Genomic DNA, 288,358 nt, shown 5'->3' on the forward strand with positions numbered 1-288,358 from the left:
ACGGAGGTGTTTTGAACAAAATTAATTTTTCATGGGAAATTAAAAAGTGCTCGTTCGCAATTGCCTTCCCTCTATGATCAGAAATTGTCCCCTCCCGTGCGATATATAATCCTCTCAAAAACAGGAAAACTCAAGACCCAGTCCTAATCTCAAATCTCCCCCCCCCCTTGCCACTCCCCTCTTCTTTACCATATGTTTTGCATTCTCCATGAATGAAACCTCGTTAACAGTTGAATCCTAAAACTTGTCCTTCTGCTAGGAGTTTTCAGATATTGAAAAAAATGCCTGAAATACCGTCCGCGTACTAATCGCGTTTGCGAACATTGCATTTGGAGCTCAGCTTTATCGGCTGCCCCTGGCTATCTGGACACGTCATTTAAGCTGCTTCTCAGTGTATACAAAGTGAATGCCTGTCAACTATAACCCTTTACATGGGACTTTTTAATTTTTCGTTAAACTAGATTACGCCGCTGCCCTAAAATTGGCAACGCCGAAAGCTGTCGTATCACAGGGTATTGCTAGAATTATTCGTCCCAGAGGAGGGGATTAGGGGGCAACTAACAGACATGGGCTGTTTTCTTTGATATACTATACACAGATAGCTAGGGTACAGTAATAGGCACCCACTCAACGCAGATAAGGCTTGTGTAATGAAACAAGTTTAATACATGACATTTATTGATCATATCTCTAGAAAAATAAATTATTATTATTATTATTATATTATTATATTCATAACTTCAAGACGAATAATGCTAGCAATACCCTGTGGTCATATGAACAAATAAAAACCTACACACGACCCAGCGAGCTCCTTTGTTATCTAAAGTAAACATGATCACACCTGATTGTATCCACAGTAAAGAGTTGGAGCGTTGAAACTTTTCTGGCATTCTCACACAGCAGAGCAAGGTTGCCTTAATCTCGAGTTTTCTCGTCCACCGAACTTTGGATCTCGTGATGTCTCATTTCCCTTGTCGACCCAAGATAACATCAGGGGCATTCTAATTTTTGACCATGTCAGTCTATCGCTTGTCTGAGGTGCAGACGACACGCAAGTAGGCAAGACGGTGAGTTTTTGTCTAGCGATGTTCTTTCGAGTTTGCGACACTTGTCTATCTGTTAAAGGGACAAAATCGGTCATTTTTCATGAATTTTGTTTGATACGAGGCACTATATTTATGTTACGTTGTTTGACATGATAAACGAAAGAGAGAAAGCCAACGAAAGAGAAAGAATAAATGGTTTCATTGACGTGTCTAAAACCGGGGTCGAATATATGCATGGTCACCCATTCATTCAGTATCTTTTAACATGTCAAACAATATAAATAGTGCCTAGTATCAAATAAAAATTCATGAAACATTGCCGACTTTGTCCTTTTAACTCCAAAATTCAAGTTTATTTGGAGAGATGCACATGCGATGCGCCAGCCCAGTGCTTCGCTATTCTTGAGTGTAAAGAAAGTTTGCGTTGTTTGCTCTGTGTTAATAAAACATTCGAATTCTTGAATTTGTTCGTTATACTATTGAGGGCACGTTATAGCCACTTTACAAGTGAACTGACATATTCCAAACATGGGTCTGACGACACTGTACTGTGACCTCAGTGATTTTGTAGCAACACCATACAGACTGTCTTGCACTCTAAAATAGAAACAGCTTGCCGCAAATGACATCACGATCCACTACAGTTAGCTATCTCCACTCGACAGATTATTTTCAAGTGAGTTCTGCAACTTGAAAGCTAGTGTGGAAGTCACGCTGTCGCTTCAAAAGAGATACAGGCTGCTAAATGTTTCTTCAATGAAATAATGTCAACAGTGGGGAGTATTTGCGGCTATTTCACGCGATATCAGAATGAGCTAATGTTGAAGTGGCGCTTTCGAGCAACAATATATTTATTTTGTCTGGCCTATGACGAGCATTGAAAAAAAAATGTGTTTAGGGAGGAGCCATTTGATTCCCGGGGGTGGAGGAAATTTGTATGTGGCAGCAATTTTCACCCTGGTAGCAAATTCTTTTTCTATGATCAGTCTACTTTTTTTCTCAAGCCATTGCAGCATTAAATTATTTTTCTCTCCTTTACAATTTAAGTCAAAATATATTGTTGTCCTTTTTACAGTAGCTGTATCTCGTTTCACTTTTCTAAAGGGGAGAAGATCTGACTCCTTGCCTCTAACGAACTCCAAATTTGCGGCTAATCAAACTCCATTTCAAAAGTGAATTGTATTTTAGATTTATCATGATGCATGTACTCGTTCTATTTATATCATTTTGTCAGGTATTGGTGTACAAACATCACGCGCCATTCACACAGTTTTTGCGTGACCGCACTTAACCCCGGGCCCAGGTCACGAATGTTTGAGGTGATGTCGGTGTTTGCTCAAGCATGCCCCGTTCGCAATTCAAATATTTTCTTTAAAGCCTGGGTGGGTATAGCCAATGTGATTTGAATCCTTAAAAATAATTTCTCTTAAGGTAGAACGCGCCTCGGGGACAGATATTCGGACTCTCAAACTTTTACAATTCTTTTCTGATCTATCAATCGTGGGGGTTCATTTTAAAGCTCTTGGTGTATGAAAACTTTTACCGGCTTATTTTTTCGAAATTCGAAAAAGTTATTTTTCTCCATAGAATTAACACAGAGATGGAGGCCATTTTGAATTTTAAATATCGGTAAATCTTGGGTTATTTGTTTCTCTAGTACCGGAATTTGCACGGTGACCCTCGATTTCCATTATTGATTTTAAAAGAGAATGGTTGAAAGATTCCTTGAAGAAAGTTTGAGAGAAAGTTTTAAGGCTTTCACTTCGTGGTGCGTACTACCTTAATGAACCCCAGACAGGCGTTGCCGGTGGATTATGTATGCCCTGATACAAAAAATTGCAATGAACGGTTAATGTCATTACGTAAAATTCAGGCTTACTAACACCTCCGGGTCTTCTTCAACCACTTGTCTTGCCGCCACGGGATAATCCTCACAATATCGTGATCTTAACCCTTTGAGCGCCAAAGTCAATTTTTGACGCCTATATAAACTATACCCCAGTCAACTTTTTCAGATTCCTGCCTTAATTTTGATAAAAAAACTTTAGCCAATGAAACGCGATATATATATATATCCATTTGGTCCAAAATTATCAAAACATTTAGAGAAAAATTCATAAAAATTGAAAAATGTTGCACTAAAATTTTGGTGGGAAAAAATTACAGCACTCAAAGGCCTTCAGCAGATATCGGACACTATGTATCGGTTGTGTAAAAAGACTTGCACTTTTAAAACTAGACACACATTACAACTACAATACACTGGTCTTTAAGTTGTGATACAGAAATGTCATGTATAAACATTTGTATCATACAAGCCTTACCTGTCTCGTGTGTTTGTCTATTACTTTACCCTCGCTATCTCTGTACAACATTTCAAAGAAAACAGTCCGTATATGTTAATTGCACCCCTGATCCCAACGCGAAGGATTATCGTCTTCACTAAACACCTAACAATATAACCTGGTGTTATAAAATCAGCCCCTGTCCTCTGATAGTTGTAGAAAGCCTTCACATCTTATTAATCATTCACTGGCAATTTTTCTTTTCTAGCTCCTTACAGGCAGCAAAATTATTGTCTTCTCCGGAGTGAATTCTTTATCCGTATGGTCCGTTCACAATAGAGACAATTCCAGTCTCATACTGCATCGTTAGATAGCCATGGCGGGTGAGTTATATACCAAATTTATGTGGGAGCCGTGGTAAAAGATTTTAAGGCTCGGCGTCACGATTTGTAACAGAAAATATTTTTTTTCAAAATATAAAACGGAGAGAAGGTCAAAACAAATTCCGGAGTACTTTGTAATCACCAAAGTCCACCTTGATAAGAAATTAAATTTTGCACTGTTGTCCATAAGAGGAGATTAAAGACATGATCCATGGTCTCCCATTGATTTAAAATAGCAAGTCTCTGATATTTTTCAAGCGGAAAGAAAATGTAAAATTCACGAACGTATTAACCGTGCACAATACAACAGATTTCGTTTTGAACGCTAAATAAATAGTACTTTAAAATGATCTTTGGCACAGCTACACAAAAAATCTATGAAAGTTGCATACTTAAAAGCATTTATTGTAAAAGTTGTGATGTCTTTTATTGATGCCGGGGAGTATCGTTGATTGATAATACAATCACTGTATTGATACCTGCTAGTGAAATTATTACAACGTGATTACAACGAACATGCTACTGATCACTGGTTTAAAATTTCGCTCTAATTTGCGAGTGTCGCTGGGCGCACTGGCAATGTCAGGTTACCTATGTGAATGAGGCCATTTCCATAAAAGAGGTTTTTGTACTCTGTACCAAAACGCTTACTGTTTCGCCGTTTTGCCCTCAGTTTACCATGAATACATCATCATTGGAGCTGGACCTGCGGGTCTTCAGATGGGATACTTTATGGAGAAAGACAAAGCCGACTATCTGATCCTGGAAGGGTCGAGCAGACCGGGAAACTTTTTCACCACCCAGCCTCGCCACCGCAAGTTGATATCCATAAACAAAGTTCACAATCCGTTCCCGGAGAAGGAGTTCAACATGAGACACGACTGGAACTCGCTCCTCTGTGACGACGATACCTTGCGATTCACCAAATACACGGAGGAGCTCTTCCCCAACGCCGATGTCTTGGTGAGATACCTGAACGACTTCGCCCACAAGAACAACCTCAACATCATATACCAGACCTACATCAACAACATCACCAAAGTCCAGAGTGCAAAGTCCGGAGAAGATCGATTCAAACTGACAAGCAAGGAAGGGAAGGAGTATGAGTGTAGGGTACTTCTGATGGCGACAGGCGCAAGGAAGGAGATCAGGCCAGACATTCCGGGCATCGAACTTGCAGATTCCTACACACAGCACAGTATAGACCGGAACGAATACCGGGGCAAACTTGTCGGTATTCTGGGGCGAGGTAACAGCGCATTTGAGGTGGCAGATCACCTGGCCGGACACGCCGCTGTCATCCACATATTCGGACAAAAGCCAGCAAAGTTTGCGTGGGATACACATTTTGTGGGTGAGTTTTAGACAAGGTTTGTCTTTTGCTTCACTCGTTTAACATCAAATCTGTGTGCCCTACATTTCAAAAGATGTTCAACACGCTGGAGACAAGATAAAGTCGGTATTTGTATACTCCACGGTTTGTAAACAACAAGAAAGCAACGATTATAAGTGAGATCTGTGCAGCATTTTCCTTCGTGTTTTTAATACCTGACATTACTGCTCAGTTCATTTCAATTTGGTCAAGGCCTATCGATGATAGTTTTATCATTAAGGTAGTATGCGCCTCGAAAGTATGCGCCTTAGTAAAACATTTACTCTAACCTGCCTCAAGGAATCTTTCAACCATTTTAAAACCAAGAACAAAAATCGGGGGGTCAACGTGTAAACTGTGGTACTAAAGGAACAAATTACCAAAGATTTACTGAAATTTGAAATTCAAAATGGCCGCCATCCCTGTGTTAACTCTATGGAGAAAAATATATTTTTTCGAAAAAAATAAGATGGTGAAAATTGTTCTTACAATAAGAGCTGTAAAATGGACCCCCCACAAGTGGTATATCAGAAAAGAATTATAAAAATTTGAAAATCCGAATATTTGTACCAGAGGCGCTTTCTATATTATTCTGGGGCTTTATGAAGTCAGAAGTAAACACCAACGATTGCGATAGCTGCACAAAAATCTAGGCTATTAAGCAAACGCTCTGAGTTGTTTTCGAAATATCGCCTCGCATCGAATTTCAACACCACGTTAAAACAAAGAATAATGGTACGTCCTTACCATACCAAATGATGGTGAAAGTGTAAGGAGAATTATCTTCAGTCTATATCCGATGTTGGAAGGATTCATGAGACTTATAACTAAATATATGTACTATTATGCATATATCGCTTGATGATTTACCGATTTGTCTGTCAGTTGGCCCATGTCTGTCTGCCTATGTGTCTATAAGTCTGTCCCCTCTGTCTGTCTATAATGTCTGTCAGCTTTCTTCAGGTGACCTCAGAGCGGTCAACAACAACATTCTTGACATGTACCAGCTGAAGAGTATGCATTCGTTCATCTTATTTGACGTCCTGGGACTCAAAAAGATGGACAATGGTAAGCTGGAGGTCGAAGTTACGACACCTTGCTTGCATATGGATCCACCCGGATTCTTCAGGACTGCGTACTCGCTTGATAAAGTAATCACCTGTACGGGATTCCAATACGTTGACCTTGGCGTTTTCTCGGATGCTTGCAAGCCTGGTATGTTAAATCAAGTTCACTTGAACTTATTACGTTTTAAGCTGTACACATATTTCCTTAGAAGCTTTTGTTATGGGACATAATATATAGAACATACTGGCGTTTTTAAAACGTGAAGCTGAGTCCTTGGCTTGCTTCTATTGGTGCACTATTCACAGTTATTAGGGGAACACCATTTGATTTCTGGGGGGGGGTATGGAGGATTTTGAGAAAAAAAAAATTGTCGCCAGGTGAGATAGAAGGAAAAAAAATTGATCCTGCCATGGCCTGAGAAAAAAAAATTGTCATAACAGACAGAAGTGAAAAAAAAAATTGTCACAATGCACCAGAAATTAGCAAAATTTGGAAACCCTATTCTCATGTATTCTTTGCCGGCGCGCCGCCATAGGCGGCGCAAATGTTTTTACCACAAGCAATTCTTATGTTTTTTTCCCAGCACTTATGATATAAGCATGCACTACATAGATCTACTTACACCTCAGTGCACTCAATGTTTTCCTTCCCTTTCCTGACCCAAGAAATCATATTTCAGGATTTCTGTTGCAATATCTCGATGGCATAGGCACTATCTAAAGGGGACTTTTTGACTTCTGTAAATTGTGAAAATTTTAAAACACAAGACAGGAGTCAATAAACTAGTGTTAAAATCAATATAGTATTCTCTCAATATAAATATATTAGGAAGATGTACAAGTTGACAATGAAAAATTGAGGAACAACAAATGTAATGAAATACAAGGGAGGGGTCACTAAAAAAATTGAAAACTTCAGGGGGCGTTACTCAAAATGTGGAGAGGAAGAAGGGGGACGGGGTTACTCAATTTTTTTTGGCGAAATAAATTGAAACACATCTTAGATTGCACCATTGCACACATCCATTTCTCAAAATTTTCGATGCGAGAGGGGGGCACCCCTCTCGTGCTCTCCCCCCGGCTCTTCTAACAGTGTTACTGGTAAAAGACAAATTTAAAATACCTATCGGATTGCACTACACTGCACCGTGGCGCACATCAATTTCTCAAAATTTTCACAGGATCTAGGACAAAACTGAACTGTTGTGAATTCATCCTTTATTATCACAGAAACATGTTTTCATTTACCTCAGTTCAATGACCATTTTGACAGTTAAACATACCATATTCATGCTTTTCATTAGAAGCTGGCAGCTGGAGAAATGACACAAGAAGGTCACAAATTTTCCGTTCCTGTATATTTATTTATCTAAGTCTCTGGCAAACAGAACTGTTTTTCACAAATTGTATTGTCATTGTTTGGTTGTTGAATATTGTGACACAAACACTGATCATGCATAAAATGTAAAAAAATATTGCAGTGTTCAATGTCATTTTCAAACAGTTTTACCAAATGCAAAATAACCTGAAACTCCTCTCAGATTGCACCATTAAGGACGCTTTACAGTATCTGAACAAATACTTTGACAACCTTGAGAACAAAAGACAAGGTTTTGATAAACTTGATGAAGACCTCTTCCGACTATTTAAAGGTAAACATACCAGATAACTAAGGATTTTAAACACATCAATTCCCAAAATTTCCAATACGAGAGGGGAAACCCCCTCTCGTGCTCTCCCCCCTTTGGGTGTTCTAACAGTTTCACTTAGTAAAAAAAAAAATAAAAAACACCTCTCAGATCGCACCAGACTGCACCATTGCACACATCAATATCTTAAACTTTGCATGCAAGATAGGGGAAAGCCCCTGTGACACTTTCCCCCTAAGCTTCTCACGTGTTCTCTCCTATACTTTAAAATTCTGCCCGGTCAGATATCCTAGTGAAAACCTTGTCATAATACCCATCCAAATTAAACAATATACTATATGGTTAGATACTGCGTGAGCTTCTATATCTTTATTTTATTGTGACTTGCAATTTCATTTTGATGGGTTCACCTTTTTTGAACCATCATGAGATAACTGATGATAGTCTAGCAGAGTACATCAGGATTTCAAAGGTCTTTACTGTTAAATTGCTGTATTCTGTAAATTTTACAAATACATGTATTGTGATTTAACTTTTCTAAGTGGGGGGGGATCAGTCAAAATTTCAGAGTTAGAGAGGGGAGTTACTCAAATTCATCATGGTTGACGGGGGGGGGGGTGTCACTTGAAATTTCTGAGTTTCAGGCGTAAATAATGACGGCTCCCTTATATACAACGCATCACAAACTTGATGACAAAGTAAAAAAAAAATTGCATTGCTACTCCATTTGTAAAAAAAAAATTGATGCAGCTCTGACAGTAGAAAAAAAAAATTGCTGTCACTGTGACAGGAAAAAAAAAATTTGCTCCTATACCCATTTCCTCCATACCCCCCCCCCAAAAAAAATCAAATGGTTCTCCCCTTACAATTATGCGTTTAACTTGCAGTTTATTGACGCTGAGTGAATTGCATTGACCGAAAATGCAATTTATATAGGATTGGTGTGAAATTTCCGTACACGACTCATTTAGACTTTGCATTAATCACAAACATAGCCATGTAAAATGTGACCCTTCCCAGGCTAAGTTTGTGAAATGTGACCCTCCCCAATTTCTCCGACCCACCCCCTCATAATACTGATAATAGCTGAATGCTCCCTTACCATTTAATAATTCAGATACCACTCAGGCCACAAGATCTCTCAGCTCACTATAATAATATTTTTTGTCTCAACAGCCACGAAGAAAAATGGCAAGTTTCCTGTATTGAAGGATAACTGGGAGTCAGAAAACGTGCCTAACATGTTCTACATTGGTACAGCAATGCAGAGCAGGGACCGCAAAGCTGCCTCTGGATTCATCCACGGTTTCAGATACAACATCAGGACGCTCTATCATCTCTTGAGGGAGAGGTACAACGCGGTTCCTTACCCAACAACAGAGTTGCAGAGGGACGCATTGACTATAAGCAAGTACATAATAGGTGAGGGAGACGGAAAGAGATGTAAGTTTAGACATTCACAGTGATGGAATGGTACGGCGGGTGGGGGAGGGCGCATTTTGCTGATTGATCACAAACTAGATGGAACTGATTGGTGGATTTGACCATTGAGAGTTGCAGGGTTGGGTGCAGGGTATATAACGAAGCAGGTTCCTCCAACGAATGAAGACTTTTAAAGTAGTTAACGTCTCGAAATTGCAAAATTTAAATCTTTGCCCAAACTTAAGTTTCCTCAAGAAATTTCAAACCGAAATCAAGAATAAAGAATAGAGCTCAGCTTGAAAATTTGATACTAAATTACCCGATATCTATTGCACTTTAAATCAAAATGGCCGCCATCCCTGCATTCTGCAGTTATAAAATATTCGATTTTCGGAAATCACAAGGCGGTGAACGTTTAATTACTCCAAGATTTTCCAAAATGAACCCGCACAAGTGATGGACCAAAATGTCTTGTAAAAATTAGAGAGTAAAATATATCAGGCCTTAAAGGCACATTCTACCTCAAATCTGTAAATACGTTGGTCAATTAATATTACATGACACCCGGTAATCCATGATCTCTTTATGGTTTCTCTCATATATATTTTGCTGAATCATCAAGGTCAAATTGTGGTTAAATAGAGAGGGAAAAACACACTGGTGTACCGATATCTGCAGCTGCTGACTTAAGCAAAGATAGCCTTAAAACGTCATTTAACTTAATTTTTTGAGATCGAACTCTAACGATAAATGACTCTGTGAATGATAAAAGAGGTGAACCTGAAATTGAAAATAAGTGTTACATGGGGTTATTAAACACGGGTTGGAAGTAATCAGACGGACATTTTACGAATATTATCATTGTATAATGGCAGCTGGAATACACACAGTCTTTATGTATGAGGCGAGTGTTAGATGGGTTCTGCACAATGGCTGACCAAGTATAATGGCGGGGAAAGCATAGTCTCGGTTACTCAGACTGCCCCTGTGTAGGGGCGGCTGGAAGAGAGCCCCGCAGAGCAGTCTGGGTAACCGAGACTTGGAAAGCCCTGCACATGAACAAATGCAGAGGGTTTAATAGTGTAGACTGATAAACAATGTTTCGGCAACTCTTTTTTTCCGGTGCATTTCTGAGTGACCCCAAAAAATCTACAATGGTCCCATAACATTTATGGAGGGGGCCTAAATGTCCCCTTAGGCTGGTTCTATAATCCCAGACTGATCACTGGTATTGCTAATCTGGATTATCCCCGCCTTTCCGGAATGTGCAATTAGACACCGAGAAACAAAGGGGAAATTATATTTGTACTGAAATGAAACCGAATTGTTGTTTGAGAGTATATTTGACGATATACAACCGAATTTTAGGCACTTTCAGACACCAAATAACTTTTATAGATCATCATTGACAATATCTCGATGTCTATATCCAGTATCAGTTTCCTAATGGCTCCGTTAAATGTCATCAATGCTTACAATATATTGTCCTGTCCTATTAACAGCCAGAGTATCGGTTTGTGCTAGTCTCTACCAGATGCAAGGGTTTCTGTGCGACGTCCTCATAATTCCAGAAGAAGCCGGCAAGAAACCCAGATACTATGAAGATCTTCCTTTGGACTACGTGCTCAGCAATGATTACTTCAACAGTCAGACACACATGTTTATCACCGTCCTCAAGTTTACATTTGACAGGTAAAGCTGTGCCTCAAGATTTCAGTAGCAAACCTAAACATAGTATTCTTACGTGCAGAGAAAACGAACAAAAGGGTGAACTCAGCAGTTAACGTTTAAACAAAATTTATTACGAAAATAAAACTAATTGCTAAGTTAGGGATAGGATACAAGCTTTAAAGTGTACAGACTACTTATCTCAGCTGGGACGGCAAAGCTCCAGTCTCAGAGTTGTAACAGTCAGTCGGATGAATGAACAGTCCTTTGGCTTGCAGGCTTGAATTTGCACAAAGTCCACAGTATAAATCCAGCGTTGGCAGTGAAGGTCTTGAAAAGTCTTGAGAATGACTACTGCTGGAGTTTAGTAACACACAAGAGACACGATCCCAAAAGTCTGACTGGAAGCTGAGCACGTCCCTTTTATAAAGGCATATAAGAACAATCTAGAACTTTATTGACATGCTAATTACTGTTCTAAAATTATCTCTCTTACACAACTAATCAACTTTCCAGAACATTCCAAACATGACTAATTGAATTCAAGGTTGTGAGGTCATTAAGGGCAGTGACCTTGAGAATGTTCTAGACTAATTGAACTCAGGTCATGATGAGTGTGGGGGGAAATGACCTACATAACACACCCCCTCTTCAAAAAAAAAAGAAAATTTTTCAAAGAAAAATCTTTCTTTTGCAAATGTAATCTTGAAAAGGATTTAAGTACTCAAATTTTTTTTCTTACTCTAAAGTAAAACTTCTTGAAAGTGAACAACAATAAACTCTAAATACGAGAGAGACAGTCTGCAATTAAATTGTCTCTGCCTTGGATATGTCTAATGTCAAGATTAAACTCCTGTAACATTAAACTCCATCTTAGCAATCTCTGATTTTTGCCTTTAAATTTCTGCAGAAAAACAAGAGGGTTGTGATCAATATAAACCACTATTGGCTGATTTGAAGAAGTAACATAAACTTCAAAATGCTGTAAAGCTAATATCAAAGATAAACACTCTTTTTCAATTGTAGAGTAGTTTCTCTGGGATTTGTTAAATTTGTGTGAAAAGTAGCAAACAGGATGTCCCATGACTATCTTCTTGCAATTTGTTGTTGGAAAACTTGAAATGGCACTGAATTTGGCATAAAGTATGCATTGTAAAGTCCAGTTATTTTTATTGAGTTCGATAAAGTCATTGTTCGGCAAATACTTGGCTTCCTCCTGGAGATATTCCGCTTTTGCAGGATTCAGTCCGTCTGGGTGTTGTTCCACTGGATTACTGTCGCAGACATCTTCGTTGTGATGGGTGATGTTTGTCCTCGTTGGAACATCTTGAAATAGGTGTTTATATTCGTGGAGCAGTTCTTTCACCTGTTGTTGTTGTTCTGGCTGGAGGTGTGCCAACTTTGTAGACTCCTGTTTCTCCAGGATTTCTGAGTTCTGAAGCTTGACCGAGCCCAGCTTTGCGTTTAGAGTATTTTCACTCAAGTCAGTTTCAGTATCACTATCTTCATAATGGTTTGAACTGACTGCACTGACAGGCTGAGTTATAGTAGGATTATCCCTATCAAAATATGGCTTAAGCATATTTATGTGACATAGCTGTTTTTGTTTTCGCCTGTCAGGTGTTGTTATGATGTAATTTAAATCACTCAATTTCTTATCAATTAGATATGGCCCAAAGTAACGAGCATGGAGTGGTTTGCCAGGAATCGGAAGTAGAACAAGAACCTTTTGACCCGGTTCAAACTTCCGTTTTGAGGTGTTTTTATCGTATTTGGTTTTCATTGACTGCTGAGATGACTCAAGATTTTCTCTGGCTAATTCACATGCTTTAGAGAGTTTTGTACGAAAATCTGACACATATTGCAAAATATTCAGACAATCATCATCGTCTGATAGGAATTTCTCTTTAACGAGCTTAAGTGGGCCACGGACTGTATGTCCAAATACAAGCTCAAATGGGCTAAAACCAAGAGACTCCTGAATTGACTCTCTAACAGCAAAGAGCAACCAAATTCCTTCATCCCACTGTTTCTCTGTGTCAAAACAGTAGGTCCTAATCATGTTTTTCAAAGTTTGATGAAATCGCTCAAGAGCACCCTGACTTTCTGGATGATAGGCGGATGACCTGTACTGTTTAATGCCTAGCTGATCCATTACTTGTTGAAAAATACCAGACATAAAGTTGGAGCCTTGATCGGACTGGACACATTTAGGGAGGCCAAATAAAGTGAAAAATTTTACTAAAGCTCTCACTATAGTCTTTGTCTTTATGTTTCTCAGTGGTATGGCTTCTGGAAACCGAGTTGATGTACACATAATTGTCAACATGTACTCATTTCCTGATCTTGTTTTTGGTAGGGGCCCAACACAGTCTATTAGTATCCTACTAAATGGTTCTTGAAATGCAGGAATTGGCTGTAAAGGGGCCTTTGGAATGGTCTGATTTGGCTTTCCTACCATTTGACATGTGTGACAAGTTTTACAGAAATGTGCTACATCCTGCCTGAGATTAGGCCAATAAAGTGACTGAGAATTTTATGATAAGTTTTCCTGACTCCTAAGTGACCAGCCCAGGGAGTTTCATGCGCCAGGCGCAATATTTCAGCACGATAGGGCTTTGGAACCACAATTGATGTTTTATAGCCCAATCGTCATCAACCAAACATCTGGAGGTCTCCATTTACGCATGAGAATACCAGATTTTGTATAATAGGAAACAGAGCTATCTGAAGTTTTACCTTCATCATCTACCCTGTCAAACAAAGACAAAATATCTGGGTCTTTGTGTTGTTCTGCAATGAGATTTGATCTAGAAAATGTCTGACTTGGTCAGCAGAAGTTTTACTGGAAGTTTCAAATCCACGAGGGATAACGGAATGATCCGTGTCAAACACTGACTGAGAAAGGTGTCATTTAAGTCAACATCTGTGACATTATTTTTGAGAGTATTTTGATTCTCGGAAGTTTTCTTTGACATGGCTCGAGTAATGGCACATGAAGGAAATAAATCGGGTATCTCTTGTTCAATTGGCTCTGGATCCTGATCTAAACTAGGATTATCAGTCACAAGTGGATTAGTAATGACCTTGTCCCCAGCAAGGTCGTTTCCAAGAAGAAGGTGAATCCCTTCAAAAGGCAAAAAAGGCCTAATACCTAAAGTCACAGGTCCAGAAACAAAGTCCGAAGACAAATAGACATTATGGAGAGGAACAGGAATGTAGTCATTACAATCTACCCCCTTAATAAGAACTTTAGAACCTGAAAATGACTTTTCAGAAAACGGCAGGGTATCTGCCAACAAAAGAGACTGGGAAGCCCCGGTATCTCTTAAAATTTTGACAGGGGTAGCGGAAGAGAAATCACTAGAAAGTGATATAAAACCATTATGAATAAATGGCTCGAAAATACCCATAATGCTATCTTGAGAAGAATTGACCTTGACCTCATTAATTGGGGATGAGAGGGGTTTAACCTCAGAAAATGTGTTGCACACATTATTAGACTCTAATTGAGTTGATGAAGAAATAAAGCCGGTTGGCTTAGATCCACTTTGACCACTTTGACCTTCACGTTTTCTTTTCAATTTGAAACAATCTGACATTAAATGGCCGTCTTTCTTACAATAATTACAAGAAAGTGTACCGAACTGTTTGTCAGAAGGAGATTGAGACTTGGGATCTGATGATGTGGGAGTGTTACTTGAACTCTGTGAACTGTTGTCATTTGATTTTCTACTCTCCTTTGAAAAATTCTTGGATGAAAAGGAGGAGTTAAATTTACCTGCATTGTTTCTGTATGAAAAGGACTGGGATGGTTTGCTGAGAAAGGAAGATTGTGGGTCAATGAATAATCATCGGCCAAACGTGCAGCAACCTCCAATGTATCTGCCTTTTGTTCATTGATAAATGTCTTGATGTCACTCCGGATGCACCTTTTAAATTCCTCAATCAAAACAAGCTGTCGTAATTTGTCATAATTCTGACTGACCTTTTCCGAAGAACACCAACGATCAAACAGTTGTTCTTTTGTTCGAGCAAATTCAACATAAGTTTGATCCTTCACCTTCTCACAATCCCTAAATTTCTGACGGTAAGCTTCAGGCACCAACTCATAGCCCTTGAGAATTAATTCCTTCACAGAATCATAATCTGAAGCCTGCTCTACTGACAACTGAATGTAAATTTCTCTGGCTTTACCCACCAAAGCACTCTGCAAAAGCATAGACCAGGACTCCTTAGGCCAATTCAGACTCTGAGCAATTTTCTCAAAATGGAGAAAATATTTGTCAACATCCTTTTCTTGGAAAGGGGGAACTAACCTGAAATGCTTAGTGATGTCAAACTTGTCCGAAGGGAAGAATTTTCCTGACTGTCCAAGCTCTAAACGTTTTATTTCTACCTGTAATCGCTGTTCTTCTAATCGCAATTCTTTTTCTCTCTGTCTTTCTTCCATTTCTAATCTTTCCTGCCTTTCTTTTTCTTTCTGTCTTTCTTCCATTTGCAATTCTTTTTCTTTCATTTCCTTTTCTAATTCCAATTTCTTAAGCTCCAAATCTGCCTGTCTCTCTTTTTCCATTTGTAATTCTTTTTCTCTCATTTGTAATTCTAGTTTCTTGATCTCCAAATTTGTCTGCATTTCTAATTCTAATTTTCTGAGTTCAGAGGTAGACTTGGGCTCATAATCTTTCAGGGTGGATTCCTCAAATTGGCCTAAATCAACTAGATGTTTGGCAATACGGTACTGTATTTCCCTCTTGCGCATAGATCTTTTAACTTCTACTTTAAGGAAATTGGCCAGTGTTATGAGGTCGTCTTTTCTGAGGGAATCAAATGTGTCCTGACCAAGGTCCTTCATTTCCTCTGGTTTAAATTCCGCCATGATTAAATTTCACTGAGTTCACAGTATATAGTAGTTTTGAAAAGCTGTCAAAATGTTGTCAAACGGCTCAAAATATTCGTCTCCCGGACGAGCTCCCAATTTGTTACGTGCAGAGAAAACGAACAAAAGGGTGAACTCAGCAGTTAACGTTTAAACAAAATTTATTACGAAAATAAAACTAATTGCTAAGTTAGGGATAGGATACAAGCTTTAAAGTGTACAGACTACTTATCTCAGCTGGGACGGCAAAGCTCCAGTCTCAGAGTTGTAACAGTCAGTCGGATGAATGAACAGTCCTTTGGCTTGCAGGCTTGAATTTGCACAAAGTCCACAGTATAAATCCAGCGTTGGCAGTGAAGGTCTTGAAAAGTCTTGAGAATGACTACTGCTGGAGTTTAGTAACACACAAGAGACACGATCCCAAAAGTCTGACTGGAAGCTGAGCACGTCCTTTTATAAAGGCATATAAGAACAATCTAGAACTTTTATTGACATGCTAATTACTGTTCTAAAATTATCTCTCTTACACAACTAATCAACTTTCCAGAACATTCCAAACATGACTAATTGAATTCAAGGTTGTGAGGTCATTAAGGGCAGTGACCTTGAGAATGTTCTAGACTAATTGAACTCAGGTCATGATGAGTGTGGGGGGAAATGACCTACATAACAGTATACTCTTCACTCACCATGTAACGTGTTTTAATATACCCACCTCTATGTTCCTTTTCCGCCAAGAAAAGTTGTCTAGATGTCATCTCGTTTTCTTAATCCATGTGTCCAATCTCCCTTTGGTCAATAAAATTCACTTTCAACTATGTCACTATGTCTGTCTGCCTGTCCCTTTCTCGTTGGGTCACTTTCCCTTCCTATCTGTCCCTTTCAAATGTCCACTGTCTCTGTCTGTGTGACTCTTTGTGTGTCTCCATCTGTGTCAGACTCTGTCGGAAAGACAGGTCTAAGCACAACTGTCACTGAGCGAGAGGTATTTCTGATGTTGCAAATATATTTTCTCACCTTGTGATGCACAAGGTATGTACCTCGGGACAGATTTTACAATATCGCCCTGATCTAGCGCTTGTGGGGGCATATTTTGAAACCCTTTGATTATGTAAAGTTTCCACCGGTTTATGATAGAAATCGAAAATCCTCCCCCTTCCCCAAGAGTTGACACAGGGATGGCTACCATTTTGAATTTCAGATATCGGTTTTATTCTGGATTTGGTAAGGGAATGGTAAGTTTCACTGAGGAAAGTTTGTGCTTAAATTTAATCTGCATAGTTTTGAAAATTAAAATGGATGCTATACCCATTTTAATTCTGCACAATAAACAAAAAAACAAAGAAACAAACAAATAAATAAATAAATAAATAAATAAATAAATAAATAAATAAATAAATAAATAAATAAATAAATAAAATTGAATTTTCACAAAAACGCAACCGTGATTTTTTAATTTATTTGCAAGCTTCAGAAACAAAGAATTGTGACAACTTGAGAGTTTGAATATCTTTCCCCGGGGCAAGTTCTGCTTTAATGTAATTTCTGCCACAGTTCAATTCCATTTTACGATGTGATTTGATTATTGGTTTTTACTTGTTCATCTCTTCACAGGTTCGGGGATTTTGGAAAGATTGCGACAAACTGGGGGCAGATGCCAAACTATCTGAAGCCAGAGTGCCAGGCATTCCTACGTCCTATAATCTCCTACTACAACAAGGGGAAGTATGTTGGTGAGCAAGCCGGAAACGAGTCCTTGCTTCTCCGTTTCGATGTCAAGGGATTCCGTGGAACGAATCCGAACTTGAACGCTAATCGGTTTGGCAACTTTATCAACCAACAGGTACAGTGAAAAGCTTTAAGGTAGCACGTCAAAACTTTCTTCAAAGAAACCTTCAATCATTCTCTTACCAAATCAAAAATATCAATCCTGGGTCACAGTGCAAATTTTGGAACTAGAGAAGCAAATTACCCAACATTTACCGATATTTGAAATTTACAATGGCCGCCATCCCTGTGTTGACTATATGGGGAAAACTAACATTTTTGAATTCTGAAAAACAAAGACGGTGAAAATGTTTCTTACACCAAGAGCTTTAAGATGAGCCCCCATAAGTCGTAGATTAGAATAGAATTGTAAAAGTTTGAGAGTCTGAATATCTGTCCCCGAGGCGCATTCTATCTTAAAAACCTAAAGACCCAGTACGATGTGAAAGCCCAAGCTGTTTATTTCACCCCTGCATGCATAGGATAGCCGGCCTCAGATAAATCATATTTTTCACAACTTTTTCATGACCCCTGCATGACCTTAAATCCTGGTATCTTCGTTAGCAAGTTGTATTATTGACAAGTCTCGGACAACCAATCAAAACTACAAACCCACACTAACAACAATTATCCTCTACTTTCATGTACACGTTTTGCATTTCTTCTTGGCAAAATGTAAATTTTCAAATACTTCATGGCCCCAACTATAACAAAATCGCATGTAAGGTCATATGGAGGTCATGAAAGCAGTATGTTGAATTAAAATGCATTGAATTTTGACTGTGTTTGATTGAAAGATTTCGGATCCAGATTATGATCGAGATTAACAGCTACATAGTAGTCAGGTCGATCGGCACACATGCTGACTGTCTCTGGCGAAAGTTACAATACTTTGAATTCGGTGTTAGTTTTTACTATTCGCTGCATGCATATGATTTGTAAACGACAGTGTCTTTGAATTAAAACTTATTGTAAATTTAACATGGTATGACAGCTTGGGCTTACATTTCTACCGCTGTCAGCACAAAACTTACTGTGAAAATATAGCATGTGAAGATATGACACAAACAGTTGAAGGATTATGACAGCCGTTATACTTTTTTGAAAACAGAAAAGAGGTGTTTTTTTACTGAGAGGGTCAAAATTAACCAGAACACTGACAAATATTTTTTTGTTGCAGACGAATATTTCACCTGGTGCAAGCTACAATGTCAATTTCTACACGGACGAAGAAGATTATAAACAGTTTTTCGTGCCTCTGACGGAAGAACAGAAGAAGAGATTGCCGCCGGAATATTACGATGTGACCGGATGTAAGCCCGCCACGATGTTTCTGAAAGAGGAAGAGGAGAACTAGGATAGAAACAACAAGAACAACAACAGCAACAACAACAACAACAGCATCAACAACAACAACAACAGCAGCAGTAGCAGTAGCAGCACCAACTAGGCCAACCAGCAAATACCCAACCAACATAATTTCATCACAGTCGACCCTGAACTGTGGCCGTACAGTCACTAGCAAATCACGTGAGATTTTGAAAAAAGTTAAGTGTCACGCGTGATTAATATTCACGCTGGCCAAAGAATTTTGTTAATGTTTGAGCCACATCATCCAACTCTCATGAAAAAAATATACTTTGACAGACACGATAAGAAAACGGCGCTCTCTATAAAATTTTCAACTTTGTATTTCGGTTTGAAAGTAGCGGATTGAAACAATATATAAGCATAATTGGCCATGTATAAAAGGTATACATAAGCCTTAGCCTGAGTATTATAACAACATTCAATCCTGTCTTCAATGCTGATTCACGGCGTGGTGACTAGCCTTGTTCAGCAAATTTTAAAGAAAAAAATTGTCATGAAATTTACTGTTACCGTAGATTTAATTGTCTGTAAAAATGTAGAGTACTATTTTGTTTAATAATGGTGTATTTTGGAGGTAGGAGTGAGAAGATAAGATAAATGTGAAGTTTGATGTTTTATATGCTTGCTGTCTAGGATCTATTGTATTGTATCATTTTATTAAATGTGGATTGCGCCTTGTGGACAGACTCTCAAATGTTTACAGCTTGTATACTATTCTCATCTACCGCTTGGGAGCTCTTGGAGTACGAAAACGTCTTGCATTCTTTCACACTATAAACATGTAGTGTACATAAATTTACGCTCAAATTAAATAAATGTGCGATATGGTGGTTATTTTAAAGATATAAGCGACTTCTTGTGGGATTGCTTACGAGTGCGCGTGGCTGCATGCGTAGACCATGCTGTTTCACATGCTTGCCAAGTACCGGAGACAATTTTGTGGTGATCGGTTTTGCCTCGCACACATGCCACACACAATTTTATTTTCTCCATTATTTTCCGTCATTCATCTGTTTAAAAGAAGAAAGTATGAATGCCATTACAAAAGAGAAAACTCGAACGATGGCTGCTCCCGGAATGTGCGCTCCTGACGCCACAACAGTTTACTATTGAACGCGCCACAGTATGAAGATTGTGGACGCGCGCGTATCCTATCGAAAGTTGACGCGTTATCGCATTCGGGAACACAATTTAGTGCGCGAGGATTCCATTCCGCGCAACTTTCAATTTGAAAGTAACAGTTTTGAACTTAGAGGCGGGTTTTCAATTTAACAGCTCAATGTATGGGTTTATTTTCACGAAAAGCATCTTGCATTTCATTTCTTGCCGATGAACTTCGATTCGCTCTTGTCTCACACGACGGACTGGCTGTACGAAATGTTCAGACGGGGTGTGTTGCGGCACTACGAGAGGAACACTCGCATCTTGACGCAAGGACCGATAGATTTGAACAGCGAAGACACGGCGCTCATTTGCTGTACATTAGAACGAAGCACCACCACGGAAAATAAACTCGTTTTCGGCGAACAGGGCAAATATTTCGCTTTGAACGACGGCAAGATCATCCAATTGAACATAGTTGGAGTAAACCCGGTGAACGAGTTCCATTTTGGACCGCTGGCAAACACATTAGAAAACAACGGCCTTGTTGCTCAAGTGAACGTTTACCGACAAATGCTTGTCAAGGACGACAAATTTTACATCTGCGCGACGGACGCGACTCGATTCTTGTTCGGAAACGAAAAGTCAACCATTAAAAACAACGGCACCATCGTCAAAATCGATGTGTACGGGGCGGAAGTGACCCAGCTGACGGATACGTCCGATGAATTGGACCTGGTGCTCGTACGCAACAGTTTGGAATCCCCCGTGGTCAAAATCAAATGTTGGAATAGGTAAGCACTCCTGCTAATTACGGCGATATTTATGATAAGGCCAAAGTAAGTAAATTCTTTGTTTTGCGTCCGCGCGCGCCTAGGTTTTTGATATTTTCGGAAAAAACACAAATTTTCCTTTCAAAATTTTGCCGTTGGTGGCGCTATTTTGTCGCAAAAACAAGTCATGGCTTTTAACTTTGCGACGAAATACTCCTTTGCGGCAGTCAGATTTTAATGGACCATGCGGTGACGTAAAACAGTACTCTCTACACAGTTACACCTGTCGATACTCTCAGCCTCACGCCGGACCCTCACGTTCTCGCTGTCTGTTGATGCTTTGCCTGTTGTGGCTTTGTCGTCACGATAAAAAATGGACGAAAGCAGGGAAATACTCGAAGTTAAAAAACAGGAAACCTTTGCACGGCAACTTGAATGCATGGTCATTTCGAGCAATTGGGACTTGAACAGAGAGAGATTCAGTCGGCCGATTGGACTTGGGTACCACGATTCTGAGAGTATGGCAGACGGAAAAATCGGAGTGTTGAGGCCTATCCTAGTTAATTGGTCTTTTAGGTTTTCCAAAAATTTGGTTAGTTCGTCCATTTTAACTTGAAACAAAAAATAAACCAGTGATCAGTCCTGTACACGAAAGGCCTTTACGTACTTTTTGTTCAGTTTGGGAATGGGAAAGTATTATCGGAATCCCTCTGTGAAAGTTCAAACTTGTATTAGGCGGTCGTAGCTGCTCTTGAAGGAGGTCACACTTTCTGCATTAATGACATCGGCTGGTTATTTATTTCAGGTGTCCACAACTCTTGCTGAAAAAGTACTTTCTTGTGTTAAGTCGAACGGTTAGTTTATGAAGTTTGGGACAGTGTCCTCAAGTTTTGAGTCGGCTGCTAACTCAAGTGAAAGGTTACAGTGGTCATGGCCTTTAATAACTAATTCTATAGCGTTGAATCATGTCGCCGCGAATTCTTCTTTGTTCAAGTGTTATTAAACCAAGCCGTTTAAGTCTATTTTGATAATTGTAGTGTTTGAGTTTAGGTATTATTTGCCGTGCTAAGGTTTGTATGTCCTTTTGTAGCCATGGTGACCAAGCTTGTACTGCATGCTCGAGCTGTGGTCTCACAAGTTGCTTGTAAAGACGAAGAATGGCATTTTTTTTTATTTGATCGACAATGATCGTTTGATGAGATCAACATTCTGTTTGCTTTTTTGCAAACTTTCACATTTGCTTGAAGATTTGAAGGTAGAATGAAGTAGATCATTTTCTTAAGTTGCACGTCGCAGTGAAGTATTGTTCATCGAGTATTTATTGAAAGGGTTGTTGTAGCCAATATGCGTCCGCCAGTGTTCACTCATTTTTTGTAGTTTGTCCAAATCAGCTTGTAGAATTTCAGGATCACTACAATTTCGCAAGGGATGATATGTCTTGGTATTGTCAGTAAATTTTTGAGTTCAGAACTAATTTCACCGCCAGTATGATTGATGTAGATTAGAAAGAGTATTGGTCCAAGAACTGAACCCTATGGGACACCACTTAATTGTGACGTATTCTCCATTCAGATGATACTCCATTTATGACTACTCGCTGTTTTACATTTGTCAATCATGCTTTGACCCACTGTAGAATATTTCCATTTATGCCATAATACTTCATCTTTTCAATCAATCTGGGGTGTGGTACTTTGAAAGTGCAAGGAATATAGATGTGAAGCTTCCACCTAGATTTGGGTCTGACGAGTCTGTGTGTGGAGACTGACAATTGTGAAATGCTTTCTTTCATTTGATGGAAAGGAAAGGAATACTTTTGTCAATAGACGATTTTCCGCTGATTGCGAGATCTCGCGAGACTTTAATACATGCCCGTAGAAACAGGATTCCAGCTTAGTAATACATGTCAAACTTTATATGGAACTAGAAAAAGTGCAGAACTGAGCAATGATTGCAACTTCATATATTGTATGCAGTGTTTAACGTAATTAGCGACTTGTCCTGTTTTACGCAGTTTGTCCTGTGTTGCGAGAACACGTCCACTGCGAACCACATATTCTCGCGATATCTCGGAATGTCTCGCGCGGTTCGGAACATGGTCTATTATATCACCAATGTCTTGTTCTCTCTGATGCCTCATCTTTCTAAAATTGAATGCATAGGCTAAAAGTTACCATTTCTTTTTGGTGTTTTCTTTCAAAACAGACACCTTTCAGCAAAACTATGACATTCCATCAGAGCATAGGCATTACAAGAAACTTGAAAAAAACGTACAAGAACTTGAGGACAAAAGACTGCTACTGTATACTGTTATAGTGTACCCATTCCTCAAACTGCCAAGGCTGTCAAGTTGCTGTGCAATGGTATTGACATGTGGACACTTTGAATGCACAAGAAAGAAATCTAAAACTAATAAGAGAAAGCAAACGTCAAAGAATGACTCTTTATTTTGGTCCATTTGTTATGAAAATGCATACAGTGATCATACAGTGTGTCACACTGTGACAGGAGTATTCATGTGGTTTGAGAAAAATTGTTCAATAAAGGCAAACAGATTTTGTGTTAAATTTTCTGTGTGTGTTTTTTAGCCGCTTACCCGCGTACCTTTTAGGATTTTGAGTGGACGCAAAACAAAGAATTTACTTACTTTGGCCTAACATCGCCTGTGGCTATGGCACCATCCTCAGGCAGGTAACAAGATGACTCGGATCTTGCCTTTCCTACTATAAATTACTCCTTGACCATGAAAGGGACAATGCTGCTCTCTTTTTTGAGCTTGTCCATTGCGCACGATCTCAACTCTCCTTGCAGCCAGACAAGATTGGACATTCATAGAAACGTATCACGGTCTTTACCAAAAAATAAAAGTTAGTGTAAAACTGAGTAACATATGTATGTAATTTAACGTTTGGACCTCATGCGAGCTTTTTTTAATTGGCGGTGCCTTTCATATAGATAGAAGCAGCTTTCCCTTACATCGTGACAATGTTTATTTGTTATAGGAGTGCAGGTCAGAATAGGAAAAATCCATTTTGTTAGGCGGCCACAAACAATAACGTCTGTTTGCATTCAGCAAACGGGTAATTGGACATTTTTAGCGTGGTCATTTTGAATACTGAGTGACTTCACGCAAGTATTCCATGTTTTCTTCGTATCATACGTCAAAAAGAGCGACTTTCTCCTAAGCAGTTGTATTTAAGCAATAAAACACACCCAGCGATGGTATGCCATGAGATTTTCACCAGTTCACGACATATAGGCAGTTTTCGACCGCGGGCCATGCGGGTACTTGCGGGTTCTTACGTCATTTTTGCGTCACGGCGCGGTGAAAACGAATGAAGTTCAGATTTTTCAACCACCAAACCAATATTCATAGTTTCAATTTACATAAATGACATAGCTTTTAGTTCTGCTTTTTTCATACAATTTCTGTATTGGTCGCTCTTCTGTATCGACTGACCTTTCATTCACCTTGCTCACGTGCGTTTCATCTACTGACACCACTCCACAGTCAAGAATAGTGTTTTTTTAGTGTTCATTGTAACAGTAGCAGTTGTTTATTTCCTAAGGTGAATGTACCGGTACTTCTTGCATGCGTAATTTCCAAATATGTAATCTAATCTTGTTGACACATTTCATGCATATTAATGGAGCACATTACAATAAATCACATAGGCCTTCATGCAAACGGGAAACAGAGAGACAACACATGTTTCGTATGGTGAGTCGAGGATGTTGTCAGCATAAGAAATGGCTCTCTGCGTGCGCTACCTACCTCCAGGCTCTCCGGAATTACAAAACTTGAGCAACTAAAAAAAAAAGAGGAAAAATGTGATATTGTACGGTCCCCATGTTCAAGTGAACCTACCGCGTGCCATAGACGCGTGAGTCCACATAATGTCAAAAGCAATTTGGTTAAAATCAGTTGCAGAGATTTATTTGGCTCTGTTTTTTACCTGTGTCGTATTCTTTGTTCTCCGTCTGTCGCCTCTCTGTGGAGAGGTGAATATATCAGATACAATAAGGGGAAAATAGCATGCTGGGAGAACCGCACCAATAAATACGGCTGACTTGACTTAGATTTTGGCCAATCCAGAGTGTACTGAATTTTGGAAACTTTCACCAAATTAAACACATTCAGTTTTTACAGGTCGGAATTTTTTTACACTGAGCACAAAGTAATAAATGATTGTCCTTTATACCGTTCTCGTATTTGCCTACTTCGTTCTTCGTGCCAATGATTTCCTCATTGTTCCCGCCTGGCTTCTCTCATCTCAATTTGCAGACGACAAGGTCAGAAGCTAAAGATAAACGGTGGTGAGATCGAGTTACCGGTGAGCAAAACAGAGAAGCTGACAGGTTTAGTGACGGACGCCTCGTACATACTCAACATGACGATTCTTGTGTTCCCAGAGAAAAAGGTGCAAGAAAGACGAGTATGAAGATGACGCCCTCTGTGGTCATTTTCGCTAAATCTTTTGACTAGGCTGAAGGCTTTACGAACAATTTTCACGTCTGGCGTGAAACATGTAATTTCTTTTTCAATATGTTTACAGTTTTTTGCTTTAAACGGTGAAGAAAATTGTAATATATTTAGTACAATGAACTGTGCTGTTTGGTATTTAGAAATCTCAGGTGTGAGGTAAAAATCATAGCGTTGAAAGCAAAGAAGTTACCAGGTTTGTACTTTATAGCGGTTTCGTGAAATGTTGTTGGGCATGCTTGCAGCAAAACACAGTACATGTCAAAGTGAGCTGTGCAAGAGATAACCAACAATTTTTACAATTTCCTGTCCATATTGCGGTGATTCTTGCTCAATCTTATGCTTACATGAAGAACTGGACACATTTCACCATAATTGTATCAAAGGTTGTTTTCTTCTATTCTGCACACTCATAGACTATTCATAAAACATCACTACAGCCTTTAGGCTTTATTAAACAGTGGTACAAAGAAATGCTTCTCCGTTTGAGTATTTCAAAGCATGTGTGACTCTGTACGTCGCAAACTCTACAAAGGAAGCACAGACAGCGCCCTCAAATGACAGATTTTCCAATGTAGTGATTATGTGATGGTTCTACTCCTAAATAAAAAGGATGTGATGTGTTCTACGGACTCACACTATGCCTAAGAAACCCAAATGTACAGCACATATGAAAAGACATGTATTTCTGTGCAGTGTTTGTGCATGTGGTTTTGTTTGTTCCCTGGATGGTTTAACCCATTTCAACACATGCATACTGCTATAAAAACACTCTAACAAGGATAAAAAATAGACACAAAGTCACAATGAAGTTTGCAAACAGATATATATTTGATTTTTTCTTATAGCTAGGAACAATACTCATTATCAGTTTACTAATGACACGTGTGAACGATTCTTTTCACGGGCAGCATATTCAGAATGGTTCTACTCTGAAATAAAAGGACATGATGTGTTCTACAGACTCAGTACGCCCAAATAATCACGTGATGCCGGTACAAAAAAACCCACATGTGTACTAACGCGTATGGAAATACACCTACATCTATGCGCCTTTCCGCACGTGGCTTTGTTTCTACCGTGGTCGATTCGAATTCCGGGTTTGGCCTATTATAATATAGCTTTGATAAATTCCAGTGATTTTGTGATATCATTTTCCCTAAATTAAAACTGATGTATCCAATTATCCAGAATTGTGGCCCAGATGTTTTCTAAATCTACAAATTCCCTAGCATTACCAAAACTATATAATAATAGCAAAAATGTACCCCCTTCCCAACCAATAATGGCCCATAGTATACTTGGCTCTGCCTCATACATTATGTTAAGTTTGCTTTAGACCATTATTGGCTGGGCAGCGGGGATACATTATTGCTTAAATACTGAAATTCATACATAAACTTGCAAAACTAAAAACTTACAACTTTGAAGGCAAGAGTGGAAACTAAAAAATAATTTCTCAAAACAATGTCTGGCAAGGTTTTGACAAAAAATAAGACTTTTATATACCTTGAGAAATGACTGAAATAAAATCCCGTAAAACTAAAGTCATTCAGATCATTAATTAACCCTTTAACTAATGGATTATGGTTTGTTCCTATTGTTGTCGATAGGATGGGTGGACCTCTACACTTAGAGATGGGGTGACCTGTGTAACCCTGAAAAACTGAAACAATAAGTTAAAGCTGAACAAGAATAAAGACAACAAAATCAGTAAAAATATTGCAAGAATGGAAAATAACTGCGAAACACAGCCATTCATTATTATAAAATTGATGTCCTGTGTCTATAATACATTGAAATATTCATTTAACAAAATTAAATATATTATGTTCATGCATTTGTGATTTCATATAAATTAAAACATATTGACCCTTTCAGGCCTAAACCCCTATATATAGGGGTAGTTCTGGTAAGTTACCAGAAAGTCAGGCCTGAAAGGGTTAAAACAGTTACATAACTATGACTCTTATGAGCAAAGTTTAATTGTATAATATTGCACATTTCAACATTGCAGATAATTAAAGACACGGATGTTCAAATTTTCTGAACATTTCTGTCATATTTTTCTAAGTTGTCACTTCAGTAAGCACTACAATAGTCAATTTCTTCATCTTTCAATAATACATACGGTAGCTGATGAAGAAAACCATTTTTGGTATACTTAAGGGGTACAATAACTGCTTTGCTAACTGCTAGCATCCGAAATAAAAAGGACGAGCAGTACTTCTCACAGTCAGTATGCCAAGGCAATCACATGAGTACGGTACAAACAAACACATGTTTGCAAATGCGAACGGAACTACACACATTTTAATGTGTGTCAGTGCACATGGTTTTGTTTGTACTTCGAATTCCGGGTTTAGTCTATTTGCTATACCTAAAGGGTACATAAACCGATTTTGCCATACCTAGGGGCTACAGAAACATACTTTGCTATAACTAAGGGGCATAGAAAGCTAATTAACTAAGGTTATGATAACAATGTCACCCTAGCAGGCAAGAGAAAGCAAAAATATTTCATGTGGCTCTACAATAGTTTGGCATATTTCCAGTCATAATAGTAGGAACAGGTTTTTGAATACATGGCATCAAATTTCTGCGTTCTGAGCTTCAAGGTTTGCAAAAAGGCATTGAAATGGTCTCTTTCCATGCACATTTACTGACAGAAATGCTGGTAGTATCTCATTAATTCATGCTATCAACTCATGTAGCTTACTCATATACTTGTAAAAGATTTTGTATGGTGTGCACTTACCAATTTACAAGAATTTGAAACTTTTAACCAAATTAAGAGAAAACCAACACACAAATGAAGTACCTAGTTTTTCTGCATTTTTCCACATTTTTGATGTGGTCAAAGCTATCTCCTACCATCCTACAAGTGTTACCTTTTCCCCATTGTTTTTCACATACATAATGTCGCACAAAAGTTTGTGATTGGCCTTTATAATAGGGCATTGACGCATACATTATTGTTTAATTAAATGATAGCTTTATCAATACCAGTACATTTTGTGATGTCGTCCTCTCAGATTATTACTGATAATGTATCAGATTATCCAGTATTGTGGCCGAAGATGTTTTCTTTGTCTAAAAATTCACTGGCATTGCCAAAACTATAAATAATAGGAATAACGTACCCCCTCCTGGCCCATAGTGGATGAAATCAAACTTTGCACTCCATGATGTACGAGGAGAATAGTTTGCTTTCATCCATCATTGCTTAAATGAAATCTAATTTAAGATAAAATTAAATTTTGCTAAATTCATATGGCACACTATTTTGTTCTCATCTAAAAATTTCATGATTGTGTTGTGACTTTTCTGTTAAAATTGTAGCTCATTGAACCTGACATTTTCCCTTTTGTTTATAAGAAAATTAGAATTTCTGCTATATACTGAGAATATATCAAAGAAAATATAAACATCTCCTCTACCTACAGAGGGCGCCCTTTCAAGTGACAACTGGCATAAAAGGTATTGTGGAAGAAACTAAGTTACTTTCACCCCTTTCATTCCATTTTCTGTGAACATGTCCAACGGCACCATAGATATCAATAGTTTTGGGCCAAACCATTATGGATGAAGGGGAATCCTACAATATTGAACAGTTGAGTTTTGAGTCTTCTGGGTGGATGTACTGATTGTCCAAGATGAACTGTTCGCGTTTGTGCGGCGACACGCTGACGATGTCACGGAAGTACGGATACTTCATCGCTGTGCTGTCAGTCCGAGTTTCAATTTTCTCTGCGATGCTTTTAAAGAGGAACTGGTCACCCTCTGGCGATAGGTGGACACCATCACTTAGAAATGTACGCCAGTTCTGTAAAGAATATCAGTCATGAGTTTGTAAGTCACAAAAACAAACTTGTCCCCGTGTGTAACTGAATGTTTTTTTAATATATTTTCAATGTTTTAAACAAATAAGAAAAATATTCTATTTGACGCGAATAATAGAGTGTCTCATAGAAGTATCAAAAGCATGAAGGAGAGTAGCTTTGAACAGTTTCAAATCAGTAGTTTTTTTCATCACATGCATTTGCTTTGGGACTTCCCTGTGGCATAGTGAAATACACGTATTTGACTTGTCAATGTAGTTTCTGTATGTGTCAGAGCAATACACAGTCATCGGAGACACTGATTTCAGGTGTGAAGGTAGAACACGCCTTGGGGACAGATATTCAGGCTGTCAAACTTTACCAACTCTATTCCTATCTACCGCTTGTGGGGGTTCATTTAAAAGCTCCTGGTGAAAGAAAATGTTTCAGTCTCTGGTTTCCCAAATTAAAAATATGTATTTTTCTTCACAGAGTTAACATAGGGATGGCGGCCATTTTGTATTTCAAATATTTGTTAATCTATGATAAGTTGATAAGTATCAAAACTTGCAAGGTGACCCTACTTTGAATCTTGATTTTGAAAGAGAATATGGTTGAAAGATTCATTGAGGAAATTTCATGCAAAAGTTTGTCTTTCACTTTTGAGGCGCATATCACCTTAATTAAATCATTTGAACTGTACCACAATTCAACATTGTTTGAGGGATGGATTACTGGATTATTATTAAGATAGCTGTCGTGTCCAATAACAGTACTGTACAGATGCACAGTAAGTGATGTTACCCACAACTGAAGCAAATTTCTTCTGTACACAGAACAGCTTTAGGTCCATATTTCAAAATTCTGACAATATTGTTTTGATAATCATAATTTTCATATTTCCCACTTTGAACAATGAGAAGATGAACCCCTTTTCCATGGAGGAGATAGCAATTTTGTAATTTTGTCAAATAAATTTTGTAATTTAGTCACCAGATATTTGCAACAGCCATTCCCTATATTTTCAAAGAAACTAAGGAAATAATTTGCAACAGGGTTTGCAAAAGACAGGCTTTTGATTTTTATTCAATGATCATGAAAAAGGTGGTGTGATGATACCATCTCAGTTGCTGATAACTTAACCTTGTAAAGGGTTCAAACAATGGCTTTGTATTCAGTGCTCTTTAATTTCACTCATAATCAATAATTTTGGAGCATAATTTTAACGAAAAATCTTGAAATTAAGTTCTCAGATTCAAATTATTTGGAAACTAATAAAATTGAATTAGCCGTTAGCGAACAATATCTGAGTGCAATAATCAAGGAGAATTGTGGGTAACCTCACTTACTGTTTTCTTTCGTTTTATTTTGTTTTGAAACATACCTTCTCTTTCTGCATTAGAGTCCAAAGGTCAAGGACATCTATCCCATAATCTTTTGCTGCAGCAAAACAGGCCTTACTGTAATCACCATTGACAGAGTTCTTCCTATCCACTGGTTTGCCTAGAAGCAACCACAGCAATAGACTAAAAGATCCGTCGCTAGAGGGCGCTCTCTATGCTCCCTCTCTGGCATAGAGAGCGCCCTAAAGCTATGGATTCTTCAGTTTACCAGAACAGAACAGAACAGAAAATGTAAAATATGTCAGTTGAAGGCCCAACATTTTGGAGATTCTCTCTGTAGACATTACAAAACCAGACACTTATTCCTTGATTCTCATTACCTTACAGGGCTCCCGCTACCTATTCTCCAATTCGCCAAATGCGAAAGAAAGTTAAAAATGGCTACAAAAATTCCTGTTTGGCTAATGTAGTGGCTATTGAATTCTTAGACCTCCTCAACAGAATCTACACCTAACAATAAAATGTTGTAAGATGTTGAAACAGTTACCCTCCTTCCTACAAAGTTGCAATGTATTGAAACAGTTTACTCTACTTTCTACAAAGTTACAAATTCCCTGGTACATAAAACAAACACTGTTGCTGTTCGATACTACAATACATCATGAACTAAGGTCAATGAATACACTGAGGCCTGCTTTGCCTCTGTGAGTCCTGGGTCGTCCTTGAGTCTATCAAAAGTTTTACCTATTTTGCTGTATCAAAATTTGGCCTGCAACTACTCAGTTTGATTGTAAAAACCATAATTTCAAAGGAAACTTTCACAAACGGAGCCATAATGCAAAAGAAAAGGAGAAAAACTGAGATTATCTGAAAGGTCAAGTCTAGGTCATCTCATCATGTGATGTCATACATGAAGACCCCCTGATTACACAATTATGGTTCACAAGAAACCACCTAGGGTGGTCCAATAGGTGAAAGGTAATTTTGCTGCCTTTTGCATTCAGCTTGACTGACTCCCACTCGGCCTACTTTCAAAATGCTATAACTTATACAAGATTTTAATGAATGATTTCAATATTTTTGTAGATTCCACCAGTTTCATGATCTAGAAGTGAACATCACCAGACATTTCTTGATGATATCAAAATATCAAATGCAAATATATCTGGGCTAAAATGTTATAATCATTAAAACAATGAATGCCCTCAAACAGTGAGTATGAATATATCGTTGTGTCTTGTTTTACAAGAGTTTTGTTTGGCCCAGCCCTTTTTGTCTCAAGAAAAGTACTTATACTCAAGATGCTATTTCAGCCTGCTTGATCACAACTATGACATACAAGTAAAACTGGGGCCTTAAATACCACAATAATCGTATCTACACTGCCGTTGTGCTATACCAGAAATGCTATCTTCTGCATGGAAAATTGTTTTACTTGTGTGGCTCAAACATTTAGGTTATGGAAGACTGCATAAATTTGCCACATGAGAAGCCTGTAACTTATGACAAGCTATCATACTGTGAATACTAACTGAATGTGGCAGAAATATTCAATCTGTACCTCTTGTAATATACACTTAACATTGCTACAAGATTTTTAGAATTCAATTGCTACCTAATTTATTTCTGGTGTTTACAGTTTACCACCAAAAATGAGAAAGGATTTCTATCCCTGAAATGTCATAAAAACACAGATTATAAATGCAAAAACTAAACACATATTTCTTTAATGTAAAAACCATCATGAACATCATACAAAACATCTTGATTTGTAAAATTAGGGATCCTGAATGACGAGAAAGCTGTTGCCACACTTGAGATCATAAACTGGCTAAAAGTTACTCAAAATGGCTAAAAGATTTTTGATTTGGCTAATGAGTTGGCTAATCATTTTGGTGACTTAGCGGGAGCCCTGCCTTAAATAATATTTTGCCATCTAAGTGGGTCAGAAATGTCTCAGGCAGTCAACATACTCAATTTGATGCATTCCATAGGTAAACACAGATTACAGAAGTCAGAGTAGTGTTTTAGGTTATTTACAGACTTCATATCAGAAATGCCTAAAAAATGAACAGATGTACGAGTTTGGCTAGTTTCAGGAACAAACAGAACTTTTTGCCACAAAAGTGATAGATTTGTGTCAAAAGTATTTATAAGATCACTGATTCAAACTCTTGCTATGGTGAAAAGTCGACTTTTTACCCACAATGCATTTCATTGTCATGTAGTTTGCCCCTACCACCAGCACACAACAAAGCAAGAACTAAAAAGTTTTAAATCATTCGATTCAAAATCAAAATAACAATGATGTGTCAAATTTCATGATTAAAGACACAAATACCTTTAAATATACCAACATTTAAAATTAAAAATGGGCATTACATTGGGCATACAGTGAGAAATCAAACTTTTTTGGATTTTTCTCACAAGCAAGGCAGTGAAAAGTAATTTTCTTCAACAAGCTTCAAAATGAGACCAAATGAGCAGAAAACTTGAAAGGCATTGTTATCTGAAAATCTGAGTCTGAATACCTTTCCAAGAGGTGCATTTTATCATACAGGCCACTTTTGTGAACATCAAAAATGATCCCAATAAACTGGTATCTTTCAGCATTGAAACCGTACCATAGAACCTACTCATAGTAGTAATGTCCCAGGGTTACAAAGGTATGTCAGAGCAAAGGTTTCACTGTGCGGTGTTCTCCACAATTTGGTGTGGCAATTTACATAACAATGCATAATCTGCATATTCCTTTGTCACAAAAGTTTACTCTTTTGTATGGTAATTAACATATGAAAAGATTGCTAAAAACGCAAGGGGCTATCCCTCAATGTCCCCTGAGGAGAACCCTGCTGTGTTATACAAGTATGACTGTAGCCTACCTTTAGCTTTGCATTCTTTTTCCCACTTCTCGTCGTCAATAGGGGGCGGTGTAACTAAGATGATCTTTTCACGTAAGACACTCACAGTCAGTAAGTACTGGGCCATTTCCTATAAAAAGATGGTTTGAAATTTAATGAAAATGATCTAAAAAATACGATGTTAGCATTGATTGTTGTTTATCTCTTTCATACATTAGGCCCTCACCGAGTCCTATTCATGATGAAATAAAACAGAAAGCAATTTTGTCGCACCTGAAGGAGAGTGACCCCAAATTCCATTATTAAACCAAGAAGGTTTCCTTAAGGGGCATATTGTATCTTTTTGAAATAAATGGAGCCCCTAGGAATATGTCGATTTGTAAAATTGTTATATGTGTTGGTTGTTTTCTTCAACCAATTACTGATTTTTTTTTTAAATTCTTTTTTTGTTATCCTGAACATGATGACCTAGGGTAAATCTCATCGAAATATATTGGTAATGGAATTAATTAACATCACACATTACCAAGAGCAAATATGAGGATATTGCAAACTTCCATCAAAAGTTACATACCAGTATATAATCTGATTGGTAAAATACTATAAATTCCAATTATTGCTTGTGACGCCTTCATCAGTGAACTTTAAAGGGACAAAGTTGGCCATTTTTAATGAATTTTGTTTGATACGAGATACTTCTTGTATTGTTTGACATGTTGTAAGATACTGAATGAATGGGTGACCATGCATATGTGTGCGAAATTAAGAGAAAATAGCTTCAGGTCATAAGGACCTGCTCCAAGCCAAAGCTTCAGGTCCTTACAGAAAACTGCCGGTCCTCAGTAAATGCAGTTGTTAACGACCTGTATTACCATTACAGTCAACACTCTCTCCACCAATACTATGCTTTTGAATGTTTTAATCTTTAATTTTCCATGTCCTTTTATTAATGGAGTCAGCAAGTATTCACTCTAAAGGACTATTGTTCACATAGATTGCAGAATAGTGTAAGTGAATGATCATGAATCATTCAACTACATGATCTGGAATCTGAAAAAAGATCACAGCCCTTATCTTCCTCACTGTCATGCGCATGGATTTATCACTTGTACACTACACTAGGGCATGTGATATTGTGATTTGGAAATGTTTGGAGAGCTGAAAATCTTTTCTGAAATTAGCCAACACGAGTGGTAGAAGAGTGAGTGAATAGCTTAATTTACCCTGAAAACAGTCATGAGTAAGGAGAGTGTATGAATAAATTTTAATTTTTTTATGTAAACATTGATCACTACATCCTTTTATTATAATGTAAAACAGAAGGGAAAAAATAACTGGTTTGTATTTTGATATGGCGTATGGATTATTTAAGTTCAACATTTTTCAAAAAAATAATATGCTTAAATGTGGCCTCTGTTGCATTCATGAAGAAACAGATGAAGTTATACTTTTTATCAAAAGGACAAGTATCGTAACTTTTTCTAGATTGTTTATTCATCATACAAGTCTTTTCATTAAAATAGTATACGGTATACATATTAGATAATTGACATTAAGACAAAAATCTACTACGCATTAAGACAAAAATCTACTACGAGAACAGTGCTGTCGACTAAACATATTTGGTTTTGAACATGGAGGTATCTTTTAGCTCCATGGTTTTGAACTTCATGTACGCCCGATATAAGGACTAGATGTTACACGACAGCGCAATTGTGCTACCTGCAGTCGACATGCAAGTTTACGTTTCCCTGCGTTTGTTTGTGGACCGCTAGGACATTTTGCTTGCTCGTTGGTCTTCAACCCAAAGTTCACAAGGCCGACTGTTGTACATTTTATAAAACAAAGCGGCCTTGTCGTAACACTTTTGTCGAGTTGCACGATCCATCTTGTATACTCACTCTCAGAGGCCAAGAGTAGGGCTTCAAATTGTTTCGATGTATACCGTTTTACGACTGGCGTGCAAAACTCACCGTCATCCTGGGCTGTATAGGCCTAAATGTCGCAAAAATTGCGTCTTTTAAGATTTTACGGTATCATTAACCGATCGTGTCGCAATGTTTTTTCAGCAGTATCGAGTGTCTGTCAAACTTTTCAGAGTCATTTTAATAACTTTACGCTTTCAAAGGGCGATGAGACCCAGCAATCGCTCAGGCAAAACTTTTCGATCTGAAATTATGCATTCATTTCCGCGAGTGACGTGTGCCGTTCATGTTGTCTGCAATTTCTATACGCTCGATCTCGATAGCAAAATGAGAGCGGCGTTTGTCATGTGTATTTTTCCAATGAAATCTTGCTGCAGCAGCATATTAAACTCCTCTATGAACCGTTTATGTTTTGAACGCTTCTATTGACAATCAAAGTAAAGAAAACTGAGTCAGTTTGATAAAATGAAGGGCTGTATTATGAATTCCGAAAAGTTGAAGTGTGGAACTGGTGAAGTGATACTGGGTGTTGTCGTCTTATAACACCGATATGCTAACATTACCAGGGGTACACTCACTAGACGAGTATTATAATATTATATCGTATTGTTGCAATCAAATCCAATCAATCCATTCCATTGCTAGAATCTGCATGCAAGGACGTAATTCATACTGATCTGAATATAATTAGGGGCCGTCGATAATAAAAGCTGACGCACAAGAAACGTAATTCCTTCGTTTTACTTGAAACCCCCCCCCTCAAAACGAAAGTTCTTATGCGAAATCAATTTCGTACTATGATGCCGTTTCTGACAAACCCACACGCACCTTTCCGATCCGCACGCCCATGAAAAAATACCGGAAGGGCACATTAATTAATAAACCTCCACTTTACGCGTTTCACTTTTTTAGACAGAACATTTTAATGTATTGAGGACGTAGGAAAATATTTCACATATATGTTTCACGTTGAAAAAGCATACAAGTTTTTATTTCACATTCATGTCTTTTCATTGTCTTTTCTGTCTCCGTATTTTGTGGTCATTCTGTTCTCGATGAACTCGAAGGTACTTTGCGTTCTCGCTGCAAAGTCGCACTTCGAAAACAATAGAAAATCCTTATGCGATTTTGACGCACACAAAACGAAATGAGCTTTTACCCCCTCCCCCCAAACGAAAGAATTACGTTTGTCGTGCGTCAGCTTTTATTATCGACAGCCCCTTAGCTGCACTGTGCTTTGCGCGCCGATCGCAGGGATTAGACTATTAGTAAATGTAAAATGTCGCAAAATAAAAAATTACTATGTTGCGACATTGTCAACCCCCCTCCCTGTCTGGCGTACCGTAGCAAATTCCCTACTACCAGGACACGAAGTGCGATCAACCCTGTTGCCCCGCACTCTCTCGGTGGAAAACATAAATAGGTGCATAGCATTCAAGTCTGAATTACATGATTAAAAGTCAGTCATCATCTGCATCTGTTACAGATCTTGACGGAGAAATTTTAATCATTTATTCCAAATTCCAGTCGGTCATAAGGACCGATATGTTGCTGAAAACTTTCGGCCCGAAGAGAAATCTGTCGGTCTCGGACCGTCGGACCGACGTTAATTTCGCACACTGGTGACCATGCATATATTTGACCCCGATTTTAGACAAATTAAATGAAATAATTGCGAAAATGAATTAATGGTCATGACCATTAATTCATTTTCGCGATGGTTTCATGTATCGTGTCGGAAACCAGGGTCCATTATCTGCATGGTCACCCATTCATTCAGTATCTTACAACATGTCAAACAATACAAGAAGTATCTCGTATCAAACAAAATTCATTAAAAATGGCCAACTTTGTCCCTTTAACGGTGCCACTTCTGCCATGTCAGTTACAAGCATTAGTATTGAGCCAAACGTTATGTGTATTTTTAGCTACTTGGCATGGTGTATATGTTAGGGCAGGTTTTAGTCTGTAAAAATCATATTTAAAATACTGTTTTCAGGGGCCTTCAAATGCGTAAGTCTTTGCTAAAATCCAATGTTATTGGACATGATCTGTCTCACTGCTTTATAACCAACTTGACCTGATGGTGACTTATGAGCTTGGCTAGGATAAGAGTTATTAAATATCATATCAGTATATTCATTGGTGCTCATACTGAGATCTGATTGGTTTAGATGTGAAAATAACCATGCTATATTTGTGATATAGCACAGTTCTAACATGCGCAAGCCCTCAGCTAGAGAAAATTTCCTTTTTCAATGTTTCACACCAGAATTGCCATATACTGTTATGATGTAATAGCAATAAACCATCCCAGCAATGGGGTACATGCAACAATCGGTTTTGACCAGTTTACTTCATATATGCACTTGCTATCGCTCATGCATGTACATGTCTGTCGTGAACTGGTCAAAATCTCATCATGGGTATACCGTCACTCGGTGTGGTTTATTGCTTCAATATATACTGGTACATTTGCAAAACTTGTTCACATGAGGTCAGTGATAGGAGTTGGGAGGGGGAGGGGGGAGGGGAGAGGTAGAAGAAGGAGATGTAATTTACCTTGAGGTTCAACTTGTAATCATCAATGGGTACATGTTGCTTTGGGGAGCACTCTTCAAATATGGCGTCATTGGAACCGAAGAAGATGACCAGTACGGCTACCTCACAGGATATATCCTTAGTGATCAGTTCCGGCAGAATTTGCTTGGCCATGTGCGTGTTGTAGCCGGCAAAACCACGGTTCATGACGTCACATTTCCTATATTGTATACAGAAAGAGAATTGTGTGAATCATTCTGAAGAAAGAGTTATTCTTATTCTGTTCAAAAAATTATAATTTTAATTCTGTGGTGATTCTTGGATTCCACATGGTGGAGATAACTATTAAACATGAGATAAACAAATTGGAAGGGGGCATCGACCGATGAGATGATAGTTTGGAATATCTATGTTGCTATTCCGCCACACTTTCAACGAGAGCAGATGTGCAGCGTTCGGTAAGGCCATAGGTGATTTGTAGAAAATAGAGAGGTTCGGCTACACGTTTTACGTGAACGTGAACGCGTAGAATCCACGTCGGCGTTGGTGTACACGTTCGCGTGCAAAAGTCCGTTTGGCTACGCATTACGCCAACCGTTCTTGTGGCACGCGCAAGAAATGATTCGGCCCGGCTTGGGTCCCCGTAGTCTGTTTCTGCATCACAGGGATAGCTCAATTTTTAACCGGTACGCCGTCACATCAAGACTATGCGAATCGACGAAGAAATTTCACATAAAAATAACGAAAATATATGAATATCTTTGAGGATGTCACTATCATATATCAACTAACAATGTGCATGAATGATTTATAGTTTATATCATGTTTTGCTACCTCAAGATGAGAATAAATTTACACGTTTACAAATTACGTGAAAACAGCTTTCTCCATGTAAATACGCGACGCCGGCTCCGTGTACGTGGAGAACGTACGCACAAGGCTATGACATCATCGCAGATATTCGTGACGTTAGGCGTTCACGTTCACGTAAAACGTGAAGCCGAATCTCTCTAATAACAGTAACATAAGGGGTCTGAAGTTAAGGCTACTTTGTATCTGATTGGCTGATTTAAAATCACTCATTTGGCCAATGAGTAAGTACAATTTAGCTATTAGGGCACAGTGTCCTTTTTTCATCAGACACATAACTCGATGGACAGATAGTCTTTTTAAGATCACATATAGCGTGATTTTTTTCCTTCTATTGCTTATGTATAGATCATATTCATTGATGTACAATTAATTGTTTTGAATTATATACAGTGCTTAGTGCTTTGAGATTCAAACAAGGAGAGATATGTGCATGACTCCGTTGTTCCCCACTCCACAGTAGGAATATAGTTGGAAAATGGAAGAGTTTGGTTTTGTGTTAGAAAAAATGAAAAGTAGGACGTGTAGGCACGTGCCTCCTGGACTTTTACCCTTTCACAACAATGGTTTGGCCTGCATCCATTGTTATCAATGGTGATTGTGGACCTGTTTACAAGGTATTAGGGGTGAACTGGTTAAAGGGTTACCTGAAGTAAATTATTATTAAAACATTGGAATGTTTGTCTACCTTTTGGGTGCCAAGAACAGAAAAGTATCATGCAATGAAGCTAACACTAAGTGTTGATGTGTATGTCAGATACTACCGGTAGTGTGATCTGACTTTTTATCTTCATCAGTGGTTCTGTACTAACTCCGGTGAGCAAAATTTCAAATATCGGTAAATGTTATGTTTCTCTAGAACAAACCTTTGCATGGTGACCCATGATTTTTATTCTTGAATTTGTAAGAGTTACAGTTGAAAGTTTCACTAAGGAAAGTTTAAGCAAAAGTTTAAGTCTTTTAACCTTTGAGGCACATACCACCTTAAGTTACTCAGATTGATAGTTTGATTCAGAGAAGGAAGGGGGGCGATTAGAAATGGCAAAAAAATCTAAAGTCCAAAATTGCTGAAAAAAAAAAATCTGAAGCCTTGCTGATATTGCAAAAAGAAAAACAAATTATGTGACTGGACTGAAAGTAAGTGAGGAATTCTTTGAGTAAAACTTTATACATCAGTGTTTTGTACTAAGATTTGGGAGATAGGTAAATGATGTGGGAACCCTGAAATTTCTATTGTCTGACAAATACAATTGTATCAATACTGATTCTCACGGGCACCCCCGGTAAAATTTGCAATTTAGAAAAACCCTATACGTATTTTGTGTGTGTGTATTTATATACCAGTATATATATATATATATATATATATATATATATATATATATATATATATATATATATATATATATATATATATATATATATATATATATATGATGGTATTCTGACTGACCCACTTTGAAGATCAAGTTATCTATCTATTCACACTTTACCTATTTTAGAAACCGATCCATAATTTTACTTCTCAATAATTATGTTGCTACAAAAAGAAAATGTTTTACTGTTCGACTGATTTACTCTGAGAGTCATGAAAGTCGTGAGTTACTGGCTCAGCACAAAATAGGTAGGCCTACTTGATTTATTGCCATGGCTGACTGTAGGCAATGAAGTCACGTCATGGGTCATCCAAGATCAACATAATTCTAGGGGGCCCAGTCACATCTTACTTACCTTGACAGCTTGTGTGAAAGTGAGGCTCCCCAGCTGTTCACGTTACCATGGCTACTGAATGATGTCTGAAGGGGGAAAAACAAGAAAAATTTTCATCTGAAGTCAAGCTCATTCACTCCTATTGGCTTTGTTGGCATGCTGAAAATGAGATTTTGCCAAGATTTTGGGAGAAGAACGAGAAATTATATTTTACAAATGAACTTGTAACAAAATAGTGAATATTAAATCGCTGTTTACAGGATATTGGGGGTGAACAGGTTTATGAATCATCCCATAAATGTTAAGATCTGGATTCCAAATCGAAAACAATTGTCATCACTTCATATTAGAATTAAACTTTCGGTTTTGGTGTTTTGATGATCTGAAGTAAAACAATCTTCTAAACCTGTCGGCAGCAACGATCAGTAGTAGGTGCATACATTACCATTGTAAAAATGTCAAAATCTGTTCATCATTTAGAAATAAAAACATCTGACTCGTAAATTTGTATATATGGTTGTATTTTTTTAATATATGAAATTTGTAAATATGTTCATGGAAGGGTACCCCACTACATGTGTTAATTGTCATAAACTGGGCTGTTTATACTTGCACGTTTGTTACTAAATAGAGCAGCATGCACCCGGCATGGAGGGGATACATGTTTGGATGGCAAAACTTTTACAATTCTTTTCTGATCTACCACTTGTGGGGGCTAATTTTAAAGCTCTCGGGGTAGGGGAAAAGCGTCATCATCTAAGCTTTCTGAAACCTAATCGAAAATTCAATTTTTCCCTATAGAATTAATACAGGGATGGCGGTCATTTTGAATTTCAAATATCAGTTATTAATGTCAAGTAATTTCTTTCAGTAGAACCAAAATTTGCATGGTGACCCCCAATTTATTTGGTTGGTAAAAATTTTAATATCATCTACGTGACAGACTATAAAAAATGTTTGAACGGGGTCGGACGATGCAGACTATAATGACCAAAACCACATGTAATTTATTGAGACGGTCCCTACGATACAAAATTTATGTACAAAGAGCAAGGAGGACGATTGGCCTACCTGTGTTTGAGAATCGCCGAACAATATTACTTTTGGATAGCAGCTCATGATCGCTGTGGATTGCTTAGATCGTTCTAGCTGTTGCAAAATCCTTGCATGTCACAAAATGATAGCCCTCAATGTCGAGAAAAACTGTTTCATGCAAAATGTGTGACTTGCTTGTACTCAACGACCAGACTGTCACGATCTTCATCCACAACACATTATTTACGAAAGCCTTTATCCACATGATAAATATTTGTATGGCGGTCATTATATTACTATCGTTCGCTGTACTATTATCCAGAAGTACATCAAAAACAGCTGCTTATTGATGATTTTAACGTGATTATGTCCTCATTTAATCATTGAAATGATAATTATCAAACAGATTATTCGGTGAACTGTATTTGGCTGCTGGCGGTGATTTTACACCATGTACACAAAACGGGCAGGCTAGAGGGCTTTGATGTAGCTGTGTACTGAGGCCAAAGAATAGACTCATCAATTCATTCTCGTCGACTGCAAACAAGAAGTCCTACAAATATGGATGGATACTCAGACTTGTCCGCGTAGTGTTTTCTTCAACGCATTTACAGAGTAGAAGGATTTAAGAAGAGCGCCTGAAATCCTTCCCGATAAAAATGACCACGACAGCACGTTAGCCGCTGAAGTAGGAGGTATTCGGAAATTTATTGACCAATTCCAGCGGTGGGGAAAAAAAGACAACTGGTGTGTGTACTGTGTAGACTATGTTTTGTCGTTGGCCAAAGGTCGTGCTGTTCGGAGACTCGCTCACGGAGGTGAGAAATATTTCAATTTTTATCGCGAAATATTCACAATACTTCAGTTAAAATATTTTTTTCAGTATCCATCAGAAAATCTTGAAAATTCGTTCACTGAATGAAAGGTTCAGATCGCTGCGGATGTAGTTGAAGGAATGTGTTTTTTTTCCTTCTGGCCTCTCTCTCCTGTTGTCTTTGCTGGTGGAAAAATTAAATTGTTTGAACAATGTTACTTTCATGCAAATATTGGTGAACAGTTGAACGTTTTAGTAATTAAGACAGGATGAAAGCAGTGGAGTAGCTGTACATTTAACCTATATAGTGTTGAGAGAGACACAGAGAGAGAGAGAGAGAGAGAGAGAGAGAGAGAGAGAGAGAGAGAGAGAATTTATAAAGAATATCAAATTATTTTTTTTTAATTCAAAATTTCACAACAATCATTGTGAATCTGTCACATTTCATTATTTTGTGTATGACTACCGAATTCTGGAAAGTTGAACAGAGAGTGGAAACGAATTTAGAACCCCTCTTCCCCATTCCTTTAAATCCTTCAAACTACCAGCCCATGATGGAGCATGCATTTGGAATGGATAAGTATGGTTCCAAATTGTGGAAAAACTAGAACAACTATAGAATATTTAGGCAAGACGATAGGAGTTAAGATTAACAGAGAAATCTTATTTTATGTTAAAATGTGAAACTCTTGTAAAAAATTAATACCTTGCACTCTAATTTCAAATCAATATCATTTTTTGTTGCATGTGCACTTTTCAATTTGTTTAATTTATTCCCTGTATTCTGATCAGTAGCATGCACAGATGAAAGATTGCATAATGAAAAGACAAGTAAAAAAAACACCTCTGTTTGATTTTTCATCAATATGCGAAACGTATTCAAAAACCAATGGTAGAAAAATTTGGAAAATGTCAAAGAATGGAAAGTCGTAGGTATGTATATACCTATAAATAAATATATTTTTATTGTGAAGTGGACATTTTTTTGCTTGAAAAGGGGCACTGAAAGTCTGCCTAACACTGTCAAAATTTGTTGAGACTGAGTGTCGTGCTATTTGGCCATCAAATTTTAAAGCCCCATTGACGATTACTGAGTGGAGATTCAATAATGCTGAAATTAGGGCTAGGGAATTAAAGGATTCACATTAAACAAATAAGCTGAATTGAAACCCCTGCTTGAAGTTCCTAGAGAGTACTAACGCATAAATCGTAGCGATGCTCTCCAATATTTTGCAAAATTTGTACTAACCTCGTACTGGTCGTAATGTGCACAGATCAATATTTGTCTGCAAATTTTTTACAAGACATAATGCTCTAACTACCGGGTACAAGCTGTACAGTAAATATGCACCAGCAGAAACAGACATAATTTGAGCAAACTCCTCACAGTTGTGGCAAATTTTTCACATGCATGACATTATATTACAAAACAAAATGTCAGTATTAATCAGTGCTATTGACTATCAACAGAGTGTGCATGTGTTTCTATATACTGGTAGTCTATCTCTTTATATATGCATTGTTCAGATATATTAAACTTACCCGGCAACAGTTGCCAGGATGAAATCATTACTCTTGAATTGCAATTACAGAAATTTTTCAGAATTTTTCACATCCAGTGTTATAACGAGTCATGACTGTTTTGGTGTTGTACTGTTGCATTTTTCAATGACGCTTTATCAATGGTTTTAATCTGGATTATAGAAGTCGCATGGTGTTCTACAGATTCAGTATGCCCAAGAGATCACATGATGGAGGTACAAAAACCTTCATACAAAACACGTAATAAATACATGTAATTCGATGTCCTTTTGTGCATGTGGTGTTGTTTGTACAATGGTCCATTTGAATTCCAGGTTTAATTCACCGATTACACTTTGTACGGGAATTCTCAATATCTGAAAATGAAATACGATTATACCAACAAAGCAAGTCATATAAGTCTAAAGCGGCCGACCATATTTTCAATATAATGGATAACACATAGGACTACGGAAGCCGAAGTAAAATTTTAGGTCACTAGAAATGCCAAAAAAGTTGAAATGATGCACAAGTTTACATACTTTCACTAACAAACAGAATTTTTGCCATTAGAACGATCACAGTAATGTTGAAAGTATTTATAAAATCACTATTATCTCCAACTCTTGCTGCGTTGAAAAGTTGATTTTTTACCCACAATGCATTTCAATATAATGTAGTGTGCCCCCAACACATGACAAAAGCTATTTTACGCAGTGAGAATCAGACTGGATAGGAGTGATAGATAATTAAGTTACCTACATATGCAGGGCCGATTAGTCAAACAACATTTTCTAAGCCATTCATTATAAATGTTTTCTGTTGTTTTGACAGCCACACCTTTGATTATGATATCACAGATGTTAGAATTGAACTTGGCCTCGGTAAACAAGTATATTGACCTCTCTGAACAGTCTTGCTGTCTAGCCGTCCGCTATGAAATACTTGTTGATGCTTTTAGAATTTTTCAGTTCGCACTTGGTATTAATTGTTAATCAAACGTATTCCTAGAAAGATGCTGTTTTATCTCGGAGGTGATGCATGATATCCAAATAATTTATCAGACAAAAATAAGTGAAAAGAAATTTGATGATTATTTTGGCAAAAACCTGAAACTCTGAAAGAAACTGCTGTCACCGTCCATCTTATGGGAATAATGAGAATTTATTATGCAGTGGCAGAATGTGAAAATGGCAGAAAGAATTGCAGATAAGCCTGCTGTTATTGTCTTGTTGCCATGGCAACAAGCGTAGGAAACATTTCAATTCTATAGATGCACAGTAATTTCACTTTCATTGACAAAATGGAAATGAAGAATAAAAAATGCAGGCCTGATTGATTTGTTGCCATGGAAACGAATGTTAAAAGATAATTTTCTCTAGAAATATTATGTGATGAAGAAGAATGGGAGTCTTGGAATGTTAACACTCTCACCATTACTCAGATGATTTTTGTACATTGACTGTAATGCTGACCCCTCAAACGTTTTTCTTTTGAAAGTAGAAAATTCTTCTAGATCATCTACAAACTTTAATATATTTAATTGTCATGTGTTACTTTGCGTAATTAATATGAATAAATGGAAATAGGTAGACTTGCTCCAAGCCTATGGTCATGTAAATATCAAAACAGAATAAATTGAAGGAACAAAGTTCAGCAGACTCACTTAAGTTGTAGGGTGTTTCTTAGATCATTGGGTGAACGTGATGGCCCACTGCATGGAAAAAAAACGTGACAGAGGCCACTCTTGGAAATAGGATGTGTCATTATGAAAGTAATAATAGGAATCAAACATTACATTTTATTATAATCTATGTCTATTGGCGAATCATAAATGTGATAGAATCGTGTAATAATTGTAGGAGACAGTTCTGTAGAAGCGTTCCAGCTTGTATCAGTTGAGAGCATTTAAAGAAAAATTTCAGATTTATCTCATTGCCATTGAAATGAATGTTAATGTCTGTTACCATAGAAACAGAATATGTTTTAATCCATTAGATTTGAGATATGATATGCTGTAGGGATAAAAGTACTACCGGTGTATCTTAACTTCTTCTCAATAGCTGGAAAGGGATTTATAGAAATAAGCCCTTCAAGCTTTTCACTATCAGCAAAACTCTCAGAACATACCGTATTACATGATTCATAAGTGTAGTACATAGGATTAATTATTTAATATCATATGTTGTATACCATTACCAGTATATTGATGATGCAAATACTGCAGTCTGATTGGTGGAGACGTGAAAATAACCATGCTATATTCTCAGTATAGTGTGGTTGGAACAGGCACAGACTCTCAGGTAGAGAAAAATTCCCTTTTTGATGTTTCACACCAGAATTTCAATTTAATATTATTACAATAAACCACCTCAGCAATGAGTATACCATTCAATTTTGACCAGTTCATTCAATTTATGCACTCACTATCTCTCATGTACATATGTTGTGAACTAGTCAAAATCTCGTGGTATACCATCGCTTGGTGTGGTTTATTGCTTCAGTAATTGCTCAGCAGGTGTACACAATATAGGCTGTATTTAGATCTTAGATGTGGTTTACCATAGCATGGCGTGAGTTAAGTGGATTGGATGCATGATTATGCATTATGGGGAGGGAGAGCCTAGCATTTTCATACTGATCTTTGATCTGTGTAGAAAAAACACTGCTCTGTACCAGCAGCTGACAAAAAATGGCCTGGAGGAAAATTAACGAACCAATCAGTGTCCAGTATGCTAATTGAAACATATGAGAGCAAAAGCTAATAACGTTGGGGGTCATTTACACAGGTGAATTTCAATTCAGTTTTACACTGAAGGCCACGGTGTTAATTGTTTTGAATAGCAAAATGAATTTAGACTCAGACTAGTGAGAAAAAGCTGGTTTTATAGAAGGTTGAATTTTATGTCCTTAAGGGCCTTTGTGTGAGTTATACATGTATATACATATATATACATATATATATATATATATATGATATATATATGTATATATATATACATATATATGGTGTGTGTGTATATATATATATATATATATATATATATATATATATATATATATATATATATATATATATATATATATTATATATATATATATATAGGTAAAAAAAGACGATTTGATACAATGCAGATTTTTCAGAATTCAAATTGGAATATCTTGTTCATGATATTAAAAAAAGTAATTTTCTTTTTATTTCAATCAAGACCTATGATACAATGTCATTCCGTAATTGTGAATCCAGATTCTGCCGATTTCTGGTGAGGATTTCAATTGAACGAGGTATGGAATAATTTAAAGCATGTCTTTGGTGGAAAATACCAAAAATATGAAAGATGATAAATATGAAGTAAATATTATTTGGAGGCCTTTGAGTCAGCTGTAATTCTATCGGCTGAACATAATAATCACTATAATTACAGCACGGTTTTCATTTCCATGTAGTTTCTGTTGATACAGTCGCTGCCGGCAGTCAGTAACTCTAAACCATATAATTTAGAGAATGTTGTTATGAAGCTGACAGCTAACAGCTGGTGGAAACTGTGAATCCCTACATTTATTGCTTCAGATTTAGATTAATTTTCAGATTTCTTCTGAAAAATCCAACTACGATTCAAATGTTATTTTCAAATGAACTGTCAAAAAATTATTGAAATCATCTTGGGACGTTTTCTCTTTCATTGTACTTGGTAAAAACTACTGTATAATGACATGCAGCCCCCGAACACATTTTCTATTCTTTAAAAAAAAATTGGAACTGGTTACACTGTGTAAGACAGTGGTTGAATCAAGCAATAGACCACCCCAGCGATGGTATGCAAAGACATTTTGACAAGTTCGCGACATGTTATGCATGAGCGATAGTGACTGCATATTACACTGAGTGAACAAGTCATAATTGAGTGTCATACCAATTGCTGATGTGGTTTATTGCTACTAAGTCATAATATATCAACATGGTGAAATTCATCGTGAAACGTCGAAAAGAATTTTTTCGCTAGATGAGAACTCATATACTGATATGTTCTAACCATGCTGTATTGTGAATATAGCACGGTTATTTTCTGATCTTGACCTCTCAGATAATTGTATCGTCACCATCAATATACTGGTATGCTATAATACAATCTTTGATAAAAATTGTTTGATTTAAAATTAATTTAAGGGCAAGCAACTCTAACCTTTGATGACTTTAAATTTTTAATATACAGTATTTATTTTTTATGTCAATTCAAGTTCTTATTCTACTCCCAAAAGAATTTTGCATCATCCACTATTGGCTTGTCAATATAGTGTCTGTATGTGTAAAATATACTGTTATTGTTTACATTTGAATTCTAGTCTGGACCAGAATGCACTTTTCAATGATAGCACCGCAGTTTACACTTGTACAGGCTGAGTTGACAAGCTGAATACTGTGTAAATTGATATGCTTTGTGGAGTAGAACAAGAAACTATGGTTGACATAAAAAAAAAAATTAGTGAAAAACAGAAATGTTAGCATTACTGGCCCCTGTAGTAAACATATTATTGCTGTGATGGGAGCAATCTGGTTTTTAGTTTCGATCAAATGTAGAAACAAGAATATGTCATATCTGAGTGGATTACTACTGCTTTGCATCATGGGAAATGAATTATTTTGGGTGACTTATCAAACAATGCTTTTGAAAAACATTATACCTGAAATGTTTAGTTCACCCTTGAAAGTGAAAGACTTAAACTTTTGCTCAAATTTTCCTCAGTGAAATTTTCAACCATTCTCTTGAAAATCTACAATAAAAATCAGGGGTCACAGTGTAAAGTTTGGAACTAGCAAAACAAATTATCCAACATTTTGCCATATTTGAAATTCAAACTGGCCACCATTCCTGTGTTAAATCTATAGGGGAACATTAAATTTTGGATTTTCGAAGAATTAAGCCAGTGAAAGTGTTTCTCTCTTCAAGAGCTTTAAAAGAGCCCCCAAGTAGTAGATCAGAAAATAATTGTAGAAATTTGAGAGTCTGACTATCTTTTCCCTAATATTATTGTTCACAATACTGGGCAGATTTAGGGTATAGACTTTTCACAAAGGCCATTAGTCTGTGTCGTGTACGACAGGGAACTGCCGCAGCTGGGTTCTGAGAAAAGACTATCTGGTAAAAATTCTGTAGAATTGCACTCAAGGGACCACGTCTCACTACTTATTCTGCTTGAAAAGAGACTCTTTAAGTTCTTGTCAAACGCCTCCAGTCTTGAGTATTCACCAACTCCCATGGTGAGACATACGTGTTATATTTTGCATCTTTTTTTTTCCTCTTTGATAAGTTTGAAATCTTCTCCATTACCAACTCCTACAGTGAGACATGCGTGTAATAATTTGCATCAGTGAGACATATGTGTGATATTTGCACTGTTTTTTTTCTCTTTGAAATCTCTTGAAAGTTTGAATTCGGAATTCAGACATTTGTGAGACGCATTTATGTACGGTACCCGTGTATTTGCGGTTGCAGAATATTTTAAAATTTGATAAACATTTTTACATCAAATTTATATCTGATTAATGTTACAAAGAGAGGGTTCATTGATCGCATTTCCTGTTTATGTAATTCACCTAACACTACAGCAATAGTAATATAGACATCATTTGCAATTCACTGCAACTTTATAAACAAATATCTTTGCGGTCTTGTGTATGTGATTTGAGTCTGGTGTATGTCTCTTGTAGATTCTTCATTTTCAATTTTGTCTTTCATTAGATTTATATTTTATATTTCATATTTTGACTTGCCTGTGAGTGACTGCCCACTGGCACTAAAATAAAATAAAACGAAATAAAAATAAAAGAAGCTGTTGATGATACTAAAATAAAATGAAATAAATGTCCACATTTTTCACATAAACGATGAAAATAAAACCTGCTAGTGTTACTTAGCTTCTAAAAGTCACACTAATTCACATGAATTAATCGCTCAGACTTCAAGCTGCAACATAAGCATTGTCCAGAGTCGCGCGCATGCAGTTATATTTAGTAACAAACCTGAAATTGCAATCAACGCTACTTAAACTTTTCCCTGGTTATGTCTTGTTTAGCTGAATTCAATACCCAATGCAATGAAAATTTGAAAATACTGAAAAAGATCGCACAGCTTATTTTCAGTGTTTCGTAGTATAGACTATATTGTATTTGTAATAGTCAACATATGTATTCATGTCTGGAATAAATTTAAATTGACAGCAATATCAATGCTTGTCAGACACTCAGGGTGTGTGAGGGAATGTGCATTTGCATGTCAAATATCTTGTTTGTCAAAATATTTTTTTTGAGTTCACTATCTAAGACAAATTCTTTTTTCAAATATTACTAACAGTTGTTGAATTACGTTGCCTCGTGTGATATTTCTGAACAAATCATAAACAAATGAATGAAATATGGTCATCTGATGAGTAAAATTTGGCAGTGCCACCGTTCTGATATAATATGAATTTACGTAAGAAAAAATGCCAGGCAAAAAATTCTTGACCTTCTGAAGCAGAGAGAAAATTATGTTGGCATTTCGATAATATAAGAAGGATATTTTAGTTACAAGATGTGACATCTCCAGCAATGGAGACCATAATCAGCATTATAACTGGCTTTGTAAATCTATGTCAAGGTGAACCCAGTGTTTTATATATATATATATATATATATATATATATATATATATATATATATATATATATATATATATATATTTTAAAACTGATTTGTGTCTTATGCTGGATATCTGTTGTAATTTAATATTAAAACATTAAAAGCATGCCTATGTATATGGATCAGATAGCCAGTTCTCAAGTGGCGTTGCTTAGCAACAACTCCCATGTTACAAATCTATGGAAACAGAGATGCTGTCAGGCTAAGGTAGAGTGGAGCAGTGTATATCACAGCATGCTGGCAGGATGGCGGCTGACTTTCCTGAGTGATTTCTAACACTTTGCCTGTTGTGCGGCGGCTACTGGGGCGTAAACAGCTGAGAGCTGTTAGCGTGTAGATGTAATTCTCGGCATTCATTTCCCAGCCAAGATTGACAAGAACAAGTTGTGATTGGTGTTGATTGTGTGTTACTGGGGAAGAAAGTGACCTGCAGGGGCTGCGTGAGCCAACAAACCTTAAATGTAGATCTGCTTTCTACAATCACATACAGCTAGGCTGTGCAGTCTTCTAGTGTGCTGCACCTAGAACAAGGTCCCGTAGCTTGAAAATTATTCTTCGAATCTCAGTATACACCTAACATACTTAAATGGAAGGGTTTTTTTGCAAACGTTGAAAAGAGAGAATTAAAAAATAATTTTTACGCAGATTTTTTTTTTGGTAAAGCTACATTATAGGTGGTGAGCAAATTTTTTTTTATTTGTTGTTCCAAACCAGCAAAATTTTCCACCGGTTATTGTAGCTACAATGATGGAGACATTAAAATATACCGGTACAGGATGTGTTGACAAAGCAAATTTTGAACATTTCCACATGCTCCCAAAAGAAAACAAAATACTAAAAATACCGGTATGTACTTCACGAAAATGTACTTCAAAAATGTACTTCAAAAATGCCCTAAAAAGTAAAACAATATAGTATTGTCTTTTTAAGGTTCTCAAGAGGGGTCTAACATTTGTGCTTTTTCAAAAAAAAATTCCAAACTGGCTGAAGTAGACATTGTGATTTCATGGAACAATTATTCTTTCTGGCCTAAAAAAATTGCAAAACTTGATATTTAAGAAAACAGTGCCCAATTTATTCAGCTATACTCATACCGGTACTTTCTCTAGTGCTCCAATTGCTTTGACAATTTTTAAAAAAAATATAATTAGGTCAAATGACACTCATGAAAATTTTAAAAAATTAAATGAGAAAACAGCCCGCTAAATTGTAGACTGCCGTGTTCACATTTTGTCTTCAATGCTTGTTCAAAAATATACTAAATTAGGTCAAGAGTTGAAAGAGTATTTCTGTGATGTTTTACACAACAATGTACAGAGGTAGCTTGTAAATGAGAATAAAATTAACCCTCTGAGTGCTGTAATTTTTCCCTCCAAAATTTTAGTGCTACATTTTACCAATTTTAATGAATTTTTCTGTAATAGTTTTGATAATTTTGGACCAAACGGACATTACTTTTAATTTGCCACAGTTTTTTATCAAAATTTTTTGCAAAATCTGCAAAAAATAAATTTTTAGGAAAATTTACAAACAAATTGTCTAGATTAAGAAAAAATAGTCTCGTTATATTTTTTAAAGGTGACAAAAATTTACTTTGGCACTCAAGAGGGTTAATGAACTTTAAGAGTTCCTAACAATTTTGTGCTATTCGAATGCAGAAATACTGCAAATGATATGTATTAGAAATATATAGGTATACACGATACACTAATTTTTGAGCTCCACTAGTGTCGTACAGATACTGCAACTATAAGAAGAGGGTCAATGATTTAAGAAGTGTGACCATTTAAAGAAAATTATTTGTTTGCTCTCTTTAAAATTTTGAAAAATCTACAAGCCAGCAAGGGGAAACTGATAACGAACACAGACACACAAAAAAACCCAGTATACTAACATGAGCTCAATTTTTTTTTTTGTCATTTGGAAAAATATATTTTTTGTAACGGTTTGTACATTGTGTTTATTTTGAACTCTTAATTTTCTCTGAAAACCTAACAGCACATGGATGGCAAACAAAGAATTTTTTGTATTTAAATGCCTTAAAAAAACAAGGTGTACAAAGGATTTACCAGTATGGCTGATAACGCGGTATCTTTTATGAAAATAAAAAATGAACAAGTGATTCCGATAAGAAATTTAACTTCTCCGTGCCCTATATAAACTATATAATTGAGTTTGTGATGAATCTAAAATTGTATTGATTTAGAATTATTGCATGGCTTATTAACAGGTGTCCTTGACTCTGATTAGCATAAAATGTAATAGTTAATTTTCTACCAGTATAATTACTAATTAATTTATATACCATTTATCTCCTGAATAAAAATTTAATTTACTGGTAAAATATTCAGTCTGACAGACGCATCTCAATACAAATATCTCCCAAGTCATTCGGCTCTCTAACTTTCCCATGGCTCATTTCCATACAGGATACACTCTTCAATCTTTAACCCTTTGAGTGCTAAAGTCTGTTTTTGTCCCCCTTATAAAATAAACCCACGTCAATTTTGTTTAGAGTTTTGCCAAAATTTTGAGAGAAAACTGTAGCAAATGTAATATGATGTTCATTTGGTCCAAAATTATCAAAGAATTACAGAAAAATTCATAAACATTGGTAAAATCTTGCACTAAAATTTTGGAGGGAAAAATTACAGCACTCAAAGGGTTAATAAAGATGAGTGTCTGTCAATTTGTGTCTTTGTAAGAAAAAAGATGGAAATCATCAGTATTGTATCATGCAAGTCAAACTGAATTTCTGACTGCAATACGGGTTCCAGTGCCCAGTTGCAAATAGTGTCGCGATATTATCTCATTAATATGCAAAACAGATATTTTTCTGCAAATTGAGATGAGAGTGTCACAAAGCATAAAATTATGGATGCGAGAAAAACAAAATTATAATGAACGTTTGTAAAAAAGTGAGGCAGACATACTGTAATAAGCATTTGACATATTGAATTTCTCTTTGGTTTTTAAACAATTTCATAAAAAAGCTACCAAGGCACAGCTCATTTAACCCTTTTCCTGCCAAGTCGGTGAAAATCCGCTTGAAATTCGGTGTAGCTAGAATCTGAGCAGCCACGGCCGTTATCCTGCCAAGGCGGTGGAAATCGGGCTACTTTTTGGTACCCCCTTTCCTGCCTAGTCGACGGAACTACGTGTAGCAAACCTTGCTCGCGCTAGGGGTCGTTCGAGGACAGGTTTTGGCGAGGAACGGCGTTTGCTCTCGAAATGGGTTCACAGAGAGTCCAACGACAGGGAAAGGTGCGGAAGCTACCCAGCCAGTCCCCCACCCCGGTGGGGGACTGTTTTTTTTGGGGGGGACGAGTAGCGTACTTGGCAGGTTAGCACGTTGACGTATTCTAGCGGAGTTTGGGGTAACTTGGCTCTGAGGCACTACATAGATTGCGGCCGAAATTGACCGTCTCGGCAACGCTAATCTGTAAGGCAACCGCCTAAGACCGCCTCAGCTGGCGGTGCAATTTTTTGCCAATGGTGTGAGACGAAAATCACGGACTTGGTCCTGATTGACGGGAAGTGCGGACGGATTTGACGGACTCGGCTTTCTCTAAGGCAACCGCCTAAGACCGCCTCAGCTGGCGGTGCAATTTTTTGCCAATGGTGTGAGACGAAAATCACGGACTTGGTCCTGATTGACGGGAAGTGCGGACGGATTTGACGGACTCGGCTTGATTAGTCCCTGACATGGAACTGATCCGAACGGACTTGAGCGACATTTGTGAAGGGTAACCACCGCTTTTAACCGACTTGTTACCTTCTCGAAAAGACTACCCACTCAGATGTCGGACGTTGTCGGCTGCACTTGGCTCTAGACGTTCAAGCCGTGCAACGAAACACACCGCCTCAGCCTTGCCATTCAGGAACATGGCCTCAAAATTTGATACCATTGTTCACCGACTTGGCGGCTGCGGTTAGGTGCGTGAACCGTTGTTCACCGACTTGTTACGCCTATGTTGTCCCTGTGAAGTTCGGCTAACGGCCGAGTCTAACGGGAGTTGGCAGACCTGTGTTTGGTTTATACCGTAGTATGACCGACTCAGGTAGAGGTACCTGTCGGTATATTCCGAGTTTTACGCACTCGGGCGTCAATGACGGGTCGTCATCACCGCTGATGACGTAGACGTGCTGGCCACGTTATTTGAAGGAGCCATGTTTGCCCAACGGACGAGGCCGAGACAGCCGTTGACAATTTTGGCATCCTTCATCTTTGACCGCCTTAGTTGGGTAAGCCGCTCGGCAGGCGACGGTTATGACCTAAACAAGCCGCTGAAGCACTGTTCGTTGCCGTACAAGAACGAGACGGCCAGTCCATTACTGCTTAATGGGCAATCTGTCGGGTTGGCTTGTCACCGACTTGGATGACAATACGCCCTGCGCAGGCGTACTTAGAAGGGACATGAGGTTAAAGATACGGGTTTCCCACCCGTACTAAACATGGGCTTGGGCCAACGTCCTTGGGTGGCAGGTGCGCATGCCACGTACCCAGCTGGACGGAATGTCAAGTTGAGATGCTAATGACATTGACTATGTTATGCTAAGTGCTCGAGGGATTTGCATCGCAAATGAGTATTATTAGCATATCAAATGGTGCGGACAGGCAATTTACATGACGGGTAGGAATGTCAGCGCCGGTTGGTGGACTGATTGCCGTAGGTCCATTATAATAACAGGTGGATGCATATATTAACACCCCTGCGTCCAATCATGTCCAGGGCTTTGTTTCCCTGTGGCTTTAAAAGGGAGGGACCTGCTAGTCTGTCGACACTGTTCCAGACATGAGCTTGACGGACCGCAAAAGTTTTCTGAAGGCGAGCAGACGACTGAAGCTCAAAGATGCAGAGTCTCCGGGCGGTAGTGGTAGCGATCGTTGTGATGTCCCTAGTAAACGTTCTAAGAAGTCGGGCAAGAAACGCTCCCGTAAGGCGAAGCCGTCTCCGGCTGAAAAACCCAGTGGTAAGCGTAAACGTAAGACCGATCGTTCGCCGATGAGGATGATGACGGGTCACCGGTTGCCAGTGGTTCTCACCCGGCTGCTCCGGGAGAGACTACTTCACCTGCAGAGACTACATCTGCTCTTGTGGGAGATACTTCACCTGCACAGACTACGTCTGCTGCTGCTAGTGAGACAGTGAGTAATGAGACGGCTGATGCCATTGGTTCTCCCCCGGCTGCTCCGGGAGAGACACCACCTGTTGCTACTATGAGCCCTCATCCTGCGTCAGGAGAGGTTCCTGTGCCCAGTGCGAAAGAGCTTGAGTCCTCGTCATCAGCAGAGGCTGCCGAGCCCGCTCCTGCCATAGTTTCGTGTGCTGCGATGTCCCCGCCGAAAAAGATAGTGCGGAGGGTTCGTTATCAGGATAGCCCACCTGATTTTGAGCCAGATATGATCCTTGATGCCGCTACGGGCGAGTTCAGGCCCAGACGCCCAGACGACGGTGATATCACCGCTGAGTCCGACTCGGAGGTTGACGAGGATGCGGCAGAGGACGATGACTTTATGACAGGCAGTATGTAGGTGAGGCAAGCTCTGACGACGATGATGACGTGCTGCTGTGTTGGCGGAGGACAACACACCTCCTGTCTGGCGTATGTCGGAGACTACGATGCTAATATATTTGAGGAGACCGATTTTGACCATGAGAGAGGACCGACTTTCACCTTGCCCAGCCACGCCCGTGAGCTCGATTACTTTTTAAGTTTATTCCAGCTACACTGATCAGATTGGCCAAGGACGAGACTAATAAATACGCCAAATTCCACCAGCGACATATCGCTAGGAAAATAGATAAATACTGGCGTAACGCTGACTACCGAGAGGTGCAGGCGTTCATTGGCGTCTTAGTCTGTATGGGTATCGACCGTAAATCATCAGTGGAGGATTATTGGTCTAGCGATCCCTTTCTGAGAAACCAGGGTATTTCTACTGTGATTACCCGCAGTCGCTTTCAGCAGCTTATGCGATACTTTCATCTGGCAGACCCAGAGAACGATCCACGTCGTGATCCTGATGAGGCACGCCGCCGACGTCGGTGTCAGGAGGATCCCCTGTATAAAATCAATCCATGGATGGAGCCCATAGTTGACCGGTGCGTAAATAATTATAAGATGGGTAGAGAGATCTCCATCGACGAGGGCATGGTGCGATTTAAGGGCCGTTCTAAATTTAAGCAGAGATTACCGCATAAGCCTGATCGAGACGGTTTCAAGATATGGCAGCTGTGCGACTCCACCACTGCATACATAGCTAACTTTGCACCGTACCTAGGTGTGAAATATCGGGATCGGACTGATGGGAGACGGCAGGAGCGAGGTGTGGTGAAAAGAATTACGATGGAGCTGGTCCAGCCATTCTGTGGATATAATCACAGCCTATTCTGTGATAGCCTGTTTAGCAAGGTCGTTACTGCTAGAGAGCTGATGGAGACCGGGATCTACATGGTGGGGAGTTTTTAACCGCCGTAATCGTCGCACCATGCCCCCTCAATTAATTCCGCCGGGTAAGAGGAAGCGCCTTCCTCTGTCTGTTGGGGATATGAAAGCCACGACCAGAACGGACTCTCGTCTTAACATCACTGCTTATCAGGATAGTAACGCTCAGGTGCTGATCTTGAATACGGTCTATCCACCCTTGGAGTGCGTGCCAGTGGGGGAGGGAGACGAGCGGCGACAAGTGCCTCTGTCGCTGTATAATTATCGCCGGTACATGGGAGGCGTCGACCGAGCCAACAGAAGCGCAAGTACTTTCACACTGGGCGCAAGAACCACAGATGGTGGACATATCTGGCATGTTACCTGATTGATGTTGCCCTGGTAAATGCATATATATGCTTCAAGCATGTACACCCTGATAGTAAGCTGACCCATAAGATGTTTCATCTGCGTGCCGGGAAACAACTCATTGGCGGTTATTGTGGGCGATCGCAGCCCAGTGTGAGAGAGGTCGAGGCCACTGTTTCTCTTGCCTCGTACATCAATCCACAAAATCAGCCGATGCACGTTGTCAGCCGTTTGGAGGGGCGGCAGAAATGCTGTAAAGTATGTAGCAGAGAGGGTAAGACCACTGCGAGCGGACGACTGTCTGAGACGTCCAAAGGATGTAGTCTGTGCGAGGTTCATCTTCACGAGGGCGAGTGTTTTGCGGCTTTTCATCATCGCATGATGCTACGAGGTAAGAGGAGCATTGGCGTGCAGACCTCTACTCACACAGCCCCGACGACACCCATCAGCAAGAGAACCCGACGTAAATAACGGACAGGGGACAGCTTCGCCTAACAGTGGCTTGACTGTATTCTGAACACGGACCATGATCACATTTTGAGCACGGTTGTGCCGTTTGTTTGTGCTTTACGATCCCGCTGATTGTAAATTGAAACACGGATTATTTTGTACAATCCCCGATTGTAATCTTTGTAACACGGACCATGCACTCGGACGTCGAGACAGACTCTGAGATTTATTATTCGGCATAATGTAAATTATTCCCGAATAAAATACTATCTATGGATCGCATATTTTCGTTTGTTTTGTTTAGACGGATTATTTTGTACAATTCCCCCTATTATAATTTTTGAAACACGGATCTGCCACCCCGATTGTAATTTTTGAAACACGGACCATGCACTCGGACGTCGAGACAGACTCCGAGATTTATTGTTCGGCATAATGTAAATTATTCCCGAATAAAATACTATCTATGATCGCATATTTTCGTTTGTTTTGTTTTTACCCCCACTTTCGTTTTGGCAGATCCGTAAGGACGCTATAGTAATGGATGAACGTGCGTTGTATCACGTGGGAGGGGCACAGCCCAACGGAGGCTGTGCTCGTGCGACGTAGACGTTGTACCAACCATCTGTCGTTGGGGTTAGTGCATAGAGCAGTTGCACTGTCCAGAGCTAAGGTGGTACAAACTGCACCTTAGTAACAACTGCACAACTAACCTGTTAGGAAACGGTAACACTAACGAGCTAAGTGTTCACTGAACTGGCCAAACTACGTACATGCCTTCCTTCAATGGTGGCGGAACTATGTCGTTGACACTACGTCAAAGCAGACTGCAATGTGCGACTCTTCCAAGTCGTTCAAAGTACGTGGCCAAGTGACACAACCCAGGGGAAACAGGACAGGTTTGAGGGTGCTCCCGCACCCATAGCACTAACCCCTGGGTCTTCTACTAACCCACGAGAGAGGTGACGTTTCCCCGGTGTGGCCGTGCGTGCCGGCGAACGAGCTTTACTTCCGCGAAAGTAAGCTAGAAAAGGGCATAAAAGTGCACGTCCCCGGGGCAAACAACGCCCGTGACCTCGTCATTTTCTGGACACAACCTCATCAGCGGTTGCCCCTCTATACGGGCATGCAAAAATTTTTGAAGTCTAACACGTATATGGTCGGTAATCGTACCCCGAAAATGCGGTATTTTCCCGCCAAATGCCTGGCAGGAAAGCGTGCAGGAGAGCCTATCTTCTGTAGACACGGAAAAGGGGGCGGTTTTGACCGACTTGGCAGGATAACGGACAGGGGCGCTCGGCAGGAAAAGGGTATAGTGCCAGTAATGCCAACTTTTGATGACTTTTTTAATCTTTTATTATATATGTCAATTACAAGTTCTTATTCTACTTAAAATGACCACTATTAAGCTTGTCAACATGTGTTTGGTAGAATGCACAGTTATTGTTTACATTTGAATTCTAGCCTGGACCAGAATTCACTAGTCAACAATAACAAATGTAGTTTACACATGTACAGGCTGAGTTGACAAGCTGAATATTGTGTATATAAACATGCTTTGAAGAGTGGAACAAGCAACTGAAGTTAATTTTAAAAACAAAAATAGGGAACAAAACCATTGAGAGTTAGCATTACTGGCCTTTGAAAGTCAAAAAGAAGTGAATATATGGTATGAAAGGCCTGCATGCCATTGTATATGCTGTAAAAATTCAGTATTTTCAGTAAATTCTTCATCAGATTCAAACTCACAATGCACTAATTGACCAAGTGAAGACATCAGCAGTCACAACCGCTCAGCTAAATCCCCAAGCGGTTCAAAGTGATTGCGCAGTGTTTGATCAACAATTTGCAATTGCATCGTCTGGAAAAGACTTGATATCCCTTCTTGTGAATTTCCTCTCCTTAGGATTGGAACTTCATTCAGTCTTGAACATGACCAAACAGATTCCACCATATCACTTATCAGTTGTCAATACCACAAATATCGTCAAGCTTGAAAGTCTTGTAAGCTACTGAACTGTCTTAATAACCAGTACATACAATAAAAAAATGTTTAGAGCACATACCCGGTAAGTTAAAATAACAATAAAAATTGCAATGTAAAATTTTGTATGTTACTATCATTGTATGAATATATGGTAAAATATGTAATAATTATATCTTGCTAAATTCAAAGTTCTTTGCTAAGGATTTGGTACAACCACCAGTATAGGTAAATGGTTTGGTACAGTTTCTGTTGTACCCTATCAGGTTACCTGACATGATAAGGGGAGCCAGTAAAATTTACCGGATACCAGCCTCTGTGAAAATCCTACTAAATTACATGTGGGAATCAATATACCGGTACCAGTATCAGCAGCATTGTTTTTTCTAAATTCTCATATATATATTTTTTCAAATGAGTGATAATATTCATAAGGCCTCAAATTACAGTAATATTTTGAACATGAAATTCGTTTGATTTTTTTTGTAAACGTTTGTGTGTAACTTTACTCAAATTTTCGTCGTCTCAGTCAGAGACATATACCTGTACCGTTACAAGTATAAGATACCAAGGTTGAAATTTTACAGAAATTTGGTAATTACTGTATTATCCCACCAAAGTAATTGATATCTCTGTTTAAAGCTGTTTGAAATCACTGCTGTCATTGTGCCTGCTTGTAGAGTAGTTGCATGTATGTCCATGGACCAGTTGTCATGGAGACAAGTCCTCTTAAATCTCTGAGAACAGCTCAGTTGCATTGCCGATTATTTTCTAATCCTATAATTCTGGAGTTTAGTCTGAATGTCTATTTTTACTCTGATGGAATCTGAATTCAGGTTCTTTTAAGTTGCTGTCACCGCACATTTGCCTGGCGGCAAAGTGTGAACCCACAGGAAGACAGAATCAATAGGGGCTTGTATAATTCATGCTTTGTTAACCTGATGGCACTTTAGAGACAGCCCCTGGCGAGCCGTGTGAGGTCAAAGGTCGCTTCGCCACCCTGCAGCTGATGAATGAATCTGGCTTGATTTGCTGTGGAAGAGGATCATGAGGGATGTAGAAGTTTTAATCCCTGCAATCAATTGAACGTGTGGCATTTAGACCGCTGACAGGATTATGGGAACGCTTACGTACGTGTTTCCTTACATGAACCAGAAACTGGAAACATACCACGTAGTTTTTTTTTGCTAGCCAAACTGTCTTGGTTTGTGTTTCTATTTCTATATCCACATTAAAAATTTGTTTTCAAGTTTATCAAATTAATATAAAATAGGATTGTATTATTTGATCAGGATTCAAAAAGTAATCTAGTAAATATTACATCAGTCTGATGTGATTATGCAAATTTACTAGGTTTTCTGAAAAAAAAGTATTATGGTGAAATGTTCTGCAGTACTCATTTCAACAAGAAATCTTGAAAATTATTATGGAAAAATCAACTATTTTCAAAACAAATGCAGTATTTTACATTCTTACTTATAAAATTCACAGTAATGTAAATGTTCACTACTTCATATCCATTTTAACTAATTTACTGCTTTCAAGTTTTACATATATGAATAATTATAATAACTCCTGGTGATTATGTTTTTCTGTATTTTAAAAGTAGCATACAGCATCATTGTTGTATATTAAAAATCACCCAGTGTCGTATCCAATCCCTGTATACATTTTTCTTTACTTTGTAGATTCAGCATAGATACATTGAAATGATATAGAATTTCTAAAATATAGAAATTGTAGATTGTAGAAAATACAGTGGTATCAGACAGAACGGTTTGATATTTTTAATATCTTGGATGTTCTGACTTAAACGTAGCATCACCATTCTACCTAGTAGAGCATGAAAAATTGTTTTTTGAATAAAAACTGTACGTTTTCCAGACTTAATTTTCTCTACGAAAAATGTGTACTCAGAGGCGTACTGGTGTGGTTAGTCCATCGATACGTATTCATGTATTTCTTGTATTTGTGTCTTTCTGTGGCCTTGCAAATATTTTCTATTAGAGCTGAATGAAATGCCCAGATTTGAATATTATGAGCTTGTTCATACTGGTCCATAGTATACCATGTTTGACGCAAGATCTGTCATTGCTAATGTGAACTTCAAAAGATCAAGAAAAAAAATATCTTCTGTGATTAAACAACTCAGCGGCACCCAATTTTATAACCGGTACACTAAACCTGAAAGGGCCAGTGGCTGTAACATTTTAATTTTTTTTGTCACCATACTTTTGTCTTTAATGTGTCCGGTAGAACGCACCTCGGGGACAGACATTCGGACTCTCAAACTTTTACAATTCTCTTCTGATATACCACATGTGGGGGTTCATTTTAAAGCTCTCGGTAAAAGAAAACTTTTCACCGGCTTAGTTTTTCGAAATTCGAAAATTCTTATTTTTCTCCATAGAGTTAACACAGGGATGGCAGCCATTTTGAATTTCTAATATCGGTAAATCTTGGGAAATTTGTTTCTCTAGTTCCAAAATTTGCACGGTGACCCCTATTTTTATTCTTGATTTTGAAAGAGAATGATTGAAAGATTCCTTGAGGAAAGTTAGAGCAAAAGTTTAAGTCTTTCACTTTCGAGGTGCATACTTTTGACTTTAATGTGTCCTGTTCTACTTCCCAAAGCATGTTGAGATACATACATGTATTCAGCAACTCAGCCTGTACTGTACATGTGTGGACTGCACTGTTATTGTTTACAAGTGAATTCTGGTCCGGACTAGAATTCAAATGTAAACAATAACAGTCACAGTGCATTCTACATGAAGAGTAGATAATGTGTAGACTGTAGGTGTTTGAACTTTTTATGAAGTAAAACAAGAATATAAGTTGACAAAAACAAAAAAACAATATTCAAGCAAAAAAAAAAACACGATTGGAAGTATTTTGGGATAATTGGATTTTCATATTTTTCAAATTTCTCTAAAGTGTTTGGTGCCGTATAGCTGAATGTTGCAATATTACTAATTACTCATAAAAACAAGTGTGTAATGTAAAAAGAAAAAGAAAAGCAGATGAGAACTTTTGCAGATTAAACAGACATTAATTCACCATCCAATTATCCCAAATTACATGTAGTTCCAATCGTGTTCAAAGGAAAAAATTAAAATATTGAAAAAAAAATGCCAAAAATTACAGCAAAGTACCAGTACTACCAGAATACTGTTTCTGGTAAATTTTCAGAAACAAGTTATTTCCAATTTTTTACCCCTTTTAATGCTAGTGTATACAGAATAATAACAAATAAAAACATCCTGACAAATCTATCATACTTTACATTGCCATGTTACAGGCAAATAATTTTATTTTTAACAGCAAAATCCACTCACAAAAAATATGTACACTGGAATAGTATACCACACTTTTGTGCTTGTTTTGAAAATCTCAAGGCTTTTGAAACCAACGCAAAGTTGTTTTCTCCACTCAATAGATTGCAGATTTGCCTAGCTTTTTGGCAAATGTAGAAGGTCAACGACCCAAAACATCAATATCGTTTAGTGTTATTTTTTTAACAGTAAAATAGCCAATCCAATGATATGCCTCTTGTACAAGCCTTTTCAGTATTTGCACAGACATTCACTCAATTATATTATCAAATTTAATCTGGCTGTTCTTAGTGAGCCATTTGGTCCTTGACATTTTTATTAGATTATGCCCTTACTGCGGTTGTAAGCTCAGCTGACATTTTCCAATTAGCTCTTTTTAATCAGTTTCATTGCCCTAGCCTTGTCAAAATTTTATTTGTCCAAGTAATTAATCCGTCAACCACTAAACATGCTGAATTTGTCATACCTAATAAAATTAGACTCTGATAGCTCAGGCTTATTAAGCGTGTGTGGTCCAGAATAAATGTTATTTATATCATAAATATGACTATTATAAACAAAGTGGTTTCATTTCATCAGAGTTGAGCTTCCTTATTCCTGCAATACTTGGAATATTAATAAATGTTTTTCTCCAGGACACGCAATTGCATGATTCCCCCTTATCTAATCAAAATCTCCCTTCACAAATGCCCTCAGTGCCGCCCCCCCCCCCCCCCCCCCAACAATGAGATCTTGAGATATTGATTACACAGAGTATTGATACCATTATTCTGTATCATGATTAGTGTCCATGATGTGATATCACAGACTTTGCCTCCAGATTTTAAACCGTGTCTGAACTTGATGATCAGTCTAACCCTCTACCATTGGTGTATAAATTTCATAAATTTCATAAAAATTTCCTACACAGAAAATAAGAAAAACAAGAGACTAATTTTAATTCAATATTTGGTCCACACTTCATTGTACCTTGATTACTTTAATTTGCATAATATAATTTACATAATTTGTTATGATTGTCCCCTCAACCAGAACCAAATCCCCCCTAAATTTCAAGGAGAGGGGGACATTCCCCTTTTGTGAGAGAAACCTGGAGACTGTATATATACATGTAGGGTATGTCTCATACTTGACTGTTGACATAGCCAAGTAGGTCATACCCAATATATGGTGAAGTATATTGAATGTGACAGACAGCTGTGTCCAGTTTGACCTACATACGGTAATTTTTCAAATCATACGGAATGGAAAGCAAATTGAATCCAGTTTAAATATCAAAATAATTTTCTTAATGATATGCATTTCATAATGATCATTGATATCATATTTCTTGCGTACTGAGCCTATGTATAATTAGTATTGTACTTGTAAAGGTACGTATACATGTGCTTGAGGGCAAGAGAGACTGCAAAATGTTTACATCTTTTGTAAAATGGCACGATTGCAAATTGAATTATTTTTCAGGAAAAATACCGGTGTACTTATGGCTTTCCTGACACCATCAGTACAAGTATAGCTCTTGATTATCACGAGAGTTCAGAATCCATCTTTATTAACCTTTTCACTACCCTTGGTTTGGTCCAAACCCATTGTTGGGGAATGCGATTGTGGACATGTTTACAGGGAAATGGGGTGGAGGGGTTGGAAAAGGGTTAAAGGGAAGGGAGCAAAGGAAAAATAACAAAGCTGAAGAAAAATTAATTTAAGCTTTTGAGTGCCAAAGTCCATTTTTGTCCCCCTTATAACATGCACTGAAGTCAATTTTTTCAGAGTTTTTACAAAATTTTGATAAAAAACTTTAGCCAATGAAATGTGATCTTCCTTTGCTGTAAAATAATCAAAATAATTACAGAAAAATTCATAAAATTGGTAAAATGTTGCATAAAAATTTTAGTGGGAAAAAATTAAAGCACACAAAGGGTTAGACCTTCATAAAACACTTCAGGGAAAGAAGTTACTGGCTATTGAGGACGCACCTGGTGTGGTTGGGTAAATTAGACCTGCTGATGAGTTGATATGTCAAAATATCAAATTATGACAGCCATGAAATTGATGGTTTAATCGATGTACGCAGTGTGTGATACAACTACACCTCCTGGATACAACAGATGATTAATGCAGTCTCATATCAGCAGAATGTTCTGAATTGACAAAAATTAAGCTGTTATGTCTAGTTAGAATGTGTCTCTCAAACATTTGCATTTCATATTTGGTTGAACACCTGTGACAGTTTGCAGGTTCATTTCATAGCTCACTGAATAACTAGTTTTCACTAGCTTGGTTTTCTGAAATTCAAAAATTTAATTTTTCCCCATTGAGTCATTACGAGGATGAAGACATGGTAATATTTTTAAATTAGTAAAATATAGGTAAACATGAACTAGGCTGGGTAATTTATTTCACTGGTACCAAATTTTCACACAGTGAACCGTGACTTTTATTCTTGATTTCAGAAGGGAATGCTTTAAAGTTTCTCTAGGGCAAGTTGGAGCAGAAGCACAAATCTTTCAAATACGAGGCGTGACTACCTTAACTACAGAATTCATCTTTGAAATAACACACTTACACTGTTTAGTCTTTCAGTACACATATGATATGTTATGGCATTATGTTGGACTTGTAATGTATGTGATGTTGAATCATTCATTTGCATTTCGTAAAATCGCGTTGTTGTTTTGGCATTGAAACCAGTGACCCTTCTAGATATCTCCATGGAAACCAACGCATAGCTGTAATATGTATCTAGTACCGTACGTGCCAATAAAGCAATCCAGTATGAGTCATCAAATTGTGTGCACGCATACCGCACAACGTACTGTATGCACAGATGCTGAATAAAATAATTTGTACATATACTGCTATAAATTCTCTAAGTCTAAGCTCATGAACGTGTTGATGAAATTTCCAGTTGTCTGTGTTTATTTGATGATTTCAGAATCTGATAACGAGCTGTTGTAGAACTGTACAAGTATTAAACTGACAATGCAGGCTGTAAGTGTTGATGATTTTTTGCACTATTTCTGTTTTGAATGTCAACTACAAGTTCTTGTTCTACTCCAAAAAGTGCTAGATATACCAGTAGCTTGTCAACAAAATGTACTGTTATGTTATTGTTTAAATTTAAATTCTATCCTGGACCTGAATTCACTTGTCAACAACAAAGCTGTGTGCGCACATGTGCACAGGTAGCTGTGGATGTGGGTCCATATAGCAGTGGTGTTTTTGGAAGGGATTGATTTCTGCCTTTTACTGGCTTTTACTGGCTAATAACCAAGCTGTCGTTGAGTGTTGGCAAATTTGGGTGGAAACTTTTCAAAATATCGCCTTAGAAAGTTGCGGCAAGCTGGCTGTCGGGCGTACTGTGGACGTTAGTCTATGGAGATTCCCATAGCTGTGGTGGCGGGGTCAAAAATGTAAAAGTCAAAACCAGCCGGTAAAAGGCAGAAATCCCGTCGGAAAACACCACAGCTATAGACCCGAAGCTGATTTACAGGCTGAGTTGACATGCTGGATACTGTGTATTTCAACATTGTGCTTTGGAAACAGAATAAGAAACTGCCCTTGCTCTAAAAAACAAAAAAAGTGAAAAAAATCATCAAAGTGAGGCTACTGTTCTTTTGAATAATTAAATGAAGGCTAAAAATTGTTAGAAGTGCAGACTCAGCATCACTGTGTAGACTTAGCAACTGACAAAGGTTCTTTTATTGAGTCTCAAAACTATTGCATTTACCTTAACAAAGACCCCTAAGTCAATGAAACTTGGCTGCAAGTTTGTGTTTTCCCAATTGCCACTTAACCATACAGAAAAAATCAAAATATGGTCTAGCAAAATGTCAGCATGTGAAAACTAGGACACACACATGTAATACCAACTACTGGTTAGTAAACATTGACTTATTGTAAAGGTTTCAAGATTTGTTCAAGGGCTTAGATTGAACCAGGATACTGTATGATCATGGCTTTGTGTTTTAACGCCGCACTTTTCAATCCCAGGTTCTCGCATTAGTGGAGTTCTCCTCCCAGTCAAACACATGGCCAGTACGATGTTTGATTTCTATTACATTTATTACACAAACTGATTTCAATCTTTTGTCACCTTTTGCTAATCCTGCAAATAGAGCTTATATAACCGTTTGATTGACGGTGGTTCAAATTGCAACGGTCATTTATTCCCCAGCACCACATTCGAATTTCCTTAAAAAACGTCTTCCAGTCACGTTAGAATTTGAATATAACCACAGGGTTCGATCGGCAGCAGCTTCGTGCTGACCGCTTGGCAGTCTGTCAGCGTTTTTGCGGTCAGAAAGAACTAAAAAGTGGCATTTTCGGGAGCGTGTGCCCTCTGTTGCCTGTTTGGTGTCCAGTTACACAATGAACGCCGCCATATAGGTTGGCGGCCTTAAAAGGGAGGCTCCGCCTTTAAGAATATTATCAGTATCAGCAATTTTTGCAATAACGTCTTTTCCTCAAGATATATTTGATATATACCATAGTCTATAAATATGAAATAAGAGAAATATGCTATATATGTATTTATTTATTTATTAATTTGTTATTTATTTATTTATTTATCTGTTCCTCAATTGTCTTGTATCAGGAACATTTCAGTGTGGAAGCAATCATTACAACCACAGGTACTATTACAGTATACCGTATTATACCCAGTATTTACCGGTATCTACCGGTACAGCTTCATCAGGACAAAATTTTTGAAAGTTCCCTGTAACTATAGAAATATAATTGTCAAATGTATGAATGTCTAGTGACTTATGTTAGAAGTGATACACTGCAAGGGATGAATCACAATGCATCTGACATTTGCTCCTCACAAGTAATAGAGTTTTAAGTACCCAGTACATCATTGGTCAGGTGACGAAATTAACCTGTCACCTGGCTGTATCTGTGTCACATATCTTCCGTACTGTGACCTTTAAGGTTTGGATTTTATATGTCTCAGCCAGCTGATGCCATATTCAGATCTGTACGGCAATACATAATATTGTGGCTGCAATAAACCCCGTTGTCATTTTTTTCATATTTTTTCTTTCCTGAAATACTGTCTCAAAATTAATCATGGATGGAAATATTGATCATACAAGATTGATAATGGAAGAATGTTGCTGTGCAGTATGTTGATGTTCAGAGTTTATCAGAATACACAGCTGATATACCTGATCGCCATATTAGTGAATTCTGACAAGAAATTCCAGATACCACACTGATGTCGACACAAATCAAGTTTCTACATATATCTGTTCTGTGTATATAATATACATGTAGATACAGGTTATAATTTCAAGTCTGTAGAATTGGATAGTATCATGTAATGCAACCATTGTTTTAGCAATTGGACCAGTAGCTTGTGTATGATGAATTTTTCACAAGTTTTGTTTTTAGCGTCAACTACAGTTTCTTTTTCTTCTCCCAAAAGCATGTTGAAACACTTACTGTTTAGCTTGTCAACACAGCTTTTATATGTCGTGTGAAATGCAGTTATTGTTTATAATTGAAATCTGGACCACTGGTTAACAATTATGCAGTGTACACATGTACAAGCTGAGTCGAAAAGCCGTGTATCTCAATATGCTTTAGGGAGTTGAACAAGAAACAACTTGATATTGAAAAACAAAAAATAGTAAAGAAATCATAAATTCTTACAGCTACCGGTTAAAGCGGAAAGTCTTTCCCAATTTTCTGAGGCCTCGTAGCTCTTGTTTGTGAGCCAGGCCATTCCAGGTAGTGAAATTGAGTGAGATTCTAATGACAAGGGTGATATATATGGTACAACAGAGACCACACTCACCGCTAGGAAATTGCCAAGTCAGTTTATATTGCATTCATACAAATAACCGGCAGGATTCAATTTCAGAAAGAGAAAACCTTGATGCACATTTTTCTTCATCAGAGGAAACACCTTTTCAGTTGCCATAGTTTGCGTTCCATCCGCTTCCGCAGTCATCAATCTTTACTGATGAAAAAGAACCCTTTTGTTGGATTGGGTTATCCGCCATTCATTATAACACAGCCCCTAATGATGCAAAAAAAAAAATGACAAAGCTTTTGCATTTCTTGGTAAATGAAGAAACAGAGAAGAGTTTTTTGCACTTTCATGACGATGCATAAAGTATGATAGAGACTGTCAGTTGTGTCATGCTATCTTGCCCCTTTGTGCTAAAACATTCTCTGACATACATGTATTACCTTACATAAGGTGCTTGTGCTGTGCAGCTGTACACTTTCATTGCAGTATATCACACAAGATCTGCAGAGCACAGAACTTTGAAATTTTTGTCCGTCAGCACGGTACCTCCATGCTTACATTCTGCGATTTATTAGTCCCCGCGGACACTGTCCGGCGGGGACTTATAGATTGGGTCCCGTATGTCCTTCCGTCCGTTCTCTGTCACCCTTCAGCAGCTGTTTCTCTGTCACCCCTGAGCCGCCAGGCGGCCATTTTGTTGCAATTTTTTCATGTTTTTGAACCGTAACTCAACTATCCCTGAACAGATTTCGTTCAAACTTGGCACACAGACATTGTATTGTATTGTAGTGTGCATGTGAACAGCGTTCGAAATTCACGCTAACCCGCTAGCCCCAGACCAGCTGTTTTCATGCCGGGCCAGTAAGTTGTGAAAGAAGCAGACCCGAGTGTCCTGCTCTAAATAAAGAAGGGGTCAGCAATTTTTAATACTCTTACCCTATTCTGTTAAATTCTCAAGTAATCAAACCGCAAAATTTAGGAAAAAATTGGCAGGTAAAATCTCAAAAGATCGAACGGTGAAATTACTTAGCGAAAGCCTTTACAGCTACGCATTTCTCGCGACTTGCGAGATTGATGGCGCTACTCAACATCTTCCATTTGTTACGCGTTGGGGTCACGTTGGGGTAGGTTCGAGATTTCGTTTAGTCAAAATGGCAGCATTGTTTTGATGAACCTCGCCTCGCGGGTGAATATCAGTAGCGAGAAAGATGTACAGGTATTTGAATATTGAGCCACCTACAGCAGGGCCCCTGTATTTCCCTTCAAGTAAAAATTCCTTATTATGCCCAGGACCAGTTGATTTCCTTTCGGGCCAGTGAATTTTATAAGTTACTGGCCCGCTTGGCCAGTAGCGATTTTGCATGAGTTTCAAACACTGCATGTGCATGTCAATTAATTGTGTGATGCAATCCAATATGGCTGCTGCAGTATACAAAAATTAATGTAACTATTGATCTTGCCATGGAAAACACCAACAGCCATAACTTTACTCTCCCAAGTGCACTTGATCCCCCACAGACCACTATTATGTGATTTCCCAACATACAAATTCACCCCTCTCCCCTGTAATGAAGCTACCAAGCATGTAATTCAATCACTGTAATTCAAACACCATAATCCAGCGGGGACTGTGTCATCAGCGATGACGTGTTAGCTGAGAATTACCCATTAAATTCTTCAATCTCATCTCCCTGCCTTACTTCTAATGGTACATCCCAGATACTAATCACAGCCACAGCTGGATCTTACTACCGGGTACAATATACCGTAGTATAGGGTTGTACCGATAATGAAAGAGCCAGGCAGAAATTCACTATTTTGGTTGCTTATCTATTCTATAAAATACCTTCTCAAAATTAAAGGGCCAGTAATGCTAACTTTTGATGATTTTGTCATTGTTTTTATTGATAAATCATTTGCAAGTTCTCACTGACCTCCAGAAAGAATGTTGAAACACCATCTATTAAGCTTGCCAACATAGCGGTAGTGTCTACCGATATATGTATAATGCACTGTTATTGTTTACATTTGTACTCTAGTCCAGACCAGAATTCACTAGTCAACAATAGCAATGCAGTCTACACATGTACAGGCTGAGTTGACAAGCTGAATATGGTATACGGGTATATCACCATGCTTTGGGGAGTAAAACTAAAAGAAGAAATTATGGTGGACATTCAAAACAAAAATAATAAAAAAATCACCAAAAGTTAGCATTAACTGGCTCTTTCAAAGCAATAGTCACTTTGCATAAGTGTCAGATTATCATCATTTAGCAACTACCGGTATATCACATGACCTGAGGTATGGATATACTGGTAAATGAGTTGCCATACAATACTGCTGTGCATTTATCTCTGCGTGCATCCCTATGCTATTTTCATGTTTATTCCGGATTCTTGTTGATTGAAGAATAAATTGAGAGTAAAAAAAACCTGCATCACTGCATCACTTTTGAAATAATGTTGTGGATGAGAAACAAACTTATAATTTTTCTTGGCCTCATCCTGTGTTTTTGTTGGTATGCGCAGTAAATAAGAGTCCAGAGTACAGATCTGTCTCTTTGGAATACAAACTTTATGTTTTAAAAGTATCGATAGAGTGTTTTTTTCTTGATAATGCAAAGAGATAATTATAATGATTACCAGCGGAACAATTTAACCGAGTCACAAGGGACAGCGAGTGAAACCTCGTAAAGAGTATTAAACAGTGTATCAGATTTTGTGGTGTAACTGGCCTCTTAATGGATGGCAAATACACGTCTTGATTGATGGTACGTCCCAGTAGAGAGCAAAACAAGTGCACACACGATGACAAACAAAGCCATAAAATTGTCTGGAAGAAGTGAAAAATTGTCATTTTCACCGCGTTGCTGCAATCCTTGCCTGTAGTAATTACCTTTGATGGGTATGATGTTGTAGACTTTTTAAAAGAGGCATTAGTCTGCCCACGACAACTTTAATGCCTCTTAAACAAGGCATCCATCGCTCAAGTGCTCATTAACTCACTTTGAGCTGCACAGACTGCAATCACGATGAAACAAGTTTTGAATGTAAGTGATTGCTTCGTAGAAGTTTGATGGCTTGCACGACAGCAAATTAACGGCCAGAAGGTAGACATCGTACACATATTGACTGGCCATAAGGGTAACAGCATACATTGTTTCCCCAAGGATATGTGAGTCAGCCCGAAAATAGGTGTTTCCAAGAGGCTGTTCACTGAAGGAAGCAGAGTGTTTTCGGTGACTCAAAGCCAGAGAGAAAACAAACATACACTGTATACCTGAATATGGCCAGTCATTGTGTATTTAAGCAATAAAGCACACCAAGTGATGGTATACCACGAGATTTTGACCAGTTCACTCCATATATGCACTCGCTATCGCTCATACATACCGGTATATGGAGTACGTGAACTGGTCAAAATCTCGTGGTATACCATCGCTGGGTGTGATTTATTGCTATCATATCGTAACAGTATATTGAAATTCTGGCGGGGAATGTTAAAAACGGAATTTTTTGCTCAAGCTAAGAGCTCGCGCGTATGCCAGCCGTGGTACACGCCAATATGCCACAGTTCTTTTCGTGTCTCAACCAATCAGATCACTGTATTGCCATCAATATACTGGTATGATATGATTTATGATTACATACATGATCCTTTTTCTCACAGAAAAATTGAAACTTTTCTCTGCTATCACTTGTCTTGAATCAGAAATGATTGTCATCCTTATTTATGGTCTATAGAATGTGCACATACTGGTATATAGATGGTGCTTCCAAAGTTCTCCAGTTCTCCAAGTCTTCTGAACAAAATTTTGTTTTGAAGGGCAGCCAACGAGATTATACTAAGTTTTGTACTTATCTTTACCCTTACTGTAAAAAACAGGAATGATGCCTCGAAAAAGAAAAGATTTGAATTTACTTACTTTCGTCACGAAAAAGCTTACATACTGGTATTTGCAAATGACTTAACTGTTATCTAGTTAACATTCATAAATTAACATCTGTCAACAGATTTATATTACGTTTTTGAAAATAATGCATGCAAGAACAACAAAAAATACAATAGGCATCTGTCAGTGGTATGATGCACATTTAGACATAAATATCCCAAGCTATTGTACATGCTCAGTGTTTTTGTTGAGGGCAGTACCCGGTACATGTTACCGGGGTTCCCATTTTACTGGGGTTCCCCTCGGTATGCAATCAGATTTAGGGACAGCAGAAATGTTACCGGGGTTCCCAAATCATTTACTAACATTCCAGAACCTTAGAAAAAACACTGATGCTCTTACAACAGTCCCCCTCCCTGCATTAACAACACTGACAAAATTTGTCCAACTTTCTAGTTGCAGTGTCTAACGATGTGTGCATGCTGCTATACTGTATGGTACTTAGTAACAAACCTACAGCTGCAAACAGCCATATTCAAAAGAAATTTGTTGTAAAACCAATTTGACTGGTATACTGGTAGCTAAGTACAGAATACTGATGCTGGTACATTTTGCCAAAACAGTGCTTTAGATCAAAAAGTTCTAAAGTCCAAAACAAGCAAACATTTTATTCCCAAGTGATACTCAGTGGAATGGGTACATGACTCCCATATTTCAAATACCCAGTGTAGACATGACTGTAAATCTTCTGTCCGCAGGTGAAGGTCACATCCCACGTAGATCTCCAGTTGGAATGATAAATCGCTGTTTTAGGGTACAAAAGGCCATTGTGTAACAATTATGTATTTGCTTGATGTAAAATGATGTCTATTCCGCTGTCGCCATCGACTTTTGGTCATGTATTATCATTTCCTGAGCTGCTGCCAGGGAGATGTGACTGTGATAAATGAAATGGTACATTACAGTAATTCTCACCATCACTAGTCTTCATAAGGTTTTATTGCAAGTATTTTTTTGTTTGGATGTTTTGTTTTGCCTTCAATTATAAAATAATCACCTCGTATGCCATGCTGTTCTTTACTAATAGAAAATCAGGTATGAAAGATGGACAAAGAGAAGAAGAAAACTGGAAGAAAGTAATCAAGTTTAGTTTGTACAAATTTAAAAGTTGCAAATCTGTAAATTAATAGCGGATATAAATATCCCCATTGGATATCAGCTACCAGTATATCATATATAAGGTAATTGTGTTAACAGTAACACTAATAAACTAAACAGTTTGGAAATTCTTCACGGTAGTTGACATTCACTGACAATCAAATGTTGAGACTTCTTAAAAATATACGGATAATCTTTTTATTTAGTGAATGGGAATTATTTTATTTATGTGTAAACCTTTTATGATGTACATAGAAATCCGATTACCTCAGTTCTGTGAAAATTGTATCATTAGTATCCAGGCAGACCTTAGAAATCTTGATGAAGTTACCTCCTGCTGTACCGCTTGTTACCTTTGTGCAGGATAAACAAAACCTGAGCTGGGCTCAGCCTTTGGTTCGAATAAATTCAGCTATCCAATGACTGTACAAATGCTTTCCGCCAGTTTGAACAACCTTTGTTCAATACATGGAAACTGGATAATTCATGTTAGTCCAAGACATAGAGAAATGTGAGGTTATGCATTATACCGTAGAACAAGTAAATGTATTGGTATTGTACTCATGAAAATATTACCAGGTACTTTTTTATTTCACTTTGATAGTACGGTACATTTTTGAAGGGGCTTTCCCATTGAAAAAAATAACTCAAGGGGCTAATGTGCAGTGTCTCAGAAGCAGTTATCCAATTGGTTGGCTGAATCTGACCATTATAATTGAATAATACAAATACACTCCCGAAGTTGCTGAAGCAAAAAATAGTGACAATTGACCAATTAAATATAATCTTCTGAGCACGCTGCACATCAGCAGAGAGCTCTGGCATGAAACTGCCCTGTTTAAATTTTTACCATGTTTTATGCAAATTGAGATCCTCTTCACACTTATCAATTTTTGATGACGTTACTCATACAGCTTGCTACCTTTGTACCGTACAGGATAAACAATGACCGGTGCATACAATACACAATAGGACAAGGTGACGCCTTAAAAGTTAAAGGGGCAGTCCTCAATCCCTGGTTCTTGCATGGTACTGTACATGTTGGTATTTGAGTATTTATACATGGTGTTAGTCCTGTGTTTTCCATAGAAATCTAACAAGTTAATCAATTTGCATTTAGGTAAAGCTGATAGGTAATCTGCCCTTTAACCCTGTGATTACCTTGAATGCTGGAAATTTCAGCGCCATATTGAATTACTATACCCTGAGTGCTGAGAAATTGGGAAGATAGTCTATGTGTTCAGGTTTTCACTGATTAAATAGGATATCATCAACAGTGGTTGTCAAGGTGATAATCATTATGTACCGGTAGACCAGCTTTTGTACTGGTGAAGTTTTCACACATGTCATGCTTAATGTGATGGCTTCTTCAATGAAGTCAATTTGTTTCAATGACTAAATGACGACAATGGAATCTGTGGTTAGTAAATCAGTCAGTTATTATTTTTTAGTGATCCTGTCCTGTGACTTACATCATTCTGAAAAGTTAATGAATTGGAGCCTGTCCATTATCTATCATTTGTTACTAAGTTAATGTAGCATCGCATGTGCGATATTTGCTGCTGCTGAGGGCACTTTGGACAAACATAGTCTGTTTGTAGCAGAAGCTTATTCAGTTGCTGTCACATCTCTTGGTGTAGTGGTAAATGATACCAAGTATCCTGCCATGCTGTAAATCAGTCACTGACTTCAACCATGGGTAGGCTTAGTGTGCAATTCGATCCTTGGAATAAAATTTAATCTGTGAATGCTGTGCAGTAAAATTATTGCAACTGTTTTGTAAATGCCATGTAGTAACAAGAGTCATGGCGATGTAGTGGAGTTATTGCATATTCTAGCTGAAATTAACCAACCATGTTCACCTTGCATATGTCTAGACTCAGTACCGGTACATTTATATCACTTGGTTAAGGCGGCATATGATGATCAGATCGTACCGGTATATACCGGTATACCGGTATTACATCATCCAGATCAAAGCATTTCATGTAAAAAGTAACCCAAGTGCATAAAAAGATGACTTCATTTTATAAAATCCCCAAAGTGAACCAAGTCTAGCAACCTTGTAGTGATTGGTTATTATCAGCAGTTCTTTGTTATTGTTCATTATACAAGATTTCGGTGGGATCAGTATTTGAGTGACATGGGGTAATGCATTTCAAATGGATGAAACGTCAAACATATTCTGTTCACGTTATGCTTCACAGGGCTGTACCAGTAGATGTTGCAGTGGTCCTGTTCAGTCAGTGTATATTGAAAGACATTTTTCAAATGTGTGCCATCTATCTTGTAAGTTTTCTCAACTCTTTCGGTCAGTTAAGCACTTTCTTAACCTTTCCTTAAGTTTGCCAAATATCAAATAAATGGGTGCAAGTTTGCGTGTGTCAAAGAAAACAACCCTATGTTGGAGGCATGTTAATATGGGCTCTAAAGGCACACTGTTTGGCCATTATGCTGCAAACTGCCTTTGACAATTATGTGAAATGTTATTTATGTGATTTCACAATTTTGTAGAGTCAGAGGGAAAAGGCAACAAATGTGATGGATTTTCCAGCATTTCCTAATGTAATCACATTTAGTATTGGAAGTAACATATTATGCCATCATTTAGTGTGCAGAAAGCCTTTAGCACCCTTCTGCTGGTGAATTTGACAAGGCTAGTCACAAATGAACCAGATTCCACTATGCCATATGTATGCAATTGACTGCAAGCTGTTCAAATCTAATCTAATCACCCTGTGCTGTTTGTAATTTGATGGATATTTTGTATACCGGTAATCTGCAGGGCAATCGATCTTTTGTTGTAAAGAGCAATTACAGGTCCAGCTAAGTTGATGAGTCAGGATTGCTAATGAGTTGTACAGTGACCATGATAAACCCTTCAAAAGATGCGACTTATTAACAGATGGTTTGTGGATTTATGAATTACAACTGTCATACCGGTAGAGATATTATAGTTTTTTAATTTCATCATAGAGCTTTAACATGAATCATGCACATTTATGGTCCTGCCCAGTACTCAGATGGTACTTAGTCTCTCAGTGACATTATCAAAATACTAGCATAAAACATTACTCATCAGTTGACAGTTTATGGATGAAATTTATCAGAACTATGAAAGACATTAAAACTTTACCTTGTTCTAACCCTTCCATCACTGGACTTACCGCAGTCAATGTCTCAAGTGTTTTTTAACAGGTTGAGCAGATGTACCGGTATACATGGAAATAGAGGGGGATGGGTGATGCATTCATTTTCACATTACCTGAGTACTGCAATAATTATGTCCCATCAGCACATGCAGTGCTGCAGTCGTTAGAATTCACACGACCACATTCATGCAGTTTCACATTAAAGGTCCATTACCGGTAGTTGTAATTTTGACGTATTTCCATCATGATATACGTTTGGTCAGTCTGTGAATATGCACCTTTTGTTCTACTCCCAATGGCATGGTAAAATACCTGGGTTATTCAACTTGTCAATGTAGCTTAAGTGTGTTGGTATCTTTGTTATCATGGACAAATGAGTTGATGCTGCATACAACCAGTAGAATTCATTTATCTACAATAACAAAGGCATACTATGGTACATTAGGTACATCAATTGTTGTAAGGATAATATTTATTCTGTCAACATACTTCAAGGGATGAGATTAAGAAAATGCATTTTGTTGTATAGCACTAAAATAATGAAAATATTATGAAAAGCTACCAGTACTGCTGTTTTACTTTTAATAGTGGCTATTAATGAGATGGATCATTTCTAGATATCATATACATGTACTTCATATTAATTATTAACAGTCTAAATATCACACTAGGGCTGAACCCATTAGCATGCACAGGGTAAGATTGAAAATATTATTTTTGATTGAAAATTTGATTCACTGCACTATTGATTAACCGTTCAAAGAAGTTGTTTTGTGTAACAAAAATACTTTTAGGGATACGTTTTTGTGTCACAGGTGTTAATGGCCTTGCTAGCTACACACACGGAAGCAAAGCGAAGTGCCCCATAAGACAAGAAACAAGTTTATGTGAGCGACAGACTTCTGCTTGTGCGTGTATGGCAGCTTGCAGCACCTGGATAGCTTCATGACCGGTGTTAGACCGGTGACACAAGTCGTGATGGTCCCGACATATTTCAGTCCAATCGAAAATATTTTGAAACATTTCAATTTATTTTCAAATTCTAAAGCGATTTTAGTAACTTGATAACTTGATCCTTTGGAAATCTTGATCAAAATAAAAAAAAAATTGTTGCTAGATGGTAACTTTCGGTAAAAAACTCACAAACATGGAATAGCAATCGCTACTATGAGTGTCGAGATTTTTTGCATGTTGTATATCGCTATTATACATGCATATTTGCAAACTGCTTGTGACCGCTGTGCAAGCTAATAGATAATAGGTATTAACAAACCCAACAATTTGGTAATCATTATATGACATCATTTGGGACTGTTACCGAGGATTTATGTACAAAGGTCATACTAGTAGTAAAAATGCTGCCATGCTGATGTACCTACTGGTACTGCCATTATAATATTGTTATTGTTAACGAAAGAATTTTGATCTTGACCAGAACTTAAGTGTAAACGATAGCAGTGCATTCCACATCTATAGACGCTGTTTTTACAAAGTACATAGTGAGCTCCTCATCATGTGTTTGGGTCTTGAATTGACGTACAAAAAAAATAGCAAAAAGAAAACCTCAAAAGTTACAGCTACAGCTACTGTCCCTTTAAATTCAATATTTGCTATCTTTAGCATGACCATAATTCTCCTGATAACTGATACCTATGTTTTATTTTATGTCATACCAGTACATTGATGGTGCAAATACTGTGATCTGGTTGGCTAGTACAAGAAAATAACCATGCTATATTCGCAACATAGCATGGTTGGAACAGACAAGCTCTCAGCTAGAGAAATATTCCCTTTTCGACATTTCACACCAGGATTTGAATTGAATATTATGATATGCCGGTAATTGCTATGAACTACTGTACCTCAGGAATGGGTACCATGAGATGTTGACCAGTTCCCTCCATATATGCACTTGCTATCACTCAAAAAGACTGGTATATGTCGTGAACTAATCAAAATCTCGTGGTATACCATCGCTGGATGTGGTTTATTGCTTAGTTGATAACATCTAAATGCATATTGTGTTGTGCGTTCTTTGTAGAAAGAAAGGTAAAAACGCTATTTCTTTTTTTGTCATCACAGCGTTCTTTTGACGATGGTCAGTGGGGTGCCATACTTCAAAACAAGCTGCAGAGGTAAGTTTGCCCTTCACAGTGCAATAAATTACCCATTGTACTGCAAGGATTAGACCATTGAGAGTTTCATGTCTACTTTTATGAACATGGAGTTATTTATGACTCTGCCGTGCACAACAAGTAGAATAATACCGTTGACATTTCCCTCACAGAGTTGAATGGACTTTTTGTAAAGAGCGGTGATAAAACATACCTGATTACACTTTGAAGTTATTGTTTGGATGATGTACCGTATACCATAGAGCTAATTCAGAAGTGGAAATGTAAAATGCCATTGAAAGCGCCGGTTGTCCTGTACCGTAAAGACCATGAGGATATCTGCTCTTCTTTCAGGATAATTTATATAAATATCATTGTTATCATCAATTTGATCATCAATTCTGCATTAAAAAATCTGATATATTTTTATTCAGTTGAATTTCAACTTTATAATATTGCAGTACATGTGAAATAAATGTAAATACAAAGGTTGTCAAAGTGAGAGGCTAATTGTGGTTACAATTAACTAATCAACTGTTCAACTCTAATAAATGCATGTACCGGTACTAAGTATACAGGTGAATAGAAGTTTGAAAAATAAAACTTAGAACACAGGCGACTCCAACTCTAACTCTACAGTAAATAAGAAGATTACTTGTAAAATTTAGGTGGATGATGTAATAACAACAATTTGAAAAAGTGAAAAATCCTACAGAAGCTTCACACATACAGGTGGTTATTTATAACTGTTTAATAATAAAAGTTTTGCATACTACCAGTATAACAGAGGAACAGAAAAGACTTCGTCAAAACCTTTATTTTCCAAGGCTTCTTTTATTTAATAGAGATAATATTCCATTCAAGATTAAGATATTTCAAACAAAATTTACATTTTCAGGAGAGAGTGAAAGTGTTAGCAACATTCCCTCCACTTTAATAGCGCTGATCGCAAACGAAGTCATTTTTCTCTCATAAATATGCATAAATAAATTATATTTGTCTGCTTTTTCTGTATAAATGACGAAAATAAAAGTTGCTAATGTTGCAATGTCTTGTGAAAGTCATACTATTTCGTATGAATTTATGACTCAGACTACAAGCTGCAACAACAGCTGCGCATGCAACAAAAAAATTTGTCAGAATTTTAGACAGCGTGTCTGAAGTCACACGTACAGCTATATTTAGTAACAAACCTGAAATCGTGATCAACACTATTTGAAAATTCTCCTTCAGTATATCAGTTTTCATCACTTGACTCAATTTAAACCCTACCAACCGTTTCCTAATACTAAAGTTCCCCTGTGCCCTCTCTCTCCTTTATAATTTTGCCTTTGGCATCAGCAACTCTTTGTTAATGCAAGATTTTACTCTCTGCCATTCTGTTGGGCCCCTTAAGATGCCTCCTGAGCATGGATGAACTTTCTATTTGCCTTGGGGACAGATTTTTCGACTCTCAAATTTTTGCAATTCTTTTCTGATCTGCCAATTGTTGGGGCTCATTTTGAAGCTCTAGGAATAGGAAAAAAATTTCCCATGGCGTACTTAGTTCTTTTCGAAAATCAAAAATTATATTTTTTCCCATTGAGTTAGCGTAGGGATGGAAACCTTTGTGAATTTCAAATAAATGTATCAGAAAATGTTCGGTAATCTGTTTCTCTAGTACCAAACTTTGCAGAGTGACCACTGCTTTTCATTCTTGATTTGGTAAGAGAATGGTTTAAGGTTTCAGTGGAGTGAGGAACGTTTGAGCGAAAGTTTAAGTGTTTCACTTTGGAAGCACATACTACCTTAATGTTGAAATACCAGTATTGCTGTCTTGCACTCTTCCCTCCACTGACTACGGAAAAAAATACTGTGTTTTTAGACATGCTTTAAATAACAGTTCTCTAACATCTTTGTTGGCTGCCTTAGACTTACTGGGTGAAAGCATCTTGCCATAAAATCTGTCAGTACATTCTTCATAGTGGGTTTTCTGAAAAAACAACTGGTGTGTATACAGTACATGTTTTATGTTTGCTGTATCACCAATGAGGATGTGGTATTTTGCCTTGTATATTCCACCACTGCACTTGCAGATCACACCTTTTTAGGATTAACACTTTAAGTTTCACTGCGTAATTAATTTTTATACATGCATTCCTGTGCGTGGTTTTCTATGGATATATGGCCTTATAAATATTGATTTACATCCGTGAGCTGTATCTTTGTAATTATAAGAGTATTCGGGACAATTTTTTCAGTGAGTATTGCAATATGACAGAGCATCATAAAAATTAACAAAAGGTCATGTGACACACCTAGAAGGTCACGTGATCATGGCGGCCATATTGGATTTTACAAAAAAATTCAAAAAAATGTTGCATTTTTTGTTATTTCAATATATAAATGTATTTTTTTCAGCGTAACACTTTAAAAATTACTACTTAACTCAAATTCAGTAGGGGGAACACATACTCTAAAACATATTCCACATAAATGAGGTTAATATAAATATTTATTACAAGTTCATCTTCGAACAACAGGTATCATCTGACATTCAAAAGAGAGCTATATTATACGTTATATAAGCTTATATACACATACACAGCTAGTCCAATGTGTAATTGTCATTGATATATTGATGTCATACTACATCCACAGGATACCCCATCAACGTCTGCGACGTTGGTCATCGACCCTTTGTCGCACTTTTCTCTCAGCATGCTCAGCTGGCCTATCTTCCAGTCTTGCTTTGCAATCTCTGTCTTTACTCAACTGGTTTGGGAACATATTGGTATTAAACAATGTAATTTGAAATTTGACTTCCACTATCTCTGTCGAGTTCAGTTTCACGATCAGTGACAATTCCACCATCACTGTCTACAAAAACATGGTCAAGGGCTTGGTCGGTGTTAAACTGTGGTATTTTTAAATACCCTCTGACAGAAAAACAACAACTGATCACTCGATCCTTACAAATCACGGCGTAGAAATGACTGAGTATGGTGGCATTTGTTTACAAATTTGGCGCGCATGCTCATTTAGGTTTGACCTCTACCTCGTATAATGCGCCAGGCTTGAGGAAATGGTCAACAAACATGATGTAGATCAGACAAAGCCAACATATATCGAACGCAAATAAACGCGTACGTTCTTGGCGCGTTTACGCGCCTCCCAGAGTCTGGCCGTTGGCACAAAATGCGCCCTCCCGTGGTGAAAGTGTTAATTGAGTGTGTGATTGACAGTGAAAAACTAGAACCTTTGATCAGTTTCTCTCAAAATCAAGGTAAAAGTCAGGGGTAACCCTAAAAATTCTGGTTAGAGAAGCAACTTACCTCAAATTTGTTGATATTTGAAATTGAAAAAATTAATTTTTACCTTCTCGTGTCTATTTATAGACAGAGAAGGTATTAGAGTTGAAAACCAGTATGCTGGTGTCAACTACTTCCGTCTGTCAATACTTCCGTCTGTCAAGATCCGTTGACGTCATGCCATTGTGATGGGTCATATCATAAACTGGTGGGGGTGTTCATGGTTCAGGTTGAGGTGTAGGAGACGATTTTGAGCTGTGACAAAAATCAAATGGGACTTAGCGGCATAGCCACAGTGTTAAGCCTTTCTCCAAGGTTTCTTAGTTGACTACAATCTATTACAGACTACTGAGCTGACGTTAGGGGTACTCACTTTGTGTTTGCTCACTCTGTGTGCGCTAGTGTTTGGTACTGAGTTGCGTGGATATCCCCACGTGATATGGGCCTGTTGCATAATCTGCAGATGTTAGCCAGTCGGCATTTTCCTTGGATTTTTTCTCATTTAATTTTGCAAAATATCGGCGAGTATCTCAATATTTCAAGATAACTCTTTCTTCCCAATCGTTTCCTGGAGTTTCAGAGTCATATGAACGAAAATGAGTGAAAGTTTTAGACAGGAAAATCGGACATCGGCCATGTTCAATGTTTACAGTACAATCAGAAATTTATGTGGAGGAAATATAGTAACTAACAAACACTGTTCATGATGCCCGCCCTCTAGAGGCAGACCTTCCTATATGAAGTACCACATTTGATGCTTGTGGAAAGCTTGACCACACAAAGGAGCATTTTAACTTTTAGAAAATGACAAATTGAATAAGAAGGTATTCTGAAAATGTCAAAAACTGAGGAAAATGCGCAAATATTCAAAATAAACAGGTTAACTGACTGGTCAGCTATAAAAAATGAAATGTTTATGATCAAAATTTTTGAGATGCGCACAGTTTAACAAATACAGAAATTATTAACATTATAAATATAAGACCAAACTATTTGTTCAGGGATGGGAGAGGTTGGAAATGAGGGGTGAGAGACAAAGACACTCCTATTGCTGCATGTGGATGCAGCCACACCATTTCATTTACAGCATACTTATTCACTGTGTTGTGTTCAAGTTCCATATTGTACTGACTGTCATACAAGGATAACATAAGCAAATCAAATCAAATTAGAAAGGATCAATGCTGTTGTGTGGATTTTGCTGAACATGGCTGATTTTAATATTTCGCCCTATATATTTGGTATCCAGCAAAGGCATATTTTGATGTAAAGTCAAAATTAACACTACATTGCTGACAATATATGTTACCGTTTCTGCATGAACTTTTCTTTTTTAATAGTATTGTAGTACTTCGAACAGATTAACAATTATCGTGATGTCAACCCATAATTAGCTCCCATTTGCCATACATATATGGCAATTGGGAGGTTATATGGTTGAAAAAAGTCTGTATGTGAGATGTCTGTCTGTATGTATGTATGTATGTATGTATGTATGTATGGATGTCTGTCCGTCCAACGCAAAAAGTCCGAAACTGCTGCATTTATAAAGCTGATTTTTGGTGTAGTGATGCCATGTATGGTCTAGATGTGCCGTTGTTAAAATGAACATGTTAGTCTCACAGATATGCAAATGAGGTAGAAAAAAGGGCGAAAATGGTCAAAAATCAATAACTCAGGAACTACTCTTCTGATCATTGTCATATTTGGTTTTTAGGTACCTTGGGCCCCACTCATTCAAACATATAGATTTGGTGTCAATATTGGCTGCTCTCAATTTTTAATGAATTTTTTTTCTATTTTTTTTTTTGCCATTTCAGTAAAAAATTGTTTCCTCTGAAACCAATGGTCTGTTCGCTTTAAAATTTGGTTTGCAGGTTTCTTGTGATGACCCAAAATAAGATTCATCGAAATTATGGCAAAATTTGCATATTTGTATTTTGGGGCAATTTTTGCCATTTTTGGTTTAAAAAATCTTCTTTGAAACTGTGTATGCCATTACTTTCTAATTGGGTGTGCAGGTTCCTAGGAGTGACCTGAAGATGACTCAGTGAACTAAAGGCGAAATTTGCAAATTTGTGGTACTTTTTGCCATGCTTTCAAATTTGGTACACAGGTGAAATGTAGTAGGTCATTCATTTAAAGTCAAGTACTGCCAGTGTGCACGTGAATGAGCAGATTATGATTGTGCTGTTCCAGGCTGAGGTGTTATTGATAGGAATGATGCAATGTTAGACGGTAATTGATATTTAATTGAATTTGACTTACATTGTATGTAACTCTTGTACTGTATAAACCCTATCAATTCGCCCAGAAAAAAATAATTAATGTGATTGTAAATAATTTAATTAATTAGGAAATCAACAAAGCCAAGATAATTTTTGCGTAGAATTATTAGAAAGTTCAACTTTTTTGACAATTCATAGCAAAATGCTTACCATTTTGGATGATTAAAACATGTAAAATCAACTTTCCTGAATCCAAACTTTGACATTCTGTACCGTCATGTATTGTTCTCTGTATGTTATCCAAAAGAAATAGCTAATAATAGTTTGTCATGATAGGTTGGCCAAATAAAGAGAGATAGAGAAAGTTCGGATTTCCAGTTGTGGTCAACTTGATAAGGATTAAGTAAAATTACATTTTGAGGAAAAAAATAGAGTGGTCAATTAAAAGAGTGGTTAAAGTGATAGGGTTTTTATGGTAAAGCTGGGCTATAAGATTCCTCATGTGCTATTTACAGCAATTATGCAATCTGTGTAAACAGTGCAATGAAAGAGTTACTTGATTCCTTATAATGCTTTTGATGACCTTGAACTTCTTAAGTTGCAAATATTTGTCTCTTCAGTGTGCTTTCTCAGAGTACGTATATACAGCAGTGATCTCCCCAGGATTTTCTGATAGAGTGGCGGCTAATTTGCATAACAACAAATGTAATTGTTATGGTAATGAGTTTCTATTGTTTACCAAAAATTATAGAGTGGCGGCTACCACTCTATAATAGCTCTGGGGAGAACACTGTACAGTCGCAACTTATTCAACAGAACTTACTTGCAATGTTAATTTGAGAGTTAAAATGTGCTTGTATAATATGAAAATACTGATAAAGATAAAAAGCTGAAGATTCTTTATAACCTGACAGAAATGCTGGTATTTTTTTTTGACACAATCTTGATAAGCAAGGCATGTTTACTTTAATTAGAATGTAATTAACTCTTGTATATATTATTATAAGCAGTATTACCGGGTATCAAGTTAAACAAGCTGATATTGATAGGTTGGGCGGCTGTTGGAGGTTAAAAGCTGTAAAAATAAATGTATATGTATGTATGTATGTGTATCTATCTGTCTGTCTGTCTGTCTGTATGTATGTATGTATGTATACATGCATGTATGTATGTATGTATGTATGTTAGTATGTGCGGATGTATGTCCATCCACATCAAAAACTCCTAAACCGCAGCACCTACCATCTTAGTATTTGGTGTGCAGGTGCACCCAGGGGTGAAGATGTGACTTTGTTCAAATGAATATGCCAATTGAAAGAAAAAAATATGCAAATGTGGGGGAAAAAAAGAAAAAATCCTGCAAATTGCTAAAACTCTGTAACCACTGACCAGATTTGGTTGAAACTTGGTATGCAGGCTCTTTATAGTGACTTTAGTTACATTTCTTCAAATTGTGGTGAAATGTTGAAAGTTGTATTTTTTGGGCGATTTTCTCATCTTTTGTCAAAAAATCTTATTTTCTGAAAGCTCTCATCCCATTGCCTTGAAAACTTATATGTATTATCCCAGGGTTTGCCTTTGTCAGATTCGTTCAAATTGTGGTGAAATTTTCATATTTGTATTTTTGGGGCAATTTTTCCCATTTTTTGTCAAAAAATCATTTTCTCCCAAAGTATTTGTTAGATTGCTTTAAAATATGGTAGTCTTGATCCTAGGGTTGTTTTCTGTCAGATATGTAAAAGTCATTATGAGATGGAGCATTTCATATTGCCGGGGTATAAGATTAATTTTGACTTACCATGGAATTTCTTAGTAATCAACCTGTAAGAATGCAATGTCTTGTGTGTACTAGTACATAGTATTTCTGTAAAATGGGAGCACAGTGTCATTGACACTATTTTTTAACATCACAAAGACTGTAATTCTGCCAATTGTTTTTATTTGTCAGTCATTTTATAAATTTTGCACTGCACAAGATGATTGAACAAATTGCAATGTTTGAATTTGTAAACTCAAAGAATAAAACCTTTGGTCACAGATTAAATTATTTTTTGAAAAGAAATTTACTCTTAAACACTTTTAGCATATATTCTTTACACGGTCATGTATTTCAAGGTAAATATGCCTATCATAAACAGTAATTTCTTCACTTTCAATTTTTTTTCAATACTATGACAATTATCAGCCATGAGGTTTCATACCAGATAAGCGTTTTTCATCATTTCCACAGGACTCTTTGGAAAATCCATTTAAAACAGTTAAAAGTGACTTAAATGATCACTTGGTATACCGGTACATTTAATTTATAGATGCCAAGTTGTGTATTTCACATGCACTCAGGTCAGTAGGGAAGTGCGTCATTACTATTTTGGACTGTTAATTCTTATTTCTGAATTATTTAACTTTTTTCCACATTGAACTATCTTTAGGCAGTTTATACTGTAGCTTAGAATTTTTTTGATTGATATATTTAATCATCTTTTGGGTTCTTTGGGTCCATATCCCACCTCATGCCCCTACATCATCAACTATTTACCAACAACTCCATGCCAACAACCAATTACCTGACCTGGCCACACATTAGAGAAGGTACAGCGTCATTGACGGTATTTTTATTTTCACAAAAATAAGGTGATAAAAACTTTCTTTACTCCAATAGCTTCAAAACGAGTCCAGACAATTAGCTAATCAGAAAAGTAAAAATTTTAGAGTCCTAATGATAATGTCTGTGCCAGATCAAGGCACATAACCTCACAGTGCCAGATCAAGGCACATAACCTCACAGTGCCAGATCAAGGCACATAACCTCACAGTGCCAGTAGCTGCAATATTTGATAATATTTTTCACTTTTTTTACTTTAAACATAGACAATAGTGTCTTGCTTTACTGTACTCCCAAACGCATATTTAGATTCTCATTTTGAGCTTGTCAACTCTGTGTTCACATGTGTTGACTGGATTGGTATTGTTGACAAGACAATTCTGGTCGAGACTAGAAATCAAATGTAAATATCAATTTGCACTTTACACATACTGATTCTGTGTTGACAAGCTACATAACTGGTGTTTCAACATATGCTTCGGAGAATAGAACAAGAACTTGTAATTGATAATCAAAACAAAAATAATGAATAAAAAACATCAAAAAAGTTATATGTACTGGCTGTTTTATTTGCCCTCTTACTAGTTGTGTATTGTGTGATGCTTTATTGAGACTATGAGAACTTTCATTCAATATACCGGTATCTTAGCTACTTCTTGACCAGTTTACAGGTGTATATTGAGATGGAATTGGTTATGATAGTGTGTCACATTTATAGTACCGGTACCTGTTGATAGGTAGAAAATCATACCATGACAGTACTGCCACTTTGCATGCAGAGTGAACCTGTTTAAAATTCCTGACAGCACCCTGCAACTGTCTGTGAAAACCTCTCAGAGGCATTATGCTCTGAGACCTTTGAGGAAAAATGTCAGCTATGGTATCAGATGAGATGTGAAAGAATAAAATGTCCAGTAGAAGCAGGATACTAATGACATAACTTACCGTATATGTACCGGTACATACATGTACCTTATAAAAGCATTTCAGAATGTACCGCACTTGTGAGTATACGGGTATGTAAATGACACACCGTAAGTTACCTGTATGTGTATCAAGGACATTTCAAAATGTATGTACCGGTACCTGGTACAGTAGTTTTCCATGGGTTATTCCCTGAATTTCTATGGACTAAAGTACTACAAAAACATGTGCAGGAATGTATACTGGTATATGTTTTCCTCTGCGTGTGTTTATATCGTTACATACTGTCATGATCAGGCTTTTGTTTGTACCACTCTAATATATCGTCTCCGCATCAATTTTCCATCGACAACCATCCAGTAGTGTCACAGCATTTGATTCCAGAGTAACAAAGGCCTTTAACCAATACAGGGCAGATAGTACTCAAAAAGATATCATGATTTCATAAAAGAAAAAGGAGAGGACGCTGAATAAAATCAAAGATTAAAACATAATCGATGAATGAATTATGGTAATTTTTGCAACTGTTATGTAGCAATTCAAATGTGTTAGATTTACGCTAGGTCAATTCAGCTGTGTCAACTTTGTTCAGTTGCTGTAAAACTTTAATCACTTACAGAAAATTTCCATTTGCTTAAATTGAGTGTAATAGTAAAGAAAAGTTACCCTAAATCTCTTAAAATTAGTCAATTTGAGTAAATGTGGACACCTATTAGAAAAAAACTTGGACATTGTTGTTGTTTGACAATTTTCCAAAGTCAGGACTGAAGTATACTTGGCCCATACTCAACAATTTTACAAATTACCATGATATTAAGGTGTCCAGTTATTTCATGAGCCAGGGAGGCCCTCTAAGACAACCTGATTGTTTTTGTATTAAAAATTGGCCCAATGATCTTCAGGTGTGCCAATGTTTCAACCATTCTTCTCATCAGCAGAAGGAATGTCTGTGTGGTGATGGATTGATAGTTTATTTATCAATCATTAATACTTTGCAGGAGATTTAAAATTGTTTATTGTTAGATTGATCAAGTATATTGATTGATCGTACATTACAGGAGATGTGATGTCGTCAATCGAGGCTATGGAGGGTACAACACAACCTGGGGAAGAGTTTTGCTACCTGGAATCATGGGAAAAGAAATATGTAATCAAGTAGACATTGCGGCAATAGTGATATTCCTTGGCGCCAACGATTCAACGTCACCTGGTGAAGACCTCTATGTTCCTATAGAACTCTACAAAGAAAATCTCCAGGTAATGTTTAGATCCAGCAAGAAAAGTGCAAACGACTGTCATTTTTGGGCCAGCTTGAAGTTTCTTGTACTACCTTTAGAAGGTCAATTGACTCCCTGTTTTACTCAACCTGTACACCCCCAATTCCCAGTAAACAGATCCACTCTCACCCTTGACAACAATTGATTTGGAAGAACACAATGAAACGTCAAGGAGAGACTAGGGATAAATATAGTACTTACCATCACTTACAATATATTTATTAACTCACTTCATAGAGAAAATTCTTTCTATCAGTCACATGTCAAGTTATCTTACCGGTGGAGGGCACACAAGATGAATAATAATCATCTCATGTATATTAATGACTTAGCATAGACTTTAATGTACCATTCTATATTGTTGGTAAAATTTGTATTTCAGTAGCTAATTTTCATCACCTTTCTTCACCTGTCTGTCCGTTTGATTTCTATAAGTAGTAGATAAAATGATTTGAGTGTCATGAATAATGATATTGATATGCAGATTTGCAAAATGTGTCAACTTATGTAGTACCAGACTGAGTACAGTTTCAGAGCAAGAGAATCAAAACGCAGTTTACTCACAGGAATTCTAATGTTTAGTGTTTCCTTCTGTAGGCAATGGTTAATTATTTGAAAACAGTGAATGTAACTCCTGACAAAATCATTTTTGTCTCACCGCCTCCGGTCAACGAGACTGCGTTGTCAACATGCTGTAAGTGTGCTTACATCATTTTTTTATGCCATTATGTTATGTTCATAGAACAGTGCCCTCTGTAGTTCTATATACTGTATGTTTTTGTTTTGTGCTGTGTCTATTATGTTGCTATTTGGATGTACTTTGTAACTCATCACTTATCAGAGTAGATCTGTGCTGAAAGGGAGGATGATTAATTTTCATTGGAACTACTGTACCCTTGATGCTATTTTTTCAAAATCTTGTAGTTGCTAACTGTAAATTCATTAAGTGTAGTTTCATAATGAAAATAATTTGTCACAAGTGAGGTATGTCAATAAGACCAAGTACATCTTTTCTTTTGACTACCACTACTATGACTGTCAGTCATTTGTCAGGTTTTTCACCAGATTTGAAGATCCATCGTTGGTGGATTGCCAGGCTTTAACATTTACAGCAATTTTCATGCTCATTACTTAGAACAACTCACAAGACATTACCACTGCTCATTGCCTTGCAAATGCATCTTCAGTGAGTGCACCAAACCAATCAAATACCCTATTTGTGACAAGAGGTGTTGCTAGGCGATCAACTCTTTTCATGATGTGTTGCTAAGCAACCTCCTTAAAGCTAATGGCTGCAGATATAGTGCAGAGATAAGCAAAATCCTTAAGGTCCGATGTGACATCAATTTTATTGTATGAGAAAGCAAGAAAGCGAAGTGTACCGGTATTACCATCATAGTAGCCAGTCTTCAATCTTGTGTGTTCTTGTACTGGTATGTGTTACAGCCAATAACAAACAAGAAATTTGCCCATCTCTCAATTGAAGAATAATAATAGCAATAATATACTTATTTCATAAAGAGTATAAATTACTTGAAAGTTGATCAGGACAAAGTGGCAGTACCTCTGATAAAATTGTGTCAGTGTAGTGTAATTGGAAAGTAAGTTACTGTTGCAAAGTGTGGAACATTTAACATATTGAAGCATGCAGTAAAACCAACTTTCATATAAGCTGATGATTAGGGAGAGGACAGTATGCCAGATAATGTCATTTGTCATGTACCTCTGTCTATATTGTGCCGTACGTCCTGGTGATATTTACTGCAAAAGGTCAACAGTGCTATTTCAGGGTAAACCCTTTCAAAGTTGGTTTACTGCAGGTTGAAAATCATCAAATGTTATAGCTGTACTTGCCCTCTGAAAAACAAAAGTATTGAATTAACGTTTCTAGAGAGCGCTAGTCATTAAGGTTGCTTTCATTCATTATGTTCAGGTCGAGGCAAATGGAAAACAGATGAACAAGCAGCAGAATATACCCAGGTGTGCTGTGATGTTGCCAAGGACAATGGCGCAGAATGCCTCAATCTGTACAGGGCAATCCATGACGAAGAGGTGAGATTTTCACAAGAAGCCTTTTATGAAATCTCAATTGCAGGTCATTGCTAAAATTTCTGTCTCTCGCTTCCACGGTTTTGCCCAAAAACAGCTGTTATCAATGGTGAGCTTGATCCTGTTTTTGTACCTGTTTTTATAAGGCATTTTGGATGATGATTGGACACTTTGTACTGCAAATGCTATGGGGAATAGGACAAGACGTTAACAAAAACAGTAAATAAATTATCAAAAGTTACAGCTACTATCCCATTAATCCCTCTAATACACTGCAGTCCAGTGACCTACCAAACACTTGACTATTTGCATATGTGCCTTGAGTATCTATTAGGTTGTCAGGCTTTCTTTGTTGTTAATAATTTTGATGGAATTTTTCATTGAATTTTATGTATATTTTTTATTTTGTTTTGTTTTCAAACTCCTCAGAATTGGACCCAGTACATGCACAGTGATGGAGTCCATCTTTCAACAGCTGGAGGTCAGTTCCTGGAGTCTCAACTCTGGCCCATGGTTGAGAAGAAGGCAGAGGAGTTCAACACAAAGTTTCCAAGCTGGGAGGACTTTGAGAAATATGAACCACGCCCTCGGGAGATCATTTCACCCAAAATGATCAAGCAACTCACAATAGAAGACCCGGATGAGCTGGAGGAGAGCTGATGCCATTACCATGGTGATGAGAACATGCATATGCAAATTGGATCAAAAGGAGTTTATCATTAATCGCTCACCTTGTGGATTTCCATCAATTTCAATGAATAATTGATGCTGTGAAGTGAAACTTACACACATGTACAAACTTGAAAGTTAATGTTCTGTATGATTGGATTAGAACAGAGGAAAATTATTATGTGTGTAATTTTGTAAACAGAGTGAATTTTATCATGAATCTCTTGAAAATGCCACACTGCAAACCATTCTGTTTTCAGTGTGTGGTACAACAGATGAGCAATCATTTCAAATATTGCATGGTTCACATTAGTAAATCTCCATGCAAAAAAAGACTTTCTCATACCAAAAAAGAACTAAATCAATTTGAGCAAATTTACTCAGAGATTTTGTAGTTTTATTATACCGGTACTTTGGCAAACGTACATACCGGTATACCATGGTTGTTGGCCACAATTTTACTGCAAAATGATAGTCATTTTCCCAGGTCATAACTCAGTAAAATAAATACATAATGAAATCTTGGTAACCACATAAATGTTTGTATCAAACATAAGTCCTGGACAGTGCATGTATGGTGGCACCAAAAATATCCTAAGCTCAGTCCTGAGAACAGACTGGTTCAATTACTGCATTGTGGCAAACACCTTCTCTTTTTGGATCAAACCTCATATTTGAAAAAACCTCCATCAACATGCATATCTGTAGACAAAAAGTCATCATCAATGACACAGTGCCTGCTGGATCAACTATTTGACAGAACTGCTGATCTGTGTTTGGATTGTGAAATAGGTCTCGTTTTTATTTGGTGAGCAACTGACAATCAGCCATTGATTATAATTAGTTATCACAAAATCACAAAAATTGCTGAAAACCTTATACAACATGTTGTGCAAACCATGAAAAAAATCTTTCAGTGCTCAAAAGCTGCCAGCCTGGTTGCAGTTTTGCAATTGATATAAAGGTACTTAAAAAATGCACTACACAGTTTGTCCTATGTAGGGCTATAACATAACATTGATATATCATAGTTGATATATCATTGATCATATTGTAATACAATTGACATGCACATGATTTTTCAGACACATACAAGTAATGACTCCTGAAAAGAAAAAAGTAATGGCTGCCTAGCAGCCGCATTGGATCGTTTGGCAACATAAGTTAATATGTACTTATCATAGTATATCTACCTAAATTATAACAGCTTTGGTTAGGATCTGTTCAAGCTTATCTGCGCAATGGCTGTGGATGTGAAGAAATTGTAATAAGGTGTTTTCAATCGGGTTTGAACTCACAACATGCAGTAACACGATGATAACCTAGCGGTCATATTGGATCATATCACGGAAAAAGTTAAGATGCATAATTATGTTAATTATAGTACAATGTTCTTGTACCAAGTTTGAATGAAATCAGTTGAGATATTTCCCAGTATTGCTCTAGACATGTAAAACTCATCACAAAATGGCTGGCCAGTAACATTATTTGATCGTATTGCAACACAGGATGTGCATAGCTCTGTAACCTTATTTGATCTTATTGCAACACACGATGTGCATATTTGTGTCATAGTACATGGTACTTACAGGTATACAGACTCACTTTGCTGGTGTAAATGGATTTGAAAGTGAAAAAATTGTATCAAAATTGCCATCTGGCAGCTATAATGGAACATATCATGGCTCTTGATATGAAACAATTGTAAAAAAATGGCCGCCTTGCAGCCATATTGGATCATATTGTGAAACAAATTGTACATACATAAATCATAGTGTATTATCCTTGTATCAATTTGAAATACTGTGGTTCTTTGATGTCAGAGAAACAGTTTTGGACAGATGGATGGACAACTTTAGCCAAATCATAAGTCCCTTTGGACTACATCTGACGGGACAGAAGAAGTAAATGGGTATGCTGGTCCCTCTTGCTGCTGAATATCAATGATAAAATTTAATTAAAATGACACATTTCAATGAAATTATTGATAGTTTACATGAAACCATGTTTCTTCAGACTAAAGTGTGTAAACAAAATTTAGTGGAGAATCATTGATTGACCTTGACCTATGACACAAGAAACCTTGAAAACTTGTTCAGTAAACTTTAGGTACAAATTACAAGTACAAATGTGTGATATGATGTCCAATAGGATGATGGCCATGTTAGTGACTGTACAGCAGAATGTACAAGTACATATCCTTTTTTAAAGTGTTAACTGATGTACATTTTATTTTGTTCATGGAACTATTAAAGTATAGTTGCACAATTGTAATACTTCTAGAGTAGCCTGAATGCACAAATGTAAAGACATTTTTCTGTACATCAGTAAAGATATACCAACGAAAAGTTATTCAAATTGGAACATACCTATTGAGGCTGCTAGGTTTTGACCAGCCGCAAACAAAATTTCAGATGTTAACATTTCATTAGCATATTATCATCCAGACTTATTTTAGCTCCTTGATAAGGGTTTTTCCTAACCAGTTGTCTTGCTTCCTGAGATAATCCCTATGCAAGAAATACCTGGCGTTGTGATCGTAATTTTGTTTTACCCCCAGCATGGATTGGTTAAAATCTGTTGGCAGTATTTCTCTTGAAAACTTCTTAAAATAGCTTCAGTTATCATGTGAAAATCCTTGTAGATGTCTTTCTCATCGTAAACTAAACCAAAGATAAAATAATTTATAGCAACAAACATTCTCAAGGTAAATAGTTGGTAATTTAAATGTTAGCTTTTAGCTTAACAAATCCTGTATAAAGATACTAGTGCTCCTCGGTGGCATATATTCAGACACTCAAATGTTTACCTTACTTTACTTGGTATGCTGCTTGTATGGAATGTTTTGGAGTCTTGAGAAAGCGAAGGTATGAAATTAATCAGGGAATGGAGGCCACTTTGACATTTAAATATTGATACGTTTCAGGAAGTTTGTTTCTGTTGAACCAAATTGGCACAGTGAGTGACCAATGACTTCAAATCTCGATGGTAAAAGAGAATAGTTTCCAGTTTCTTTGATAACAAGTATTAGACTAAGTTTTTGAAGCAAATACTTCCTGTTCCAGTCTCTTTTGTAACATTCTGTAATCCTCATCATTTATTGATAAACTGTATTAAGCAATAAACCACACCAAGTGACAGTAGATTTTGTCCAGATCACAACATGTGTGCATGGGCGATAGCTAGTGCATATATGGAGTGAACTTGTCAAAATCTAGTGGTATACCTGTTGATAAGGTGGTTTATTGCTGTTATATCATAATATTAAATTGTAATTTAGGCACGAAACATCAAAAAGAGAACTTTTCTCCAGCTGAGGGCTTGCGCCTGTATCAACCGTGCCATCTTTCGAATATAGCATGGTTATTTTAACATCTCAGCCAATCAGATTGCAGTATTTACACCATCAATACACTGGTATGATATAATAATGAATGTAACATACCGTACTGGTATTCCTATTATGCAACAAAAACGTAATTCAGAAATGTAACACACATGCAAATAGTGGAAGTAGATCAAACAAAACTATGCATGTTAGCATCAGATTTTTTTTCCTATATTCAGGAACTTTTTGTTATATTTGTGGAAAGCTTTTTATCTTTTCATAGATTTCTTGATAGCAACATTACATTCCATGCTGTGTTTTGTCTATGATGCCTACAGACCAAAATTGTCAAGAACTGCAACTTAACAGACTTTTGTTCATTGATGTTTCTCTTTGTCCTAGGTATGTGCAATTTTCCCACATACATTACATTATCCATGTCACGTTAATTCTATGAGTAATTTATGTCCCTTTTCCCTTAGATATTAATTAAGACAGGGATTTTATCATGACATACCGTAGTTGCCCCTTATTCTTAAAATTTGACGATGCAATTTATTTTTAAATATGCTACCACATTTTACACTTTAATTTTCAAGATTTTTCAAAGATTGATATTTAAAAAGTTATCCTGTAATTATGATGATTAAATGACGTACTAGCCTTTTAATTATGTTTCTTCTCATGATTACCGATTGATACAATTTACTGTCGTGTATCACTGTTATAATTATATTTATGCACCTTTTTACATATTATAGCCAAAACAAAGTACCATGCGCCCAAGGGTTGGTGACCAATTCCCCAAAGTCAGGAGGGCAAATTGTCTCCTGTCTAGAGGTATATTGCTTGGGTTACAAATGCCTGTCTTACACAGTTATTGCTCTAAATGTGTGGTTTTATTTACAAATGACAATTATATACTTTATTTCCATTTTAGACGAAAATCTGTTCAAAAACCGAACGATTTCCATGGTCGAATGGCGCATTGATATATTTAAATCATGTTATGCGGTTTATCAATTTTTCATGCATAATTTTCTATAGACAGGTTTTCCGCTGTAGAACATGCAATTTGCGATTTGAACATTTTAAAATTCCGACGTTGTCAAGTTGAAAGTAATTCTGGTTCACTTTCAATCAAATGATCACTATGGGGCCCGCGACGTCATGGACCAATTACCATTGAATCCTATAGAGGGCGCGATTTTCGATAGCCGAGGCAAAGTGGCTTTGTGGGCCTGAGATACATGTAGTACAGTAAAATGCCCAAGAGTGCAAGTGACGCTTCTGCAGTACTAATTAACCAAGGTCCAAAAAGCCGTATACGGTCCCTAAATGGTTTTTCATACACCTCATCACACTGAGAAAATGGTTTGATAGCCCTACAATTTATTTCAACTGGCTTGAAAGGGAAAATCATAAGCGCGAATTTACCGTAACGGATGAGGACAGCTCAAGGGGAGGGTCACTTTTTATAAACCTATCTTGGGGGAGGGTCACTTTTGACAGAAGCTGATGTTATGGCCAAAACTTTGATTGTCCTTGTGATATTCCCTGAATAGGAAATCACCAACAAATTAGGAACACATAGTCCACAAGTTCCACAAGCAAAGAAGATGCAGTGGTATCCTACATTAAAGACCTTGAACAGTTAAAACTGATAAAAGACAAGCGATAAAAACATATGCAACAGGTGGAAAAGTGTATATCAATTATCAAATGTACATAAATGCAAAGATATTGTCAATTTTTTTAGTTAAAAAAATTGTGCATAGTTCTCTCATAGACTACCATGTACAGTAAATCAATTTTTCAGTGAAATTCCAAAATCAAATTTCTTGTATAACCATGGACTTGTAACCACTCTAGTCTAATCAAGAACAATAATGTAGATAATCCAGCACACATAAATGCACAGATTTATCTAATTTTGTACTGAAAAAAAATTATTCATAGTGTCATCATAGACCGCCATGCATAGTGAATCGACATTTCGGTGAAATTCCAAAATCAAATTTCTTGCATAACCATGGACTTGCAACCACTCTAGCCTAATCAAGTACAATAGTGTAAATAATCCAGCATACATAAATGCACAGATTTATCTTATTTTGTACTGAAAAAAAATTATTCATAGTTTCATCATACCGGTACACCCCCTGGCATAGTGAATTGATATTTTGGTGAAATTCTAAAATCAAATTTCTTACACAACCATAGACTTGTAACCACTGTAGTCTAATCAAGAACATTAATATCAATAATCAAGAGTATACAAATGCAAAGATTTACCTACTTTTGTGTCGGAAAAAACTATTCATAATTTCATCATAGACACCATGGATAGTGAACCAACTTTTTAGATGCAATTCAGAAATCAATTTCTTCTACACGAATGCACATTTTACTTCCCAATTCAAGCAAACTGCCTGATAGACTCCATGTATTATGATTTGATATTTTCGGATGAAGCACTAAATCAGCCACATCTTGCCTTCTTATAGTTGCACAAAATATGGTAACCCTCCCTCAAATGTATGAAATACCATATCTCTTCAAAAAATTCTTGTGTGATAAATTGCGACTGTCCCTCCAAAAACACCAGCCCTCCCCTCTGTAATTTGTCCTTAACATAACAATTGAACCAATTGTTATGTAAATTACCTGATACTGTTTCAGTTATTCCTGGGGAGAATACCACAGTGGTTGGGGGAGGGTCAAGTTTAAGAATGTCGGACAAGGGGGAGGGTCACATTTAAGAAAGGAGGATAGGGGAGGGTCACATTTTACGTACAGGTGTGCGCGAAATTCGCCCCTGTAATTACTGAATGCTCCTTAGATGACGAAACATCGAACGAATTTGTTTGCACGTCTTCACTTTGTCTCTGACTCTGTTCTTCTATGGTATTTAGTGTTGAAATGACGATTATCGTCTATGATTTGTTTTGTCAGACGTGACCCGGTGACCATGGTGACCTTTGGCATTTACGGCAATAACTCAAAAAAAAATAATTTTTCGTTTTTCATTCAATGTCGACATAGGATGCTTGGTTCGGAAAACTACGCAGGTTAAATGCATGATGTACGGGGGTTCTGAGCTTATTAAGCACCAGAGAATTGTTAGATTAAAGAGGTCAATTTCTTGTCTTGGAACCTTAAAGAGGCACTCCCACTTGGTAACATTTTTAAAACACAATTTTTTAATGCCAACGGTCGATATTTGACGTGGGGACTGCGCGCGGATTGCGAGATATCGATAAAAACATGTCATTTCCCGAGCGTATTTTTCACATCCCGAAGGTTTACGATCGTTTCTGATTTTGACCCGAAATCCCCCGAAGGTTTGTTGTTGTGCTGATTGACGATATTCTAGGGAGTCTACAATAAGTTCGAACGACACGATTAATTTACTTCCCACTGCAAAGACTTTGTATACAGCATTATCCCTTTACCTCAGGTTTAAGTTTTTAAAACTTTTCCTAAGTTTTTTTTTCGTTTTCATTATTCTAAATCAGTTGTATTATATTTTTAATCAACAGCACATAAACATCAGTTTTTACGTGTCAAATATTAGCCGCCTCCAATGAGTACATTTTGTCGTCTGCCACACAGTACGCCGCGCGCGTAGCTATGCGTCTATGCACACCATGCGGTGGCCGCTATGTATCAACCACACATAACAGTGCTAGTGACCTATGCGAATTCTTGTGGAATCATCAAAAATTGTTTTTCGTTTATACGCCAAGTCAGTAAGACTCAGCTTTCTCCCACGGGACATGACCGATCACCGACGCATACTGTGGCGTACAGCAGCGGAGTCAAGCATAGACTCATACTCAATAGCTTAGTTGACAAATGGCCCCAGTGCCGAACGTTCGATGTTCGGAAGCTGAATATGTTGTCGTCCCTGCTGATAAAGCTGCCAATAACATTGTATTTGTCTGTAAGAAGTATTATTTTGAATGTCTTATAGACGAACTTTGTGTAACTAAGACCTCAACCAACTCCACTTACAGACAATCAATGTTCAACAAATCTGAAATTTTGGCAAACCAGAAGTCATTCATGGATAATTTTAATATTACAACAAAGGATGACCATAATAAGTTGCCTAGCTTATACTGGATACCAAAGCTCCACAAAACACCTTACAAAGCTAGGTTTATCGCAGGATCTTCAAAATGTTCAACAACAGAGTTATCGAAGATACTGACTTCTGTTCTTTGTACTGTTAAACGGGGACTTCAATCATACTGTGATGTTGTCTTTTCTCGGAGTGGTATAAATCAAATGTGGATATTAAAAAATTCGAAGGAACTCTTGGAAAATTTGAAATCAAGATCTGTTTCAAAAATAACATCTATTAAAACTTTCGATTTTTCCACATTGTATACCACAATACCACATGATAAATTGAAAGAACGCTTGAAAAACATCATCAACCAAGCATTTTTTCTACAAAAACGGTTCACGCCGTTACAAATATGTGGTATTAGGGTATAATTCTACATATTTTGTTAAAAATACAACTAATGCTAAAGTGTTTTATACCGAGAAAGACATTATCAGTATGCTTGATTTCCTCATTGACAACATATTTGTTGAATTTGGAGGACACATTTTCCAACAGTGTATAGGAATTCCCATGGGCACTAACTGTGCTCCCTTACTTGCCGACTTATTTCTGTTCTCATACGAGGCAGAATTTATCCAGAACCTTATCAAGCAGAAAAAGGTCTCTGTAGCTCGTACTTTCAACCTAACATTTAGATACATAGACGATGTTATTTCATTGAATAACTCTGAATTCAGTAAATATCTCGCTATGATTTATCCTCCAGAATTGGAGACTAAAGAAACTACAGAAACGGCCTCTTCTGCTTCATATCTGGACATTTTACTTGAATTTGACTCCAATGGTCACCTTTCTACTAGGCTATATGACAAGAGAGATGATTTCAACTTTAGTATAATTAATTTTCCACACCTCATCAGTAATATTCCACTCTCACCTGCTTATGGGGTATACATTTCCCAGCTTATACGATATGCAAGAGCATGCAGTTCATATGGTGATTTTGTAGAGAGACATGGCCATCTCTCTTTCAAACTGTTAAATCAAGGTTACACCAGAGCAAGACTTGTCTCTACATTCAAACGCTTTTTTGGCAGGTATCGCAAGCTGGTAGATAAATACAATATCTCTCTTCGACAAATGATCACTGATGGCATCGGTGACATTGGGCCTTAGTTAGTGACCACTACCTATCTGACTTACAGATTGATATATGGCGGGTGCCACATGTGGGGCAGGATGCGCTTACTATTTTCGAAACACCTGACATCACTTCTTGGTCTTTTGGCCAGAGGTCCATATATCTTTCTTTCATGAATTTGACTTTGTTTGTACCGTCTATTTACTGTCTGTTCTGTGCTGTTTTGTGTCTATGTTTACAACTATTGTCTTACAAATTTTGACCTAGTGTTATTGGATTATGGATTGGTATGATTGCGATTAATTTAGGTGGGCCACCGGAATTCAAACTTTTACTTTTTTGAAGACATGTTTTTATCGATATCTCGCGATCCGTGCGCAGTCGCCACATCAAATATCGACTGTTGGCATTAAAAAAATGTGCTTTAAAAATGATACCAAGTGGGAGTGCCACTTTAAAAAGAACACGGATTGGAACTAATTTGGGATAATTGGATGGTGAAGTAATGTCATTTTAATCTGGAAATGTAATGTCAACTGCTTTTCTTTTTAAGTTAAATACTTGTTTTCATGAGTAATTTGTAATGTTGCAATATTCAACTGTATGGCACCTAACACTTTTGAGAAATTTGAAAAATATGAAAATTCAATTATCCCAAATTAGTTCCAATCGTGTTAGAGGTGTACGATCATTCTTGTAATGGCATATGGAAATTGGTAAACTGACTGTTGTTTATGTTGACATTTGCCAATAGAATTTAAGGACACGAATTTCTCGTGGCTACTGTTAAATCATACTGACAGTGTTGCAATAACATGTAACAGAACGTTTAATTTGTATATTTAAACATAAAGTTTGTCTTCTTCATATTGCATGACGTATAAGCTTACTGGTCTATAAAATGTTGCTCACATGTACATTCAGTTTTCTCAAACCTTTAACAGATGGGACAAGTACCGGTAGACACGCCATCAGCATATTGTGTGACAAATAATCTACAACAGCACCTCCGATATCACAGTTCATGCAACAGACAGACAGAATCCCATGTATAAATATTAAAGGGAGGTATGACATGATCCTCTTCGCGGCACCCCATTTACAGTGTTGAAAAAAGGAAGACATTAACGGTTTGGTAAGTACCAATAGCATATATACAAAGGGGAAGTCAATTTCAAACACTAGTACATAACGCTTTAGAAAATTCTAATAGCATATGCACAATGGATAAATATATTGACAACTAACATTCATTATCTAGTAATCTAGTTGTGCTAATGTACTGACCGGAACGACTGATTTCTGCAATCTTACGACAAAACTATTGATAAAACCAAGACCTTGTCTGTGTAATCACCGCAAGCAATAGTGTCATAGACATTTATGCCTGCTTAAAGTGCCCTCAGGCGCTACCTGGTGCTTGTTGAATAACATGGATATTTTTCTTCAATATTTCACTCAAGAGAGTAAAAGAACGGCTATTGAATTTGTAACGTACATTTTTCGTACTGCGTATAAAAGAGTGTTTGGTCTGTTTATTGCAGGGAAGTTTTTTTATACCTTTCTAAGGTGACTTTCTAAGGTGACCTTTATAAAGATAGACGGTCAGAACTTACTATCCACTCTTCGTTTTGAATAAACAGAGCATCTATCATAAATCGTGCGATAATAATGTTTCACAACATCATTCAACAACGTCACGTATATGTCATTTAATTACATCTGTTGAATAAAATCTCCAAACAATGTGCGTTTTAGGTACTAAATTTCTGCAACTTGCCATATCCAGAAATATGAAAAAAAGAAGTTAGAAACAAAATTATCAAAAATTCGCAAACACTGATTCAACAACTAACAATAAAAGCATTCAAATCAGATACGTATCTTGATTATGGTCATATATCACTAGCATACATTATCATACATTATTTGATAATAGCATAGTAAAAGCATACTCTTGCTGTACAAATTTATATATTCACAAGTACATCTTCAAAATAATGTTAATAGGAGTATAAGTGGCATAGAAAGGATTCTTACCAAAATAATTAACAAATAATGAAATACATTCCATATAAGTCATCGATAATGTCTTATTCGATAAAAGCAACCAATTAACCAAACATAACTAAATAAAGACAAGATAACGACAAAATAATGACGACATGTTCAACTAATGGCACAATAATGTTGATCTGCTTCAAATAGGAACATCAATACTAAATATTGACATAATAAAGACACAGTATAATTAGACTAGATTACTGGACAATAGCATGATAAAACAAAAAAAAAACCCAAACTTTTAAGGCTTTAAGCTAACTAATTCAAATATTCATATGTACGTGACTAACCTAACGTTCGGGAAATATATTTCAAAGCACTATCCCCAAAAGTGGTAGAGCTGACAAGAATGGTTAAAGTCTGTTCCCTAGGCTTATTCAAGATATATTAGTGCATCGCTAATACTTGACGAATCTTTTGAATGAAATGCCTGACATTCGGGTCAAATGTTCATTGTATGATTCCATAAACGCTGAGACATTCGGGTCAAATGTTCATTGTATGATTCCATAAACGCTGATACATTTTGGTTATTCCGTTTTACTCAAAAACATACACGGCCTTGTACCCTGTTACGTACACACGTCCGCTGTCATCATCTACTGCAACACCCGATGGAGCATCTAAACTACTGGCCTCATTCACACAACAGACAAATCTACCAAGCTGGTCGAATTTCTGGACCCTATTGTTCCCTGTATCACAAACATAGATGTTGTCATGTTTATCGATTGCGACACCTTCAGGCTGATTGAATTCACCAAGGTTATTTCCTTGTGATCCAAATGTAAACAATGGATTGCATTGGTCATCATAAACCTGCAAACAATGCTTACCCCTGTCAGATACAATTACATGACCTTTGGAGTCAACTGCCACACCGTAGGGTTTCAGGAGTTTTGATGTCTCTGGGAGTTCTTCATCTAATGATTTAAGGTGGGTTCCATCTTTATCAAACATTAATAACTTTTTCTTTCCTCTACTAGCAACATAAACCTTGCCCCTTAAGTCACTTACAGCAATTCCCAAAGGCTGGTCGAGTTCCTTGGTTTTACTGAAGCTTTTGATTTTGCCCTTTTTACTGAGCTTGAGCACATCATTACTATTTGCGTTTGTGAAAACAACACTGCCGTCACGTGATATGGCAATGTATTGCGGGAAAACTGACTTTGTTTCAGGAATTAAAGTCTTCCTCTCCCGCCCCTTACTATTCATTCGCAGTAATCGTTTTGCACCATCCCCTATGATCAACCTCCCTTTCGTGTCGACGGCAACCCCACGAATCATTTCGAAGTCTGCTGCCTCTACATCCGTACCCCCGCTTCCTATCACACCGACGTTCTTCCACGCTTCCTGGGCAGGGAAAGAGCATGGTGATCCTTCAACATCACAGTCGCCTAACTTAACATTTATCACGTGGTTTCCTGACCCCTCACTCTTCACTTTTAGATTAATTGTATTACGTCTACCCTTTTCCAATTCGATTTCTCTAACCTGACTATCCGGGTACTCGATAGAAGCATTTATATATCCTGGCATTAACATGTGTTGCAATTCAGTTTCCCAATTAAATTCTACGTAACCATACACATTATACCCTTCCCTTATTACACCGGCGTTCTTAATCTGTATCTTAACACAGTTAGCTTGCAAGTAATTGTGTTTTATGACGCCTAGATTATCTGCAGAGGGTCTGGGGGTTGGAACAAAGACAGGCATTTTATTGCCGCCTGAGTATTTGCATATCGCCGACGCTTCAATATCTATAGTGTATTGTTCTACTAAAGGATTGGATAACATAATCTGAGCAGGAGTGCCGTATTTCTGAAGGTCTTCGACAGTTGATATAACATTGCTGATCGTCTTTTCTTTCACTTCTGATGCCAGCAGCTCTTGCTCAATTATATATTTCTCTCTATCAAAACTATCTTTTAGGTCGCCTGAGAGCCTTTCACACTCTTTCTGAATGACGTCTGTCAGCGCATTTGCTTGGGCTCTAATCAAAGTAAGCTGTTGTTCGCACAAATTTCCGATGACTTCTAGAGTATTTTCTGAAACTTTCATACGCCTTATGTACTTTTCATGTTTAACTTTCATGCGTGCAAGGTAGCCGCTGAGTGAGCTTTGGTAATCTTTAATGCAATTGAATATGCGCATACAGTTGTGGGATCTGTGCTTCAAGTCAGAGCATGTCTCACATAGAGGCACTTTGCAAGTTTCGCAATACATGTCTAAAGCGTTTTCCTTGTGAGACTTGCACAATTCCCCGCGCTGTATCAGAGAGTCATCTTTCTCTTTAACATTTCGGACTTCTTCGATCGGGTAGACCCGATGTTCTTTTGTAATGGGTATTTCTCGATGATTATCGACGCAGTGCTCGCATATACCCTTGTCGCAGTCAACACAAACTGCGCAGGTCGGGTGAGCTTTACAGATCGAACACTGAGTGTCAGCGCCCTCGTCGTCATTTCCAACAATATCGATTAACTCGTTGAGAAGGTAATTTGGTGGGAATTTGTCCACCCCGCCCGGTTGGACATCCCAGATTTGGTTACATGACGGACAGCGAACTGTGTTTGCGTTTCTAACGTACGTACTGAGACAGTGAGCACAGAATGAATGTTGGCAGGGTAGATGTCGCGGATCTTTGTATTGTTCGAAGCAAATGCTGCATTGCAGGATGTTCTCTCTTATCATGCTTGGCCTTGAACTCGTCCTGCCCCTCACCATACCACCTGTCGCCATGGCAATCCGTTCAGATCACTTTGGTATTAAGGATGGTTAACAGCAGCACATGTCGGTGTATGTCGCCCTCTGTATCCCGCATCTAAAACGATTAAAATATTGATAAGTTTTTATGAATGAATTTTTCAGCTAGTCTTCAGCTAGTCGTCAATTATTATTCAGTCTCTATCTACTGCAGTTTGTTTCTAGAGGAACAGAGTAGCATTTTACGAATTTTTAGATGTATATTACTGGCCGTCTACATCTTCCGTACATCAATTCAACATCCGAATTCCAGCGTTGCCGGCCCCGACACGCTATAGTGACCGAAAATACCTTCATAGGATTAACCCTTGTCAATTCAAATCGGAATTTTTTACACTAATGACGTCTCTTTTTATTGAATCTATATTTATAAAATCACGATAATGTTAGTTACAAAAACCTCATTTAATTGATCATAAGATCAAAACGCAATGATAAACATCTGAAAGTTAACTATGAAGCAATGAAAATTAATATTGTTAGCAATTTGCTATATATATGAAACCACGCTAAGCATGAATTTTGACACATTTTCTGAACGACGAGCCCCCAGAATCATTAAAACAGAAACAACAGACACATAAATTAATCTATTTTCGTAAGCAGACATGGCGATTGACGTACGTACCAGTACGAGCTACACATGTTCACACTGACAGGGTTAAAAAGGGCCAAAGGTGTCAGTATTTGTACAGAATTATTATCGCCATGCCAAAGGCCGTATGATGGAGCTGTCACTGAATATCAATGTGTCATCCAATGTCAATTTAAGTCTTGACACGCACAAACATTGTCAGCACTTAAAACACTTTTCCTATTTTAGGTCAATAATTGTATATGGAACAGTGGATAGTTAAAACATATGCATGGCACGCTTGCGTCACTCACCCCCTCCTCCCCCCATACCACAGTTGTTAAGTGGGAAAATTCGATGGCGTAATGATTTGAATTTCCGCAATACGCTCGACTGCCGACATACATAGTTCTGAGTTTCAACAGTCTACTTTTTAATGACAAAGCTTATCTATTTAAAAAAAGCCAATATACCGGCAATATTATGGCACATCAAGTGGCGACACTCCGCACATTATTTCCACGAAGTACTCGAGAGCAATACAATGATCGATATCTCGAATGTATGCAAAGACATCAAATTTGGTGATACTGTCACACAACGATTCATACGAAAATGTTTTTCTGCTCATTTAGGCTGCATTCACAACACCTCGGGGGGATTGACGGGGTGACTTGAAAATGTCAAGGGTATGTTGGGGCACTTGAAAGAATTTGGGGACTTAAAGGGGACTTCGAAAACACTGTTTCTGATTGATATGATATATGTGTTGGGTTGTCAATTTTAAGCTATGATGTTTGGCTAATTTTAGGTGGTTTTGTTTTATGTTTCCACTGCAGTCAATATTTAACAACGCATACATATACACATTACAGGTATAGCAAGTTTTTGTCAGGTAAAATATTTAATAGTTTACCTGTAGACTACCATAAGAAGTGAAATAATATTTTTGGGTGAAATTCCAACATCGTATTTGTTGTCCACATCTGAACTTTGAAACACCCTATTTGAATCAAGTACATTTGTATTAATTGTAATACATTTGTATTAATTGTTAAACGCTTATAAAAGCACAGATTTAATAAGTTTAGTACTGTAAAACTATATTTATAATAAATAAATAAATAAATAAATAAATAAATAAATGATTAAATAAATAAATCTTTATTCGCCGGAAACGACAAAACATTCACAACGTTTATAGTTTTCCCATAGACTCAAATGTATAATAAATCAACAATTTTGGATGAAATTCCAAAATCAATTTCTTCTGCAAATGTGCACTTGGAACTACCCTGTGCTGAGCATATTTATGTCAATTATCTAACGTCTATATATATTCACAAGTATAGCAAGTTTTATACTGGAAAAATATTTACTGTTTTGTCATAGACTCTCAAGTATAGTGGATCAACATTTACAGTGAAATTCAAAAATCAACTTTATTGTGCACATATGCACTTGTAACCACCCTGTTTCAAGTAAGAACGTATATATCAATTATCCAACGTCTATAAATGCACAGATATTGCCAGCTTTATATTGGAAAAATATACATTTTTGTCATAGACTACCATGTGTGCACTCGTAACGACCCCATGCTAATCAAGTAAATAGGATATTAATTATCAAACGTCTATAAATGCACATATGTTGCTAGTTTTATATTAGAAAAAAAAGTTCATAGTTTTCTCATAGACTACGATGTATAGCGAATCAACATTAGCAATGAAATCAAAAATCAAATTTCTTATATTCACATGCACTTTTTACTGCCACTTCAAGCAAAGTACATTTACATGAATTATCAAACACATATAAATGTACAGATATAACTTGTTTTTATGGGACAATTTTAATAGTATGCCTAAAAGACTTGTGATTTGATATTTTTGTACGAAGCACTCCATCGGCCACGTTTTACCTTCTTGCGCAAAAATGGGGATCCTCCTTTAAAGGCATGCGTGAAATTTCATGACTGTACCATGATGCTTGCGCAGGAAAATTTCGACCCACCTGTGGATTTCAAAATCATAGTAAGTCAGAAAAGGAAGACTTGAGCGCATTGTGAGCTTGTTAGGGGCATTTGAAAAACCTCAGAACACTGCTTGCCCCCAGCCCCACCCCCACCCTGCTTCGTACCGTTTTCGGCCGCTACTCGTGACAGTGGGTTATGCCTGATTCAAATCGGTGAATTTAAAAAAAACAAAAACCTTCTTTTCCATAGCCTACTAGTTATTTTGCAGCACAGAACATGTTTTCATAGCGATCGGAGGCGTTACTATTGAGTCTGCGCAGTAGTGAGTTACTTTCTCCCTTATGTGATTTCGGGTATCGCGTACATTCCACCCATCGCGCGCGTTCACCCAATATGAAAACAGAACACAAATCATGGCGTTCACCCTACTCACACGTTCAAAATTACAAACGTGAACCAAGTGAGTCTATGTTTACTAATAATACACCCTGCAGAGACACTCTGAACTTTCCGTACCAGGAATACTGACTAATGTAGGTACTAGGTGACACCGCAATGCGTACATGCTGTGCCTGGATTTGTCGAAAGTTCTCCGCCGGTAGATGTCATAAACCGCGTATAGAAGGCAAATAACCAAGTAATAAAGAACAGGACTTCTTAATCAATTTGACACAATCCGCAGCCTGCCTGAATGTGACCGAAAAAGAACTTGTATGGTATTGGACAACTAAAAACAGCCCACTCCTTGAAGTATATGGCAAGAAATGTGTCAGCAATTAGCGGTAGTTAACGCAATTAGTATCTCCGTCAAAACATTACATCTACATTACAAAATACAATGCTTACCGGTTCGACCTATCATCCACAAATTATCGTCTGCTTGTTCGACTTCCTGGCCGTGTTCCGACACGAACTGTACCAACGAAGCCTCGGAGAGTGTTGCTAAGGTTTAGTTCCGCCTTGCTTCTCGACGCCGTATGATTTATCAGATAAAACTAAGGTCAAAGTGTCCGAGTCGAGCTTCGGCACACTTGTCGATCGCCCTGCGTGCTACGGTTGTCATTGAAAATGTTACTCGGTAAACAAAGCCTTCTGGTGCCTTATGATTTATGGACGCAGATCTGATATGATAACACTGTGTGAACTTCAGAGCTAAAAATTGAAAACGGTTTGTTTGTCATTCTGTCTCGCGCCGATCTGAGCTAGACACAGTGTCTCTGTTCGCCTACTATGAAAATGTCGCTCATTTTGTCGTAAAGTAGATTAATGTACCTCGGGGATAGATATTCGGACCCTCCAACTTATACACTCATTTGCTTGGTCTATATCACTTGCAGGGAGTCACTGTGAAGCTATGAGAGTAAAGCTTTCCAGCGGCTTAATGTTTGCGAAAATAGAAAAATTAATTTTTCTCCATAGAGTCAACACGGGGATAGCGGCCATTTGAATTTCAAGATTCAGTAAATATTTGGTAATTTGTTTCCGTAGTAACATATTTTACACGATCACCCCTTGTTTTAACTTGATTTCGACAGGGACTAATTTCAAGTTACCTTCCGAAAAGTTTGGGCAAAAGTTGAAGTCTTTCAATTTAAAAACGCAACATAGCTTAATCATGCATGAAATGACAACACTGAAATTTCAAGAGATTTCTGGCGCGAAACTTAGCGCTGTTCAATGAATTGAACCTCGCTCATGTTAATTGACTGACAAGCAGCCTTGTCGATGTGGTATTCCTGCAGATCCTGAACTCCTGAGGTAGGATCTAGGACAAGTAAAAAAAATAGTTAAAACACCATAGAAAAATCTTAATTTTAAACCTGGTTTGATATTGTTCGAGCCATCGCTATCACTAGTAAAAATGCTAACGGTGGGACAGCGACTTTTGAAACACTTTCGATTCGTTAGTTTTACTGACAGCTGAAATATTTTGCAGGTTGAGGGCTAGATGTGTTGGACTTGTCATTTCAAAACGGGACTTGCGTGAATGCTACGCAGAGGGCGCTGTTCAGCAAGCTCTATATACTTTTTTTTACCGCTTCCATGATGCAGCTTACCCACAGGGTGTTGTCTAAATGTCCGTCCCCAGGGGTGGGTAGGTGTTTCGTTGTATTGCTAATAAAGATATATTCTACCAACCTTTGGTGTTTTGGTCTTAAACTTAGCACTGCCCTTGACAATCTTGCGTTAACGTTTTATCAACATGCTGTATCTATTATCTGATGAGTTTGAGTGCCTAATTGGCCAAAGTAAGCAAGGGTAAATTACTAAGCTGTGGACGCTGTCACCAGATTATCACCGGATTAAATTTGACAAAGTCAACAACGAACGCGCCAGTAAGGTATACTTATTATGGCGCATCAAGTACGCCAAAGTATACCTTACTGGCGCGTTCGTTGTTGACTTTGTCAAATTTAATCCGGTGATAATCTGGTGACAGCGTCCACAGCTTAGTAATTTACCCTTGCTTACTTTGGCCAATTAGGCACTCAAACTCATCAGATAATAGATACAGCATGTTGATAAAACGTTAACGCAAGATTGTCAAGGGCAGTGCAAGTTTAAGACCAAAACACCAAAGGTTGGTAGAATATATCTTTATTAGCAATACAACGAAACACCTACCCACCCCTGGGGACGGACATTTAGACAACACCCTGTGGCAGAGCGCGCTAGGGTATACAAAGTGTAGGGTATGTTACTCATACAACACTATGGCAGGTTACACGCCGACTCACATTGTCGTTGCCGATGGATGCAAAATATGGGAAGGCTTTTTGACATTGCACTCTTCAGTCATTCAGGTATAACAATCCGTTTTACAGTACAAAATCAGTATGTTCTTGTTACTTTGAGTGCATATGTTCATGTGACACCGCCACAGACAGTAGTCAAAATTTACAAAAATTGCCCACACGAAAGACAGTGGGGCCCTGAACTTGTCAGTGAGAGCGACGCACTGTCATGCGCACTATAAAAAAATTGCAAACCCGGAGATGTTTTGGAAAAAAGTGTCTGAACTTGGCCTACAAGTGCTCCATTTTAATTTGTGATCAATTATGATCTTTGTACAAATCACAATTAACGTTTAGCTGTAAAAGTGAAGGTGTGTACGATATTATTCATATTCATGGGCATCATACCAACCATAATTGTGTATTTGTGGTCAGTCACGTGGTTCAGCTCGACCAATTAAAATGCGATTGACAGGACATTGCAATATAATGTTGGATAATCGGGAAAAGGCGCCTATCGTATTTTAATCATCTACAAAGGATTCTTTGATGTGTACGCAGTTTCGAGTGGTACCAGGATGCTTCACACCTAACACAAAGGCACCGTTTGAATCAGTGTCGAGATATTGTAACCGGATACATGTGTATTGTACTCATTCGAATTTAAGGAAGTAATGTGAAATGCGTGACGGCTATATATAGTTGTACCCGCCTTTAACAGTGCTACTATCTGCACATCTCGTAGTAGTCCTACTGACAAAAGCCCCATACGACAAAAGCCGGTCACACCCTTCCCTCAGACAAATTCTCAGTGACTCTAGAACGCTGAAAAGTTGTCTGCCCCATCCCCTAACCTTACTTCTAGTAATAGTAGGAAACATTTCAGGCTCACCACGCATAGTGCCAGCCTAATGCATTTTTTCGCGAACAGTTTCGACAAGTAACGACGTAACCTGTGACATTTATTGTATGTGTGATCGTATGGGGCTTTCTCTTCATATCCTCGGGTCTCTAAGCTGGAAAAAATTCTGTAGGGCAATTTTAAACCATTTCATTTCGGAATTAATAATAAAAATCGGGGATCCCAATGCAGAGTTTGGTACGAGAGAACCTAATTTTCAAAGGTACCCCAACACTTGAACTTCAAAATGGCCGCCATCCTTGTGTTAGCTCTTTGTTGAAACAAATCCATTTTCAATATCACAAAAGTAAGATGATTAAAAATTTTCACTCCATGAGCGTCAGAATAAGCTCCATTACGCAACAGAACGTAGAAGAATTTTAAGAATTTGAGAGTCCGAATGTCTGTCCTCGACCATTATTCTATTTTTAGTAATCAAAACGTCAATGTTTTAAGGAAGTGAAATCTGACACAAAAAGAACAATTTTAATGCCATGTTGCCCCTGAAAAAAAAACAAAAAAACATTTGTATTCGAACACATTTTGATTCTATCGCGAGAATCGGGATTCTAATCTACGGACTTAACCTCCCCAGCCTAAGTGAAGCGTTCTGTGTTTCAGCGAAATAGAGAAAATGTGATGATAGCCGATCATTCTGTAGGTCTGGTGAGATCAAAATGATATGCACAAACGTTTATATTTTCTTCCTGAAAATAATGTTACCCTCCTTATGCGACAGTTCCAAGCTGTACATGCCACCTTGTGCAACCAGGTCAGAACAAGGTCAACATGTAATCCTGTGTACACATTTCTGAATGCATACTGGCCTTCCGTTTTTGATAACGGTAGTGACAGGAGCGTAAAAGTATTGACATTTGGCATAAGGTAAGGTACTCGAATGAGTAATCTTGTGCTTCGTTACGTTACTATGCACACAAAGTTGAACGCTCCTTTATCATGCATGCCATGACATAGATTACAGTTTATTACATGCCTTGATGTGAGAGCAAATAAGTGCATTGATATGAATAGGAACATCCGGGGAGTTCGCGGGCCGTGTGAACGGTTTCTATAGTTACCCTATCAGGTGAAGCCCTTCTACGTTTTCCACATTAGAAGGCATACAGTTTTCTGGTGCGAAGAGAGCTTTAAGGGCATCTTGCATGCTCCATCAGGATTCCAAAAGAGATGCATCATATAAGAGGAATAGCTAAAGTTAATACATAACAACGATTCAGGTTTAAACATTTTCTTTTTTTGTGATTTTATTTTCCTTCGGATATTACGTGGATTGTAAACAACTCAAAAGAAATGTCATGGAACATATATACTAGATTGAAATTGTCCCATTATAATGAGTTTCAATTTCATCGTGTTTTTATGATTTAAATAAACTATGACATATACTAAAGACAGAACCCTGTGTAATAATTCCCGAATTACACAGGATCTATATCAGAAAAATCAAGAGAAGAGTTACCAAGATTCACTTGAGTTTATCTTTTATGTCAATCTCCACTAGAAAGAGAGTATCTCAGGAAAATCGATACTGGTAAATGAGATCACGCTTGATATAGATGGATTTCATTGAAATATTTAATACCGTAAACATGTTAGGATAATTCTGTTGCATGTGACAACATAGAAGCAAAGTTGAACTTTTCGTCCCTAATAGCTTTTCGGTTGTGGTGGGCACTCTTCAAACGTTGATATTAAATATATCTATTGGTAATTCGTCTCAAATCACATTCGTAAAATGAAATTCGATGAGAACTATGTTTGAGAATCATTTAGAACAGTTCGAGATACATAGAAGCAAACAAAAAATACGAAGTATGACGTCATAATAGAGGGAAAATAGGAATGAATGTATACATTGCTGTCACCTTTACCAACAGTCATGGACCACTTACTGCCGAAATTAAACACCTTGATTAATTATTTCATATCAGACGTGGCTGGCAGGTTCAAACAATGCATGGAATGTTCGTTGTGAATGTTCATTAGCATATCATTATGCCGACCTTTCAAAACCTTGACTAGGATGTAACATTCTTCAACAATCTGTATTGCCTCCTGGGGTAATCCCTTCACAACAAATATTTGTCATTGTAAAGTTCAAGCAATAAAACACGCCAATTGTCAGTATACCACAAGATTTTGACCAGTTCACGACACGTGGAATAGCGAGTACATATATGGAGCTCGCTGATCAAAATCGAGTGAAATAACCACTTAAAGAACCACTTAAATTCGATGAGAACTAATAACTTATATGGTGGTTTATTGTATTACAATATTCAAATGAAATTCTGGCATGAAACGTCAAAAAGGCGATTTTTCTGTAGCTAAGACCTCGTGACTCTTCCAACCGTTCAACATTGTACGTTTGTGGTCTATCACTTGTGGCGACTCAAGCTCATAGGGTAACTAAAGTTTCCAACGTCTATTTAAGTGAAAATTGAAAAAAACATTTCCTATAGTATGTAACACAGGGATAGCGGCCATTTTGAATGTAAAGTTTCAGTAAATACTCAAAGTTCGCAATTTGTTTCTCTAGTACTAAATTTTGCACGCTGATCCCGAATTTCAATTCTTAATGATTTTGGACGGGAACGGTTTAAAGTGTCTGTACGGAAAACTTGAGCACAATCTTAATTCTTTCATTTTTAAGGTGCTTGCTACCTTAACAACATAATCCTGTCCCAGCCAATTGTTGAATCACCAACACAAATATTGAACAGTACACAACACAATCAGACAGAGCTGACAAATTGAAATGAGCTTGAAAGCGTCTTTACATGATTTTGTAAGAAGAACAAACAATGGTTTTCTGAACAGAATAAAAACAGTTGAAGAGTGGTACATACGATTTATCGCTTATGGAGTTCCCAGTGTTTGACGTGATAAATTATGAATAATTTACTTCACTAATTCTACTGTGAGTATATAAATTAAAATGTAAATCAGAGGTAAATGTAAATGAAACTGATTTAGATGGCGCTGCACGTAACACAGCGTATTTTGCTCAAAATCACTTTTTATGCAAAGATTCAGTCAATTTTAAGTAATTTTTCAACCTAAGATTAAACTATTGTTTGGGTTTATCTTTTAGCTGGTAAGGTAGTCTTAAGTTGGTGAGAAAGCAGTGTAAATTTATGCAAATTTCCTGGCATCTCTTTCCTCCCAATTTCAAGATTTCCGAAGAATTTATCTCCACTCTGGCTGGGTCAAATTTTCCGAAATTCTGACATCTTCTTTAGATACTATTTAACAAAACGAATTTTTTAATCGGTTTTACATTTCTAACATTTGCAATAAGAGGCATTTTAATTTTGTTAATCATGGTTTTAATCACTTTTTTGAGTGTCAGTCTTCCAAACCCTGCCATTTTAGATTGAGGATAGACAATTCAAAAATAAAATAGTCGGTTTTGTTCTACATAATACTCTTGCTTCAAGTGAAATATCAATTTCGGAAAATAGTATCAAGTTTTTGACTTAAATTAATTTTTATCATCACATAAAATTGAGGTTTTCTACCCCAATACATATCCCTAAGATTCTCTGCTCTTTATAAAACATATAGTACGTGGGGGTTTCCTTGTTACCTTAATGAGAAATATTGCTTTAAAAAAAACTTCGCCTTAAGCACACGTAAAGTTTAAAGAACGGATGGTAATTATATAAATATGAAAAGCAACCCGAAATTGAAGTGTGCACGGTGAAAAATACAACGAAAGGAATTTTTCTTTTCGATTTGAGCAAAATTACAAGACTGCAGAAAACTGGGTCCACTTAGCATAAATTTAACAATCATCACAATGCAAGGGGGGTCTACTTGATAACTATATATTGAAAGACCCCTAAGAGAGAAAGCCTTTAGTCGTGATGAGGTTCCAGTCTTCACGTGGTCCGAAATATTATCTAGTGACTGTCTAATGTTGTCTATACATGTGGTGAAATGTGAAGTTAAAGGGACAAAGTCGGCCATTTTTTCATGAATTTTGTTTGATACGAGACACAACTTATATTGAAAGATACTGAATGAATGGGTGACCATTCCTATATTCGACCCCGGTTTTAGACAAATTAAACCAAGCAATCGCGAAAAAGAATTAATAATCATGACCATTTATTCATTCTCGCGATGATTTCATTTATCGTACCTAAAACCGGGGTCGAATATAGACATGCTCGCCCATTTATTCAGTATCTTTCAACATGTCAAACAATATAAGTTGTGTTTCGTATCAAACAAAATTAATGAAAAATGGCCGACTTTGTCCCTTTAATTAAAATGTTTTACTTTACAGTGAACAAACTGTGACTTACGGGAATAACAAAACTGCCCTGGCTCTGCTTATTGTGATGGACAAGATAAAATTCAACGGGGTCAATGTCAGCAGATTTTCAAGCAGGTAGAGGCAAGCTTAAGGAGAAAAAAGTTTGCCACAGTGCCGAAACACTTTTCATAGCAATACGAAAATTTAAGGTTTAAAATTTTATGACGTCGACTTGCAGATACGTACTTAGAATCCTTTTTAGGAACTTGGGTATTTAATATTTTATATTGAATTTTGGTCATAATGCGTTTGCTTTTTGAACATTAATTTATAGCAAAAAGGGAAGAATATTGGATTTAACCACATTAATGCTATCGTTTTGCCCAAACCCATTAAATTATTAACGAGGACTTGTTCACAGAGATTTGGATTGAAAAGCTCAAACAAAACTCACATTTTGACCCTTCAAAGTGGGACATGTTTCCCTTTATGAGAGGTGACCTTAGCACTTGAAACTGAAAGAGATTTTTTTACCGGAGAGAGATTCCATATCCCAATATTTAGGCAGCCGTTTCTGTTTTTACTGATCGAATGTCATAAATTCGAATAGATATTCAGCCAAATTCCCAAAACCATGGATATTTTTATCCAAATATAAGTTTCCTCTTTTTAGGGCAGTGTCTAAAATGAAAAAAAAAAATGATTAAGTATTGGAGTCAAATGGAAAACAAAAAGTACGAATAAAACTATATAATAATTGTTTGGAATATTTTAACACTAATCATGACGAGACACTCCAATCTAAAAAACAGTGCAAAAATACCCGACTTATAAGCCAGGAAGTAGGGTATTTTCATCGTAATTAAAATTGTTTGCCATCTTGTAAGCTGTTTACAATGTATGCGATTAGTGATAGTGATAAGTCATTGTGTAGGGCAAAGCTCAATGCCTTATACACTTCACTCCTACAGACAATCATTTGCCCTTCAAGTTGTTGACTCAGTGTTATGTAATATCTGATATAACTACTTAAGATTGCATATTATCAGTGCAGAAAGGGTCTAAAATGCTGTTTTTTAAATGCAAGTGTCCTGAAAATAAACCACGCATGCTCAGTATCGCCGTGAAATATGACACGTCAATCCTTTTTATGGACGAAATCATTGCTTTTTATATTTACTGTTACGGGCATGATGGCGTATCCTTGACTTGTGACAGTTTATGTAGTCGCGCACTCGTAGATGTATATTGCATTAAAAGCCGCCACAAAGACCCTATTTTCCTCATCGTCAATAGCCACACCTTTAGGGTTCTTCAGTGGGTATGCGCCGTTGATGCAACAAATGAAGCCGCCATTGCTGCTGAATTTTTGAACTCTGTCGTTGCCATTATCGCAAACGTAAATGCTGTCTTCCTTGTCAACGGCAATACCTTCCGGATGGTGCAGCAGACCGGGGGTGCTGCCCCTAGACCCGAAAGTAAACAAAGGATTGAAGCTGGCGTCAAAGACCTGGATACGGTGCTGACTTCGATCGGATACGACGACATTCCATTTATGGTCCACGGCAATGCCGTACGGGTTCAAAAGTTGCGAATTTTCTGGGACTTTCTGGTCGAAGGACTTTATGTAGTCGCCATCAGACGTGAACATGGATACAGTATGCTTGCCCTTATTTGCAACATAGACGATGTTGGTGGTAGTATTAATTGCTATACCCATGGGATCAGCGAGCGATTTGGTCTGAAAGTATTTAACAAGTCTGCCATCACTGTCACAAATGAACACGTCTTGGGATTGGAAGTCCGTGACAAAGTAGTGATTGTCTTTGGAGACTGCAATATGAAGAGGGAAAACCTTCTGTGCGTTGAGTGTTTCGCACACGATTGTCGTCCTTTCAAAATTCCGAAAGTTAAGTTTTTGAATTCTTCTTAAACCGTCCGTGACGACTAATTTCCCTTCCTTATCAACAGCAAGACCACGTGGTATATCACAGATATCATCTTCGGTCTCATCATTACTGATTCGACCGATGTTGATCCACTGATTCCTAGTTCTTGATTTTGGTGTAGTGTGTATCACGTTGGACGCCATTTTGTTATTCCTGTCAAGAAAATACATAAATAAATAAATAAATAAATAAATAAATAAATAAATAAATAAATAACAACTATAATGATGATAATCTATCAATACAGCGTCTACCCACTATGACAAAAGTGATCAAAGAAGCTGCAAAGAAAATACTCTGCTATTACAAAAATGCACAACACGAAAAATGAAAAATTTTCACAGCTAAAAGCAAATTAAAAACGTGTAAAAATCTAAAAGTCAGCAAAAAAGACATTTCGCACATCAACTCATCTGCAACTCATCCGTGTAGAAAAGGATAACTGAAATCGAATTTACAGAGGTGCGTTCAAAGGTTTGATTCAAAAGAGGAGAAAGTAGGAAAGCATCGGACCCAAAGTTGAAGAATGCTCCAAAGAAAGGGGGCCGCAACAAGGGCGAGATACGCTTATTTCTTAGTACTTGACCTATAGTGGCAGAGTTTAAACTGATCAGTAGATCTCAAATTACGATATTGGGACATATGATGAAACCATGTGACATAGGTAGTTTGTATGCAATAAAATGGGTGCAGTGGAATGAAAAGAGTGATTTTGAAATCAGAATTTGCCATTACTGATAACTCAACATAAATTTGTTTGGCATGAGTTCTCAAACGATGCTCATGAATACAAATTGCTTAAGTTCAGCGACCGGGCAACATTAAAATAAAAAAAATATATATTTCCTCTGTAAGATCATGTGTCATAGGTACAGTGAGTGGACGATAAGAAAAAGTTGTGTTGTCATCTTGAGATACATCGTATAGAAACACGGGATGCAAATTGAGTTTGCGCAGTTCACACTACTTTAGGACCAATTCAGCCAATAAATATGAGGTGCTGATTGCGACCGAAAAAAGTGTTATTTCCAGCACGGTAGAATGTAGAAACTCTTTTTCAAATGATCCTTTTACTGTACAGTAAGAAACAAATTTGCAAAATGCTGACACCTAACTAAGGTAATGTAATACAATAATTATTATTCATCTACTGCTGAGTCAGCAATTTGCGGATTGTTTTGCACAAAATGGGATTATCTTGCTGTTTATCCTAAAATGTAACATGATGAAACAAATTTTGGGATATTTTCATTGCCATGTGACTCACACAAATGCAAATCCCTGCGAGCGGTACATAGGTTACGATTCATGGTCTATGAATTGAGGTACCTGTATTTGATGTCAGTAACTGAAGCTGGCACACTAAGTCGTCGGTTGAAAGCGCCTTTTTAGACCTTTAGTACTAAACAGAACTGATGATGACTCATCCCTTAACGCTCCGCACAACTCTACTTCCGCCTGGAACTTTAGAGTGTATGACTTAAATGATTTCCAAATCTACATATTATAATGGATGACTAAGCATACGGCTATAATTAAATACAGATAAACGGGAAAACATTAAAGGACATGAAATACCGTCTAAACAGGATGGGATGATCTTACAGAAATTCAAGATCAACCTCCGGTCATTTCTAATGACTTTAGCATCTGTTCAAACTATACATAAGTCAACTGAAGACAAACGTTTCCTTCAAGGTTGGGAGAGTCGGCATGCATAGTGAATCACTCTCTACCGGAAGTGGTAACCATGACAAACGTCAAGGGAATAAGTATAGAAATGCATCGTAGTCACGGTCTTGGAGGCTACTATCTATCACGTTGGTAACTATAGGTCAGGTTTAAATATCCGAAATCAAGGGGAAGGGATGGGGCGGGGATGGGGAGGTGTTATACATACAGCGAGGAGTCTTTTTTACTTTAGGGTTACCGAGAAAGGGGACAGATTTTTGCCGGGTTGGTTTTTGCAGTTTGCGGTCCTGACTGAAAATTTATTTATTTATTCATTTACCTATTCATTTATTTAGTTTATTATTTAAAAATAGTTTTCTAGACTGTGTTACGAGGTGTGCTAGGCATTTTTGAATACCCTTAATGTAACTCTTGTAACTGGTTCCTCAAACGCTAGACTTTGCGAGGTGACCCCTGCATTTTCTTCGTAATTATTCTTAAGCATGTAAAGTTATGGAATTGATTGACCTAATCGACATTACAGCAAAGAAGAGAACATTCAATTTCAGAAATTTGTAATGTAAACCGGACGAAATTAATAGTGTTTCGATAAAATATCGCAAAAAGGAAACTGGGTCATTATTATCATGTTCTCAAAACCTGACCTCTGACACGCTGTTACACCCTAATGCTATTCGACCTGCCCTATTTTTCGCTGACTCACGCGTTTTGGAAAATTTCCTTGACTGCCAGTGCTAACGTGCATGTCCACTGTAAGTCTGAGATCTAAGCAACACCAAAGTGCTCCTATATTTGATCCTTTCTGTCACCATCTTGATCCGTTTGAGAGTTTTGTTTTGTTTTTTGTTTTTATTGCCTCTGTGTTCCTTTCGTTCAATATGTTTGTCGAACTGTGCAGCTCTATTTCTCTTTTAGTCTCAGTAGTACGTCTGCATTTTTCTGTCTGTCATGCCCCCTGCCTGTCTGTTCTCTCTCTCTCTCTCTCTCTCTCTCTCTCTTTCTCTGGGGCAAACTGATTCATTTGATGTTTCACCAGGTCAACAGCTCTGTGTTGAGATTTCTTTAGCGCATGCTTTATAATACTGTCGTCATCGCCTGATAATTGTTCAGTATTGTGTTTCATGATGGTGTAAAGTCTATAAACCATACACTTTGCGATATAACAAAACAACTCGCGTGCCATAAAAAACTTGAAGAACCACTCTTATCTACAGAATGCTTGCACGCGAGCAACGCCTTTTTACTAAATGTAACCTTCAACCAAAGTGATTTGACCGAAACCCATCGTTGCCGATGGTTATTTGCAATTGACTCTGTTTTCAAGGTACTGGGGATGCACAGCTTACGTTTGAACTGTGGAGATAGCTGTGCCTGTGCTGTGGTCACCACGAAAGTGGACAACGCAAGGCGTCAATGGAAATTTGAACCGACAAAAACCAACGTGACATCTTATTTGTCTGAACTGCTTCTGAGATAGAGTTTTGAGATCGTACACGATTTCTCCGAGTTTCGTATAAGACTTTGGGAACTACAGGCACAAATACGCTGTGTAGAGACGATCCTCAAAAGCGACTTTCAAAAATGATAAGTAAAATTAAACTGGCTGCAAAAATTATGGTTCATATTTGTGACGTCATCATTCAAGACTAGATGTGGCGTCACAAACTTTTTCTCTCGCTCAGAAGAGAGTATAGAAAATACTTTCATCTTGTAGCAATGCATTTAAATTGAGAGAAACTCTCCATAATGCGGAACGATCGTGGCAGGGAAATGGTGTGCTGTTTTTCGGTACGGTCAAGTGGCATGTTGCGGTATTTGTTTCGCAGAAATTTAGAACACAATGACGGGCGCTAATAAAACAAGGAAATCAATAAAAAGGAATTACCGAACGAAAAATACTGGCACTACTTACATATTTGAAAACACACACACGATTGTTGAATAGAAAATGGCTTCCAGTCGGCGCTTAAGGGCTTGTCTGTGTAACGGGGCTTCCTCAGGTGTTTTGGATAGAAAGCTTCTCTAGTTCTGATGTCGTTTAAACGCAAACTCACTAACTAGCGTACAAACGCTGGATGACGATGATGCGAATTAAAATGAATTCTGAGATAACGGCAGAGCGCCCGGCAGAAGTTTAAGGATCTTCCTTCCGGTTTTCTACGAAACCTTCCCTTGCAGAAAAATTGCGAAATCTAACGTTGGGGATTTTTGGTTTGTCAGCCGCGGATTAGATTACGACCGCCCAAGGCCCTTCGAATAACACCCTGGGTCAGGTTGTTCAACCTTGCCGACTAACAGCGAGAATTCACGTATAATGTCTGTCGTTTGTGAAAGCCCGCCGGTGAAAGAAATCGCGTATCTGAAAATAACTCAATTGTTAGGGAGATAATGAATAGAAACGCGCAACTTCTGCTAGCGTGCAGCAGGATACAGTCCTATACTCGCTTTTTTTTCCTTTCAAATTTGTGGTTATCAAAAAATATTGCTTTCTTTAGCAAGTTGAAGCTCTTAACTAGGACAGGGGTGAAAATGCGCGATAACTTGGAGGTACTACGAGCAAACCAACAGCAGTTGTTCTTTCGTTTCGCTCAGTGATTATGTAAATTGTGCTGTATACAACGATAGCAAGGTCAGCCTTGGGCTCTCATACATCGTACGCGGCAATGCCACCTGTGTTTTGACGTGAATGGAAAACGTGGAAATACACTCAGTGGCACGTATGTACTATCTGTCAAATGCAGTGACCCAAGTGCACTTCCTTGGCCATCGCTGAATGTGACAATGTACGGGTATGCTCCCCGTGACGGAAACGCTGACACATGGTGATCGAGCCGAGGGCGTCCGTGTGACTATTTTAAGGCGGATTTAACCGCTGACTTCATTTCCGGAATCGTACCGCCGCGTAACAAGAACCGCAGTCTTCTGAGTTCATAGAATTTATTATGTTTTCGGGAGAAATTCACATCATTTCACCTCGCCAAATGACGCTGGCCCCGGTTTTATATCACAAATGTACAATCCCTTGCAACACAAGGTGTAAAATGCTGAGACGTAATTGCGTCTACAGCACCGTACTTTGACACGCAGCCAATCGAAAATGCCTGTCGTCCAGGAACAAGGTTAACACACACACAAACAAAACAAAAACGACAACAAAAGATTACAGATATGCTCATTCCCATTTAGAAAGAACGTAAAGGCTGTTAATACGTTTTATAATATGTATGATATTTAAGGACTTAGAAATGATCTTGGTCTGACAGGATTGTCCCGTTATTAACCTTTAAACCTGTCTGTCTCGACTTAAAGCACACGGAGGAATTACACACAAGAAATTGTCACAGTCAACAACAACTCTCACGTTGGCTCCGTGGAACAACAAAGCCGTGCCATCAGCCACAGCAATTCGGGAAATTGCTGAAATGTTCAACACGGCCGAAATTACACAGGTTTTTTTGCAAAAGACGCAAACATATTTACTCACCTTAACGTTGTTGACCGTACCTCAGTCATGTCAGGCCGTACATTGTGCTGCCTTTCTTCACCAAGCGTAGTCGTGGTGCGCATGCGCGTGTGAGGCCTATTATTTACGGACAATGCTATTTTTGGGGAAATTACTTCTGTACTATTGTAATCTGTCTGTGCGGTAGAGAATGGCAGACGTGACAGTATGCAGTTGTCGGGCGGAAAGCTTGAGGGCCATTGGAAATAACATTTTGATAAAGCGTGGGGCTCTGTACAAGTGAAGCTTTCTGCAGCATGGCGCACGCTCAGTGTAGGCGAGTAGACCCGATTCAATTGTGTCAAATAAATAAATGTAACAAATAAGGAAAGTGCGGGGGGATGATGTCAGCAAATCTTAACAGTGAAGTGACTATGACATCACCTAAATTATAAAAGAACTGTGTCAGATTAGGTGCAGCCGACACGTGAACATACCATAATAAAGTTTTTTTTCTGGCAGAAATAGGATTGTGAGAGTGCTTACTGTACTTGCTACACGTTACGATGCAAAAATCCCTCAACGTCATCCCCTTTTTCTGTCCTCATGAAGGAAACATGCTAGCGTTTTTCTCATCCAAGAAGTCTTCAAACGTCCTCATTCAGTGAAACGATTTATCCCTCCCCATTGGCTAACCCCGAGTTTGCGCAAAAAACCAACCAACCAACAAACAAACAAACAAAAGTCGAATCTTAGTCAATGTCCGCTGACGGTTTATTATATAGTTAGCCAACGACCATTAGGAAAAAGAATTTTTGAAAGCTTGACCCCCTTCTTTAACCGCTTGCTGATACGAGAAATACAACCATCCGCCTGGCCAGAATCAACTTCCGAACAGCTTTTCTTTGTTATCTGCCGCTGAAAATAGAGAAGAGATGCGGTTTACTTAGGGACTGTTGATAATTATGCACAAGGCAGATAAATGCCGTTGTGTTTAACCTCATACCCCTAACCCCCCTCCCATAAGCGGAAGTTTCGAAATGCGAAAATCAAATGACCAAAATGTTTTTGATTCCGAACGTAGGAATCACAAGAGGCTGACAAAATAGTCAACAAGGAAACTCAATTGCGAAATTCTAAACTACAGAACTATTGACTACGTGGTTCTCTGTTTCAAAACTTACCTTCTTCATTTGATGGCTTACACTTTTACCTGACTCCCGTTTATTAAAGCCCCAGTAGCTGTAAATGTGTAATAACTAGATCTCAAAATATTTTTATGATCAGTTTTCCAAGAGTTTTTCAATAAGACCCATTAAAGACTGAAAAAGTGTATAACACTGTCAGAGGTCTCGAAAGCGGCCTGTAAATTCAAACCTTTTAATATCATTTTTGATTTCCAGCCATTTTCAAAAAACTAATCATATGACAGAGAAAATGAAGATCACGACAACAACACATTGGCTATCGTGTATTGTGCATCATGCTTGTTTATGGTATGGCCACACTGTGTATGTGCAGGGAATATGTGTTTTTGTACTTATTCCATGAGGGCGCCATTTTATGAGTGCGACACTCGTTTATCATTCAGCCTGTAAACATGGTCCAAATCAGCGAGCACTGATACCTCTATACACGTCCTTAAGTTAGCACATTTACACATGCCAACTTTGGTTTGAAAATCATGAAAATAATTTGTAAAATTCGCAGCTATTGTGGCTTTAAGAAAACGCTGATTAATATATCTAATCCCGTCCAACAATGTCAAAGACCATTAAATTCGTTTATTTTATCTTTTTCATTGCAACAAAATAAGCTTGCCATTCAATCTGCAAAGATATTTTTTGGACTACTGTCGTTAAGATTTGATGTGCTTGAAAATGTCTCTATTTCACTTATCGGTGATTGATTCGGTCGATTAAATCCGAAAGTATGTAAGCATATACTTTTGGCGGCCATATTTGGTTTGTAACTCGACCATGTTTGATTTCGTTGTTAAAATCTAAGTTGTCTGCTCGTCTCCAAAGTTTAAAAAGCTATTACTCTTCGTTAAGTATGTTTACGTAAGTTACATTTGATATCAAACCATTTTATCGAAGAAGAAAATATAAAAAGATACAGCTGAATGGACTTCAAATAGCAGAGTTTGAAAAGCAACAAGAATGTGTTTGGTTTTTAACTGTTTTTGTTCTTTAATTAGCCAGCGTTTAAGGACTCTAAGGGTCACACCAGCAGATCTTGTGATTGTGGTTAAAAATTTTAAACTAAAATCTACAATGCTGTTTTTTTAAATATGATAACACACAATTTAGCCAAAAAGTAAAGTAGATAATCAGATTTTTTACCAATCTTTCTGATATTGAAACACGAAGACGCAAGTTTGTATCCCATCCCCTCTTTCGGTAGTAAGTTCGACTGGGTCGTCCCTAACTTAGACAATTGTCTTGATATACTTTATTTCCACCATTAGAAACTTAAGTGGTCTGCATTGGAGAACAATGGATCACGGCCGACAACATACTACCAGGACTTACATACTACAGTTCCCCCTAATAGGGACAAATGTGCCACTGACACATATAGGGGGAAATCACCGTGTTGCCGATTTTAGAATTAAATATTGACGAAGTTATCATCTAGAGGTTATCCTTTTGGCAATCCAATGAGTAAAATGTCCGATAGACTATTAGCAAGTTGAAAATCACAGGGTATATCAAGCATTATATTACCATGCCCTGCCTGTCGCATTTTGATTGGTCGCGCTGAACAATGTGACTGACCACAAATACACAGTAATGCACAGAAATGGTTTGTTTACATGCCCGTGAATATGAATAATAAGATTAACAACTCAAAGTATCGTAACTTTACAGCTTAAACGTAAATCATAGTCGATCAAAAAATAAAATGGAGCACTTGTGGGCTTAGTTGAGATACTTTTTTTTGAAAACATCTCCGGATTTGCCAAATTTTTACAACGCTCGTGACGGTGCGTCGCGTATTGCTCAGTTCTGGGGCCCAGTTGTCGTTCGCTCCGAAATTTTTCGCAAATTTTGACGGTTTTCTTCTGAGTTCGTTGATAATATAATGGAAATAACAGACTCCGCTCTGACCATTAAGTTTAGTTATGGGCGCGGGCTCGAGGAAAGCCAAATTAACGGGCTCGGCAAGCCTCGCCCGTTAATTTTTGGCTTTCTCGCCCTTGCCCATAAATAAACGTTAATGGTCAGTGCGTCACCCGTTATTTCTATAATATTTGCATTGGAGTTATAATCCATTAATATCATGTTATTTAACTTTTTTATTATACAAATCTTAGCGTGTGTCTATTGTTTTACCCTCGCTATCTCTGTATAATATTTCGAAGAAAAAATTCGGCATCTATTAATTACTCCTCAAGCTCCAGTGCCCTTCATGTACAGACGGACCACCTTATGAGCGGTAAACGAGTGATTTGGTCAGGGCGATAAGCTCCCGCGTTGGTGATCGGTAGTAAATAACAACACGTGACAGTGAGGGCAATATCAGGATTTGTGGCCTGCCCAAGGGATGGTGACCCTGACCGAAATATTGGTGATTCCCCAGCCGGCGCAGTGTTTGTCATGGTTTTGCAGGAATTATATCAGGTGTCAAGAAGATGGATGGTGAAGACCCTACACAAGATTTTAATTGGTCTGCATAACAGTATGTTAAGGGGTAGTTGTGGAAACGCAGCTATCTGTGGCGGGGTAGCGTGCGTCTATGCGGGTTATCAAAGGTCAACCCCGCGCGGAGTGACCTTTTGATGACCCGCATAAACGCACACTGTCCCGCCACAGATAGATGCTTTTCCACAGCTAGTTAAGGGGGTGCTACACCAAACACAGCATGTTTGCTCAAAATTTGCAAATATTCATTTAATTTAAATCAATTTGTCAACTAAAGATTAAAACATTGGTGAGGTTTACCCTTTAGCTTATCAAGCAGTCGTAAGTTGCATGATAAAGTCGTGTTAATTCATGCACATATACGCAAATCACCCAATTTTCTGGCTTCTCTTCTCCCAATCTTAAGATTTCCAACGAATTTAACTCCTTTGTGGCTGGGTCAAATTTCTGAAATTTTCACATTATATTTTTTAAATGATGTATAACAAAACCATTATTGTGTTTGACAATAAAATTGTTACATTTTGAATAAGAGGCATTTTTAGTTTTGCTAATCATATTTTTGATAACTCTTTGAGTGGCAATCTTTCAACCAATGCCATTTTAGAACGGAGATAGATAATGAAAAATAATATAGTCATATACTTTTGTTTCAAGTGAGATTTCAGGAAATAGTATCAAGTTTTTGACTTAAAATAATTTGTATGATTAATACCAAAATTAAAGTTTTTTTAACCCGAATATACACCCCTTCATCCTTCGAGTAAACATTGCTACCATACTAAACTTGAGATTTTCTTCTTTCTCAAAATATATAGTCTGAGGGGGTTTCCTTGTCATCTTAGATGAGAATATTCCTTTGTAAAAATAAATGTGTTGGCAACATGCAGCTCAACTTAAAATATTTCACTACACAACTCCTCAACCACGCTAACCATGTGTTATACTGTAAGAGTAAATACATGTTTTTGTCGGTTGTAAGTGGCTTTTACCATTATATTAATAAAGAAGACTTGGAAATACAACATTGTTCCCCGAGGTGAGCACTACGTTTTAATGATCATATTACGGATCTGCTTTTAACATAATCTGATTCTCTTTCTCTTACACAGCGGAATCTTTTAAAGTGCTCATTATAAAGATATTAATATAACTCACCAAACTGTATACAATCTTTATATATGCGAAGTACACTCAAATTTCGATACTTCCTGTTTGAATATAGGTGTATTTTTCTCGCTCATCGACACAAAATTACACCTCTACAATTGCTTAAAATAGGGACTAAATAATTAACTGATAACATGAACACACAAACTTATAAAGATTAACACTGGACAAAATGCTTGATATACGTTCAGCATATTTACGTATATTTACGTAATATGGAACACAATATTAATTGCATACGTAACGTATATCTTTGTATATAGAACATTTCAATACGTTGATATTCGTAGCGTATATCTATGCAGATCAAGAGTATACATAATGCAGATCTTTGCACACAAAGTGTACACTGTACTTATGCATTTTATTAGTATACTGAGTGTATACTTAGCGTATTTGGTACATATACAGAATCAGTATATGTGTATATATTGTTGTATATCTAGCATTTTGCCCAATGTAAACGGAACAGTGTGTATAACAACTAAAAATGTCTTTGAAATTAAGTGTAGTAAGGCTAAATAACTGGTTTTCGTGTCCTTTGAATAGAAAGTGAATCAAATTAAGGCGATATACAATAGCAAGCTGAATTTTAAGTGAGAACTATTCAAAAGATACCGCTGGACATTCTCCACCTAGATAGTTTCCAGCCTAGCAGCCTCTGCTGGGGCAATGAACATAGCTATGTTGTTCAGTGTTCACTGGGTAAATGTACAGGATAGAACTAGAACCGATATTTCAACACATGTAATGACAAAGACATTATTATCATCGCTATTATCGCCTGTTGTATCTTAGTGCATTAGATATGTGGTGGCGTAACATTTGTAAATCACAAACAACATTTTGTAGTTTTAGTGGTGACACGTTTAATGATTAAAAAACATCAGGTTCATGGTTGTCAAAAAGATCTCACATAAAGCATGGTTAAGATAGACGACATCCTGAGCAGTAGCATATATTACTTGTTCGTAGGCTGAAATCTTTATAAGTGTGAAATGATGTGGCAGATTGCAATGTACAAGTAGCTAACAGTGAACACAGGTCGACAGGTTTTTGTCTTATCAGGGAAAACTGTATACACCTTTTTACAAGGCAAATAATGAATATATCAAGAAGACCTAAACGCTGAAAAATATACAATGCAAATATCATAGACAATGATCAGCAGCAGGCTCTACTTAATTACAAGAGAGTTGGTGTTGAAAGTAGCATAATTGCGATCAAGTTTTATTATTTCACGAATAAAGGTGAATAAATTCAACACGCTTACATATCATAAAATATTCAGTGTTTGTCCTAAACATGCTAACTCTAATGTTTCCTCTGCAAAGCATGTTCTTTCGAAAGTCAAATAACATTTGAGATGTCTTGTGTTTAAAATATAATTGGAAATGGAAAGTTTGAACAAGAATAATTATCTACTTAATAAGTCGTAAATCATAACATATACAATGGATAAGATGTCCTTTAATATAAAGACCGAATAATTAACTTGCACCTGAAACTCTGCTAAATAATTTACTAATGTAGCGTGAGATAAATGTAAAACTAAAAAATTGAAGCAGCCCTATTGATTGTATGACAAAATTTGACCAAAATGTGTAGAAGTGGAACTACATCAATCTACAACCACGATATTACTAGGTTGTTTACTTACGTGATGGGAAGGGAAACTGATTCAAAATGTAGCTACCGTCCGGGTACATGCATAGCTTAAACTGTTCTGCTGATGTGCAGCTGGCTCGGAAGGTTGTATCTGAATGGTGAATTGTCGCTATTTACAGCTACCCAGGGAGTCTATTCTGCATAGATCAATGATAATGGTATGATTGAGCCAACAAATGAATAACAGCCTCCGAGATGATGCACATGAATGAGTCCATGCTGCTCATCAGCAGCATGTTGTGTCTTTGACAACTACCAAACAAGTAACACAGAACATGCTATGTTTTCGTTTTTTTCTATACAAATTAAACCAGTGTGAAGTCTCATGGCGACCACTAGTTACAAAACATGTAGAGACATGAATTTTATACTTCGAGCCGAAATAAACTGGTAAGCTATGTCTATCGGTTTGAACAGACAGGCACAGAAACACTCATCTGTTTTGCAAAGAGGCCACAACATTAAAAATATATATTTACGTAACACTATGTAAATAAAATCTTTCAAGAGGCCAATGGCAACAAACATATTCAACATTTTTACGTTTCTGCTAGTAACTTCAACCCTTTCATTTGTTATGGAGTTCTTGACATCACTACTCTGTGCAATTAACTTACACCCTGAAATTATCTCTTCCATAGATTTATAATAATAAGTTTCCAAATCAAAGAAAGGCGAGGCTGTTCTTGTTTTTATGAAATTGTACAAGTTCCCCTCAATAATGACGAGGAAATATCACAATATAATGTTTCCTTGAAATATTAATGTTGTTGGTAAAACAAATCACTAGACAAGGAATGACCGGGAATAACGGACTTTCCACTAATGTTGAAGCAAAAATCAGATCTCAACTTCTGACGCTTTACTTCGAGACACAATTCCGCCGAGGAGATGATATGATAAGATGGATTTGATAAGTTAGTACATTTTAGAGGTGAGAACTTGTAAAATGTGATATATTTGTTTAAGATGCAATTGTCGTGTTTAATAGGAAATAACCTCACAATAAGTTTACTTTCGGATATGTTATTATACCCTTTGATGCATTCGGGAATAGAAATGAACTATTGCCACTCAAAACATTCAAGTCCAATAGATTTTACGATACTCTTGCTATCTAGATGACTTAAGACCTCTCTAACTTACAATATATATACATTTTTGTCAGAAAATGAAATTTTGAGTAATTAGTTACATACGCCAACGTCGTTAAAAATTGAAACTAGATATTTTGATTCGGTTATCAATAAGGAGGCCTTTGTCATACAAAGTTTTGGCATACTCACAAAGATACTCAAGATGCCAAACAATAGTAGTTGGATAGTTTTTGAGGATTGTGCACCCCAGATTAATAAGCTATTCAAAAACATATACAAAGTCGCCAGCAGTAACAAATATTCTATTACATTTGTCATCTACTGCTACACACCTGGGACCATCCAATGGGACGTTATCATTCAGACAACACACAAATCTCCCTTGGTTATCGAATTTCTGAACTCTATTATTACTGTAATCACAGACATAGATGTTTCGATGTTTATCAACAGCAACACCTTCAGGATCTTTTAAGTGGCCAGGTTCATTGCCTTCACACCCAAATGCAAAAAGTGGTTTACAAAGGGCATCGTAGACCTGAATGCGATGCTTGTCTCTGTCAGATACAATGACATTACCTTCGCTATCAACTGCTACGCCATTCGGGTTGACGAGTTCAAATTCCTCGGGTACGTTTTCTTTGGGCAGGTCTCTCGATTCTCCCCCTACTGCAAACACGGAAAGCGTGCGCTTTCCCTTGTCAGCCACATAAACAAGCCCCTTTGAATTATTGATCGCTATACCCATGGGAATTTCGAGATAACCCTTTCCGAATGATTTTACTTGTTTGCCTCTGCTATTGTAAACAGTAACACAAACAAGATCAGTGACAAAATATTCATCTTTCTTTGACACAGCTACGTACTGAGGACATGGATCTGCCTTTGCATCGATTATTACTCGCCTCTTCCTTTTATCACAGTTGTGTCTCTGTATCCTTCTCAAACCATCAGCGATAAAAACTTTTCCCGTTTTGTCAACTGCAACGCCACATGGTAAACTTAACTCTGTATCGTCATTCCTATCAACATCTTCATTCCCGATAATGGACGTGTTCTTCAAACGAGGTTTGGCAACAAAAGAAAATGGCGACCCCTGAACATCACGTTTATGGAACTTGATACTCACGTGATGTGTACCTTCTCCCTTACAATGCATAGAAAAATTTAAAACGTCACCTTCTATGGATTCTATCTCAATACCTGTTGCATCACCATTTGGGTACTCCAATGTGGCCTCGACATATCTATGCATTAGTACCATTTGGTCTTTCCGCTGATTTCTAATATTCATGGTCCCGTAGACTTCATCTCCTTCCCTAATCGTATCAGACATGTCAAGTTTAAGCTCTATATTATCTGTGTGTGGAAATGCGTGCTCAATGGAACCTAAATGTGACTTAGGCAATACCTCTATCGGCACGAATGTTGTTATTTCATTGATAACTGAATGCTTGAAAATTGGTGACGATTCGAAGTCTGCTGTTGAGTGCTGGACTAGAGGTTTCGACAAAGCTATTTGGGCAGGCGTTCCATATTTAAGTAGGACATCAACGTCGTTAATGGCTCTATTTATCACCTGCTGTTTCGAATTAGATACATTAATATCCTGTTTAATGATATCTTTTTCAAGGTCAAAGCCTTTAGCGAGTGCTCGAATCAATTCCTCTTTTTCTTGTTTTACCTTTTCGATGATATCTTTGGCCTGACTTTCGACAGCCTCAACCTCCCTCTTATACAGGTTTTCGAGATCGTTGAGCGAGATTTCCGATCGTTTTGTACGCTTTTCATACTTTTCTAATTTTGTCTTCATCTGAGTTAAACAACACGAGAGTGATTTAAGACACTCTTCTTTGACCATCAAAATAGTCACACAATCGTGTAACTTGTGTTTAAAATCCATGCACTTCTCACAAATTGGGATTTCACAAGTGTTGCAAAACTTGTCTATGATTTTGCCGTGGGTTTTACAAATGCCTTGTTGCCTTATCAGAGAGTGTTTATGAGCCTGTTCCCTCGCCCTTTCAATTTCTTGCAGTGGAATGATTCGGTGTTCTTTGAATATTGGTAACTTTCTGTGACAATCGCTGCAATCTTCACACATAGTACTATCACAATCGACACAAATATGACTTGGTACATTCTTGTTACATGTTTGGCATTTAGTTGGGACACCTACCTCCTCCCCAGAACCTACTACTTCTAACAGATCATTAAAAGAAGAGTTTTGGGGAAATGCTTTCACCCCACCATCAGGGACATCCCAAATTTGATTGCAAGACGGGCAGCGAATTGTATCTGCATTCTTAACGTAATCATTAAGACAGTGGCAGCAGAATAAGTGTTGGCATGGTAGGCATTTCGGATCTACATATTGTTTAGAACAAATGCCGCAATGCAGGAGTTTCATGCTAATGTAGATTGGTAAGATGGAGTCTTCCGGGATGTCAGGAGTAGCCATGATTCGGTTTCAAGGTTACTGGATCTCTCTGCCGTCAGTTATGCAGCCTGTGATGAAAAATCAAATAGGTAACAATACATTCAAGAATACGCGTATCATGAGAACATTACCGGAGTCTGTCCCAGAGGTCATAACCAGATCACAAGTCCAGGTATTTGTTGTGCAGGGATTATGTCAGAAGACAAAAAATCAGGGTTTATACATGTTTGGATAATTGTATATTAATGAACCTTCACTACAATTTTGTGTTAAGTAGTCGACGTTTACCAGACAGCATACATGACATAAGCTGAAGGGCAGCTGGAACACTTGTAGAAATCAAAGTTGTTATATTCAGATCAAAGTACTCATTTAAAAACAGACATGACCATCTAGGGATATCTTACAAATATACACACATGTTTGATGGTGATAAAAAGTGATGCTTTTACGCCTTTTTCCCATATTCCGAGTAGTCCTAAACTTGAAAACGTTATACTCATGCTATCATTCGAAATTTATTACTTATTTCACTTATGTTTTTTAAGTTTAAAATACGTTTCATTCTGCATATCGTTTACACATAATCTATAGCATGAAGGATATGATTAAAACTATAGCATGAAGGATATGATTAAAAGTAATGGAAAAAATAAGTCTTACAAAAATAGCGAAATCAATGACCATTTTGCTTTTTGCTTACATCGCTTACCCATTACTGAAGTGCTCTGAAATCATCATACTTTTGAAATAAACAATATCAAGAGTACCAATCGTCTCCATATACTTTAAGCTTAATCATGTAATGTTTGCAGAAGTGCTGTTGATAAGAAGTATTCTACATTTTTGTCAACTCTTACCGAAGTCTTTTGAACAAGCTTTATCCGCTCCCATATAATATTTGGCATCATGTAATAATCTCGAATTGTCTTTCAAGGAGAATAGTTTGTCACCTGCAAGAAGAAGAAAGATGCCAGCCATTTTTGAAATGATTTTGTATGATATGAATGTCAACTATCTGTACGGTTTCCAGCAATATTCCATCTGCTCCAGTTTTTGGTGTATATATTTCACAATCCTGAGGTTCTTGGGGCTGGCAGTTCATAGGACGACTTTCGAGTAAGACATACATCATTGGCAATAAAGTTAGTAAGGCAGGGAACCTTGGAATGTAGGCTTGCAAGATTGTTTAAAATCTTTTATGGTAGATAATATATGGAAACATAGATTCAGAATACGACATATCTGTTACAGAAATGATGCGTGATAACATTCCCAACTCTGACTAATAAAATATTCAGAAGCTTCACTGGATGACTATTGATTTTGGTACTTTTGAGCCAATTTTGATGAGTGTAGCGTACTAGCACAGTACGCATACCAATTCTGGACACGTGTTACGGCAACGTATTACTCATATTCGTGGTTCAAGATAGTCCTATGTAACACTCAAACAGCATCTCTCGTGCAGTATATTTTCGTCCAGTTAGTGAGTGAAACTGTCATGGTTTGATGCATAGAAGCACTTTGAAACCGAAATGATGTATAAAACTTTACCACAAAATACTCAGTGTCCATTTTGTGTACCAGACCAATCAGTATAAAACAAAAACACGTGAGACGAAAAGGTAAACTATAATACTTCATATCATATCTTTGTAGCATGTGGACAAGGCTTTAAAAAGAAATGATAGCATGATGATCAATTTATCTTTATTATTCAAATTTCTCTAGGTGTAGACACTATCACTGATCGACGTTGTTTGTGAAAAATGGCTCACAGTTATGAGACAAAGCGATGAAGTACGGCCATGGAAAGAAACCTCAGTTTAAAGAACATAGTAGAAACATTGAAAAAAGACGTTGAACAAAGCAGCTACAAGAAGACTTGAAGCTCAATGACGGGTTATAAAGCTTAACAGAAAACAAAGTTGGCATTGACAGGCTCAATGATCGAGAAGCAGGTACGCCATTTCACCCACTGACATTAAACAATTCAAAGTATGTTTCAAGTATGTTGCTGAGTTTACAGACTAAACTTACACCCTGTTACCAGTTCAATTTGACCATCTGTACACTGCTACTTTGTCAATTTGAGAAAGAACTGGCCGGCACGTACTGTTTGATATCTCTATGTCAACAGTATAAGAAATATGCAGTAAGTGGTGAAGGTCATGCACTGATAACAAGTGACCTGTAGTGCTCTCCCCCGGCTGGTGGCTTGCCTCGAGACGCTACAACGATACGGCGGTATTCAGTAAGCGTGTTGAGTCTTAAGTATGTCAGTAAACAGGTCATACAAATATATCCCGAAACAAAGCTAAAGTCATCGCCTTTCACGAATGCGCTTAACATTAACTCTCTCTCTCTCTCTCTCTCTCTCTCTCTCTCTCTCTCTCTCTGCTGTAAAACTGGTGCAGCTGAAGACAAAAATTCAGGTAAACGCGAAGTTGGTTCCTCTTTCAAATAGTTATTACTTCCGCGTTATTGCTATTGTCTAATCTCGTTAAAACTATTGCAATAGCCTTCTTTGAGGCCGCCTGAAACATATAGTTTACAAACTGCAACTTGTTCAAAATGCATATTTTGGACTTAACAATAAAGTCTAAAGATCAAACAATATACAACCTCCTTTTGAACTCTCTACAATGGTAACCAATCACTTGCCATGCATGAAACAGTTTGTTCGACTTGCTTTCCGGGATGGACCACAATGCCTCTTTAACCTTTGCAAAATGAATGTACACTCCATATGAAACACGTATCTTAATGATACTTGTTGCCACGAAATTCTTTGGTATCGTGAAAGGTCTTTTTTCTAATTCAGGACCAAAAATTTCGATCAATCTTTCTGTTCACCTGCGCATAACCTGAGTTAGTCAGGATTTCAGAACACATTTCATTAAGGAATATTTTAATATTTTCCTGCGTAAAGAGGTCAATTTTGATATTAGGTGCATTATAAATATTCTTTATTATTCGCAATGCTCGTTACCATCTTCATGTAATCTTCACTTCCTATAGAAGTGATGCCCATAGCATTCGAGCGACACCTTATCTCGCGATATACAGAATTGTTGAATCTTAATGATTTGTTGATTCTGCAGACCCTGACACTACGTTACTATCCAAGCACGTTGTGAAATATTTCATGTCATCGACTACAAAACAGCGTATCGTACCCGGTTGCGGCAAATGTTGTCAAACTCAAAAATCAACAAAACATGCATTAGCAATAAACGTAAGGTCTCCTAGCTAAAGGTTCATGCAGCAGGACGCCACGCAGCCCTTGACCAAAGAAAAAGGACAAAGAAATACATCATGAATTTTTCCATTCGGTCATACGAAATAGGTAGATTCAAAGACATGTTCTGTTTGTCTTACCAGAGACCGTCGCAGTGTGACTTTTAAATGATGAAGCTCTTCTCAATAGTCCATACTAAAGAATTATCTGCAACTGTCAACCTGCGAATGGAGGCTGTTGAAGAATTTTATGTCCAAATGGTCGCGAATGACGCTACAGTGGCTTGTGTTCTTGGCTTATACCTGCACAGTAGGTTACTGTACTGCCTGTCACGGCCACACCTGGTCAATTGTCTCCATATCATGTGATCTGTCAATATTTAGTACTCAAGTACTTTTACAAAAAATTACTTGAGCCGGCATTTTTGAAGTGGCAGATTGATAGGCAAGCGCCTCCAACGATGACCTCGCCCATTCAGAACGTTTGGTACAACCTCTACAAAGCGGTTTAGAATTACCCTATTGTTGTTGTTATTTTACATTGTCCTTTAAACATAGCGAATTATTTATTTATTTTGAGGAATATTTATAATTGAACTAGTTTTCATGTCTTAGTTTTTGTAAAAACATCCATGTATCAATGTATATATGAAACTATATATTTTACAGAAGAAAAGCATCATAACATTTAACATTTGTAATTCTTCTCCGTCTTTCAAGATGGTTGTTTAAAATCTTCCCAATGCAGCATGACGCAAGGGATATTTTACGATCGGTAGATTGAATAAATAAATACATAAATATCGAGCACGCTATCTAAGAAGCTTTTTGCTATCAGCATTTAGGTGTTGATTGAAAACAGAATAATACGTTGTAATAAAAATCATCTTTAATGAGTGTCGAATTTCTGTCACTTTAGCGGCCAAAATTTTTAATAGTAATACGCCACATGCTCATTCTGTGTTGGTAGCTTCGACTAGGTGGTAGCTTCAACGAAATTGGGACAGCATCAACCGAACAAACACCGCATCAAGCAGCTCATTATAGATTGCTGCCATCCAAATGCCAGTATTATACACCTTATCTATATTATTCGATGCCACCTTCATCACCGCACGTCTATTATAAACGTCCAGATGAAATTCCGATGACAGCGAGCACACCGTCGACTGTTTGACCGACAACTCTACCCTATCCCCACCAGCTACTATCCGCACTAGGGTCGGGTCCATAGTTAATTTTTCGATTGACGCTATATCCGCTTTTAACGTCAGTTGTTCTTCCTAAAGACGGAAATATCTTGCTTCAGTTTGTGAGTTGGATAAAATCATCGATAATATTGAAATTTAGATTTTTTCAATTTTTTGTTCAAGACATGGATATATTTGTCTTACACATCCATGACGAAATCAACACGTAAAAAAAGTAAGTCCTTATAACGCCAGCACGCCTTTTCAATAGAAAAAGATTTCATGAAATTTGATACATTGTCTGTGTGTTTTGTCTGTAAAAAACGTCAGTGGCTGCGTTTATTTTGTCGCGCGGCATAAGATAGAGTCCACGCTGACTCCGTTTTCGCTGTATTACAGCGAGATTTTCCATTCCAACAGAGTAGGAACTTGAAGAGCTCATCGACTAAAAAGATACAAGTGCAACCAAGGATGTTGCTAGGTATGCTTAGAATATTTTTTGGAACAAAGTGGCACTACTGTTACCGCAGTGGCTGTAGATAAATCGCAAAGTAAACTTGTCACAGTGCATTGTTGCGGTGCATAATATCAAAACACATTAAAAACCATAATACAAACAACATGAGCGTGTGCCCTCTTATAAAACACTTATTATATGAATTGGTCTTTATTCGGTCTATAGCGCCTGTTCATTATCCGTCCTGGCCGTGTGTTACCAGAAACACATCGCTCTACCACTCGGCCTACGGCCACGGAGAATAGCGATATATTCCTGTTAACTCACGGTCCCTCAGGGTAATAAGCGGGTGCTATATCCCTCATGACCAGGTATATGGTGTTTAATAATAACACCTGGTAGCAAGAACAAGGTCAAGATCTGTTACCCGCCCGGAAGATGGGGCTGTATGATAGTAATATTAATGATGCCAAAACTAGAGAAGATATACTAAGGTTGGATTTTCAAAAATGAAGAAGGAAATTGGCTGCTTGTTACTTCCGCGAGAAGTACAAAAAAGAACAAGTGAGCAATACCATACCCGTTACTATCTACGATATTCCTCCACTTTCATGAGAAAGAGAATTGTTTACACGATGTTTTATATGTTATACTTTATAAAAGGTGACAAGATGTGGCCGCCAAAGGGTTTGTGTAAGTTTGGCAGAGGATACTTTCGAACCCGTTAATATTCAATTAAAGGAGAGTCTCTGCAACTTTACTTTTGTTTATCTAAACTTGATTGCAGGATAAATTGGAATTCTAAATTTCATTTAAGTCTATGATATTGTGTTCAGTAACATATTGAATTAATGGAAGAGGGATTTCTGGATAAAATGATGGGGCATTGTTCATACATGTAAAGGGCAGAAATGACGACACCATGTTTGGGAAAAATATTTAAACTTTAACACTTCATGTTAATGACGCGATGATAAAAATCTGAACAGAAAACCATGTCTTTTAACCAGCGTTAGATGGGCAATTAATAAGTTTATTACAGTATATACTTAAAGTTAAACGTATACCTTGTACAGTTATATTGTATGTGGTACTTTTTGCTTCGGAAGTAATATCATTAACATATTTTTTACATTTAATATACATGACAACAAATTTATATTAAAAATAATGCTTATTTAATTTAAAAGTCTTAGTGATTATGTAAATTTGCCATCGATTATTACTTCATTGTAAATTCACCGTTAATTAACACCTATATATTGCAATTTAACAATGAAACTGAAACATCTTCTTCCATTAAATACATTAACATCAAACAAACTTCAAGGTTACTTTAAAAGAATTAATGATTTATAGAAATACGTTCCATCGAAAATATTTCGAATATAACTTATTTAAATCAAAACAATTGTAGAAAATTTTGTCTCACGTTAAAAGGACAAAAGCAGACAAAAATATACATCGTCAAAACTTAAGATACACATATGTAATAAAATCTCTCGAACATTAATGCTACACAAAGCGTACTTCTTGAGTTTGTTTAGAGTGAAAATGCAAGCGGTTTTTTTTTTACAGTGGTGAGTAAAGTAAATGTGTCTACTTAGTTAAAAGCAAACAAAGCTGATTATGGAAGTTATGACCAGTAATTTTTAATTCTTGAAAATATCGGTCATAAAACACCATGTGCCCCTGTATAGACCATAAAACTGTACAAAATTCAACACTTAACGAGAAATATATATTAATATTTTGGTCATTTTCATGGGTTGATATTTGATATCTATCTGCTAGCTGTAACAGTTTCTCCACCCTGTTTATCTTCAACTTTGTGGAATGATTTGCGACTTTTGCTTCTCATTCATATCAATTTTGAAAATGTAATCTAAGAACGCGAAAAACATTCTATTTGAATAATAAGCTAAAATAAAGGAATAAAGGATCGAAAAGTAAATCAACATTTACTAAAATTATTGCATACATGTATTCTTAAGCATCTTGCAATGTCATAAACTGTAGCCAACCATAGAGAAACCAAATATGCCACTATATATAATCGGAATGAAAAATACAAAATACCAAATCACGTAATATAAAACCCAAAATTATAACAAAATTTTGCTCTTCAGTTTCGATAGCTCAATACTTTCCTACAATTGTCCAAATACCTATCTTAGCCTATAATTAAATAAATAGCAAACAATATACAAATCGTTGTTTAAACTAAAATGTGTTCAACAATAACCAAATATGTAACGAGGTCCTTTACGTATGTACAAACACACATATCAATCAATTATAAAGCACACGATGACTTGGTTTAGTTGTCAAAAGATGACATTGTGACGTGATATCCTGACCCTGGACTTTTGGTCAGTTTCATCAGAGACTTTCTGATACTTTGTTGTTCTTGCCAAATGGTCAAATAATGTTGTCCGACAGACTTTAGCGTAGGTATCTAACACCCCGTTCAATCATTTCAGCGATTTAGCACAGCTGATCATTTTGTTGGCTTATTTTAAGTCGTTTGCTTTGTATGCGATCCCAGGTTGTAGAATTGCACATTTTAAAATTTTGTTAAATGCTATTGTGGATTTTCCCAATGAAGCGGTCATTTGACGAAGGAAACTAGGAAACTACACCAACAACTTTTAAACGTTTGGTCATTTTGACGAGGATGCAGTACCTTCCTATCAAACATCCAACACGTGAGTGTCTTGGTTATTTCTTATTTGAATTATTTATGGTTAGGAATCTTCACGTCGATTCAAATCCCCTGATAGGACGATGTATATATTGGTAGTCACCATTGAAGCAAGAGCTTGAAGGCGTTGTTTTATTAAATATAACAGTTGTATTTCATAGGAAGCAGATTGACTTTAAGTTTCGCATTATGTATGTCAGATGTTAGTATTTGTAGACAACGGCATCTAAAATTCCAATCAGGGTGATCATGTTTCTGTATATGACCATAATCACAAACCACATTGACCAAGAGGTGAAACATGTTTTGATAACGACATTGACTTGGAAGACCAAGAACATGTTATGAAATACAGTGGACTTGCAATTTATATTCCTGTCCGTCATACATTCAGAGTATCGACGATAGGCAAACGATGTCGATAAAGTTTTTGCTTTTGGATGTACTTAATGGCCACTTTGATTGCTTACAAAGTTACAAAGTGATACACTTATTATAGATGAGTTATACAAAACCATATACACCGTTGCCAGCAGTAACAAATATTCTGTCATTTCTGTCGTCAATCGCAACATCCTTCGGGCCCACTAGAAGCATACCATCGTTAAGACAACACACAAACCTACCTTTATCATCAAATTTCTGAACTCTGTTGTTGCCATAATCACAAACATATATATTGTTATCTTTGTCTACCGCTACACCTTCAGGGTGTTTCATTTGACCCGGGTCGCTGCCTTCACACCCAAACACAAAAAGTGGCCTACAAAGAGCATCATAGACCTGAATACAATGCTTGTCCCGGTCAGACACGACTACGCACTCTTTGCTGTTCACAGTTACGCCGTAAGGGTTGACCAGTCTATGTTCTTCAGCGATATTATCATCAAGTGAGCCCCTAAAGTCTCCGCTTACCGTGAACACAGTAATCGTGTGCTTTTTCTTGTTTGCAACAAAGATAAGCCCCTTCTGATTATTGATTCCAATACCCATGGGATAATCAAGGTAGCCCTTTCCAAAGGAAGTAAGATGTTTACCTTTCCTGTCATATACACTCACGATGACCATATCAGTGACAAAATATTCATTTTTGTCCGATACAGCTATGAATTGAGGAAACGAGTCTTCCTTCCCCTCAATAATTACCCGCCCTTTTCCAGTATCATAATTATATTTCTGGATCCGTCGTAAACCATCAGCTAGAAGTACTTTCCCCTTTTTATCAATCGCAATTCCACAACATAAACTGATTTCTACCCCGCTGTGCATTCCGGTGTCTTCGCTTTCGATCATGGCACAATATCCCTATTTGATTTGGCACTAAAGTAGCAAGGCGACCCTTTTACATCGATGCTGTGCAGTTTGACACTAACTTTATGAGAACCAGCTTCTTTACACTGGACATTACAATATATTGTATCACCTTTTGCAGGCTCTATTTCAATACCTATTGCACTATCATCAGGATGTTCTACTGCTCCCTCTAAATACCTATGTATTAATTTCAGTTGGTCTTGCCTCTGACAGTTTATCTTTATGCTACCGTAGACTTTATCTCCTACTCTGAGAGTGTCAGTAGTGTGTAGTTCAAATGCAAATTCATTTGCAGAAAATGCATGTTGAATCGAACCTATATAGGTATCAGGTCGCATATGGACAGGGACAAAGGTCATCAATTTATCATTTCCGGAGTGCTTAAACACAGGAGATGAATCGATATCAATGGTGTAATGCTCAACAAGAGGCTTTGAAGCTACGATCTGGGCAGGAGTGCCATATTTAATGAGATCATTAACGTTTCCAACGGCACTGCCAATTACCTGCTGTTTTTCTTTGGATACAACTATGTCCTTTCTAATTGTATCGAGTTCACGTTCAAAGCTTCTCTTGAGTGAACCTATTAAGGTCTCTCTCTCCTGATAAATTCTGTCGATTATTTCTTGGACCTGAGTTTCGACAGCTTCGACTTCTTCCCTGAGTGTGTTTTCTAGATCGCTGAGGGAAGTTTCTAATCGTTTTGTAACCTTTTCATACTTTCCCAATTTCGTCTTCATGCTTGTTAAACAACCAGAGAGTGACCTTTGATACTGTTTTGTAACCGCAGAAATAGGAACATAGGTATGTGATCTATGTGTAGAACCAATACACGGCTCACACACAGGGACTTCACATGTATTGCAAAACTTGTCGATAATTTTGTTATGTCTTTTGCAATTGATGTCTCTCCTTATCAGAGAGTGTTGATGGGCCTTTACCTGTGTTATTTCTTCAAGGGGAAATATCCTATGTTCTTTGACCGCCGGTAATTTTTTATGATGATCAGTGCATTCGTCACACATGCAGCAAACACAATCCACACAAACATAACATTGTGGGCTCTCGTTACATATTTGACACGTTCTGTCAATTTCTACCTCTTCCTCGGGGCCTATTATTTCTAGGAGATCATTTAGAAGATAGTTTGGTGGAAATTTGCCAACCCCATCTTCAGGAATATCCCATGTTTGATTACAAGAGGGGCAGCGAATTGTGTCTGCATTTTTGACGTACTTACTAAGACAGCTTTTACAAAATGAATGCTGGCACGGCAGACATCTTGGATTTGTGTATTGTTCAAAACAAATACTGCAATGCAGAAGATTCGCCCGTATTTCCGGTAACTTGAAACTTCGCCGACCTTTCAAAGTGCAACGAGTTGCCATGATTTACTCGCTAAGTTTACAACTGCTGGGTAGTTGTTACTGTAGCACTGTGACGTCAATTGTCGCCCCTGTTGAGAACAAAATAAACGAGCACATGAATAAATAAGTGTACCTGCAACTGTGAAAAAATCTTCTCGTCCGGGACTATTAAACGATACAAGGAATTGCATGACTTGTAAAGGTATTAAATTCAGAGCAACTGCGTTTGTATTGAATGATAGTTCTGACGTATTAAAAATGGATTCCGGTCAGATATATTTAATTAGGTTATCAGCCTTCGTTAAGTTACAAATATTTTGACACACCATTTCCATTAAGCATAGCATGAAGAAATCTCTCACTAAAGCTCAACATTTCAGGTATTTATGTTCCTGTCCTTCATAATTTATATTGTCTGTAAAGCAACGAGTTAATGTTTGACCAGCCAGGTACCTGAGTACTCATGGATACTGATGACGATGCCGTCTCATGTAACTTGCTTCACTTTCCATGAAGTCGGCTGCAGAAGGTTCCGCAATACGATGGCCTTCAGCTACTGTATTGAAGACACTGCTAGAGGGTGAATTGCTGGTACCTTTTAAAAGAAAAGAAATGTGCTTGATGGTCGCCAGGTATCTGTCAGGGCATTACATTTGTCACTGTATGATAAGGCATACAGATATTTAAATTTCCATTGCCATGTCCCGTGAACTCACTCATATGGGTGATAAATAAATATAAATACCTAAAAAGTGGATGAATCATTTCTAAACATAAATTTTAAAAACATTGATCAAGTAAAGCAGCTCTATTGACATAATGATTAAAAAACATGAGAACATTTTCGATGTCACGTGTCTGATCCTATATGCTGGAATAGCTAACAAATAATTTTTTAAAAATATTAATCAAGCAAAATTGCTCTATTGACATGCCAGCATTGATAAAAACATGAGAACTGTTTCAATGTCACTTGTATGATCTATATATGTAGGAATGGTTGGCTTCTATATTTTTGACTGAAAACATAATCGTATGGGGAATATGACAAATTATATGTGTCTCTTGCCGAATGTCAATACTCATTTCCACGCGTCCCTAGTATATTTGGATTGTAAGAACAAAAGCGTTGGCTTAGTTTGATCTCACACTCTGTATTATGAATGAGCAAAGCATATTTTCGTTTGACGATTGCTCATTAATCATTTGCTATACCGCCGCCCTCCTTATCTGACGAATGGACGTGCTGTAAATACCGGAACCCTGGCGAGGGTGTGCGATGCATTTCAAACTCAGTATGTGATTGTTAGACTTCACTGTAAAAAGATGCAAAACCCGTTCCCGTAGAGGTGGAATCGATATTGTCATGTGACCTGACTAGCCTTAGAGGAGTTGAATTGATAGGTCCCATTTAGGTACATTTTCTTTACACTCAACATTGCAACCACATACGGGATCCACGACCAACGTTAGTATGTCGGGCTGACAACCAGCAAAGATTTACGAATTTAATACTTGTGTGTGTCGTTCTTTAAATTTATCACTCTCTTTAAGCTTTTCATTATGTTCCCAATCTGTGACAATGTCAAATATTTGTAATGAATATGTCTACATACAGGCAACAACCGATATTGTACATAATCCTATCAGTTGTATATTTCTAACACAATCACGGTAAGTACTCGTGTTCCTTGATTTTTTGTATAAATATAACGTCCACGAAGTAAAATTCTTGCGATAATAAACGATAAGTTATATTGTATGGACAGCATTCTTGTATCGACGTCACGCGTTTAAGCAAATAGGCGGATCTAGGGCAACTGAGGCCATTAAACCCGGATACAGAGACTGCCAAAACTTGCAGGTTAACTATGTCAAGTCAGACTACATTTTTTTTACCTCAACCTGATTTGAAATAAAATGTTCACAGCTTTCTTCCTCAGTAAGAATAATGCTATTAACGCTTTGAAGGATACACCTCAAGCTCTTTTGTGAACTTTCTGTTTACCTATACAAATTTAATGTGTCCTTACCTGCGCCGAGCACTTGAAAACCTCGTTCAGTCAGGTTACACTGCGGGTATTACCCACTCGCTAAACTTCAGAAAGGCACAATGAAGCCAGGTCACAGGCTATTCCCCAAATCATCAGTTTCCTGCAACCCTTTGTCTCACTTGTAAGCTTATGATTGTGCTGAGTAGAACAATAGCGCGTCAATAGTGCCATATATATGAGCTCATTTTAGGGCTCCTTGAAGCATGCATGTATGTCGATCAGCAAGTCAAAAGTGAAAAGGCACGTGTTGACCTCTTTGCATTTAAGGGATCGTCTCGATTTATTACATTAGTACAGAAAAAAACCTCTCATGAGGACGATGAGAGAATGTAACTGTTTTGAGAACTACTGAAGAATTATTCTTATATTTTGTGAGTATGCATGCGCAGCGTGTACTCACAAGGTTAATAAATATGTTTAATTGCTCGAGATTTAGCCACAAATGCTTGGTTTTCGATGGTTGAGTTTTAATTAGCCATCTTTACCTGATCAAACTGCAATATATGGAGAGTTGGAATTGTGCCACAGAGAACAAAACTCAAATTTTTCCACTTCCCTGTGCGAGACTTTGGAAGAACGAAAATCCGACGACAAATGACGGATGCGACATTCGTCACAAAAGGGGGAAAGGGAAAATAATATAAACAATGTTGAAATAGAATGTCAGAAGTTGAAAGACTGAAGGGTTTGAATACCATAAAATTTCAAAAGAACTTACAATCTGACATGTCATTCGCAGTCACAAAGGGCAACAACGTTTTGTCCAGAGCGCTCATCAACCTGGCAAACATACGTGGTCATAATTGTGAACCATCATTATCTTTATTTACTACTCCAATCAGGAAGTCAAGCGTAAAATAATACATAGAAGCTTCAAACATCATCAGAGTAAACGACTGTGCCTTAAATGCTCTTTGAAGTTACAGAAAAAAACGAAGTTTTTGTATTGGAAATTCTGTAAGTAAAACTAAAAGATATAAAGCACATTTCACAGTTCTAGTTGAGTACAATATATTCTTGCATAAAATACAAACAGTATTATATTGCTATGTAATATATTGGCTAAAGGTAGTCATTCGGAAAGGTCCTAAAGCAAGCATGCCATTTGATGTATTTGTAGATGCATCGCTGTTGAAATAAGACATTTTGAAAATGTAATCTAAGAACGCGGAAAACATTCTATTTGAATAATGAGCTAAAATAAAGGAATAAAGGATCGAAAAGTAAATCAACATTATTGCATACATGTATTCTTACGCATCTTGCAATTCCACAGACTGTAGCCAATCATATAGAAACCAAATATGCCACTATATATAATCGGAATGAAAAATACAAAATACCAAATCACGTAATATAAAACCCAAAATTATAACAAAATTTTGCTCTTCAGTTTCGATAGCTCAATATTTTCTTACAATTGTCAAAATACCTATCTTTGCTCATGACTAAATAAGTAGCAAACAATATACAAATGGTTTTTTAAACTAAAATATGTTCAACAATAACCAAATATGTAATGAGGTCCTTTAAGTATGTACAAACACACATATCAATCAATTATCAAGCACACGATGACTTGGCTTAGTGACCAAAAGATGACATTGAGACGTGATATCCTGACCATGGACATTTGGTCAGTTTCATCAGAGACTTCCTGATACTGTGTTTTTCTTGCCAAAAAGAGTCAAATATCGTTTGTCCAACAGACTTCATCGTAGGTCTCTAGCGCCCCTTTCAATCTTTTCTGAGATTTAGCACAGCTGATCATTTTGTTGGCTTAATTTAAGTCGTTTGCTTTGTATGCGATCCCAGGTTGTAGAATTGCACATTTTAAAATTTTGTTAAATACTATTGTGGATTTTCCCAATGACGCGGTCATTTGACGAAGGAAACTAGAAAACTACACTAACAACTTTTAAACTTTTGGTCATTTTGACGAGGATGCAGTACCTTCCTATCAAACATCGAACACGTGAGTAATAGACACGCGAGCATTATCTAAATTGGGTGTCTTGGTTATTTCTTATTTTGGATCATTTGTAGTTTGGAATTTTCACGTCGCTTCATATGCCCCTGATAGGACGATGTATATCTTGGTAGTCACCATTGAAGCAAGAGCTTAAAGACGTTGTTTTATTAAATATAACTGTTGTATTTCATAGGAAGCAGATTGACTTTAAGTTTCGCATTATGTATGTCAGATGTTAGTATTTGTAGACAACGGCATCTAAAATTCCAATCAGGGTGATCATGTTTCTGTATATGACCATAATCACAAACCACATTGACCAAGAGGTGAAACATGTTTTGATAACGACATTGACTTGGAAGACCAAGAACATGTTATGAAATACAGTGGACTTGCAATTTATATTCCTGTCCGTCATACATTCAGAGTATCGACGATAGGCAAACGATGTCGATAAAGTTTTTGCTTTCTTGATGTAATTAATGGCCACTTCGATTGGTCAAAAAGTTACAAAAGCAATGCATTGCTATCCAATTCACATATCGTATAAAGTGATACACTTATTATAGATGAGTTATACAAAACCATATACACCGTTGCCAGCAGTAACAAATATTCTGTCATTTCTGTCGTCAATCGCAACATCCTTCGGGCCCACTAGAAGCATACCATCGTTAAGACAACACACAAACCTACCTTTATCATCAAATTTCTGAACTCTGTTGTTGCCATAATCACAAACATATATATTGTTATCTTTGTCTACCGCTACACCTTCAGGGTGTTTCATTTGACCCGGGTCGCTGCCTTCACACCCAAACACAAAAAGTGGCCTACAAAGAGCATCATAGACCTGAATACAATGCTTGGCCCGGTCAGACACGATGACACACTCTTTGCTGTTCACCGCTACGCCGTAAGGGTTGACAAGTCTATGTTCTTCAGCAATACTGTCATCAAGTGAGCCCCTGAAGTCTCCGCTAACCGTGAACACAGATATCGTGTGCTTTTTCTTGTTGGCAACGAAGATAAGCCCCTTCTGATTATTGATTACAATACCCATCGGATAATCAAGGTAGCCCTTTCCAAAGGATGTAAGTTGTTACCTTTCCTGTCATATACACTTACAATGACCATATCAGTGACAAAATATTTATTTTTGTCCGATACAGCTATGTAATGAGGAAACGAGTCTCCCTTTCCCTCAATAATTACTCGCCCTTTTCCAGTATCATAATTATATTTCTGGATCCGTCGTAAACCGTCAGCTAGAAGTACTTTACCCTTTTTATCAATCGCAATTCCACAACATATACTGATTTCTACCCCACTGTGCGTTCCGTTGTCTTCCCTTTCGATCATGGGCACGATGTCTCTATTGGATTTGGCACTAAAGTAGCGGGGCGACCCTTTTACATCGATGCTGTGCAGTGTGACACTAACTTTATGAGAACCCGCTTCTTTACACAGGACACAAAAATATATTGTTTCACCTTCTGCCGGCTCTATTTCATACCTATTGCACTACTATCAGGATGTTTCACTCTTCCCTCTAAATACCTATGCATTAATTTTACTTGGTCTTGCCTCTGACAGTTTATCTTGATGCTACCGTAGACTTTATCTCCATCTCTGAGAGTATCAGTAGTGTGTAGTTCAAATTCAAATTCATTTGCTGAAAATGCATGTTCAATCGAACCTATATAGGTATCAGGTCGCATATGGACAGGGACAAAGGTCATCATTTCATTATTTCCGGAGTGCTTAAACACTGGAGATGAATCGATATCAATGGTGTAATGTTCAACAATAGGCTTTGAAGCTACCATCTGGGCAGGAGTACCATATTTAATGAGATCATTAACGTTTCCAACGGCACTTCAAATTACCTGCTGTTTTTCTTTGGATACAGTAATGTCTGTTTAATTGTATCGAGTTCACGTTCAAAGCTTCTCTCGAGTGAACCTATTAGGCCTCTTTCTCCTGATTAATTTTGTCGATTATTTCTTGGACCTGAGTTTCGACAGCTTCGACTTCTTCTCTGAGTGTGTTTTCTAGATCGCTGAGGGATGTTTCTAATCGTTTTGTAACTTTTTCATACTTTCCCAATTTCGTCTTAATGCTTGTTAAACAACCAGAGAGTGACCTTTGATACTGTTTTGTAACCGCAGAAATAGGAACATAGGTATGTGATCTATGTGTAGAACCAATACACGGCTCACACACAGGGACTTCACATGTATTGCAAAACTTGTCGATAATTTTGTTATGTCTTTTGCAATTGATGTCTCTCCTTATCAGAGAGTGTTGATGGGCCTTTACCTGTGTTATTTCTTCAAGGGGAAATATCCTATGTTCTTTGACCGCCGGTAATTTTTTATGATGATCAGTGCATTCGTCACACATGCAGCAAACACAATCCACACAAACATAACATTGTGGGCTCTCGTTACATATTTGACACGTTCTGTCAATTTCTACCTCTTCCTCGGGGCCTATTATTTCTAGGAGATCATTTAGAAGATAGTTTGGTGGAAATTTGCCAACCCCATCTTCAGGAATATCCCATGTTTGATTACAAGAGGGGCAGCGAATTATGTGTGCATTTTTGACGTACTTACTAAGACAGCTGTTACAAAATGAATGCAGGCATGGTAGACATCTTGGATTTGTGTATTGTTCAAAACAAATGCTGCAATGCAGTAGATTCGCCCGTATTTCCGGTAACTTGAAACTTCGCCGACCTTTCACAGTACAACGAGTTGCCATGATTTACTCGCTAAGTTTACAACTGCTGGGTAGTTGTTACTGTAGCACTGTGACGTCAATTGTCGCCCCTGTTGAGAACAAAATAAACGAGGACATGAATAAATAAGTGTACCTGCAACTGTGAAAAGATCTTCTCATCCGGGATTATTAAACGACACAAGGGATTGCATGACTTGTAAAGGTATTAAATTCAGAGCAACTGCGTTTGTATTGAATGATAGTTCTGACGTATTAAAAATGGATTCCGGTCAGAGATATTTAATTAGGTTATCAGCCTTCGTTAAGTTACAAATATTTTTGATACACCATTTTCATTAAGCATAACATGAAGAAATCTCTCACTAAAGTTCAACATTTCAGGTATTTATGTTCCTGTTCTTCATAATTTATATTGTCTGTAAAGCAACGAGTTAATGTTTGACCAGCCAGGTACCTGAGTACTCATGGATACTGATGACGATGCCGTCTCATGTAACTTGCTTCACTTTCCATGAAGTCGGCTGCAGAAGGTTCCGCAATACGATGGCCTTCAGCTACTGTATTGAAGACACTGCTAGAGGGTGAATTGCTGGTACCTTTTAAAAGAAAAGAAATGTGCTTGATGGTCGCCAGGTATCTGTCAGGGCATTACATTTGTCACTGTATGATAAGGCATACAGATATTTAAATTTCCATTGCCATGTCCCGTGAAGTCACTCATATGGGTGATAAATAAATATAAATACCTAAAAAGTGGATGAATCATTTCTAAACATAAATTTTAAAAACATTGATCAAGTAAAGCAGCTCTATTGACATAATGATTAAAAAGCATGAGAACATTTTTGATGTCACGTGTCTGATCTATATATGTAGGAATGGTTGGCTTCTATATTTTTGACTGAAATAACATAATCGTATGGGGAATATGACAAATTATATGTGTCTCTTGCCGAATGTCAATACTCATTTCCACGCGTCCCTAGTATATTTGGATTGTAAGAACAAAAGCGTTGGCTTGGTTTGATCTCACACTCTGTATTATTGAATGAGCAAAGCATATTTTCGTTTGACGATTGCTCATTAATCATTTGCTACACCGCCGCCCTCCTTATCTGACGAATGGACGTACTATAAATACCGGAACCCTGGCGAGGGTGTGCGATGCATTTCAAACTCAGTATGTGATTGTTAGACTTCACTGTAAAAAGATGCAAAACCCGTTCCCGTAGAGGTGGAATCGATATTGTCATGTGACCTGACTAGCCTTAGAGGAGTTGAATTGATAGGTCCCATTTAGGTACATTTTCTTTACACTCAACATTGCAACCACATACGGGATCCACGACCAACGTTAGTATGTCGGGCTGACAACCAGCAAAGATTTATGAATTTAATACTTGTGTGTGTCGTTCTTTAAATTTACCACTCTCTTTAAGCTTTTCATTATGTTCCCAATCTGTGACAATGTCAAATATTTGTACCAGTGACAACGTCAAATATTTGTAATGAATATGTCTACATACAGGCAACAACCGATATTGTACATAATCCTATCAGTTGTATATTTCTAACACGATCACCGGTAAGTACTCGTGTTCCTTGATTTTTTGTATAAATATAACGTCCACGAAGTAAAATTCTTGCGATAATAAACGATAAATTATATTGTATGGACAGCATTCTTTGTCATCGACTTCACACGTTTGAGCAAATAGGCGGATCTAGGGCAACTGAGGCCATTAAACCCGGATACAGAGACTGCCCAAACTTGCAGGTTAACTATGTCAAGTCAGACTACATTTTGTTTTACCTTAACCTGACTTGAAATAAAATGTTCACCGCTTTGTTCCTCAGTAAGAATAATGCTATGAAAGTTTTCTCAGCTAGCTTTGAAGGATACACCTCAAGCTCTTTTGTGAACTTCCTGTTTACCTATACAAATTTAATGTGTCCTTACCTGCGCCAAGTACTTGAAAACCTCGTTCGGTCAGGTTACACTGCGGGTATTACCCACTCGCTAAAACTTCAGAAAGGCACAATGAAGCCAGGTCACAGGCTATTCCCCAAATCATCAGTTTCCTGCAACCCTTTGTCTCACTTGTAAGCTTATGATTGTGCTGAGTAGAACAATAGCGCGTCAATAGTGCCATATATATGAGCTCATTTAGGGCTCCTCGAAGCATGCATGTATGTCGATCAGCAAGTCAAAAGTGAAAAGGCACGTGTTGACCTCTTTGCATTTAAGGGATCGTCTGGATTTATTACATTAGTACAGAAAAAACCTCTCATGAGGACGCTGAGAGAACGTAACTGTTTTGAGAACTACTGAAGAATTATTCTTATATTTTGTGAGTATGCATGCGCAGCGTGTACTCACAAGGTTAATAAATATGTTTAATTGCTCGAGATTTAGCCAGAAATGCTTGGTGTTCGATGGTTGAGTTTTAATTAGCCATCTTTACCTGATCAAACTGCAAATATATGGAGAGTTGGAATTGTGCCACAGCGAACAAAACTCAATTTTTTCCACTTCCCTGTGCGAGACTTTGGAAGAACGAAAATCCGACGACAAATGACGGATGCGACATTCGTCACAAAAGGGGAAAGGGAAAAAAATAAACAATGTTGAAATAGAATGTCAGAAGTTGAAAGACTGAAGGGTTTTGAATACCATAAAATGTCAAAAGAACTTACAATCTGACATGTCATTCGCAGTCACAAAGGGCAACAACTTTTTGTCCAGAGCGCTCATCAACCTGGCAAACATACGTGGTCATAATTGTTGAACCATCATTATCTTTATTTACTACTCCAATCAGGAAGTCAAGCGTAAAATAATACATAGAAGCTTCAAACGGCATCAGAGTAAACGACTGTGCCTTTAAATGCTCTTTGAAGTTACAGAAAAAACGAAGTTTTTGTATTGGAAATTCTGTAAGTAAAACTAAAAGATATAAAGCACATTTCACAGTTTCTAGTTGAGTACAATATATTCTTGCATAAAATACAAACAGTATTATATTGCTATGTAATATATTGGCTAAAGGTAGTCATTCGGAAAGGTCCTAAAGCAAGCATGCCATTTGATGTTTTTGTAGAGGCATCGCTGTTGAAATAAGACATTTTGAAAATGTAATCTAAGAACGCGAAAAACATTCTATTTGAATAATAAGCTAAAATAAAGGAATAAAGGATCGAAAAGTAAATCAACATTATTGCATACATGTATTCTTACGCATCTTGCAATTCCACAAACTGTAGCCAACCATAGAGAAACCAAATATGCTACTTTATATAATTGGAATGAAAGATACAAAATACTAAATCACGTAATATAAAAGCCAAAATTATAACAAAATTTTGCTCTTCAGTTTTGATAGCTCAATATTTCCTACAATTGTCAAAATACCTATCTTTGCTCATGACTAAATAAGTAGCAAACAATAAACAAATCTTTGTTTAAACTAAAATGTGTTCAACAATAACCAAATATGTAACGAGTGCCTTTAAGTATGTACAAACACACATATCAATCAATTATCAAGCACACGATGACTTGGCTTAGTGGCCAAAAGATGACATTGAGACGTGATATCCTGACCATGAACATTTGGTCAGTTTCATCAGAGACTTCCTGATACTGTGTTTTTCTTGCCAAAAAGAGTCAAATATCGTTTGTCCAACAGACTTCATCGTAGGTCTCTAGCGCCCCTTTCAATCTTTTCTGAGATTTAGCACAGCTGATCATTTTGTTGGCTTAATTTAAGTCGTTTGCTTTGTATGCGATCCCAGGTTGTAGAATTGCACATTTTAAAATTTTGTTAAATGCTATTGTGGATTTTCCCAATGAAGCGGTCATTTGACGAAGGAAACTAGGAAACTACACCAACAACTTTTAAACTTTTGGTCATTTTGACGAGGATGCAGTACCTTCCTATCAAACATCCAACACGTGAGTAATAGACACGCGAGCATTATCTAAACTGAGTGTCTTGGTTAATTCTTATTTTGGATCATTTATAGTTTGGAATTTTCACGTCGATTCAAATCCCCCTGATAGGACGATGTATATATTGGTAGTCACCATTGAAGCAAGAGCTTGAAGGCGTTGTTTTATTAGATATAACTGTTGTATTTCATAGGAAGCAGATTGACTTTAAGTTTCGCATTATGTATGTCAGATGTTAGTATTTGTAGACAACGGCATCTAAAATTCCAATCAGGGTGATCATGTTTCTGTATATGACCATAATCACAAACCACATTGACCAAGAGGTGAAACATGTTTTGATAACGACATTGACTTGGAAGACCAAGAACATGTTATGAAATACAGTGGACTTGCAATTTATATTCCTGTCCGTCATACATTCAGAGTATCGACGATAGGCAAACGATGTCGATAAAGTTTTTGCTTTCTTGATGTAATTAATGGCCACTTCGATTGCTTACAAAGTTACAAAGTGATTCACTTATTATAGATGAGTTATATAAAACCATATACACCGTTGCCAGCAGTAACAAATATTCTGTCATTTCTGTCGTCAATCGCAACATCCTTCGGGCCCACTAGAAGCATACCATCGTTAAGACAACACACAAATCTACCTTTATCATCAAATTTCTGAACTCTGTTGTTGCCATAATCACAAACATATATATTGTTATCTTTGTCTACCGCTACACCTCAGGGTGTTTCATTTGACCCGGGTCGCTGCCTTCACACCCAAACACAAAAAGTGGCTTACAAAGAGAATCATGGACCTGAATGCAATGTTTGTCCCGGTCAGACACGATGACACACTCTTTGCTGTTTACAGCTACGCCGTAAGGATTGACCAGTCTATGTTCTTCGGCGATATTGTCATCAAGTGAGCCCCTGAAGTCCCCGCTAACCGTGAACACAGATATCGTGTGCTTTTTCTTGTTTGCAACAAAGATAAGCCCCTTCTGATTATTAATTCCAATACCCATGGGATAATCAAGGTAGCCCTTTCCAAAGGAAGTAAGATGTTTACCTTTCCTGTCATATACACTCACGATGACCATATCAGTGACAAAATATTCATTTTTGTCCGATACAGCTATGAATTGAGGAAACGAGTCTTCCTTCCCCTCAATAATTACCCGCCCTTTTCCAGTATCATAATTATATTTCTGGATCCGTCGTAAACCATCAGCTAGAAGTACTTTCCCCTTTTTATCAATCGCAATTCCACAACATAAACTGATTTCTACCCCGCTGTGCATTCCGGTGTCTTCGCTTTCGATCATGGGCACAATATCCCTATTTGATTTGGCACTAAAGTAGCAAGGCGACCCTTTTACATCGATGCTGTGCAGTTTGACACTAACTTTATGAGAACCAGCTTCTTTACACTGGACATTACAAAATATTGTATCACCTTTTGCAGGCTCTATTTCAATACCTATTGCACTATCATCAGGATGTTCTACTGCTCCCTCTAAATACCTATGTATTAATTTCAGTTGGTCTTGCCTCTGACAGTTTATCTTTATGCTACCGTAGACTTTATCTCCTACTCTGAGAGTGTCAGTAGTGTGTAGTTCAAATGCAAATTCATTTGCAGAAAATGCATGTTGAATCGAACCTATATAGGTATCAGGTCGCATATGGACAGGGACAAAGGTCATCAATTTATCATTTCCGGAGTGCTTAAACACAGGAGATGAATCGATATCAATGGTGTAATGCTCAACAAGAGGCTTTGAAGCTACGATCTGGGCAGGAGTGCCATATTTAATGAGATCATTAACGTTTCCAACGGCACTGCCAATTACCTGCTGTTTTTCTTTGGATACAATTATGTCCTGTCTAATTGTATCGAGTTCACGTTCAAAGCTTCTCTCGAGTGAACCTATTAAATCCTCTTTCTCCTGATTAATTTTGTCGATTATTTCTTGGACCTGAGTTTCGACAGCTTCGACTTCTTCTCTGAGTGTGTTTTCTAGATCGCTGAGGGATGTTTCTAATCGTTTTGTAACTTTTTCATACTTTCTCAACTTCGTCTTCATGCTTTTCAAACAACCAGAGAGTAACTTTTGATACTGTTTTGTAACCGCAGAAATAGGGACATAGGTATGTGATCTATGTGTAGAAGCAATGCACGACTCGCACACTTGGACTTCGCATGTATTACAAAACTTGCCGATAATTTTGTTATGTCTTTTGCAATGGATGTCTCTCCTTATCAGAGAGTGTTGATGGGCCTTCACCTGTGTTATTTCTTCAAGGGGAAATATCCTATGTTCTTTGACCGCCGGTAATTTTCTATGATGATCGGTGCATTCGTCACACATGCAGCAAACACAATCCACACAAACATAACATTGTGGGCTCTCGTTACATATTTGGCACTTTCTGTCAATTTCTACCTCTTCCTCGGGACCTATTATTTCTAGGAGATCATTTAGAAGATAGTTTGGGGGAAATTTTCCGATTCCATCGTCAGGAATATCCCATGTTTGATTACAAGAGGGGCAGCGAATTGTGTCTGCATTTTTGACGTACTTACTAAGACAGCTGTAACAAAATGAATGCAGGCATGGTAGACATCTTGGATTTGTGTATTGTTCAAAACAAATGCTGCAATGCAGAAGATTCGCCCGTATTTCCGGTAACTTGAAACTTCGCCGACCTTTCACAGTACCAGTGGTCATGATTTACTTGCCAAACTTACAACTGATGGGTAGTTGTTACGGTAACACGGTGACATCAATTGTTGCCCCTGTTAAGAACAAAATAAACGAGGACATAAATAAATACGTGCACTTGTAACTGTGAAAAACTCTGCTCATCGGGGACTATTATCCGACACAAGGTATTGCAGAACTTATAAAGGTATTAAATTCCAAGCAACTGCGTTTCAATTAAATGATAGTTCTGAGGTATTAATAAAATGGATTACGGTCAGATATCTACATGCACAGGCATTGTACGATGCACAAAAATATTTTAGGGGGATGATTAAGTTACAAATATTTTTGACACACCATTTCCATTAAGAATAACATAAGCAGATATTTCACTGAAGCTCAACATTTTAGGTATTTATGTTCCTGTCCGCCATTATTAATTAATATTCTCTGTAAAGCAACGAGCTAATGTTTGACTAGCCTGTTACCTGTGTACTCATGAACACTGATGGCAACGCGGTCTCACGTAACTTGCCTCACTTTTCATTAAGTCAGCTGTAGAAGCCTCAGCAAGTAATGTTGATGGCCCTCAGCGACTGTATTGAAGAAACTGGTCGGAGGTGAGTTGTTGGTACCTTTTAAAGAAAAAAGTGTACACGATGATCGTCAGGTATCTGTCAGTGACATGATGTATGTCATTGTATTATAAGGCGTAAAGATATTTAAATTTCAATTGCCATGTCGCAAATGATTAACTTGTCGGTGAACTCATTCATATAGGTACTAAATAAAAATAGACACTTAAAAATAGATGAATCATTTATTAGCAGATAAATTTCAAAAACATCGGTCAAGCAAAACAGCTCTATTGACATGACAGCATTGATTAAAAAGCTGAAACCTGTTTCTATGCTACATGTATGATCTATATTTGTTGGAATAGTTGGCTACTATATTTTGACTAAAATACTGTGACCGGGTAAATAATAGTGCAGCAGACATCACTAAAGGTGAACGCCAACCTTTATTTGGTGAACATGACGTTACAAAAAACCGCAAATAATAATTCATGCTGTACACCATGACAGTGTCGACAACAGTAGAGTAATAGACGTATTCCAGTCTATCATACCAATTCAACAAATCCAGGCCCGCAAAGACCAGGGATACGTGATGCGACTCCACGACGGCAGCAAAGGTGTACTGCCGTAACGCTGACGTGGCAAGGTATTTATAGTGAAAGCTGTTGCCGAATGTCAATATTCATTTCCACGTGTCCCTAGTACATTAGGACTGTAAGAAAAAAGCCAGGGAGCGAATTAATCTTAACGTCTGTATTATCAAACGAGTGAAACAGATTTTCGTTTGACAATTTTTCATTAATCATTTATTGCTCCAGCGCCCGCCTCATCTGACGAGTGGACGTACTGTAAATACCGAAGGGCGTGTCGTACATTTCAAACTCAGTCTGAATAGATTTTGTGCCTATCTGGGCGATAACAAACGCATGAAGGTAGACAAAGCACGATGCCGTGCGAGTATTTGATTAACGTATCGCCAAAAAATTATTTCTTAGCCGCTGTTGACGGAACAACGAGAAGATAACTGTCGTCAATATTAACCTGTGCAAAAAAATAATCGCAATCATACCAATCCATAATCCAATAACACTAGGTCAAAATTTGTAAGACAATAGTTGTAAACATAGACAAAAAACAGCACAGAACAGACAGTAAATAGACGGTACACAAACAAAGTCAAATTGATGAAAGATATATGGACCTCTGGCCAAAAGACCAAGAAGTGAGGTCAATATAGCATTATATGATGTGCGTTTATGTGGACTTTACTTTGCAAAATGTTATAGCATTATTCAGATGACGTCATTGTTATCAGTGGTCTCTTCCACAATAAAGTATGATAACTGTAATTTTGCTAGTGTAGACTGGACGTGTTTTAGAGATAAATACGAATTATTTTGTCGCACCAGAGCCGCAGAATTTTAATCTGAATGTTAGACTTCACTGTGAAAAACTCACTCCAGTAGAGCTGGAACCGAAATTGTCTTGTGACCTGACTAACCTTAGAGGAGTTGAATTAATAGGTCCCGTTTAGTTAAAGTTTCTGTACACTTAAGGGATGGACCATTGCAACCACATACGCCATCGACAACAGTACGTCGGGGTGACAACCAGCAAAGATTTATGAATTTAATACTTGTGTGTGTCGTTCTTTAAATTTACCACTCTCTTTAAGCTTTTCATTATGTTCCCAATCTGTGACAACGACAAATATTTGTATCTGTGACAACGTCAAATATTTGTAATGAATATGTCTACATACAGGCAACAACCGATATTGTACATAATCCTATCAGTTGTAAATATCCCACACGAACCCAGTAAGTTCTGATGTTCCTTGATGTTTTGTATATAACGTCCACGAAGCAAAATTCTCGCGATAATAAACGATAAATTATATTTTATGGACAGCATTCTTTGTCATTGACGTCACACGTTTAAGGAAATAGGCTGATCTAGGGCAACTGAGGTCATTTGACCCGGATACAGAGACTGCCCAAACTTGCAGGTTAACTGTTTCAAGTCGGACTACATTTTGTTTCACCTTAACCTGATTTGAAATAAAATTCTTACCGCTTTCTTCGTCAGTACAAATAATGCTTTGAAAGTTGTTCCCGCTTTGACAGTTAGCTTCAGAACGGTAAACCTCAAGCTCTTTTATGAACTTCCTGTTTACCTATATAAATTTAATGTGTCCTTACCTGCGCCAAGTACTTGAAAACCCCGTTCGGTCAGGATACACTGCGGGTATTACCTACTCGCTAAAACCTCGGAAAGGCATAATGAAGCCCAGTTACCCAGCTCTTCAGTTTGCTTGCAACCCTTTGTTTCACTCGTAATCTTATGATTGTGCTGAGTAGAACAGTGGGGTTCCTATGGTGTTACATATGTGAGCTCGTTTTAGGGCTCCTCGAAGCCAGCTGTCGCTCAGCACGTCAAAGGTGAAAAGACACGTGTTGACCTCTCTGCATTTAAGGGACCGCCTCAATTTATTACATTAATACATAAAACAACATCGTGCTACACGGGACGCTGAATGTAAATGTTTTGAGAACTACTGAAGAGTTATCCTTTATATTTTGTGAGTAAGCAAGCGCACCATGTACTCACAAGGTTAATAAATATGTCCCTTTGCTCGAGATTTAGCCACTCATGCATGGTTTTAGATGGTTGAGTGTTAAATTGTCATCTTCATCGGATCAAGCTAAAAACATGTGGATAGTTGAATAACGCGCCAAAGCAAACAAAACTCATTTTTTCCCACTCTCCTATGCGAGATTTTGGAAGTATGAAAATCCGACGACAAATTACGGATGTGACCTTCGTCACAAAAAGGGATGGGTGGGAGGAAAAAGGAAAAAAAGAAAACAAAACAATCGTGAAATAGAGTGTCAGAAGTTTGAAGGCTGACGGGTTTGAATAACATAAAATTTCAAAAGAATTTACAATCTAATTGGTTACTGACAGACAAGTGCAAATGTTCCTTCTTCCCCCAAAAAACTCGAGAAAAATTCATTAACTCCATCGATATCGAAATGAGTTCAAATATGCAGTATACAGTGAAGTATTCTTCATGTCTGGAAAGCTGTACCGTATGCCCATTCGTTTTCAAGATTTTATAGGAAGGTATTTGGTTCAGCTGTGAAGTTCTGCAATTGATACCCAACCTCTTTGTAAAGGGCAACAATTTTTTGTCCAAACCGCACATCTACTTGGCAAACATACGTGGTAATAATTGTTAAACCATCATTACCTTTATTTGCTACTCCCATCAGGACGTCAAGCGTAAAATAATACATTTATAGACTGAGGCTTTAAACGACTTCAGAGTAAACAACTGTACCTTAAAATGCTTTTTGAAGTTACAGAAAAACGAAATTGTGTATTGAGCATTCTGTAAGTAAAACTAAAACATATGCAGCACATTTCACAGTTTCTATTTAACTATGTTATATTATTGTCAAAATACAAATAGTATTAAATTGCTATGTAATATATAAGCTAAAGTAGCCATTCGGAATAGTACTAAAGAAAACATGCTAATTCGTTTCTTTGTACATGCATTGCTGTTGAAGTAAGACATTTGCACAAACTTCAAATAGAAAGGAACACAAAACAAAGTACAAAAGGGAAGGTAGTATATTTTACGATGAAGGGTAATAAAGCTAGCATAACCCAAAAAATACATAAAAAAATACATAGCTAGAGAAATTTGCATAAACTTAAAACAGAAAAAGAGACTGAAAAACAAAGCACAGAACATAATTCAATATATTTGTATAAAGAAAACTTGATACATTTTCTTCTAATTATAAATTACAAGAAGAGTTGGAAGGTATGTTGAAAAGAAGATAATTGCCTTTCCGCTCTTGTGGCACCTACTATACATACATTATTTAAGTCTTAGAAGGAAAAGGCCCGGTTTTACAAATAAATTACTGATTGTCACATATATATGTAAAAGATAGGAACAGTACTGTCAAGAGTTTTTGAATACCTCTGAAAATCATTACCATACACCAAACATTGTTATGCAACATTGAAGGAAATTATATACAATGCTTACAATCGATTTCTAAATGTTGTTTTAGAAGTACAATCACTTGGAATATATGTAATACGGTGGTGCAAGAATTTCTATAAAGTCACCATGGTGCCTTAAACATATAACTGCTTCATCCTTGGGTTATTTCGTTGACCAATACAGACCAATTCAAAAATATGATGAAAAATGGTAGTGTTAATAGTGGCACAGGTAAGTCGAACTGTCTATTGGTGTTTTAATATGTATTGAAGAAAAATTAGATTATGAAGTTCTTGGATCCAAAGCAAGGGTCTAGAGAGAGCTGCATTCAGTGAATGTCCTGCTCCTTCTCAAAGACATTCACTGTATTATAAGCACTCACAAAGACTCTGTCACGAAAACCATCTACTGCAATATCCTTAGGGTTCAAGAGTACATTGTCTCCGTTGAGGCAAGAGACAAATCGTCCTGTCTCGTCAAATATCTGAACTCTGTGGTTGCCATTGTCACAAACGTAGATATTGTTTACTTTATCAATGGCAATACCTTCAGGGTTCCTCAATTGACCTTGGTCACTACCCTCTGACCCGAATTTATACAAAAAGTTACCGCCTGAATCATAAACATGGATGCGATGTTGACTTCGATCTGAGACGATAACATTACCCCGGGGGCTAACCCCGACACCGTAGGGATTAACTAGTTTAAACTCGGGACATTCATTTTGGGCAAATGACTTCACGTGATCTCCACTGGTTGTAAATATGGAGATAGTGTTCTTGCCCTTATTGGCAACGTACACAACACTAGTGACGTCATTTATTGCTATTCCGAGTGGATCTTTGAGCATCTTAGTTTCGAAAAACTTGAGGAGTTTGCCCTCGCGGTCACACACGAAGACATCTTGGGACTGAAAATCCGTAATGAAGTATTTATTTTCATGAATTGCAACGTACTGAGGCAGTATACTCTTCGAACCGATTCTGTCTTGGACAATAACATCAATTCTTCTTTTCGAAAAGATAAACTTTTGAACTTTTCTCGAACCGTCGACCATAACCAAGCTCTTTTTCTCATCTACAGCAAGTCCACGTGGTATGTGGAATATTTCATCCTCGTCTTCATTATTTTCAATTTCCCAAACTTTCTTCCATTTCATATTACGCAACATTTTATATCACTGAACTTTTCTATGCTCCTATGACAAATAATATTTTCATTATAGACGGTATAAGTATCACTAAGACGTTTCCTGCAACCTAATTATACAACAATGTTTGATTTGTTTGATACAAATTGCAAACACTACGACATTATGAATACAAAACTTATTGCCCAAAGTGCAACGTCTATCACTGCAAACCTGGTTGTTAAGTTTACTTAAGCTCTACGTGGCCTACCTCTTGGCAATATTTTGCAACTGATGTAAACAAATCAAAAAATTAAAAGTATTGATATAAATGTTATCTGAAGATTGGAGATAAGGAAAGTGTCTATAGCACTGTTACTCATACATGAAATGCGTTCTCTAATTTAACCTGCCATCTTGAAGAGAATTTGGCCGCTGCGAGCCTAAGGTCGCTGGGTAGAAGCCTTAGAATGGCACACCGCGAATGGTTTGTGCATAAATTTTGTCCCTGTAAAGAAAATAAGAAAGAGTGTTAATTGACATGAACCATAACATTTCTCATGTCCATAATTAATATTTTATGATAGTGAACCCATCTAGTGAACCCATCGAATACATTTTCAGTAATCTTGGGAAATGATCAAATGTTCTTACCTTTAATAGATCTGCCAGCACACACTTGAACTACACCTCAACGCTGTCTCAATGAAACATATAGCTATGGGTCTGTTATCACTGCTCTCTTCGAAAAGTCTGAAGTCTGCTAAACAGAACACAAAGAATATAACAAATTCACATTATGTTTACGGATCCCTTTTCAAATACATTTTATACTTTATATATATATGTATATATATATATACATATATATAGTGACGATGCCTTACAAGGTCTAAAGCTTGTCATTGTGATATATATATATATATATATATATATATATATATATATATATATATATATATAGTGACGATGCCTTACAAGGTCTAAAGCTTGTCACTATGATATATATATATATATATATATATATATATATATATATATATATATATATATATATATATATATATATTAAATGCAAAGGTGCTAGTGTATATATCCATAATTAATACAGTATCGGATTATGAAAATACTTATGTACATATATTTATATGTAGGCATACATTGCTCCTAGACCCTATTTGTCGCTTTCGGCCTTTGTTTCCACTCCATCTAGTCTCGAGATTCACTTTAAACGACGCGGCATAAAAACAGTTCATTTGAAAGTGAATGGTCCTTAGGAGAGACGATGATGTCACTGGCTTCCCTTTGAAAGTCAATCAGTCCAAATATTCCTCTCATGATTGGCCAATGATTAAATGGGTGTTGCTCATAAAACTGCTTATAAACTGAACGTCCTCTTGCTAGTTTTTGAGCAACGCCGAAGGCGACGAATAGGGTCTAGGCTAACATTGCTCCATATATCCACTGTTCATTCAATTAAAATCGAGAATTTGTTCTACACATGCGAAGGACGTTGATCGAGAGAATTTGGCCAAAATATTGAGAGTCGCACTAAGTATACTCATTACGATACAATTAAAAAAATGATTTCGATTAGAAGTGACATAGATAGATAGATAGATAGATAGATAGATAGATAGATAGATAGATAGATAGATAGATAGATAGATAGATAGATAGATAGATTGATTGATTGATTGATTGATTGATTGATTGATTGATTGATTGATTGATTGATTGACTGATAGACAGGCGACAGACATCGACAGACAGACAGACATAGACAGACATATACACACAGACCGAGACAGACAGACAGACAGACAGACAGACTGAGACAGGCAAACGGACACTGAGACAAGCAAACATGCAAAACAGACAGCGCACGTCCGAAGAGGTCTTTTTCATGACCTCTGCCTAAATTAACGTGATGGTCATGTTCATTGTGTACGTATTTCAAAATCTGTTCTAACCGCCAATTTTCCTTTCATTGGCAAAATTTTACACTTCTAGAGAAGTTTAAGTAGTATAGTTGCTAAGATATTTCAAAGTGCATGACAATGCGTTACAGAGTAATCTATTTATATTCATTGACGGGAAATACCTTGATAAAAGATGATGCAATGGTCAAGAAAGTGTCAACACTGATCAAGATTGATCTAGTAGTTTAAATAAGGTGCGATCACGACAGGAAAATTTCATTGCCATGGTTTCATACTAGGGTCGTGAAAAGGGTTAGAATGATTTCTTGCTGATTCGCATATCATATTTTTGTATCACCTTTGCACTAAAGAGAGTAGGTTATCCTTGAGTAAGCCCTAGGTTTTAAAACAGCCAGTGTGAGTGCGCTTTGCCGGCAACAGTCGTCAGTGAATCTGTTCGGGTGTTCATAGTCGACTTAACGTTTAGACCAGACCAACATTTTGAGCGTGATTTAGGTCGGCCCTGAGCGTAGTTTTCGCCTTAACAGATGGTCTACAGTAGGGTAGACTGTTTACTAATGGGCGGGAGGTTCAAATTAAGGGTAAATGTGAACGCAGACTATATCATTTTTATCTCATCACAATCTTGGGCGGTCCAAAGGCGGCCATAGGCCGGAATATGTACGTAAGTGATGGTGTGTTCGACACTACCCGTGACATGGATCTCTGCAAAGAATGGCTAACATTGCACAAACCAACAACGACATTGCATCACTGACCTTAGTGACGGCAAACGACAGCGACTTTTGCAGTCGGTGGCCCAATTCGCCGGAGAAGTAGTGATGGATAATCTTGTTACCGCACAACTTTAAAACTATCACGTATTTCAATACATACAATTTGTGATGCTGCGTCGCTTGTCGCTGTCAATAGTCAAAGTAGTCGGATATATATATACGACAGAAACTATTGTGATCTAACAACCGTGCCTTGTCAAGAACTAGGTAAATCCCTTTTTTGTTTTGTTTTGCTATGTTTTTTGTTTTTGAGGGGTACTTCCCTTTTGAGACGGAAACTTCTATATAAAACTTATAGCATTGCACTTTCATGCGTTTCCTGGTTCACAGAGTTCAGTAATAAAGGTAGCTCGATGTCATAGACCGCTTGTTTGGGATGACCAATTAAGTTTCGCTTGTATTGTTAGCTGTAAGTGCATCAATGATCATACGACCTGGGTGACCCACTTTACAAGGTGTTTACCGCATTCACGACCATGTGATATCGAGGTATTGAATGATCACGAGTTGGCTGTTTTGTTTGGTAGCTGACCCAGGCGCCGATATTTACACTGAAATTCCCATCTCGATGACGAACATGTCGCTGTCACATGTATAACGTTATAACCATTCAAAGCAAGTCATGTGCTTAAATGCAATCCCAGTTAATTATATATTTTCCTTTTAACGAGAGGATTGGGAGCTTCGTCACCAGAGGGAGTACTAGACCAAAGTTCTAGATTTTCTTTGATCGGTTGGTTGGTCGGTCATTTCAGACTAAAACAATGGCTACGATCAATTGTGAGCTTAACCTGAGTCCAATGGAGACTCATTAAACTACGTAGGACATCGACATAATTATTAGCAATGCAGTGCACCGTTGCACTAGTATCGCAACTCTGTCCAGCTTCACTCTGGGTTTTACTGGAGAATAGCCTCAAGCTGTCCTCAAGTTGTCGTACGTTGTTCAGTCCTTACCAGATATCGGAGGTACCACGGGTCCGTAATTGTAGAGGAACACGCCGGTAGAATTGAGATTGATGGCTTTATTTACAGTACGGGAACGCAGCCGGAGTTACAACTTAAGCTCTCCCATAATCGTTTCTCTCTGACTGAATTTCATTTCTCATTTATCACAATTTAAAGTTTACTTTCTTACGTAATCTACCTTACTATAAAAGCAATAAAATTTTAAACTGTGACAGTACTTTCCAGTCGTTTCGACACGATACTATAAAACAAGACTGGTATAAACTTTGAGTCGGTCATCAAAATTTGCCCTTCAAATTGCTACGACCTCATATGTCAATCACAAACATTTAACAAGACACTTGATAAAACCGTCTAGCTCTGTTCTTTTCTCGCTGTCACTGTCGAGAGTAGCGGTCTGTATGTTAATAATTTCAAAGCAAAGCGCCATCTTCTTCATATGCTGAGGTCGGATATTAGATCTAAATAAAGTTTTACTACTCACTTAATGCCCGAATTTTCACCTGAACGAGTGTGTTCCAGTTTACAGCGACAATTAGGTCACCGGCTCATTGAAGCTTGAAAAGGGATAGAGCGGTTGCGCCTAGTGACCTGAAAAACTGAACTATTGACCTTTTGATTGCTCTAATTTTTCCAACCAAAATTTTAGTGCAACATTTCACCAATTTTCATGATTTTGTTTTGCAATTTTCCGATAATTTTTTACCAAATGGACATCACATTTCATGGGCTAAAGGTTTTTTCAAAGTTTGGCAGAAATCTGAAAAAAAAATGACTGGGTATATTTTGTAAAGTTGACAAAAACGCCTTTTGCGCTCAAAGGGTTAAAGTTCCCCAAAGATAAATGTCTGCTGCAGAATGGTTTCCAGTGTTTGTTCATGTCCTGATATCTGATATCGTCATATCCCTCCCATTATTTTGCTCCACCCCTTAGGTATACGTGCAGCTATTAGTAAAAAAAGTTATCGAAGAACTGTAATAATAGGAACAGGGACTATTCATATACGTAAATCTACTGTACACAGATCTAAGTGGTGCTCCACCTTCGTTAACAAAGACCAGATATGTTGATCAAATTGACATAGCGTAGATACGGAAACGATCTGAAAAGACGTTCTCATGAGCACCATCGGCCATCAGCCCCTGTGCCAGTGCGTAGGCCAGTGCATAGTCACCGGCCCCAACGCCAACCACCATTGTCAAATCTTTTAACTTCGGCCCTTATTCCGGAAGGAATATTGAAAACTGAAAAGAGTTAACCTAAATTTGTTTCTGAACAAATCTGCGCGTCAATTACAATGGTTGGACGGTGGAGCAATCGGCATACAGAATCTTGCTGTACCTGATAATACAAATACAGTAACTGTAAAGATACGGTCACCAAAGACAGTTACACGGTCTATTTCCGCGTAACATGTACTAACTGTCCTCACTGCGGCTGAAAGCTATCGACAAAGATATTGGGTGTATAGTTAGTAGTTACGATATAGGTTAGTTTAGGTCAAGGTAGCCTCATTGACACAGCAAGAGCTCAAGATGCGTGTAAATATAGCGAACTCGTGTTAGTATGAGATGACCGTGCTCATAAATGCTACAGTAGGGCAGCTCGGGAACTGGCGCCTCGAAATAGAACGACTTTAAAAAGGCATGTTCTTCAAATTCTTAACATTCTTCAGTGCAATGTAAGCTTACGGTCATATTGCTAATATAATATCACAGCCTTTTTGTTCTCGTGACGAAAATATATACCCGAAATTATATATATATATACATATATATATATATATATATATATATATATATATATATATATATATATATATATATATATATATATATATATATACACACACACATATTAAACAGGGTTTTCTCTCGACTGCACAATTGCGCAAATTGCCCATTTCGAGCTATTTTCTGCTTTTTAAAAGTTACTGTCAGCGCAAAAATCGCGCACAAATCACCGCATGAAAATACGCCCATATGATAGTGATCCAGGCTCACAGTATAGTTACCTTTGAATTGGCTGTTGCTTCTGCCCTAAAACGTCAAGTCTGCCCCCTAATTTTGATGTATGGGACAGAAATTGCCCCTTTCAGTGAACATTCAGAGAAAACACTGATTTTATATATTTATATATATATATATATATATATATATATATATATATATATATATATATATATATATATAATATATATCAGCAAACTGTCATACGTGCTACTGAAAGACGACGTATAAATTCGTATCAGAAAGATTTGAAATTTCAGGCTTATAAAATGAATGTTACTGTTTCGTTTAATCGGACTAATTGAACGCTTGGATTTCCCAAATTTATACAATAAACATCAAAAGTAGTTTTGTTTCGGAAATCCTTAATCAAGCGCAATCAAACACATGGAATTCTCGTCAGGAAAATGAAAATTAACAGTCGAGTTTCAGAACTTCTCGGTCGAGTACCTTTCAATCATCCCATATTACATACACAGAATTCATGGAAAATAAACACTTACAGTAGCGTTTTGACAATTCGTTCAAACACACACAGACGAGGAATTCACATGATAAAATGAAAACTGAAAATTCTGGTTTTCGGAAACCCTTCAGGTACGATTCGAACACTCAATCAGAGGCATATTTTACTACCATAAATAGAACAAGCATAAGATGAATGTTTACAGTCGACTTCATTATTCGTATCAGATAAACGTTTGGAATTTCAGACCTACAAAATGAATTTTACAGTTGCCTTCAATCGGATCAATTAAACCCAATCGGATCAATTGGGTTTCTCGTTGTCGGATCTCGTTCACAAAGATTTATATATTCTTCTCAATAATTATACAGGATTTCACATCTGTAAATGAAATTTTGAAGTTGGGTTCGCAGCATCTCACGCAAGTATGATAAGATCACGTAAATTTTTGGATTTCACAGCAATCCAGTATAGAACAGAGGTTCATCAGAGTGTCCGTTAAGCTACGATTCGGTAGAGTATGTTCCCGGGAATAAATTATTATGATGTCATATTTTGTTTCCCTAATTTGATTTTCTTGTCGTTCATTTCGACTGTTCGTCGCATATACCATCTCTGGTATATCCTGTCGTATTGCCAACGTCGGTTACAGTTCACACAGACACAATTGACCTGTTCTTTCGGAGCGTTGTGTTTGATTCACATCTCTCCCGTCTAACTCTTTTGTTTGATAAAGATAAGCCCGCAGTTGCCTACACCGTAGTCCCAGTGTTTGAACATATCCACTATATCAATGCCATGCCATTGCATATTCACTCCCTCACGGTCGGCTATCAATGTTGTGTGCAAATGGTACTCTTCTTCGTCGGGCTATCAAGCTTCCAAAATAATTCAAAATGGTCACTTACCATACGGGTTACATTAGACGCGCAAACTGACCTATCTTGTCTGGTTGCATGTGTGCGGAATTCGATTGGTCGACCAACGTCATTTTCCCGGCCACTCGGAAGAATTTGTACGTTCCGACGATACGGTTACCAAGCAGCGTGTAATGAGTACTCAAGTTTAATTTTGCCTCCTGTCGATTTATGGATACATGAATATAAATTGTCCACCAGATCTCCGGATTTCCTCTGAACACAGCTTATCTGAGTTTCACCCCTGTTCTTGCCGGTGCGCTCGTTGTTGACATTTCAAAGTTAATCCGGTGACAATCTGGTGACAGGGTCCACAGATTAGTAACTTACCCCTGCTTGTTTTTAACCATTACTCAATCAAACACATCAGATAATCGGCTGAACATAGTTATCAAAGGACAAACACATGGCAGAATAAAGGGGAAACAAGAAATATGCACGCTGTTCCCTAAGGTGCCACAGTAAATCAAAGTACATGTAAATTACTGCCCCTTGCAACGCCCACTGCGCGTGACTCGTGGTCAGGACATGACCTTTTGCAAATCATAATACATTGACCTAACTCAGCAGCACTTGGAAACAATATCACTGATTGCAAAACATCTCGGGCAAATTCTTCGTTAAAGCTCTGTAATTGTGTTTTCACAGGGAAACACCGTACATGCGGCACCCCTTCCCCGTCAACATATTCAACGTGGAATGTTCCACAGTTTGGTTGGAGTGGCGCTCGGTTTCAACACGTATAATTGGCTTCTCGCCTTTACTCATTCAACGTACATGGCCTTTGTTGAGCTTACCAGAATCACGAATCAGATATTTTATTATGGTATATGCAGTCAAGGCTAGCAAGATAAGACTAGCTCGGTAATTTTATTCAAATTATCAGCCCACCCTCAAAAGTTCAGGAACGACGCACTGTAATCTTGAAGCTACATATACTGCTGAAAGTAGAGGCACTGAAAGGACACCGGCGTAGAAAAGGAGCGGGTCCGGAAAGCAAGAACGCTCTTCATGTTTTCGACTCCATTTGTGCATTCAGAAGTCGGACCAGAGGCGCTTGACTTGTCCTTTCTTGGGTTGGTGGTGGAGGGGCATGACACTTGACATGGTATTGTAATATAACGGTTGTACGTGTCGGTCAATTCCCAGATTGCCAATACCAAGGTATATGCAAGGTATCACCGAGCTGTATTTCGAACGACTAAAGGCATGATTTAATTCTCGTTTTCCTGGTAACGTTTACAAATCATTTAACAATATTGCGTATCCGAACATGTAACTTATAACGTTTTTTTACTATCATTATGTGAAATTTATTATGAACGTCGAAATCTTTTGACTTTCAAAAGTCCATCACCGCATTGAGAACAAAATCATCATCATCAAGAACAACTGCAACAACGACAATAACAACAACAACCACCAATGGAGTAGAATAATACAGGAGAGAGTTTTGAGTAACACGCCAGGCTAGGAACGTGCACTTCTGAGTTTCGAGTGTCGCCTGACCACTCGACATAGACAGATTAATTTTTATGTATAGCTGTTATCAATATCTAACTCCAACTGCGTACAAAACGGGATGATACATCTGCCCATATCCTCACGTGTGTTAGCGTGCAGGTCTTGATGCAGTAACTGGCCTAGGAATATTGGTGTAACGGCCTAGGTCGGTTATTGACTAGGGTGGGTACAAAGAGCGGCGGAATGCAAGAACGGCCTGTGTGCTTTCGACGCCATTCGCGCATCTTTTAAGCCGGGTGGTTTGGACAGTGATGTCTTCGCTAGGCGACCGGGTGCCATGCGTTGTGAGTTCGAATCCGATCGAGAATTTACTGAAGTCAATATTTTGAATGTCATGCAGAAGACAATTGCAGAATATAGCATAAATGACACGCGTTCTACACATACGGTAAACAGCAAAGACCTTGCACACACATTTTAAGTCCTGACCAAATTCCATGTGTTTCAACTTTCAAACAGCATATGTACTAACCTCTATCCTTCGATAAGTCGCGTATTCCAAACAATCCAATACAGTCTAAAATGACGACAACAGACTCGAATACGCGACAAAACATCCACCAAAAACCCCGGAAGCTGACAGGTGACAGATGTCTTTTGTTTACCTGTTAAAAGTCCAATGGTTATGCAAACACAGTTATCATAATGGACGTATTTCATATCATTACACAATGATGTTACTTATTTATACACACGGTTTGTTTGTTATTCAGATCGCTGATATGTCTGCGCTCGATCTAATCATGAAAAACGCTTAAAAACCTTTGTTTCCTATTGTATGTAGTACCTAGACTGACCCTGGTCTCATGGCTTTTCTCGGGCATGCGCAGGCTGGCTGGCCAAGTAACGCTTTCAGCCGATGATTTACGCGACAGTGTGCCAGAGTATATTCCTTCATTTCAGGGCTCGAAATTAACTTTTTACCCTGGTAGTCCACTTGGGCTACCATTTGCTGAAGTTGGTAGCCCAGTGACAATGGCTGGTAGTCCATGAATATTTTAGTTTAGGGATACTATACTCATCCGAGCATAAGCCCCGGTTCACCAACACAAAGTAGCAGTAAAACTAGGGGCTTCAACTCGAGAAACCCCATGTTATGTGTCACGAACGCTTAATTTATGCTTATTTATCTACATTTTAACACTTTCTATCACTTTCAAAATCGGCTTACACATCCATGAAGAAATTAATTGTAACTTGAGTAAAGAAAAACAGAAAAAAATATTCATATGATCTTTATGAACTGGCATGCCTTGTTACACCCGAGTCTATCTATACAGAACGTAATACATTGATATTGACCGACAACCATAGATACAAGACAGCGAAACTCAGCCAAGCTAACTGACAGAATGTTTTGTATTACTATTTCAAATCAAACTGATTACACAATCTCTTGATGTAGAAGTGACAATTTTGTGAAATTTCAGCATCAAAACCCAAAAACTTGACACAAGTACGTCTTGTATGCTGCCGATCAACAGCATAGTGTGAACTGGCATGCAAAGACTGCACACAGAAAAGCAACTCAACATTCTAGTATCAAACGCTCAGCATCTTGTGAAAACAACAACATAGCAGTGAAAATTGTAATAGTCACCAGAAAAAAATCTTCACAGATGAAAGGATAATTGCTTCAAACAAATGAAACTACATGTTGACTGCATTTAGCTCGTCCGAAAGTGACGGACATCGCACGCCAAGTATTTCATGTCCCAGGCTTTGGTAGTCCGTGTGGGCTACCAATTCATGGACTTTGGTAGCCCCAGGGAAAAGTTGGTAGTCTGTGGACGCGGGACTACCGCTAATTTCGAGCCCTGATTTTACTGTGTTTTAATATGTATAGCCCACAGACTTTGGGCAAGTCTACGCAGTGTAGTACTTGTGAATAATTATCTCCGGGTGTGCTGTCTTTCTACGCATGCGTTTTTAAATGTAACATGACTAACCGAACGACACGAAGTGAACTGCAAAACTGTGAGAGTTTCCTGATGACCTGTTAATATCAGATGTTGTATCCATCAACTTACCCGTAATTTAGTACCATTCTTTCTGCGCAACCAAACCAGAAGTCCCTCACAGGCTTAAACCCCTGTACCACGCGCTTTCTCTGCCGTGTAAACTTCGGGTGTATTTAGTTGTGGTGTGCAGTGGGTCAACTCGCTTTCATCAAAAGTGGAAGTAGACCCACAGCCAACGTGTTGGTCAATAGAAGGCGTTCCCATGAAAGTATTAAATCTATGTGTGCACTGCCGCTGTGTTTTGAAAAGTGCTGACGACAGTACCAGTCGACCGCCAGCTTCCGGTTCTAAGGTCCAGGATCGCTTGTCACACACATTTGTCGCTATTGCAAATAATGTTAACGTCGCTCACTCTAACGAGAGAGTAGACTTATAATTGTAGCTTTAGTCTAGCAAGCTTCAGGAGATAATTACAGTCAAGTCATATTTTCATTTATCCCTATAAATTATACGCGAATATCGAGCATTGACTACTACAATCAACATATGCATCTTTTTGCAGAGCAATATCCACAATACTATGTCGAGCTCCATAATCCCCCCCCAGCTTTGCTAACCGACGAAACAAACTGATGGATCCGTGGAAGGCATCACCGTGCTACATTTTTTGCATTCCTACGCTTTCATGTATGACAGTGTTATTTGTATCCCCCATTTTCAGCAGTACATTGTGCTCAACGGCTCGGCGTGTCGTCCCCCTACAAGAGAGAGGGCAGATCTAAATTCGAATACCGAAACAGTCCTATCTTTCCAAGATGCGAAATAATCTCTCTTACATCGTCAATCCGTAATATGGGGCTGCTACAACGAACATTCTGAAGATGTTAGGCCTTGAACTATCTTGAAACGGCAAAAATGCAGAAGTGTTTGTCAAATGTTTGTCAATAAAGGGCCAGCATGTTTATGAGAGTTGCCGAAGAAATGTATGCATGAGAGACCAGGATATAAAAATATGAGTGCTACCAGTCGGGTAGGAGCCGTGCTGGTTGCTGTGTCCTTGTAACAGTAAGTAGAGCTTTAGAACAGGTAATTTTGTCCGTGATGTTTAACAATAAGTGGTATTATATACCATGTGTGCTAAAGTACGGTGCGTATGGCAGATCAAAGGTCAAGTCCTGGGCGTCCGTACGGGTCTACAAAAGACCTGTAATAAGACGCTTTCATGTACGAGCTTTTATTCAAATATAGGTCAATAAAATAATAAAACCAAGGCACGGTGCATTTTCTTGTCACTTGTGTGACACCAATAGTCATTCCCAGATCTTACAGTCTGAAGATAGGTTTAAATAATATGAAACCTCATAGTTTTGCGGTACTCACGTGTGAGCTTTGCTATAAATGCATATCCGGGGTGACAGACAAAACGCAGTTCCAGAAACTCAAGTCGCTCTAAAAAGAATATTATCAACGTGGTAAACGGCACGAATTTGAGTGTATGTAATATTGATGCCTCAGTATCATCATTGAACTTAGTAAACTCTCCTGATATGTGATACGGATCAGTATTTCATTAAGAAGTTTCCCTGCCTTAGCCTTGGTTACATAGGCACAGATAGTTTTATAAAGGGAATTTCTCCGATGGAACTGGGCACATTCAGTGACCTTACAGAAGAGGATGTAGAAGAACTTCCGAAGTGATCCGATATTTGACACCAGTTGGCTTGGAGTTGATCTTGATATCCCCTCGGTGAACAAGTAAGTTATAGACAAGATCACGTATGAAATGAATGGTCTTCATATTCTTCCAACATGTCAGTATCTGCTCAAAAGTTAACAGTATCGAGACAATAAGGGCACCAATGGCGCACGTAGCGTTGCAGGGGCGGGCTAGATCATTCCAGCTTTTGTAATTCAAAAGGTCGTAAAAATATATCATGGCATTTTCGTCCGTGGCGTCAACTGAAAACCGCTTCCCTGTCTCAGTATATATCGCAGTTGTCTGCAAATATGCAAGCCGTACATAACCAAAACTATACTCAGTTCTTGCCATTGCCAAATAAATTAAACCTCTGCACCAGATTTCATTCTAATCCTATTAGCTGTTCCTGAAATATCTCACAACCGACATACCATACAGAGAGACAGACAGTCGGGCAGACATCGATGTGACAATAGCTTCCGCTTGTTAACTCGAGAACTAAAATAAAATACACTACCAATGCCATAAACTTCGAGAATTCTATTTCCATCGCATGTAAGAACGATGGCCAATCTTACGATGGGTTACCAAAGAATATATACTCACTGAGAATCATCAGCCGACCAGAGAGAGAGAGAGAGAGAGAGAGAGAGAGAGAGAGAGAGAGAGAGAGAGAGAGAGAGAGAGAGAGAGTGTGTGTGTGTTAAACTTCAGATAATATTTCACAACAGCCATCTGGTACACCCTGCCAGCCTCTTAGCACAGTGTTACAAAGCATTGCAATAGAGTTACTGATATTTCAAGCAGCAAACGGGAGCCGAGGGTAAAACTCAGCAGTCCAATGTCTTGGTTTTTTCAAGTACGTCTAATTTTCATACCGGAAAAGATATTTGCCAAACATGAAAGTTTCCAAATGATATAAGCAAAATTTGAGTACGCATAATGCATCGACCAGAAATGGTGACCACTATCGGTAGTCAGCAGATATTTTGAGAAACTTGACTTCTTGTTTAAGAGACACCCGCCACGTAAAACCAGATATGAACTGAAAATGCTCACGTGTTCAATTATATGTTGCAGTTATGTGTAAATTTGAACCTTTGCCACATGTTTGCAACTTCATTGAAAGTGTTATGATCAACATAATGAATAATATTCACCACAGATTAATTTTAAATCCAAGTATATATCCCCAATCAGGAAAGCTCATTAAAATATGCAAATTAGGAAGTGACTGAAATGTTCTCATTAAATATGCAAATTATGAATTGGCTGAAAGAAATGTTAAATGACTTTCAATAATGTCATATCATAGTATCTTTAATATACAAAGCAGTTCGTCAACTTTGGTCTAGTCAAGACAGATAAATATCCTTAGGAAAATTCATTAAATTTGCAAATACGTATCGGCTAAAGTAAAAATGCTTAATGACTTTTAATGCTGTATCATAGTATCTTTAATGTACATAGCAAGTTTTGTCAATTGGTCTAGTCAATACAAATAAATATCCCTAATTAGGAAAGTTCATTATATATGCAAATTAGGAATTGGCTGAAGTAAACGATGACTTTTAATAATGTTGTTTTATAGTATCTTCAATATATGTTGCAAGATTCATCAACTTCGGTCGAATCAATTCAGATATATATCCCTAATTAGTGAAGTTCATTAAATATGTAAATAAGTATTTGGCTGAAGTAAAACTGCTTAATGACTTTTCAACAATGTTATATCATAGTATTTTCAATGTACATAGCAAGTTTCATCAACTCTGGTAAAGCCCATTCAGATTCATATATCTAATTAGTAAAGTTTACTAAATATGCAAATAAGTATTTGGCTGAAGTAAAAATGCTTAATGAATTTCAACAATGTTATATCATAGTATCTAAAATGTACGTAGCAAATTTCATCAATTTTGGTCTAGTCAATTCAAATAAATATCCCTAATTCCAAAAGTTCATTAAATATGCAAATTAAGAGTTTGATGAAGTAAGAATGCTTAATGACTTTCAATAATGTTAAATCATAGTATCTTCAATATACATACCAAGTTTTGTCAATTTTGATTAAGTAAAATCAGATATATATCCCTAATTATGAATGTTCATTAAATATGCAAATCATCCATTATCTTTTATGTCACCCCTTAATATCTTTCACAGCTGATATATCTTGGTGTGATCAATATTTGTGGCAAATCCAATCAAATTGTGTGCAATTGTTGTCAATATATATCCGTTTTTCTAAAATCATTAATTATGCAAATGAGCAAAAAGTAAGCAAGCCACACCCACCAAAAAACTAATCAGTTCTTGCCGTTTGCAAACTGAATCTATTTACCAGATTTGATTCTGATCTGATGAGCTGTTTTGAGATGTTGAGCTCACAGACAGACAGACACACAGACAGACCGACAGATAGACAGACAGACAGACAGACAGACACACACACAAAACACAGACAGACATCGTTGCGACATATGCTCACGTGTGTCAACACATGAGCAAATAAAACGTAGCACTATAAAACATCGCTGAGTCAATAAACATGACACGCAAAGAAGTCAGTACACAAGACACTAGATAAATGAACACACATATGTAAAGGTGCGACACAATACATGGATAGCTTCGTGATATACTCGTAATTAATGCCATGCCATAATATTTATTGATAATAACTACTGTTTTCAAGTTTCTAGAAACTAAGTATACTAGTTGGTTAATAAATCATTTCATAGATGTGTGCATTTTGAACATAGCATTGCATCCATCCACCTCTAGTTCCGACGGTAAAGTTTAACTGATGTCATTCCAAGAAATATCTCGTATATCAGCCTCAGGAAAGATGTTACTTCGGACGTACCAGCAGATGAAATGGTTAAACAATACATTAAGGATGTTTCACCCAACATCGGTGTGTCAACTGAAAATACGTCACAACAGAAGAGTGTGATATAGAATGTGGCCAACCACTTACATTACACAACAATCTTCCAAACTTATCGACGTATCTTAATGTTTTAGCATTTGTTTGCTAAAACAATTGTTCTAAACTGCCTAACAAAATTGGAGAACTTTCTGGCCCTCTTACTCCACTTATCATGGTGTAATCTTCCGCCTACTTGCACTTTTCTATAAAACAAAACTTCAAATTGCAGACGCAAATCAACTTGAAGACACTGGCTTGAATTATTATATTTGCAAAATGTCACACATAAACTTACATCAAAATCGTCAAAACTATGGAATAGAGTACATTATCCTCATCAAGTGAAGCACAACTGTTTGAAATTTATAATATTTGGATAATTAAAATCCTTAAGAATTTACTTCTAACAATCGAAAAAAGATTTTTAGTTTTTCTACCATAGCATAATACAAGAATAATAGGTTGTTTTTGAAATAATTCGGATAGACCATGTACAAGGATGCCCTTTTCCACTGAACTAAATAATTCACAGAACTATTATTAAAATAAACGTGTCGTGATAACTTTCATATTGTCTTTGATCGTGGCCATGTCATGTCGCGGATTGACAGAAATCTGCAATTGGAGAAAGAAAGAACGACTTAATGTCTTGTGTAGGCTTTTTGATTGCAATTTTTCAGTATTTTGTCTGGCTTTTATCCAACCCGAATCATATGTCATACTTTTATCGATAAATCCATATCATTCATTATGCAAACCAGCGATTCTCTGTAATACATTGTGTAAGAAAACTTAAAAGCAAATTTATACATGTTACTTACTCGCTGTCTTACGAAGATTGGCATTACTTCTGGAGTTTGTTATCAATAACCCGCATCATCCGATGCTGCAAATTAAATACAACTGAAGATTAATCAATTACATTCATTCAACATAGAAAGCATGCACTGTGTGTATTGCAGAATCTATGCCTCGAACATGAAGATTGATGTCTGAAATCTTTTTAACAGTCAGTGAACCTTTGCCACTGATGTCATGCCCACTTCCTGATGTTCTTCAAAATAAGAGAAATGATAAGCAGAAAGTGTATACAACTAAGATGGTTCTATTCGTCGGATTATTTGACATCCATTTTTGTTTTACATAAAATATTTAATGTTTTGCAGAAAGAGGAAAGGATACACTATTTAATGCTTTCCCAGGATGGCAAATCTTATCAAAAAAGGATAGGAGGTTGGTGATATTTATCACTTGAACATTTTGTTCACACATTATTTTGACTGAAGAACTAACTCATACCTAAGGTCTTCCCCTCACAGGCATAATTAAGTATGCTTTAGTGCAAACACGATTGGAACTAATTTGAGGTAATTGGACGCTGAAGTAATGTCGGTTGCATCTGCAAATGCAAGCTCATCTGCTTTCCTTTTTAAATATATAAACTTGTTTTTATGAGTGATTTGTAATATCGGGACACTCAAATAGGGCACTTAACACTGAGAATTTTAAAAAATATGAAGATCCAATTATCCCAAATTAGTTCCAATCGTGTTTGCAAGCAAACGTCATTAACTCCATGTACGTATACGGTAGAATGCGCCTCGGGTACAGATATTCAGACTCTCAAATTTCTACAAGTCTCTATTGATCTACCACTTATGGGGACTCATTTTACAGCTCTTGGAGTAGTAAAATTTTAACTGTTTTTAGTTTTTCGAAAATAAAAAGATTTTTTTTTTCACTTTTATCCATGGAGTTAACACAAGAATGGTGGCCATTTGAATTTCTGATATCGGTAAATTTTAGGTTATTTGTTTCCCTTTTAACAAAACTTAGCACGGTGACCCCTGTTTTATGCATGATTCGGTGAGAGGAAGGTTGGAAGTTTCATTAAGGGTAAGGTAAGGTCTTTCACTTTCGAGGCGCATTCTACCTTTCAGCTATGAACTATCCCAACGGATTAGGTGTCTTTATCAGTGAAGGGAAGACAGGATTTACCTATACATAACGACATTCAATGACATCTGATTAAAATGCCTTATTTCGCTACATAATGTAGAAATGAATGAATGAATTGTTCTTCGAATCTCTACGTCATTGCATTGAAACTGAACGCGCGAACATTTCTGAGGCCGTGAACGCACGGTGGTTCAATGTTCTAAATCATACCATTCAATGTTCTAAATGTATACTGGTGCGTGAAGTGAGCAAACAAAATGACCATATTGAAGACATTGTTATCAGGGATTGTTTTCATGCGATTGTGAAAGAAAATAAATAATGTGTATATTTCTCACCGGCTGCCATGACGACTACCTCACAGAGTGAAACAGAATTACCATGGTCGGACTGGATGCTGACATAACGACCTATGATAGGTGCAATACAATCGACCGTTGTGGAGTCCTTCTGAAGTTTTCTTGGAGTCAATATTTCACCACATTGATATTGCATCTCAACATTTTCCTTCGAGCCGACTCTCACGACAGCGTTTACGAGGCCAAGATCTGTCACAGATAGAAAAATAGAAATAGAAAATAGAAAATTCTACCATATTACATGATTAGGGTAATTTCAGCTTCGTTAAAAGTTGCCTACAATACATCCAATTACCATAAATAATATGTATGTATCACAATTCTTCTATTGTTTAGAGAGTACTGATATGAATCCATATTTTAACATGTTAAAATATGAATCATATTTTTACATTAACTGGAACTACTTACGGCGAGGTGTTCGCGTACATGTAAAAAAAAAAAAAAAAAAAAACCCCCAAAAAACAAAAACAATAAAAAAAAAAACCAATGCTGTTGGACGAACAGAAGTTATAGCACTTGGAAACGTCATTTATAATTATGGTCAAAATTGTATTTATTTGCTTTTATTTGCTTTCAGTTTTTGGGCATTGTTCTTACCTACAAGCACAATTTTACCAAAATCAAACGAAAAAGGACGAATTGAATATTAGTATGAATTGGAACCAATACCTTCCATCGTTCAAGTTCCTGTACCGTGTTTTCATGTCGTCTACGCAACTGAACAGTACGTTCGTAGTAAACAACATGCAACTTGACAGAACCGCCAAAGGACAGAAGATGATGTAACGATTCCTGTAGTTGCACTGACTGGTAGGTCTAGTTTATAGACATTGCATTCGAAGATGTTGTAGAGCTGCTTGGTCTGTATTCTGCACAGCTACACTTCAAGCTGACCGATCAATGTTTGAAATCTGGCGCGAGTTCCTTTAATTTGACCCGAATTTTCGCGGGCCTCATAGCTTTCGTCACGGGCTAACTTTATTCTTCACAACACAGAAAAAACACTCATTTTACACAACTAAAGTCTATGGCAACATTTATCGTCCTACTGAACATCAACTCGTCAAAATATGGAGACGTCACTCGAATACAAGGCTATATTGACCAAACTTCTTTAATAACCCCTAAATATTATCTATGTTCACGAAGCTTATATAGGGAGTAAATGCTAAGAATTAATTGGCTTACCGTCGCTCCGTAAAATAACTTTGTATACTTCATAGGTGTCGCCAAGGTCAACTTTCCACCAGGTCTTTCCTTCACTATCCAAGGTGGCACACGTTTGTGGGTCATCATCATTACCATATTCAGCGTCACTACCAGCACTGACGGAAGCTGCTCCATCCAAGGCAACGTTTTTTAGCTCCCGTCCTATAAAAATATTTGTTTTTCTCAGACAACGTATTTGTATTGCTACTGCATGAATCAGTCATCTCAAAACAGCTGGGACATTTGACACTGTGGTGATAAAGCACCATCATTCTGCACCCCGCAGGTCGTGATGTGCCGATCTTGGCAACATTTAATCTACAGCAGCTATTTATCGCAAGTAGCATTCCCGTCGACCAAAAATTGTGTGTGTGTATTTGAGCAATATTTTCAGTTTTATAAAGTACGTTGAATAAAAGACAGAAAAATCAAACAGAGAACAGAACAAAGGACAAAGTGATAGAAACGTAACAGAATAGTTACAGTGACTCTCACCCTGTTCCAAGAATAGGCCATAGAAGTTTATAGCATCCCTTGGTTGTTGGTCGCATACGTGTTCACCTGGCTCGCTGGTCAAATATAGGATCATACCTAAATCCACGTGCCTTTCAACATGACAGTGTAAGACCCACCAACCTAATAGAGTAATGACAAATGTGATATTTATTTTGGAATTGGCATGCGTTCAAAAAGTAATGATTTTTTTGTGGGGGCAGGGGTGTTCAACCACACTCAATATCATGATTTAATTCACAGAAATCTATCCTTTCTTAAGGAAGGCCGTCTATCTGCATGATAACTTAGCCCACCAAAAGTCCAGTTTCAAAATTTGATCAAGGAGAGACAGAAACGGAAAGCGGATTTCAATAAGGGCATAGCATAAATCACTCTTCCTTTACTACTACTGGACCATCATTTAACTGATGCAACCCTCAAGGTTTTTTTTTATGTAGTATGCGACTCGGAAATGAAAGACTTACACTTTTCCTCCAACTTCCGTCAAGCAATCCTTCAAGTATCCCCTTTCAAAATTTGGAATAAAAATTTGGAGTCACCGTGCAAATTTTTGGTACTAGAGAAACAAATTATATTAAGATTTACGGATATCTGAAATTCAAAACAACCGCCTTCCCTGTGTTAACTGTTCGGAGAAAAGTAAAATGGTCGATTTAAAACAAAACAAAACAAAACAAAGCAAAGACAGTAAAGTTTCTTTAAACAAGGGTTTCAAAATGAGCTCCTCCAAAACAAGTGGTAGACCAGAAAAAAATGGAAAAGTCTGAGCGTCCTAATATCTATCCCCGAGGCGCATTCTACCTTAAGTCGGGAGGGTGTAAGGTCTAGATTTGTCCATGCTCAGAATAAGTCAAAAGAAGTGACAAAAAGACGCCTATTCCTTGCTTTTGCTGTACACTGTAACCCTTCTTCCCATACTGCCCTTTCAAAGTTGCTGAAAATATGCATCAGTAAATACGAGATGTCGATCTTCAGTTATTCTATTGAAATCACGCAGTGGTATCGAAGTAAGAAGGGAAGTTTTCAGATCATACAGAATGGCTCGCAAGGAAAGTGGATTTCCTATTGATGTACCCTGACATGGAAAAAATCTGATTTCGCAGACCATAGTAGGTAACGTAGCTATATATATGCCTAGAATTTAACCTTTGAATTTGACTGTAATGACCGACAGTAAAAAAGAAGCTCTAGCCATAATTTGGTCGATTAAGCATTTCCGACCATACTTATATGGTAGACGCTTCACTGTTATTACTGACCACAACCCACTGAAATGGTTAATGACTATTAAGGAGCCTACAGGACGACTCGCCCGCTGGTCATTGACCTTGCAAGAATATGACTTTGAAATTCAACACCGCCCAGGGACAAAACATGGAAATGCAGATGGACTTTCCAGACGACCGCAAGACGATGATGAAGACAAAAGTGCACGTGACTTCATCATCGCAGCGACAGACAGCCCTGGACTTCAATTAGACCGAGTTAGAGACTTGCAACGACGTGATTTGACTTTGCAACCGCTTATATCGTACTTGATCGATGATGAACTTCCCACCGATACAAAGACAGCTAGGAAAGTTGTTTTATATGCTGACCAGTATGTTATCGACGATGGTGTACTGTATCATCTGTGGATGCCCGCCCCAGGGAGACGGCGAAGAGACGTGCGTAAACAGCTTGTCATTCCTCGCGCCCTGCAGGACGAAGTGATGACGTCATGCCATGACGAGGTCACCTCAGGTCATCTAGGGTTCCACAAGACGTACAGTAAGATACAAGAACGATTCTATTGGTTGGGAATGTTTAAAGACATTGAACACTGGTGTAAATCGTGTGTTGACTGCTCTACGAAAAAGACTCCAAAGAATTTACCAGTTGCACCGTTACAGCCTATACCTGTTGATCGCCCCTTTGATCGTGTAGCTGTTGACGTATTAGGACCACTTCCAACTACTGAACGAGGTAATCGCTTTATTATTGTGTTTTCGGATTATCTTACACGTTGGCCTGAAGCCTTTGCTGTTGAAAAGACAACTGCGGATGTTGTTGCCCGACTGTTAGTTGATGAGATTATTGCCCGACATTCTGCGCCTCGGACATTGTTGTCTGATCGTGGTAGAAACTTCCTGTCGACATTGGTGCAAAAGACTTGTGAATTAATGAGTACGAGAAAGGTAAACACATCGGCTTATCACCCGGAATGTGACGGATTAGTTGAAAAGTTTAATGGAAAATTATTAACAATATTAAGTATGTACGTCAATCATAATCAGACTGACTGGGATCTATATTTGCCAATGGCATTGTTTTCGTACCAGACATGTAAGCAGGAATCGACAAGAGAGTCGCCTTTCTTTACTTTGTACGGAAGAGAACATAGATTACCAATTGATGTTACCCTCACTAAGCCGACAACAACCTTCACTGACCCTAAGGACTATGGTGAGACGGTGGTTCAACGATTTTGTGAAATTCAGCCACTTGTCCACGATAATATTCAGTTAGCGCAGCAAAAGCAGAAGATGCAGTATGACAAGCGCACTAAGGACATTAACTATGACATTGGAGATAAAATATGGTTGTATACACCTGTTAGGAAACGAGGATTATCACCGAAGTTACTTCACCCATGGCATGGTCCTTATCGTGTTGTGGAAAAAGTAACACCTGTGAACTATCGCCTCGCCACGTGTGATCCGCGACGTGACGCAAGCAACAAGTTGTGCATGTGAATCGAATGAAACCATATACGGACCCTAACAATAGACCACATGAATTGCCGGACACTGACAATGGAAATACCGATACTGACTCTGTAAGTGACCCTACGGAAATAATGACACTGTAACAGACTCTAATGACATTATTGACCGCGATAATGTTAATGAGAATCCCATACTTGATACTACCAGAAGTAATGGCGATGACAACGAAACTGATGATGTGTATCAGGCCTTGAGAATTGTCGATCACCGAACTGTAACTAATACGGACGGTCGTCATGAAACCGCTATCGTGTCAGATGGAAGGGTTACCGCCCTAAAGATGACACGTGGGAACCGCCTGATAATATACTGGACAAAGGACTGATTACTGATTATGAATCTCGGACATAACAAACTCTAGACTAGTGAACTTAGAACTTTGCATCATTTTCCATAAGAACTTTTATTATGATATATGATTTTATTTCATTTGATTTTTAGATCGAGCGAGGACGCTTTTCTATCTTGGTTGGGAGGTGTAACGTAGCCTATATATATGCTTAGAATTTAACCTTTGAATTTGACTGTAATGACCGACAGTAACCCTGCACGTTATCTCCCATGTTCGTTTTCGTGACCTTTTATTGTTTCAACTCCTGAAGTTATCATCAATGCCTGGACGACCTTTACCCTTGTTTGACATTGTACTTAACCAACAGCGATTTGACTTTGCCGATTGTTCGTAGTTAATTATAGACGCATGACTTTGCAGATCCTGAGACCCGATTGTTTTTAGTTAATTATAGACCCATGACTTTGCAGTTTCTGAAAGCCAATATAAACTGTGCATTTTGACTTGTTAGACGCACTTTACCGACGACGCCCCGAGACGACGTTCAACCGTGACCCTGACGACTAGTGTAGGTCATAGAAGTTTACCGTGTAACTAGAGTTACTCAGCTGAATAAAGTACTACGACTTAGAGTATTCCTGTGTACCGTTGCCGTCTCTTATACTCTTCCCGACCAGTGTACGCACCGATAATAGCCACATCATAACAACGCTACGTGACAGTAGGTAAGAATTATTTAGGAAAAAATTTAACGGTCTTTTTAAAAAAGTTATAAGTTGTATAATTTTGTATGATTTCAGGATCCATTGAAGATGGGCTACAAATGTCTATAGTCAGATCCAACAGTAACAGTAACTTACCCGGATTATCATTCTTGAGTCGGACAATGACATATCCTCCTTGAGGGACAACAATAGTATCTTTTCTCGGTGGGTTAATAGGTTCATTGGAATGGAATCAGGATCATCGTTCCAGGTAGCATTTTGCCATCGAGGCTTATTACACGGCACTGAAACACTAGTTAAGGTTTAGAATCGGGTGTGATTATGTTTTAGTAATATAACTGCAGGGTTATGGTTGTTAAAATTACAGCAGCAAACAATATTAGCCTGAAGGGAACATGTGACATGATATACTGTGCGAAAAAACATTATAAAGCATTATGTTTCCCGTCTTTTTGATATATTTTTCCCGCTCTACATTCTCATCACGTCTCGCTTATTATAAGGTAGCTACATATAAAACAGACACTATCAAATTTTTATTTTTTTTCTGAGTTGGAGAAGTCCCAAACACCCATAAAGTATAAATTTTCTGAAAGTCCTGATATTGGGAAACCTGACCGGGCACAGTACACAGTCATTATTTGGATAATAGTCACGTGACAAGTGTTTTGCCGAGCCTTCACAAAAATCTGCTTTCCCTCCCTTTAATGAACTCTCTGCAGGATTTCCGGTTGAAATTTATTTATTGACAAGCCTTGGTAATATCCTTCAAACGCGTGCCTGCGACTTTTTCTCCGAGCCTACGTTTTAAATGAAGTAACAATTACAATTCCTTGAAAAGCACCTATAAGTCTAAACCTTCGACAGTGCATAACCATAAAACAAAAACAAAAACAAAGCAAAGCAAAACAACAAAGGCATAATAACGAAAATCCTCGACACAGAGTTGAAGTATATTACCAAGGCCTGTCAATAAACAAATTTCCAACGGAAATCTTGCAGCTTGTTCGCTTAAGGGAGAGAAAATCGATTTCTGAAGGCTGAGCAAAAGGCTTGTCACGTGACTAGTATGCAAATGATGACTGTGTACTGTATCCGGTCGGATTTTACAATTTTAGGGCTTTTAGAAAAAATAGTCTTTATTAGAGTTTCAGAGTTCTTCAAGTTAGAAAAAGATAAAAATAAGAAAATGTCTACTTTGTATGTACCTACGCTACGCATATGTCAAGAGTGACGTTCATAAATAGTGATAGCAAATATCAAATTCATGCAAAATATATAGCGAAGAGCCTAAAGATATACACAAAGCTGTTGCAATGTGACATAAAGCTAGAAAAATAATCGATATCATTCAGGGTTAATGTGTACTTTGCCATATCCGAGAAACAAATAGAAAACGACGATAACAAAAGGGTATTCTTGAACTGGTGCCAAAACCCGTTACCTAGAATGGACACTAGTTACCTACTGGCATGCTAAATCTGTCAAGATAGGCCCACACTGACAAAGCTGCACCTCATTTGCATAGTCAGATATCTCGAGTGATATATTGAACGACTAATTTTATTTTATTTCTGTTTTAAAGAACAAAAGCCCAATAGCTGCGAATTTTATGCATTATTTTCATTTTCAAACCAAAGTTGGTTCGTGTAGATGTGCTAACTGAAGGACATGTATAGAAGGTCACAGTGCTTGCTGATTTGGCCGATGCCTATGCGTTTTAACAGGTTAAATAATAAAAGGGTGCCGTACTCATAAAAATGGCGCCCTCACGGAAAAGTATAAAAATGCAGTATTTCCTGCACATACTCATCATAATCATAAAGGAAACAAGCATGATGCCATTTACGTGAATCCAAAACACACGATAGCCAACATTTTGTTATTGTAATCTTTATATTCCCTGTCACATGATTAGTTTTTGAAGATGGCGGAAAATCTAAAAATGATGTTAAAACGTTTTACTTTACATGATACTTTCGACACTTATGACAGAGTTATTCACTTTCTTAGCCTTTAATGGAGACTCAGATCACCAACATGAAAGAAGAAATACTTGTCATCGTGGGCAATTGTATTGTAAGGATTGCTGAGAAATTGATGGTGGGGGATGGAGACAGAGTCAGTATTTGAGATAGTATGCGCCTCAAAAGTGAAGACGTAAAACTTAGCTCAAACTTTTCCCGATGAAACTTTCAAACCATTTTCTTACAAAATCAACAATAAAAATCAGGGTTTCCATGCAAAGTTTGGAACTTGCGAAACAAATCATCTAACATTTTGCGAGACTTGAAATTCAAAATGGCCGCTACTCCCGTGTAACTCTTTCGGAAAACTAAGACCGTGAAAGTTTTTCCTATTCCAAGCTTACAAGTGGAAGATCAGAAAAGAATTGTACAGTTAGACATTCGAGAGTCGGACTATCTCTCCCCGAGGCGCGTTCTACCATAAGCATGGTGAGCTGTTCGACAAGGTAGTGAGAGGTACTCGCTGCAGGTTGATACCTTCATGGTGATATCATAGACCTTCGAGAAACACATTTTTCTCGAGGGTCTACGGTAATGTGAGAGAAAAACATTAAAGTATAAACAGAATGAATGCAATGAAGGTACACTCTGCAAAGTCATAATCAGTGCAATATGACCTGATCATCATTAAGGGCTCTTTTGAAACGATTATATATTGACTTACTTGTCCTGAGAGCAGCATTCATATTCATCGTCTGGGCACGGACAGCACAAATCATTGTTGGTTAGCGAACCGTCTGTATAGTTTTCTGGAAACCCTATCTTTGTTACGAAGACACTCTGTCCGTGAATGTGGATTGGATGATAAGAACCGTGAACAGAGCCCCCTGATCCGACATCTGTGAAGACAAACTGGTAACTCTTCTCATAAAGCGTGACTTTGTGTGTGCAATTGCAAACATCGTGGTAATCAGACTCATCGCATTCTGGTTCGCATTCAGTGGATGTAGAATTTTGATAGAAAGGTGGCGCTGTCGGGTAAACGAACGACTTGCCGTTAATCGCAGCCTTTCCATGATGGTGGACGTCCCAGCCAGCGAAAATGAAATTCATGAAAACTTGTGCCTCCTCTGTTACATGCTTTGGTACCTCAACCGAGGCCTGATCGCTTGCAGACAGTTTCATCTCGGCAATGGATGTGCATGATTTGTAAGACGGATGGACATATCGACCAAAAGGACAATTCAGTGTCCGGCATGAATTGTTCTCTTCGCATTGACGTTCTCTGCCCAGTGGCAGAGTATCAGTGAGGAAGTCGCCGCTGATGTTGTTGTAGCGCAACGCAGAAGCATTATTTTCCTTAAAAGAGCCACTAAACGCTAATTCATCGGCACGTATCAGGTACTCGGTGACTTCAGGATCGCATTTGGTCTGCAATACAAAGTCATATCTTTCACCAGGAGATAAGATGATGTAATCGAAGTCTTCAGGTTCGACATCAAAACCATCTGAAGCAATCACCTTTAACATATGATCATCAATTGAGATACGGTATGTGTGGTCGCTCATTCCTCCAATGACACGGAAACGATACTTGACATTTTCTCTGACGTCATATCCATAGTACGGGGTGCGTGTTTGCGGATTGGTTTGATTGCAACGTCCACGACCATTAATGAGAACACACGTAGGGGGACTTTGGCTGAAAGACACGCGTAGATTTCTAGTAGCGTCTATGGGGAAACGTGACCTCTTCATACATCCAGTCTGCTATCATCATAATGAATTGATCGTGTTCAGGCAGAAGTCGCTCACTAAGGATATCATTCAAACTGAAGTCGTAGTGTTTTCGGTTTGGCTCGTCTTCCTCATAAACAATCAGTGGACCAATCATACCGTCTGATATTTGGCTGGACCCATGAGAATGGTACCAAAATGTACCTGATTACATAAAAAATAGAATTGCGTTGAGTTTTTTAGGCGTGAAGAGATTGTTTCATCACATCACAACACCGTTGACACTATCGGAACTAATTGGGGATAATTGGATAGAAGACAAATGACGGTTTAATCTTCAAACATGAGCTCATCTGCTTTTTCTCTTTAAGCAATGTCCAAAACTTTTGAGACTTTTGAAAAATATAAAGATTCAATCGCCCAAATTGGTTCTAGTCGTGTTAATTAAACATTGTTGATGTAAAACCTGGAGTCTAAAAACATGTTTGTTCTTTCTCCACGACTGAATTACTTTAAATCAAAGCGGAGGTAAGGCTTTAATCGAAGACTTCTTTGCTTGTTGAGTAAATATCGTGCTTTGAAGTAGAATCAACCACAACAAATATTGCGTATATTATCTGATCCAGTCCTGTAATGAGTTTCTAAACTCTGTAGATAAATACAGAAAAGGCATAAATAGATACGAAAATGACAGAACGATGACATATCTATTTCCGAAGACTATACAAACAGTGTCAGAAAGCTTCACTCAGGAAAATATTGGGAAATAAACACAACGTACCAGCCGGAATTGCGTGAAACGTGTAGACATAGTTGCTGCCCGGTGGAGTGGGATACTGGGTAATGTATGGTACGCCATCCGAACAAGGGGTTCCTTTCTGATACAGACCATGCCAAGCATTGTGGTATTGGTCTTCATCATGTTGTTATGGAATGTTAAATTGACAATCGTACCATACTTCACCTTAACAGCAACAGAGGTTGTATGGGAAAGTATAAAAAACAGGCAAAAACATCACCTGAGTTACATTTAATTATATAAAGAGAGTTATCATTCATGTCATATTAGATTAAATTACTTTATTCGAGTTCAAATTAATTTCTCAGCCTTTGGTACAGATATTCGGACTCTCAAACTTTAACAAATTCTATTCTGATCTATTACTTGTGGGGGCTCACTTTAAAACACTTGGTGCAAGAAACATTTTCACGGTTTTATTTTGTCCAAAATATGATATTTTTAATTTATTTTTATCCATAGAGTTGATTTGGGGATGGCGGCCATTTCATTTTGAGATATATGTATATCTGTATATCTATTAGTTTCTCTATTACAAAAACAGAGAAACTAATTTTGAAAGAGGATTGTTGAAAGATTCCTTTACGAAGGTTTCAGCAAACATTTCACTTTCGAGGTGCATACTGTCTTAAAAAAATTAGTGTCCATCATAAATCTAACGTCGCAATCTTAACGCAAGCTCATGAAATGTTGATATATTATTTTAAATACTTACTCTGATTGGTGGTCCTGGTTCCGCTCCATTGACACTGATAACATAACGCTTTACTCCACCACATGACAGGGTGACGTTTTCTAGAACATTATTAAAAAGGTATACCAGGGAATCGTTGACAATGTGACCTGAAGCGAACATTTCAACCGTGACGGTTAAGCCTAATATCCTCTTGTTAAATCAGGATAAAGAGCTGCTCCAGTTTGCTTTTTACTGAAAATCTTCATAGTCTCTCATGGAACCCATGCTGTATTCTGTTTGTTTTTTTATTAAAATGTCTATTTCCTTGCCTTAACTTATGAGAAACGTATAGTGCATTGTCGATTAAAAGGTGTATAAAATTGAAAATTTTCGTTTGAAACAGATTTAAAGACGCTGTGCACATAGAGTCCATTGACTATAATATTTTTTTGTCCCGCCAACGCCATACAGTATCAAAGTTTTCAAATGTGCGTTTATTCTGTATTTCTCGATAGACTTTTGTCACTCTTTGACAATCACTGGCAACACAATAACAAGGCATACATTTTTATCTATTTTCAATTATGTTACGAAATTATCAACATTCCTTAGAACACGGTATAACACCGAATGCCCGGCAAATATGCACGTGATTGCAACCAATTTTTCAATAAATCAAATGAATGACGATGAAATATGCGATGGTGCCAGTGACTTGATGTAAGGGTTTATATCTGCTTTGCATGTGCGAGTTGTTTTCGTGTTCTTATTCAATAATTTTCAAATCTGGCTTGGATTATGTACTTACGAAATGGTATGGACCTATCGGTGCCAGCACAATTTGAATCGTCACTGTAACAGGCAACACATTCCACGGTGTTGTTATGCTGGTCTTCGCAATCGCTAGCGATTTCCTTGCCGTTGAACGTCATGCAGTGGTCATCTTTAACTTCCATGTGGTAAGTACATACTGAGAAATAAGCATGCGCAGAGGTGAGCTAACCTAACAAAACAATTACAATATTGCAGAATATTGAATGTTTTATACAATCTTGATGAAATATCAACTATGTAAATCGAAGTATTTAACTCCTAAAAACATGATATTAAAACGCAGTAATGTTTACACGTCCGGACAGTAAAAACATTAATAGATAGGCATATATCGCAATGAAATCATTGCGATTTGTGAATTCGTTTTCATGAAATCCTGTTCTCGCAAAATAACTTTATGCGATCGTACTGGTGTACATGACTTGATACACTGCTCTGTCATAAATTGCGGCGCCGACAAATATTTCGGATAACATCTAAATCTCAGAACTTTAGAGAAATGAAAAACTTTGTAAAAGATTGCTCTTGTGTACACCTACACCACGTTGGCAAATGCCAATAGAGATGTATAACAAATCCTAAAATACTGCAGTTTGTTGAAATTAAACAAACGAACGTTTCCCGAAAGACATGAAGATAAACATTGCAAATGAACGGTTATATTGAGCTTTCAATATATATGTATATCAATTAATTGCTACTCTCAATTTCATATCATTCATTTGTTTTTGAGTTTATACGTATCGACATGAAAATCACTAATTATATTTGGAATTCATAATGACCGTTATCGCTCTGTTAAACCTATTGAAAAAATTCAACTATCGATTTTCGAAAAACTAATTAAAGCCGGGGAAATTTTTGTTACTCAAAAAGCTTTAAAATGAGCTTCCGAAAGTGGTGAATCAGAAAAGAATTATAAAAGTTTGAGAGTCCAAATATCTGTCCTCAAGGAGCATCCTACACCACGTGCGTAAAAAACAGTCACATTTATATGTATTTTTATTTTGAAGCGAACATGCAAACGAGGGTTAGCGCGCCCTGTACAGATCGACTCTTGTGAGGAGAAGAAAATGAGCATTTTTTGTGAGTAAAGGTATGGTACATACAAATAACTGTAATTCTGCCATTTTGAAGATACATTGATTGTTTTGCCAGAAACATGCAAGCAACTTACAACAGGGTACTATGAACAGCAAGATTTTTTTGGTCATTCTTCAATCATGGTATAGAATACAATCACAGCAATGTCTCAAAATTATTTAAAAACACTGCATCAACTGTACCTGTACGATTATCTTTTAGTTTAGGGATATAGGTAGATTTACATTCTCCCCAGTCATTCAAATCAGCCTGTAAATAAAAGAAGTCGATATTCTTTTACGTGAACACGAAGATTGTTAACGAAATATGACAGTCTTAAGTAGGTTTGGTAAATAACCTAGGTCAGTCCAACTACAGCAATAGGCACTCTACGATGTTATATCAGAAGCCAGAGCTTGAAGTAAACGTCAATGGGTTTGATAGAAAGGCAAGACTCTGGTTTCAAGTGGCAGATAAAACCATTTATTCAATGTTTCGGTCCTTCAAAGGGACCTTCCCTTCCCTTTGAAGGACCGAAACGTTGAATAAATGGTTTTATCTGCCACTTGAAACCAGAGTACAGTCTTAAGTAGTCAAAACACGACGATATTTCCCTGTCAGGATAACAGTCATTTTCTACCCGGGGTTTACATAAAAAATACGACGATTACTCTAACTCTAATACAAAACGGTAGAGCATCTCTCATATCTTGTGTGACAAACGTTGTTTACACCATCAAAACAGAATTGCACGATCCCGAATTTCACTGGGAATTCGATTGCCTTACAAATGCGTAACTACCTGTGAAAAGGCAAGAAGGCCTAAAGTGGAGAGCAGGAATATGATCATAGTCCGCAGTCTTCTAGCCACACAGCTGTGTAACGTATCGCGTCCTCAGACACCTTTTATACATTTTTTGGAAATACATTTTTCGACACAGTTGTGTTGTGCGGGTTAGCATGACAATTTAACATTTAATACCTTTGAGTCTTTCGACCGCTTTGAAGTACTATGCAAAAGTACGGCAACTGCTGTGTAAACATTGTATGTGAAATATTGATACTTACAGAATTCACAAATTATGTAAACGTGAAAGGGTGAGAGCGGTGTTACCATTGTATCAATGAATACTTTTATGGAACTACTCTATTGTGTGAAACGGGTTGTTTTAACCAAATATACAGGCATACCTATATGTTTCCATCCATATGGAAGATTTATCAAAATTTAATATTTACAGTATGCTAAAGGGCCTGTATTTATAAATCGAGAAAACGACTACATTTTGTTCATTTATACTTTGCTAAAAGAATTGTTCACAGTCCTTATTTGTCATCATTCAAATGTTTTGTGATTTTGTTTTGTGATTTTCATTCGGTTTTAAACTGCTTTAATAGTAATTTAATATATTTTCTCCCGTTATTACTTTCAATAGTGTTTAAATCTAGAAAATCTACTGACAATTTTCGTTTTGCCGAAAATTTCGCCGGCTAGGCAGACAAAAGCTGGGCTAATCCTTAGCACATAGAACAACAATGCAACAATAATTTATGATTGAATCAAGCCTCATAGTACACTGTTAAGTAAATATTCTAGTTACGATAGAACACAATTCGCCATTTCTCTAACACTTTATGAACGCGTAGGCCTAACTGCGTTGAATGCTTTAACACTACATGTTCAAATGATGGTGCGAGTAAGAGGAAATTTAACAGGAAATGGCGGCCACTTTTGTGGTCTCTACGGAGTAAAAGTACGCACGATGTAAAATCTTGTGATAAAGGAAGCCTTTCTCAAAGTCGATTGACTAGGCCGCCACACCGTTCGAACATTGAATTTACACCTCCAAAGATTTGCCCTGTTTTTAGCTTGCATATGGATGATGTACCTTATACTCGACCTACATCTGTTATGAAAAGCACATATTTTGCCAACTACATAAAAGAGAATATCCAATTTTCCTGCGCAACTGTCATTCTAGAAATATACCACTTTAGACCACGGTTTACTGCTGGTTAAGTATTCGGTAGGCAGGTAATAAATAGCAATCTTTTCAGTTGTTAACAAATTTATTCAGGAATTATGCCTATGATGTGAGATTTCTTCAGTCTCGAAATCACAAAATTTAGGCAAAATTTCAGCCATCCAATAAGTCGTAAGTTTCCAGGTCTCTGCACATTCTTATTATATCCTCATGCCGGTCGACATATTCGATAGACTATGTGAATATTGTTAAAAATTGGCCACACGGCGAGAGATTAAAACAAATACAATAAAATACTGACCGACCAGCGCGAAATAAAACACTTGCAAATCTCAGAGAAGAAAAACGCAGACTTTTCGGGTGCAACCCTTCGTTAGTACTAAAACTCGCTAGGAAAACATGGAAACACAAAAGATATTAAAACAGCAAATCAAGCAAGAGATCCGGTCAAAGCATTAAAATATGTATCATTCCGCTTGTGCCAGTGTTCCAAGTTTAGAAATTGTGGCCTGTTCGAGTTTATGGCGGGTGGAGTCGGTGGTGGAAATGGTCAATCAATCAATCAATCAATCAATCAAAAGCATTTATATAGCGCCAAAATCCATTACGAGGTAATGTTCTAAGGCGCTGAACAAGAACACAAAAAAATGATAGCAGACACTGCCATGTCAGACCGACCGCGGTGGGGTGGTGTACAGAAATGTTTCGCCATCGGGTATGCGAGCTTGTTGTCGGTCACGGTGCGAAGGTGTTCGGCAAGGCGATCGCCTAGGCAACGCTTTTTTCGCCAATATATAACATGATGCAGCGTCTGCATTTGAAATGATATTAGCCGACGTGCATGTGAACACGCCGGAACATTGATTCTACCACATGGCCCTGAATGAAATTGGCGTTAAAAGTATGCGGGCAAGTATTACACACTCGACGGCCACAGGATGATGTTCCAGTTGCGCAGTTGCGATTAGGTAAAGTTGAACATACGAGACGATCTCGGATGTTAGAGTCACGTCGAAAGTCCATGATGCGGGTGCGGTTAAAAATATTCTGTGTGTTGAGGTAGTGACTCGGGTTCCTTTGTAAATTTTAGCGATTTTGTGATTATTTCATATTCTGAACCCCTGAAATATGATCTTTTTATTAGAGAAAACTGTGAGGTAACATTGTACTGGAAAATGTCTTAAATTGTGAAAACACGGCCTTCTAACCACTGCGCGAGTTATTATTTTCTTTTTGTTTTAACGGTCCGGATTACTGTCAGCGTTATCGTTATACCTTGAGGAGATTATGTAAATTTTTACGCACCATGTTGCGCATGCGCGCACGTCTTCATAAGAGACGCTATCCAACATGGCTGATGACTGCCGGCAGTATAAGCAGTGTAGAAAACGCAAACGGGGGCCGAAGAAGCAAAATGGAAAGCTGATGGACGCGATGTTGTGTGTTGGCCGCTACAGCAAACACACAGCATCGTACACAGGGCTAGCGAGAGAGTTGCCGACATCGACGGTTATTTACGAAAAGTGAATAAAAGACTGGCATTTTTGGAAGCGATCGAGTAGCTGAGGTAGGCCATAGACTCTCGAGTTTTTCTCGAGAGTCTATGGGTAGGCAGGGGCCCAAGAACGCTGAATTTCGACAGTAATTTGGCTTTTTACGTCAAGTCCCAAAATGGATTTGAAGTCACCGACCCTACGTACGGGTCTTTGCAGGGTTGTGGTGAGCGAGGCGATTAGCTGTAGCGGAACACATAGCATCGTACGCCGGGCTATAGATTACACTGCCGTCCAAACAGAATCTATTTGATCTTCACTGGAAAATATGGTTCTATAACAGCAGCCCATATCTTGGACAGTCTTGGACTTAGTTTGTCCATGGATGTAGGAAGCATGGTTTGTCCAATTTGTCAATCCGACACTGTTATGTCGGTCTAGAGCACAGCAACGTACGCGAAACGTCGCTTCACGATCGTTGCCTGTCAATTTCTATCTGTGGTCAAAGAGTGTCGCTGGGTGTCGCGATATGTCGCCGTTTCAATTTTACAATGAGTGAATCTGTCGAGTATCACCTCAGTCGTTTATTTTAAGTCATGAAGAATCGCTTTTACGTGTAACTGAAGTTGATTTTGGTTTCATACCCGAGGCCATAATAGTACATGTCACAGTGGAAAGCGAAATAGCGCACGAAAACCCGGTCATTTTTTATGGTGAGCAAAAGGACTGCAGCAGATCACATGTGAAAACCACAAAAACAAGTGCGACTTACCCGCATTCCTTGAACTTCTCAACTACAGAATTTTTTAGAGCATCGAGAGTTGGTCGTCTCATCTCCGAAAGCAAGCAAGCAAGCAAGTGACGTCTTGTACTATAGGCACAAAAATCGGCACTAAAATGAACTGGGCAACCATTTCACACTTGTACGTGCATAAATTACGGGCTGTGAGACCGGAAGTCGAGCGCTTGCGAGAGAGCGAGCGCGCGTCGTCGGCAGAACGCAGACCTGTAAACCATTCCGGCTGTATGATTTTTTAAAACTTTTCTCGTCTTGTAACCAGACTCTAACCGTTACCAAACAGTGTACAGTTAATATAATTATAAGCTAGATACGTATTTGACAAACAGATTATGCCCTGAATTATCTTTCTAGTGTTTATCGTGTAAATAGTACCCACCGCTTACGCTGACCAGCCTCACGTTTCTACGCACAATTTTCATCATTTCTAGGCGAACTAATGTTTAGGACTTGTCAGAAATTCTCTAACCTGATGCCCAATATTTAACCTAGACCCAGATCGAATAATTTTTTTTGAAACGCACAAAAATCCGACTTTTTTCGGCGATTTTGTGTGAAAAATGGGACGTTTACACAAATCGTCGATTTTCTCAGTTCCGATTTTTGCTATGTATGCGCACCTTCAAATGAGTGTAAGTCGGCGACGCGTGGGCGGATTTCCCCGATTCTCGCATGCTAACACTTCATGAATAGACCTGAAAAACCGTGTCTTAGATTTTTGATAAACCCCCCTGAAGTGACGATAACTTGACAAACGTGAACAAAAGCCGATAATTTATGCGAAAATCCGACAGTTCACACTTCGAAGGCTCACTGTGCAGAAACAAAAGCGAATTTCAAAAATCCAAAACACGGTTTTTCCCCCTGTATATCCAGCTGTCTAGTGCCGTTAACAGATCACTTAGGGTGCTGCCAATTCTTACTTATACTCTTTTAGTGAAAAATTCAAAATCACATGTTTTTGACTTAAACAAACATACCAATGCATGTTTTGACAACTAAACAAAATTTTTACCTTCTTCAAATATAGACCTATTAGAAAATGTACCACATGTTGGGTGTGAGACCCTGTTTTCCATGTGAAACTTTTGATTGAAAATATGTGTCAACGAAACTGAGTCACTAACCTAAGGGGTGGTTAAGATGAAACTCCTTAAAGATATTTTGCGGATTGTATGGTTAAAAGGATGGTATGTTAACACAAGAGGAATGCGATCGCATTGAGAACGGGTGGGTTGACATTAACGCATCCTCCTGTGCACGGTCCCTCCACAAAACCACGTTCTGTGGTTCGACGCGATGTTTTGCTCTGTCCACTATAGAGCGGGAATAACCCCAAGCCGCGAACCAAGTAGCTTGGAGTGCCTAACCGATGTTCAAAGTCTTTTTTGGTCAGAGCAGATGCGCCGGCGCGTAAGAACTGTGAAAATGAAAATGATTCTTTGCACGATGAGGGAGGGTGAACTGAATAGAACGTACGCACGAGAGTCTGTGGATTTATAATGTATGGAGGTAGACAGCCAGCCCCCATTGATAGAAACTTATATGTCAATACAGCTAGTTTTTAATCGGGTTCGAACTCACAACATACGACATCAGTCGCCTAGTCGCCACTCACGCACGTACGCTCACTATCACACATCGCACACACAAACTTTATCGGGACGAAGCAATGAATACATCGCTTTAACTGGGCGAACGATAGTCTCGGGGACAATTCTTTCCACCAGCAGAACTATCAACCCAGGGTAGAAAATACAGGTAGTTTTCAATCGGGTTCGAACCCACAACATACGGCATCAGTCGCCTAGCGGAGAGGCAACAGACAGAACCGCTCGGCTAAATCCCTACTCTCAAAGAGTGGTTCAATATGTCAAGAAATGCTACCGATGTATCTGAAACAGTAAATTCTAGTGTAAGGTGAAAATGTGAAACGAATTCAATCAAAATATCCAATTCAGTGCACGAACAAGATGCACCACCAAAGTAGTCATCAATATACCGTTTAAAGAGCTTGGGAATTTGACTATTATATGAGTGTATTATCTGTTGTTCGATATAACCAACAAATAAACAAGGATAAATAAAACCACTTCTCTAACACTCAGCATATTTTAACCGCGCCCCACCCCAATCATAGCATTTCGACGTGACTCTAACATCCAAGACCGTCTCGTACGTTCAAATTTATTACCTAATCGCGACTGTGCAACTGCAACATCATCACGTGGCCGTCGAGTGTGTAACACCTGTCCGCATACTTTTCAAGTACCCCCAATTTAATTCAGGGTCGCGTAGTAGAGTCAATGTTTCCGGCGTGTTAACATGCACGTCGGCTAATATCATTTACTGCATCAAATGAAGACGCTGCAGCATGTGATATTTTGGCGAAAAAGGCGTCGCCTAGGCGATCTCTTTCCTCGTCTTTCATTTTTGTTTAAAGAGGTCTTTTATGTTTTATTCCTTTTATATGCTATGATATAGGTTTTTTTCTTCGAAATGGTAGCCAGTGTTTGATCGTACTGTATTATTTCCCACCTTCCCACCAGAATGCTTTGTAACCAAAAGTGAGCATACAGTAGCCACAATCTGACGTTATTATTATGTAAATATTCATATAATCACTTAGACCTTTGTCTGTTTGTTTACTGTAAACTTTTATTTTTGTTAAATTTTCCTTGAATTTTTTTGCCGTTCAACTTGTCTTTCATGCTTTTTATTTTTAATTTACGATATAATTGTTTTCTGCTGCGCTAATTTCTTTTGCTTACTTAAATCATGATTGAAAGAGAACATAAGTAACTAGTATGCTCGGCCATAGGTCTTGATATACACTGTGACATCGTTTGAAATTAATGTAAACCTTGTGATGTACTCCACCCGTTGGGCGACGCCTTCACCTTCTAACCACAAAGCTGCAAGTTGCAACTTAACAGTTGTTTCGCTTCAAGATCATTTTAAAGAGTTTCAACAATCATAAACCGTTTCCTGCCTCCTGCAACGATTCAAAAGAGCAGACCGGGACAGAGCAAAGTCACCCTATCCAGTTTCAGTAATAGGCAGTGGATAATTAAAACATGCGCACGATAAACCAAACTAAGTGTGTTTTCCTCAACCCCTCTTCTAAACAAAGTTTGGAATGTGAAAATCCAACCCAGCTTCATTCTGAATCTGCATCAGCAATCGGTGATTACGTCGCCATGATATCACGCATACACCACCGACCGCCGCCCTACGAATCCCCCTTTAAAATTAATCTCTGTTCAGTGCATACTCAACAATGACGCAACCAATAGCATTAAACAAAACTGTGTATCCAAAATTAAAAACTTATTTCCAATGTTGTCCCACATAAAATGCGGGTGCCCTACCTTGCCCAAGCTTGCTCTGCTGATTCTTACATCTACAACAGCCGATGCAATCAAAAACTGAAGATAGACAAGCCTAGACGGGGGTCCAGGCTCGTTGATTAGCAAGCAAGAAACTGAAGCTGCACTTTTGCTTACCACAGATTTATTCAGCGTCTAGCTCCTCATAAACTGTACGTCAAGCACTGTCACAACACAAGACAGTATTTTGAGGAAGTAGTCGGCCATATATGTCATATAATGAGTTTGCACTTTTGGTCAGTATCGATGTTCATGACGTCATTTTAAAGATGGTCACAGCGAAACCCCCTAGGGTCAAGATATGAAAATAATTTTGGATTTTAGCCACTCTACCATCATATTCATGCGCATCGATAACGAAGTGATGCTCCAGAACATTTTGAGTTCTTAAATCTAGCCTTTCCGAAGAGTTTCCTCGTAGGATTCGTCCCATGTCGATTCTGTCGATTCTCCCTGAGCACCTAATACTTTGCAATAAGGTTAAACTCTCCTTCAAACTCAGAGTGCGATATTAGGTTTTCCTATGTAACATGTATTATTTTGGGCCATTGAAAACCAATCAAATTTTGGAAGATGAAAAACGTGTTCTGAAATGCTATAAATGTCAAAGCATTCTACTTCAATCTTCGATTTTTAAACAACGTTTCTTGATAACAATACAAAACAAAATGGTTATCAGTCATATCAGGGAATGTTAAACTATATTATGAAAATAAGAATTGACTGTCAGATCTCTGCACTTGCCTTAAATGAAATTCCCAAAAAAGGTCATAATTGGCGTAGGCAGACTTTCAAGAGCTGCTCATGATATATAGTCATGTGAGAGACATACTTGAAGGCAGGGCAAAACTATTAACTTTTTATAGTGCATAGAAAGTTAAAATATGATACGCATTTCCGTCCTATACATGGTAACCGCGCCCAATGATCAAATATACTATTGCATGAATATTTGTCGTTATTTTTAGTTTATTGCCGTCGAAGTCGAAAACGGACAACGAAAATGGAAATTTTTGAATATTTGGATGAAAACTAATTGGCTGTAACTATTAATGTAGTACAGATACTTTGTTTTAATTGCCTATAATCCGATTTCTGGTACATTCCCAAATTCACGCCGAGATACCCAAAGTTTTAACTTGAATGATTATGTTTTAACCCTGGTCATACAACCTGCGGCCCCGAAGAATGGTTTTATGTTTTTGATTCGCACGAACAGTGTTTTGGACCAAAGTGGGGTCCCTTCATTAGTCATTCGAATGGTTTTGAATTCTTACAGGTTGAGTTTGATTGTAACCATTCTTAATTAAAGAGAAATGTTGAAATAGTTATGTTGTTGTCTGACTCAGCTGTTGGGTAGTTTGTTGCTCAGACCATTCATTTGTATCCTCGTCTTTCATTTTTGTTTAAAGAAGTCTTTTATGTTTTGATTCCTTTTATATGCTATGATATGGGTTTTTTTCTTCGAAATGGTAGCCAGTGTTTGATCGTACTGTATTATTTCCCAACTTCCCACCAGAATGCTTTGTAACCAAAAGTGAGCATACAGTAACCACGATCTGGCGTAATTGTTTTATGAATACCCATATAATTACTTACAGCTGTTGTCTCTTTGTTTACAGTTAATTTTTATCTTATTTATTTTATAGGTCTTGATATACACTGTGACATCGTTTGAAATTAATGTAAACCTTGTGATGTACTCCACCCGTTGGGCGACGCCTTCACCTTCTAACCACAAAGCTGCAAGTTGCAACTTAACAGTTGTTTCGCTTCAAGATCATTTTAAAGAGTTTCAACAATCATAAACCGTTTCCTGCCTCCTGCAACGATTCAAAAGAGCAGACCGGGACAGAGCAAAGTCACCCTATCCAGTTTCAGTAAGAGGCAGTGGATAATTAAAACATGCGCACGGTAAACCAAACTAAGTGTTCTGTCCTCAACGCCCCTCCCCTACACAAAAGTTTGGAAGTGTGAAAATCAAACCCAGCTGCATTCTGAATCTGCATCGAGTAATCGGTGATAACGTCGCCATGAAATCCCGCATTCGCTACCGACCGCCCCCTCCGAATCCTCACTCTCAAATAAAGCTCTGTTCAGTGCCAACTCAACAATGTCGCAACCAATAGAATGAAATGAAACTGTGTATCCAAAATGATTGCCAAGTTATTTACTCGTGCACTGATTCACAAGTATATCAAAAGAATGGTGGTGCGGCCTCGTCACGACAAAAAATGTAGCGCGATATTTTGCGATATAGAAAAACGTGCAGCGAGATGTTGCGATAGGAAAACTTGTTGTGCGATTTTTGTGCACGGTAATCGAAAAACAGCCTAAACCCCCTCCCTCCTAAACACAGAAGTTGCGTTTACCGAGCGCATGATATGACTGGTAAGTCATTAGAAACTTGTGTAGTAAAATAACCTAGATGATAAAATGAAGACGCCCTACCTTGCCAAAGCTAGCTTCGCTGATTCGTACATCTACAAAAGCCGATGCAATCAAAAACTGAAGAAGGACAAGCACGAGACGGGGGTCCAGGCTCGTTGATTAGCAAGCAAGAAACTGAAGCTGCACTTTTGCTTACCACAGATTTATTCAGCGTCTAGCTCCTCATAAACTGTACGTCAAGCACTGTCACAATACAAGACAGTATTTTGAGGAAGTAGTCGGCCATATATGTCATATAATGAGTTTGTACTTTTGGTCAGTATCGATGTTCATGACGTCATTTTAAAGATGGTCACAGCGAAACCCCCTAGGGTCAAGATATGAAAATAATTTTGGATTTTAGCCACTCTACCATCATATTCATGCGCATCGATAACGAAGTGATGCTCCAGAACATTTTGAGTTCTAAAAACTAACCTTTCCGAAGAGTTTCCTCGTAGGATTCGTCCAATGTCGATTCCGTCGATTCTCCCTGATCACCTAATACTTTGCAATAAGGTTAAACTCTTATTCAAACTCAGAGTGCGATATTAGGTTTTCCTATGTAACATGTATTATTTTGGGCCATTGAAAACCAATCAAATTTTGGAAGATGAAAAACGTGTTCTGAAATGCTATAAATGTCAAAGCATTCTACTTCAATCTTCGATTTTTAAACAACGTTTCTTGATAACAATACAAAACAAAATGGTTATCAGTCATATCAGGGAATGTTGAAATATGTTATGAAAATAAAATTGACGGTCAGATCTCTGCACTTGGCTCAAATGAAATTCCAAAAAAGGGCCATAATTGGCGTGGGCAGACTTTTAAGAACTGCTCATGATAGATAGTCATGTGAGAGACATAATTGAAGACAGGGCAACACTATTAACTTTTTATAGTGCATAGAAGTTAAAATATGATACGTATTTCCGTCCTTTACATGCTAACAGCGATCAATGATCAAATATACTATTTCATGAATATTTGTCGTTACTTTCTAGTTTATTGCCGTCGAAATCGAAAACGGGCAATGACAATGGAAATTTTTGAATATTTGGATGAAAACTAATTGGCTGTAACTATTAATGTAGTACAGATACTTTGTTTTAATTGCCTATAATCCGATTTCTGGTACATTCCCAAATTCACGCCGAGATACCCAAAGTTTTAACTTGAATGATTATGTTTTCACCCTAGTCATACAACCTGCCTCCCGGCCCCGAAGAGTGGTTTTATGTTTTTGATTCGCCATAACAGTGTTTTGGACCAACGTGGGCTCCCTTTATTTGTCAGTCGAATGGTTTTAAATTCCTACAGGTTGAGTTTGAATGTAACCATTCTTCATTACAGAGAAATGTTAAAATAGTTATGTTGTTGTCTGACTCAGCTGTTGCGGAGTTTGTTGCTCAGACCATTCGTTTGTATCCTCGTCTTTCATTGTTGTTTAAAGAGGTCTTTTATGTTTTTATTCCTTTTATGTGCTATGATAAAGTTTTTTTCTTGGAAATGGTAGCCAGTGTTTGATCGTACTGTATTATTTCCCACTTTCCCACCAGAATGGTTTGTAACCAAAAGTGAGCATACAGTAGCCACAATCTGACGTAATTTTTTTTATGAAATATCCCTATAATTACTTAGAGCTTTTTGTCTGTTTATTTGTTACTGTAATTTTTATTTTCGTTAAATTTTCTTTGAATTTTTTGCCGTTGTCTTTCTTCCTTTTTCATTTTTAATTTACGATATAATTGTTTCCTGCTGCGCTAATTTGTTTTGTCTATATAAATCATGATTGAAAGAGAATTTAATTAACTAGTATACTCGGCCATAGATCTTGTTATACACTGTGACATCGTTTTAAATTAATGTAGACCTTGTGATGTACTCCTCCCTTGGGCCGACGCCTTCACCTTCTAACACACTAAGCGGCAAGTTGCAACATGACAGTTGTTTCGTTAAGATCATTTTAAAGAGTTTCAACAATCATAAACCGTTTCCTGCCTCCTGCAACGATTCAAAAGAGCAGACCGGGACAGAGCAAGTCACTCGTATGCAGTTTAGTAAGGGCCAGTGGATAATTAAAACAATCGCACGGAAACCAAATAAGTGTGTTTTCCTCAACCCCCCTCCCCTAAACAAAAGTTTGGAAGTGTGAAAATCCAACCCAGCTGCATTCTGAATCTGCATAGAGTAATCGGTGATAACGTCGCCATGAAATCCCGCATTCGCTACCGACCGCCCCCTCCGAATCCTCACTCTCAAATAAAGCTCTGTTCAGTGCCAACTCAACAATGTCGCAACCAATAGAATGAAATGAAACTGTGTATCCAAAATGATTGCTAAGTTATTTACTCGTGCACTGATTCACAAGTATGTCAAAAGAATGGTGGTGCGGCCTCGTCACGACAAAAAATGTAGCGCGATATTTTGCGATATAGAAAAACGTGCAGCGAGATGTTGCGCTAGGAAAACTTGTTGTGCGATTTTTGTGCACGGTAATCGAAAAACAGCCTAAACCCCCTCCCTCCTAAACACAGAAGTTGCGTTTACCGAGCGCATGATATGACTGGTAAGTCATTAGAAACTTGTGTAGTAAAATAACGTAGATGATAAAATGAAGGTGCCCCACCTTTCCCAAGCTGGCTCCGCTGATTCGTACATCCACAACAGTCGATGCAATCAAAAAAGGAAGAAGGACAAGCAGGAGACGGGAGTCCATGCTCGTTGATTAGCAAGCACGAAATGAAGCTACGCTTTGCTTACCACAAATTTATTCATCATCTTGCCACCTCATAAACTGTACGTCAAGCTACGGCGCGCCAAATGTTACAACAATATTTGTCGTCATAATGTAAAAATTAACTGTCAAATTTTCTTTCTAAATAAAGTCTTAAACGTGTATGAATAATAAAGAAAAAGGTTCTTTCGTCCATATCATTGCATTTTATTAATGTACCTTTTCACAAAAATAGCATTCATTTGAAAATGTGTGTCATTAAATATTTGAATGTTTCTGTGCAGATAAAGATGACGTGCGACCGTCTTTCTCGATTGAAATAAAAATTCGATGGAAATACGGAAGAAATTAAACGAGAAAAGTATTATCGCAAAAAAGGGCAGAATGTTATGTAATACTTAATTATAAAATATTCTTTTAAACCGTAATGAGACGATAAACTGTTTGCAAATATTGGAAATACCACACTCCAATATTTATTGACGTACATACACGTGTATTTGATAAAAAGGTGCAATGAATGCTGATTATAAGGGGGAAAAGCAAAAAAAAATAAGCACATACACAAAAAATATTGAAATGATTAAAAACAAAAGCACAAATAGTACTTGCACTATTACCAAAAAATAAAACGAACCACCATCAGGTCTGACTAAAAAGAAAGAGAATCACAATTGAAAAGTCGACCGAGATCGCGCCGGCGTTGAGGCTGAAAAGAAACCAAAAACGAGGTCAGCTTGAAAAAAAAACAAGACGAGGTTCAAAAAAAACCCAAAAAAACAAAATTACGAGGTTACAAAAAAAAAAAAAAAAACCCTCAGTTGAAAAAAAAGAGGCCCGTTCGAGAAAAGAAAACAGAGTGGGACACCCCGCAGACAAAGGCCCAACATGTAAATGAATAATTGTCAACGTCATGATTGTAGGGGTGGACCATTTGATATCCTGGGGGGGGCTTGGAAGATTTGGGGAAAAAAAAGATGCCAGGTGGAGTTGCTCGAAAAAAAAAATCTGGCTTTAAGTGGCTGATGGAAAAAAAATTATGGACCATTGCGACTCGGAAAAAAAAAATCTTGGCAATTGTTCGATGCACACTGCAGCATCAATAAAAATCAAGCAGTAGCTCTGGAGTTTTATAAAGCATAAACCATTTCAAGCTTGAGGAACAATAACTGAATATGAACAATTGTACAGTATACATGACCTTCTGATTAGAGGAAGTATGCTGAAATTGAAATTGCTCACCAGTGTTTTCCAGAAATGTGTAAATCTGAATGTATGGATTTTGTCAAAATACCACAAGAAGAGAGACAGCCTGCAAACATTTTACTATTATCGTTTGCGTATAGAAAACTCATAACAATGAAAAAATGCGTAGAGACTCAATCCAATGCGTAATATTATTACGCATTGGATCGACTCTCTACACATTTTTTCATTGTTATGAGTTTTCTATATACGCATGTTTTATTCGTAAATGCGAACACTGTTATAGTGAATTATCTTACCAATGTTTTTCTTAACAAAAGCGAATGTGTTTTGATTAGAATTGAATGAGTTTGATGGTTTTGGGGAAACTACTATGTGGTAATGAAGAATGGGAAATGGGCAATGAAATGAGCAGACAGCAGGTGATTTAAGATTAAATGTTACATCTTCACTGCAAATAAAACCATAAGTGTGTCATAAATAATACAAACAAAACAAAATCATGTTTGTTTGTTTGTTGTATGTGAGCCACGTCTAAGACACACAACAAAAGTACTGTTTCAGTCTGTAAATGTCACCTCAGATGCCACCAGAGAAAACCATTTCCACTCCAAAATTTCATTTTTCGCCTGCGAGAGGGGGGACACCCCCCTCTCGCGCTCTCCCCCCCTCGTTCGCTACGCTCACTCGCCACTCAGTCGCTTCGCTCCCTCGCAGTCCACCCGTCTACTTTCTTAAATTACCCGGCTACTTTCAATGTAAGGACAACACTGACAAGTAAATGCCATAAATGTACATGATTTTACAAATATGTTTTTGTAAAGTGAATCAAAAATGTACATGTATTTACATATCTTTATTTAGTTTCTTGAATATAGTCTGTGTGCGATAGAACAGCATCTTGTTACTGGGTTGTGAAAAACAAGCAAACAAACATTGCACCGAAATTTGGTAAAAAAAAATATATCTCGAAGAAGGAAAGTGAAAAAAAAAGTTGCCAGCATATGCCTGTAGAAAAAAAAATAATTCATGGTGAAGCACGTGGGAAAAAAATAATGGCTCTCCACCAATCTTCCAAGCCCCCCCCCCCCCCAGGATATCAAATGGTCCACCCTTACATTTAATGCCAGAGGGTCTCGGATCATCACACTCAGATGTTGGACGATATTTGGGGCATTCAGCGATAACTCTCAGCTTCTAGTCTTCAATATCATCTCCTGGACGTCCAAGTTACCGACACGTCTCATCTATATTAAACAGTTACAAGTGGACAAAACATTCGTGGTGGTTCGTCGGCTGCCAGCGATCCCCTCGCTCCAATGTACCCATTCGAGATGGTAAGCCAGCGGCCGCGGTCCCGTCGCTAGTACAGTACACGCCGGCAACCAGCGATCCCCTCGCTGTACAGTGTAGGGCCGCCTCTCCCAAACCATAGACAGTCTGTGCCCAAACCATGGAGTCCTACCCCAACAAAACGATGGCTAGCCGCTAGCCCACGGTTACGTGTGGTTCGATACATAGCGGCCGCCGTGTGGGTATGCATAGTAAAATTGCATACCACGCAGCGGCCGCTATGTATCGAACCACACACGTATCCCTTGGGTTTAGCCTCTAAACGGAGTGTGGCAAAGGCAAAAATACTCGGGCTAAAACACTCCGTTTAAATTCGAGGCAACGTTTTCACTTGTACATTTAAAACGCGAACGCGCCCGACTGACAAACACTGATCAAGCAGCCGCTTATTTCTCTGTATACTGATAAGTAGCTCTGGGTGGCAGGGCTGTGAGTTACCGGCGTTACACGGCCTGGCCGTATAACGCCGGTAACTCACAGCCCTGCCACCCAGAGCTGTGTATATGGCTACTGCACAAATATCGTAGCTCCATATATTGGACTGTGTGGATATAAAGCTTTCTGCAATGGGGATCGACATGTCTTGTATGTGCCGGTCTAGCTGGGTAGCCCTGCGAGTATAGTGAGAGTGTCTGGCGTTGCGAAGGCCGGACACTCTCGCCATACTCGTAAGGCTGTGGGGCAGTTGCGTCGCTCATCTTGTCGAACACGGAAAACGATGGACGTTCTCTCAACACGCGGCAGATTTCTTCAAAACTATTCAATTTATCATGATTTGGGTGATCTTTGAGGATAGACGAGGAATTACCAAACAACGAGGTGGTTTATTATTATGGTATTGGAACCCGATGTATCGAACCACACGTATAGACTGTGTAGAAATCATGTAACGGCGATGACAGTGCGGCTCGGTGGAAGGCCTGCAGTGGGCTCCCTGCCATACCGCGCCTAAGGCATCGATATGTTCGCAGTGTTGCTATGAAAGGTCATGGGTTTGTACGTCTCGCTCGTGATCTGACCTGTGGACTGCCTAAAATTGGCTCAGTTAACTTGACTCTCTGGAACTATTCACTGTTAACCTGGACGTTCTTTAGGTGATATTGCCCACTTCACTTCATCACTACGGTTTCAAGTAGCTATGCGTGGCAGGGCCCAGCCAAACAGAGCTAGGTTTCAAGATGTCAAAGTTATCACTGAAATGCTCAATTAATAGTTCGTCAAAAATTGGAGTATGTGGTGATCGGATTCCCAGGTGTTTGGGATTCATCGATCGAAGGAAACGTGAACCATGAGTTTTTTGAATAAATTAATTGTAATTTCGCGCGGTTTTTTTTTTCTGTGGCGAGTGCTCGTTTTTTCTTTTTTTTCTTTTTTCTTTTTTCTTTTTGCTGTGGCGCGTGCTCATTTGTTTTTTCTTTCCACAGGCCCACGCGTTTTTTTGTATTTCCTGTGTTCATGGCATTTTTATTTTTTTTATTTTTATCTTATTTTATTTTGTTTTATTTTATTTTTTTTAGATGATGTCCACTTTTGTATAGAGCCATGACTGTCGAATTTTTTGTTTGATTTTCTCTCTTTACTGTCAAAGCGCTGGTGGTTCATATTATATGTTTGATTATAACGTTATTTGAGACGTTTTTAATTTTCTTAAGTACATAAATAATTTTATGTATGCATGACTTTTTTTTGTCTGATTCTTTTATAATGATTTTCTGTATGTGGTTCACATTTTTATTTTTTGTAATATTTTTTCCGTGTGGTAGTATGGTTTTTAGTGATTTTCTTGTGAATTTTGAGGACGTACCACTGTATAACATATTTTACTTTTTTGTAAAATCAGCACTCATTGCACCTTTTTGGCGAACTATTATACGTGTATATATGTCGATAAGTATGGATGTATGACTTTTTCAAATCATTGAAAATTGTTTATTTCTAATTACGCTTTATAGATTTTTCTCAAGTTAAAATGAAGTATTAAATGACATTTCTGTTTTTTTTTAATTATACTTTTCTTACTTATTTTCTTCCTAATGACACCGAATTTTTATTTCAATCGAGGAAAGACAGTTTATTTTTGCACTGAATCGATAAATATTTTTTAAACATTGGCCGCCCGTAGTCCAAGGCACTGTCACATAAAGCCAGTATTTTGAGGAAGTAGTCGGCCATATATGTCATATAATGAGTTTGTACTTTTGGTCAGTATCGATGTTCATGACGTCATTTTAAAGATGGTCACAGCGAAACTCCTAGGGTCATGATATGAAAATAATTTTGGATTTTAGCCACTCTACCATCATATTCATGCGCATCGATAACAAAGTGATGCTCTAGAACATTTTGAGTTCTAAAAACTAACCTTTCCGAAGAGTTTCCTCGTAGGATTCGTCCAATGTCGATTCCGTCGATTCTCCCTGAGCACCTAATACTTTGCAATAAGGTTTAACTCTCCTTCAAACTCAGAGTGCGATATTAGGTTTTTCTATGTAACATGTATTATTTTGGGCCATTAGAAACCAGTCAAATTTTGGAAGATGAAAAAACGCGTTCTAAAATGCTATAAATATGAAAGCATTCTACTTCAATCTTCGATTTTTAAACAACGTTTCTTTATAACAATACAAAACAAATATGTCGATATCAGGGAATGTTGAAAATGTTATGAAAATAAGAATTGACGGTCAAATCTCTGCACTTGCCTCAAATGAAATTCCAAAACAAGGGTCATAATTGGCGTAGGCAGACTTTTAAGAACTGGCCATGATAGATAGTCATATGAGAGACATAATGAAGGCAGGGCAAAACTATTAACTTTTTATAGTGCATAGAAAGTTAAAATATGATACGTATTTCCGTCCTATAAATGGTAACAGCGATCAATATGAATATTTGTCTTATCTTTTTCAGTTTATTGTCGTCGAAGTTGTAAACGGACAATGACAATGAATGCAATTATAGTTGGATGAAAGCTGGATGGCTGTAACTGTTAATGTATTGTAGAATACTTTGTTTTAATTGCTTGTAATTCTATTTCTCATCTGGTAAATTCCCAAAATCATGCCAAAATACCCAAAGTTTAACTTGAATGTCAACAAAGCCTAATGTATTTGCTGCGTTGATCGTGCTGCATATCCTTGGCCGTGACGCTTGGCCAAATCACAAAATGTACTTCCCGACAGTCTACGCTGGTCAACCAATTGCTTACGCCAATCAGATTTATATGGAATATTGGGTGTAACGTTTAGGACGATTTCATAACTTTTAAATAATCGACAAAAATACTTCTTGTCCGAATTCAAAGCAAGTTTTATTTTACTATACTGCACAGCACTGTTTTGGAAAAAAGTTTAGGTAACATTCGGGACCACTCTAGGTAGCATACAGGACCAATGTTGTAACGTCGAGGACCACACAGGTAGACCATGGGACACAATAGGTAACGTCGAAAACTACTCAGATAAAATGAAACACCACTGTCCCCTGACCCTAAACCTAACTTAAGCCTAAGCCTAACCATAACCATCGTAAACACATATAAACAAACAAGCACACAAAAAGATAAATAAATAAATAATCTGCTCTTTATAGACAATTATTAACAAAACAGCTTTTCGCTGTTATTTCATCTTCCTTACTTACTTTATTGCCAATTCCAAATATAAGTATAAGTATACAGGGTATACAAATTATAAAATGACAAGGAAAGAGGCAATTGGAGCCAGGAATAATAGCTTAGAGCTAATCAATTCTGGCCCCATTTTCATGAAAATCACATTGCAATACTTGTTTTAAAGGGCTAATTATGTCAATGTTACTCAAAATTCTGTATTTTAAATGAAAAAAAAAATGATACATATTCCCACATTTGGTATTCACTTAGAGATGCTGTCTATATGATTTTATAAATAGATTCTTGTTGCACTTTGTTTGACAATATGGGGTAGGTTGTTTCAGACTTTGGCACCCATGTATGAAATTTTATTAAAGTAACAAATAAACAAACACAAACACTTACACACAAACAAAGAAAAAAACACACTTAAACAAGGAGGAAGAGCTCCATGTGCTTTAACCATCATTTTCTTATCAAGTACAATTATGTTAATTATCAACGTCTGTATATGCTCATGTATAGTAAGTTATTCATTGGAAAAAAATTATTAACAGTTTTATCACAGACGCCATGTATAGTGAGTGAACATTTTTTTGTGACATTCTTAAAGTCAAATTGTTTGTCCACATACCAGTTGTAACACCCTATTCCTACTAAGTACATTCATGTCAATTATCAAATATCTATAGATACATAGATATTGTTTTGTATTGCAAAAGTATTACATAGTTTTCTCATAGACTACCATGTATAGAGAATCATTATTATCGACAGCATATATCAAAATTTTGTACACACATGCTTGCGCAAAAATATTGCGATCCACCTGTAATTTCTGTCCAATCCCTTTGAGGGGTAATTTCAAAATTATAGCAAGTCAGAAGGGGAACACTTTGTGAGTTTGTCAGGAACATCATTTGAAAAATTCTGAGAATCTTCTTTTTGGGATTCTATTCCCCCTCCAGAGGTGTTTGTGTGTGCAGCTTTACTCAAGCAATGTTGGGGGAGGGGGTAATGGAAGTTTTGTCACCTTAAAAGGGGGTCATCAATTTTTTGGTGCAATGGGTGGATGGTTTCACTTATTTTTACTGATGCGCAGGAAGAATTTGCCGACCCATCCCCGGCAACAGTGACTGAACGCTCCCTAATATCACTGTGTTGCCTAAAATCTACCATGGAATAAAATACCTTGAAGCAAACGACGTCTCCGTACTGTTCTCAAATTTTGCCCTACTTCACTGGACCCATACGACCAATGTAAACACTATATCCAAGGTACGATGGTGATCGATTAAAGTTTAAACATGTCTGTTATTATCTACATGGTATAATTTAAATGTTGCAGCTATGATGTGAGAGTGCATCTAGATATCGTGACGAAATACATTGTTTGTGAACAAGAAACTCGCAAAGGCGCAGTTCCGACGACTGTATCCCTTTAAGATTAACATTTGAGGTTTAAAAAATGCAAAATATCCATATGTTACCAGTCTGAGATTAGTATTGTGGTTACAATTTGAAATGAATTCACTTTTCACGTCATTAAAACGATTTCATAGATTCCATAAAATTGACCCCCCATATCAATGTCTATTTTCATTTTTATTGCCGTCCTTAATGATCTTGTTTTAAAACTACTTGCATTTTTGAGCAGTTTTCATGGAAAGTTCGGGCGCGTGCTGACCGGAGCCATGCTTTCTGTGCTGAGATGGCGCCCTTTTACTTTACTCAATCTTGTCCAGGGGTGGTGGAATCATAGCTACGTTTCGACCCCGAAAACAATTTACGTACTCTATGAGACATGCCACCACTGTAACTTGGCTGCGCTGCCAGGGTGAGTGTAACCTTGAATTTCATTGAAATTCGTCCTCATATACTACCAGAGCTGTTACTAAATAAGCAACCGCTGTAAAATTTCACACTTTCGATGTTTTCTCAGTAAGTGACTTTAGATCCTTAGATATGACTTTTCAGAACCTATGAATAACGCAATAGAGTTGCGCAATGAGCGCTGGTTTCTCCAAAAGTAAAAGTATTCTTGTTCAAAATTGACAGACATTTAATTACATGGGTGTGGCTCCCATATTTTTATTCGGAATACACGAAGTACAACATTTAAGCCAGTATAAAATTAGCGAAATGATGATAAAGAGAGGGGGAGGGAGAAGAATCATTCCGACTAGCCATCCAGTTTATATTAAATCAGTAATACATGTTTTTTTTCACGAGAATCACTCAAAATCAAACCATTCAAGTTCATTCAGTGAATTATATGTTCACATTTTCATCGTACGATGCAATGACACAAAAGTGAAATTTTGAACAGTAAAGAATCTTATTTAAATGAAAAAAATGTGTGAATAAATGGATTTTTTCACCAAATTTGCCGTACTTAAAAGTTTCATTTGACGGAATTTTAACCTTTCAGTATTGTCAATTTTGTAAAATTTTTACAAGTGGCATCTAGGTCATATATGTCTGTTTTTATATTCTTCTGTAGGTCACCGTGCTCAAGTTTTTTTCACTATTCGGCAAAATGTATCCAAACATTCACAATTTGAATACTATCTCATGATCGTCATTTTGGGTGCTTTACATGATAGTTTTGGGGGCTTGAAAAATTTTGATCATATAGATGGGGATTTGAAATTGTTTGATGAGTAATTAGGAAGGGGGATCGAAAAATAAGAATTCAGTCACGATTCATCTGGCGACCACCCCCATCGTTATTTGTGAACGCAGCCTAATTGTGACCGAGTTTCAGTTGACCGTGCTCAGCAGCTTCTAAAATTGTCCTTGACACTTCGGGCAGGATAGGTTGGGCAGGCGGATCGGGATGACGGACAGGCAGACAAACAGAAGTACAGCTGAGTGATCATTTCTCGTTGGTGACTGCGAATGGGGGAAGATCATCACATCACAGCGCCACCATGCATAGGTTTTCTCTGGCAAAGTGTCACTGCGGTGAAATAAGGTCAAGAAACCAGCGTTCGTCGAAACGCACTCCACACAGTGCGACACGTGCATGACCTCAAGCAGATAGCTATATATTATAGCCAAAACATGGGACTATATGTCCTAGGGCTGGTGACCATAAGTTGCCCGACGTAAAGAGGGCAAATCGTCTCCTGCCCCGAGGGTACAGAGTCCCATGTTAGGGCTATAATATTTTATATACATGCCTCTCTTACACAGTTTTCACTCAAAATATTTAGATTTATCGGCAAATGGATAATCCATTGCCTTATTTCCATCTTAGATGAAAATCCGTTAACAACAGAACGATTTTCTTAATCGAATGGCGCAATGATATATTTAAACTACTGTTATGCAGTTTATCATTTTTTCCACAAAAATTTCCGAAACCGGATTTCCTGTGGAAAACATGGAATTTCGACAATTTTATATAAAAAAGTTGTCAAGTTGAAAATAGTTCCGGTTCATTTTAGTCCAATGATGACTATGCGGCCCGTGACGTCATCGACGAGTTACCATCGAATCCTATGGATCGCTCGACGTTCGATATACGAGGCATGTAATAAATCACACTGCGGAAGTTCTGAAGTGCGGACCTATCCTGTACACAACGTGGTTTTTCTGCGAAACTAGTGCCGCGTCATAAAGGGAGACGTCACAGCTTGCACGACCTCTGTGTACACTCTCGATAACACAAACATAACACTCACCAACACGGTCTGACGTGGTCATAACAAGCTAACTGGCGTGATTCCTGCATCGCAGTTACACGCGTTGAAATAATCAAGCTGATGTACAACTTTGGATTACAAATCACTTGAAATAATCGAAGAAAGTGGCCCATAGTTTTATTCAGTTAGGACCTCTGCTCTGTTAATCCTCCTACCTATATCCCCGCGCACGGGCGATTTGCAGAGACTGAGAGATATGCATGCACGTGCGGTGTTATACCTTCACGACGATATGAACATTAAATTATGTAATTGCACTTTCAAGTAAGGTAGTTAAGCTAGTCAACTATCACTCGTTGAGCTTTACGATTTGTTACCCAAGCCCGTCTTGTCATGTGGCTGTGTCGTACATATTGTAGGCCTACAGCAATGTCACTGACCGGTCGAGTAGAAAATATTGTTTCACTACATAGTCTGAGCAGTAAGCGTGGATAATTTTCGTTCACACTTCTACTGTCTATGCTATAGCAGGACATGTAAATTTATCCGAAGTCAATCATTCACAAAATACCCACAAGCTTGGTTTGTGTGTTGAATAATGACACCAACATGCATTATGGGGAATAGTCCCGTCTAACCATTTGTCAGCATTCATCGAGTTTCATATCACAGCATGTCTCACCCGCCTTGTCCTGTCAGTGACCTGCAATACTTCATTGAAACGTAAATCCGTCTCGCTCCATGCACTCTCTTTGTTTCAGCTTTCAACTTTTCTTTCGAAGGTCGCAGTAAATTTTACAGACATATCACCCTTGCTATGATGAAAACCGGCCATCCCGCTAAATGACACAACACACATGCGCAGAATCAGACTACGTACAATAGCTATGGACGTCGTCAATGCGTATAGGCAAGGCTCATTGTTGAGCTGATAAACCAATTTCCTTTACCATCAACACGATTGGAACTAAATTGGGATAATTGGATTTTCATATTTTTCGAATTTCTCAAAAGTGTAAGGTGCCGTGTAACTTCATGTTGCAATATTAAAAATTGCTCATAAAAACAAGTGTGCAATTAAAAAGAAAAGTAGATGAGATACTATTTTGTAGATTAAATCGACATTACTTCACAATCCAATTATCCGAAATTAGTTCCAATCGTGTTCATCTCACCGGATCATCTTACTTGTAGTGAATTAAATAGACCCAGTCTCTATCGAAAGAACACTTGGCATGGCTGGTATAACCGATTTATAATTTGAAATTTGATAAATCACATAAATTGCGGAGTGAAAACATCGTAACGCAACACACATGAGGGAGAGGACTTTATAGTCGTTCTCAATTTCCTCTTTCTTAAATTTACAGAACGTCCATAAGTGTAATTAATAAAACAAGATGCTCGACTCAAGTTCTAAAACACTTTGGGCTCAACATTGAATTGGAACCTCGCTGTCGTAACTCTTATACAGTATTTGGAGAACAAGGAAAAAAGGCTCGTACACAAAACAAGATTTCACAGCAGTATTCTTTATTGCTTATCATATTTCAATTGCCACTTTTGTGACCCTGTGGTTTTGCCGGGCATCCAAACCCGGCGACTCGGCGAAGACGCGTACAAGTTCTGCGAATATACTGGAAAGACGAAAAATCTAAGTATTTAAGGTGTTTACAGAGTTTTCCGACTGTAACGAGCTGTCCAAAACACACATTCTGAGCAGTTATTCTAATGATGGAAGTAGCTGATAGGCTGGTATGCTAAACTTCCTGCCCTGGATTATACGTTGTCACCGACGCTATACGGAGATCAAGTTTGCTGAATGACTTGAGAAGAAAGAATGAAAAATAAATACAAATACAAACTCACCACTGCACCGTTGCAATATTTTAACTAGTCATTTCTTCCATTATGCAGTATTATGAAAATTTCATAAATAATGACAGGACTCGCCAAGTGCAATGTTTTGCTGGGACTGCCTCCAAAAAGCTGTTCTACGCATGCGTTTTTAAATGTAACATGACTTACCGAACGACCCGAAGTGAACTGCAAAACTGTGAGAGTTTGCTGATGACCTGTTGATATTAGGTGTTGTATCCATCAACTGACCCGTGATGTTGTATTACTGTTTCTGCGTAACCAAACTAGAAGTCCCTCACAGGTTTAAACCATATACCGGGCGCTTTCTCTGTCCTATAAACGTCGGTGTATTTAGTTGTGGTGTGCAGTGGGTCAACTCGCTTTCATCAAAAGTGGAAGTGGACTCATGGCCAACGTGTTGGTCAATAGAAGGCGTTCCCATAAAATTATTGAATCTATATGTGCACTGCCGCTGTGTTTGAAAAGTGCTAACGACAGTACCAATCGACCTTGAGCTTCCGGTTCTAAGGTCCGGGATCGCTTGTCACACACATTTGTTGCTATTGCAAATAATGTCATGTAATGTGAATGTCGCTCACTCTAAAGAGAAAGTAGACTACTAATCGTAGCTTTAGTCTAGCAAGCTTCAGGGGATGATTACAGTCAAGTCACATTTTCATTTATCCCAATAAATTATACGCTAGTATCGAGCATTGACTACTACAATCAACATATGCATCATTCTGCAGAGCAATGTCCACAATACTATGTCGAGCTCCATAACCCCCCCCCCGCTTTGCTAACCGACGAAATAAACTGATGAATCCGTGGAAGGCATCACCGAGCTACAGTTCTTGCATTTTGCATTCCTGCGCTTTCATGAATGACAGTGTTATTTGTATCCCCCATTTTCAGCAGTACATTGTGCTCAACGGCTCGGCGTGTCGTCCCTCTACAAGAGAGAAGGCAGATCTAAATTCGAATACCGAAACAGTCCTATCTTTACAAGATACGCAATAATCTCTCTTATATCGTCATTCCGTAATATGGGGCTGCTACAACGGACATTCTGAAGATGTTAGGCCTTTAGCTATTTTGAAACGGCCAAAATGCAGACTGATGTTTTTGTCAAATTTCCAGTGGTTGTCAGTAAAGGGCCAGCATGTTTATGACAGTTGGCGAAGGAATGAATGCCAGGGAGGGCATGATATAAAAATATGATTACTACCAGTCGGGTAGGAGAAGTGCTGGTTTCTGTGTCCTTGTAACAGTAAAGTGGAAAAACTTTAGAACAGGCAATTTTGTCCGTATTGATTTACAATGACTGGTATGTGTGCTAAAGTACTGCGCGTAACAAGAGGCAGATCAAAGTTCATGTGCTGGGCGTCCGTACGGGTCTGTAACTTAAAGATCAAAACACCTGTGGTAATACGCCCTCATGTAAGACCTTTCATTCAAATAGAGGTCAATAAGATAATAAAACCAAGCTACGGTGCATTTTCTGGTCGCTAGTGTGATATCAATAGACGTTCCTAGGTCACGTGAGCTTTGCTATAAATGCATATCCGGGGGTCCCACTCATATACTTGGAAATTGTTCTGCCTGTTTGACAGACTCTTATCACACAAGACTCTGATCACACAAATAATAGAAGATGTTCGCAGGTATCATGCTTTCAAGTCAGCGACAAACAAAAAGCAATTCCTGAAAACTCAAGTCGCTCTAAAAAGAATATTATCATCGTGGTAAACGGCACGAATTTGAGTGTATGTAATATTGATGCCTTAGTATCATCATTGAACTTAGTAAACTCTCCTGATATGTGATACGGATCAGTATTTCATGAAGAAGTTTCCCTGCCTTAGCCTTGTTTACATAGGCACAGATAGTTTTATATAGGGAATTACTCCGATGGAACTAGCCATAGTCAGTGACCTAACAGAAGAGGATGTAGAAGAACTTCCGAAGTGATCCGATAATTGACAACAGTTGGCTTCGAGTTAAGCTTGATATCCCCTCGGTGAACAAAGAAGTCCTTGGCAAGTAGTACATACACAAAACTAGTCAGTTCTTGCCATTGCCAAACAAATTAAACCTATGCACCAGATTTCATTCTAATCAATATTAGCTGTTCCTGAGATATCGCACCCATCGACATACCATACAGAAAGACAGATAGTCGGACAGACATCGATGTGACAATAGCTCACGTTTGTGAACACGAGAACTAAAATAAAAGACACACCAATGCCGTAAACTTCGAGGATTCTGTTTCAATCACACGTAAGATCGACGACAAATCGTATTATGCGTTACGAAAGAATATATCTTCAGAATCATCAGCGACGGGTGGGAGAGAGAGAGAGAGAGAGAGAGAGAGAGAGAGAGAGAGAGAGAGAGAGAGAGAGAGAGAGAGAGAGAGAGAGAGACAGAGACAGAGAGAGAGAGAGACAGAGACAGACAGACAGACAGACAGACAGATAGTGAGACAGAAAGAGAGTTAATTAGTAAACTCAGAAAACATTTCCCAACAGCCTTAGAGCACACCATGCCTATGAGGTCATGTTTCAATCTCTTAGCTTAGTATAACAAAGCATTCTAATTCTGAAACCTCAACCAGCAAACGGGGCATCAGGTAAGACTGGGCAGTCCAATCTCTTTGTTTTATTTGAGTACGTCTAACTTTCATACCGGAAAAATGTGAACACGCACAACACATCGACCAGAAATGGTGACTATTATCGGTCGTCACCAAAATATTTTGAGAAACTTCCTGTTAAGAGACACCCACGTAAAATACACCATAGCATTACCAAATATCGGAGAGCAAAAACGTCATAAAAAACGAGTCAGTACACACGACACAAGATAACTGAATATACTCATGCAAAGGTGCGACGCAATACCTGGATAGCTTCCAGATATATATGCGTAAATCAATTAAAAATGACAAATTTTAATTTATGCCATGCCATAACATTTATTGATAATAACTATTGATTTCAACTTTCTAGACAGTAAAAGAATGACAGGTTAATATTATCGACACTAAGCAAACTAATATATAGTGATAAAATACTTCTTAGATGTGTGCATTTTGGATTTAGCATTGCATCCATCCACCTTGTTCCAATTTGACAGATTCCATTGCAAAAAAATCTCATATATAAGCCTCGTCAAAGATGTTACTTCGGAAGTACCAGCAGATGAAATGGTTAAACAATAAATTAAGGTTGTTTCACGCAACATCGGTGTGTCAATTGAAAATACGTCACAACATATTAGTGTGGTGTAGTATGTGGCCAACCACTTAAGCTTAAGTTACACAATAGGTCATCAAACTTATCGATCTATCAAAATGTTTTAGCAGATGTTTGCTAATTTAAACAATTGTTCTAAACTGCTTATCAATATTTTAGAATTTTCTGGCCCTCTTACTCCACTTGTCATGGTGTAATCTTCTGCTGGCTTGCACTTTTCTATAAAACAATACAGTTCAAATTGCAGACGCAAATCAACTTAAAGACGCTGGCTTGAATTATCATATTTGCAAAATTTCACACTTATCAAAATCGTCAAAACCATCGAATAGAGTATATTATCCTTATCAAGTGAAGCACAACTGTTTTTTACTTACTTCTAACAATCGAAAAAAGATTTGTAGTTTTTCTACCATAGCACAATACAAGAATAATAGGTTAGGACGCCCTTTTCCATTGAACTAAATAATTCACAGAACTATTATTCAAATAAACGTGTCGTGATAACGTTCATATTGTCTTTGATCGTGGCCATGTCATGTCCGGGATTGTCAGAAATCTGCAATTGGAGGAAGAAAGAATGACTTAATGTATTGTACAAACTGTTTGATTGCAATTTTTCAGTATTTTGTCTGGCTTTTATCCAACCAGAATCATTGGCTGAAATACGTCATACTTTTATCGATAAGTCATATAGCATTCGTTAGGCAAACCAGCGATTCTCTGTAATACATTGTGTAAGAAAGCTTAAAAGCAAATTTATACATGTTACTTACTCGCTGTCTTACGAAGATTGGCATTACTTCTGGAGTTTGTTATCAATAACCCGCATCATCCGATGCTGCAAATTAAATACAACTGAAGATTAATCAATTACATTCATTCAACATAGAAAGCATGCACTGTGTGTATTGCAGAATCTATGCCTCGAACATGAAGATTGATGTCTGAAATCTTTTTAGTCAGTGATCCTTTTAAATTGTTATGATGCTATTTAATCTCTCCGTATTTTAAGGATTTTACAGTTTTAAAAAGTCGTCTCAGTGCCGAACAGTTTTTATCTGTTGTTTTAAGTGTTTGAGGACCCTTCTGGACTTTTAGCCCTACTTTTTATCATTCCTGGAGGGAGCAAACTTCACTGAGTTTTCTACTTGTGTGTGCGCAACGTTGGTGATTTTGGAAAATGGCTACCCGACCGTCCTTATTACGTAAGACTCTTTGTTCAAGGTGGAATCCTGTCAATTCACTGTTCAGACCGCGAGGACGCAAGGCAGGACTGAAACACCCAAAGCCCAGGTATCGTATTCAAACAGTTGTTACCTACCATCGGGCCAGACGGTTGTCTAGGGAATGTTTTCGAACAAGTGTGCTACGGCAGTTAGGCGATCAAAGCACTGTCAAAGATGAACCAAAGACCATTCAAAGTTTTGTTAGTCACCGCACTTTTCAGCCAGCTGATGCCAAACGAGAATCAGTCTTGGTGAAAATTCCAATAGTATCCAGGTGTTTACAAAAGCTACAAATGAAATCTGCTCTGTGGAATGCTCGCTCAATAACGGGTAAAATAGGCGCCATCGCAACAACTTTGGTTGAAGAGAAACTGGATATTTTAGTCATCACTGAGACATGGTTGAAAGGCCAAACTGATCCCACCATCGCAGAATTTAACTCATCAATTCATGGCTATACAATACACCAGAGGTCTCGGTCTGCACGGAGAGGTGGCGGCGTAGCTGTGATCGCACGTTCAAACTTAAAAGTTGTTGAGAAGAGATCTGGTTCCTTTAATTCTTTCGAATCATTGGACATCACTCTAAAATCTGCCAGTCAGTCGTTACATATTATCGCCATCTACCGACCTCCTAAATCGTCGAAAAACAAGGCAACTATAAATGATTTCATCACGGAGTTCTCCACTTTACTTGAAACTGCCATACCTTCGCCTGGTCATCTCATAATAGCAGGGGACTTTAATATTCACTTCGAAGATGCGACCTCACCTGATACAGTAAAGTTATCAAACCTGTTACAGTCGATGGGATTACAACAACACGTTCAACACTCTACTCATGCCATGGGCCACACCCTGGATCTACTCATAACACGTACAACAGACCAGTTTTTACATTCAGTTACTGTTGAACACTTCATGAACTCCGATCATGGCATCGTGCATTTGATTTAAATGTACAGCGACCACCAAACCAAAAGACCACAATCACGCGACGGAACTTTCGGTCCATCAATGGCGAAGATTTCCAAGACAAGGTTGTGACAAAACTTGCAAACTACCCACGAAATGTCGGTGTTGAAAGCCTCTCTGAATTTTTCCATGATGGTGTCACAGATGTTTTGGATAGTGTTGCTCCAGTCTCTGAAAAAGTCATGATTGAGAAGAGACGCGTCCCATGGTTTTCTGAAGATCTTTTGCCATTAAGAAAACAGCTGCGACAGTTAGAGAGAAAATGGCGCCGCACAAAACTCGAAATCGATTCTCAAATATTCACTGCAAAGCGATATGAATACTTCCGTCGTTGTGATGAGATTAAAGCGAGCTATCATCGGAATCGAATACAAGAGGCTGACACCAAGAGATTGTATAAGATCATTGCTGAGTTGTCTGACACTAGAACAACCAATTCTAACGTCCTTCCAAGTAACATTCCCGTGACAGAAATTCCTACAAAATTCATCGACTTCTTTGATAGTAAGGTGTTGAAACTTCGTGAGGGCCTTGGCACTCAAACTCCTTGCATTGATCGTGATGACATCCTACCAATCCACACATTTACTAACTTTAATTCTGTTACAACAGATGAAGTAACATCGTTGGTTAAGCAAGCGTCTTCAAAAACATGCGACCTTGACCCATGCCGGCAAGCTGTATCAAAGATCATATCAATGGTTTCGCACCTTTCTTGGCCATTTTGTTTAATGCGTCACTTTCTACCGGCAATGTTCCCAGTCATTTCAAATCTGCCATCATCAGACCACTGCTTAAGAAACCTGATCTGGACAAGAACATCCTTAAAAATTACAGACCCGTTTCAAATTGTCATTTTTATCGAAAATCCTTGAGCGGATTGTAGCTTCGCAATTAAACATTCATCTAAGCAAATTTAATTTGTTTACCAAATGTCAAAGCGCATATCGTGCTAACCACAGTACTGAGACTGCTCTTGTGCGTGTCCACAATGACATCATGCTGGCCCTGAATGAGAAAAAGGATGTTCTGCTCATCATGCTAGATCTATCTGCCGCATTTGACACCATCGATCACGAGGTGCTTCTACATAGACTTGAATTTCGTTTTGGCATTACTGGCACAGCTTTGTCTTGGTTCCGGTCGTATTTGTTAAATCGTAATCAACACGTCAAGGTGGGTACTTCAACATCGTCGAATTCATTCATGAAGTTTGGTGTCCCACAAGGTTCAGTGTTAGGACCAATCCTCTTTACCTTGTACACGGCTCCACTAGAAGATGTAATTATTGCTCACGATCTTGATTATATGATGTATGCGGATGATACGCAAATCTATGTTGTCTGTAATAATCCAAATGACGTGAAAGTCAATGCTGAGACATGTGTCGACGAAATTCGCGGATGGATGAAATGTAACTTGCTAGTTCTCAACGATAATAAGACAGAGGTCGTCCACTTCTCATCGCGCCTTAAATCAGATACTGTACCACTGACCAGCCTGAGAGTAGGTGAAATCAACATCATTCCTTCTCTCTCCGTTCGGAATTTAGGTGTTTCTCTCAGCAGTGATGGCTCCATGTCAAATCATATAAGTCAGATCTGCAGGAATGGTTATTTTTCATTATCTAGGATAAGCAAGATACGTAATTTACTGGATAAAGCAACCACAGAGAAATTAATCCACGCGTTTGTCACTTCCCGATTGGACTATTGTAATAGTCTCCTCTATGGTGTCCACAAAGATCAGCTTGCACGTCTCCAATCAGTCCAAAACGCTGCAGCTCGCCTCGTTAGCCGTACACGTAGATTTTGTCACATCACTCCAGTTTTAACTGATCTGCATTGGCTTCCAATAGAGGCTCGCATTATATTTAAAGTTTTGCTACTTACCTTTAAAGTTGTTCATGGAATCGCACCACTTTACTTGAAAGAACTGACCGAAATGTATGTCCCATCCAGAGACCTGCGATCATCGAACTCCGTACGGTTAGTGCCACCACGAGGGAAGTTTAATAAAGCGTACGGTCAAAGAGCCTTTTCTGTGTGTGCACCTGATTTATGGAATTCTTTGCCGCATGAAATTCGTACTGCTCAAACTATTGACTGTTTTAAACGTGGTTTAAAGACACATCTTTTTACTAAGTACTATTCATAGGTCCATTTATGTTTTTACAGGGACTACTCAATTCTATATTTATTCTATTGGAATCGGTTTTAACTGGACACTATATTTTATCTCATTTTTTAATTTTAATTCATCATTTCATTTTTAAGTCAATTCCGAGTTGTTTACTATTTGATAACTTTGTCTATTTTTTTTGTCCTTTATGGTATGTACAATGCACTGAGACGTATGTGTAGTGCGTTTGTTAAGAATTAAATAATAATAAATAATAATAATAATAAGTATATACAACTAAGATGGCTCTTTTTGTCGGAGGATTTGACATCCATTTTTGTTTTACATAAAATATTTAATGTTTTGCAGAAAGAGAAAAGGATACACTGTTCAATGCTTTCCCAGGATGGTAAATCTTATGAAAAAACGATAGGAGGTTGCAGATATTTATCACATGAAAATTTGTTCACACATTATTTTGACTGAAAACCTCATACCTAGGGTCTTCCCCCTCACATGCATAATTAAGTATGCTTTAGTGCAAACACGATTTCTGGATAATTGGACGCTTAAGTAATGTCGGTTGCATCTGCAAATGCAAGCTCATCTGCTTTCCTTTTTAAATATATAAACTTGTTTTTATGAGTGATTTGTAATATTGGAACATTCAGCTATAGTACACCTATCACTTTGAGAATTTTAAAAAATATGAAGATCCAATTATCCCAAATTAGTTCCAATCGTGTTTGCAAGCAAACGTCATTAACTCCATGTACGTATACGGTAGAATGCGCCTCGGGTACAGATATTCAGACTCTCAAACTCTTAGAAGTCTCTTCTGATCTAACACTTGTAGAGGCTCATCTTAAAGTTCTTGGAGTAATAAAATTTTAACTGTTTTTAGTTTTTCGAAAATAAAAAGATTTTTTTTTTCACTTTTATCCATGGAGTTAACACAAGAATGGTGGCCATTTGAATTTCTGATATCGGTAAATTTTAGGTTATTTGTTTCCCTTTTAACAAAACTTAGCACGGTGACCCCTGTTTTATGCATGATTCGGTGAGAGGAAGGTTGGAAGTTTCATTAAGGGTAAGGTAAGGTCTTTCACTTTCGAGGCGCATTCTACCTTTCAGCTATGAACTATCCCAATGGATTAGGTATATTTATCAGTGAAGGGAAGACCGGATTTCCTATACATAACGACATTCAATAGCATCTGATTAAAAATGTCATATTTAGCAACATAATGTAGAAAAGAATGAATGAATTGTTCTTCGAATCTCTAAATCATTGCATCGAAACTGAACGGGCGAACATTTCTGAGGCTATGACTGCACGGTGGTTCAATGTTCTAAATGTATACCGATGACGGAAGTGACAGATAAAAGGACCATCAGGGATTGTATTTTCATGCAATTGTGAAAGAAAATAAGTAATGTGGATATTTCTCACCGGTTGCCATGACTACTACCTCACAGAGTGAAACAGAATTACCATGGTCGGACTGGATGCTAACATAACGACCTATGATAGGTGCGATACAATCAACCGTTGTGGAGTCCTTCTGAAGTTTTCCTGGAGTCAATATTTCACCACATTGATATTGCATCTCAACATTTTCCTTTGAGCCGACTCTAACGACAGCGTTTACGAGGCCAAGATCTGTCAAAGATAGAAAGAATTAAGGGCCTTTATAAAAATTCTATCATTTTACATGATTAGGGTAAATTTCAGCTCTGTCAAAAGTTGCCTACAATACAACCAATTATCATAAATAATATGCATGTATCACAATTCTTCTATTGTTTAGAGAGTACTAATGAATCCATATTTTAACATGTTAAAATATAAATCATATTTTTACATAAACCGGAACTACTTACTTATGTGCAAAAAACAAACAAACAAACGTAAAACAAAAACAAAAAATAAAACAAATTACAGCGCTCGGAAAGGTTATTTATAATTACGGTCAAAAATGTATTTATTTGCTTTATTTGCTTTCAGTTTTTGTGCATTGCTCTTAACTACAAGCACAAGTTTACGAAAATCCAACTAAAAAGGACGAATTAAAAGAGGGTATGAATACGGACCAATACGTTTCATCGTTCAAGTTCCCGTGCCGTGTTGTCATGTCGTCTACGCAACTGAACAGTACGTCCCTAGTAGACAGCATGCAACTTAACAGAACCGACAAACGACAGACAGATGATGTAACGATTCCTGTAGTTGCACTGACTGGTAGATCTAGTATATAGACATTGCATTCGAAGATGTTGTAGAGCTGATTTTTTTATTTTTATTTGATTTGATTTATTTAGCACTTAAAAAATAACCATACAGTACAAACAAGAAAAAAGACAAAGACAGAAGTGCTGGGATAACACAGAAAAGTTAAAAACTTATTTCCACTGTGGTCCCACCAAAAGTATGCCACCGTATGTTCTGTATTCTGCACAGCTACACTTCAAGCTGACCGATCAATGTTTGAAATCTGGCGCGAGTTCCTTTAATTTGACCCGAATTTTCGCGGGCCTCATAGCTTTCGTCACGGGCTAACTTTATTCTTCACAACACAGAAAAAACACTCATTTTACACAACTAAAGTCTATGGCAACATTTATCGTCCTACTGAACATCAACTCGTCAAAATATTGCGACCAAATATCGACCAAACTTCTTTAATAACCCCTAAATATTATCTATGTTCACGAAGCTTATATAGGGAGTAAATGCTAAGAATTAATTTGTTTACCGTCGCTTTGTAAAATAACTTTGTATACTTCATAGGTGTCGCCAAGGTCAACTTTCCACCAGGTCTTTCCTTCACTATCCAAGGTGGCACACGTTTGTGGGTCATCATCATTACCATATTCAGCGTCACTACCAGCACTGACGGAAGCTGCTCCATCCAAGGCAACGTTTTTCAGCTCGCGTCCTATAAAAATATTTGTATTGTTTAGACAAGGTATTTGTATTGTTACTGCATAAATCAGTCATCTCAAAACAACGGGGACATTTGACACTGTGGTGATAAAGCACCGGTCATCGTGCACATCGCAGATCGTGATTGGCCGACCTTGGAAACATTTTATCTACAGCAGCTATTTATCGCAGGTAGCATTCCTGTCGACCGAAAGTAAATTGCGTGTGTATATTTGAACAATATTTTCAGTTTTATAAAGTACGTTGAATAAAAGACAGAAAAAGCAAACAGAGAACAGAACAAAGGACAAAGTGATAGAAAAGTAACAGAATAGTTATAGTGACTCTCACCCTGTTCCAAGAATAGGCCATAGAAGTTAAGAGCATCTCTGGGTTGTTGGTGGCATACTTGTTCATGTGGTTCGCTGGTCAAATATAGGATCATACCTAAATCCAAGTGCCTTTCAATATGACAGTGTAAGACCCACCAACCTAATAGAGTAATGACAAATGTTGATAAACATGTTAACTTGATATTTATTTTGCAATTGGCATGCGTTCAAAAAATAATGTTTTTTCTGTGGGGTTGGGGGTGTTCAACCACACTCAATATCATGATTTAATTCACAGAAATCTATCCTTTCTTAAGGAAGGCCGTCTATCTGCATGATAACTTAGCCCCTCAAAAGTCCAGTTTCAAAATTTGATCAAGGAGAGACAGAAACTGAAAGCGGATTTCAATAAGGGCATAGCATAAATCAATCTTCCTTTACTACTACTGGACCATCATTTAACTGATGCAACCCTCCAGGGTTTGAATAATGTAGTATGCGCCTCGAAAATGAAAGACTTAAACTTTTCCTCCAATTTTCTCAAGCAATTCTTGAAGTACCCCCCTTTCAAAATCACGAATAAACATTTGGAGTCACCGTGCAAATTTTGGTACTAGAAAAACAAATTATATAAGATTTACGGATATCTGAAATTCAAAACAGTCGCCATCCCTGAGTTAACTGTTCGGAGAAAAGTGAAATGGTAAATTTAAAACAAAACAAAACAAACCAAAAGAAAGACGGTAAAGTTTCTCTTTAACCGAGGGTTTCAAAATGAGCTCCCCCAAACAAGTGGTAGATCAGAATCATATATGGAAATATTTAACTTTCTTTTCAAAAAAGTTATGTTGTATAATTTTTATATGATTTCGGGATCCATTGAAGACTACTAGAAATGTCTATAGTCAGATCCACTACAAATAGCATTTGATGTTGTTTGTTCGGAGCGTTGTAAAGTAAACGACTATAACATTAACTTACCCGGATTATCATTCTTGAGTCGGACAATGACATATCCTCCTTGAGGGACAACAATAGTATCTTTTCTCGGTGGGTTAATTAGGTTCATGGGAATGGAATCAGGATCCTCGTTCCAGGTATCATTTTTCCATCGAGGCTCATTACACGGCACTGAAATACTGATTAAGGTTTAAAATTGGGTGTGATTATGTTTTAGTAATATAACTACAGGGTTATGGTTGTTAAAATTACAGCAGAAAACGATATTAGCCCAAACGGTACATGGGACATGATAGACTGTGCGAAAAACACTAAACCATTATGTTTCCCGTCTTATGAGATTTTCCTGCTCTACATTCTAATCACATCTCGCTTTAATACTAAGGTAGCTCCATAAAATGTTTTTTATTTTTTTTCTCAGTCGGAGAAGTCCTAAAACACCAATAAAGTATAAATTTTCTGAGAGTCCTGATATTAGGAAACCTGATCGGCACATACAGAGTCATTATTTGCATAATAGTCACGTGACAAGTGTTTTGCCGAGCCTTCACGAAAATCTGCTTTCCCTCCCTTTAATGAACTCTCTGCAGGATTTCCGGTTGAAATTTATGTGTTGACAAGCCTTGGTAATGCGTGTCTGCGACTTTTTCTCCGAGCCTTCGTTTTATATGAAGTAACAATTACAATTCCTTGAAAATCACCTCAGTTATGTTAATATGCACAGCCTGGTTTGAGCGTGGGTGAGTTGACAATGCGGGACCATACCCATCCGAAGATGGTCCCTTCCATATCACTTGATGCAAGCTTCAAGCCTGGAGCTTTTTTCCCATAATTCAAATTACATGGGCAACATCCTGTACTATTTTCATTGGTTTTTGTAACAGAAATCGAGCGAGTTATAAATGGCGAAAATAGCTTTTACGGGGTATGTGAGCACAAAGCTAGCACATATATAAAATCATCCTTGGTGAAATTCCCCTTTAATGTGTACTTTGCCATCTCCAAGAAACTTGGATAACGATAACGATAGGGTATTATGAACTGGTGCCTAGAATGGATACGAGTTACCTGCTAGCATGCTAAATCTGTCAATATAGGCCCACACTGACAACAGCTGCACCTCATTTTCATAGTCATATATCTCGATTGACTGATATATTAAATTACTAACTTAATTTTATTTCTGTTTTGAAGAACAAAAGCCCTATAGCTGAGAATTTGATGCATTGTTTTCATTTTCAAACCAAAGTTGGTTCGTGTAAATGTGCTAACTGAAGGACATGTATAGAAGGTCACAGTGCTTGCTGATTTGGACCATGCTTACGCGATTAACAGGTCAAATAATAAACGGGTGCTGCACTCATAAAATGGCGCCCCACGGAAAAGTACATAAAGTGCAGGATTTCCTGCACATACACATCGTAATCATAAAGGAAACAAGCATGATGCAATTTACTTGAATCAAAAACACACGATAGCCAACATTTTGTTATTGTAATCTTTATATTCCCTGTCACATGATTAGTTTTTGGAGATGGCGGAAACTCTAAAAATGATGTTTAAACGTTTTAGTTTACATGATACTTTCGACACTTATGACAGAGATATTCACTTTCTTAGCCTTTAATGGAAACTCAGATCACCAACATGAAAGGAGAAATAATTGAAATTAATTGTGAGCAATTCTGTGTCTCATTGTAAGGATCGCCTAGAAATTGATGGTGGGGATTGATAAACAGTCAGTATTTAAGGTGGTATGTGCCTCGAAAGTGAAAGACTTGATTAAACCTTTGCTCAAACTTTCCCCAATGAAACTTTCAACTATTCTCTTACAAAATCAAAAATAAAAATCAGGGGTGACCATGCAAAGTTTGAAACTAGCGAAAGAAATCACCTAAAATTTTGCGAGATTTGAAATTCCAAATGGCCGCCACCCTTGTGTTAACTCTTTTGGAAAACTAAGATTGTGAAAGTTTTTCCTGTTCAAAGCTTACAAATGAGCCCCCACAAGTGGAAGATCAGAAAAGAATTGTACAGTAGACATTTGAGAGTCGGACTATCTGTCCCCGAGGCGCGTTCTACCGTAAGCGCGGTAAGCTGTTCAACAAGGGAATAAGAGGTACTCGCTGCAGGTTTACACTTAGATGGTGATATCATAGACCCTCGAGTAACATATTTTTCTCGGGGGTCTATGGTGATATGAGAGAAAAATATTAAAGTATAAACAGTAAGACTGCAATGAAGATACACTCTCCAAAGTCATAATCAGCGCAATATAACCTGATCATCCTTAAGGGTTCTTTGGAAACAATTCGGTAGTGACTTACTCGTCCTGACGGCAGCATTGATCTTCATCGTCTGGGCAGGGGCAGCACAAATCATTGTTGGTTATTAAACCGTCTTCATCGTTTTCTGGAAAGCCTATCTTTGTTACGAAGACACTGTGTCCGTGAATGTGGATTGGGTGATACATACCCTGGTAAGAGCCCCCCGATCCGACATCTGTGAAGACAAGCTGGTAGCTCTTCTCATAAAGCTTGACATTGTGTGTGCAATTGCAATAGTCGTAGTGATTAGACGCATCGCATTCTGGTTTGCATTCAGTGGATGTAGAACTTGGATCGACAGGTGGCGCTGTCGGGTACACGAACGACTTGCCGTTAATCGCAGGCTTTGCAGTAGGGTGGACGGCCAAGCCAGCGAAAACGAAATTCATGAAAACTTGTGCCTCCTGTGTTACATGCTGTGGTATCTCAACCGAGGCCTGATCACTTGCAGACATGTTCATCTCGGCAATTGGTTTACATAATTTGTAAGCGGGGTGGACATTTTGACCAAAAGGACAGTTCAGTGTCTGGCATGAATTGTTCTCCTCGCACTGACGCCCTCTACCCGATGGCAAAGTATCAGTGATGAACTCACGGCTGATGTCGTTGTAGCGCAACACAGAAGCATTGTTTTCCTTAAATGAGCCATCAGAAGCTAATTCATCGGCACGTATCAGGTATTCTGTGAATTTAGGATTCTGTTTGGTCTGTAATACAAAGTCATATCTTTCACCAGGAGATACGATGATGTAATCGAAGTCTTCAGGTTCGACATCAAAACCATCTGAAGTAATTACCTTTAGCATATGTTCATCAATAGAGATACGATATGTGTGGTCACTCATTGCTCCAATGGCACGGAAACGATACTTGACATTTTCTCTGACGTCATATCCAAAGTACGGAGTGCGTGTTTGCGGATTGGTTTGATCGCAACGTCCACGACCATTAATGAGAACACACGTAGGGGGACTTTGGCTGAAAGACACGCGTAGATTTCTAGTAGCGTCTATGGGGAAACGTGATCTCCCCCCTTCATAATTCCAGTCTGCTATCGTCATAATGAATTGGTCGAATTCAGGCAGCAGTGGCTCACTAAGGATATCATTCAAACTAAAGTCGTAGTATTTTTTGTTTGGCTCGTCCTCCTCATACACAATCAGTGGACCAATCATACCGTCTGATATTTGGCTAGCACCGTGAGAATGGTACCAAAATGTTCCTGATTACCAAAAAGTATAAGAATTGCACTGAGTTTTCTTACGCGTGAAATGATTGTTTCATCACATCATAACACCATTAACACTATTGGAACTAATTTGGGATAATTGGATAGTAGACAAATGACGGATGAATCTGCAAATTTGAGCTCATCTGCTTTTCTCTTTAAGCAATGCCCAACACTTTTGAGAGTTTTGAAAAATATAAAGATTCAATCGGCCAAATTGGTTCTAGTCGTGCTCATTAAACATTGTTGATGTAAAACCCAGAGACTACAAAACATGTTTGTGCTTTCTCCTCGACTGAATCACTTTAAATCAAAGCGGAGATAAGGCTTTAATCGAAAACTTCTTTTCTTGCTGAGTAAATATCGTGGTTTGAAGTAGAATCAACCACAACCAATAGTGCGTGTATTATCTGATACAGTCCTATAATGAGTTTCTAAACTCTGTAGATAAATACGATAAGGCCAAAATAGATATGAAAATGACAGAACGATGGCAAATCTTTTTCCCAGGACTATACAAATAGTGTCAGAAAGCTTCACTCAAGAAAATTTTGGGAAAAAAACAGAACGTACCTGCCGGAATTGCCTGAAATGTGTAGAGATAGTTGCTGCCCGGTGGGGTCGGATACTGGGTAATGTATGGTACGCCATCCGAACAAGGGGTTCCTTTCTGATACATACCATGCCAATGCATTGTGGTATTGCTCTCCTCCATGTTGTTATGTAATGTTAAATTGACAATCGTACCATACTTCACCTTAACAGCAACAGAGGTTGTATGGGAAAGTATAAAAACAGGCAAAAACATCACCTGAGTTACATTTAATTATATAAAGAGAGTTATCATTCATATCATATTAAATGAAATTACTTTATTCGAGTTCAAATTAATTTCTCAGCCTTTGGTACAGATATTCGGACTCTCAAACTTTAACAAATTCTATTCTGATCTATTACTTGTGGGGGCTCACTTTAAAACACTTGGTGCAAGAAACATTTTCACCGTCTTATTTTGTCCGAAAACTGATATTTTTAATTTATTTTTTTCCATAGAGTTGATTCGGGGATGGTGGCCATTTTCATTTTGAGACATCTGTAAATATTGGGCAATTAGTTTCTCTATTACCAAAATGTGTATGGTGAAAACTAATTATTTTGAAAGAGGATTGTTGAAAGATTTCTTTAGGAAGGTTTCAGCAAACATTTATAATAAGTCTTTCACTTTCGAGGTGCATACTGTCTTAAAATATTCAATTAGCGTCCATCATAAATCTAACCTCGCTATCTGAACACAAGCTCGTGTAATGTTGATATATTATTTTAAATACTTACTCTGATTGGTGGTCCTGGTTCCGCTCCATTGACACTGATAACATAACGCTTTACTCCACCACATGACAGGGTGACGTTTTCTAGAACATTATTAAAAAGGTATATCAGGGAATCGTTGACAATGTGACCTGAAGCGAACATTTCAACCGGGACGGTTAAGCCTAAAATCCTCCTTTTACATCGGGATAAAGAGCTGCTCCAGTCTGCTGTTTATTGAAAATCTTCATAGTCTCTCATGGAACCCATGGTGTATTCTGTTTGTTTTTTATTAATAATGTCTATTTCCTTGCCTTAACTTATCACAAACTTATATTGCATTGTCGATTAAAAGGTGTATGAAGAATTGAAACTTTTCTTTTGAAACAGATTCAAAGACGCCTTGCACATAGAGTCCAATGGCTATACTTTTTTTAGTCACGCCAACCCTATACAGTATCAAAGTTTGCACATGCGCGTTCATACTGTATTTCTCGGCGGACATTTTTTCCCTCTTTGACAATCACTGGCAACAAAATAACAAGGCATACATTTTTATCTATTTTCAATAATGTTACGAAATTATCAACATTCCTTAGAACACGGTATAACACCGAATGCTAGGCAAATATGTTTGTGATTGCAACCAATGTTTCAAAAAATGAATGACGATGTAACTATGCGATGGTGCCAGTGACTTGATGTAAGGGTTTGTATCTGCTTTTCATGTTAGAGTTGTTTTCGTGTTATCATTTTTTTTTCAAATCTCGCTTGGATTATGTACTTACGAAATGGTATGGACCTATCGGTGCCAGCACAATTTGGATCGTCACTGTAACAGGCAACACATTCCACGGTGTTGCCATCCTGGTCTTCGCAATCGCTTACGATGTCCTTGCCGTTGAACGTCATACAGAAGTCATCTTTTACTTCCATGTGGTAAGTACATACTGAAAAATAAGCATGCGCAGAGGTGAGCTAACCTAACAGTCCAATGGTGCTTATTAAAACAAAGTAATTACAATATTGTAAAGCACTGAATATGTTTTATAAAATGTTTATAACACATATACTCCGTAAATCGAAGTGTTTAACTCCTAAAAACATGAATAAAAACGCAATAATGTTCACAAGTTAAAACAGTAAAAACATTAATAGATACTAGGCATATATTTAGAATTTAATCGCAATTATTTATTTATTTGTAAAATTGTTTCATGAAATCCTCTTCTCGCAAAATAACTTTATTCGATCGTACTGGTGTACATAAATTGATAGACCGCTCTGTCATAATGGAGGTGTATAACAAATTCTAATACTGAAGTTTGTTGAAGTTAAACCAACGAACGCTTCCCGGAAGACATGAAGATAAACATTGCAAATGTATGAACGGTTAATCTCTCAATATACATGTATATCAATGAATTGCTGTTCTCAATTTCATATCATTCATTTGTTTTTGAGTTTATACGTACCGACATGAAAATCACGAATTAGATTTGAAATTCAAAATGACCGTTATCGCTATGTTAAGAAAAAATCAACTATCGATGTTTGAAAAACTAATTAAAGCCGGGGAAAATTTTTCTCACTCCAAAAGCTTTAAAATGAGCTTCCACAAGTGGTGGATCAGAAAAGGAATGTAAAAGTTTGCGAGTTCAAATATCTGTCCCCAAGGCGTATCCTACACCATTCGTAGAACACAGTCACATTTGAGTGTATTTTTATTTTGAAGCGAACATGCAAAGGAGGGTTAGCGCGCCCTGTATAGATCGACTCTTGCGAGGAGAAGAAAATAAGCATTTTTTGTGGGCAAAGGTATGGTACATACAAATAACTGTAATTCTGCCATTTTGACGATACATTGATTGTTTTACCAGAAACATGCAAGCAACTGACAACAGGGTACTATGAACAGCAAGATTTTTTTTGGTCATTCTTCAATCATGGTATAGAATACAATCACAGCAATGTCTCAAAATTATTTATAAACACTGCATCAACCGTACCTGTACGATTATCTTCTAGTTGAGGGATATAGGTAGATTTACATTCTCCCCAGTCTTTCAAATCAGCCTGTAAATAAAAAGAAAGACGATATTCTTTTACATGAACGTGAAGCATTGTTAACGAAATATGACGGTCTTAAGTAGTCAAAACACGACGATATTTCCCTGTCGGGATAACAGTCGTTTCCTACCAGGGGTGTACATGAAAAGTACAACGATTACTCTAATTGTAATACAAAACAGTAGAGCGTCTCTCGTATCTTGTGTGACAAAGCGTTTTCGCACAATCAAAACAGAACTACACGACTATGAATTTTACTGGGACCGTATTGCCGTACTAATGCGTAACTACCTGTGAGAAGGCAAGAAGGCCTAAAGTGGAGAGCAGGAATATGATCATGGTCCGCAGTCTTCTAGCCACACAGCTGTGTAACGTACTGTGCCCCCAGGCACCTTTTATACATTTTTGGAAACACTTCGTGGGCACTAAGTTTTCAATAAAGTTATATTGTGCGGGTTAGCATAACAATTCAACATTTAATACCTTTGAGTCTTTCAATCGCTGTGAAGTACCATGCAAAAAGTACGGCAACTGCTGTCTAAACATTGTATGTGAAATATTGATACCTACAGAATTCATAAATTTTGTAAACGTGAAAGGGTTAGAGTGGTGTTACTATTGTATCAATGAACATTTTTGTGCAACAACTCTATTGTGTGAAACGGGTTGTTATAACCAAATATGCAGGCACACCGATATGTTTCCATTCATATGGAAGATTTATCAAAATTTCATATTTACAGTATAGTAAATGCTAGTGGGCCTATATTTATAAATCGAGAAATCGACTACATTTTTTCATTTTATACTTTGCTAAAAGAATTGTTCACAATCCTTATTTGTCATCATTCAAACGCTTTATTTTGTGAATTTCCATTCAGTTTGAAATTGCTTTAATCGTAAATTTTAACATATTTTCTCCCATTATTACTTTCAACAGTGCTTAAATTTAGACAATCGACTGACAATTTTCGTTTTGCCGATAAATTTCGCGGGCTAGGCAGACAAAAGCTGGGCTAATGCTTAGCAAATAGAACAATGCAACAATAATTTAGGATTGAATAAAGCGTCTATAGTACACCAGTCTGTTAAGTGAATGTTCTAGTTAGGATGAAACACCATTTCGCGATTTCTCTAATACTTTTTAAACGCTTAGGCCTGACTTCGTTGAATGCTTTAACACTACAAGTTCAAATGATGGTGCGAGTACGAGGAAATTTAACAGGAAATGGAGGCCACTTTTGTGGTCTCTACCAAGTAAAAGTACTGGGCACGGAGCGCCGACATTATACAAATTTCTGCGAGAGCTTTTGCCAACTTAATGAGTAAGTGGGTGTGTATGTCAATATGTACGCACTGATAACAGTGAATTTTAAATTTGACGCCTAAACTAAGCATGGTCAGTGAGGGTCAGAAACGCCTTGCAACTTATCACGAACACCCCCATCAAGTGTAACATTTTGTTATCGGGTCCTAAACACTATTTTTAGTACAACTTCAGACGTGAGCTGAGCACAATCACCTAAGTTTTCCAGACAAAGCATAAAGAAAATTTTCACTGCCACTTTACATGCTGTCGCATGACTATGCTTTTTCAAGGAAGCAGGTCTTTAGTCAAGATTTTCTAACTTCAGTACTTGATGCTGAACGAATATGACTAGAAAGTCTATTTAACAAGGAAGCAGCGGCATTCATCTGTTCAGTCGTAGCTCTCGTTTTTCCCGGACGAATATGGGTTGCAACGGGAAAACTCCGAGTTGTGCAATGGAAAAAGAGTTTTTCCGTCGCAACGGAATGTATAATGGTCACATTCCCGAGCTCTTTAAACGGTATATTGATGACTGCTTTGGTGCAGCATCTTGTTCGCGCACTGAATTGGATAATTTTATTGAATTCGTTTCACCTTTTCACCCTGCACTGGAAGTTACTGTTTCAGATACATTGGTAACATTTCTTGACATATTAGTTTCTATCAATGGGGACTGGCTGTCTATCTCCATACATTATAAATCCACAGACTCTCATGCGTACGTTCTATTCAGTCCATCCCACCCTCGTCGGTGCAAAGAATCCATTTCATTTTCACAGTTCCTACGCGCTCGGCGCATCTGCTCAGACCAAAAAAGACTTTGAACATCAGTTCGGCATTACAAGCACTTGATTCTCGGTTCGGGGTTATCCCCGCTCTATAGTGGACAGAGCAAAACATCGCGTCGAACCACAGAACATGGTTTTGTGGAGGGGCCGTGCACAGGAGGATGCGTTAATGTCAACCACTCGTTCTCAATGCGATCGCATTCCTCTTGTATTAACATACCATCATTTTAACCATAGAATCCGCAAAATCATCTTTGAGGAGTATTCAATCTTGACCAACTCCCCTAACGCACAGCATATTTTAACCGCACCCCAAACATGGCATTTCGACGTGACTCTAACATCCGAAACCGTCTCGTACGTTCAAGTTTACCTAAACGCAACTGCGCAACTGGAACATCATCATGTGGCGAAACATTTCTGTACACCACCCCACCGACCGGTCGATCTGACATGGCAGTGGCTGCTATCATTTCCATCGACTTTACCCGCCATAAACTCGAACGGGCCAAAAATTTTATACTTGGGACACTGGCACCAGCCGGCATGAATACAAATTTTAATGCATTTGACCGGTCTCTTGTTCAATTGACTGTTTAATCTTTTGTGTTTTCACGTTTTCCTAGCGAGTTATAGTACCGACGAAAGGTTGCACCCGAAACGTCTGCGTTTTTATTCTCTGCGATTTGCAAGTGTTTTATTTACCACTGGTCGGTCAGTATTTTACTGTATTTGATTTAACTTGTTGCAGTTTTTACCCTTAGCATTTTAACAAGTTTTATCTCCCGCTGGTCGGCCAAATTTTTTACTGTATTCATATTCACTTGCTGCAGTTTTATCCCTCTTTTGAGGTCGTTTGTAATTTTGATGTGAATATTGTCCGCGGATGGTTACTACCAAGAATCATGCTTTAAGGTATGGGACGTGCCGAGGAGACAGACATTTGGACTACAATTCTTTCCTGATCTACCATATGGAGTTTTATTTCAAAGCTTGTGTAAGAAAAATTGTTACCCTGAGATTTTTTTGAAAATCGAAAATTTTATTTTTCTTCATAGAATTCACCATAGGATGGCGGCCATTTTGAATCTCACATAAAGGTAAATCTTACGTAATTTCTTTCTCCAGTCCCAAAGTTTGCACGTTGAGTCCCGATTTTTGTTCCTGATTTTGAAATAGCATTGATTCCTTTGTAAAAGTTTGAGAAAGTTTAAGTCTTTCGCTTTCGAGGCTCATAGTACCTTAAATAGCAAATGGAAATAGCTGTGGCGTTACTGTGCAATACAATGTTAAACGGTTGTGTCATTAACGCTCAGCGAATCATGAAGAGCTCAAGCTAGTCGACCTGCTACATTGCCGTAAGTTTGTTTGAAAATATTTTAAAAAAAGTTTTAGAGTCCATGCGGCCCTTTTTCCTTTCTACTGGTAGGTTGCGAGCTACGTATACTTATACGGGCAGACTGAACTATTTCTCAAGGTCTTTCGTGATTTTGCAAACACTTTTATGGGCTTTTAATGTCGTTTTATGCGCCGTCTCTGGTTATTCTTCCGCCTGTATGAACAAAAGCACGCAAGATGACTGGTAGGCTGTAAAAAATTGCTGACAATAGTAATTTATTAAAATGTAATGCTGGTAAAGCTACTGGGTTCTCCTGTTGACAACTGCTAATCCTAATCCCTAATCACCGCAATGAAGGTATTGTGAGGAAAATGATAATCCTAAGGAAGAATTATACGATACATTTCAAAGAGGGGTAATGCTGAACATCATATTAGGCGGCATGGAGGGGTACGATGTTGTAAGATAACCTCTGTGCGACTTAGTCACGTGATGCATCATGTTACTTGAGAAAAATCTCCCTGGGTGTGCCAACACAAAATTTATCAGCCAACTGTCACCAGTGCAGGGACGACGTAGTGTCATCGTCTAGCAAAATGCAACGCTGAAAATGGAGACATGTGTACGACACTGGTGAACAGAAAGCTTGGTAATGCAAGAACTGTCGCTCAACTATGCTTTCGATTCCATTCATGTATTTGATATGTTCAAAGGCTGGGCCAGAGGTGTTTGATAATTTTAAGCGAACATGTTACCGGACAAGGCATTGTTAAGTAAACTCCGGCTGACCATAGTTGTTTTGTGATCGATCTTTGCCCTATCGGCCCCAACGACGAAAGAATGGAAATCGTAGCTAGTTTAAGGTGCTAATTTGCAAATTACAACCGACAACATAGTATGTTAGTATTGACCAATACCGAAATTTGTATCTAATATCGTCATTTCGTAAAATTGCCTGCCACGGGCAATTTTAGCACATAAACCAGGCCCGGAGCTACCATGATTTGTCAGTTCAGGGAGTGAACAGCTAATCCGACAAACTTATGTCTGTAAGCGTAGAAACCAATGCGAGCACAACATGTGCTTTTGAGCACTACAAGTCTGGTATGCAGGGCCTTGCTAGTTGCATTTCCTCGTAGCAGTAAAATTGCAGAGCTTTAACCGACATTTTTGGGTGAACTGGTTTTCATTGATATTGCATACCCTGTGTGCTAAGCACGTCAAGCCATACGAGGTACATCAAAAGTCTTGCCCTGAGCGTTCGCACGGGTCAGTAACCTAAAAAATAAGAAATAAAACGGTGACAATGCATCCATATCTGATGTAAGTTTTATTCAAACGGAGACTAATAGCGTGATAAAACCAAACCACGGGCCGAGCCAACTGTACGTTGCATTCTTCTGGTGACTTGTGTGACTCCAGAAGTCGTTCCAAGCTAGCTACCGTGTACTGCGGCATTTTGTAATACGAAGTATTTTGTAACAACTTACGCAAAATGTAATAAGGATATCATCACTTTGTAATAAAATGGTCTACGCATTTTGTAATAAAGGTATCAGCATTTTGTAATAAAATATTGTTTACGCGATTTGTAATAAGGGTATCAGCGTTTTGTAACATAAGTTAAGGCATTGTGTAATAATTATAAACATCCGCTGATATTGAAGGTATTTCAAAATGCTTTGTGGTTTCTGAATACGTAAAAATGTAATAGCATATAATGATGTCGAGATTATGTCTCACTACCAGTGCTAGGTTATCATAATAACGCGAGATAAGGGGGTCTGAGTTCAACTGATTCCCAGTATTAATCCAACAATTATGAGTGTAATTATTAGTAAAATAATCGTTCACTGGCGTTGGTTTCCTTATTTCAAGAGTCAATTCAACTTTCAACACTGTTGCGAACGGTTAAGAACAAGTGATCACGTACTTCTACCAAATCAACCTCAGCGGGCGTTGTTCGGACAAATATTAAGTCAGTTTAACTTTCTGTGAAACCAAACGACAGGCAGCTGGAACTACATGCAGGTAACGACTCTGCTCTTTCCCTGAAATATTTTTTTCAACCAATATTGCCCAGTCAAGACAACAAGGTCAGCCCTAAGTGTATTTTTACTTTCAAATACGTGTAGCTGAAATTTATTTCTACATGTATCTTTACTTGTAAACCAGAAATGCATCGCTTCTGGGAAAATAAATCCATATGTCAGTATGACTTTCAAATTGATATAGGTACATCAGTCACATTTACTTTTTCAGACTCTTTATTTCATTCAAGACATCAGCTTACGTGGGAAAACAAGGTCAAACTGTCTTCCCATATTAGCTGTGGATCATGATTGGCAACTCTCTACAGATTTATGCTTTATAAAACTGATCAAGTATACGTGATTGCTCATAGCACTGTTCTAACGCTGCACAGTTTATCATACGACGTTTCGTACACATTTTCTATAAAGAGCAGCTGAGTATTTTAGACAAAATTACCACGCACAGCCGAATATATTCTTTAAGTTTTTATATTGCACGTCAAAATTGAGGCCGAGATGCACTTTTGTGACAGGAAACTGCTTTCTAATTGATCATGCTCTTCATAATCGGACTACCGCTAACTGAAGACATTCTCTCACTAGTAACATTTTCACATATATGAAGCGCGATGTCATGACATTTTGTTAGAAAAAGTGAATTGGACATAAAACGGCCAATTAAAGTGGAAAATAAACGTAAGAAAATTTAGCAACTTCTATATGTATGATATGTGTTTCTCTAAAATTGATTGTCGATAATTTATGGTAATAAGAGGAGATGGGCAGGTTAATAGTCAATGCTGACAGCTGAAATTTATCAACATCTACTGAAATAAACACTGACGTGAAGCAGCCAATTAAAATACTGAATGACAATTTATTTCAATCAACTCATAGACAAGGACGAAATAAAGCTCTATCGGCAGGCCTGCCACTTTTCTTTGTTTGTAAAAGGTAACAATTCATTTCTTCTGAGCCACAGTTTTATTTTCTCAGATCTATTTCTTTCCCATTGTGTCCCTCCTTCCAATCTAAGCTATCGCCCAATGGTAAAATTTGTCTAGCCAACGAGCTAGGATAAGCAGCCCTGCAATACTATGATTAAGCTAAATTTGACCCGCTATCCTACTGGTTATACCTGCCAAATATCTGCCATTTAAATGATAAGAGCCATAGAAAGATAGATAGACAGACAGACAGACAGACAGACAGACAGACAGATAGATAGATAGATAGATAGATAGATAGATAGATAGATAGATAGATAGATAGATAGATAGATAGATAGATAGACAGGCATACTCACTCACTCCCTCCCTACCTACCCACATAGATGCAGAGATACACACATAGGCCTACATACATACATACATACATACATACATACATACATACATACATACATACATACATACATACATACATACATACATACATACTCAGCAGGTCAGGTATACCTTCGCTTAAGTAGCTAAACAAGTAACTAAAAACATCACATTATTCTGACCTATTTTCGAGCTAATGGGCTGGAATGTCATGCCTTCCTATAATATTTCATGAGGGGGGAAGAGAGAGAGAGAGAGAGAGAGAGAGAGAGAGAGATACTTAGTTAAACTTCAGAAAATATTTCCCAACAGCCATAAAGCACACCATGCCTATGAGGTCATGTTTCAGTCTCTTAGCATAGTATAACAAAGCATGGCAATCTAATTCTGAAACTTCAACCAGCAAACGGGAGCGAAAGGTAAGACTGAGCAGTCCAATCTCTTTGTTTTAATTGAGTTCGTCTAACTTTCAAACCGGAAAAAAGATATCTGCCAAATATAACAGGTTCCACATAATATAAGCAAAATTTGAACACGCACAATACATCGACCAAAAATGGTGACCATTATAGGTCATCACCAGATTTTTTAAATAAACTTGACGTCCTGTTTATGATACACCTACGTAAAATAAAACATAGCATTACCAAATATCGGAGAGCAGAAACGTCATAAAAAACAAGTCAGTACACATGACACAAGATAACTGAATATTCTCATGCAAAGGTGCGACGCAATACTTGGATAGGTTCATGATATATCAGCGTAAATCAATTAAAAATGACAAATTGTAATTAATGCCATGCCATAACATTTATTGATATAATCTATTGATTACAACTTTCTAGACAGTAAAAGCATTACAGGTTAATATTATCGACACTAAGCAAACTAATATATGGTGATAAAATACTTCTACGGCGTGTGCATTTTGGATTTAGCATTACATCCATCCACCTCTCGTTCCAATTTGACCGATGTCATTGCAAAAAATATCTCATATGTCAGCCTCAGGAAAGATGTTACTTCGGACGTACCAGCAGATGAAATGGTTAAACAGTAAGTTAAGATTGTTTCTCGCAACATTGGTGTGTCAATTGAATATATGTCACAACAGAGGAGTCTGATATAGAATGTGACCAACCTCGTACATTACACAATGAGTTTTCAAACCTATCGACCAGTCAAAATTTTTTAACAGATGTTTGCTAATTTAAACAATTGTTCTAAACTGCTTATCCGAATTTTAGAAATTTCTGGCCCTCTTACTCCACTTTTCATGGTGTAATCTTCCGCCTACTTACACTTTTCTATAAAACAAAACAGTTCAAATTGCAGACGCAAGTCAACTTGAAGACACTGGCTTGAATTATCATATTTTCAAAATGTCACACGTTCACACTTTTCAAAATCGTCAAAACTATGGAATAGAGTACATTATCCCTATCAAGTGAAGCAAAACTGTTTGAAATTTATAATATTTGGATAATTAAAAGCCTTTAGAATTTTGCTACTTACTTCTAACAATCGAAAAAAGATTTTTTGGTTTTTGTACCATAGCATAATACAAGAGTAATACGTTAGGACGCCCGTTTTAACTGAACTAAATAATTCACAGAACTATTATTCTAATAAACGTGTCATTATAACGTTCATATTGTCTTTGATCGTGGCCATGTCATGTCCGGGAATGACAGAAATCTGTAATTGGAGGAAGAAAGAACGACTTAATGTATTGTACAAACTTTTTGATTGCAATTTTTCAGTATTTTGTCTGGCTTTTATCCAACCAGAATCATTGGCTGAAATATGTCATACTTTTATCGATAAATCATACGCCATTCATTAGGCAAACCTGCGATTTTCTGTAATACATGTGTAAAAAAACTCTAAAGCAAAATTAAACATGTTACTTACTCGCTGTCTTACGAAGATTAGCAGTACTTCTAGAGTTTGTTATCAATAACCCGCATCATCCGATGCTACAAATTAAATACAAACCTGAAGATTTATCAATTACATTCATTCAACACAGAAAGTATGCAATGTGTGTATTGCAGAATATATGCCTGGAACATTTAAGATTGATGTTTTAAAGCTTTTTAGTCAGTGATCCTTTTAAATTGTTATGATGCCTACTTGATGAGCATTGATAAGCAGGAAGTATGTACAACTAAGATGGTTCTTTTTGTCGGAGGGTTTGAAATTCATTAATTTTGTTTTACATCAAATAATTTAAAGTTTTACCGAGAGAGAAAAGGACACACTGTTCAATGTTTTCCCTTTGTTACCCCAGGATGGTAAATCTTATGAAAAACGATAGGAGGTTGGAGATATTTATCACATGAAAATTTTGTTCACACATTACTTTGACTGAAGAACTATCTCATACCTAAGGTCTTTCCCCTCACATGCATAATTAAGTATACTTTAGTGCAAACTCGATTGGAACTAATTGTGAAGTAATGTCGGTTACATCTGCAAAAGTAAACTCATCTGCTTTCCTTTTTAAGATATAAACTTGTTTTGATGAATGATTTGTTATCTGGGACACTCAATAGGGCACCTAACACTGAGAATTTTGAAAAACATGAAGATCCAATTACCCCAAATTAATTCAAATCATGTTTGCAAGCAAACGTAATTAACTCCATGTACGTATACGGTAGAACGCACCTCGGGAACAGATATTCAGATTCTAAAACTCTTACAAGTCTCTTCTGATCTACCACTTTTGGAGGCTCATTGTAAAGCTCTTGAAGTAATAAAATTTTTACTGTTTTTAGTTTTTCGAAAAAAAGTGGTTTTTTTTCACTTTTCTCCACGGAGTTAACACAAGAACGGTGGCCATTTTGAATTTCTGATATCAGTAAATTTTAGGTATTTGTTTCCCTTTTAACAAAACTTAGCACGGTGACCCCTGTTTTATGCATGATTCGGCGAGAGGAAGGTTGAAAGTTTCATTAATGGTAAGGTAAGGTCTTCACCTTCGAGGCGCATTCTACCTTTAAGCTATGAATTATCCCTATGGATTAGGTGACTTTATCAGTGAAGGGAAGGCAGGATTTACCTATATAAAACGACATTCAACATCTGATTAAAATGCCATATTTAGCTACATAATGTAGAAATGAATGAATTGTTCTTCGAATCATTGCATTGAAACTGAACGCGCGAACATTTCTGAGACCGTGATCGCACGGTGGTTCAATGTTCTAAATGTATACTGATGCTTGAAGTGAGCAGGTAAGGACCATATTGAAGACATTGTTATCATCAGGGATTGTATTTTCATGCAATAGTGAAAGAATAATTAATGTTAATATTTCTCACCGGTTGCCATGACGATTACCTCACAGAGTGAAGCAGAATTACCATGGTCTGACTGGATGCTAACATAACGACCTATGATAGGTGCGATACAATCAACCGTTGTGGAGTCCTTCTGAAGTTTTCCTGGAGTCAATATTTCACCACATTGATATTGCATCTCAACATTTTTCTTCGAGCCGACTCTCACGACAGCGTTTACGAGGCCAAGATCTGTCACAGATAGAAAAATATAAGGGCCGTTAGAAAATCCTACCATTTTACATGATTAGGGTAGATTTCAGCTTCGTTAAAAGTTGCCTACAATACAATTAATTATCATAAAAAATATGCAAGTATCACAATTCTTCTATTGTTTAGAGAGTACTAATGAATAAATATATTAACATGTTTAAATATGAATCATATTTTTACTGTAACTGGAACTACTTGAAGCGAGGCGTTCGCGTACATATACAAACAAAAAACAAAACAAAACAAAAACAAAGCTTTTGGGTGAACAAATTACAGCGCTTGGAAAGGTCATTTATAATTACGATCAAAATTGTATTTGCTTTTATTTGCTTTCAGTTTTTGGGCATTGCTCTTACCTACAAGCACAGTTTTACCAAAATCCAACGAAAAGGGACGAATTGAAAATTGGTATGAATTGGGACCGATAACTTCCATCTTTCAAGTTCAGTACCGTGTTGTCATGTCGTCTACGCAACTGAACAGTACGTCCCTAGTAGCCAGCATGCAAATAGACAGAACCGCCAAGGGATAGACAGATGATGTAACGATTCCTTTAGTTGCACTTACTGGTAGAGCTAATATATAGACATTGCATTCGTAGACGTTGTAGAGCTGCTTGTTCTGTATTCTGCACAACTACACTTCAAGTTGACCGATCCATGTTTGAAATCTCGCGGGAGTTCGTTTTACCCGAATTTTACGTGGGCCTCATGGCTTTCGTCAAAGGCTGACCTTTTTCTTCACAACACAGTGATAGCACTCATTTTACACAACCAAAGTCTATGGTAACATCCATCGTCCTACTGAACATTAACTCGTCAAAATATGGAGACGTCACTCGAATACGACGCGATATCGACCAAACTTCTTTAATAACCCCTAAGTATTATCTATGTTCACGGAGTTTATATAGGGAGTAAATGCAAACATTAATTGGCTTACCGTGGCTCCGTAAAATAACTTTGTATACTTCATAGGTGTGGCCAAGGTCAACTTTCCACCAGGTCTCTCCTTCACTATCCAATGTGGCACACGTTTGTGGGTCATCATCATTACCATATTCAGCGTCACTACCAGCACTAACGGAAGCTGCTCCATTCAAGGCAACATTATTCAACTCCCGTCCTATAAAGACACTTGCTTTTCTTAGACAAGGTATTTGTATTGCTACTGAATAAATCAGTCATCTAAAAAGAACGGGGACATTTGATACTGTGGAAAGCACAGGTCATCTTGCACCTCGCAGAAGGTGATGGACCGATCTTAGCAACATTTTATCCACAGCAGCTATTTAATATCGCAGATAGCATTCCCATAGACCGAATGTAAATTGCTTATGTGTATGTGAACAATATTTTCAGTTTTATAAAGTACAGTTGAATAAAGTCTTGAAAAGGCAGAGAAGGCAATCAGAGAACAGAACACAGGACAAAGTGATAGAAACGTAACAGAATAGTTACAGTGACTCTCACCCTCTTCCAAGAATAGGCCATTGAAGTTCATCACATCTCTGTCATATCTTGGGCATACAGGTTTAGGTTGGTCATGTGGCTTGCTGTTCAAGTATAGGACCATACCTCTATCCAAGTGAGGTTCAATGTGACAGTGTAAGAACCACCAACCTATGAGAGTGATGGTATAATGTTGATAAACTTATAGACTAGATATATGTCTTGGACTTTGCATGCGTTAAACAATAACGTTGTTTTGTGTGTTCAAGTTCAGTTTTGAACATATTACGATTCATACCCTGCCACAGTCAATGTTATGATTGAATACACAGGATAAATATATCCATTCTTAAGGAAGGCTGTATATCGGCACGATAACGTTGCACCTCATAAGTCCAGTATTTATATTTGATCAAGGACAGACAGAAACTGAAAGAAAGCATTGCCTAAATCAATCTTCCTTTACTACAAGTGGGCCACCGTTTAACTGACGCGCCCATATAGGGTCTGATTAATGTACTATGCGCCTCGAAAGCGAAAGGCTTAAACCTTTGCTCAAATTTTCCACAAGGAATCTTTTAAACATTCTCTTTCAAAATCAAGAATAACAATTGAGGGTAACCGTGCAAACTTTGGAACTAGGGAAACAAATTACCAAAAGATTTACCGATATTTGATTTTAAAAATTGCCGCCATTCCTGTGTTAACTTTATGGAGAAAAAATAAATGTTAGATTTTCAAAACACAAAGATGGTAAAAGTTCTTCTTTAACCATAGTTTTTAAAGTCTATGCTTTGACCAAGGATTTCAAAATAAGTCCCCATAAGTAGTAGATAAAAAAAGAATTGGAAAATTTTGAGAGTCCCAATATATATCCCCGAGGCGCGTTCTACCTTAAATCGGGAGGGGTAAGGTCTTACCCATCGTCAAATCTCTTCTATTATTTCATTTTAAACTAGCAAGTCCCTCCATGAGCATGGCCAGTATAAGACAAAGGAATTAACAATAAGGCACATCCTGCTTGGTTTTCTGTGCACTTCTACCCTTATTTCCATGATTGCCTTTTTCAAGTTGCAGAAAATGTGCATTAGTAAATACGAGATACTGATCTTCAGTTATTCTATTGAAACTACGCAGTGGTGACTAAGTCCTAGGGGATGTTTTCAGATCATATAGAAGGGCTCGCTAGGAAGGTGGATGTGCTATTGGTGTACTCTGACATTGAAACAGATCTGATTTCACATACCATAGTAGGTAAGAATCATTTATGAAAATATTTAACTTTGTTTTTAAAAAGTTGTAAGTTGTATAATTTAATGATTTCCGTGATCCATTAAAGATTACTACAGATTACAGTTCCTCTACGAATAGTATTTGATGATGTTTGTTGCGGGCGTTGTATAGTGAAAGGCTATAACATTAACTTACCCGGATTTTCATTCTTGAGGCGTACAATGACATATCCTCCATCAGGGACAATAATAGTATCTTTTCTCGGTGGGTTAAAAAGGTTCATAGGAATGGAATCAGGATCGTCGTTCCAGGTAGTGTTTTGCCATTGCGGTTTATTGCATGGCTCTGAATCACTGATTAAGGTTTAAAAGTAGATGGGATTATATATTAGAATACAATTGCAAGATTATTGTTATTAAAAGTAGAGCAGAAAATTTAAACGATCTAGGCCCAAAGGGTACACGGGACATGATAGATCATGAAGGCATATAGACTACGTTCAGAAGTCAGGGTATCCTTACCATATATAAGAGGCATAATTGTTACATTGTGAAACTCGAAAACCACTAAACCATAATGTTTTCCGTCTTTTGGATTTTCCTGCTCCACATTCTAATTAGGCGCTACTCAATTAAAGCAACTCTTTAAGCATTTGTCAAGAATTACGTTGATAAATGGTGATGGCAAGTGAGCCACAGGTATTAAGAATATTGTTAACATATTAGCGAATAGTCTGAATGTGTATACAAAGTCGTTGCTATGTGACATAAAATAAGATCAAATAATAGATATTATTCTGGGTTACTGTGTACTTTGCCAGGTCCAAGAAACAAATAGAAAACTTCGACAAGATGTTTTTTGAACCAGTGCCTTATGGTTGTACATGGTGTCCGGAATGAATAAGAGTTACCTGCTAGCATGTTACAGCCGTCAAGATTGGCCCAAACTGACAACAGTTGCACCTCATTTGCATGGTCATATAGCTTAGTGGACGGATATATTGAACGACTAAATCGATTTTAATTCTGTTCTGAAGAGTTAACTGTGGATAGCAATGTCTGTAGCAAATGTCTAGCATATTGAGTATTGCTGGCATCATTTCTTCGAGAATTTGACTAGCTAGGTCTGAATTTATGTACGGAAGCCAAAACAACAAGAAAATTTGAAAAGATAGTAACATATCGAAAGTTAGTATCGAACGTCACGCTCTCCATAGGATTCAATGGTAACGTGTCGATGAGCTCGGGGGCCGCATATTCATTCATTATTTGACTCAAAGAGAACCGAAATTATTTTCACCTTGACGGGATTTAATTACGTTCAAATTATATGTTCAAAACATGAAATCCGGTTGTTAGAAATAATAAACCGAATAAGAGTGATTTCAGTCATTTGAATTTAACAATGCGCTATTTGACTATGAATACAATTCTATTGTTAACGGTTTTTCGTCTAAAATAGAAACAAAACACATGGTTGTGATTGGCATATAAACCAAATATCGCGAGAGAAAACTATTCAAGAGAAGCACGTCACAAAAACATCATTGCCCCAACAAAGGAATGTGTACCCTCGAAGCATGGAGGCCATTTCCATGCTGACGTGGCTCACTAAGTGAGGCTACCCACAATTCCCCTTGATTTGTTCACTCAGACATTTTTTCTAAAGGCTTTTTAAATTGTATCAGTTTCTTAACAATTTTTAGCTTACAACTTAAGTTCAGAATTATTTGTTAAAACTATATTCAAAAATTATTGATTATGTTTAAAATTCAAGAGTAAATTGAATGAGAAGTCAATGTTTGGAGGTGCTAAAAATTGCACACTTGTCAAGATAAAGTTATCAGCAACTAAGATGGTCTCATCATACCACCTGTCAGACATGCAAATTTCCTTTGTTACGAACATTAAAAAAATCAATCCCTTTCTTTTGCCAACACAGATGCGACTTATTCCCTTAGTTTCCTTGAAAATATTGTGTATGGCTGTCAAAAATCTATGTCGACAAAATTGCTATCTCCTCCGCGGAAAAGGGGTTGATCTTCTCATTATTCACAGTGAGAAATCAGAAAATTATGATTATCAGAACTATGTTGCCAGAATTTTGAAATATGGACCAAGTTGTTCTGTGTACAGAAGAAATTTGCTTCAGTTCAGTGAGAGAGCTCCGTGTGTACAGATCATGGAGAATTGTGGGTAGCCTCACTTACTGTGCGTGGGTACATCGTCCCTTTTTTCGTTGTAATATTGGAGCGCTACCTCTCCCTACACTCATAACAGTAACAATGCACCGACATAGCAAAGGTAACCATCGTAAAAGAAGAAACAATTTAAATTGTTTTGAGCAGTTCTGTGTTTCATTGTAAGGATTGCTGAAAAATTTTTGATGGATATTGAGAAAGAGTAAGTATTTAAGGTAGTATGCGCCTCGAAAGTAAAATACCTAAACATTTGCTCAAACTTTCCTAAATGCAACGTTCAACCATTCTCTTGTGAAGTCAACAATAAAAATCAGGGGTCGCCTTACAAAGTTTGGAACTAGCGAAACAAATCACCGAACATTTTGATATATTTGAAGATCCAAATGGCCGCCATCCCTGTATGAGGAAAAATAAGGTTCGGATTTTCGAAAAACTAAGACGGTGAATGTTTTGCTTTTTCAAAGAGCTTTAAAATGAGCCCAACAAGTGGCTGATCAGAAAAGAATCGTAGACATTTGAGAGGTAGAATATCTGTCGACAAGGCGCGTTCTAACTTCAATGTGTACAGCTGTTCAACAAGTCAGTGAGAGGTACTTGCTGCAGGATGACACTTTCATGATGACATGTAAGAAAAATATACAAGCATAAACTGTAAGACTGCAACGAAGGTACACTCTCCAATGTAATAACCAGTTCAATATAACCTGACCATCGTTAAGAGTTCGCTGGAAACAATTCGATAGTGACTTACTTGATCTGACGGCAGCATTGATCTTCATCGTCTGGGCACGGGCAACACAAATCCTTGTTGGTTATTGAACCGTCTGTATTGTTTTCTGAAAACCCTATCTTTGTTACGAAGACACTGTGTCCGTGAATGTGAATCGGATGATAAGAACCCCCTGACCCGACGCTTGTGAAGACAAACTGGTAACTCTTCTCAACAAGCGTGACATTCTGTGTACACTTGCAAACGTCGTCGTGGTAAGACGCATCACATTCTGATTCGCATTCAGTGAATGTATAATTTGGGTCGTAAGGTGGCACTGTCGGGTAAACGAACGACTTGCCGTTTATCACAGCCTGTCTATCTTTGAAAACGAAATTCATGAAAACTTGCGCCTCTTTTGTTACATTCTGTGGTACCTCAACCGAGGCCTGATCGCTTGCAGACATGTTCATCTCGGCAATTGGTTTACATAATTTGTAAGCGGGGTGGACATATTGACCAAAAGGACAATTCAGTGTCCGGCATGAATTACTCTCCTCGCAATGGCGCCCTCTACCAGGTGGCAAAGTATCAGTGATGAAGTCACGGCTGATGTTGTTGTAGCGCAACACAGAAGCATTGTTTACCTCAAATAATCCACCAGAAGCTAATTCATCGGCACGTATCAGGTACTCTTTGAATTCAGGATCGCATTTGGTCCGTAACACAAAGTCATATCTTTCACCAGGAGCTACGATGATGTAATCGAAATCTTCAGGTCCGACATCAAAACCATCTGAAGTAATTACCTTTAGTATATGATCATCAATAGAGATACGATATGTGTGGTCACTCATTGCTCCAATGACACGGAAACGATACCCGAAATTTTCTCTGACGTCATATCCAAAGTACGGGGTACGTTTGTGTGGATCGGTTTGATTGCAACGCCCACGACCATTAATGAGAACACACGTAAGTTTTTCCTCCTCTCCATACTTCCAGTCTGCTATCGCCATAATAAATTGATCGAATTGAGGCAGCAGTGGCGCACTGAGGATATCATGCAAACTGAAGTCGTAGTATTTTCGGTTTGGCTCGGCCTCCTCATACACAATCAGTGGTCCAAACATACCGTCTGATATTTGGCCAGCACCGTGAGAATGATACCAAAATGTTCCTGATTACAGAAAGTAATAAAATTGCATTGAGTTTTCTTACGCGTGAAATGATTGTTTCATCACATCACAACACCATTAACACGACTGGAACTAATTTAGAATAATCGGTTATTAGACAAATGTAAGCTCATCTGCTTTTCTCTTTCAGCAATGCACTTGTTTTTTTAATGAGAAATATGTAATATAATTGCAACATTTAGCTATAGGGCACCTAACACTTTTGAGAATTTTAGAAAAATAAGCTTATAAACATCCAATTCTCCCAAATTAGTTCCAGTCGTGTTCATTAAACCTTGTTGATGTAAAACCCGGAATCTATAAAACATTCTTTTGTGATTTCTACTTGACTGGATCACTTTGAATCAAAGATGAGATAAGGTAGGGTGGTTTTAATCGAAGACGTCTTTGCTTGCTGAGTAAATATCGTGGTTTGAAGTATTATCTGATACAGTCCCTAATGAGTTTGTAAATTCTGTTGATAAATATGAAAAGGCCTAAATAGATATGAACAAGGACGGAACGATAAAACATTTTTCCGAGGACTGGAATGCCGAGGACCGGAAAATGTCTAAAACGCTTTACTCAAGAAAATTTTTGGAAAAAAACCAACGTACCAGCGGGAATTGCCTGAAACGTGTAGAGATAGTTGCTGCCCGGTGGGGTCGGATACTGGGTAATGTATGGTACGCCATCCGAACAAGGGGTTCTTTTCTGATACATACCATGCCAATGCATTGTCGTATTGCTGTCCGTCATGTTGTTATGTAATGTTAAATTGACAATCGTACCATACTTCACCTTTATAGCAACATGTATGAGAAAGTATTTAGGAAAACAGGTAAAAACATCCCCTAAGTTACATTAAACTATATAAAGAAAGCTACCTATCGTATCACAAAATAGAATCATTTTCTTTGAGTGCACATCATCACATAATTGCAAAATGCACCTAGGGGATAGATATTCAGACTCTGAAACTTAAACAATTCTTTTCTGATCTACCACTTGTGGGGTTTCATTTTAAAGCTCTTGGTGAAAGGACAAAATTCACCGTCTTTTTTCCCCAGTAAATAGGGAATGACCGCCATTTTCATTTTCAGATATCAGTAAATCTTTGGCAGTTTGTTTCTTTATACCAAAATGTGTATGGCGACACCTTATGATTTTGAAAGAGGATGATTGAAAGAACTTAAGTTTAAGTCTTTCACTTTCGAGGCGCATACTATCTTTAAATATCTAATTAGTGTCCATCATAAATCAAACCTCGCAATCTTAACGAAAGCTCGTGTAATATTGCTATTATTTTGAATACTTACTCTGATTGGTGGTCCTGGTTCCGCTCCATTGACACTGATAACAGAACGGTTTACTCCACCACATGACAGGGTGACGTTTTCTAGAACATTATTAAAAAGGTATATCAGGGAATCGTTGATAATATGACCTGAAGCGAACATTTCAACCGTGACGGTTTTAACCTAATTATCCTCTTGTTACATCGGGATAAAGAGCTACTCTACAGGTAGATTACTCTTTACTGATAATCTAAATATTCTTTGATGAAAGCATGGTGTATTTTATTGTTTTTTCACTGATAATGTCTCTTTCCTTGCCGTAACTAATAGCTAACAAACAAACGAACAAACTTTTCTTTTGAAATATATTCAAAGACATTGTAAAGATAAAGTCTATTGGCCATAACTTTTCTGTCACGCCCACCCTCAGTATCAAAGTTTGCACAGGTGCGTTCATTCCGTATTTCTTGATAGACTTTTTGTCCCTCTTTGACAATCACTGGCAACAAAATAACAAGGCATACATTTTTATCTATTTTCCAATAATGTTACGATTCGTTAGAACACCGTAGAACACCGAATGCCCGGCAAATACCTACGTGATAGCAACCAATTTTTCAAGAAAATGCATGACGATGTAACTATGTGAAGGTGCCAGTGACTTGATGTAAGGGTTTTTATCTGCTTTGCATGTGCGAGTTGTTTCGTGTTCTTATTTATTAATTTTCAAATCTCGCTTGGATTATGTACTTACGAAATGGTATGGACCTATCGGTGCCAGTACAATTTGATCGTCACTGTAACAGGCAACACATTCCACGGTGTTGTTATGCTGGTCTTCGCAATCGCTTACGATGTCCTTGCCGTTGAACGTCATGCAGTGGTCATCTTTAACTCTCATGTGGTAAGTACATACTGAGAAATAAGCATGCACAGAGGTGAGCTAACCTAACAGTCCAATGGTGCTTATTACAACAAAGTAATTACAATATTGCAGAACACTGAATATGTTTTGTAAAATCTTGATCGGATATCTACTCTGTAAATCGAAGTATTTAACTCCCAAAATCATGAATAAAACGTAATAATGTATACACGTTTGGACATAGTATAAGAATTAATTGATAGGCACATATTTCGAATTTAATCGCAATGATTTATTTTATTTGTAAACTTATTTTCATGAAATTGCCGCGTCGATAAATCTTACGGATATCATCGAAATCTGGGAACTTTAGAGAAATGAGACATTAAGTGAAAAGAATGCTCTAGTATGTACAATTACACCCCGGTGGCAAATGCCAATAAAAATGTATTAGAAACTTTATAATATTGCAGTTTGTTGAAGTTAAACTAACGAACGTTTCACGGAAGACATGAAAATAAACATTGCAAATGTATGAACAGTAATATTGGTGATTCAATATACTTCAATGAGTTGAATTGCTGCTCTCGATTTCCTATCATTCATATTTGTTTTTGAGTATATACGAACGACATGAAAAATCACGAATTATATTTGAAATTCGAAATGACTGCCACTGCATGAAAACGCAATAATACAGATAAATTCACATTAATGAGTTGCCTGTATTATAGAATAATACACGTGAATTCATATGAATCCACATGAATACAGGCTTGCTGAATACAAGCAATGGATTATTGACTGTATTCATCTGTATATGCACTCTTCAGCTAAAATACAGGCAATAATCCATGCTAATACAGTAAGTATTATTGTGTTTTTATGCAGTGTGCTATCCCGATGTTAAAGCTATGGGGAAAAATTCAATTATCGTTTTTCGAAAAATTAACTAAAGCCGGCGATTTTTTTACTCTAAAGAGCTTTAAAATGATCTTCATAAAGTGACGGATCAGAAGAGAACTATAAAAGTTTGAGAATCCAAATATCTGTCCTCAAGGAGCATCCTATTTCACGTGCCTAGAAAACAGCCACATTTACATGTATTTTTATTTTGAAGCAAACATGCAAACGAGGGTTACCACGCCCAGTATAGATCGACTCTTTTTAAGATGAGAAACGGAGTATTTTCTTTTCTGTGAGCAAAGGTGTGGTAGATACAAATAACTGTAATCCTGTCATTCGATACATTGATTGTTTTACAAAAAATAAGCAAGCAGCTTATAACAGGGTACTGTGAAGAGCAAGATTTTTTTTCTGATCTTTCTTCAATCATGGTTTGTCATCGAATGCAGTCACAGCAATGTCTCAAAATCATAAAAAAATCAATAGTCTGCATCAACTGTACCTGTACGATCTCCTAGGTTAGGGATATTGGTATATTCACATTCTCCCCAGTCTTTCAAATCAGCCTGTAAATAAAAAGAAAATGTTGCTATTTTACATGAACGTGAAGCATTGTTAGCAAAATATGGCAGTCTTAAGTAGTCAAAACACGAAGATATTTCCCTGTTATTTTCTACCCGGGGTTTACATGGAACGTTCTACGATTACTCTTAATACAAAACGGAAGAGCATCTCTCATATCTTGTGTGACAAACGTTGTTTACACCATCAAAACAGAATTGCACGATCCCGAATTTCACTGGGAATTCGATTGCCTTACAAATGCGTAACTACCTGTGAAAAGGCAAGAAGGCCTAAAGTGGAGAGCAGGAATATGATCATAGTCCGCAGTCTTCTAGCCACACAGCTGTGTAACGTATCGCGTCCTCAGACACCTTTTATACATTTTTTGGAAATACATTTTTCGACACAGTTGTGTTGTGCGGGTTAGCATAACAATTTAACATTTGATACCTTTGAGTCTCTCAATCGCTGTGAAGTACCATGCAAAAGTACGGCAACTGCTGTCTAAACATTGTATGTGAAATACCGATTCACAGGGTTGGTTAATGGGGAGAATGGAGAGAAATCTCTAAAATTATGTAAACGTGAAAGGGTGAGAGCGGTGTTACTATTGTATCAATGAACATTTTTATGCGACTTCTTTATTGTGTGAAACGTGTTGTTATAACCAAATATGCAGGCATACCTATATGTTTCCATTCGTATGGAAGATTTATCGAAATATTTACAGTATAGCAAATGCCAAAGGGCCCATATTTATATTTCGAGATAACGAATACATTTTGTTCATTTTATACTTTGCTAAAAAGAATTCTTCACTGTCCTTATTTGTCATCATTCAAACGCTTTGTTTTGTGAATTTTCATTCGGTTTGAAAGTGCTTTAATCGTAAATTTTAGTTTATTTTCTCCCATTATTACTTTCAACAATGATTAAATTAAGAAAATCGACTGACAATTTCCGTTTTGCCGATAAATTTTGCGGGCTAGGCAGACAAAAGCTGGGTCGATGCTGAGCAATAGAGTAATGCAACAATAATTTAGGATTGAACCAAGCCTCTATAGTACACTGTTAAGTAAATGTTCTAGTTAGGATAAAACACCATTCCGCCATTTCTCTAACAAGTTTTGGACGCGTAACTGCGTTGAATACTTTTAAAACTACATGTTCAAATGGTATTGCGAGTACAAGAAAATTTAACAGGAAATGGCGGTCACTTTTCACTCTACCAAGTAAAAGTACGAAGCACGGAGCGCCGAGGGGTTTACCCATAAGATCCAAAAGTGGCCGCTATTTATCGTTGACCTCCAAGTACTCGCACTATAACGAATTTTTCCTGTGAATTTTAGGCGTTTTACACCATATTTCCGCAAAACTGACTTTCTCAATCAGGCTGTTTTGCAGAAGTTGCGTAATACTTTTTTCAAAAAAACAAGCAAGATAGAAAACAAATACAGCTAGACGTACATGAATCAAATTAAAGTGTCAAACAATTGCTGATTAAACATCAGACGTGCTCTTAAGGAGCGTAACTGAGTACTTGTAATTATTCTCATTTGCAGGTGCAACTTAAGATAGAATGCACCCCGGGGACAGATGTTTGGACTCTTGAACGTTTACAGTTCTTTTTTTTATCTACCACTTGTGAGGGGCTCATTTTAAAGCTCTTGGTGTAAGAAAACTGTTCACCTCTTTAGTTTTCTGACAATCGATATGTTATTTTTCTCCATAGAGTTAACACTGGGATGGGATGCCATTTTGAATGTGTGCAGGCATGTCAATGTTTTTCCATCGCACATGAAAGATTTACAAAAAATCAAGGTATAGAAGATAACTGACAAAAGGTTGAATCCTGTATTACAAGGTTATGTGAAAAAAGTGTTCATTGCAATCATGCATTTATCCCGCACAGCTGTTATATGTCACCACTCAAAGGCTACGCTTACGTTTGTGAATTTTCAGTACACACTTCACTCAGTTGTCTCATATCACGAATCTTAAAATGATCTCCACACATTACAGGTCTACGGAATCTAAAGTCAGTTTTACGTTTCGAGGGTAAATTTACGTGCTAGATTAAAGAAAACTGGGTAGGTGCTACGAGGTAATACAATTAAACATCACCCAGGGGGTATATTTGTATCAAGACTCATCATGAAAGGCGCCCTAGGACAGGTATCGATTACTAGTATCATTATTCTGTGGGTATGCTAATTACTCTTCCTCGAAAAGATAGAACAAGACACGATGGTCTGCATGTGTACAAATAAACTGAGTCAAAATTATGCCTAGATAATTCATATTAATATGTACATAAGGCAAAATTTATATGCCATAAGTTTTCTTAGACAATATTTTCGCGTTTCTCAAAATCACTTCACCTTTGATTTTTCTTTTTCAACTACCATACAGAGCAGAACTATTCTCAGATATCCGCTATACCAAAGAGTTTAATTATTAAGAGCTACAGTTACTAGCATTACGTCGAGATAATATAAAAACCTTAAAGGAACTCGGTAAGAAGTCTCCATCATACAGTAACCGTCGAACCGTGCTTTCTCGATTGAATAAAAATCCAGAAGAAACCGACAAAAATATCCGATTCTTAACGAACGATGTAAAAATCTACTGATAATGTAAGTCTTATTTTCTCAAATTGGACTGACTAGGCTGCCACACCGTTCGAACATTGAATTTACACCTCTTAAGATTTGTCCTGTTGTTAGCTTGCATATGGATGATGTACCTAACACTCGACCTAGATCTGTTATGAAAAGCACACATTTTGCCAACTACATAAAAGAAAGTATCATATTTTCCTGCAAACTGTCGTTCTAGAAATATGCAACTTTAGACCACGGCTTACTACCGGTTAAGTAATCGATAGGCAGGTATTGCGAACAGTTCAGCAATCTTTACAGTTGTTAATAAAACGAATTTATTCAGAAATTATGCCTATGATATGAGATTTCGTCCGTCTCGAAATCACTATATTGGGCAACATTTCAGCTATCCTATTAGTCGTAAGTTTCCAGGTCTCTGCACATTCTGATTATATCCTCGTGCTGGTCGACATATTCGAAAGACTATGTGAATATTGTTAAAAATTGGCCAACCAGCGAGAGATAAAAACTTGTTAAAAGGCAGAGGATAAAAAAACTGCAACAAGTTAAAACAAATACAGTAAAATACTGACTGACCAGCGCGAAATAAAACACTTGCAAATCGCAGAGAATAAAACGCAGACGTTTCGGGTGCAACCCTTTGTCAGTACTAAAACTCGCTAGGAAAACGTGGAAACACAAAAGATTAAAACAGCCAATCAAACAAGAGACCGGTCAAATGCATTAAAATATGTATTCATTCCGGCCGGTGCCAGTGTTCCAAGTTTAAAAATTTTGGCCTGTTCAAGTTTATAGCGGGTAGAGTCGGTGGTGGAAATGATAGCAGACACTGCCATGTCAGACCGACCGCGGTGGGGTGGTGTACAGAAATGTTTCTCCACCGGGTATGCGAGCTTGTTGTCGGTAACGGTGCGAAGGTGTTCAGCAAAGCGATCACCTAGAATATATTTACCGCACCCCCATCATGGCATTTAGACGTGACTCTAACATCCAAGACCCTCTCTTACGTGCAGGTTTACCTAATCGCGACTGTGCAACTGGAACGTCATCATGAGGCCGTCGCGTGTGTAACACCTGCCCGCATACTTTTACAATCTTTTTCATTCAGGGCCCGCGTGGTAGAGTCGATGTTTCCGGCGTGTTTACATGCACGTCGGCTAATATCATTTACTGAATCAAATGCAGACGCTGCAGCATGTTATAAATTGGCGAATAAAGCATCGCCTGGGCAATCGCTTTGCTGAACCACAGTCCCTCTATCTGGATAGAGGGACTGTGGCTGAACACCTTCACACCGTGACCGAAAACAAGCTCGCATACCCGTTGGCGAAACATTTCTGTACACCACCTCACCGCGGTCGGTCAGACATGGCAGTGTCTGCTATCATTTCCATCACCGACTTTACCCGCCATAAACTCAAACAGGCCAAAATTTTTATACTTGGGACACTGGCACCAGCCGCAATGAATACATATTTTAATGCATTTGACCGGTCTCTTGTTTGATTGGCTGTTTGTAATTCCACGTTTTCCAAGCGAGTTTTAGTACCGACGAAGGGTTGCACCCGAAACGTCTGTGTTTTTATTCACTGCGATTTGCAAGTGTTTTATTTCGCGATGGTCAGTCAGTATTTTACTGTATTTGTTTTATCTTGTTGCAGTTTTTATCCTCTGTCCTTTAACAAGTTTTTATCTCTCGCTGGTCGGCGATTTTTTTTAATGTATTCATATTCACTTGCTGCACTTTTATCCCTCTTTTGAGGTCGTTTGTAATTTTTATGTGAATATTGTCCGCGGATCGTTCCTATCCAGAATCATGCTTTAAGGTATGGAACGAGCTTAGGAGACAGATATTTGGACTACAATTCTTTCCTGATCTACCACTTGTGGAGTTTTATTTTAAAGCTCCTTGTGTAAGAAAAATTGTTACCCTGAGATGTTTTAGAATATCGAAAATGTTATTTTTCTTCATAGAATTCACCATAGGATGGCGGCCATTTTGAATCTCACATAAAGGTAAATCTTACGTAATTTCTTTCTCCAGTCCCAAAGTTTGCACGTTGACTCCCGATTTTTGTTCTTGATTTTAAAATAGCATTGTTGAAAGATTCCTTGGTAAAAGTTTGAGTCAAGTTTAAGTCTTTCGCTTTCGAGGAGCACAATACCTTAAATAGCAAATGGAAATAGCTGTTGCGTTACTTTGCAATACAACGTTAAACTGTGTGTCATTAATGCACAGCGAATCATGCAGAGCTCGGGCTAATCCACCTGCTTTATTGCCGTAAGTTTGTTTGAAAATATTTTAAAATGCTTCAGAGTCCGTGCGGGCCTTTTTGCCATTCTGCTGGTAGGCTGCGAGCTACGTATACTTATACGGGCAGACTGAACTATTTCTCAATGTCTTTCGTGATTTCGTATACACTTTTATGGCCTTTTGAATGTCGTTTGACGCCCTCGTCTCTGATTATTATTCCGCCTGTATGAAAAGAAAACGCAAGACTACTGGTAGGCTCTGAATATTGCTGACAATAGTAATTTATTAAAATGTAATGCTGGTAAAGTTACTGGGTTCTCCTATTGACAACTGCTAAGCCTAATCCCTAATCACCGCAATGAAGGTATTGTGTGAGGAAAATGACAATCCTAAGGAAGAATTAAAGCTGCAAGCAGCGTTGGCGGGGCCCAAGCGGTTGCCATGGTTGAAACATGGAGGTAGTAGCTACTACTACCTCCATGGTTGAAAGTACTTGCACTGATGATACAATGTGCAAATTTTGAGCTTCCATGTGTTTCATGTGTAGAGAAATCTTTAGACTAGTTGTTAACACATGTGGAAATACATTTAAAAGCTCACGCTTCTCAATTCTCATTTAAAATGATTTTGAAAAGTATGCTTGACAGAGAGAGGCGAACAAGAATTTAAGTACAATTGATGTATACCATCATAGCTCATTCTGGAAATTTACCATGTGTCCTATGTGTTGATAAATCCTTAAACTAGTTGTTATACATGAAAACTTCGTGTCAAAGATCGTTTTCCCCATTTCCCATTTACATGACTTTGAAAAATGTGTGTCATAGACAAAGGGGATATAGCATTACAACAAGTTTCCACTGATTGTAAGCCATACAGACTGATGTGATGACAAGAAAAATAAAGTTTTTTTCTTATCCTTGCGCGTGTCAATTCAGATCTGCTGCGTCCACCTATTTTCTGCTCATGAGGAAATAAATGAAAAAAACTGCAAAAATACATCACGATAGTGCATGTATAAAACAGAACCGTACAAATAATTGACACTAACATTCCATTCAGAACTGTACACGTATTTCACTCTTATATTACTCTGTGAAAATTTTGCAAATGCTGCACTTGAAGTCAACTGTTGCTGTACAAAAATAATAAAGCAACACTGCTGTACATTTATCTCCGCGTGCATTCGTATGTTGTTGTCATTTTTTTCCCGCGTTGTTGATTGAAGAATGAAAAATGAAACCTGCGTAAGTCTCATGGTTTCGCCGCCATATTGGATTTTGTGAAAAATCGTAATTTAATCTTTAAAAATCTTCTCCTCCAGAACAAATACACTGATTGAACTAAAATTTTACACTTACACTTACACTGCGTAACCACTTAATTTTTGAAATATGTCTAGGATAAGAAAGAAACGTTTTATTTTTCTTGGCGTACTAGTTGTTTTGATGACCTGTACACTATGAATTTCAACTGTTGGGTAGAACAAAAAGGTGTTCTTCAAAACCTGAAAAGTCCAAATATTAAACTGCAAAAGTTACTGGCAATAACAAAGTATGGAGTTGTCACTCAGGAAACAAATGCTAAACATCGTGGTAAAAGTTAAAACTACTGTCTGTTTAATAAGATTACAATTTTCTACGGTAAGAAGAGTGGGTCGCTGAACAAATCATAACAGCCTTGAGTACGATTCCTTCTTTTAAGTGTCAAATAATACTTGTCCTGAGCACTGTTTATGTTGAGTGAAATGCTCCCTTAGCTGTAACTTTAAAGGCTAGTTATACTTGTCAAAAGTTAGGCGTATGCGATGCAGCTATATTTAATAGTTACAAACCTGTAATCGCTATCAATGCAGTACTGTACATATCGCTATAGACAACGGCACGAAACCTGCTTCAGCATGCCAGTTTTTCAAACGAATTAGGGGCCGTCGATAATAAAAGCAGACGCACAAGAAACGTAATTCCTTCGTTTTACTTGAAACCCCCTCCCTCCCCCTCAAAACGAAAGTTCTTATGCGAAATCAACTTCATATTATGATGCTGTTTCTGATGAAACATGAAACATATGAAACATGAAACATGGGCGTGCGGCGATCCGCACGCCCATGAAAAAACACCGGAAGTTCACATTAATTACTAAACCTTCACTTTACGCGTTTCACTTTTTAAGACACAGAACATTTTAATGTATTTCGCATGAAGGAAAATGTTTCATGTATATGTTTCACGTTGAAAAAACTTACAAGTTTTATTTCACATTTATGTCTTTTCGTTGTCTTTTTGTCTCCGTATTTTGTTGTCATTCTGTTCTTGAATATAGTATGCAAGGTAGTATTGCGTTCTCGCTGCAAAGTCGCACTTCGAAAACAATAGACGAAAATCCTTATGCGATTTTGACGCACGCAAAACGAAATGAGCTTAATACCCCCTCCCCACCTAAACGAAAGAATAACGTTTGTCGTGCGTCAGCTTTTATTATCGACGGCCATAGCAGCTCAAAAGTAAAATAGTCTCAGACTAGAGAAATGTGTGCATTTTAGACTTTCAATACATTTGCTTTACGCTTGAATTTAGCATGGAGCTTTGGTAGCTCCATGAATTTAGCAAGCGATGCTCGGACAGCGCACAGGGTCAGGGATCATCACAAAAACGTCAGTACGTAAGTTCACGGCCAGCTTGAATCATGCCAGGGATCGCGGAAATCACGGATCATAAATCCAAATGTTCATGTCTATTATGTAAAGAGAACCCTAAAATATAAAGCACATAATGATTTGATATGGAGAAACATCTTTTTGTTTCAATGACGGTCAGTTAAATGCTCAAATATCGCGACAAGACTTGCTCATTTGCACAATATTTAATGCGGAGGTACATCGACTGTACTCGGCGGACGAGCGAGCGCCTTCTCTGAAAATCTGTTTACAATATCACGTCAGAATACACTGAAAATTTTTGCGAAATTTTTAAGGAAGCCAATTCACACAAGTTCCTAATGTCAGTAAAGATATTTTCTTGTTTGCAGCAATACACCACCAACATTTTCACCGTTCAGGAGTGCCTTACTCGCTCTACGTTGAAAAAAAGCCGTATGCTTTTGACCATGCCGTTCCTAACTTTACAAATTCCAGTCGACTTTCCTACTCTCATCATAATCTTTCTTTCCATGTCATATCTTTACTTGCGCTTAGAACCTGCGTTAGGGGTGGTTTCTCTCCAATTTGGTGGAGCTGTTTAAGTCAAAATCGAAAGTTTGCCGTTTTTGCTTAGTTTCACCGTCACTACGATCCTTCAGTGTTGACGATGACATGGCTGTCACTGCACGGAGTAATCTGTAGGCACATTGTACGAAGTTGTCCAACCCAAAACTTAGTAACATTGTAGTCAAATAGTCATGGTAAACATATGGGTACTTTTGGATTGTGAGCTATTTCGTCACAATTTTATTCATTACTGTATGTGTTACAAATTCTATCTTCTGACGCATAAGGTCCGGGATGCACAGAGATAAAGAATGATTACGTCTCAAGTTGAATGCAGGACAGCGCGTGGACAGACAAAATGATGACGTCATACTGCAATTTTCGAATCGCAAGTTTGGCTAATTTTTGCCTAAATTTTCTCGGCAAACACTACTTTTTTCTCGCATTTGCGATTTTGCGAGCAGGCAGCGGAAACACTGCCTGCGTCATTGCGAACACAGGAAGGGCAACGCGCCTTATTTTCAAGCAGGCGATTTATGTTGTTTTTTCAGATTTCGTCCATTGAAAATCCTACCCGCACGCGAACGGCAAACAAAGAATTAATTGTGTGGCACCTAATGTAGAGTGTTTGGATAAAACACATAAGGAAAGTGCTAAATTAGTCATGGAGTTGATCGTTGAGACTAAATAGTGACAGTAGTAGTACTTGGAGCAAACGTTTCTAGCATTTTTGTTTCTGAACTTGGTCTCACTCAAGTCCACACACCAATTCGTAAATATTCAAAACCTTGGAATTGAGGAAGTGCATGTTTACTGAGTGTTCCCATTGTAATAAGCTGTGCAATCAAACATTCTGAACAGCTACACTAACAACTGATATGGTCGCACCTATTTAGACCTAGAACAATGGCAAGAGCGTCCAGGTCTGATTAACCATTTTACCTGCAGGCTGTGAGTGACGATTTTTCAAATCGCCGGCATTGAGTCGATAGCCTGTGATTTCAGCAACAATGACGCAATACAGTTTTCTACAATTATTTTACCTCTCACTTTCCGGTTTCAAAATGTTTATGACAAACAGCCTATAATGTTTATCCCATAAAACACCCTTACTCCATAATATTGACATTTTAGTTTCAATTAGGGACTCAACGTCTATCTCATCGTCACCACGACTGTGCTCCAGCGAGTTGTTGTCATAGGTATTGTAATGATATATTAATCATCACATGACAAACATCAATAACTGAAAAATGAGCTCGCGACAATTATTTTTCGCTGTAGTATGGACCAGATTTTACAGCGCGATGACAGACTTTACTCTCTGATATGAACGTAAAACACATAATCGATGCATATAGCTTGTTATAAGTTATTATCAATGCTTCTGACCAACGCCTTTTCACACTGCGTAGGGGCTGGGATTGTGGGTTGCATAGAAATGCCAGATCAAGTTGACAGAAGCCAATGCAGTGCAGTCTAACCTGCGCGCCTTATCTCTGTTAAAAAAATACGGCTGCACTCAGACACCTTCACATAAAATTGCCCAAATAGCTTCATTCATGATCCCTGTATTTACCCGCGATTTGACAGAATTTATATCGTCTAGTATCGAAGCTGGAGTCAGTCCTTGGAAGTCGGGTTTGACCAGAACTGTGAGGTGGTGAAATCTCCGATATATATCGGACATTAACCCGCGATTTGACAAAATCTAGCTAGTGTCGTCTAGTATCGAAGCTAGAGTCAGTACTTTGAAGTCGGTTTGGCAAAACCTGTAATGTGGTGAAATCTTCGATATATACCAGACATATACCCGCGCGATTTGACAGAATTTATATCGTCTAGTATCGAAGCTAAAGTCAGAGCTGTAAAGTCAGTCCTTGGAAGTCGGGTTTGACCAAAACTTGCAAGGTCAGAAGAAGGTGGTGAAATCTCCAATATCGGATATTTCCCCCCCCCCCCCCCCCAATTTGACAGAATCTATATCGTTCAGTATTAAAGTAAGAGTCGTCCTTGGAAGTCGGGCTTGACCAGATCTGTAAGGGGGTGTAATTTCCGATATATATCGGATATTTACCGCGATTTGACAGAACCTAGTATTGTCTGATTTCGATATTAGACTCCCCAAATCGCTGATAACTATATACAGTATCTGGTAAATATCGGTGATTTCACTGACCTTGCGTGCCGAGGAACAGGGCAAGTCATTCTAGTATTGTCTACTATCGATATTTGAGTCCAAAAAAATTGCCGATAAACATCGAGTAAATATCGGCGATTTTACAGATCTGGCGTACCGAAGTACAGGGCAAGTCATTCTACTATCGTCTAGTATTGATATTAGAGTCCCAAAATCGCCGATAAATATCGGGCAAATTTCGGCGATTTCACAGACCGGGCATGCAATGGCACAAAGCAATTACATGACATTCGATCAAGCTGCAGAACAAGGTGTTGTTTTAATGGATATGTATCACCGATTTTACGACATTAAGAGCTTGGCTTGATGTGTTCTTGTTTACATTTTTTATCAGTTACATGCTCTCAGTTACATAAGACACCAGGGCCACTCCATGCATGTCAGATAGAGAAACAAAACAAATCACCACACCTTGCAATGTCATGTATCTTTCTTTTTTTACTCGTGACGAACAAGTGAGCATGCATTCAGACACCTACATATAAAATTACCCGAACAGCTTCATTTATGATCCTTGACACTCACATATTAGCTGTGCGTAGACCCCAGTAATTGTGCCCTGGCGGGACCTTGTCCCGCTCTTATCATGCCGGAAAATGCCGAGAGAGTTTGACCGGTTAAGAAGGGCTTGACTACGCAGTTTCTGCGTAGTGAAGCTTCATTACGTATTCATGGTGAACCCTGGCCAGCTGTCAATAACTTTGGGGGCTTTTGTCTTTTGGCCTGCTTTGCATATGCGTCGTTGGACACGACCTGCCAATCACCCAGGTAGTCAATCAAACTATTAGTTGACTGTTTACCGACCCAATTAACACTATCCAGCAGTATCAGTCATATTTTAATCGCGTGGCCCGGTGGGCACAACGTAGGAACGCGTGTATTTCTATGTGTACGTTTCACTTGTGGTGTTGTTTGTACCATGGAGGTAGGAATGTTTGTACCATCGTGCGTTTGAAGTAAGCTTACTTGTTTCACCTACTACAGCATTACCTTCAAGGTGACAGGCTAACTATTAATGTTCAGTATCATTGCACCGAGTTCTGCCCACGGTGAAAACCACCTGTTTTGCCACGGTCCCTCTGTGGAGGGACCGTGGTTTTGCCTACTAATTACTGCCCGTCGCTGCCCGTCCTGAATGTAGCCTATCTATAGCTACAGTAATCAGTCAATATATAATACCCCGCGCCTTATAATTTTTATATAAACCACAGTCTCTCTATCCACGAGGGACTGTGTATAAACTTATAAAATCATAGTCCGTGCCGTAAAATTGTTGACTTTCGATGCGATATACAGGTTGATCGTTGAATCGCACCGGCGCATCCATATTTACTTGCCCCATAAGCTTACTACTCTGTAAAGGGTGGGTAGATGGAATTCCTGGGCCAAAAATGAACACCGGGGCGAAACTTTTTGTGAACCCATGTGGAAACATAAATCATTTATCAGTTTTGATATATACTCCTAAATTGTAAGTTTGATCATGGAGGTACCTCCATGGTTTGATCAAAATCGAGACCACATTCAAGGGCTATGCAGACTGTCCATGTACGCACACACAGTGACAAGAAGGCGGCAAACACCTACTTACCAAGCACATCGAATCGGCGAAAAGAAGCATAAAAAAGCTATAGGCTCATCGCCAAAACAAACGCGCCAAGCGCTAACAAAAACCCATACCAAGCGGCCCTTTTCAGGGCCACCAAACACTCCAAAAGAGAACTACCCAAAAATAACCCCATAAAATGACATAGAACACACAAACACTTAAAAGAAATAACAAAAATCGTAGGCCTACACATAAAAATAACGTGACAGAAAAAATGGCCGTGGAAATAAATCAGCTATTTCCAAAGAAAATCCGACAACAACATGAAATTCAACAACAACCTATCATCGCTCAAACTATGAAACTCCGAAAAATAGTACTAGGCAAAGGCCTTAAAATTAATTCGGACGCCAACAAAACCAAACAGAATAAAACCACTTCAGGATTTCAACAAATAAAGTCGTAAAATGTGACTACGCTACATCGTGAGACACAAACAATCGCAACAACACAAATTCAAAGAAAAGTCAAATTGGGCTCCACAAACAACAAACACCAAAAACTTGAAAGCTATCTGAAGCTGCTAAACTCGCACTTCTAGAGATACCCTTTCAAACAAGGAAACAAAACATGTCGCGTGCTAAAAGAATCGCGATAAACCAGCTTGCAAACAATAGACAAATTTCGGGAAAAAAAACCCTCGACAAGGGTCGGGTTTTCGTCATTGTCAACACAAACGATTACGTACTCGAATGCGAAAGGCAATTACGCAACACTCAGTATTATACACAACAAGCCAGAACAAACAGTAAACAAAGTAAACGAACTATGAATCAAAATGTACGAGAACAAGCACATCAACCAGGATACTTGTGAGTATCTTGATCCAATAAACATAAAATCCGTACCCCCAGTGGTACTTAATGCTAAAAATTCACAAACCTCCGCAAAAATCTAAAAGACACACCAGTCAAAACAAAATTTACCGAAGTAAAGAAACATAGAACAAACAAACCGAACCACCAAACGGACTCACAACGTGACCAAAAATTAATATACTTGCCTCACTAATCGAAAAGCAAGACCACTAAAATGCATTAAAATAAATTTTCACAAACACAAACTAAGGAAAGAATCTACACCGCGACTGATGAGAAACCACAACCGGGTTTCGAAACGCAAGCGTCAAAGGGCGACTCTATCAACTTTTGTAACAACATAGGTCCGGCTGCGTCTCGCCATAAGCTTTCCCCACACAAACAAAACATTACCGTACACACTAATCCAAACTTCTCTACAAATATCCAAAGCGAAACAAACATTTTTATTAACACACACAATCGGATAAGAATGTAGGAACACATTTTCGAAACGAATCAAACACAAACTCGACACAAAAACATTTAGGATAGATGGGGAGCCTCTTTCACATTTTTTACATCTCGCTATACTGTCTATGATTCTAAAAATAAAGTCATCTGCCACTTTTTCTGTATACGCGGTTTGGCAAAACTCATCTCTTCAATCGAAAGTCGGGCGATTTCATGGTTCTTTGGGGTACGTCGAGCTTAAGGAATGTGGTTATATTCGCGATGTTTTATTCGAAATTATTTATTTCTTCTAGGGCAAATGCACGTAATTCATGCTGTTGGAAATACTGGCCGCTCATAAACAAGACAATAAACTCGATATCTGTGCATCTTTACTTTTATTGTCAAAGTACCATCGACACCCCAAAAAAACCAAATGGTTCAGTCCACGCGTGGGTTCAGTCCAGGTATTTGCAACGCAAGTCACCTAGGCGACGGTAATCCGCACCACTTATCACCATCGGAAGGTACTCCTCCCCCTATACCACTGCGATCCCACCCTCAAGGCACTGCGTCATTCGACCAAGCATTGTTATTGTAATTTCCTGCATAAAATTAACAGCGAGGTCAACCGGTCAAACTCTCTCGGCATTTTCTCTCATGTTCAGTCAATCACAGCAGTCGGCCACCCCTTAAAGCTAGGAGCACACTCCTCTAAGTACTTCTGTGGCAGTATACTTGACAACGTCACCTGGCGTACAAAACCTGGCATCAATATAGCCTTACACAAGGGGCCGAGATTAGGGTTCTTGGGACTGCTAGTTGAATTAGACAGCGGGCATTGCAGTCTGTCATGTCGTCTTTGACTTTCAAGTTTACAATATAACATACATCACTGATCGATCTTCTGACTGACGAGGTTTTAAACAGCAGCCTTATGAACATTGGGGCAACTTAACCGACCCAGATGCCTTTCGCAAACTTAAAAGAGCTCGCACTAAGAAAGATATGAATAAAATTTCAGTTGAATCTGTGTATTGGTTTTTGAGAAGAAGATTTTTAAAGATGAAATTGAGATTTACACAAAATCCAATATGGCGGCTAAATTACGTGAGTTATTAAAATGCCTTTCGCAAACTTAAAGGACTACCACTAAGGAAAATAAGTGTAAAATTTTAGTTCAATCGGTGTATTTGTTCTGGAGGAGAAGATTTTGAAAGATTAAATTGCGATTTCACAAAATTCAATATGGCGGCCAAACCACGTGACCGATCAAAACGCCTTTTGCAAACTTGAAAGACATCACACTTTAGATGATAGACGTAAAATTTTAGTTCAATCGGTGAATCGGTTCTGGAGAAGAAGATTTTTAAAGATTAAATTGTGATTCTACAAAATCCAATATGGCGGCCAAACTACGTGACCGATCCAAATGTTTTTTGCAAACTTGAAAGAGATCACTGTTAGGATGACATGAGTAAAATTTCAGCTTAATCGGTGTTTTGTTCTGGAGGAGAAGATTTTTAAGGATTAAATTACGATTTTTTGCAAAATCCAATATGGCGGCCAAACCACGTCACCGTTTTTTGCAAACATGAAGAGATCACACTTCAGATGATATATGTAAAATTTTAGTTCAATCGGTGAATCGGTTCTTGAGAAGAAGATTTTAATTTTAAAGAATAAATTGTGATTTCACAAAATCCAATATGGCGTCCAAACCACGTGACCGATCAAAATGATTTTTGCAAACTTGGAAGAGATCACTGTAAGAATGACATGAGTAAAATTTGAGCTCAATCGGTGTTTTGGTTCTGGAGAAGAAGATTTTAAAGATTAAATGAGTATTTTAGAATATCCAATATGGCGGCAAGGTCACGTGACCGCATGCGATTTTATTTGCAAATTCTAAAGACCTTAGGTCATGCTTGCTATGCAAAAAATTCAAATCGACTAGACCCCTACGTCTTCTGGAGAAGCCATCTTTAGGTTTTTGGAAAATCCAATATGGCCGCCAGGTCACGTGACCAATCAAATTTCAAGGGTCAGGTGCACGAGTACTATTGGCTCCTATTAACCCTGCAGGTTTGAGAAGTTTTCGTTCCGCCGTTCGAGAGATCTAGGTGAGCAAAGAAACGGCAGAAGAAGAAGAAGAGGAAGTCAGTTAGACTCTCGCCAGTCGCTTGTACGGCTTGGTTTCGCATATTGGCGTAGCTTCAGGTATTTGCTGGTACAAGCGACTGTTACGCCTCACGCAATCCCCCTTGCTATTACATATTCATGAGGTATCGCATCATAGTAATGGGTGGGGTAATAATGCCATATTTGGATAGTGGAAGGTCATCCTTCAGGTCATACATTCATGTGGAGTATAGTCTAAGTTGAGGTTTCCAGTTTCTGCCGTGATCGTAAAAGACTAGAACTTACTGTGACCTTGCACTTTTATATGATATCGGATATTTACAGCTACTAGACAACACGGTATCGAACCTAAAATTGTTTTTTAAGATGTGTGAGGTGGTGAAATCTCCAATATATAGGATATTTAACTGCGGTTTTAGACAAGTCAAGTAGAGTTGGACCACGGAAATCAGGCTTGGCCAGACCGCGGGGCCAGATCTGTAAGGTACAAATGAAATCCCCGACACACATCGAATATTACCCGCGATTTGACAAGTATCGAAGTTAGGGTCTGATTGAGGAAGTCGGGGTTGTCAAGATCTCTGGGGTGATAAATCTCCGATATAGCCTACATTTGATATTTACCCGCGATTTAAAAGTCTAGAGTTGACTAGTATCGACACTAGAGTCAGTAGCTGTGGGTCCATAGTCGTGGTATTTTCGGACAGAATTTCTGTCTTTTACGGGCTGGTTTTGACCTTTACGTTTTAAACCCCGCCACTACAGACGTGTAAGAGACACAAGGCAAGTGTATAGTATCGATATTAGACTTAGAGTCCCAATTGCCGTAAAATATCAAGTAAACATCTGTGATTCCACAGATCCGGCGTGTCGAGACGCGAGGCAAGTCATTCTGGAATTGTCTACATGTAGTATCGATTATGGGAGTCCAAAAATCACCGATAGGTATCAGCCTGAGGTAAAATATCGGCAATTTCGCAAACCCAGCGTGCCGTAACAGAGGGCAAGTCATTCTTGTATCGTCCAGTATCGATATTAGACCCGTATATAGATTGTTATGTATGACAGAAATATTTTAGACGTCAAACTTTGATACTAGAAAGTAAATGTCCGATATTTAAACATTGTGCAAAATCACGCCTTGATTGTAATTTAACCTTGATCAGTTGATGGCCATTTGCCTCGGTCGCCTGTAAAGATTACATTTTTGTGATTCGTCTTTTCACGTGGGTTTCGACACTTCAGTATTTTTTTCTCTTCATCAGTTGCCCTAGTTTTTTTTGTATTCCCTTCCTTGGATTTGATGATAGTCATCTTCCCTCGAAGAGGAGAATCCACAATCGTTTTTGAAATAGTCAACTGTCGTAATGACTCCACTTCTGTGTGATCCGGTGTTTGTACTCATCCCTGATCGGAGTTCTGGACGCTTAGCTTTTTCGTGTTGGCACATATTTCAAGCCCACGCTCATGCTCGTTTTCTCAATGTGAGAAATACTTGTTGTTAAAGGCTGTTTTAGGAAATAGAAATGTTTTATGTGTTTGTCCTTAACCTTTCACTGATTTCATGTTTTTTTCAGTTGCCCAAACTTTTGGTTTTGATAGTCATCTTCATTTGCTTTCCTTTAAAAGAATTAAAAGGCACAAAATCAGTTTGATGTTAGGATGTTGAAGTGGTGTCTTTTTATTTTTTCGATCAAATTTTCTAGGCCCCTATACTAAGCGCGGGTAAAAACTCTGCACTATGTTTGGATTTGACCTGAGGATGGGACTGCGGACCAGCTGATTTTCTTTAGGGCCAGTGATTTTCTAAAGTTGCTGGCCCGCTTAGCCAGTAAAGATTTTGTGTGAGTTTCACACACTGCTTGTCGCGATCGTCGCGTTGCTCGTGTATTGCTCTTGCCCGTCATATACATGTTTCCAGGGATACTGTGCCTGAAAACCTAACCCAACAAGTTTCTATGTCAGTAAAACAACACTTTTTGATTCCATGATCCCCACTAGCTGGGCCCTTCCTTTTACCACAGCCGCGCTGTGTTTTTATGTCAACAATCGTTGTCTGGGAAGCGCGTACAATCGAGGAATAGCGCTGCAGTTTAAGCCCACCCCTTTCCATGTCACTCGTTGTGACGTCACCGTCGCCTTTTTCATACGGTTCTGTGAGGGCGCATACAAGGTATAACAGTCCTCGTGCCTTCGGCACTCGATCTCGCGCCTTCGGCACTCGATCTCGCGCCTTCGGCACTCGGCCTCGCGCCTTCGGCGCTCGATCGCCTACGTTGGATTGCTACCGCAATTTAATAAAGTGAATTCGGTCAAAGAAGGCACGAGGGACTGTCGACAGTCTAGAAGTCAGTAGAACTTGAGCAATAACAATAGGGTCCCAGCCGGTCGGCTTGGGCCCCTAATTATACGATGCATTTCAAAGAGGGGTAATGCTGAACATCCTATTAGGCGGCATTGAGGGGTACGATGTTGTAAGATAACCTCTGTGCGACTTAGTCACGTGATGCATCATGTTACTTGAGATAAATCTCCCTGAGTGTGACTACACAAAATTTATCAGCCAACTCTCAGGGATGACGTAATGTCGACGTAATGAAAATGGAGACACGTGTACGACACGAATGAAGAGAAAGCGCGGCAACGCAAGGACGGTCGTATGGCGTGTAATCCATGCCAAAATTAACACCTAACATTTTGAGCAAACCTACATGCGACTCACCAAGCTACATGCGACTCACCGAGCTACATGCGACTCGCGCAACCTCATGCAACTCTCTTGAGATGCATTTGCTTTGCGCTGCGACTTACTTGAATCTGACTCCCTAGATTACCTTTGAAGCTCAACTCATTTTAACTTCAGTGCTCGAAGTTCGTTTTTGAGCCGAACGCATTCGTGTCGGGGGACAGTCCGTGTGAAGGGGGGACTTGGTTTGGGTAAACCAATTTTAAATAGGGTCCGCTGCATGCTGCTTTCAATTTAAATAAAGGCACTTCTTGGTTGAGAAAACCATACGTGAATTTGACTGATTTGAGTTCACTGAAATCGGTTAACATGTGTGAATGAGATTCTATCGTATTTTATTTGACTCTCATTTGACTTCAAGTAGACTGTGCCACAATGTGGTTTACAATAAACCAACCCATCATTAAAGTGACTAACTTTGCCCCGACAACACGGAAGCTTATGAGACGTCACAACGCGTCATACCAACGTCATATGACGTATTCAGGTGTTTTCTGTTAGTGAGCCAGGGGATCTGAAAAAAATGACCCGACATATAGTATATGCAGTGCAACGAGCGACTTGAGTTGCCCGTCGCGTTGCCTCGTTTGTACGATGTCATCGTGTCGCTCGATTACCATGGACGAAAACGACAATTGTCCGCGCTGCGTAAAAATCTCCGCGCTGTGTGAAATTTGTCTCCGCGCTCTTGGAAATTCTCCGCGCTGTGTAAAAATCTCGGCGCTGTTAAAAAATCTCCGCGCTGGGTAAAATAAATCGCGGCGGTGTGTAAAAATCTCGGCGCTGTTGAAAACTCTCCGCGCTGTGTAAAAATCTCCGCGCTGTTTGAAATTCTTGGCGCCTTTTTAAATTTCTCTCTACTGTTTAAAATTTCTCCGCAGGCTGTTTCAAATTTCCCTGCTGGGAGACAATTCTCCGCACTGTTTCAAATTTCTCTCTACTGTTTGTTCTCCGCGCTATTCACTTCTGTGACTATTCAATAAGGAAAATGAGGGCAACTTCACACAGCGTATGCGTACAGCTGGCAATGTTTTACGGGTCGAATATTAGCCTGCTAAATACGTAGTCGTTACAATCGCCTTGTCAGACAAAACAAATTGAAATCATAAAAATCGACAGGAAATGGCCCAAGGATATATCCTTTACAATCGAATTAATGTAAGAGAACAATTTACAAAAACACTGGACATTTTTGCAATGTGCAGATTGCCTTAAAGCCATGGCATGGTTACCTATGTACAGCATGATGAGTGATTCCTGGAGATTCCAACTTCAGATTTTTTAATTACTTTCTGGGAGGTCGTTCACAATTTTTTGTCCAGCGGAGGCTTTTCATAATTTTGTTTACCACCTGATTTTTTAAAGTTTCATACTTCAACTCGGACAATTTGCGTATATTGTGTACTGTACCATGCCTAAATCATCAAGACATACAATATTTTAACAGTACATTGACAGTATCGACATCGATAAAATACGAGTCGGGATAAAATAGAGTAATATATTTTACAAGTTTTTCCTTCGCGACCGGTCGTTCGTGGCGATAAATGCCGAGAGAAACAGAATATTTTCAAAGTTTTACTTTCACGGCAGGTCGTGGGGTCGTGGTGAAGCATGTCAGGAGGAAGTCAGTATTTTTTCAAAGTTGTTCCTTCACGACCGGTCTTGGGGTTGTGCACATGCACATGTACATGGGGAGAGTGTACGTTGGTATACATCGCGCCATCGTGTCAAAGAATGATGGCATCTACATTGCGTTTGAAACAGCCACAACACAGCATTTATGTTAGTTGAATTCCGTTTGTCAACAACAACATTACGACTAATAAACATAAACAACAATACATACAACATAAACAACAACTAGATTTCTTGGTTTCATGGTTTTAACATTAAACTAAGATAAGGCAGAGGTCATAGCCTGCCTGCCAGGATCGCTAGTCTCGTCTGATTAGCATGGCGACCAGCGCGGCCTCTCACTTTGTAGGGAAATCAGATCGTTAATTTTGACACCTACCATAATGCAAGCATTTAAAGATTTAGAAAGTACCCATATCAATAAAGCTTATATGGAACTACCTCTCAGTTCATTCTGAGTTCTGCTATCTTTCTGGATTTGCAGTAAATTGCCCAGAACCCGGCTGATGAATTTGTGTCACAGAGAGTGCTCAGTTTGACATGATTTATAAAATAACTGAAAGGAAATTTTGGAATAAAATCAATGAGCGCCATAGGTCAACATGTAATTTACGTATGTGGTAAATGTCATGTATTTTGAGCGCATCTTTTACGTTAGTTTTTCAACGGCAAATCCGAATTACACTGTACATTCAAAAGTTTTGCACGTCACTGGCGATCGGTTGATAGTGTCTATATATGCTAATGAGCGCTTGGCTGTCTGACTGTCTGTGACTAGTAGGGCCGATAAATATCGGCGATTTCGGACTTAAACTATGATACTAGACGATACTTTGTCAAATCGTGGGTAAATATCCGATGTATATCGGAGATTTTTTCACCATCCAAAGATCTGACCATCCGACTACGCAAAAATAGCATCCATGGTCGGTAGTCAAGAATCCTGCATGTTTTACATTATTAGATTTATTCATTCACGAAATACGTTTTTTTACGTAAGGTAATCTATAGGGAGCATGATTCAAACGAGTCGCGGCGCAAAGCGAATGCATTTCACGAGTCGTATTGAGTTTCGTGAAAGTTGGAAAGGTGGGCGACAATATTGGATTGAATTGGGCGAGAGTTCAATGAAGTCGGCCACAGTTGGGTTGAATTGGGCGAGAGTTGAATGAAGTCGGCCACAGTTGGGTTGAATTGGGCGAGAGTTAAATGAAGTCGGCCACAGTTGGGTTGAATTGGGCGAGAGTTGAATGAAGTTGGCCACAGTTGGGTTGAATTGGGCGAGAGTTGAATGAAGTTGGCTCAAAATGTAAGGTGTTAATTTTGGCATGGATTACACGCCAGACGGTCGCTCAACTATGCTTTCGACACCATTTTTGTATTTGATATAGTTCAAAGGCTGGGCGCGGCCAGAGGTGTTGATAATTTTAAGTGAACAAGGCAACCTCTTGCTGACCAAACTTGTTTTGTGATTGACTTTTGCCCTATCGGCCCTAACGACGAAAGAATGGAAATCGATGCTAGCTTCAGGTGATAATTTGCATGTTACAACCGATAACATATGACAGCATTTACCAATACTGAAATACGTATCTTACATCGTAATTCCGTGAATTTTCTTCCACGGGCACTTTTCAGCCCATAAATAAGGCCCGGAACTACCTTGATTTGTCAGTTCCGGGAGTGAACAGCTAATCCGGCAAGCTTAGGGACCGTTCAGTTTTTTACGGTTTGGGGGGTCGGCAAAATCCAGGGGGGGTCATCGTAATTTTGGAATCCGCGAAGGGGGGCATCGCTTTTTCACTGGTAGGAAAGGGGGGTCACCACATTTTCAAAAACATAATACCTACAATAAAGTTCACTTTACGCAATGGCCATGATCGACCCTCTTTACCGGCGGGCCGCCTTCGCTACAATAAATTGAGTTTATGTAATGGCCCATGATCCTCTTAACGGGCATCCCAGTCCAATTAGGTTTACTTCATGCAATGGCCATCGTTTACTCTATGTGTGGCCCATGACCCTCTTTACCGGCAGGCCCGCACTTTGCCAACCCACTACAATAAGCATCGGGCTGCCTTCGGCGGCCAACTCATATTATAGGAGCATCTGGTTAAGTGCCTATCTCATCTTTGAAAGACCGTTTACATGCTCGCGACCCTGAATGGTAGCACTGAGACAAAAAGGGGAATTTGCATAACAGTGTGATGGACAGAAGTTGTCTGTGGAAATGAAGTTAAAAATTGCCTTACAGTTGTCCTAATTAACATACGTTTGCATGGATGTGGCTGAGAAGTTTGTGCACTAGCATCTGTGCTACACGAATAAAGTGCGCGCCGCGTATCGGAGTTCAAATCCAAACCGTCCGGTTAAATTTGACATATCGGTTTTGGTTATTTTTCAGCCGTGGGGGTCATCATTTTTTTTCGTCTGACAAAGGGGGGGGGGTTATCTTTTTCACGAAAAATGCAGGGGTCTATATTTTTTGAACACCGGCGACAAGATTTTGCCGCCCCCTCCACGCCGTAAAAACTGAACGCTCCCTTATTACTGTTAGCGTAGAAACCAATGCGAGCACAACATCTGCTTTTGAGCAGTACAAGTCGAGTATGCGGGGCCATGCTAGTTGCATTTCCTCGTAGCAGTAAAATTGCAGAGCTTTAACCAACATTTTAGGGTGAACTGGTTTTCAATGATATTGCATACACTGTATGCTAAGCACGTCGAGCCATACAAGGTACATCAATAGTCTTGCCCTGAGCCATCGCACGGGTAAGTAACCTAAAAATAATAAATAAAAACCTGTGATAATTCATCCCTATCAGATGTACTTTTATTCAAATAGAGACCAATAGAGTGACAAAACCAAACCTCGGGCCGAGCCAACAGTGTGTTGCATTCTTTAGGTCACTCATGTGAGTCCAAAAGTCGTTCTAAGCTAGTTGCCGTAATATAACTGTCATATAAGCTATAAACTACTGAACGCGTTCAAAACATGACCAGTCGCCTTATGTTCCTCGCACAAGTTGTGGAGGGTCCGTGACTATACCAATACACACTGCAGTTGCAGTTGAACCGTGGCTACTTCTTACTTATCTACGCTCCGTGCAGGTAATAACGTTACACAATTTATTCCATGTTCAGTGTAAATAACAGACTCCCTGCGGTAATGAATAGATAGTCTAATTATTACACCTCAGTATCTTTCTCAGTGTCACAGTAGATTCAGCTTTAAGCACAAATTCCTCTGCGTCCAGGCCCAAGGCCATCCTTGTACAGAAACCTTGTGTTGTCAAACATTGTGCAGATTCTGAGCTCCTCTGGCCGGAGCAGGGAGGGCAAGCAAGGTGGCAAGTAGGTACAGGCATGTACAAAAGAGTGCACGTCTCCTGTTAAGAGCTAGATACACACACGCACCTGAGATTTGTGTGTATTTGTGAAATTGACCCATGCAATGCAATGAAAGACTGTTTTGTACTGGTAAAAGAAAACCATACACGCTACTTAACACACATTTGGTATTCTGTCCGATCACAGAGGTGGAATACCAACAGCCGAACATGCCTACGAGGAAGCAAAATAAGCAGAAAGATGGCGATATCAGAAGCAACGGCAATCACAAGATCTACTTTAGGGCGTTTAGATCTTTAATAAGGTGTAACCGATCTGCGCTTTATCAAGCTTCAGGAAGCCAGTGACCTGATTGTCGCTGTAAACTGGAACACACTCGGTTTGGTGCCAATACCCGAGAAAGGGATACAAATTGAATTTAATGTTTTGTCCACTGTAAAGAGAAAAACATTGTCGTTTGCTTCAAATGTAAGACTTTTCTCAGGCCTATAGAGTACCAATTTATATGCAACTCTTATACATTTGCATTTTATGCCTTTAGTAATGTAATGACCCTTTATTTAGAATGGCGTTCAGCTCACATTTTACATCAATCATCGTTATCACTTTAAAAAAGTCAATGTGTTTGAAAATTATTGAATATTATTTAGCATCGTCTTGCGACTTAGATGTTGCCACCAAAAAGGAAAGATACATTGGCAGAAAATATGTGTATATTATTTCACATTAACCCGAAAAGTGTAGTACATTTGACAGAAAACTTTCGTAGCCACGTTGACGTCATCAAGACTTACTCTTGGATTTCTGTCTACATATCAGCACGTGACTTGAGGAAAAGTATCCATTCTTTATTGCATCAATATGGCGATATCACGTGATGATTAATGTGATCAATCGACTGCAGAGGTCATACAAGGGTGAAGTCGCTTACAATATGAGTGACTTTTACTGTGTCGGAACAAGGGGTTCATGTCACGCGGTTTCTTTGACGAGTAAAATGAATCGAACTTCATGAACCCGGAAGATTAAAAGTTCTGCGTCATTTATTGCACATCAGAAAATCCTTGAGAAGAAGGAACCAAAATTTACAAAAATATACATTTCCTGATTCTTGACCTGTGGCAAAATTATGACAACACACGATTTTCCCTTGTTGTTTTCTAGACTACATTCGCCTGAGGTTACGCGCCTTGAAAAATAAAGAAAAAGTTTCACTGAAACTTTCATCAAGGAAACTTTCAACCATTCTCTTTCATAATCAAAAATAAAAAAACCGGGGGTCGCCGTGCAAAGCTTTGGTAGTAGAGAAAAAAATAACCAAAGATTTACCGATATTTAAAATGGCCACTATCACTGTGTTTACCCTACGGAGAAAAAACAATTTCGATTTTCTGAAATCTAAGACAGTAAAAGTTTTTTTTTCTTACACCAGGAGCTTAACTATAAGCCTCCACAAGCGGTAGATCAGCAAAAAATTGTAAAAGTTTGAGAGTCCGAACGTCTGTCCCCGAGGCGCATTCTACCTAAATGCCGGAGTTTACTTCTTAATGCTTCAAAATTTGAAATATAAAACAATAACAACAACACAGCATTACAAGTCGTGTCTTCAACGAATAATTGTCGTGACAGCGGTAATTTATACAATCATAGGATATTTTTCTATTTATATACAAATTCGCGACGATTTTGGCCAATGACTTCAACTTAGGCATTTTTCCCCATTGGTTGGTTGGTTGTTATAGCAGTGAATATTGTCATTATTAACCTTGGGGATATAGTGTATACAATCTTTAATGTTCTCAATCTACCAGTCATAGAACAAAGTCCATTGAAAGGTTAAATGTGCAATGAATTCAAGATATACAAAAACTAGTAAGGGCCATATAGCTCCCATTCCATTGTTATATTAAAAATAAAATAGCTACACAACATGCAATTTGTTCGAGTGGTGATTTAAATAAGTGATATCACATATCATGGGTGTTAAAGGTCTGGTGAAACGCCCATGTTGCAAAATCACAGAAATACAGTTGATGGTCTATAGAACAGTTTTGTTTATTTCTTTTGTCGTGTAGCCCGCGATAATGCATATGGCAAAGGAAATGCAAGGTGATAACTGGAAGTAAGTAAACGGGAAGCAGTAAGTATTTCACACCTTCGTAAGCTCCCCACGGGGAGTAAGCTTAACTTCTAGGGTTTCGGCTTGCATAATTAGTATCATACTCTCAGTGTTCACGCTAACGCTCGCAACACTTGCAAAATGCGATAAATGAATAATTGAATGCGGCGAAAATTCTATCAAAACGATTCTCCACGCTTGCGAATATATATTTTGACGTGAAATTCGGTTTCGCCAGCCAAAGCTACAAGTTTTGCCGATTGATCGAAGCGGCTAGCCGTCAGGCGGCGGAAAATCGCCGCCTAAAAGCAGGACGATCGCCGGGTGAAATATGCACAGATCGCTTCTTTTACCCTTTTTCTATTCGAAAAGGCAATAATCTTTCTAAAATTGAAAAGAAAACGTAACAAACGCGATGAAAGGAGAAAATAGATGACATACTCTATTCTTGCTAAGTTACTTCCGGGTCTCAAACGAGTCTTGTCATCCATATATCCAATCATGAGACGTACAATCTATGTATTGTATTCTGTGATTTGTTCGTTTACATCCCCGACATGTATCGGCTGCTCTGATTCGCTAAAATTTTTTACGCAGTCAATTGCCATTAGCCTTTTCACAAAGGCGTCGTGAAGTTCATACCGGCGTCGATCCGGTTTTTACAAGGGATAATTACCGGCACTAAATGATTTTTTGGTTCGAAAAAGTAATCGAAGCACAGAGAAGTATGTTTAGTTGTTTTATCTCGTTTGTAGTCGTGAATTTGCGCCTCAACGTGGTCTGTCTAGGCACAGACAAATAATATAGACAGAGTGGCAACACTTGCATGCCTTTTGTTCCATGGTCGTCTCGGTAGACTATTGGCTTTTCATATTAAAATGAGCTTCAAAGGTGTTAAACTTTTTGGAGGCTTTGTTTGTGGTTGATAATTACACGAGATTATGCGAAAAATACGACGAGATGACATCGTACTGCCAGTCGCGTAGCAACCATAGTTACTTTGTGAGCTCTCAGGCCAGAAACACTGCTTCACGCCAATCAAAACATAACACGCCAGCAGTTTCATAAACATGTCCTTCCTTGACGCACGTGTAAAAGACGGTATGATTGACCGTAAACCATTGAGTAAATACAGACAGTATCGATAAAAGACTTTCAAATTTGGTTCAAATACACTCATTATATATTCATAAAAATATGAGAGGAATTTTTAAAACGGTAAAACTCATTTTCCTGAAGCTCAAAACACTCCCGCTTTCGCCAGCACGTCAATTCTGCTTAGCACCACACGACAACAACAACACAAACTTTGCCGAACATACTTTCGCTTAACAATTGGCGAAAATCCGAAAATTACCGAAGGATTCATGGTCGGCACTCTTCGGAAAAGAGAGGCGAGAGCAACCTGAGGCGAGGCGAACATGGATGGGTTACGTAACCGCTTCACGCCTTAAACAATACCCGTTGCCACTCTATCTATCTTTCTCTATGGTCTAGGAGAGCAGAAAAGTCGATACTGACCGTGCCTATGCTATTCTTATGCATGTGTGCATCGTACACATTGTCGTACAGAGTCATTACTTGACCGTCGAATCACACATTCAAGCATTTTGGGTATTTTGTTTAACCGTGTCGATCATGTGAGCTTAATTTTAAATCCAACAATTTCAAGGTCTAAGGTTTCCAGTTCCGGTTTCCGTCTGACAGACCACATTGGGACACTGACTCCACGGCTTCGATTAGGGTTCTACACCTCAAAGAAGCAACCGACGAAGTCATAAATTGGCCTGTCCCCGTTTGAACAGGTAAAAAAACTGTTGGTCTTCGTAAAATTGGAAAGTGATTGTTATAAATAGGTTTCTGCGGACACGGCTTTTGAGAGTTTCGTCCCTTCCTTATGTTATAACTTGCTGGTGCGCTCGTTGACTTTGTCAAAGTTAATCCTGTGATAATCTGGTGACAGCGTCCACAGATTATTTTTTTTATTTATTTATTTGCACAAAATGATACATAAAACACCACAAAATGAACAAAATTGTGCATGGATTACACAGAAAAGTCGAAAGACTTATTTCCACTGTGGTACATATTAACAAAAGACTAACAAAAAAATGGAAAAAGTACAGAGTGAGAAATCCGACAACAGAGAGTAAAACAAGCACTTCCTAAAATAAGTTAAACGGACTAAAACCCTCTGAAAATCACACCAAAGATTAAATGAAATCTCTCCTGACACGTTCGACATGAGAATCTTGCAAATGACTTTTAACCCTTTTTTAAACTTGTAATTGGAATCAATATTCCTTATACTACATGGAAGGCACAGAAGTCCATAACTGCGAAGCTGAGTAGTGAAAACTTGTTTGAGTTATTGCCAGAACGTGTATTATAATTGTGTACATTCTGTCTGGTAATAAAATTTGACGCTAGGTAGGATGGAGCTTGACCCCTTATTATTTTATGCATGAGATTCAGTTTCAGATATGACACTTTTTGCTCTACACAAAGCCACCCAAGTTTTTCAGAGTGAGCTGGCCCAATATGGTCCCTTAGGTGCATATCTAGAACAAACCTTATGATTTTATTTTGTGTTGTTTGTAGTCTATGTTTACTGACAACCTTCAAACCTTGATACCAGTAGGCACAGGCATAATCAAAAGACAATTAATGAGACTGTTGGCAAGAAGTATACGTGTTTTCCAGTTCAAAAAGTAACGTTTGCGAAACAAAAACTTAAGACGAATGTTTGCCTTCTGAATTATTTGTGTAATTATTAGTAATTTAACCTTGCTTACTTTGACGAATTAGGCACTCAAACTCATCAGATAATAGACTAAATTACTACCCTTGCTTGCTTGGCGAATAAGACAATCAAACTGGTCAGATAATAGACGCAACACAGTGTCAAAACCTCGCTTAAGGATGATAAATACCAAATCGATCATTTTTCTGTCGAATTTTCAAAATTCTCTGAGAATACGCCTTAAAGTAAGGCCCAGAATTGAGATGTGTCGCTAGTTCAAGATAAGGAATGGTTTCCGTGTAATTCACGATTTTTAAAAATCAAAACAAATGCACGTGGCTATCCCATGTCAAATCGGGGAGCTTTTGTAAACATCGTGGACACATTTGCATCGCTATTTGCATAATCCATCTTGAGTGACACAACGTTGAGTGACGTTGTTGGGCTTCTCCAAAAACCAGGATTACTCCTCCCTGTCGATTACTCCCCCTGTCAACAATAAACCGTAACAATTTTTGTTGAAGCACAATCCTCCGAAGCCAAGTCCAATAAGTCAATTTTCGACTTACAGAACTGTTTCCGTTCAAAACATTGCGGCCAAAAACTACGTGTCACATGTTTTACCAGCATGTTTCACGTCTGTCCATACCCGATAGACTGTAAGTCAACCAAAACTGTTCTGCATCCAACTTAATATTACGACTACAACTAAAAAAAAATATGTCCACTTCTGTCAACATTTTACAAGTTCCACACTGAAAATTCTTCAATCCTGCTCCAAATGAAATTAGGGCCGAAAAAACCCAAAAACCACGACTTTTCCAGGTATATAATGTCGGTCAATACAATATCTGACATTCAAAACTGTTCCAAAAATCCGAACCTATGATGCAGATTATCAAATTATTATATCCGTTTCTGATTATATTTTGTATACCTGATAAAGTCCGACATCCAAAATTGTTCCTGCTCCGAACTAATTGTAACCGAAAAAAACGAAACATCTTTTTTTTCTGATGCAGTAATTGTGTTTTACACATCGGTCGAACTCGGTAAAGTTCGCGTTGTTAGCTTATTATGCACCGTCGTCAGTGCATCTGAACGTAATCACAGTGAATAAAGATTACATCCAAGTACCTCACCAAGGGTTTCAGTGTCGTTTTATTTTGGAAATGGTTGCGATGTCATACAATTTGACAGTCGATCGGGCGACATCCCCTCCCACGAACTTGTATTCCCCCGAAATTGTGCGCGAAAAAATACGCCGACCTCTCCTCGGACCGATCGGGAAATGTTGCCGGGTAACACACGTCGACTTTTCTACATTACGTTCGAATGACCTTGCTTTGGTTTGGAATTTCACCGACTGACCGGAGCTAGGAGCAATTCAAAAACCAGACCACGGACCCTTTTTGAGCAGACATTCGCAGCATATGCATGTACCAATGATCAGATGATGGGCTGGTCAAAGGCCATCTCGATTGTAAAGTATGCAATAATTTACAGTCCAAATTCCTGTCCATATGATCTTTTTTAAATATTTCCAATTTTTGTTTGACGCAATTTTAAACTTTGGCAAGACTTTTATAGGAACATAAACCAAACAAAAATACAAAAATAATTATGTTAAGTCGAAAAATTACGTCTCATCGCCGAACTTGCCATATCGAATCATGCTGTAAAGTGCTGCTATCCACTGCTCTCCGTACCTCAACGCAACGGGCAGCAGTTACGAACGAACGATGCCATTTAACGCATTCTGTTAATATTCCCGTGGTCGCAATACACTTTCACTTTTCAGATCAAGTTGCCTTCGTAACTCTCCAAGCCCGCGATCAAATTGTTGTATGACCAAATGTGAAATGTCGTCGAATACATTTTACGAGCCAAGAAAACCCCAGACAGATAAATAAATTTACGAGAGCAACATAACAAAATGGTTTTAATCATGCCGCTCCAGACAAGGCCACGTTCAGTGATCGTTGTCTAGCTCAGAACCCTGGCGGTAGAAAGAAAGACAACCATGCTCAGAACACACTTACAAAGCCAGAAAATGGAATTGTAATTACTAACTCTTGTTTTGACGGCACCGATAAGTTCAGACGGTTTTGCTTCAAATAGGTTCGGAGATGTGACCCTTCAAAAAAGTGGGTCACAAGCTTTCCTTTTGATGGGAACGGGCGTAGAGATTTACATCATGAATAAATGACCTCTGGAGAGACAAATTTTTGGCTTGTCTACAGGGTGAAAATTAGATGGCTAAAAAGTTAGGTCGTGTGGCTGGGACAGTTATCGCTACATAATTTAAATACAAATGTTAAAGGAGATTTATAATGAGCTGATTGTTGAACGCAGGATAAAGTTGCTGCGCTACTCGTCAAAATACGGAAACCAACCAAACTTCGTATGGAAACCCTAATTATACATTAAGCTTATATCTCGAAATACCCATAGTTACGGTTGTGGTAGGAGGTTGAACTCGCCGCTTTGCGGTGCTTGGCGTCTTTTTTGTCATTTATTAGATTGCTTCTTAGACTTGGTTCAAGTCGGTGAATTTTAAAAAAATAAAATCATTTATAATAGTTTTCTCTTGTGTCTCTCCTCCTTTTTCGTACAAACCTATCCGGACTTTGGCAGCTCACGCCAGGTTTTCCCAGCGATTGAATGCGTCACGTTTGAGTCTGCGCAGTAGTGAGTTAGTTTCTGCCGGATTCACCGACTTGGACTTCTTGCAAAGTACAGGCGGTGAGACGGACTGTGTACACAGTGACGTAGAGCAAATACAAAATGATTGACAGCCCCGCCGTTATTCTGGCCAATAAGAAGAACGCTTGCTAATAAACCACTGCATGCATTGAAAAGTTTGTTGTCATCTCCGTGCAAAGCTAGACATCGAGTACGTTTTATATCTGGGCGAATAATAGCATCAAGTTCGTACATCCACCGCGTTTTACAACTGATCGGTCGACCACCGCTAATCATGCGAGATTACCAAAGAAAGCTCGTTGAGAGTTACATTGAGGGAAAAGATGTGTTCGTCTGCACACCAACCGGCAGCGGAAAATCACTGACATACGAAGTCGCTCCACATTGTTTTGATTTCCATCGCTTCGGGCACGTAAGAGAACAGGCTCCAACTGTAAGGACGGTGTCTTTTTCCATCCTTGAATAACCGGCCACGATTTTCGCATTTTGTAACATGGGCCCCACAAACAACACATATTTTCACGCGTTTTCGGTGATAGAACAGAGGTCGTGCTGACTTTTGTGGGAGTGATCGCACTCGACATTTTGTCAACAACGCCATGTGAGTTTTATGCACATCTCGTTTGGGTCAATTGGTAACTCCTCCCAATGTGTAAAATTTAGTGATGTCATCTTATGAATAATATATGAGTAAAGAAAACGTCATCTCATGAATAATTTATAGCAACGCAAACCCTGCAAGAAAGCCAAGTCTGTGATTCCGGGTGAAACTCCGCTGTATAGCGTTCACTCCACTCATCGCGTTCACCCTACTCATCGCGTCCACTCACGCGCGCGTTTCACATGAAAGCAAAATACAAATCATCCACTCAAACATTCACAAATCACAGACTTGAACCAAGTCTAATTGCTTCTCACAACTTGTGAACAATGAATTAGTCCGATAGTATAACGTCTACTTAGCTGCAGTGTTTATCTAGGGAACGCAGCAAGCTTATTTACATATGAATTTAGTACACGCCCGATATAAGTAATGACTGCTGACGTAATTGTTTTCGCCAGCTGAAGCCATTTGCTGTAGCGACGTGCCGAAAAGAAAGGCTCCAAAATTGGCGGTTTTCCGCGATTTATTTTATTTTCCTCGGACTTTTTC

At 38.0% G+C, this 288,358-nt stretch overlaps 11 protein-coding genes and 3 long non-coding RNA genes across 23 annotated transcripts; 3 read left to right on the plus strand and 11 right to left on the minus strand.

Annotated features, from left to right (window-relative positions):
- The first annotated feature begins 981 nt into the window (after positions 1-981).
- LOC139125042 (FAD-dependent oxidoreductase domain-containing protein 2-like) lies at positions 982-19,529 on the plus strand. Its single transcript, XM_070691153.1, has 8 exons — positions 982-1,070; positions 3,603-3,717; positions 4,391-5,071; positions 6,053-6,304; positions 8,982-9,227; positions 10,730-10,919; positions 17,389-17,617; positions 18,722-19,529. The coding sequence occupies exons 2-8, from the start codon at positions 3,711-3,713 to the stop codon at positions 18,896-18,898; spliced, it is 1,782 nt and encodes a 593-aa protein (XP_070547254.1). The 5' UTR covers positions 982-1,070; positions 3,603-3,710; the 3' UTR covers positions 18,899-19,529.
- A 610-nt stretch (positions 19,530-20,139) lies between these two features.
- On the plus strand, positions 20,140-25,310 carry LOC139125045 (uncharacterized). Its single transcript, XM_070691156.1, has 2 exons — positions 20,140-20,807; positions 25,072-25,310. The coding sequence occupies exons 1-2, from the start codon at positions 20,242-20,244 to the stop codon at positions 25,226-25,228; spliced, it is 723 nt and encodes a 240-aa protein (XP_070547257.1). The 5' UTR covers positions 20,140-20,241; the 3' UTR covers positions 25,229-25,310.
- A 766-nt stretch (positions 25,311-26,076) lies between these two features.
- On the minus strand, positions 26,077-41,634 carry LOC139125043 (isoamyl acetate-hydrolyzing esterase 1 homolog). Its single transcript, XM_070691154.1, has 6 exons — positions 41,412-41,634; positions 40,362-40,426; positions 37,782-37,980; positions 33,316-33,424; positions 30,475-30,593; positions 26,077-29,095 (listed from the first exon to the last, which is right to left on the minus strand). Exons 1-6 carry the CDS (start codon positions 41,457-41,459, stop codon positions 28,868-28,870), a joined length of 768 nt encoding a protein of 255 aa, XP_070547255.1. The 5' UTR covers positions 41,460-41,634; the 3' UTR covers positions 26,077-28,867.
- Positions 41,635-41,848: 214 nt separating this feature from the next.
- Positions 41,849-96,073, plus strand: LOC139125044 (isoamyl acetate-hydrolyzing esterase 1 homolog). Its single transcript, XM_070691155.1, has 6 exons — positions 41,849-42,193; positions 79,005-79,057; positions 89,139-89,337; positions 89,955-90,051; positions 91,291-91,409; positions 91,836-96,073. Exons 1-6 carry the CDS (start codon positions 42,143-42,145, stop codon positions 92,064-92,066), a joined length of 750 nt encoding a protein of 249 aa, XP_070547256.1. The 5' UTR covers positions 41,849-42,142; the 3' UTR covers positions 92,067-96,073.
- Positions 96,074-103,226: 7,153 nt separating this feature from the next.
- Positions 103,227-105,431, minus strand: LOC139124388 (E3 ubiquitin-protein ligase TRIM71-like). The gene has a single exon (XM_070690520.1). It carries the CDS (start codon positions 105,429-105,431, stop codon positions 103,227-103,229), a length of 2,205 nt encoding a protein of 734 aa, XP_070546621.1.
- An 8,479-nt stretch (positions 105,432-113,910) lies between these two features.
- LOC139124952 (tripartite motif-containing protein 3-like) lies at positions 113,911-123,173 on the minus strand. Its single transcript, XM_070691067.1, has 2 exons — positions 123,054-123,173; positions 113,911-118,030 (listed from the first exon to the last, which is right to left on the minus strand). The coding sequence occupies exons 1-2, from the start codon at positions 123,134-123,136 to the stop codon at positions 117,148-117,150; spliced, it is 966 nt and encodes a 321-aa protein (XP_070547168.1). The 5' UTR covers positions 123,137-123,173; the 3' UTR covers positions 113,911-117,147.
- Positions 123,174-127,696: 4,523 nt separating this feature from the next.
- LOC139124526 (tripartite motif-containing protein 2-like) lies at positions 127,697-136,607 on the minus strand. The gene is made up of 3 exons (XM_070690665.1): positions 136,418-136,607; positions 133,894-133,986; positions 127,697-133,101 (listed from the first exon to the last, which is right to left on the minus strand). The coding sequence occupies exon 3, from the start codon at positions 133,052-133,054 to the stop codon at positions 130,853-130,855; it is 2,202 nt and encodes a 733-aa protein (XP_070546766.1). The 5' UTR covers positions 133,055-133,101; positions 133,894-133,986; positions 136,418-136,607; the 3' UTR covers positions 127,697-130,852.
- A 2,328-nt stretch (positions 136,608-138,935) lies between these two features.
- LOC139124492 (uncharacterized) lies at positions 138,936-145,604 on the minus strand. The gene is made up of 3 exons (XR_011549928.1): positions 145,342-145,604; positions 143,762-143,903; positions 138,936-143,397 (listed from the first exon to the last, which is right to left on the minus strand). It is a non-coding gene; the product is annotated as an uncharacterized lncRNA (long non-coding RNA).
- A 565-nt stretch (positions 145,605-146,169) lies between these two features.
- On the minus strand, positions 146,170-152,297 carry LOC139124615 (uncharacterized). The gene is made up of 3 exons (XR_011549978.1): positions 152,043-152,297; positions 150,537-150,678; positions 146,170-150,171 (listed from the first exon to the last, which is right to left on the minus strand). It is a non-coding gene; the product is annotated as an uncharacterized lncRNA (long non-coding RNA).
- Positions 152,298-152,863: 566 nt separating this feature from the next.
- LOC139124617 (tripartite motif-containing protein 2-like) lies at positions 152,864-159,762 on the minus strand. Its single transcript, XM_070690748.1, has 3 exons — positions 159,525-159,762; positions 157,231-157,377; positions 152,864-156,834 (listed from the first exon to the last, which is right to left on the minus strand). Exon 3 carries the CDS (start codon positions 156,764-156,766, stop codon positions 154,766-154,768), a length of 2,001 nt encoding a protein of 666 aa, XP_070546849.1. The 5' UTR covers positions 156,767-156,834; positions 157,231-157,377; positions 159,525-159,762; the 3' UTR covers positions 152,864-154,765.
- On the minus strand, positions 153,054-217,580 carry LOC139124619 (uncharacterized). Of its 7 annotated transcripts, XR_011549986.1 has the most exons (4): positions 165,178-165,338; positions 163,131-163,236; positions 160,850-162,984; positions 153,054-153,150 (listed from the first exon to the last, which is right to left on the minus strand). It is a non-coding gene; the product is annotated as an uncharacterized lncRNA (long non-coding RNA). The 7 variants fall into 7 exon arrangements; XR_011549987.1 differs by lacking the exons at positions 153,054-153,150; positions 165,178-165,338 and adding an exon at positions 217,290-217,580 and having other exon boundaries at positions 160,556-162,984; positions 163,131-163,239; XR_011549985.1 differs by lacking the exons at positions 153,054-153,150; positions 165,178-165,338 and adding an exon at positions 217,290-217,501 and having other exon boundaries at positions 160,556-162,984.
- Positions 177,393-193,483, minus strand: LOC139124618 (uncharacterized). 2 transcript variants are annotated; one of them, XM_070690750.1, is made up of 12 exons: positions 193,406-193,483; positions 192,807-192,873; positions 191,495-191,656; positions 190,726-190,805; positions 189,993-190,175; positions 188,199-189,415; positions 185,643-185,799; positions 181,702-181,842; positions 181,186-181,368; positions 179,974-180,183; positions 178,498-178,562; positions 177,393-178,291 (listed from the first exon to the last, which is right to left on the minus strand). In XM_070690750.1, the coding sequence occupies exons 1-6, from the start codon at positions 193,451-193,453 to the stop codon at positions 189,365-189,367; spliced, it is 591 nt and encodes a 196-aa protein (XP_070546851.1). In that variant the 5' UTR covers positions 193,454-193,483; the 3' UTR covers positions 177,393-178,291; positions 178,498-178,562; positions 179,974-180,183; positions 181,186-181,368; positions 181,702-181,842; positions 185,643-185,799; positions 188,199-189,364. The 2 variants fall into 2 exon arrangements, with proteins under 2 accessions (XP_070546851.1, XP_070546850.1); XM_070690749.1 differs by lacking the exon at positions 193,406-193,483.
- Positions 217,581-220,075: 2,495 nt separating the features above from the next.
- On the minus strand, positions 220,076-236,257 carry LOC139124616 (uncharacterized). Of its 3 annotated transcripts, none has more exons than XR_011549980.1 (13): positions 236,148-236,257; positions 235,796-235,862; positions 234,575-234,736; positions 233,811-233,890; positions 233,052-233,235; positions 231,251-232,472; positions 228,945-229,102; positions 227,983-228,123; positions 227,462-227,644; positions 226,159-226,368; positions 221,158-221,222; positions 220,759-220,940; positions 220,076-220,471 (listed from the first exon to the last, which is right to left on the minus strand). XR_011549980.1 is itself a non-coding variant. In XM_070690746.1 (12 exons), the coding sequence occupies exons 1-11, from the start codon at positions 236,193-236,195 to the stop codon at positions 221,200-221,202; spliced, it is 2,478 nt and encodes an 825-aa protein (XP_070546847.1). In that variant the 5' UTR covers positions 236,196-236,257; the 3' UTR covers positions 220,076-220,940; positions 221,158-221,199. The 3 variants fall into 3 exon arrangements, 1 of the variants encoding a protein (XP_070546847.1); XR_011549979.1 differs by having other exon boundaries at positions 220,076-220,498; positions 220,742-220,940; XM_070690746.1 differs by having other exon boundaries at positions 220,076-220,940.
- Positions 236,258-243,447: 7,190 nt separating this feature from the next.
- On the minus strand, positions 243,448-254,378 carry LOC139124620 (uncharacterized). The gene is made up of 9 exons (XM_070690751.1): positions 254,305-254,378; positions 253,603-253,786; positions 251,850-252,987; positions 249,094-249,251; positions 247,687-247,836; positions 247,157-247,339; positions 245,984-246,193; positions 244,568-244,632; positions 243,448-244,351 (listed from the first exon to the last, which is right to left on the minus strand). Exons 2-8 carry the CDS (start codon positions 253,742-253,744, stop codon positions 244,610-244,612), a joined length of 2,004 nt encoding a protein of 667 aa, XP_070546852.1. The 5' UTR covers positions 253,745-253,786; positions 254,305-254,378; the 3' UTR covers positions 243,448-244,351; positions 244,568-244,609.
- Positions 254,379-288,358: the final 33,980 nt, after the last annotated feature.

This window comes from Ptychodera flava (assembly GCF_041260155.1).
Source record: "Ptychodera flava strain L36383 chromosome 23 unlocalized genomic scaffold, AS_Pfla_20210202 Scaffold_24__1_contigs__length_23054250_pilon, whole genome shotgun sequence".
Taxonomy (NCBI): Eukaryota; Metazoa; Hemichordata; class Enteropneusta; family Ptychoderidae; genus Ptychodera; species Ptychodera flava.

Coding starts and splice junctions, on each gene's coding strand:
- LOC139125042 (XM_070691153.1), top strand. Junction 5,072..6,052: donor GTGGGATACACATTTTGTGG/GTGAGTTTTAGA, acceptor AGCTTTCTTCAG/GTGACCTCAGAGCGGTCAAC. Junction 6,305..8,981: donor CTCGGATGCTTGCAAGCCTG/GTATGTTAAATC, acceptor TTGTCTCAACAG/CCACGAAGAAAAATGGCAAG.
- LOC139125045 (XM_070691156.1), top strand. CDS start 20,242: ATGAACTTCGATTCGCTCTTGTCTCACACGACGGACTGGCTGTACGAA. Junction 20,808..25,071: donor AAAATCAAATGTTGGAATAG/GTAAGCACTCCT, acceptor CTCAATTTGCAG/ACGACAAGGTCAGAAGCTAA.
- LOC139125043 (XM_070691154.1), bottom strand. CDS start 41,459: ATGAGCTGCTATCCAAAAGTAATATTGTTCGGCGATTCTCAAACACAG. Junction 33,425..37,781: donor ATTACAAGTTGAACCTCAAG/GTAAATTACATC, acceptor ATCTTTTTATAG/GAAATGGCCCAGTACTTACT. Junction 29,096..30,474: donor CTCTAATGCAGAAAGAGAAG/GTATGTTTCAAA, acceptor TATTCTTTACAG/AACTGGCGTACATTTCTAAG.
- LOC139125044 (XM_070691155.1), top strand. CDS start 42,143: ATGTTTTGTCGTTGGCCAAAGGTCGTGCTGTTCGGAGACTCGCTCACG. Junction 89,338..89,954: donor TCTACAAAGAAAATCTCCAG/GTAATGTTTAGA, acceptor TTCCTTCTGTAG/GCAATGGTTAATTATTTGAA. Junction 90,052..91,290: donor GACTGCGTTGTCAACATGCT/GTAAGTGTGCTT, acceptor CATTATGTTCAG/GTCGAGGCAAATGGAAAACA.
- LOC139124388 (XM_070690520.1), bottom strand. CDS start 105,431: ATGGCGACAGGTGGTATGGTGAGGGGCAGGACGAGTTCAAGGCCAAGC.
- LOC139124952 (XM_070691067.1), bottom strand. CDS start 123,136: ATGCGCACCACGACTACGCTTGGTGAAGAAAGGCAGCACAATGTACGG. Junction 118,031..123,053: donor GTACGGTCAACAACGTTAAG/GTGAGTAAATAT, acceptor TTTTCTTGACAG/GAATAACAAAATGGCGTCCA.
- LOC139124526 (XM_070690665.1), bottom strand. CDS start 133,054: ATGGCTACTCCTGACATCCCGGAAGACTCCATCTTACCAATCTACATT.
- LOC139124617 (XM_070690748.1), bottom strand. CDS start 156,766: ATGACCACTGGTACTGTGAAAGGTCGGCGAAGTTTCAAGTTACCGGAA.
- LOC139124618 (XM_070690749.1), bottom strand. CDS start 189,232: ATGAAGAGGTCACGTTTCCCCATAGACGCTACTAGAAATCTACGCGTG. Junction 185,800..188,198: donor GAATGCTGCTCTCAGGACAA/GTAAGTCAATAT, acceptor AACCTTAACTAG/TGTTTCAGTGCCGTGTAATA. Junction 181,843..185,642: donor ACTCAAGAATGATAATCCGG/GTAAGTTACTGT, acceptor TTACTCTATTAG/GTTGGTGGGTCTTACACTGT.
- LOC139124616 (XM_070690746.1), bottom strand. CDS start 236,195: ATGATCATATTCCTGCTCTCCACTTTAGGCCTTCTTGCCTTCTCACAG. Junction 233,891..234,574: donor CGATAGGTCCATACCATTTC/GTAAGTACATAA, acceptor ATAATGTTCTAG/AAAACGTCACCCTGTCATGT. Junction 227,645..227,982: donor TGGCCTATTCTTGGAACAGG/GTGAGAGTCACT, acceptor ATATTTTTATAG/GACGCGAGCTGAAAAACGTT.
- LOC139124620 (XM_070690751.1), bottom strand. CDS start 253,744: ATGACGGACAGCAATACGACAATGCATTGGCATGGTATGTATCAGAAA. Junction 249,252..251,849: donor CAATGCTGCCGTCAGATCAA/GTAAGTCACTAT, acceptor AACCTTAATCAG/TGATTCAGAGCCATGCAATA. Junction 246,194..247,156: donor AGTTATTTTACGGAGCCACG/GTAAGCCAATTA, acceptor TATCTGTGACAG/ATCTTGGCCTCGTAAACGCT.